Source organism: Phascolarctos cinereus, unplaced genomic scaffold (assembly GCF_003287225.1).
Source record: "Phascolarctos cinereus isolate Bilbo 61053 unplaced genomic scaffold, phaCin_HiC Scaffold_4;HRSCAF=312, whole genome shotgun sequence".
NCBI lineage: Eukaryota > Metazoa > Chordata > Mammalia > Diprotodontia > Phascolarctidae > Phascolarctos > Phascolarctos cinereus.
The window spans coordinates 429,174,994-429,463,351 of record NW_027555847.1 but is presented as its reverse complement, the minus strand read 5'-3'; the positions used below and the strand labels follow the sequence as shown (position 1 = coordinate 429,463,351).

At 35.0% G+C, this 288,358-nt stretch overlaps 1 pseudogene; it reads right to left on the bottom strand.

The window, feature by feature from the left end:
- Positions 1-78,644: 78,644 nt before the first annotated feature.
- LOC110217967 (phosphatidylinositol 4,5-bisphosphate 3-kinase catalytic subunit beta isoform-like) lies at positions 78,645-263,163 on the bottom strand (annotated as a pseudogene).
- Positions 263,164-288,358: the final 25,195 nt, after the last annotated feature.

Genomic DNA, 288,358 nt, shown 5'->3' with positions numbered 1-288,358 from the left:
ATTGGTTTTCTGAAAAAAAAATGTTCTGAGAGTTTTAGTGAATTTCAATTTCAATGTGAGTAGTCAAAAAATGTATTGAACACTTTGGCTGCATTAAGAATAAAAAACACTTGGGGAGTGGAGAGAGTGGTAATACTACTGTATTCTGCCCTGGTTAAACTATATCTGTAGTATTCTATATAGTTCTGGACATTATGTTGTAAGATGTGGACATCATAGGTTCGGAAAAACAAAATTACCTGGAGATCATCCAACTCAAAGTAAACATAATGTAGAAGGATCTTATATTAATGTGATATAAGGATCAGTTGAAGGAACTTGTGTGGAACAATGACCACCAAAATCAAGAGTTTGGAGTCTGAATCAGAGATCGGAAAAGGTCTTTATTTTTTCTCATGAGAAAGGGCACAGACCTTGTTGCTGCTCAAGCAGCAGCAACCAGAGAATGAGCATGTGCAGGCTCTAAGAAGCAAAGCTTTATAGCCCTAAAAAGCACCCCTTCTCACTCTCATACCTCTTTCCCCCATTGGCTGGGGCGTACAATCTAAACACGGCAACTAATACACAATAGAAGAAAACATCCCCACATTTGGGAACTAGATGTATGAGCGTACCAGGAAGCAGGAGCAACCAGGAACTGTCTGTGCTGACATGGATTTTTGAGAAAGGTTAAATTTAAGTCATAGTTTAGGCCTGAGGGAACTGCACTTAGGCCATTTCTCACAAACTCAAGATATTTAACTTAAAGAAATATTTAAGATGTCAGAAATAATAGCAATATTCAAATACATTTAAAAAAAAGACAAATCTGTCATATAGAAGCATGATTGATTGGGTTTAGTTTGTTTGGCCCCAGATGTCAAAACTATTTAAAAAAATAAAAAGGTTGAAAGCTACAAAGAGGAGACTTGACAAAGGGAAAACTTCCTAACCTATAGAGCTATCCAAAAGTGACATAAGGGAGAATTTCTCACTGAGTGATTCAACGGGGGAAAAAAAAAACCTGGATAATCATTTATTCCATATATTGTAGTAAATTTTTTGTTTGATTGTTTTTGTTTGATTTTCTAGCAATGTATTGGACTAATGATCACTGATGTTCTTTGCAATGCTGAAATTTCATGATACTCAAATTATAGAAAGCTACTCCTTGTTGTTTCATTGCCATTCTATTTCCAAAGTGGATTGATTTAATTGTACAAACTTGGTTTAAAATCATGTCTTTTCTGTCAAAAAATAATTCTGGAATTCACCATAGTTCCTATAAAAATGTACTAGTGTGTTTTTTCTAATTATATCAGACATAAGAATATAGATAAAAGTTTTCCAAAAGTGACTGTGGATAATTTTCAGTGAGATATTATTTAAATGGCTGAAGTATCCCTTAGCAGAAATTTGTGAATACATATTCATACAACATTTTGAATGATAAGAAGCCACAAATATTCCCAGTGACTTTAATAGAAAATATGTATGCAGATTCTGTCATTCAAGTACTCTTTTCACTTTATCATCTTTCACAGGGCTTCATATCCAAGGGGAAAAGAGAAAATTACAAGTACTTCTTATTCAGTGAATAAACATAAGGACAAGCCTTATAACATTTTTCACATTGTGGTGAGGTGCTAGGCTGGTAAGAAGGTAAAGATTCCATATTCTGTCAGTTTACCTGTCCTGTATCTTTCATCCTCTGTATTCTTGTAGCTAATGCCTGCATTTCCATTTCTGTCCCCAGAAATGTATGAACTTGGAAAGAGAAAATAAAGCAAAATTGAGGAGGGTTTTCTCTCCCTTCTTAGAAAAAATATAATTTACAAAGGCATGAACAGAACTTTCTCTAGTATACCCAATCCCAACTATCTGTATACCTAAAATCTTTTGTAGAAAAAAAAATCTGTTGTGTAAAAGTTGAAAATGTTTTGAATGGAAAATATTTAGTTTTGATAAAACTATTTAATTATAAACTGATTTAAAAAAACAGTCCCAACCTGTGATAAATGGCATGTAGTTTGTCTTCATTGGTAGGACTATAAATTGGTTCTTATACCTGGTCACTATAACCCCAACCCATAGCCAGCAAAAAACCAAAAACACAAAAATCCGAATCTAAGATTAATTTTATTCTTTCTAACTGTTTTTGTGTGGTAGGGATTCAAATGTCTCTGGTCCCAGAAAATAATCTGAATTAGAGTTTGGAAATTTCCTATAACCCTCATTGTACCCCTAATCACGAGCTTTGGTGCTTAAAGTTTTAAAGGATTTTGCCATAAAACCCAGCCTCCTCCCTCCGAAAAACACGAGTAGTGTAGAAACTTGCCCAAACCTTTCTTACTCTTCTTTAATTTTCATGCAAATAAAATAGCCAGATAAAATACTTGGGATATATTCCTTCATACTATGTGTATTTGCAGAAACGAATATGTCAGCCCTTTTTTTGTTCATCTAAACCAAAAAAAGAGTTTGTCCCGGTTTCCTGAGATTTTTTTTTGAGCATATAAAATAATGAACTTTTATATCAGTAGTTAATTCTTTAGTTTTGCCATTATGTTAAAGAGTCACCATATCATTTATTGATTAAAGACAAGGAGATGTGTCACAGGCATTTCACATGTATTTTTAAAAGGATAAAATTTACCTTTGTGCTTTTGTTTGAAGTTTGATAATAAATTAGCTTTTCCTGGGGCAATTTTGTTTTTAAAACAGTATAACTGACAGTAAGTGAAAGCAAATTTGTCCAGTAAAAGGCCAAGACAAGAAAATCTATAGTAAAAAGAGTAGTTACATGAAGAGAAAAAACTTAGAAATACACATTTCATCCACTAATTTAAAACAACTCTAGAAGTTTCAATTAATATGCCTTTCAGTTTCTAAACCCTAAGGCAAAAGAGACATCATTATACCAATTTTACAGATAGATAAACTGAAGAACAGAATGTCTTGCCTGAGATAATGAGTTCAATACAAAGCCAAGAATTTTCCCAAAGGCTATATTTATCCTAGATATAGAAACAGAGCTTTTTCCTAGCTCTGTATCCACCTGACCATTTAGTTTTCTTCAAAAGTAAATGCTAGTATAGATCCCCTGTAACCAATATGTAAAAAATGCAAGCTTTCTGCTTATGTGGTTTCAGAAATAGTAAAACACTCAGCAAAACAAAAATCCATTACAAACCTGGATTCTGCATCACCAAGGTCTACGTACTCAAATTAAATGGAGCCAGAGCATTCTCCTGATATAATCAGTGGAATGAGGAACTGATGGGATAAGAATTTCTAGGTTCTTTGTGTCTAACCATCCAATCATATGGAGATTCTCTAAAATTCTCACAAAGTTTTGTCCTTGTTTATGCAAGACTCAAAGTGGCCCAGAGAATAAAGTGCTAAAATGGAGGTGTTGAGTTTTAGAGGTTTAGGGGTACTGGGACCCCAAAACCATAATGCACAGGTCCTGCCCAAATGAATTTGACCCAAGCCTTCTTTCAGCCAAAGACAAGGTTTATGAGAATATCCATCATATTGGCCAGACTCCTAAGGAATCCAAGCATTTGTATCATTAATGCAAGTGGGCCTGAACTTAAGAATCTGAACCCTTTAATGGAGACAAGATGAATCTTATATACAGAAATACTGTGGGAAGGATCCAGGAGTGGCCAAGGAGTCAGAGGTGCCTGGAGCAGAATCTAAGGAGGATCTAGATGGGAGTGGCCAGTAAGCTGGGGTGAACAGAATGCCAAAGACCTGGACCAAGTGGCCAAGGGAGAATGGAGTCTATATAGAATTAAGGGTGGAAAGTGACTGGGGCAATTAGAAGGTAACAATGGAATTGGGAGACTGGTTGTAGCCACAATAAAAGGCCATTTGAGTGGATGCCAAAGATTTGGGAAAAGTCAAGGGATTTTCTTTTTTGGGGTTCAAGAACCCAAAGTCATGGTCTTTTCTTTTTAGGAGTTCAGATCCCATTATTGTTGGGGGTCAGTAAGACCCAAGTTCAGATTCAGATACTTTTCAGATATGTCACCCTGGCCAGAATACTTAACCTTTGCCTGCCTCAGTTTCCTCAATTGTAAAATGAGGATAGTAATAGCACATACCTCTTAAGTTTCTTATAAGCATCAGATGACATAATATTTGTAAACTGCTTACTTAGTAGAATGCTCCTAGGACTTAGTAGGCACTTAATAAATGCATCCTTCCCTCCTCTCCCCTCTGCTCTTCTCTCTTCCCTTCCCTAAAACATTGGTCTAATCCAAATTGGCCTACCTGATTTAAATTGGTCCAGCTGCTATTCACTGGTTTTGTGTACCAACCCTCTCTCTTTGGGGAGTTTTAAAATTAGAAAATGGAAATTTCCTCCAAGTTAAAGAGATACACTTTGTAACTCATTTAATGACTATTTTTTTATGATTGATTAGTGATTTAGATATCTTCTCTCTCCTCTCCTCTCTGTCTCCTCTCCTCTCCTCCCTAAATGGAGAATCTTTAGTTTGCCCAAGAAGATTTAGGGAGTACTGAGTACAATACAAAAAGTATAGACTTTTGTTCTTTATAAATTAATTTATATTAAACTTAAATACTAATTAAAATTTAAATACATGATAAGAAAAGAAAAAGAAACATATAAACTTAAGATACTAAAACTGAAATACAAAATAAGAAAAGAAAAAAAAACATTGCCATGTGCACATAGAACATAAGAGAGAATTCAAAACATACAGCAAAAAATTTCCATTTCAATAAATCCTATATAATAAATACTACACATTGTGTTCTGAGCTGTCCATCTTTTCTTTGCTTCCTTGTAAGCAAATTTTCATTTGTTCTCTGAGCTGCACTTTTTAGTTCTTCTTCCTTGTCCTTCCCCTGCCTCCCCCAAGAAGGCTACAATTAAGCTTGAAGATAGATAGATAGATAGATAGACAGATAGATAGATAGATAGATAGATAGATAGATAGGTAGATAGATAGAGAAAGAGATATGTATGTATGTGTTTGTATATGTGCGTATATATACATGTATATATGTATATCTGCATATACATGCATATACATATACACATATATATAGACTTACACACATACATAGACTTAGATATCTAAAATCATACTTATATACAGATAAATATATTTATATGTATCTATGTAAGACAGAACTATACTTGGTTGTCCTCCATTTCTCTGAAAGTAGATAACATCTTCACAGGCCCAAATATTTCCATATTTTTCTAAATCCAACAAATCATCATGTCCTATACCACAAAAATATTCCAACCATATACTGTCTAGTTATTTTAAATAGTCTAAAATAATATTAATTAATACAGCTGACATAAAGTGTAGTTTCCCTACTTTTTTGATTAAATCTGTTTTAGCTTTAACTTTGTCTGAGATCAAGATTTTTGCTCCTTGCTCTTTTCCCTAATAAATTCTACTCCTGATCTTTACTTTATGTGTATCTCCTATTTCCTGTATCTCCTGCTTCCTCTACTTTATTTCTACCCACTACCTTACCCTCCTATTACTTAACCTAACCCCTACCCCCACCAAAGACCTCTCCCTTAAGAAGTGTATTCTTAAAATATGTCACCAACTCTAGATTTTATCCTTTGTGTTTGGATTGTACTCTCTCCTTATTTCTACCTCATAGATTATCTTACTTTTTTCAAGATGCACCTTAAGCATCAAATTCAACCTGACATTTTGCCTGATTTCCCTAATTTCCAGTGCTGTCTTTTCCTAGATACCTTATACTCAACTAGTATATATGTGTGTGTACATACACACTCCTTTATAAGCATATAAACTCCTTTAGTTTTTAACATTTGTATTGCCAATATCTAACACATTTCTTGAGACATACAGAAACTTATTAAAGGCTTGTTGATTGGTGTTGCTTAAAAAAAATTTTAAGCAGAATTCTTCAAATCCTTGTTCATTATTCCTTCCCCATCTCATCCTTACAGTACACATAACAAATAAATACATACTTCTTTCCCACTCTTTCCCTTGCAGAACTGCATGGGTTTGCGTTTTTTATGTGGGGAGATGATCTTTCTTGTTTTTTCCTTCCCTAGTCCAAACAAGCCTTGGAATAGTCCTGTGTCTTCTTGAAAGTGAAGAAATGTAAATCTTGAATTTATGGGCACTTCATTGGCTTGTAAAGGTAGATGTCCTTCAAGGAGGTTATAGCACATAGAGATTCTTTGGTGAAGTGGCAAGGGGAATTTATATTTTGTCTATCAGTGTCTCTCAGTAACTTCTTTGAGGCATATTTTGAATGATGAGATGAGTGACTGGGTTTGGTCTTCTATCAGGGTGAAATTTGAGTACAGGAGAACTACACAAAAGCTTCTACATCTCTGCATAAGATATGCTGAAAATGTTCGTAGCTTACAGCTTTCAAACCCAGTAAACCATTCTTTACTTCCAGTCATTTAGAAATAGCAGCATAATAAAAGAGAGATAGAAGAGTTGCTCCTTTCTCACCAATTAGAGAGAACTGAACAAAGCATTTGCTAGTAGAATGTGAAAATAAATAAAACCAAACAAATTAATTATTCCAATACAGTGTAAATGGCCAAATGATTTAAGAATTTTATGGAATCTGCAACTTGGAAGAGATCTCAGGAATTACATAGTCAAATTGACACCTAACCCAGAATTTGATTTATGGGATACAATAGAATCTCCAAGCTCAAAATGCATTCCTTGACCAACCTGAAATCTCAGAACATATAACAATTTCATTTTTAATGTCCTTGCCATGGCTGTTCCTCATGTCTGGAATGTTCTCCCCGAACTCCAGATGGAAGAATCCTCTTTATTTAAGATTCAGATTAGGAACGATATTCTTTCCTCCAAATTTTAGTGCCCTTCCTCCCTATAATTTTGTACATATTTATATTTATTCATATTTATATTTATGCTATATGTATTATACAGTTGTTTGTTCCATTAGAATGTGAATTCCATACAAATAAAGATTGTTTCAGTTTTTGGACTTGTATCTTGAGATCCTAGCCCAGTGCCTGGAACAATCAACAATAAATGTTGATTGATTGATATTTTAAGACATTTCTATCCTAATTGGTCTAACTGCTTTAAATGACCTATTAAATTGGTTTTTATGTGCAAACATCAACCCTCCCTCTTTAGGGAGTATTAAACTTAGAAAATAGACATTTCCTCCAAGTTAAAGAAATACTTCGTAACTCATTTTTTCTAAATGCAGCATTTTTACTTCTAGAATGTTTTTTTGAAGAAAAAACTAATTGTACAGTTTTTAATGATAGACATTCTTCCATTAAAAAAACCCCTTCTTTTAAAAATATTGTCTTCTCATCATTAGCTGCAGTTTCCTGGGCTCATTCTTCCCCAGAGTAGTTGAGTAGCTGATCTGTCCAGGGCAATATTTCTACTATAATAACCTCTTTCTCAATTTATCTCATTGTAGCAGCAAGACAAAGCACTACCAAAAAAAAAATTGTGCACTAGTTTAAAAAAAATTGGTTTTTTTTGCTTTTAGGCGATTGGCGTTAAGTGACTTGCTAGTAAGTGTCAAGTGTTTGTTCTGAGGCTGGATTTGAACTCAGGACCTCCTAACTTCAGGGCCAGTGCTCTAAAAAAAAAGTTTTTTAAATAAAGTAGTGGTGGTGTAGAGGGAAGGACTATAGCTCATCTTGATTGTAACTGCAATCAAGTATTTAAGCTGTCATTTTCTTAACATTTACTCTACAGACTTTTTCAGGATAGTTAGGAAAATTGTGGCAAACTAACAAGCCAGTCAGCATACTGAGCACATACTTAATACTCATAAAGATAGACTTGAAATTTGAAATTTTTCATCTAAAAGATGCTAGAAACAACTATAACTGTATTTTTTTTTCTAATACTAATGTTAGTAAGTGATATCATGAATGTCAGTTTAAGGTAAAAATATTATATCATAATAAAGAGACATCTCCTAAATGTATATCCAGTGGTACAATTAGACCAATTCCAGATCCTTACTCTTTTCAGAGGAATAGAAATACTGTTAAAGTACACCCAACTGTTATCACATTTTTACTAATTCAAGAATTACCTTGAGTAAGTCATTAGTGCTTTTGGAGGTTTAGTTAATCATTAATTATTAGGAAAATTTTTCATTAGGTATTTCAAATCAATTTATAGGTCATCCTAAGAAGTCAAATCAATTTGGGTGCTTAAGATCAATTACAATTTGTTGCAATCATATAAAATTTCTAGCTGGAAATTATTTGAAAAGCAAGTTAGAGAGGCTCAGGTAATTATGCTGTTCCTTAGCACCAAGTCTCCTTAGTCACCAAGCTTGCTCCCAGTCACAAAGGTACCTACTGCTGGAATGGACTCTGGGGTGACCGTTTGGGAGTAATGTCTTTGGGCTGGCATACCTGTTTCTCTCAGTAGACTAGTTTTAGAGATAGAAGTGTGGATGCACAGATAAACTCCTAGCCCCAGCTCCTCATTTGGAGCATAAGTGCTTCTTCTAACTTGTCCCATAGCCTTCTAGTCACTCAGGAAAGCAGGGTCCTTTGGGATAAGCTTCATATTATAGGTTTAGTTGTGTAGAAGATATGCCCACAAAGTGAACATGGGCTAAAGATCATTTCAAATTAAGACACACTGCATGGTATAAAATAAGTCCTTTATTGCTGCTGTACAAGCCCATGTTTCCCACAGATCACCAGGCCATGGCTCCAGGCAGAGAATCATGAGACTATTCTAAGACCTGACTTTATCAGCAGAGCACAGTCTCTTCGCTAATACTCCACCTGAGTTTATTTCTCAGTGGTTAACAAACTCCCATCCTCATTTATTAACCCAAATCACAGAATATTGAATCCCAAATTGGTAACTATGCCCCTGACATCTACTGTTTGCTTTTTCATCCTTGCCCACTTTAATGCTGACCTCAAAATATCAAATTCCACATATGCCTACCTTTCCAATGAGCTCTCTATAACTCCTACTCCACAATTAATGAAATTTCCTTCATCTACATAACTTTGTCTCATGCTTCTTCTGTCTTTGGACTCTTGCTTGTTGCCTTCAGATAACACAACAGTCCTGGAAACCCTTTTTAGTACTGGTTTACAAATTCTCTTGCATACAGAACTTACTGGTTCTGGACAGGAAATAATTACTATGGCATTCTTAAATTTCCTGACTCTCCCTCAAATCCTCAGAAACTTCTGCTCTTTTGTGATTCATCCTATTCAAATTTAAAACCTAAACAGATGCTAGAGACTGGTATCTACCAAATCTCTGGGCATGTCCCCTCAGTTCAGCACCTGGGTAGCCATCTTCCTCTTTCCTATATTTTGCCTCGTGTGACTTTCAAAGTGTTTGTTCCCTCAAATCTTTTCAACTCCCAGTTCCCCAATCTAAGCAATTCCCATGACCTAGCCTTCATTAAATCTTACTTCTCCTAAACTTATTTGTCACCTACTATAACTTCTGGTTCATCTGCCTTCTGGGATTTTCCAACTTCAGTTTTGATGCCTTAATGAGCAAGCTTAAATCTAAACTGCACTACTTTAACACCTAAGACTTTTTTTTTTTTACCCCAAACTCAGTTAATATAACCATGAAAGGTCCAGACTCTTGATAGACTCAGACAAAAGCACAAATTAGTTTCAAACAAGTAGTCATATATCAGTTTGAGATTGTTTAGGTGTTTTGATCATTGAATATGTAGCAAAAAAATATGTGCAAGCTCATATAACTTTAAATGGAGGCTCCCCATATATGAGACTATGGGAGCATACTTCTGCAAGAAGTAGTTCCATGTTCCCCTGCCATGTAGGTGGTAACTGCTGCTTTCTTTTGGATGCATAGCTGGAACAGTTTGTATCATTAAAACTGCCAAACTGGTCTGGTCTCTCTGTCTTTACAGTTGTATCCAGGGGCAGAAAGTCCTGTTCATTCATAGCTCAAGCTCCAACAACTAAGCTGAGTAGGGGAAGTTCTATCTTTCTCCTCCCCTTCTTAGGGCCTGTGTTCCTAAAAATTGGATTTGAGGTTTTAATTCATTTTATTTGTCCTTTTCAGTGCTAGGCAGAGGCAGAGTTAAGGGCACTTGCAACTGGGAGCTCAAGACACAGTAATATTAAATCCAGGATTCCAGGCCTTATGTTGCCACCAACCCCACAACCATAAAAACGTAAGGTGCTAAGATACAAGCCTAGGGAGATTTATACTTGCAATTTGGTTGGATTATGCTATATATGAACTGAGTTAATCTGTGAACTCCATCTTCTCTTTAGTAGTTGAATGAGTATGGGGGGGGTTATATCCCTCAGGTATCGAGAAAGTTTGTTTGCTCTTGTTATACCTTGAATAAAAGATTATTAAAAGTGAATTTGACAGTTAAGTGGTTAAATGAAAAAGGAATACAGGAGACCCCTAAAATTGGAGATGCCTAAAGTTAGGCACTACATTTGATATGGGTTTGAGCCAATGGCAGAGAAACTATATACTTCCAATCCTCCCTTTCAGAGTACAAGAGAACCCAAGTAGAGAAATGAAATGTAATATACCTTACAGAAGCTAATACAGATGAAAGCATATGCTAAATATTTTGTGATTGTTTGAAAATATTTGGAAATAGGGAAATATAAAAAGAAGGGGTATTATATTGAATCCCTTAGTTCTTTTTTCCTTTTGGTACACATATCTTACCAAACCTCAACCCTAGAGGAATCTCAAGATAAGACTCTGCAGTTTCTACTCATATGCTGCTGAAAGAATTTAGAGAAGTCATGTAACTGTGCTCACAGGTCAACTATATATATATATTTTGAATTGATGTCAATGGGACCAGCACTACAACAATAGAAATCTCAATCCTTACACATTGATTCTCCATCTGCCTCACCAGAATATCTGTTCTAAACCTCTCCTCTTATCTTTATTGGTACCCCCAACAATGCCCTTCTCTGCCAACAACCTTTCATAACTCTTTATTGAGAAGTCTAGTCCACTTGCTGTGAGGTCACTCTTCTCTCCTCCTCATCATATAAACACTCTTCCTCATCATATAAACACTCTTCCTCATCATTTCACTGCATGTTGATGTTATCTCTCACTGCTCTACCTTTACTCTAGTTTCTGAGGAAGAAATGCCCCTTCTGCTCACTTCCCAATGATCTTTTATCATTCTCTATATAACTATTTGTTCCAAGCTCTCTATGAACACACTCAATTTTCCCTCAGAGTAGATCCTGGCATGTCTGTTAACTTTTATTCTATATCTTTGCTATTTCTCAGCCAAAACCCTTGAAAAAGCCACCATTGGTACCGCCAAATCCTCTCTACCCTCTTCTAAATTCTCTTTAACCTCATTTTTCATTGTACTGCTTTGCCAAAACTGTACTCTAGAAATTTTCCAATGGACTCTTATATGTCCAATCTAATGTCTTTTTCTCAATTCTGATCCTTTTTGACCACTCTGCAAAGTTTGACACTATTGATCACCCTTTCATTAAAGATATTCTGTCTTCTCTATGCTTTCATGACTTATTTTCTGTTGGTTTTACTACTACCTGCATAACCACTCCGTCTTCATCCCCTTTGCTAGATCATCATTCTTATCTTTTCCACAAATGTGGTTATACAGCAATACTTTCTATTAGTCCCTCTTTTTTTCTCTCCCCATGGTCTTTTACTTGGTAACCTCAGCAGCTCACATTAGATCAATTTTCACCACTATTAAGATGACTCCCATATTTATATATCTTGCCCTGACATTTCTATTCTAAAAAGTCCTAAATTGTATTGACCATCACATGGGCATTTTGTAACCATTGTATGGACATTTTGAACTGATTTTCTTTGGGCATCTCACTCTCATAACACTCGAGAGAATTTACCTTCTTTCTCCTCAAATTTTACCATTGTCTGAACTTTGCAAAAATGGAAGCCATCATCCTCCTAGTCTTCCCAGCTCACAGTCTTGGTGCCATCAGCAATACTTTACTCTCATTTTTTCTACATATACAATTCATTGGCAAACCTTACTCTTTTTATTGTCTACTCACATAGTCATAACCTTATGTCAGGCTCAAATCATATCCTGGACTCATCATCTGGGCTACCACAATACCTCCTATTTTGTCTCCCTTTATCACATCTTCTATCACTACAATTAATTTTTTCCACACAACTAAAAGCCATTTTCCTGAAGTGCAGGTCTGAACATGTAAACCCCACCCTGCATTCAATAAACTCTATAGTCTCCCTATATTAGCAGATGAGATGTCATCTGACTGGTCTTTCAATAATAATGTACCTTTCTTACTTTACCAGTCTTCTGAAAAAATTACTACTCTCATTTCATCCTACATTCTAGCCATACTAAAAGATATTTGTTCCCCACACATGACCCTCCATCTCCCATCTCCCGTTTTTATACTAGATGAATTTCAGATAAAAAATGTTCCACTTCCTTACCTTTGCCTCTTGGAATCGCAGATTTCTTTCTAGAGTCATCCTAATTTCTTCACGAAGCCTTTCCTGAGGAAGTGAACTGCTACCACTCCTACCTTTCAAAACATATTGTTACTAATTTTGTACAGATGCTGTATACTTTATACTTATTCTCTCTCCCTCCTTTATAGAAAGAATCATTTTCCCTCTTTAATCTTCATATACACATTGCACAGCACCTGACACACAGTTGGGATTTAATAAAAACTTGTTTACTGATATTGATTAATTGATAAACTTGCCTATATGAAAAGAGCATGGAGAATTTTGTAAAGACTTTTTAAATTTTATTTTGAGTATCTTGTACTATCTCAGAGGCCTCTCTGTGTGTATGCATATATGTATGTTCACATATGTAGGTATATGTGTGTAAAGGGGAAGAGGATGAAACGTTAGGTAACATATACAAATGGCCATACTGAGGCAACAATAAACATTAAAAAAAAAAAAAAAAGATGAATCTGGATCCAGAAATCTGGTCTCTTAATTCCAGGGTAAGATTTTCATGCACAATGAGTTTTTCTGTTACTGAACTTATTCACTTTTCACTTATGGTAGATACTTATAGTATCTGAAGTTATGTCAATTAAAAACTATGACTAATGTTTTATTTTCCCATACATATTGTTCTCCTTCATGTACCATCTGCACCTGAGTTTGTAGTAAATTAAAGTGAATAAAATGCAAGCAAGGTGGGCAGAAGATATGACACAAGGACTATCTAAAGGAGAACTTATGGCAATTTGGCATAGCTGTGTATTGCTGAGAAGTAAAAGCGGCAGATGGATTATGTTGACATACAGAAATCAGAAGTGAGGTGGTTTATTTCTAAAAAAAAAAAAGCAAAAACAAAAGCAAAATTGCAAGGTCTTTATGGTAAACACATGCCAGGCTCCCCAAACAATGACATTGAGTTGGTGGTAAAAGAAGACTCTTGAAATTGTATGTAGATGGAACTAAATTTGGACAGAACTTCATGTTTCACATCTAAATCTTTTTCCCCCTTTTGTGAACTCAAGGTGAAGGAACTAGAGGGTATTTCCTAAAACAACAAGAATGGTATCTGATGTTTTTCATAAGAGTGAACTTTTATAGCTGTCAAAGCTTATGGATCCAAACAAACTCTGGTCATTATGTCCTCAGAAGCAATGATAGCCTGAATTGTGAGTGACAATCTCAGCAATAGATGAAATGTCAAGCCCCTTGAGGTCAGTAATTATGTTGTATCATTTTTTTTCTTTTTTTACTAGGGAAGTAAGTATCATAGTGACTAAAACACTAGGCCTGGAGTGTGGAAGATCAGAGTTCAAATTTGGCATCAGACATTTAATAGTGGTGCAACTCTGGACAATCCACTTAATCTCTATCTGCCCCAGTTTCCTCATCTATAAAATAAAGACAATAAAAACACCTAGCTACTAGGTTTGTTCTGAGGATAAAATGAAATAACATTTGCAGTGTATATTGCATACCTTAAGGTGCTACATAAAAGTTAATTGTAATTATGATCATTTAGATCAGGACCCATGACTTTTTCATTGCAGAGAGTACATGCAAAAGTTTGAAGCATCAGAAGTGACAGCCCAATAGATACAGAGTTGGAAGTGGACTTCAATGTTGTGTATCCCAACTCCCTCATTGTAAAGATAAAGAAACTGATTAATTGATTTGCCCAAGGTCACACAGAAAACAGGCGGCCGAACAGGGATTTAGATCTAGCTCATTTGACTCTACATTCTAGATTCTAGATTGAGCAATATTTCCATTGTGCCATGTTGCTTCTTTCCTCATCAAATGCATATAGAAAGCAGTTTAGCAGGCTTTATCAAGTTGTCTGGGGGTACTGTGATATTAAGTGACTTTTATGAGTTTTTATGACTTTCACATGACTTTTAGGTGTAGAGGCAGCATTTGAACTCAATTCTGTCTGACTAAGCCTGGCCATTTCTCCACTACCCCATATGTGTCTCTCTCTCTCTCCCTCTTTTTTTTTTTTAAGTTGCTACAAGGAGTACAGAGGGTAGATGTTCAATAAATGCCTATTAACTCATATAATAATTTATGGATTGAATAAGCAACATTTAGCTCTGTTCTGGTAGAGTTATCTTTCATAATTCTTACATTACCAATGACAAAACTGAAATGTTTGGGGGCCTTAGGTACTGATAACAAAGCAAATGTTAAAGAAAAATTTTGTATTGTGGAAAACAGGTATGAGTTTGACTATATGGGCTATATATCAGCCAAAAGCATGATTGACAGAAGCCCAGGTCACTTAGCAATTTTTTTCCTCCTTTAAATAGACAATTGAAATATATAAATATGTATATATATGGAGGGTTGTGTTTTGTTTTGTTTTGGTTTTGGGTTTTTTTTGGTTCTTTAAAGAAAAAGGTGCTACAAAAATACAAGGTGTTCTTACTTCATCACTATCATCTTGATTTATAATGCACTATAGCTTTTAAACACTTTCCAATTCCCTATGTATGTATGTTTACTTGATTTTGTGTCAACTTGCTAGTGTCTCAGAAAGAGCAGAGAAATAAGGGTCAGATGCTAAGTGGTTTCGTGTACATATTGTTTCGCCCACTTATATCATTTTGGTATTGTTGGGTTTTATCTTAATCACTTGAAAATCTATATAAATGAGTTTCCCTCTATAACTGTCCTTTCATTTCTATAGCTAGAATAAGTTTTCTCAATTTCTGGAAGGAAATGTTTGAGTTTATATAACTGCTTCTATAATAAAAAGTGTCAAAATACACATTTCTCAAATTAGTTTTATATTCCACAACCACCCATCTCTGTTTTAATGGTTATTTGGCTGTCGGGGATCAGTATTGCAGCCCATTTGAAACTGTTTAGTCTTGTACAAAATTGCTCTTCAGCTTTTCCTCAAACAGTTCAAATGAAGCAATCAGAACCAAGGTGATCTTGAAGCTACTAAGGAGAAAAAAAAGCACAGAAGTGATGGGAGATAGGAGAGCTGCTTTTAATGGTACCAAACTGTTCTCTTCCATCACGATGTTCCCTTTCTGCTGTCAATCTTACTGCCCAGAATACATTCTTTATATCTCTTCACATTTTATTCCCTATTTCACAGGACTGTCTTTCTACAATCTCTCAAACAATCCTTAACTTCACCTTTCCCCTGATATCTTGCTTGATTAACCAGAAGATAAATTTCCCCTAGATCCCAAGCTGTCTAGAAGAGAAAATCTTGTGAATTTCTTTGGTTATCTTTTCACTTAGCTATCAATCTCAGGCATTTCACCCTGTTTTCTACCCCTGTTACCCTTCTCTAGCAACCAACCTAAAACAACACCCTCTGAATGTAACTTTCAGAGGCCATGCTGATCTCATCTCTGGGGAAGCTTTGTTTGGGAAATCTACCCTGAGGCTGAACTGTGAGGTTCAAAGGTCCTTTTGGGGGACTCAGTTCATAGCAGTGGATGAGGTGACCAATAATTGTGATTAATGGACATCTGATAGTCTGCAAAGAACCATCTGCAATTTGTAAAACATAGCAATGTACCCTACAGCAATACAGTTTCTGTTATTAGCATAGCAAACTTAATTGAGGAAGGGTGTAAGAGGAATGAAAAGGAATGACTCTTACCAATTTGATGAGTTCTTCAATCAACCTAATAAGATTATAGCGGCTTGGACCTTTGTCTAAAGGAATCTAAAGGTCACTTTCCATAGAGATGAATATGTTTAAAGTGAGTATTCTGATTGATTTTTAGAAATGTGAATTAGGTACTGACTTAAAGATTCTCCTCAGAGAATTTGCACTTTCTTTAGCATCTCTAAATGTGAGCTATCAAAAGAGACAGTACTTTTTTGTGGGTGCACTTTCTTTTCCCTGTACTTCTAAACTGGAATGCAATAAGAAAGGAGGAGGGTTTTTTCTGTGTTCCTCATCCCTCAAGAATAGGAAAAGGATGACATCTATAAGAAGTGTATAGCCTGGCAGGAATCTGTCTTAGTTAGCCTGAGAGGGGATTTCTTAGAACTCCAGTTTCCAGCTTCCAGCTTCTGCCTTTCTATTTCCTTTATGAGCAATGGTCAAAGAATCATGATGCTGAGGATAGATGCTTTCAGCTTTGAATGATGGTTTGAGAATTGAGTGCAACCTCAAAAGCCTTTAAGTTCATCTAATTGTCTAAGGGAATGTTCACTATAATACACTCAAAAATGAGGGTCCACTTTATGTTTGAAGACCTGCTAGGAGGAGGAACTCATTACTTCTTAAGGTAAACTATTGTGATTGAGAACTGTATGGTTCATACATTTGCTTGTTTGTTTTCTAGAATATTACTTATTGGTACAGTGGCAGTTAGGTAAAAGAGGCTTGGCCCTGGAGATAGAAAGACCTGAGTTCCAACTCTTTCCACATTTACTACATGTACTGAACTAGTCACTTAACTTCTTTCAGCCTCAGCTTCCACATCTGTAAAATGAGAATAATAGTAGGTATTTTTTTCTTTTTTTTTTGTTTTTTTTTTCAGGCAATTGGGGTTAAGTGACTTGCCCAGGGTCACACAGCTAGTGTCAAGTGTTTGATCTCAGGCTGCATTTGAACTCAGGTCCTCCTGACTTCAGGGCTGGTGCTCTATCCACTGCGCCACCTAGCTGCCTCCAGAATAATAGTACCTGTGTCATGAAATATTGTGAGGATGAATTGAAATAATGTATGTGAATCACTTTGATAAACTTGAAGTGATTTATAAATGTTAAGTATTGTTTTGAAATAATCTGTGAGGAATCTGAAAGAGCTGGAATAAAAGATGTTCATAGGGAAGTATAGGAGATGGTCATGTAGAAAGGATTAATGACAGTTATGTAGAGTGTTTCATTGACAGCCTTGTGTTCTCAGGAGAAAGTGAGGAAAGACTTTAGCATGTTAGATAAAGCCTTTTGGTGACATTATAGGAGGACATGGTCAAGAGTTGCACAAGGAAGGCATACGGGATTGCCAAAGGCATAAATCAAGAGACTGAGCAAATTGATGAGATCACAGATGCTTTTGACTACTTAAATAAAAATCTATTTGGGTACAAGCCAAGACTTCCTCTGCACAACAAAAAAGTAAACAAATTAATGGAGATTCATGAGTTACAATTTTCAGTGGATATTAGAAAACCCTTACTTGGCATTACCTTATTGGGAATAATTATACTTTGTGCAAGGTGGCAGAATTCCCCTAGTAGTTTTATATTCTAGTGGGTTTACCTTCTAGAAGTAAGTGAAGGTTTAGGATACTACAGCAGTAAAATGATGTTTACATATGTTTAAAAGCAGCTTCAGTGACAATATAACCAAGATGTAATAAAAATTCCTTTTTTATATATTTTTGAAACTTTTGGGAATTTTTCTCACATGGCATGAAGCTATACATTCAGAAAATTAATTTATGGAATATCATTTACTTCATCATCAATAACAAAGTGGTAAAGAATTTTATTACAGACATTTGCAGAACTTATTGATTCTTACTGCTCCCTAGAATTTTCTTTGGAATCAAAGGGTTTGGGTTCATGCCCCAATTCTACTACTTCCTATAATAATAATGTTGACATAAATAAGAGTATTGGAGGAAGCTTTATGTGACTAATGACACATTGTTTGGGGACTATAGTATGGAATTACTATAGCTACCACTTTGTGTTTCTAATGATATATCTTAAACTTTCTGGGCTTTCCAAACCCCTCTAACTCTGACTAGCTTCATAGTAAACAGTGGAAATATGTTACACAAATTCCTTGGAATTGAGTGCAAATGTTAAAATAGACAAGACACATTATGGTAACAACATATTACCAACACAGGAAATGTAGGAACTATAAAAATGATAGTAATATAAATAAAAATTGTCAATTGAGAGGAATTTATAGAAGCAAAACTGAATCATGATTTGATCTGCTGCTAACTGTGACACATTTGGTTAGGACACCTAATCTCTCTTGGGCTCATTTTCCTCAACATTTTTTAAAATAAATTTGTTGGAATATATTTCTAAGTTCTTCCATTTTTAGAATTCCAGAAATCTTTTAAATAAAAGTTTCTAGAGGTGTATTTAAGTACCTTAACACAAAATATTATTTATAAATACTTTTTTTATTTTAAATTTTCCATGTAGAGTCAATTTCTCATGTTGGCCAGCAAAAGACAGTGACACGGTCAGACACACTGTTAAATAAAAATGGTAACTATATTCAAAAAGGACTATTGCAGTTTTCTAGAAATTTGGTAATTCTACCGATGTTTCAGAGGGTTTCCTTTACACCTTCCTATCAATATGATACCCGCTATAGATTGTGCAATGTTATTGTCATAGTGGACTACAGAGTGCTCATTTCTATGCAATACAGGGATAGCACAGAGTCAAAGGCTTACTTATGAATTGGGAAGAGAAGATCTAACTAATTCAGGCAAGAATATTTAGCAGGACTTTGTCAATTTATGCATTGTTGAACCTTTTCTTTTTCTGGATCCTAGTAAAACTAATCACATTTTTTAAGGTTTAATCTGGCCTCTACATTGATTCCTAAATTCAAAATGCAACTTTTAAAATTCCTTTTTTTTTTCTAATGGCCAAATTTGACAATTTTTTCTCACCATTGCTAACCATTTTTTTTCCAATCATACCTTTTTTTGTTGCTACTAGCATTAGCATCATCATCATCATCTGTTTTCATCATCTTTGTCATAATCATTATATCATTTCATCTTTTTTAAACTTAGAGTGCAAACTCTAACTATCTCAGGCCAAATCACTTTAGCGTTTTCAAAATACTTCTCATATGTTAACTCATCTCATCCTTACAACTCTGAATTTGGAGCTATTATCACTCCTATCTTAATAATGAGTGAACTGAGGCAGAGTCAGGGGTTAAGTGACTTGCCCAGGGTCACAGTTAGTGAGTGTTTGAGACTAGGTTTGAACATAGATCTTCTTGTCTCTAAGTTCAGTATTTTGTCCACTGCACCATCTAGGTACTTCTAGCATATACTGATTGTTTCAAACAATCAAATAAACATGTTGGAATGTAAGCTCATCTACAGGATCACTGAAAGCTATTTTTGGAGAGCTTCAGTAGCAAAAAAGATGAAGAGATTGCTATGCATCCCATCCTTTTCCCACATGATTTATTTTCTACACTTAGGTTTCTATATTTTGAATTTTTTTATTCCAAACAATTAGGAGATTATAAGTACTTGGAATAGCAATATCTATATATTTTTTTCTTTTTCTTTTTATGGATAATTGTAACATCTGGGTGATTCTAAGCAAGAAATTTTTGATAATACATCAGTTCAGGTTATTTTCTAATTCTCAAGTTGATGATGTGGTATGTATTGATAATAAGGAAATTTGTCATCTCTTAGTTTAAGAAAGATAGTGATCTCCTGGTATATAATTTTGACCAACTGATTCTGTCTTTTTGTGTATTCCATAGGGACTATATTCTTGCAAACTATTATGTTACACAATTTGTAACATTTCAATAAGTATTTTTTCCAATAAATATTAAGCACCTACTATGTGACAAGCACTGCTCTTAGTATTGGGACACAAAGAATGAAGTCAATACTACTCACCTATTCAAGATGAGGTTACATTCTAATGTTTATTTTATAATCTGCTTCAGTCAAAAAGTTCAGGCCTAAAGATGAACTTTCTTTAAGTTCTTATGTCAATGAATGAGACACAAACTGTTATCATAAATTTCTCCATTTTTTGAAACAAAATTGCATAATAGATAGTTGTCCATTTCTTCTTTGTCAATGCTGAAGTTCAGTTAGGTATTGCCTGTGGTGAATCTTTTGATTTTTCTCTTAAATCTTAGCCATTTTTGAACTTTGTTACATGGCGGGGGTGGGGAGAGCAAAAACACTAGAATATATCTAATAATCTAATGCCATGTAACTATTTCTAGTCCTCATTATTACTCCGGGAAGCAGTGTCTAATTTTTTTAAGAAATATTTCTTTAAGTTTTTAAATTGTTCATCATATGTTCTGAGGATATATTTCAACACTTTTTCTTTTTTGACAAAGGATGGTAATCTTTCTACAATCGACTTGTGGTGATGTACCTTTTTAAAAAATTAATATTATACACGTTTTGGTTGGATACTTCCAAAATCATTGCAGTCCATTTCACTGTGCACACACACACACACACACGCACACACACACGTGTGTGTGTGTGTGCGTGTGTGTAGTCACAACTGGAATTTTGCAAGTATTAGCTGCTTTAAAAATCTTCCAAATGAACTTTACCTTCTGCATACCTGTAAAAAAATTTCTTCACATAAACAGCCTCAGCTTTCTTCTTGATAGTGCTATATTCATTATGTTTTGCATAGAGAACAAGGCATTTGTAAGTATCACATTTATCATTTAGTTCAATGTAAACTCCAAATTCAATCTTAAAACCTTCATTCTGTTTTTGTTGTTGTTGCTGTTTTTTTTTTTTTGTCATTCATTATGCAATTTATTCTTGTTAACTCCCAATGACAATTTGAAAGCATTAGAGAAAGATTAAATGAGATTTAGGGTCTAGGAAAAAATCTGTTTTGAGATGAAAAGCCATTATTATTAGTTTATCATCATCATCATCATCATCATCATTCTCATTATTGATATTTTGATATAAGGAGTTTCTAATGAGGAAAGTTCCTCTACCAATGATGATAAGCAATATCCTGTAACTTGTAATCTTAAAGAATTGCCTCATTAAAGAGCTATATCTTGGTTTTCCTTACTCTAAGGTCATTACCTTATTCAGTATGGCAAGATATTCATACTTTTATTTGTTGTTTCATTCAGTTTTTCAGTTATGTCTGACTCTTCATGACCCAATTTAGGATTATCTTGGCAAAGATACTGGAATGGTTTGGCATTTTCTTCTCCAATTCATTTTACAAATGAGAAAACTAAGGTGAGCAGGGTTAAGTGGCTCCACAAGCATTGCACAGCTCATAAGTGTTTGAGGCCACATTTTAACTCAGAAAGATGCATCTTCCTGACTCCAGGCCTGGCACTCTATCCATTGTGCCATCAAGCTGGTCCATATTTTTATTTACCTGCTTTTAAAAGCAATATTAGAAAAAAATATATACACCTCTCAGGTAATCATTTCAGGGCATGATGAAATTCATTCTCAAACATACAACACTAAAAAATTCTACCTAATTCTACCACAAAATCTATATTTAGTTTTTCTGCTGAATATTGGCATTGTTAATAATTGTAGTCACAAATTATGAGACTGCAATGGATGTCCAATATATTTTTACTATTTTTATTTTTAAAATGAATAAGCTATAGGATATTTTTGTTTAATTTACTCAATTCAGATACCAGTCCTTTGTTCATTGTAAATGTTTCATCAGGAGAATGGAATCATGAATCAGCAATGGAATAGAGATTTGTTCTCTGGCATATATAGAGAGCCCTATTATGTTCATTAATCATTAAAGTTTTGTGGTAGATTCTAATTTATAGCATACCCAGTCAATTTTTCAGGGTATGAGGTTATTCCTAAATCAATCTTTTTAGGATATATAAAGATTAATGCATAAAAAAGAAGGTAATTTGCAGTTAGTAACAATGAACAATATCAAGATCTCTATGCAAAATGGTACCATTTAGATCTTCCCTAACTGCTATATCCTACAATTCTTTTCTCTCTCTCTTTTTTTTTACTGTTTATCAAAGAATAGCCCTTTGTTTTTCTCTATAGTGTTGGAATGCATTGCTTGAATCTTCAACCCTAATAATTTCTTTTTTGCTTTTAAATTTATATTGTTGTTACTGCTTTTAATTTCTAGGTTATAGCTTATGATATTTCTGAGGCCTATTACTCTGAACATGCCTATCTGACTCTTTAAATGACTGTTGGCCATTATTCCCAAATTCCTTTTCCCTCTCCAGTGTTGAAGTTTTGGGGACTTGCTTCTTTGAGGTACAATATAACCATTTGCTGTTTCTAGTTACCCTTTTCCTCTCCCATAATGTCCTATGAGGAGGTATAGTTGTTTTTATTCACAGTGTTGAGAGGATGAATGAAAAAAATTAATCAAACATTATAAGCTTTCTTAGAAATAGTGAGAGATACATTGTGCATTGCTGTATGTGTTTAGGTACATAATTTAAACCGACCTCTATATAAACTGTGGTTATAGCATGCTTGTGAGTCAAGGGAACATGTCATTGTACCTTAATTTAATTTAAATTTTGCAAGTTGGAAATCTAAACATAATGAGACTTTCACTTGGTAATATGGCAGAGAAAATTTTCTTCTTTAGTTTTCTGAGTGGCACACTATAGAAACTTTCCTATGATTAAGTACAGAAGACTTTTCAGGCTGTTAAGAATAGGAGAGCTGTATTTAATTGTGTTAATCTTTTTTTTGGTTGTAATGATAATGAGATCATAAACACAGAGTAGATATGTCTGCCACCACTTAATAAATATTTCCATTGAAATCCATTCATTTCAATTTCAATTTGAATCATGAGTTTTACTTGAGACTCTTAATGATGTGTGATCTAGAAACAGATCTTTTCAAGTCTCTACTGCATGACCTCATTGTAATCTAATGATTTTCTTTCTTTAAACATATCTATGCTTAAGTGGATATTATAGTTGAAGATAGCCCTTTCAATTTAGCTCCAGGTATTTACCTGTCTCACATTTAATATATTCTAACATTTATAGTTAATTGTATTCACTGACTATATTTCACTAAAAAAGCGACAAACCCTTTGATTATAGCAATGTTTAAATAGCTAGAGGCTATTTTAAATCCACTTGGTAGGAAGCTGCATAATTCACTCACAATTTGTTCTAACTACCTTAAGATATCAGCTTATTTAGTTTCTTAGAGAATTATTAGAACTGCCACTCATGTAGAGTATAGAGAAACCTTAATTTTTACAATGAATAATCATACAAATAAATGTGTTGATGAAGCTGAGAGAAGTAAAACATGTGGAGCTGATGAATCTCTTGATACCTTGAGAACTTAGTTCTTAGTTGTGAGTATTTACTGAGGCAACTGACTTTGTATTAAAGGATATTTTATTATTTTTCTCATTTATCACTATTAGTAGTCTTTATAAAACATCATTTTGTGCATGCAAACGTCTTCATTTTTGTAGCTCATATGCCTCAATAATAAGAAAATAAGAAATGTAACTTGGAATATTTATTAAATGGTAGCCTCTATTATCTGGCCCTCATAAGCTATCTAACAGAAATAAATGCAGGTTTCTAGGTGGCACTAGGTTTTTCTTTTTTTGAAAAGAAGCAGTTTTTCTCCCCTAGGTATTATTATTTTGAAATCCAGGTCTCTAGTCCTAACAGCTCATTTGAACTTGAATCCTGCTTTGCCAGCTGCTTGCAAGACACCTCCATTCAGATGTGCTATGGTGTTTCAAACTCAACAAATCAGAAAAGGACCTCATTATGTTTTCCCCTTACCTTGTTCACTGACTTGGGCAGTATATTTTCCGAGGATGTACACCTAGGTTGTGAGTTTGATGCTATACTTCCAGAGCAAGCTCAGTCTTTGGGAGGCTCCAAAAGAAAGTGTGGGAGAGAAAAGAAGTATCCAGTTACCTACTAAACTGAAGATTTGCAGAGTCATTGTGCTGATCTAATTGTTGTATGACTATGAAACCTAAACAGTATACCAATGCCATGCCAGAAAATCAAACCTCTTCCTGCATTGTCTTGGGAAGATACTAAAGATCACCTGGCAAGATAAGGTACCAGACACTGATATCCTTGCTTGAGCTGAACTGCCAAGCATTCAAACTCTACTGCAGAGAGAACACTGATGGACTGGCCATGTTGTTTGAATATCAAATGTACATTTGCCTAAAAGACAATTTTACAGAGAACTTATGGAAGTCAAGTGCACACATGGAGGTCAGAAGTGACACAAGGACGCTTTCAAGATCCAAATGAAGAACTTTGGTGTCAATTTAAGACATTGAAGACACTGGCTCAGGACAATTCAGCAAGGTGTGTCCTTAATCAAAGAAAGTGCTGTGTTCTTTGAGCAAATCAGAATTGAAGTAACTCAAAAGAAATGTGAGATAAACAAATTTAAGTTTATCTACACTCCAAATATTTACATGGGCTATTTGTGCCTGACCTGTGGTAGAACCTTCTGAACTTGCGTTGGTTTGATCAACCACAGTTAGATACACTGTACATTGATCCTAACATTATTATTTCATTTTGGTCATCTTTGAGCATGAAAGAAAAAATGAATCTCTTTTGGTAATTTTCTTGCATTTCCCTCATTTCTTTCACTGATTTTTCTGCTACTGCTTTTATTTGATTTTTAATTTCTTCTTTTCTTTTTTTATCTCTCTTTTTTTTTAGCTCTTCTAGGAATACTTATTGGGCTTACATGAAATCTGTATTTTCCACTGATGCCTTTCTTGTAAATATTTTCAAATCATTTTCTGTTTCTGAGTTTGTGTCTTGAGCTTTCCTGTTTCCACGGAAGCTTTTAATTGTTAGATCCTTTGTTGTCATCATTGTTGTTGTGTTATTTCCCCCACCTATTTCTTGGTCATTTTTCCAGTCCATTTCTTGGCTTTGGACTTTTTGTTAGCATTGGACTCTATTCATGTCTGGGGGCCTGTAGGTTTTTGATGCTTCCAAGGTGGTGTGTTCCTTGGAGAGTTTTCATCACTACCCTCCTAGTTTGTACTCTGGTTCTTAGCTAAGTAGGGTTTCTGCTCCTTTGCTACCATAAACATCAATTGCTGCTCTGTACCTTGGAACTATGACTTGAACCTGGGTATTTGGAGAAGGATCTAACAAATGGTTCCAGGTCCTGCACCCAACACTAGCAAAGAAATCCCTTGTAATATTTTTTGGAGCAAGTATTTAGACTTTGTACTTTCTTTAGGTGCTGATCATTCAGTGCTGCCACTTGTATTGCTGCAATTTCCTCTAGGCCTCACAGCCATTATTCATTCTTCCATGTGAGCTCCTTGTCAGCTCCCAACACAGTATCTGGAGGCAAACCTTTCTTTCCGTCCTTCTTATCTTTCTTGTACTAGAAAAATGAGAAACTCTGAATTATTATTTGTTATTGTTATCCCACTCAGAATTTTATTTCTCATTTTAAAAAGTTGTTTAGAAGGTTAAGCCAGGAGAACTCAGTATCTTGGCTCCACCTCTTTATTTCTTAATGAATAATAATTTTGTTAATTTTTGCCTGCCATATACTACTATTGAGTTATATTTAGCTGTTAGTCAATTAAAATCCCCAAATCTTTTAAGACAAATTATTCTAGAGCCTCACATTTCCCCCATTATAGATGTAAAGATTTTTCAACCAATTGTTATAATTTATATTAATTACTGTTAATTTCCATCTGATTCTATTTGAAAAAAAATATTCTTACCTTATGAGACCTTTTTGGATCCTGACAGTGGCATTCAATGTGTTAGTTATCCCCTTAAGTTTTGAATCATCTATAAAGTGGATATTTTTTTCCTGTTTTGCCTTTAACCAATTCATTAACAGCGGCAATAACAACAAAAAATATCATTATATTTATCCAGATTTTTATATCTGCTTCATGTCACTTTGTTGTAGTCAATGTGTATATTTCAGGAATGCAAAATCATAGATTTGAAGCTGAAAAGGGACCTCTCTCATGTTTCTTGCTGTTTTCTTCCCTTTTCAACACTTAAAAGAGATTGTCCAATGTTCCTCTGAATTTATCAGACTTGCTATTCCTTAATGCCTAGTGATGTTATATAATATTAATATGTCAAAATTTGTATAACCATTTCTCTCTGTCATTGGGAATGTATTCTTTTCCAAATTTTTTGATGTTATAAGTAATGCTACAGTGAACATTTTTGTTTCATGTGAGACTCTTATCTCTTCTGTGTTTAGACTCAATGAAGAAATCCCTGGATCAAAAGGTTAAACAATTTAGTAATTCTTCTTTCATAATTCCACATTGTTTTCTAGAATGGTTGTACTAATTCATGGTTCCATTAGTAGTGAATTAGCATGTCTACTAGATGTTACCTTAACCAAATGCTCACTTCCCAAATCAGCCTTTTTTTCCCCTTCTACACCCCTTAGTTCAAATGAGAGCTATAATGAATATACTATGTGTACCCACAAGGTCCTTAATTGAAGCCCAAGGCTTCAAATTATCCCTAACACTATTTTGAATATTATTTTCAGCATTCTTGTTAGCATAATCATTTATGTCTTGGTTATTACTCATTGAACAGCAAATAAAAGAAGATTCACTTTGCCTTAACACAACAAAGACATGAAACAGGGATACATTGTCATTTAGTTTCTATAGATACGGTATTCCTCATCTTCATGTTGAAAAGTGTCTTTTCAGCAGGACATTGCATAGTGACTTCCATGGTCTTGAGAACTAATTAAGTCTGAGGAGCCTTAACTCCATGTGGGTGAGACATTTTAGACACTTTGGTAATCCAGAAACTTTTATCAAGAGAGGTAAGTGCCAATCAGGTTCCAGGAAGAGATTTTTTTTTTTTTGCTTTTTATGGAAAAGTAACCTTTGTTTGGGGAAGTTGGGGAATTGTGATCATATTGCATACCACCCTGATGATGGTGATATCCTAAAGATTTTTAGAGGACTTTCCACTATGTATGATATTTTCTGAGCTTTTAATGGATAATCTTCCTAATATTGGCAGTTCTAAGAGGAAAAGAAAGAAAGCATATATGAAGGTATATATGTATGTATGTGTGTATGTATGAACAGGTGGTTGAATGGATGGATGGATGGATAAAACCTCCCACCCTTCTCCCCAAAGTGTTATAAAAAAAGAAAGAAAAATAGAGGACAAAAACCAGAAGAATTCAGCTTTTATTCCCTTGACCCACTCACAGATATTAATGATCTGGTTCTTGCAGTAAGTGATGCCATTTCTGATCTCTCACCCTAATTCCAATTAATGTCATGATTATTTTTGTAATACAAGGTTATGACAATGAACTGGAGCAATACTAGGGGTATCAGTACCAAGAATATCAAAGACAGATCACAGATGGTGGCTCTTCTTGTACAGTCAAGTCAATTCTAAATCACACATCAGGGTTATCTGTATTAAAGTGGCTAAACATTCATAAACATGAGACCTGCCAGTGCCATCTAAGCTGATACCAAGGATCTTTCAAGGCCACCGCCCTCTAAGTAGTCTTTGCTGTGAACAAAACCTTTCCCTACCTGAGAGAATAAGGAAAATAATGTTGATTATTGACCCCTGCATGACCCTCTATGGAGAGACTGCCTCTGTTCTTGCATAGACAATAAATGATGATACTCCTCAACTCTCATCTAGGGACTCAGAATTGCCATAAAGGCAACCAGGAGAATCCTCTCTCTTCCCAGTAAATACAAATTTATCACAATTATGGAATAAAGTTTACCTCTCCCTTGTTATTAGAAAGCAAGCTGCCTTCCAACAATTCTACCTCAATCTGCCAAGCCTTTTCTGGACAGGAGCTGTCCAAACAATACCAGAAGAATGTCTGCTAATTAAGAGGTATCTAAACTATTTCTGTAGGGTGCACAGAGACTTCTGAAGGGGCAAGGAACTTAATGACAAAGTGACAATGACCTGGGAGACAGAAAAAGGTAGAGCCAGAAAGGACCAGCTAGAACTATACTATAAAAAAAAGTCCATTCTTGTAAAGTAAGTGTTCTAGGACACTGATTTCTAGAAACCACTGGACCACAGAGACTCTCCATTTCCTAGGGTGGTATTGATTTGCAATAAATATGATTTCCAGAGATCACACAGATACGTGACCTGAGAAATCAGTGCATGATAATGCAGCTGTTGATTGGCAAGAGTGAACCTTTTGCTTTGAGATGGGAATGTTCCATTTTGCAAGTAGGGGACAGGTCCACATCCATTTGGGTTAGGGTTAGGTAGATGCTATAGCTATAATGCAGAACCCAGTTGGGCAGGCTTTATTTTTAATCAATCAATTGCTCCAATACCCAGCACAATGAGGCATTACCACCCCAATGTCCATTTCAGAAATTGGCCCACTTCCTAGCCACTATTCTTCTGTTATATAACCAGCTCCAAACTGGTTACTTAGGACATAATGTCTCATGGGTGCTTACATGACCCTATAAATAACTTTTATGCAGTGAAAGGCATCGTCAAGACTCCTTCATAAAGGAGGGATTCTTTGATTTCTAGTCTTGTGTTCCCTAAGCCCTAGCCTATGACTAGAACCATGACTATTGCCATGAATTGATGTGGTTGTACCACCTCTCAAGGGAGTTTCACATGCTTGACAGGTAGAGCAGTGCTCAACCAACTGGAAAGACTTGAAGTACCCCTATTGCTTTGGCTACCACATTTTACCAAACTGGTGGCTGCGGAAATCCTATTGCATATTCTTCTGCCATAAAAGATGGAGCCATAAGAAAATCAAGTAAAATGACTTTCCTTAGAAACAAGGTACTTATAGATGTGGACATTTTGGGCTAGTAGAAAAGGCCTGGTACTAGAATCTGGATTGGATGCCTCTGTCTCTGGAATACTCATGGCAGTTTCTGAAGGGCATTAACACTAAAGTGACTCAGATAAGTATGATTTTGGAAACACCATTTCCATTTAGCAACAGAAGCCTACTGAGCCTCACTTGGAAAAAGCAAATTTGCATGTGACTAGGTAAATGAGGTGAATGTAGGTGTTCCAAAACCTGAAGAGTCCAGTAAATCTCTGTATTTCCTTCTTGCATCATGGGGAAGCAATTATCAGTACCTTATTTCAAATTTTACCTGGAATTCTCTGTCCCCACCCCACACAGTGTTCTTTCCAAAACCTGAGTGACGGGATTAGGTACCATATTTCCCTAAGGCTGATTTCCCTCCACTTATCTATCATATAGAAAATCATTTAGTTTAGGGCCTTTGCACTGGATGGTCTCATCTTGCCCTGTCAGCATTATGTCATTGGTGTACAACTATATGTCAATTTCCCTGGGAAAATGAAGCTTCTTTCATGCTTCTGCTCTCAATAATATCATAGTATGAGGGAAAGTTTAGGTAGAACTGGGGAAGGTCAGGGAAATCATACCGGACTCCTTCCCAGGTATAAGCAATCACTACTGAATGCTCTCAGACTCAGGGATAGAAAAATAAACACTGGTGAAGTTGTTCACTCCATGTCACTTATCCTGGGCCTGGGCTACCTAAGTTTGCAACACTGATGAGGTGAGGAACAGCTATAGAGATGAACATAACAACTTTGTTCAGCTCCCTGTATTCTTCCATCAGCTGCCAGGTGCCATCTGTCTTCCTCACAAAAAATACAGGGTTTGTAAGGGCAGTTGGTATACCAAAGTACTGCAGTTTCCTTCATTTCCAACATTAGAGGGGGAAATAAATATATTTGCATAAATATTACATAAAGATATACACATCCACATGTGTTTTCATATATACATGTATATGCATATATATACACATGTACACATATGCATACATATATGCATGTATACGCACAAAACACATATACATGTATGTATATGTATGTATGTATGTATGATCTGCAGACAGAACAAGGCAGAATTAGGGCAGCTAGGCGGCCCAGAGGATACAGTGCCATACCTGAAGTCAGGAAGACTCATCTTCATGAGTTCAAATATGGCCACTGACACTTATAAGCTGTGTTACTCTGGGCACGTCACTTAACCCTGTTGGTCTTAGTTTCCTCATCTGTAAAATGAGCTGGAGAAGGAGATGGCAAACCACTCCAGTATCTTTGTTGGGAAAACCTCATCTTTTAAGGCAACGTAGTCATGAACAACAAATACAAATATGTACACATACATATATTTGCACTGTCCATATATACACATATATGAATTATACATATACATTATTTATATGTACCTACATTTATACATTTTTCCCAATTTTTCTCCATTCCCTTGGGCACCCAACATTGTTCAAAGTTAATTACATGGGAAGATTCCAGTTATTCTCAGGTTTTTTATTTGGTCTTTCCCAAGATAACATGCATAGAAGTTGCTGAAAGGGTCCATTCCAATACTGACTCCCAAGAGCTTATGATATGATATGATACCATTTCTTTCTATGGTCTGCCCTTTATAGATTCTCTTTAATAATCCAAATGGGGCAGTAACTTTAGAATATGATTCAGGCTTGTGTGGGGCTGAAGTACCCTAGTACTGAGCTTTCCTATACAATTTTACCAGCTCCCCCAAAGGCTGCTCTTCTATTGCTTTCTTATCTATCTTATGTTTCAGGGCCCACAACCAAATCTTCCTCCAAGAGAGAGTGTCTTCTATACACCCAAGCAAACAGAAAACTCTGATTCCACCGTTTCTATTTCCCAGGGTTGCTCTGACATAAGTATCATCACAACTCTCCAGATATACTAATTATATTTCACCAATTGATCTGCTTATACCTACATTGTTATATGGTGCAGGAGGCCTATAGCTAAAATATAAAACCATTCTGGTGGGACTATACTCAGGAGATGAGATCTAATCTCCCTTGATGTAGGCTATTCATGTGGTGGCAGGCAAACACCTGATGAGGTTAGCTCTACTTGTCAAGTAGGTTTCCTTTAGGAATTTACTTTACTCCCCTCAGGGAGCTGAATATAATGGATATCAATATTTCTAAAGCCAGGAGATATCTATCCATTTTGGCCACCTAAAAAGAGTTAAAGGGTGCTCCTGATTTGAGGCTTTAAGAAATTGAATTAGTTCTATAAAAGTATGTCCTGAGAGCTCTTCAAATTCATGTAACTCAGCTGTGGAATGTATTTATTAGATCACATCTTCAAAAGATATTGTAACAAGGACTCATCAAATTTCTCTTTCAACCTCTCATACACCACTACAATTCCTTGTTATTGAAGTTCCACACACTCTTGGTTCTACTGGGTAAGGGGACTCATTCTCTTCTTAAAAGAAGTAATAAGAAAATTGTTTTTAAACCACTACTGGGAGTTTCCAGTTTTGCTCTCATTCTTCTTTCTCATCATTCTGATCTAAGTGGAAGGCAGTGAACTTGGATCATCTGGAACTGAAATCATAAAGTCAAAGACTAAATGGTAAGTTTTCTGGCTACAGTATCTCCCCCAATCAGGAAAGATCCCTTCCTTTGCAAGTCTCCCAATCTATCTCCCTTTCAGTCTTATGCTGACAATCCAATTTCTGCAAGATAGTAAATATCAAACACGAAATAATATATAAAATATTTTTTTAACCCTTCTGAGCAGGCTTTTTCAGCATTCACTGAGCTATTTGCTGCACAGGAATGAGTCTGCTCCCTGTCCTAATTAAAAGACTCCTCACACACAATCAGAAAGGGATATTGCCAGCAGATATCATCAAGTAGTATCTGGCCGTCCAGTCACCCTAACCTCCATATTTGCGCTGCCTTTTCCCCATCTGCACTACAATGTCAGCCATAAAGCCATCTTATCTCATCTCAATTAGAGATGACAACAATGTTAAAAGTGGTTCTGACAACAGCACTCTAGTTAGTTCAAGTTCAATTTTGGCTTAAATGAGGCACTCAATAAGTTTTGAACAATTTAAAGATGAGATTTATTTTACTCTAGCACAGCAAAAATTAATCACAATGAAACAGTGCCACTTAGCTGTTATAGATAATGTCCCCTCATCTCTATATGGAAACAATCTGGTCAGCAGGGCAATGTATAATAACTCACGCAGTCTTTAAACATTCACTAAGTCAAAAGGGCCTCATTCTATGTGATTGGGACTTTTTATGCCTTTAAGGGACAAAGAAGCTATATCAACTATATCAAGGAAGACAAGGGCCAATCAGATTCCAGGAACATTTTTTTTTCTTTCAGGCAGAACTAATTCCTCTTTAGAAAAAGAGAGGAGAGCAGCTAGGTGGCACAGTAGATAGAGCATCGGCCCTGAAGTCAGGAGGACCTGAGTTCAAATCCGGCCTCAGACCAAACACTTGAGACTTACTAGCTGTGTAACCCCAGGCGAGTCACTTAATCCCAATTGCCTAAAAACAAAAACAAAAGAAAAAGAGAAAAAGGAAGGAACCCTGTTCCTATCACATGTCCACATGAATGATTAGGAGTACACAGTGTTTATCAGCTTTGAAAAGTGTTGGGAGATTCACAGGATCATAGATTTAGAGCTGGAAGGTACATTGGAGACCAAAGATTCACCTTTGAACTAGGAAAACAAATACTGATCCTGGGGTGAAGATCAGATAGATAAATACCTTCCTCAGTAACTTTCAAGTGGGAATCACCCCTGATCATATGATTTCTTACCTGATGATACCTTCATATTCTCATTTTCATTCATTAGAGAATGAACAGGCACTTTCTCCTCAGAGAGTCCAGCTCCTCCCTCCTATCTATTGCTTAGTTGTGCATGTTCAGTGGTCCTTTTCTTCCCTTTGCCCTCTGTGTCACATTTTGACCCAGACTGGATAATTTAAAATAAATGTCTCTGTGAATCATAGTAGGCACCAAGAATATCCCTGTAACTGTACAGTCTCAATAGATTTCCATCTATTAAAAAGAAAAAATAAAACAAAGGGATCTTTTGTCTTACCCCTGACAATACTAATTCTATGAATATATAACAGCCAATCTACATCTCTTTTATGTATTAGTTCAGTCAATAAATAAATCATTTTCGATTGCTGCCATCTCCAGTCATTCTGACCTATGTCCAGCCAATAGACCCAAGTGGCTCCAGAGTAGTAAATGAAGCTGGTGACCTTGCACAGCCCTCCCTCACTTAAATCTAATTCATTTGCAAGTCATGACATCACTTCATGATGTCATGGTCCTCTTCAAGACTGAAGCAACAACAACAACAATAACTTATTTTAGAAACACCTATTATATTGCAGGAACTTTGCTAGGCATTGGGGACACAGAGATTAAAAACTTGAGGTCCCTAACATCAAGGAGCTTTCATTAGCTATATGGGGGTGGGAATGAACAACATATAAACAGACATACAAAGAATGAGGAGTACAAGAAAAAATACAACATGGTCTTCTAAGAAGACATATAAGAATCACGGAGATTCAGAATCAGCTAAGGTTGGGAAGGGATGGTGATTTCAGCAAAAAGTATTTCAAAATAACTACTTTGGGAAACAAAGAGGATCCAAAAAAGGGATAGATTCACTATGCAAGCAAGAAAAAATGATGAAAAAAAGAGGAGGGAGAAAAATCAGAATAGTGAACTGATTTTAGTTCTATGAATTGTTTATTTTCCCATCTCAAGGGGGATGATGCTTTGACATGAAAGAAGAGACTAAAAATGTTTAGTAGGAAGTCAAAACCAAAAGGGTTATGAGGTTCATATTAAATAATAAATACAAAGCATCTTTCAAACTTTAAAGTATTATGCAAATGCCTTTTATCATCCTCATCATCCTCATCATCATCATTAATTAGTTTATTGTCACTAGGCCTCTAGCCTGGAGATTTAATTCCCTGAACCTTTTACTTTTACCTTTTACCTACTGAACTCAAGCAATGTTTAAAAAGCGATATAAGGGTATGCTGGTAACAACTAGGCTATCTGGAAAAAAAATGTGTGCCCACACTTTTGAGATCAATCTTCAATATTAATATTTTCCTCTAAATCTCACAGCAACCCAATAAATCAAGCTTGAGAGGATTTCTGAGATGTAAACATTCCCACTGAAAATTTAACAATAGGTCCTCAAAAGTAACTAGAGATGATTCCAACATAGCCCTTGCTTGAAACCAAAATAATTGAGAATATTCATAAGAGAGCTGTCCTGGATGAGCTGCTGAAGTTATCAGATCCAAATTAATGAGCTCATAGAGCACCAAAAGAACCAATATTAATTCTAAGTCACTAGTGCAGTGCTGAATATATGGAAAGAACACATACACACACACACACACACACACACAGACAAGAAATATTAATGGAGTAACAATAGCTAACATTTCTTGTGCTTTAAGGTTTGCAAGATACTTTATATGTTATCTCTGTTGTTTTCCCCCCAACAATTCTGGGCAGCAAATTTTATTATTATCACCATTTTAGGATGGGAAAACTGAGACAGAAAGAAGTATAGTCATATAACTAAGGAGGATTGGAGGCAGTATTTAAAATTGTGTCCTCAAATTCAAGTTCAGTTCTCTCTCCACTACAACTTGCTGACTCATAATTGATTTGTTGATTTTCACTCTTTGAACATTTATTAAACATCTACTATATGCCAGGTACTGTACTAAGTTCTAGAGATATAAAAGGGAACAAAACGCAGTCTCTACCCTCCAGGAGCTTACAATCTAATGGGAGAAATGCAAACAAATATATGTAAAACAAACTATATACAGGATAAATATGAAATAATTAACAATGAAGGCAATGGATCTAAAAGGAATTAAAGGGGCTTCCTGGAGTCAGGGAGGTTTGTAGCTCAAAAGGAGGAGGGAGAACTTTCCAGGCACAAGAGGCAGCCAGAAAGGATGTCTGGAATCAAGAGATGGAATGTCTTATTGGTGGAAGAGCTAAAAGGCCATTTTCACTAAATCAAAACATGTGTTTGGGGTTGTAAGATGTAAGAGGACTGGAAAGGTAGCAGGAGGCTAGGTTATGAGGGGCTTTCAAAGCCAAACAGAGCATTTTTTATCTGCTCCTGAAGGCAATAGGAAGCCACTAACGTTTATTGAGTTGAGATGGTGGCATGATAGGACCTGTGTTTTAGGAAAAACATTGTAGTAGCTTAATGGAGAATGAATTGGAGTGGGGAGAAGCTTGAGGAAGGCAGATCCATCAGTAGGCTTTTGCAATAATCAAGATGTGAGGTGACAAGGTCCTGCACTAGAGCATTGTCCTTGTCAGGGAAGAGAAAATGCAACATCAAGAAATATTGCAATGACATGAATAATAAATAATGAATAATGCAAATGACATGTCTTGGGAAGAACTTAGACATGGGAGGGGAGGGGAGAGATAGTGAGGAATGTAGCATGACTTCTAACTTGAGAGTCTAAGGAACAGGGAGGGTGGTATTACCCTCTACAGTACTATAATATAAAAGTTAAGAAGGGAGAAAGATTTAAGGGGAAAGATAATGAGGTCTGTTTTGGACATGTTAAGTTTAAGATGTTTATAGGACATCCAAGATGTCTCAAAGGCAATTGGAGATGCAAGATTGTAGAGCATCAGAGAGTTTGGGGCAGAATAGGTAGATTCAAGAATCATTAGCATAGCAACAGTAATTAAATCCATGGAACCTGATACAATCAGCAAGTAAAGTAGTATAGCTGAAGAGAAGAGGCCCAGGACTGAACCCTAAAGGGCACCTATGATGACTAGTCTTCACACTTTAATAAGGATTAGTTTCTTACCATATTCACCGTGTTTAAAAATAGAGGCCCATGTACTGAAATGGTATATTTGAAACTTAATCATTACTTTTAATTGACAGTTATTTTCAACAACTTGGTTTTATTATCATATACTTTGTAGTTACTTATCATTATTTCAATTTTGCTCAGTTTAATACACTTGAAATGTCTAAATAAATTTTACTATTTAGTTTAGACTTGAAGGCAAGTAGCACACTGAGGGAGCATAATATATGGTGTCATATTTCAAGATATATTTGCTTATTGGTAATAATTTTGTCAGAGATTTATTGCTTTATGGTAATTATTGTTCTTATCAAAAATTTCATAGCATTAAAAATACACCAATAATTTCAATGACTAAAATTAGCAAAATATTAAATTTTTAAATAATTGTTCTTAATTTTATAACATACCCCCAAGCAAATGCATCACCAACTGAAATAGTCACCATTAAATATTTGAATTTTTACTTGGAATTTTTCAATGTAAATGTCTGCCTCTTCCTATAGCTTTGGGGTTTAGTGATTTGAAAAAGACAATACTCTTTAGCAAAGGCATGAAAATGTGGAATAGTTTTCATGGCTCTCTATAAAAAGGAAAATTATTTTCCTCCACATTGCAGAGTTAGGTTGCTAAGCAGCAGTAGTGGACATGAACAAAATTCCAGACATTTGGATTTCAAAGTTTGTGAGACTGGAAAAATTGAAAGGAATTAAAAAGTGTCCTCTAGCCTTTGTTTTTTTTTTTCCTGAGACATGCTAACCAAGTGCTATTCCTCTCAATGTAGACTAAGGTGATGTTAGTTCTTCTGGCAGACTTGTCATATTGTGGAATATATTAAGCTTGAAGTCAACTAAAAATCCCAAATGCTTGTCATCTTTACACTCCCTCCACCCTATTTAATACTTTTAAAGTTGAGGCTTTGAATTCAAGGTGATATATATGTCATTCCCAATTAAATTGTCTCTCATTAGATTTCACATATCATTTTAGCTTGTCATTAAAAAAAATCCAATTTTGTTATCCAGTGTTAGCTAGCACTCCTAACTACGGGATAGTTGGAAATTGGATAATCATGCTTTCTATGTATTTGTTAGGCATGGATAAAAGGTATTGATGAGCACTAGGCTAAAGAGATCACAAGGGCTCTATTGTAAAGACATGGATCATCAAGTCTCTTTTCTCCTTCTTGTGCACAAAATGGTATGCAGGATTTTGTCAGCGTTTTGTTCCAGAATTTGCAAGAAGGTTAAATAGACAGCTAGAGCAGTGTGAATAGCAGTGTTTCCTTTCTCAGTGCTCAAAAGTCAGATCTCCAACAAATTGTTTTTGAAGATTGACAAAACAAAAGACCAGCAAATAGGTCTGTTATTTGAAGATTCCAACCCCTTCCTTCCCTTTTGTTTTTTGAAGAATGTACATATGTACGTCAGTGAGAGAGAGAGAGAGAGAGAGAGAGAGAGAGAGAGAGAGAGAGACAGAGAGAGAGAGAGATTGAGTGTCTATACTCCTTGTTACCATTTCAAATTGATAAGAAAGATACTGAACCAATTATAATGACCATGCTTGGCAGCAAAGAAGAGATTAGAAAAAAAATACTTCCCTACTGTCTTCTAGAAGCAAGAGATGAGGTATACAATATTTCATATGCTGTTAGGCTTTCTTGAGATGTGGAGTAGTTTTGCTGATTTTTTTCATTTTTATTATTTTTTTATTAAAAGGGATAGCTGTTGGGTGGAGAAAGGTAAAGGGATATATTTAGAAATGAAAATAATATAAAAAGAAAATATATCATTTCCTAATCTTATATTATTAGATAAATAAAAATTGAAGCAACTGTGAGATTCTACCTCACAACCAGGACAAAATTAAAAGAAAAGGGAGATGAGAAATGTTAAAGGAGCTTTGGGAAATCAATCACATTAATGTTTCCTTGGTGAAACTGTGAATTGGTACAGCCATCCTAGAAAACAATTTGGAACTATGCACAGAAAGCTAGTATGTCCTTTAGCCCAGCAATATCACCACTAGACTTATACCCCAAAAAGACAAAAGAAAGATGAAAAGTAGTCAATTGTACAAAAAATTATAGCTGCTCTTTTGTTATAATAGGAAAGAAATGGAAACTAAGGGAGTATTCTTCAAATGAGGAACGGCTAACATTTATTGCATGGAACAAATTATAATATGTGAATTTAATGCACTATTATTATAATGTAGTAAATGATGAAAGAATGGTTTCATGGAAAGCTAGGAAGAGATGTGTTGGAGAATGAAATAAGCAGAACCCAAAAGACAATCTATAAAATAACATTGACCTGAGAAACAATTTTGAAAGATTAAGAACTCTAATTAATGCAATAATTGAACATGATTCCAAAGTACTGATGTTAAAGTATACTACTGTCCATCTACTAGAGAGATGAAAGGTTCAGGATATAGAAGGAGTAATATAGTTTGGGGCATTTACAATGTGGGAAATTTCAGTATTTATCACTTAGAGCTGGAAAAATACAAGAACAAAAGAGAAATACCAAAGACAAAAGAGGCAAACATTGTTGTAAAGTTATTTATTAGTGAATATAGTGATACCTGAATAGGATTATCATATGACATATTTCTTAGCATTCCATGGAATCTTTATTTTAAAAAGATATTATTATGTTTAAATATACAGAATCAAAGAGAAGTATAAGAAAATCTAATGAGAAAGTAGATTGTTGGTGGTCTACAAAATTTGGGGTTTATAAAGTAATGGTCTAATATAAGGAAAGATATTCATGGATAGAGTACAATGCAATGTTGAGATGAATTATAGTATCAAAATTGTAAAAGAACAATGTAAGGCCAAAGCATAGGTAAGTATTTGGGAAAGGTGCAACAAATGCAATAATAGCAGTTTGTGATGAATAATTTTAAAAAAATGTTTAGGAGGAATGAGTCAAAAGAAGAGATGGAAGATTAAGAGATTTTTCTGAGCAAGAAATTTCAGAATTCTGGATCACAAAGGATCAACAGTTTTCTTTTTCTGAGTTGATAATATTGGGTATAAGATAAAGTGGATTTTAGTGGAATCACTCAGCATTGATTTTTCTACCTAATTCTAGATGTCTCAAAAATTAAAAAACAATGAGACATAATTCTGAGAAGATCATATACAAGTGTATAAACTTTAAGTAACTGTGATATATGAATATTCTATTTTAAAATGCATATGCTAAGGGAACAACTAGTCACTTTATGAGAAGATTGATGATTGAATAACTTTAGGTAGGAACTTAACAGTCAGCATTTGACATATTGTATTTCAAAAATCAATTGACATAAAATTTCAGGAAAAAGTCTTTGGTGAAAAATAAGGCATTTCCCCCCCATTTATTTTCCTGATGGGAAGTTCAGCCATTGCTACCTAGACTCTGGCTATACCTAAATGTACAACCTAGTTTGACTATTTCAATTTCCCTGGCCAGTCAAGCCAGTCAAATGGGCAGTTAGTTTCTTGATGAGTTAAAACAAATGTCACTCAAACAAATGTATGTGTACAGGCAGGAGTACAATGAATTTTTCCACTGGTCAATTCTGATTTCTTTAAGGGAAGTTTTATGAGAAATAAGAAGCACATTGGCTATCCCGCGTACACTTGAGATGCCACAAATAAGAGTTGACACCTGCTAAAGAGCTGAATAGAATTTTACATAATTCCATTACTTCTTCACCTGAATAAAGCTACAAGGTTTTGTCTACATGAAAACAAAACAACTAATCAGCTCAACCAATGCAACCAAATATAGTGAAATAGAAATGAGTTATTCGGCATAAATAAATTGTGGATTCAGCCTAAAGAGTTGCATTGATTGATCCAGGTAGACACAGCTTGAAGGACAGACTCATTCCATTCCAGTTTTAACACTTGAGAAACTGCATTACTTTTAAAATACAGTTTTATTTGTACAATCCAGAAGTTCAATGAATCTCAGGTTACGCTAAGACAAATCGAATACGATTCACTACACAGTTCTCTTTAATAATGATATTATGTTAAGTTGAATAAATTCTCTTCTGAGTTGTGCTTTGAAGATTTATGTCACATAATGAAAAAGTGGTTTAAAAAATCACTGCCTCACTCTTTCACTTCCTCCCACTAAGCCCTCTGCTATAAGTCTTTTTGTTCCCATACAGAAAGTGTTCTCTGCTAGGTCAAGAATACACTCACATTTGCCAGATATGACAATTTTCTTAGTCCTCATCTTTCTTGACCATTTTATGGCATTTGACATGATTAACAATGTTTGTGTTTTATCCTTTGGTTTCCAAGAAACCATACAATGTGATACCGTCCATTGTGTGATGGATCACTTTTGTTTTCCTTCACTGGTTTTTACAAGTCTCCTCTTTCTACTATCTCTCCATTGACATGACCAATTATTGCCTGACTGCAGATGACTTTGAAATACAAGCATATTTAAGTTATCTACATAGCAATTATTGTATGGGTTTAACAAATGTTTTCCATGTACAAGGTACTAAACTAAATGCTAAAGAAACAAGAAAAGTAAAAATAAAATATGACCACTCCCCTCAAGCAGTGTATTTTATTGGGAGCAGTAACATGAAAATAATGGTACATACAAGATATCTGCAGTATGTATAAAAGGTAATGCAGAGAAAATGCATTAGCAATTGGGAAAGGTGGCAGAGAGGCCTCCTACTAAGGGTAGGATTTAAGCTGAGTCTTGAAGAAATCAAAAAAAGTCTTAAGGCAAAAATGAGAATAAATGACATTCAAGATTTAAAGGTCAGCCAGTATAAAGGCACATAGTTATGGTAAGTAGGCCAGTGTGTTTGAATGGTAGAGTATGGGGAAAGGAGTATAATATAGGAATGGAAAGGCATGAAGGGGTCAGGTCATTATATTTGATCTTGGAGGTCATAGGGACACTGGGCAACATGTTCAAACCTGTGCTTTAGGAAGGTCACTTTGGCAGTTGAGTAGATTTCAAATTTGATTGGAGGGAGCTTTCAGGAATCAAGGCATAGTAATATTGGAGTAGGATTTAGAAAAGGGATAAAAAAGGAATAATATCTGTGTGGGTCAGAGAAGAGGGATGTGGCCTGTTGAATGTGAAGTTCTCTATCCATAGAGAAAGTTAGACTGACACTTGAGCCCCACAGATTTTACCTTGAGCATTGTGGATTCTATGAAATTCTTAGAGCAATCCAGTTGCCTTTTAGCTTACTAGGAAGACTTCAGAGGATTATGAACTAACATCTTGGCACAGTATTAAGATTGGATTCAATTGATTGCCAATCCTCTGGGGACCAATTATGTTGTGGATTTAGGAACAGTATGAGAGATTTGATGAGTTACTAAGATGCCTCATTTATTTTTTTTATAAACATGCTTGACATGTTTACCACTATTTGTTGGTGGGGGTAGAAAAAAGGAGTGAAATTAGGCATTCGTTTTCAGACATGACTAATGTTTTGTTTGATTTGCTTGACTTTAAATTTGCTAAAGGGACAGTTTTTTGGGGGAGAAAAATTATTGGAAAATGAGCATTATGTAAAACAAAAGAACATCAGTAAAACATTTTAAAATGGACAAAAAAATTCTGAAGAAAAGTTTAATTAGGAAAATAATGTTTTCAGGATAAGCATCTTTTCAGATGAGACAAAAGGACAAATACAATTTTACTTTTAAACAGATAATATATGGAGTATGCGTAGTTCTTGGGATACCCCAAGGATGGAAAATTTAAGAATCTACTTCATATAGATTGCAACCTTTATAACTTAAATGGCCTATGGTGGGCGGGGGTGGGGTGGGGATCATAGGATGGTAGGTGGTTAGTCCATCAGGCTTTGATGATGGAGTCAAAAATATTTGCAGATATTTGAAAAAGAGGAAGTTTGGGTCAAAAAGGAATAATTGAAGTCAGTTCTGCCTGAATAAACATTTAATGTGCATCTGATATGCATACAGAAATGTCCTGGGAATTCACAGACAACAATGGAGGAAGGGAGTTCCTAACTAGAGCTCTCAGAGATCTTAGAGGTCTTCAAGTCTACCACACCCCCAATCATTTTACAGATAAGGGACCTATGTCCAGATAAATTAATGAGTTATGTAAGGTCTCACAGGCAGTAAAAAGAAGAGCTATGATTAGAACAATGGTCCACTAATTCCAAATCTGAAACACTATGAATATTAATAGTTCACATTATGAAGAGTTTAATGTTTTCAAATTTCTATGTATCACTCAATCCTCACAACAACCATATGAGAGGAACAATATTTTTTTCCCATTTTAGAAATGAGGAAACTGAAGCTGAGAAAGATGAACTGTCTAGGCCAGTATCAAGTAAATTACAGGTATCAGATGATTAATTCAACCCTTACATGTTCTTGATTCTAAATTTAGCTCTCTATCCACTATGCCGTGTTGTCTTCAACTTGGAGGGAAAAGTTTCGTATGTCAATGTGGGTAGAAAATAATGTATAGAAGGAAGCAAAGGAAATATGAAAGTAATCAGTAGTCAGATTATAAAGAATAGTAAAGCACCTTTAAGAAGGGAATAAAAGATTGAAGCAAGCTGGTGAAGGACATGACCAAGCTTCTTTGTCCTATTCATCTTTCACATAGCTATAAAAATCCTAAAGCATGGATCTGACCAACTCACCCCCCAACTCAATAACATCCAGCATCTTCATTTTCTTATGAGGTTAGTTTTTTAACATTCTTTTAAAATTATATATATAGTTCCAAATTCTCTCCTTTCCCTCCAGCTCCTTTCCCATTTATTGAGAAGGCAAACAAAATGATAACCAATATTAATTTATTTTAAATTTAAATATACAGCAAGAAAAGAAAGAGAAACTTATTGTAAAGTTAAATATTAAAACATAAATACAAAATAAGGAAAAAAAAGCTTTGTCATGTGCACAACAGAATGTAAGAGAAGGTTCAAAATATACAGCAATCAATTTCCATTTCAATAAAGCCTATATAATAAATACTACAATTGTGTTCAGAGCTGTCCATCTTTTCTTTGCTTCCTTGTAAGTTTTCTTTTGTCCTCTGCTGTGCACTTTTTACTTTGTTCTTTTTTTTCTCCCTTCCTCTCCCTTCTTCCCCAAGAAGGCTACAATTGAGCACACACACACATACACACACACACACACACATACACACACACACACACACACGTGTGTGTATATCTGTGTGTGGGTATGCATATGTGTGTATATATGCATGTATATATCTTACACATATATAAACATACATATAATACATGCACATACATATATACATATACACAAGCTTATACATATATACATATACTACTACATATATACATTTACATACACATACATATACTTAGATATCTATAATCATACTCATATATATGCATACACACTCAAATGCATCTATGTAAGATCATATTATAATTCTTTTTCCTCTGTTTCCCTGATGGTGCATAACATCTTCCTTCATAAGTCCAAGTCTTTCCATATTTGTCTAAGTCCACCAACTCCTCATTTCCTACGCCACAGCAGTATTCCAACATTGTGCTCTCTAGTTATCTTAAATAGTCTAAAACAATATTGATAAATTGGGTGGCATATTGTATATTTTCCTATTTTTCTGTTTTGATTAAATTTATTTTAGTTTTTATTTTATTTTTAGTTTTAACTTTGTCAGAAATCATGATTACTACCTGCTTTTCTTTCTTGATAAATCCTACTCCTGATCTTTATGTTTGTGTATATCTCTTATTTCTTATCCCACTTGAATACTCTACTTTATTTCTACCCGTTAACTTGAGTTTCTATTACTTAATCTACCCCCATCCAAAGATCCTTCCTTTATCCTCTCACCCCTTTCCTCTTGCCCTCTTGTTTTTATTTGAATTTAGAAAAATTTATAGCCTTCCATATGGATAGAGAGAGAGATTCCATCTTTATCCCATTCCAATTAATCTAGATACCCTTCAATACCCCCCTTATCCTAATTCCTCACCCTCTTATTTCTTTATATATTTAGAAGACTTTTATCCCCTTCTAAACTTGTATATTGTTTTCTCTTTCACTCAGATATGGTGTGAGTAGGGATTCTTCCTAAAATCCCTCTTTTATCCTCTACCCTCTCCCTATCCCCTTAGCATTTTATTTCTTTCTGAATTTCGAAGACTTTCATACCCTTCTAGATTTATATGTATTGGTCCCTCTTTAACCCATTCCTGCTGAGAGCAGAGTTCCAGAAATAAAAGCCCTCATCTGTGGCAGTTCTTCCTCTCATACCTTATTTGTATAAGATAATTACTCTTTTTAGCCTTTTCCTAAATGGTTTTATTTTTGGAAATCACATCATACTCAGGTATATTCCAATCTTTCCTATTAACTACCCACTTACTAATAACCATCTTATACATATGTTTTACATTTCCTCATATAAAAAGTAAACAGTTTGTCTTCACTGAGTCCTTATTGAGTCTAATTAGTAGTTGACATGTACCTTAAATTTCTCTTGGATTTTGTTTGTCAAATTGTTAAGTTCAGGTATTTTTCCAACAAAATCCTGAAAGTCTGACAATTCATCAAATATTCATTTTTTTCATTCAGAATTATGCTTAACATTGCTAGTATGATATTTTTGGCCATAATCCCAGGTCTTTTGCTCTTTCATATACGGTGTTCCAAGGACTGTAGTCTTTCAGTGTTGCTGCTGCTAGGTTTTGTGTGACTCTAATTGTGGCACTGCCATATTTGATTTTTTTTCCTTGTTCATATTTTCTCCTTAAGCTGGCGAGTTTCAGGATTTCATTATATTCCTGCAGGTTTTCCCATAGGATCTCTTTCAGGTGGTAATTAGTGGATTTTTTTTTCTATTTCTGCTTTCTTCTCTTATACCAGTGCTTCAGGACATTTTTGTTTTGGACAATTGGGGTTAAGTGACTTGCCTGGGGTTACACAGCTAATAAGTGTCAAGTGTTTGATCTGAGATTGGATTTGAACTCAGGTCCTCCTGACTTCAGGGCTGGTGCTCTATCCACAGCACCACCTAACTGCCCCTGTTTAATTGTTTCTTGTATTAATGTATTAAGATTCTTCTCTTTTTTTTTATGGTAGCTTTTATGTAGTCCGATTATTCTTATGTTTTCCCTTCTTGATCTGTTCTCCAGATCAGTTGATTTTTTAGGAAAGCTTCACACTTTTTCTATTTTTTTCTTTATATATTGTTTTATTATTCCTTGGTCTCTTATAACTTCAGTGGCTTCCCCTTTCTCAATCTGAATTTTCAGGGAGTTGTTTTCTTTCTTAAGGTTCTGGACCTCCTTTTCTGGTTGGTTGATTTTTTTTTAATAATCTTTTTTTCTTGGGTTGTTCTTATTTTTTAAAAAATTTTCCTCCATCCCTCTCATTTATTTTTAAAGTTTTTTTTGCTTTAAATAGCATTTTATTTTTTTCCCACAATTACATATCAAGAAAATTTTTAGCATTCATATTTAAAAGATTATGAGTTCCAAATATTTCTCTCTCCCTCCTTCCGCTCCCCTGTTCTGAAAATGGTAAGCTGTTTGATATAATTCATACATGTCCAGTGATGTAAAACATATTTCCAGATTTATAGTAATTGTGGAGGAAGAAACAAATTAAAGAGAAAAAAAAGAACATGACAAAGAATAAAGTAACTGAAAAAGATAAACTTCAATCTTCATTTAGAGTCCATCTGTTCTTCATCTGGATATGGATAGTGTTTACTTTCATGAGTCCTTTCATTCACAATTTACCATCACACAATGTTGCTGACAATGTGTACAATGTTATCCTCGTTCTACTCATCTCACTTTGCATCAATTTGAAGAACTCTTTCCAGGTATTTCTGAAATCTGCCCTTTCATCATTTCTCATGCACAATGGTATTCCATTACATTCATGTATCATAGATTATTCAGTTATTCCCCAACAGATGAGCATCACCTTAATTTCCAATAGCTTGCCACCATGAATAAGGCTGCTAAAATAGTTTTGCACGTGTAGGTCCTTTTCCCTTTTTTTAATAATCTCTTTGGGATATAAGACCTGATAAATGTATTGCTGGATCAAAGGGTATACACAGTTTGTTTGCCTTTGAACATAGTTCCAAATTGCTCTCCAGAATGGTTGGATCAGTTCATAACTCCACCAACAGTGCATTAGTATTGGGTGGGTGGAGTCAAGATGGCGGTGTGAAAGCAGTGACATGCTTGAGCTCTCCCCCTAATCCCTCCAAATATCTTTTAAAAAATGGCTCTAAACAAATTCTAAAGCAGCAGAACCCACAAAAAGACAGACTAAAACAAATTTCCAGCCCAAGACAGCCTGGATGGTTGATCAGAAAGGCATATCGTGCCAGGCAGGATGCGGAGCACAGTTTGTCATGGGCCCGTAGCCTGCAGTGAACCTGGAGCAGGCTTCAGATGACTGAATCACAGGCAGATGTAGCAGTTTCCATAATCCTCAATCCACAAATGCTGAAGACAATTTAGAAGGTCAGTGGGAAAAGTCTGTTTCTGCAGTGTTGAGAGAGGAGCTAGGTCAGAGCCAGCTCCAGAGGGCACAGCACAGAGGGCAGGCACTGGGGCAATGGCTGTGTTGTGAGCTTCTGGCCAAGTGGCTGATCAGAGGGGGACTGCAAGGATCTCTTTCCTGGTGCTGAGGTAGGAATCTCTTGCTTTGCCCATGCTTGGATCTGGGTCACAGTTCTAGGTGGCAGTACTGGGGTGAGGAGGAGTGCTGGCAAGGTGGAAAAGAGTCAACACCTCGACCTTTATCATACCACCTTGGAAGAACTGAAAATTTACAGGCCCCTAGAAGTATCACTGAAAACAGCTATACAAACCCCTGAAGCTTGGGACAGTAGATTCTCCACATTGGAAGCAGACTCTGACCTTAACAAAGAGTTTAAAACTCAAGTAGTTGGCTGGGATCATGAGCAAACCTCGCAAGAAGAGTCAGACTATATTATCTTACTTTGGTGACAAAGAAGATCAAAACATACAACCAGAAGAAGACAACAAAGTCAAAGCTCCTACATCCAAAGCCTCCAAGGAAAATATTAATCAGTCCCAGGCCTTGAAAGAGCTCAAAAGGGATTTTGGGAAGCAAGTAACAGAAGTAAAGGAAAAACTGGGAAGAGAAATGAGAGTGATGCAAGAAAATCATGAAAAACAAGTCAACAGCTTGCTAAAGGAGACCCAAAAAAATACTGAAGAAAATAACACCTTAAAAAACAGCCTAATCCAAATGGCAAAAGAGGTCCAAAAAGCCAATGAGGAGGAGAATGCCCTAAGAAGCAAAATTGGCCAAATGGAAAAGGAAGTCCAAAAGATTACTGAAAAAAAAATACTTCCTTAAAAATTAGAATAGAGTGATTGGAGGGTAGTGACTTTATGAGAAATCAAGACACAGTAGAACAAATTCAAAAGAATGAAAAATTAGAAAACAATGTGAAATACCTTATTGGAAAAACAACTGACCTGGAAAAAAGATCCAGGAGAGATAATTTTAAAATTATTGGACCACCTGAAAGCCATGATAAAAAAAAAAAAGCCCAGACATCATCTTTCAAGAAATTATCAAGGAAAACTTCCCTGATATTTTAGAACCACAGGGCAAAATAGAAATTGAAAGAATCCACCGATCTCCCCCTGAAAGAGATCCCCAAAGGAAAACTCCTAGGAACATTGTAGCCAAATTCCAGAATTCCCAGGTCAAGGAGAAAATATTGTAAGCAGCCAGAAGAAACAATTCAAGTGTGGTGGAAACACAATCAGGATAACACAAGATTTAGCACCTTCTACATCAAGGTACTGGAGGGCATGGAATATAATATTCGAGAGGGCAAAGGAGATAAGATTACAAACAAGAATCACCTACCCAGCAAAACTGAGTATAATCCTTCAGGGGATAAAATGGTCATTCAATGAAGTCGAAGACTTTCAAGTATTCTTGATGAAAAGACCAGAGCTGAATAGAAAATTTGACTTTCAAATACAAGACTCAAGTGGAACATGAAGAGGTAAACAGGAAAGAGAAATCATAAGAGAGGTTATTGAGGCTGTGAACTGTTTACGTTCCTGCATGGAAAGATGATATTTATAACTCATGAGACCTTTGTCAGTATTAGGGTAGTGGGGGGGGTAAATTATACGTATGGATAGATAGATAAATAGATGGATAGATAGATAAATAGATGGATAGATAGATAGATAGATAGATAGATAGATAGATAGATAGATAGATAGATAGATAGATAGACAGACAGACAGTCTAAAATGTTCCTTGGGCTATTTATTGTTGGATCCTTTTCCTGAAGTGATCAGTGTATTCTTTCAATGCCTATTTTGCCCTCAGGGCAGTTTTCCTTGATAATTTCTTGAAAGATGCTGTCCAGGTCCTCCTTTTGATTATGGCTTTCAGGTAGTCTAATGATTCTAATATTGTTTCTCTAGATCTATTTTCCATGCTTTTCCCATGACTCATTTTATGTTTTCTTCCATTTTTTTCAGTCTTTTGAATTTGTTTGATTGATTCTTGATGTCTCATAAAGTCATTAACTTCCACTTGCCGAATTCTAACTTTTAAGATGTTGTTTTTCTCAATTAGCTTTTGTACTTTCTTTTCCATTAGGCCAATTGTACTCCCTAAGGAGTTGTTTACTTCAGTGGATTTTTGTATCTCCTTTTCCATTTAGCCAATTCCACTTTTTAAGCATTTTTCTAAGCTGTTGAGTCTTTTTTTCCACAATTCTCTTCCATCACTGTTACATATTTTCCCATTTTTTCTTCTGTCTCTCTTATATGAGTTTTAAGCTTCTTTTTGTGTTCTTCCATGAGTTCTTTCTGGGCTTGAGGCCACTTCCTGTGTTTTTTTCAGGGGGTTTGCCCAAAGGTGTTTTGATGTCATTGTCCCTTTCTGAGTTTGTGTCTTGTTCTTCCCTGTTACCATAAAAGCTTTTTATGGTCAGAATCCGTATTTGTTGTTGTTTTTGGCTCACTATTTTTTGGCCATTTTCCTTTTTTTTTTTTAAATTTGATCTCTGTTCTCATGGTGGAAGGGGCTCTGTCTTCTTGTGCTGGTGGCTGCAGGTCCTGGCTGTTTATCTGGTGTTCTGCTGATATTATCCTGAGGCTTACAGGGGACTCTCATGCCTGGTTCTATGTTGAGGGAGTGGTGTGGGGGGTGGGTGGCACTGCTGGAGACTGTAGGGGTCTGGGAGCTTACCTAGTGCTGAGCTGGGGTCCTAGTGGTGGTATCTGGCATGTGCTGAGGCCAGGTAGGGTTTTCCTACATTTCCCTGGCACTAAGCTGAAGCACATGGAGGTCTGGTAATTTGAGGATGCCTGCCCACAGGAGGCTGCATCAAAGCACATGGAGATCCAGCCTCTACAAGATACTTGCCTGCCCAGGGCTATACTGAAGCACATGGTGATTCTTGGAGCTAGAGTCTGCCAGTTCCCGGGCTATGCTAAGGCACATGGGGGGAGGGAGTCCTAGTGTTTGCATCCTCCACCACACTGCAGCTCAGGATCTACCACTGGTTTGCAGAGGAGGGACTTGCTGCTGGCCTGCTGGGATGACTCCTGTTCTGGAATGAGCTCCCCTTTTACTTGAGTTAGGTGGACTTTATGTGCCAGTCCTCGAAGTATCCCAGGCTAAAAGATTGCTCACCCAGGATTTATTCTAGGGTGCTATTTTAAGGTTGGTTGGAGGTGAATATAGGAGAGCTACAGGGACTTACTGCTTACTCTGCCATCTTGACTCCTGGAAGTCCTTTTAAAGTCCTTTTTTTTTTCAATTCAATGATTTTTGGGGGCAGGTGATCATTTTACATTACCTTTGAGGTAGGAGAGACTGTATTTTCACTTCAGTACCCTCCTTTGAAGATGAAGCCCATTCTTCTCTATTCTCTTTCTATAGTTGGGTTTTTTTCTCTTTTGTCAGTTCATTTTTTAAAAAAATTTGTACCAGCTTATTATTACGATCACCTCCAGTCATGGGGTATGAGGGATGATGCCTCTGGCCTTACATCCTCTTGCAGTTCTCCTCTCTGGACTGGAACCTAAACCAAGAACTCTGCCCTTCTGCAAGTACCCACAGCAGTGTGCATGTGCTGGTTCCTTCTTACCAGGGCCATGTCTCAGCAGGCTGGGCCTGGTGTCCCTTTTCAGTAGCGGTTCCCTCAATCTTTTCCTGCTTGGACTCCTGACTCTCTACAATGTCTGAAAGGTGAAAAATTCCTGTGGCTGGGGTTGAGGCTCCCCTCAGCACGGCTACCTCCAGGGTTTGCTGCTTTCTATTTCAGGGGAACTAGCCTAGAGGTGTTTATACTTCATAGGGACCAAACCCCATCCTGAAATTTTTCTTCGGTTCTTCTCCCATTGTTTTAGGAGGAACACAGTTCTGCCCCAACTCTTGTTTATTTTTACTGCTCTACATTCACTCTGAGGAGCTGTTTTGTCTTGTTTGTGTGGGAAATCTGGAGAGCTTGGAATTTTCTAACTTACTCCACCATCTTCCCAGAATTCTCTTGCCCACCAACTCTTTGGTTCAATTGAGCTGACATTTTTTCTGACATTGACATTTTGTCACATGCACTGATATGACATTTCATTTCCTATCTTTGTTCCCTTGAACAGGCTGTCTCCCATGGCTGTAATATATTCTTTCTTCTTTCTCTCTTTGAATGCTTAGCTTCCATCAAAACTCAACTCAAGGCTACCTTTAACTGGACATCTTTCTTGTTCTATTAGATTGTGAACTCCTTGAGGAAATTGACTATTTTTTTTCCTTTTTTATATTCCCCGAACTTAGCACACTACCTAGAACACAGTGTCACTTAATAAATATTTCTGGATTACTTGATTTCCCCAGGGGTGCTGGCCACTTCCCATACCCCCACCAATCAATTCTCATTTATTTATTTTATATAATCTTACATATAAAAATAATGTTAGCTCTCTGAATAGAATGTAAGCTCCTTTAGGACAAGGTCTGTTAGGTTTTTGCTGTTTCTCCAATTTGTAGCAAAGTCTTTGGCACATAGTAGGAACCTAATAAATGCCTAGTGATTGACTAAAAATGAAACACTCATAAGCTAATCAGAGAGGATACTAAATGTTCAAAATCTCTGTTACAAGTTAAATTCAGGGAATTACTGAAAAAATATCAAAATGAAATAGGAGAATATATTTCATTTTTTGATGTGCAAATAAAACATTTAAAATAGATCGTGGACATTTGTTCTTACTTAGACCCTTTGTAGAATTGCATTGAGAAAATTTTGGGTCACCAATGAAAGTATGAGGAAGTTCTAGAGAAAATGCTTCTCTTGAATAATTGAAGACATCCTGATGAATCCTCTGCTGACAACACTCATTGATCTACATAATTTAGGTTGGAGTCTACATAACTACTCATCTAGTCATCTATATGATATCTATAGATGATCTAGAAATCATCTACCTTACTGTTTATCTTATTAATGAAGAAAACATAGCCTAGAGAGGTAATAGGTCATGCTATAAATCATACAGGTACTAACTTGGTAGGTACAGGACTCAAATCCAGCTCCTCTGACTCCAAGGTCAGTAATATTTTCACTGTACCATGAGACTTGTAGGAAATCTTCTCTGATGGTTCCTGATAGGGAGACAGGAGAGAAATTTTATATCATTTAACACATATGAATTAACTGTCTACTCTGTCCAAGGCACTATGTTAAACTTGGGATATACAGATGAAAATGAAACAGTCCCCGCCTTCAAAATATTGCATTCTAATGTAGGATAATGGATATACAAATAAGTATATGATGTGTAATAATAATGCAAAGCAATTTCCTGTGGGAGAGAGATTTAATTATTGAGGCAGGTGGAAGGTCCAGGAAAGGCCTCATGCAAGAGATGGCAACTGAACTGTTTTATAAAGGAAGCTTATGAAGGGGAGATGAGGAAGAAGTACATTCCTTTCATGTGGGACCATTTGTTCAAAGGCATGGAGACAGGATATGAAATATTATTCACAAGAAACAAAGTAAACCCGTTTGACTGGAATTCGGCGTGCATATTATAATGCCTCTTATGGGGAAGGATAATTACTAGTCTAAAGATCCTCAGAGTAAAGGACTGCAAAGATGACCTAGGGATTGGATGTGGCAAATGTCAGGTTTAAGAAAGTTTGGGTATCTTTCTGGAGTTGGAGAAACACAGAAGAAAAAAAGAGTAGAAGATTGAGATGACCAGAGGCCCAATATTACGATTTTTTTAAAATTTTGTGTCAATATGCCTATTACAAATGTACAGTTTCTTATCCATAACAAAGCAAATATTTTGTCACGGTCAAAGATCATGAGACACTAGGATTTATCAGGCAGACAGAAATCAAATAGTATATACAAAGAATATAGAAAAAGGGGGTATAGAGTGGATTCCAGGGATCAATAATGGCCTTCAGTTGTGACCTGAAATACAAAATGTAAAAGTTCTCAACTTTGCCATCAAGCAGGATTGTTTTAGATATTAGTTGCCATGAATGGAGATGATCTCCAGAACAACAAACTTATTAAAAGAAAGGGGAACTTTTCTAATGATATGGCTAAGTTCTGTTTCACAGGTACAAAGACTGGCAAAGATACGGAAAAGTTGGCTAAGTCTTGATTTCCCTCAGGTAAATTATAACTTTGAAAACTTTGAAAATTATAATTTTGAAAACTAGCTTCCTTGTTTATTTGTGTATGTGTGTGGGAAGGTGATATATAAAGAATTCTGTGTATACATCTACCATTTAAATGTACATACCATTGTGTCAGGGTATAGTGCAGGTTAGAAAAAATTCCCACATCTAATATGTTAAAAATATATGTATTAATTTGTTCCTTTTTTCCATCAAATCTTTGTCAAGAGGTAAGAAGCACATTTCATTAGGAATCTTCTGGAATCATGGTTTCTTATTACATGGTTTAGATTTCATAAGATTTTTGCAGTTATTTGGTGTTGTTATAGTATGAATTGTTCTTATGTTTCTCCTCACTTCACTCTGCATCAGTTCAAGGAAGTTTTCCCAGGTTTCTCTGAAATGTTCCCGTTATCATTTCTTTCAGAACAATAGTATTACAGTCAATCCACAGCCCATTTTGAAGCCAGGCTCTGCGCACTTTTGGAGACAATGTCTCTGGTCCTGTTTTGTACCCTATGGCAGCTTGATGCTACTTTCTTTGAGTATTGAATGTCATATTTTGTGACGATCTCAGAATAGTAGAATTTGCCCAATAACTTCAATGGGCATTTGTGCATTTGAGTTTGTTGTACATTGAAGTTACATCATATGGAGCAAAGTTTAATGAAGGGTGAAGTTTATTGATGATCATCCTGGTCACAATTTTGCAAACTTTTCACCTGGTTTTGAATATGAGTAACACTTCTGTGAGCTTTCCCTTTGTTGGAGATCTAGAAGATTGCTGTCAGATTCAAGGACAGTCACCTAATTGGAAGTCTTGACAGCTTCTGTGACAAAATTTCAGGCTCACCTTCATACTGAGAACCACACACTGTTTATTCTGTTGCAGGTTACAGACTGGATTTTGTACTACATGTGAGACCTTGCTCTACTTCTAAAGTCAGAGTCATAGAACTTCTACTTACATCTGTAGTTCTTTGATGCTCAGCCCCAGACCATAACTACTCCTTGCCACCTCTAGGCACAAGACCCTCCTCAGTTGGCACTGGTACCTGAATCCCATTGCTTGGGTATGAATTACAGAGTTGCCAGTTGGAACATATTTCTGTCCCCTGCAGCAGCTGCTGATCATCTTGCCCTAATGCATGCCTAAACAGCCTTGATTAGTCCCTATACTGGGAGTCTCCAGAAGGTATTCTACTGGCTATATTGTGGTTAGTGTCCACAGACCTCTCTGCCTATTTCTCTATGTTGATCTGGGTTTGGGGAAAATGTTTTACTGTGATTTTTTTCCCCTTGGACTTCCTGATAAGGACTCAATCTTGTGTGTTTTCTGGATCTTTGTGAAGTAGTTATGGGAGGAAGGGTTGGGCTTTAATGCCCACTTTGTCAAGTTGGTAAGTCTCCTATTATATGGTTTTCTTTTTATTTTAAATCAAATTGTAGAAACAAGATTTATGGTTCCATATGCAATCATATTTTGCTATCACACTTTTTAAAAAGAAATGCTCATTTTTAATCTTGAGAATTTTTTTAAAAATATGTTTTATGCTGTCTTTCAGTGCATATCATATCTATCACATTCTAACTCTACATCTAAAGAAAACTTTTGATTTTTCCTTGGAGAAAAACGAACCATATTTCCCAGCTTGCTTGTATTTGCATCTGTGATCATCTTCTATTCAGGTCACCAAATACTAATTAGTTGTAAGCTCATCAATTTCTTAATAAAGGTATCCTAATCAATATTCTTCATGACTCATGTTGGCCCACAAGCTGAAATTAATTTAGTATTGACCTTTGAACTTATACTATTTATGAGTAATTTAAGGGAGATACCCAAGGATCTCATTTTATTATGTTTCTTCCTATCTTTGGATGGACAATAAAATTAATTATGACAAAATTTTTCGAGCCTTTCTGAGAATAACCTCTGAAATTTCTTTCCATTTAGCCACAATATCACATCTTACGGTTTCATTAATGATGAAAATGTCAAACATATACTTTTTTCAGTTGTCCTTTGTAGGAACTCAATGATCATTGCAGAAGGATCTCATATTCAACATGGCAAGAGTTTATGGTATGATTTTTAGCATGTTCTACCCTTTTCCCCCACACGACTCTGATACTGTCACAACAAAGTCATTAGGGATAAAACTTTTGTGGATTCCTTGCACATAGTAACTGCTTGGTCATTGTTTGGGCTCTGATAGCTCAGAGTGAGTGTAAATAGCAATTGTTTCTGTTTTGGCCAGAAATCCTGAAGGTGTTCCCCTCCCAGATTGATTTTTGTTTGATTGTTTCTTTTTGACTAAGTAAAAGAGGCTATTTTTTGGGCCTCATTTCTTACCTAGCCTCAATCACTGAGTGGATGTTGCCTCAGTCAAACTGAGACTGGGAAAGGCTTTAGCTTAAAAAGGCCCAGGTCTCCCACTGCATCCTGAGCCATCTCTAATCATCCTAAACTATATCTTTCCACTGGATCCAGGTGGCTCCTGAGGAGAGAGAGTGAAGCTGGTGGTTTTGCACAGCCCTCCCTAACTTAAGTCCAATTCACTTGCAAGTCACGTCACAACCTTCCTGATGTCATGGTCCTCTTCAAGAATGAAAGACAAACAATGAACAAATAAGGAACTGCTTAATACATTTTTGTAGCATTAAATGGGTGTTTATGTCTTCCATCTTTTTTTAATGTTAAACTAGGTCATGGAGCTAATTTCTTTGTGTTTCCAAGTGATGCCTTAAAGTTTAATTTAACAGCTTTAAAAATAGGAAAAATCAAGATACTTATTATGTATCAGTATCAATATATACATAACTCTGAAGATATGTCCTGGCCCTATGATTCATTCACTTAAGGTACTGAGCCAGAAAGAAACATGAATTTCAAATTCACATATTGACCTTGGTATAAAATGCTTCAGTGAACTGTGAGTATGTTCACCATAGTTTTGATAGATACAAGATATTCCACAATTGAGACAGGACCTAGTTCTACATGATTCTCTTTATGCTGTGATTACTAACACTACATTACATGAAGTGGCTGATTTTAATTTTTGTTAATGCCTATGAATATAAAATAACTCCCCCCCTTTCATTTAGTAATTCCCTATTTTGCCTCTACACAGTTATTCATTAGGGTGCTGAAGAGGATGAAAAGGATGAGAAAACAACATAAAAAAGCGTAAAATGCATCCTCATCATTCCACTAAAATTCAGCTGTCTTTGCATTGAAATATATCATAGGGAAAAGATTGCAAAGTCTTTCTATTAGCAAGATGCTTCACACTTTAAATCCCTTGCCTACATTTCTCAAAAATAGCTTTTAGAAAACCTCCTCATATGCAAAAGTGTTTCTTTTAAGCATGATCCGAGACCTTCAGGAACTTAGTACCTTTTAATTTGAATAAACCTCAGACATTTGCTGTGTGACCTTGGGCAAGTCCCTTTACCCTATTTGCCTCAGTTTCCTTATCTGTAAAATGAGCAGAAGATGGAAATGGCAAACTACTCTGGCATCTTTGTCAAGAAAACCCCAAATGGGCTTATAAAAGTGAAAACTGAGGCACATAGAATTGTCTCATCTAGATTTGGGTACCTAGTGCCAAGGCTAGGATTCAAGCTGAGATATGGCTCTTCCCAAATACACTCCACTACAGCAAACAACCTCTTTGACAATCATTGGAATGATTTTATATTAATTTAGAACAAAATTAAAACAACAACATTCAGAGACATGAAATGGGATTAAAATTTAGTAATGTCCTAACAGAACAATATGAAGCAATGTTTCAAACTATCAAACGGTCATTCTTATTTGGTCACTTTTAAATTTTTTTGTATATGTGTTGTTTTTTTTTTTTTAACTCAGACCCATGATTCCATCTGTTTGGGATACTGACACTATGAAAACAACCTACACAGATGCAAATTCGAAACTTCTCTGTAACGAATAATCAGAGCATTGTCTAAGGCATTGAAAAATTAAGTGATCTAACCATGGACTCACAGGTAGCAAATATCAGAGGCAAGATTTGAACCAAGCTCTTCCTGTTTTTAAAGATGATCGGCACAAATGAGGGCAATCTATTCCAATGGACAAACTAACTGAATAAGATAAGATACTAATTAAATTAATCTATTACTAGCAGCATTTAACTTACAAAAATGATATGGAATCAGACTTAATTTGAATATTGAAATAGCTTTTGTGACAAAGCATCAAAATGTGTTTGGCTAAAATATAGTGCAATAGCAATCACATTATTTAGACAACTGCCAATCTTTGTGCTTAATGAAAATTAGGCTATCTATGCTCCACTCAAGAAGATAAATGGTATTGAGATTATTCAAAGTAGCACAATAAATGTCAGACTTACAGTATGTATTGTTGGTAGATGTTCCAAAATATTCAAATTATTTCAACAAATTTTAGTGTGCTAATTATTTATTTCAATGGACAGATAGTCCAATTACAGAGTTCACTGTGAAAATATGCATTTTAAAAAATCATTAAGTTGGTTTAATCATCTTTAACACTAATATAGAAGGTTCTCAACTAATTAGGTTTACTATCTAATTAGTGATTACAGGGAAATTCTAATTTTTATCAAAATATAAGGGGCAATATCTTATATATACATCCTGACACAAATGTGAAAACATTGCATGTATGGTTGAGAATAAAGTTCATTATAGGGTGCTACTTGTGACCTCAAGAATTCTTTAAATCAGCTGGTTGTCAGAAGCCATTTTACGCTTGGTTTACTCAATCACTAGTCAATTATCATTAAATAGAAAATGTTATTTTAAAGAACAAACTCCTGAGTTCATCAAATCAAGTGGTATCAAAAATATCTGGCTAGAGTTGCAGTATTAAATAAGAAGTGACTATCCCCTTTGTTAAATTCTGAAATAGAACAAGAATGAGAGAAAATCAAGTGAATTTGCTTACTTTTGTAGTGCCTAATTTTGAAATAACTGATCTTTTCTTTAAATCTAAATTTATTTTATACACACTTATTCATATGTACGTGCGTATGTATGTGTGCATGTATGTAACTATGTATATCCTGTTTATGAGCCTTGTTTTAATTTATTTCTAAACTCATTTCATTTCCCTCTTTAATTCTTTATAGTGTCTTTATAATGTCTTTTCCTCTGTGCAGTATAGATACACTTTTAAAAAAAGAAAAGAAAAAAATTGTAAGTCACTGTATCACCAAAAAAAAAAAAGACATTCATTCTATATTCAGAGATATAACTCTCTCTCTCTGTCTTTCTCTCATATATATGTATATGGATATATATATATGATATGCATATATATCATATATAGTATGTATTCCACTTCCTAGAATATGTATGTATGTATGTGTGTGCACATATACATACACATATGTACATATATATATATATATATATATTCTCTCAGAAGTTATATTTGTCTGCAAATAATTAATGTCATTCCTAAGGATTAAAAACTGTTTTGAAATATTTAAATATCTCTGAAGAATGAGTAATCAGCTGTATCTGATATTATGCGCTTTAATTGCCAATGGCATGAATAATATCATTTGTATTTATAACATTAAAAATGTTACCATCTGTCATACAAACAGTAGGAGGCCAGCCTACAGTATTCATAATATGATTCATTTTTATTGAAATTAATCTTATGGTTAATTGTAGTATGAAATGTTTTATGGAAATGCACCAATTCTTTAGAGACCCTTACAGAACAGAAAAATTGCTAATCAGTTCTTTTCTTTATTCTTTTCCTTTTTTTTTCTATTTGTTTTTGGTTTTGTTCTGTTTCCCTTATCTCTTAAAGTAAAGATATGTAGTTTTGGCTACGCAGTGGCAGGAAGAGACATGGAAAATCCTTAGAAATTTTAGATAGAACTATGATGCTGTCAGAAATACAGGCAGACATTTAGGATACCATATATTGAATGTCCACTTCATATAAAGCTTTTTGCAAAGCAGGGTGAAAGGAAAGGAAAGAAGCATAAAACAATCTTTTCTTTTAATTTGTTTTAACTTTTCTTTAGGTTGTAGATTTTACAATGTATGCTATACCCTTATATGTATATGTCTATGCATATACACATGTGTATATACACATTTTATACTTATTTACAATTATTATATACATATGCATATAAATATGTTTGTGCATGCATACATACATATATGTGTGTGTATATATATATACACACACACACACACACACACACACACACACACACACACACACACACATATATATATATGGATATACATGCATAGATACACACATACACACATTCATACATAGCTCAAATCCCAGCTTACCACTGAAGATTATCTTCTGACTTTGGCTAAACTACTTAATATCTGAGTTTCAATTTGCTTATTTATAAAATTAGAGTACTAAACTAATTATTGGGTATTTGTATGTGTGCAGTCTCCACTTCCTAGAAGTTACATGCATTATCTATATCATCCATGTAACTGTGCATCTTTATGCAGAGATAAAATAAAAATGCTTTCAAAGCCAGATACTAGCCATTGCATATTAATAGAGTAGAACATGCTTAATTTAAATCCCAACTCATTAGTAACTTTTCATAATTTAAGCAGTATTTGTCCAAAATATACTGTTGCTTAGAAAATCCTTCCATTCTTGTGTAAGTTAAGTAAAACAATGAGTAATTTTCAAAATCTTGCATATTTTTTTCAATTTTAGGGGGCAAATAATTGATAGGTGAATTTTTTAAAAATGAGCTTAACTATTCATTAATACAAGTCTCTAAAGAACTCTTTAATACATGATTTCAATGAATAAGTAGAAAAAAAGAATAAACAAATGAGCTGTCAATTTGTTTGTGAATTGTGATATGCACTCTATTTGAAATTGTAAAATGAAATTTCTTAAACCATTTCATATAACACTTCACATTTTTCTCTCTGTCCATGGATTTGTCATTTTTTTTAAAAAAAGTTTTGTGATAGAAACAGGTGGAATATTAAACAAAGCACTGCATAACAAAAAAAAGCTAAGGATGATACTTTTTGATAGATTAGCATATATGATGTATAATAAATTGAGATTTTAAACATCCTCAACAATATTCATAATGAGGCTAGCTAGACCGACAAGATGGGATTTTTCAAAATTGTATAATAAATATTGAATGTTGGTTCAAAGAATTAATTACAAATCTACAGGGGGTGTCCAGACCCACCTTCCCTAGCACAATTATGGCCTATCAGTTGGTAAGGGGAGCTACAATTACTGCTATTGACACATTCAACAAAATGGATTAAAAAAATTATTATCTCAACAATTAACACTCCATATATCCACCCCATAAATGTACAATAATCATTTTAGGAATATAAAGAGCTTTATAGGATAATTTTTCTAATATTCTAACTTTATAGGTGAAGAAATTGAGGCCCTGAAATGTTAAATGGCTTGGCCAATGTTACAATGTAACCTCCCATAGTGGAGCTAGGATTCAAATCCATTTCCTTCAACTCCAAATTCAATAATGTGGAGAAGGTAGATGGATCCATGCCCTTTGAATTTAGAAGAACTATCTGCTCTTCAGAAAAGTGACCTGTGAGCCCAAACCCCCAGGCTGTATTTTGTTTTGCTCTCTATTGATGACCACAGGATGAAGAAGAATGATTATATCTGTAAGGAGTCCTCCAAATCTTAGGCATTTCCTGCCAACACAGGGAATTCTGCTAAAACCAACCACAGAGGCTTTGCTACTGAACCAACCTATCTTTATTAATGCACTAACTAATTTTCTGTTTAGTTGGCTACTCACTTTTTGGTTTGCAGTCTTACAGACCTCATGGAAGCTGAAATTCTGCCTGGGCCTGAAGGAAACCCAGGCAGGGAAACTATCATGATGATAATTCCATCAATGTTCTATAACACATCCTTCAATGTTCTATAACTGATTGGTTTAAAAATGTAGGTGATTTAAATGTAGTGTGATTCTTATGCTGTGTTAAAAAAAAAAACGTGTAATCCTGTGGTGGAAGAAGGAAATGTCATTGCCCTGATAGGAGAGACAAAATCTGAAGCATTGTGACCAGTTCTGTTTCACGAAACACTGATATCCCAGCTTCCATTACTCTCTCCAAAAACAAACAAACAACTGAATGTGTTCAAACATAGACAGGATGATCACATCATAGGAATTATAAAGGACATTACCTAAGAATTTTCAAATGGTTGACATTTATAAAGACCTTTCTAACTTTAAAATTATGTGACTTTAATTCATGCTGAATTTGAAATAGATAAATAAATTTGAAATAAAATGGTTTTATTATAAAGTACAAACTATCTCTGACTTTAAAAAAAACTGTTTTTTTTTGTTTATAATACTGCTGTATCCAAAAAAAACCACTACACTCACAGTCTAGATTTTTTTCTTATAATAAAAAGAGTTTATTAAAACTAATTGACCATGTTGTTGGATCTGGAAACATATGGAAAATTATATATTGCCACTTTTCCAATAGAGGGGAAGTGTCTTTCATCATTCATTCTGTGGAACCAAGATTAGACACTGTATATAAATTGGTGTAGGGATAAAAATTTTAGAGACTTAATAAAACAGTAGAAATAAGTTAGCAATGTCAGCACAACTAACCTCATTTTGATTTAAGCCTCCATTTTGTGAATTATTTGACTTAATTCTTTTAAGTTTCAATAATAAGACAATCACTCTTATGATATGATTCAGTAAACATAGGTGTTCTTAACCAATAAAGCTATATGATCCCTTTGATAAGACAGCCCATCAACAGAAAAAAATAGAACTAGCTTTACCATAACTTATGTAGTAAACTATAAATTTAATTATGTGTTACATAACTTGAGAATTCCTACAGCTAGAAGGATAAAAATACACTAGAAGTCCTAGCTATCATCATTTCCCTTGTTTTTCATGTGTTATGGCTGCTTCTATGTTTCCCCAACTTGAGATTCCAAGTATCCTGTGCTCAACTGAGAGCAATGTTCATTGATTGACAGAGAGTTACAGGAAAATCACCTGAGAGGAAGACACACAGCCAGTGCCTGGGTAAAGAGAGAAACTTGTCATGAGATGATAATGAAAGAAGTTTACTGTTATCTTTAAAACTCAGGTTGTTTGTCTGTTCTTACTATTATTTGCTAATTTTTATTAATAAAGTTTGATTTCTTACATTGAAAAAGTGACAGAAAAAGTTTTAATAATGCAGATTAAACTTAAAAATGTTTAATGTGCTCTTTTCTATTTTCAAAGCCTTTTATTAAACATTTACCAGCACATCCCTGCTTCTTACTCTCAAATTTTATGACTATTTTTTCAAATAAAAGGCTTTGGCAAATTTTAAATAGAAGCAAACTAAAGATAATAAAATGAAGCTCTGAATACAAAATTCCCAGTTTAATTGCTTCTTCAACTAAGTTCCCAGAATCTTTGATATCTTTTTCCTTTCTTTCTTCACATTTCCATACTCTTTCAATTTGTCCTCCCTTATTTGAATTTAAGTGGAAAATACTTCCAAACTTTTATTTCCTAGTTTATTTATTTAATTTGTGGTGCTTTATTCTCTGGAATATCATCAGGTCACAAACTATTCCAATATGCTTGACACATCATATCAATGTACTTTGTTTTGGAATGTTCTCTGCTTCATCCACAGCAATAGTTCTATACCCACATGATTTGGGCTCAAAATCTGACTCTAATACCATGCCTAAAACCTTTGGAAACATGCCAGACACTACTAAACTTTTGAGAAATATTAGGTCATTTAATAATTTTTGGCACCACAAAAAGCTGCGATAATTTTTTAAAGATAGTCAACAGACAAGTAATTTTTAGTAACTTTTTGTATAGAATGATTTTGTATCTAATTCTAATTTGCTTTCCAGAATGGCTGTAGCCATTCACAGATCCACTAACAGTGCATCAGTTTGCCTATTTTCCCACAGCTAGCCCCTCTAATATTTACTTCCCCCCCTTTTTTGGACGTAAGTAGAAACATCTGAGTTGTTTTAATTTTCATTTCTTTAATTATTAGTGATTTGGAACATTTTTAAAAAAATGTGTAGCTATCCATGATTTCCTCCCTTGATTGACCTGATTGCTCCTAATACAAGCATTTATCAATTGGAGTATTGAAATATTTTTCTTAGAAGTTTGGATCTACTCCTTATAAAGCTTGGAATTGAGACCTTACATCTTGTATGAGATAAGACAAATTGACATGTGACCTAGATATAAAAGATCGCATAATAAACTAATTAGACAAACCTGAAAAAATACCTGTCAGATCTATAGATATAAAAAGTTATTACTTCTTTAGAGTTTTATGTTGCGGTTTAAAATTTGTCTTTTCTTCAGCTAGCATTTATAAGGAGATACGGTGAAACGGTCAGGTAAGTTCTGTAATCTATAGTGGTGCTGGACCTGTAGTGAAAACACCTTGACTCAAATTTTGCTGAAACCATCACTTTGTGATTCCAGAACAGGCATTTAACCTGTTTGTGTTTCAGATTTTTCATCTATAAAATTTGGAGGCGATATTAGATAACCTTTCACAAACCTTGATCATTTAATTTTATGATCCTATGATACTTATTTTCCTAAATTGAAATCAATTTTTTCTCAAGAACATTAATCAATTCTTATTGCATTTTAGTTTCTCTCTTAATGTTTGTTAAATTAAATTACATTAATCTGCTTTTCTGTTTTTTTCTTTTCTTTGTTCAGTACTAGACAGTTTTGATTAAAAAAAATTCTTAGACTATGCTTTCAAGGATGAAAGTGCAAAATTCAATTCATCAGCCTTTCTATTGAGTGTGAAATGCAATAATTTGCTTCCTTTTTATGTAATTTTATCATAATTTTGTCTGTTCAACAAAGAAATACCATTTCAATTTGATAAATATTACATTAGATATATGTTTTCATTTTTTATTATGTCAGTATCACCCAAACATGAGGATTAAAATGTCTTCTCATTATTTAAGTTATGCTAAATACATCCATAAATATATATATACACATATGTATTTCTTTTTATTTCTCTTTAAAATAAATATTTATGGCTCTGATTCTTAAAATCTAGCCACTGCTAGTAGTATTGCTGAGACAAATGGTATACACAATTTTGTAAATCTTTTGGCATAATTCCAGATTGCTCTCCAAAATGATTGGATTGGTTCACATTTCCACCTACACTGTATTAATTTCTCATTTCTTCCACATCCTCTCCAACAATTCTCATCCCCCCCTTTTATTGTTTAAGCCAATCTGAGAAGTGTGAGATGGTGTCCTAAAGTTGTTTTAGTTTTCAGTTCTCTAATTAATAACAATTTAAAGCATTTTTATATGTCTATATATAATTATATACAACTTTTATTTCTTACTCCAAAAACTGCCTGTTTATATCTTTTTTACTATTGATCAACTGGGTAATGACTCATATTATTATAAATTTGACAGAGATCTCTACATATTTGAGATATGATTCTCTTACATTACTTTCATTGCTTTTCTCAATTTTTCATCTACTTCAATTTGGTGTTTAAAATCATTTTAAAGATCTTCCAGGAATTCTTTTTGGAGCCTTTTTTTTTTCAAGAAACTGTCTATAAAGCTATCCCCCCAACTTTCTGCTTTCCTTCTAATCTTGGCTGCATTGATTTTATTTGTACAAAACTTTTAAATTCTATGTAATCAAAAATATCCATTTTACATCTCACTATTTTCTCCATCTTGTTTATTCACAAGATCTTCTGTGCATTATTCTGATAGGTAATGTTCTATGTTCTAATTTATTTATGATGTATTCCTTTATGTCTAGGACATGTAATTTTAACCTCATCTAGGTAAATAATGTAAGATATTCATCTATGTCTAGTTTCTGTCACATTGCATTCCAGTTTTCTCCACAATTTTTAGGAATCACTGAATTCTTATCCTGAAAGTTTAAGTTTTTACATTTATCAAATAAAAGGTTAATATAATCATTTGCTACTATGTACTGTATATCTACTGTACTCCATTGTTCTACTATTCTATCTCTTAGCCAGTACCAGGTAGTTTTTGATAATTATCACTTTAAAATACAATTTAAGATAATTCACTGCTAGACAGTCTCTTCAATTTCTTTTTCTAAGATAGATTTTTTTGTTAGATATTATATTTACTCTTCTGTTAAACTGGGCACTTTGTGTTTTGGCAAGCATTCTTCCAATTCAGTTAAATTGTTAAATTTATTGGCATATAATTGGGCAAAATTATTCCTAATAACAGTTTTAATTTCATTTTCATTAATGGTATATTCACTCTTTTCATTTTTGATACTAGTTACTTGGTTCTCTCTTTTTAAATCATATTAACTAATGATTTATTTTATTAGTTTTTCATAAAATCAATTCCTAGTTTTATTCATTAATTCCATGATTTTCTTACATTCAATATGATTAATTTCACATTTGATTTTCATAATTTTTAATTTGGTATTTAATTAAGGATTATTAATTTGTACTTTTTCTAGTTTTTTTAATTGCACTCCCAATCTGTTAATCTGCTCTTTCTCTATTTTGCTGATGTAAGCAATTAGAGATATAATTTTTCCTCTGATTACTGATTTTGCTTCATTCCATACATTTTGATATATTGTCTTATTATTTCTTTTTTAAAAATATTGTTTCTATGACTCGTTCTGCAACCTACACATTCTTTAAGATTAAGTTATTTAGAAAAAAAAATGTAAATTGGTTTCAGGCTCCAAAAAGAATTCCTGGAAGATCTTTAAAATGATTTTAGACATCAAATTGAAGTAGACGAAAAATTGAGAAAAGCAATGAAAGTAATGTAAGAGAATCATGAAAAAGAGTCGATACTATGGGAAAAGATACCCAAAAAAAGGTAAAATAATTCCCTAAAAATAGAATTGGCTACATGGAATAGGAAGTATAAAAACTCAGTAAAGAAAATAATTACTTAAAAACTAGAATTGAACAAATGGAAATAATTACTCTATGAGACATTAAGATGTGATAGAAACAAAATTTTTAAAAAGTAAAAAAATAAACATGGTATTTCTCATTAAAAAAATGACCTAGAAAGTAGACTCAGGAGAGATAATACAAGAATTATTGGACTACTTGAAAACCATGACAAAAAAATGCCCAGACAACATATTTCAAGAAATTATCAAAGAAAACTGCCCTGATAGAACCAGAGGCAAAATAGAAATCGAAAGAATCCACTTATCACAGACTGAGAGAGATCCCAAAATGAAAACTCCCAGGAATATCATAGCTGAATTCCAGAGTTTGCAGATCAAGGAGATAGTATTGCAAGCAGCCAAAAAGAAACAAGTCATAGGCGTCTAGGTGGCACAGTGGATAGAGTGTTGGCCTTGAAGTCAGAAGGATCTGAGTTCAAATCTGGCCTCAGACACTTGACACTTACTAGCTGTGTGACCTTGGGCAAGTCACTTAACACCAGTTGCCTCACCAAAAAGAAAAGAAAAAATTCAAATATCATCAAACTACAGTCAAGATTGAGCAGGATTTTGTAGTTTCCACATTAAAGAACTGGAGGGCTTGGAATATTATATATAAGAAGGAAAAAATGTTTAGGATTACAACCAAAAATCATCTGCCCAACAAAATTTAATTTAATCTTTCAGAGGAAAAATGGGTATTCAATGCAACAGAGGACTTTAAAACATTTTTAATTAAATGATCAGGGCTGAATAAAATAAAAAAAAATTACTTTCAAATACAAGACTGAAGGGAAACATAAAAAGTTAAAAAAGAAACAAGAAAAAGAAAACATAAGAACTTCAATAAGGTTAAACTGTTTATATTTCTATATGGCAAGAAAATATTTGTAACTTAACAACTTGATTACCTTAAGAGCAATTAGAAGGAGTATATGTAGACAGAGGTTGCAGATATAAGGTGACTTTGACAGAATGATACTCCCCCCCAAAAAAAAAATTAAAAAATAAAGGGGCAAGAAAAAAAATTGCACTAGAAGGAGGCTGGATATTGAATGGGGTAAATTATCCCACATGAAATAAGTATGAAATAGCTATTAGAATGGAGGGGAAAGTGGGGAGGTTGGCAAAGCTTAAAACTTACTCTCATCGAAATCAGCTTAAAGCAGGAATAACATACACACTCAGTTGGATAAAGAAATCTGTGTTACTCCATAAGGAAGTAAAAAGGGGTGGGGATAAAGAAAGGGGAGGGGAAATGATAAAAGGAAGGATATATGAGGGAAAGTGGTGATCCTCCCTTGTGAGAATGAAAAGGATAGGAGGTAAAGAGAGAGAGAGGGACAAACAAGTGAACTTACCTTAAAGTAATAACTGCTATTTATCTAAAAATGTCAGTAAGTATTGTCTGTCATGTGGATAAGACTTCTTTATACAATCAGGAGTGAAGCAAGGATCCCATTATCACCTCTAGTATTCAATATTGTACTAAACATTTTAGCTATAGCAATATAGGAAGAAAAAGAAGTTAAATTAATTAGAATAGGCAATGACGGGAAAAAAACTTTCACGCTTTGCAGATGGATGTTACACTTAGAAAGTCCTAGAGAATTAACTAAAAAAAAACTTTAAATTATTAAAAACTTTACCAAAGTTTCAAGATATACAATAAACCCATATAAATCATTAGCATTTCTATATATTACCAACAAAGTACTATAGCAAGAAACAGAAAGAGAAATTCTGTTTAAAATGACTGTAGAAAATATAAAACTATTTGGGAGTCTACCTATCAAAATAAACCCAGTAACTATATGAACACAACTATAAAACACCTTTCACACAAATAAAGTCAGGTCTAAACAACTGGAAAAGTATTAATTGTTCATGTGTTGACTGGGCCAATATAATAAAAATGACAATTCTATATTCATTTATCTGTTTATTCAGTGCTATGCCAAAAATTATCAAAAATTATTTTATAGAAGTTAGAAAAAATAATAAAATTCATCTGGAAGAATAAAATCCCAAGGATAATAAGGTAATCAATGAAAAATGTGAAAGATGGTGATCTAGCTGTATTATATCTCCAACTCTATTACAGAGCAGTAATTATCAAAATAACCTGATGCTGCCTAAGAAATAGAGTGGTGGATCAGTGGCATAGATTAGGTACAAATTACATTACAGTAAATGACAATTGTAATCTAACATATGATAAACACAAAGATCCAAGCTTTTGGAACAAAAAGTCATTATTTGATTTAAAAAAACCTGCTGGGAAAACTGGAAAGCAATATGCCATAAACTAGGTATAGACCAACATCTCACACTGTACACCAAGGTAAGGTCAAAATGGGTACATGTTTTACACATAAATGGTGGTGCCATAAGCAAATTAAGAGAGCTCAGAATAATTTGTCTGTCAGATTTATGGATAAGGGAAGAATTTAGGACCAAATAATATATAGACAGCATTATAAAATGTAAAATATATAATTTTAATTATATAAAATTAACAAGTTTTTGCACTAGCAAACCAATGCAACCAAAAATATAAGGAAAGATGAAAACTTGGATGAAGATTTTGCAACAAATATCTGATGAAGGCCTCATTTTCCAAATATAGAGAACTGAGTTAAATTTATGAAAAAAAAAATCAAGTCATTCCCCAACTGATTAATGGTCAAAGGATATGAACAGGCAGTTTTTAGACAAAGAAATCAAGGCTCTCTATAGTCATAGGAAAAAAAAGTTCTGTCACTATTGATCAGAGAAATGCACTTTAAAACAGCTCTGAGGTACTACCTCACATGCAGCAGAGTGGCTAATATGATGTTGGATATTGTAGGGATGTGGGACACTAAAGCACTGTTGGTAGAGTTGTGAATTGATCCAACCATTCTAGAGAACAATTTGGAACTATGTCCAAAGGGCTATAAAATTATGCATACTTTTTGATCCAGCAATACCACTAAGTCTATTCCCCAAAGGAATCCCCCCAAAAAGGGAAAATAAACTATTTCCACAAAAATATTTATATCACTTCTTTTTGTTGTGGATAAAAATTAGGAATGAAAGGTACACCCTTCAATCGGGACACAGCTCAACAAGCTGTGGTATATAATTATAATATAATATTCTTGTGATATAAGAAATGACAAGCAAGATGATTTCAGAAAAAACCTGGAAAGACTTATATTAACTGATGTACAGTGAACAGAACCAGGATAATGTTGTACACAGTAGCAGCAATACAGCTTCATGAAGAATTGCAAATGATTTAGCTCTTCTCAGCAATACAATAATCCAAGACAATCCCAAAGGACTAATGATGAAGGCTTCTTTTTTTTTTTTAAGACAGCTTTCTCTCCCCCCTCCCCCATTTAGTTTTCAAGTTTTGGCTACTAAGGAAGGAGCTGCTTTACATTTTTATTTTATTTTTATTTTTATTTTGGTTTGTTTTTGGTGAGGCAATCTAAGTTAAGTGACTTGCCTAGGGTCACACAGCTACTAAGTGTCAAGGGTCTGAGGTCAGATTTTGACTCAGGTCCTCCTCACTTCAAGGAAGGTGCTTTGTCCACTGCACCATCTAGCTGCCCCAGCCTTCTTTCTTCAGAGAAAGAACTGATATTGATTGAATACAGACTGAAGCATGCTATTTTTCACTTTATTTCTTTCATTTTTTTTCTTTTATTCGAGTCTCCTTGTACAAAATGACTAGTGTGGAAATGTTTTACATAATTGCACATGTATAATTTATATTCGATTACTTACCATCTCAAAGAGGGGTAAGGCAAGGCAGGGAGGGAGGGAGAGATAGAATTTGGAACTCAAGGCACAGCCAAGGCAGAGGAGTAAAATCAGTGACTTGTTTGAGTTCTCCCCCAAACATCTCCAAATGCCTGTAAAAAATAGCTCTAAACAAAGTCTAGAGCAGCAGAACACACAGAAAGTCAAGTGAAACAAATTTCCAGCTCAAGCCAACCTGTAAGGTAGGCAGGAAAGGTCTGTTGTACTGGGTTCAGAGAGGAGCACAGTTCAGCCTGAGCTGCACAAGGAAAGACCTGGCCTCAGCGAACCTGGAGCAGGGCTCAGGAGACTGAATCACTGGTAACTGTGATGGTTTCCAGACTTCTCAACCCACAGACATCAAAGACAAGTTAGGATGTCAGTAGGAAAGGTCTGTTGAGAGATGAGAGAGAAGCTCAATCAGTTCCAGTCTCAGCACATGGTCAGGGCAGTGGCTGCTTACAGTGCTTTCAGCCCACAGACAGAAGGGGAATCTAGTGGCTGATCAGAGAAGGATTGCAGAGATCTCTTTGCTGGTGCTGGGTTAGGATTCTTTATCTTTGCCAGTGCCTGGATCTGGGTCACAGTTCAGGGTGGTGGTCCTGGGCTGAGGAGGAGCTCTGTCGTGGTGCAGAGGGAATCCTCCTCACAGCTCCAAGGCAGAAAAGAGGGCTTTTAATCACACATAGACCAGAGCCCTGGTCAGGAAAGGAGTAAGTACCTTACCCTTGATCATACCACCTTAGAAAAACTGAAAATTTACAGGTCCCTAGAGGTATTTCTGAAAACAGCTGCACAAAACCCCCAAAGCTTGGGACAGTACATTCTCCACATTGGAAGCAGACCCCTACCTTAACAAAGAGTTTATAACTCAGGTAATTGGCTGGGATCATGAGCAAACCTCACAAAAAAAAGTCAAATCATAGAATCTTTTTTTGATTGTAAAGAAGATGAAAATATATGACCAGAAGAAGGCAACAAAGTCCAAGTTCCTATATTCAAAGCCTCCAAGAAAAATATGAATCACTCCTAGGTAATGGAAGAGTTCAAAAAGGATTTTGAGAAACAAGTAAGAGAAGTAGAGGAAAAGCTGAGAAGAGAAATGAGAGTGATGCAAGAAAATCATGAAAAACAAGTCAACAGCTTGCCAAAGGAGACCTAAACATATACTGAAGAAAATAACACCTTAAAAAATAGACAAACCCAAATTACAAAAGGGGTCCAAAAAGCCAATGAGAAAAAGAAAGCCTTCAAAAGCAGAATTTGTCAAATGGAAAATGAAGTCCAAAAGCTTACTGAAGAAAATACTTCCTTTAAAATTAAAATGGAGCAAATGAAAGCTAATGACTTTATGAGAAATCAAGACATTGTAAAACAAAACCAAAAGAATAAAAAAAAAAAGAAGACAATGTGAAATATCTCATTGGAAAAACAATTGACCTAGAAGACAGATCCAGGAGAGATAATTTTAAAATTATTGGACTACCTAAAAGCCATGATCAAAAAAAGAGCCTAGACATCATCTTTCAAGAAATTACCAAGGAAAATTGCCCTGATATTCTAGAACCAATGGGTAAAATAGAAATTGAAAGACTCCACTGATCACCTCCTGAAAGAGATCCCTAAAGGAGAACTCCTAGGAATATTATATCCAACTTCCAGAATTCCCAGAATAAGGAGAAAATATTGCAAGCAGTCATAAAGAAGTATTGTGGAAACGCAATCAAGATAACACAAGATTTAACAGTTTACAAGCATAAGTGACTGGAGAGCTTGGAATATGATATCCTGCAGGTCAAAGTAGCTAGGAACAAAACCAAGAATCACCTACCTAGCAAAACTGAGTATAATTCTTCAGGAGAAATTATGGATATTTAGTGAAATAGAGGACTTTCAAGCATTCTTGATGAAAAGACCAGAGCTGAATAGAAAATTTGACTTTCAAAAGGAGACTCAAGAGACACATGAAAAGGTAAACAGGAAAGAAAAATCATAAGGGACTTATTAAAGTTGAACTGTTTACATTCCTACATGGAAAGATTATATTTGTAATTCATGAGACCTTTGTCAATATTAGGGTAGTTAGAGGTGGAAAAAATGCATGTATAGATAGATATATACTTATGAACATAGATAGGTAGGTAGAAAAATAGAGGGCACAGGGTGAATTGAAGATAAAGGTGGGGAGTCTAAAAAAAATTAAGGGGTGAGAGAGGATTATACTGGGAGGAGAAAGGAAGTGGTAGAATGGAGTAAATTATCTCACATAAAACAGACAAGGAAAAGCTTTTACAGTGGAAGGGAAAAGGGGGAAGGTGAGAGGGAATGAGTGAATCTTATTCTACTGGATTTGGCTTAAGGAGGGAATAATATACACACTCAATTGTGTAGGCAAAACTATCATACCCTATAGGAAAATGGGGAAAGGGAATAAGAAAGTGGGAGGAAGAAATGATAGAAGGGAGAACAGACTGGGAGAGGGGTAATCAGAAGCAAACACTTCTGAGGAGGGACAGAGTTAAAAGGGAATGTAATAAATAGGAGGTGGGATAGGATGAAGGGAAATATAGTTAGCTTTTCACAACATAACTACTATGTAAGTGTTTTGCATGACAGCACATGTATAGCCTGTACTAAGTTGCTTGCCTTCTCAAAGAGGGTGAGTCGGGAGAGAGGAGGGGAGAGGATTTGGCACCCAAAGTTTTGAAAAACAAATGTTAAAAATTGTTTTCACTTGCAATTGGGAAGGTCAAATTTTCTATTCAGCTCTAGTCTTGTCATCAAGAATGCTGAATATCCATTTTTTTCCCCTGAAGGGTTATACTCAGTTTTGCTGGGTAGGTGATTCTTGGTTGTAATCCTATCTCCTGTACAGGGTTACTGTCTGAAGCTTCAGGGGTTTTGAGTAGCTATTTTCAGAGATATTTCTATGGATCTGTAAATTTTGGTAAGGGGTGAGATGTTTACTCCTTTCTTGGCCTGTGCTCTGGTCTATGAGTGACCACAAGCACTCCTTTCTGTCCTAGGACTGTGAGGATTCTCTCTACACAGCCACTACAAGCTCCACCAGGTCACCACTCCTCCTTGACCCAGGACCACCACCCAGAACTGTGACCCAGATCCAAGCATGGGCAAAGCAAGAGAATCTTGCACCAGCGAAGAGATCCCTGAAATCTCCTTCTGATCAATCACTTGATTCCCTTCAGTCTGTGGGATGGAAGCTTCTGAAGCTCTGGAAATTTCAGAAACAGCTTTCACCCTGGGGCCACACATGGGGACTGGGGCTGGTACCAAGCTTCTCTCTCACCACAATCATAGACTTTTCTTCCTGTTGTCTTTAGCATTCATGGGTGGAGAAATCTGGAAACCACCACAGCTGCCTGTTATTCAGTCCTCTGAGGGCTTCTCTAGGTTCACCTAGGCCTGTTTTGCCTTCATGCTCATTCTGACCTGCTTTCTTCTCCCAGCCTGGTGCGATATACCTTTCTGATCAACCATTCAGATTGTCTTGGGCTAGAAATTTGTTTCACTCTGTCTTTTCATGTGTTCTGCTGCTTTGGAATTTGTTTAGAGCCATTTTTTACAGGTATTTAGAAGGGTTTGAGGGAGAGCTCAAGCAGGTCACTGCTTTTACTCTACCACCTTGGTTCTACCCCTAGATAAATGTCTTGCAATTGGGAAATAAGATATACAGGCACTGGAGTATAGAAATCTTCCTGCCCTACAGGAAAATATAAGGGGAAGGGGATAAGAGAAGGGGGGGTGATAGAAGGGAGGGAAGATTAGGGGAAGGAATATTCAGAATGCAGGGTGGGAGGGAGGGGCAAGATGGGGACAAAATCTAGAACTCAAAATCTTGTGGAAATAAATGTTGAAAACTAAAACTAAATTAATTGATAAATGTTTAAAAAATGGAACTAAAACTTTTCAATAAAAATTTGAAAATATTTTATAAAAGATTAAGTTTTATAATCTTTAGTTGATTTTTTATGTTTCTATATTTATTTTATTAGACGTAATTTCATTACATTGTGATTTGAAAAGGATGCATTTATTATTTCTGCTTTTATGCATTCATCTATAAAGATTTTATGATCTAATGTGTGGTTAATTTTTGTAAAACTTCATATAAAACTGAGAAGAAGGTATATTTCTTTATATTTCCATTGAATTCTCTCCAGATGTCTATCACGTCTAGTTTAACTAAGATATTATTAATCTCCTTGGCTTTTTTCTTATTCACTTTTTGGTTAGATTTATATAGTTCTGAGAGGAGAAGATTGAAATCCCCCACTATTATAGCTTTTTCTAACTATTTCTACCTGTAATTAATTTGCATTTTCATTTAAAAATGCTATAGTGGGGGGAGGCAGAGCCAAGATGGCAGAATAAAAGCAGGGACTTGTTTGAGCCCTCCCCCAAACCCCTGCAAATACCTGTAAAAATGACTCTAAACAAATTCTAGAGCAGTAGAATCCACAAAATGACAGAGTGAAACACATTTCCAGTCCAAGACAACTTGGAAGGACGACACCAAATGTCTGTTGAACTAGTCTTAGAGAGGAGCACAGTCCAGCACAAAATACACCAGCACAGATCAGGCCTCCAGCAAACCTGGAGCAGGCCTCAGGGGACTGGCACCTGTGGTGGTTTCCAGCCTTCTGAAGCCACAAATGTCAAAGATATCTTAGGAGGTTAGTAGGAAAGGTCTGTCGGACCTGAGTGAGAGAGGAGCATGATCCAATACCAGCCCCAGGACAATGGCAGAGGAAGCAGCAGTGGCTGCTTTCAGGGCTCTCAGCCCACTGATGATGGGGGAATAGAGTGGCTGATCAGAGGGTGATTGCAGGGATCTCTTTGCTGGTACTGAGGTAGGATTCACTTTCTTGAATCTGGGTTGCAGTCCTGGGTGGCAGTCCTAGGGTAAGGAGGAGTACTGGCACAGCAGAGCTTGTAGCAGCAGTGAAGAGAGAATCCTCCTCAAAACTCGAAGGCAGAAAAGAGTGTTTGTGGTCACTCACAGACCAGAGCACAGGTCTGGAGAGGAGTAAATACCTTTCCTTTGATCGTAACACATTGGAAGAATGGAAAATTTAAACCCTAAAAATATCTCCCAAAACAGTTGCACAAGGGGGCAGCTGGGTGGCACAGTGGATAGACCACTGGCCCTGAAGTCAGGCAGACCTGAGTTCAAATCTGGCCTCAGACCAAATGTGACACTTACTTAGCTGTGTGACCCTGGGCAAGTCACTTAACCCCAATTGCCTAAAAAAAAAATAAGAAAGAAAAAAGAAAAAACAAAGAAAGAAAGAAAATAGTTGCACAAAACCCCTGAAGCTTGGGACAGTACACCCACCACACTGGAAGCATTGCTCTACCTTAACAAAGAGTTAAAAAGTCAAGCAATTGGCTGGGAACATGAACAAATAGTGGAAAAACACTCAGGCTATAGAATCTTACTTTGGTGAAAATGAAGATCAAAACATATGACCAGAAAAAGACGACAAAGTCAAATCTCCTACATCCAAAGCCTCCAAGAAAAATATGAATTGGTCTCAAGCCATGGAAGAGATCTAAATGGATTTTGAAAATCAAGCAAGAAAAGTAGAGGAAAATTTGTGAAAAGAAATGAGAGTGATGCAAGAAAATAATGAAAAATGAGTCAACAACTTAGTAAAGGAGACCCAAAATAATACTGAAGAAAATAACATCTTAAAAAAAATAGACTAACCCAAATTGCAAAAGAGGTCCAAAAAGCCAATGAGAAGGAGGATGACTTAAAAAGCAGGTTTGGCCAAAGGGAAAAGTAGGTCCCAAAGCTTGCAGAAGAAAACTCTTCCTTCAAAATTAGAATGGAGTGGCAGCTAGGTGGCACAATGGATCGAGCACTGGCCCTGAAGTCAGGAGGACCTGAGTTCAAAACCAGCCTCAGACCAAATACATGATTCTTACTAGCTGTGTGACTTGGGCAAGTCACTTAACTTCAATTGCCTAAAAAGAGAAAAAAAATAGAATAGAGCAAATGGAAGCTAATGAATTCATGAGAAATCAAGAAATTGTAAAACAAAACCAAAAGAATGGGGAAAAAATAGAACAAAAACAGAAGAAATATCTGATTGGAAAAGCAACTGACCTAGAAAATAGATACGGGAGAGAGAATTTTAATATTATTATACTACCTGAAAGTCATGACCAAAAAAAAAAATTAAAAAGAGGCTAGAAATCATCTTTTAAGAAATTATCAAGGAAAACTACCTTAATATTGTAGAACCAGAGGAATAAAATACAAATTGAAAGAATCCATTGCTTACTTTCTGAAAGGGATTCTAAAAGGAAAACTAGGAATATCACAGACAAATTCCAGAGTCCGTAGCTAAAAAAGGAAATATTACAAGCACACAGAAAGAAACAAATTGAATATTGAGGAAACACAATCACAATAACTCAAGATTTAGCAGCTTCTATATTAAGGGATCTGAGGGCTTAGAATATGATATTCTGGAGGTCAAAGTAGCTAAAACTGAAACCAAGAATCATGTACCCATCAAAATTGAGTAAAATCCTTTAGGGGAAAAAATAGACAATCAATGAAATAGAAGACTTTCAAGCATTCTTGATGAAAAGACCAGAGCTGAATAGAAAATTTGACTTTCAAATATAAGACTCAAAAGAAACATGAAAAGGTAAACAAGAAAGAGAAATCATAAGGGAGTTATTAAAGTATAACTGTTTGTATTCTTATATGGAAAGATGACATTTGTAACTCATGAGATCTTTCTCAGTATTAGGGTAGTTAGAGGAAATATATATATATATATATATATATATATGTATATATATACATATATATACATATATATGCATACACATATATGCACACATATACACACATATACATATATGTGTATGCATATGTATATATACATACATACATACACGTGTGTGTGTGTGTGTGTATATATATATATATATATATATATATATATATATAGAGAGAGAGAGAGAGAGAGAGAGAGAGAGAGAGAGAGAGAGAGAGAGAGAGAGAGGACACAGTGAGTTGATTGTGAAGGTATGATATCTAAAAAATACAATTAAGTGGTGAGAAAGAGGAATGTTCTGGAAGGAGAAAGGGAGAGGTAGAATGGGGTAAATTATCTCACATAAAAGAGGCAAGAGAAAGCTTTTACAGTGGAGGGGAAGGGGGTGAGGTGAGAGGGAATGAGTGAACCTTACTCTCATTGGATTTAGCTTAAGGAGGGAATAATATACATGTTCAACTGAGTAAGGAAATCTATCTTACCCTACAGGAAAATAGGGAGCAAGGGGATAAGAGAGGGGGCAATCAGAAGCAAACACTTTTGAGGAAGGACAGGGTCAAAAGAGATAATAGAAGAAATGGGAGTGTGGGATAGGATGGAGGGAAATATAGTTAGTCTTTCACAACATGACTATTATGGAAGTGTTTTGAATGACTACACATGTATAACCTGTCTTGAATTGCTTGCCTTCTCAATGATGGTGGGTGAGGAAGAAGGAAGGGAGAGAATTTGGAACTCAAAATTTTAGAAACAAATGTTAAAAATTGTTTTTTACATGCAACTGGGAAATAAGATATACAGGCAATAGGGTATACAAATCTATCTTGCCCTTCAGGAAAATTGAAGGGAAAGGAGAAAAGAAAAGGAGGGAAGGGTGATAGAAGGGAGGGCAGATTAGGGGAAGGGTTAATCAGAATGCATGCTGTCTTGGGGTGGGGGTAGAGGATAGATTGGGAGAAAATTTGGAACTCAATATCTTGTGGAAGTGAATGTTGAAAACTAAAAATTAATTAACTAATTAATAAAACAATTAAAAAGCAACAAAAAATGCTATAGTATTTGTTGCCTATATATTTAGTATTAATATTACTTCATTGTCTATGGTACTTTTTAACATTGATCTAGTTTCCCTGTTTATCTCTTTTAATTAAATATTTTACCTTTAACTTTGTCTGAGATTGATTAATACCCCTCTTCTTTAAAATCAACTAAAGCATAGTAAATTCTACTCCAGCCCCTCAGTTTTACTTTCGTGTATCTCTCATTTTTAAATGTTTCTTGCAAACAACTTATTGTTAGATTCTGGATATTTATCCATTCTATCTATTTTTATTTTATGGGTAATTTTATCTCATTCACATTCAAAGTTCTAACAACTAGCTGTGTATTTCCTCCATTCTTTTTTTCTTCACTGCTTATCCTTCTATCTCTTTTTATCTCAGTCATCCTCAGAAATCTACTTGATTTTTGACAACTGATTCCCTAACCCACACACCCTTCTAAAAATCCTTTCCTTATCCTAACCCTCTATCCTGCTGTTTTTCTGCATGTTAAGAAGATTTTATGCCCTAATAAATATATAGGACCCACATGTACAAAAAATCTTTGCAGCAGCTCTTTCTGTGGTGGCAAAGAATTAGAAATTGAGGGGATGCCCATCAGTAGGGAAATAGCTGAACAGGTTGTAGTATATGAATGTAGTGGAATACTATTGCTCCATAAGAAATAATGAGCAGAGAGATTTCAGAAAAGTTTGGAAAGACTTTTATGAACTCATGCTGACTGAAGTGGGCAGAACCAGGAGAACACTGTACATACTAACAGCAACACTATATGATGACCAACTTTAATAGATTTTCCTCTTCTCAGCAGTACAGTGATATAATACAACTCCAAAAGACTCATGATGAAAATTTTATCCACATCTAGAAAAATAACTATGGAGTCTGAATGCAGATAGAAGAGTACTATTTTCTTTTTTTCTCATTTTTCCCCCTTTTGTTCTAATTCCTCTTTCATAACATGATTAATGTGGAAATATGTCTAATATGACTTTACACACATAGCACATATCAGATTATATGCCTTCTTGGGGAGGAGATAGGGGAAGGAGAGAGAAACATTTAGAACTCAAAATCTCATAAAAGTGAATGTCAAAAACTAAAAGTAAATAAATTAAGTTTAAAAAAAAATTAAAGATACTGTGCATCCTTAGCTGAGGAGAGCTTAGGAAGACCTTCAGTCTACATCTGGACAAATGGAATGATAAATTCCTACAATTTCCTCAAATCAAGTAAGCATATTCACAACAGTGACACTTTGTTTTGTTTCATTTTTCTTGCTGAATGATATAAATAAAATCATAGGGAAGAATAGAAAAGTACTTGTTCCCATTTAATGTCAAATGAAGACTTGAAATTTCCATGAATGTCTGAAATCAATGTGGAAGAAATGACCAGTCTACCTGACCATGATATTGTCACTATCTCTATCACTGATTCCTAAGATATAAGAAAGTACACAAGAGCCAACATGGGAGAGAGTGAACTCTTCAATGGCTTAATTTAAGTCATCCCCAGAATCATATTCTTTAAGCCAGTTTCAAAGCGCATCTTTATTGAAGGCAGCTGTGGTAGCAACATTACTATTATTTTAGCGGAATATTGGCAATTGTTTCAGAGGTGTTAACAACTTCAATCAGGCCACAGCAGTCTCCTGTTGCTAAACAACCATATGGCAGCATTTAGAGATCCAATCTGGCATTTTTCCAAAATACATCCATTAACCACAACATCTGGAGTGTCAACATATCTTGTCATGCAAACATCATGCCTGTTTTTGAAAATGATACCCACTGGATCTCCTCCAAATATCTTATAGTTGTATACTATTCTCAGAAGTTTTATTTTAGAATCCATGTACTTGTGCTTCTCAACAGAAAATTGTGAAAATGTGACACAAGGATTCAAAGGTGACTGAAGATCAGAAATGGCTTCTCAATAAGCAGTTTATTTTAAGCATGTATGCATTCTCTGTCTTTTGCTTTGTTTAAATTCACTGCATTTAATTTTATTAAAGTATTTAAGGTCTTCAGTTTATTAAGAGTTTCAATATGTTTAGAAAGCATTTTCACATAGCCTGCACTTCTCTGATAGTAAGCTTCAAATATTAGCCCAAACTGCACTGAAAAGGCAGGAATGTGCACTTCTGACCTGAATGCCAAAATAGAAAGTACCCTATCCTGTTATTAAAAAGGGATCTGTTTAACAGGAAACTGGATAGGCAAAATCAAGCAAAAGTTCATTTTCCAAAACTTGGAGATGTTACTGAGAAAGTTCTTTGTCATTCAATTGTTTCAAGCAACCTACTACATGTTCTCTTGATTAGTGGTCTGGATAATTAAATCTAACAATTCTAATGTTTCCCTAGGAAGCAGTTCAGACCCTATCTGAAGAAGAGCCCATAGCTGAGCAATATCTTTAAATTTATTCCATTTGACTGATAGCAGCAATTTTGGCAAAGCCTCTAGAAATTTTTCTCCACAGTCTTGTTGCAAAATCCAAATAAGATCCACTTCAATCTCACACAGTTGGGTTAAAGGATCTCACTCCATATTTTCTTTTAGTACAACTGAATTTTTTTTTCTACCTCGACAAGATGTTACCACAGTCACTACTTAGAATCTCAACTGCCTTTTCCATAATCTTATAAAAGAGAGGGTAATAATAAGGGTATTTTTTTTAATTCTCAGGGAATTTAGTATGTAAATCTGTCACATTTTCAATATATAGATTTAACTGAACAGTCCCCATTGGATTTAACATTTCTTCAGGTTCATCAGGAAATGATCATCAGCTGTGCCATATGATGTCTCCAGTTTTCACATGTCTTTAAAAAGTTCAAACAACATGGTATTGACCCATGCTATAGATACTGCACTTTCCCAGCTTTCCTGATAGTTTGGTATTTGGAGGGATTAATTTTATTAGTTGACTTTTTTGTTTTAGCTTAATCCACAGCATAAATTGTAAAGCATAACTGAACCATTTTTATTAAGTCACAGATAACTAATATCAGATTCCAATGATTCACTACAAATATGGCCACTTCTTTCAGATATCTCTAAATTTATAACTGGTTTAAAAAGAAGCTCTGTGGCATGAAAAAGTCCAGTCCTGACATGAACTTTGACCATTTATTCTGTGTTCAATGTATCCCCCTTAAGGAATATAACTTGGAAAGGTTGGGTATTCTCCCAAACATTAGAAATTATTCCTCTTGTGTGTGAGTGCAGTTCCAGTATAGGGAAAGGTGAGATGAATTTTGGTTTATGACAGTTCTCTGGCAATCATTTCCTGTTCATATATTTTCTTTATATTGCAACATTTAACAAGAGTAAGTTTTTGGAAGAGTCCTATTCAGAACACATTTCTGGGTATACTGGAACTGAATTAATGGATGATCACTGAACATATAATTCTAGCCCCTCCTGACTTGTACATATGGTCAATGAGATTAACTTCATCTTCCTTCCCATGGATAGTTAACAGTTTTTGGATTGTCAACTCATTTAGCTTAGCGGGAGTCACATCAGGAAATTTTGGAAACAAAATATGTCCTGGCAATTTTCAAAATGCACAGCTACCACAAGAGTTCCTTCATGAAGTTGATCCTCCAAGTTTTCAGGAATGGAGCTTTTGGTGGGAAAGTGGGCTTTAACCAAACCATCCAAGATAATTCCACTGGATATAGATTTAAGTGGTTATTAAGAAATCCATGGGGACACAAAGACCTCAGCTTCTGGAATAAGAACTCACTCTTTGACAAAAACTGCTGGGAAAACTGGAAAATAGCATGGCAGAAACTTGGCATAGATCAAAATCTCCCACCATATACAAAAATAAAGTCAAAACGGGTTCATGATTTAGATATAAAGGCTGATACTGTAAACAAACTGGAGAGCAAGGAATAGTTTACCTATCAGATTTATAGAGAACAGAAGAATTCATGACCAAACACGAGATAGAGAATATTACAAAATCTAAAATGGATAACTTTGATTATATTAAATTGAAAAGTTTTTGTACAAACAAAGCTAATGCAACCAAGATTAGAAGGAAAGCAGAAAACTGGAAAAGAATTTTTACAACCAATGTCTCTGATGAGGGCTTTGTTTCTAAAATATATAGAGAATTAAATCAAATCTATAAGAAAGAAGCCATTCACCAATTGATAAATGGTCAAAGGATATAAACAGGTAGTTCTCAGATGAAGCAATTAAGGCCATCTATAGTCATATGAAAAAATGCTCTAAATCACTATTGCTTAGAGAAATGTAAATCAGAACAACTCTGAGAGTACCACATCACACCTATCAGATTGGCTAACATGACAAAACAGGAAAATGATAAACATTGGAAATGTGGGAAAATTGGAACACTAATGCATTGTTGGTGGAGTTGTGAAATAATCCAACCATTTTGGAGAGCAATTTGGAACTATACACAACGGGCTATTAAAAATTGTGCATACCCTTTGACCCAGTAATAGCACTTCCAGGGCTGTATTCCAAAGAGATCATACAAATGGGAAAAGGACCCACATGTATGAAAATATTCAAAGCAACTTTTTTTGTGGTGGCAAAAAATTGGAAATTAAGAGGATGCCTATCAATTGGGGGGTGTGGCTTAATAAGTTGTAGTATATGAATGTAATGGAATACTATTGTGCTATAAGAAATGATGAGTAGGCAGACTTCAAAAAAACCCGGAAAGACTTGTATAGTCTGATGCTGAATGAAGTGAGCAGAACTAGGAGAACATTGTACCCTGTAACAGCCATGTTGTTCAATGACTAATATTGATAGACATAGCCCTTCTCAGCAATGCAAGGATCTAAGACATCTCCAAAGGCCTCATGATGGAAAATGCTATCCACATCCAAAGAAAAACCATGGAGTCTGAATGCAGATCAAAGCATACTATTTGCTATCTTTTTTTCTTCCGTTGTGTTTTGTTTCCTCTTTCTGATGGTTTCTCCTAATTTTCCTTACAACATCACGAATGTGAAAATGTTTAATGTTTAATAGGAATGTGTATGTCTAGCTTATATCAAATTGCATTCTGCCTTGGGGAGGGAGGAAGAACAAAATTTAAAACTCAAAAGCTTATGGAAGTGATTGTTGGCAAATCAAAATAAATCAATAAAAAAGAATAAAAAAAAAGAAATCCATGGGTAATGGAGGGATGGTGGAGCTAAGATGGTAGAGAAAAGGCAATAACTCATCTGAGCTCTCCCAAAACATCTCTGAACACCTTTAAATAATGCCATAATGTTTTATGTAGGCAATTGCTGGAGCAGCAGAAACCGCCAAAGGATGGGGTAAAATAATTTTCCAGCCAATAGAATCTCACACCTGGGTGAGAGTGGAACATAGTCCAGTGCAGGACATGCCAGCACAGATTGAGCCCAAGCAAAGACCCAGCCCCAGCAAACCAAGAGTAGGCCGTGGGAGCCACTAAATTAGTAGAGGCAGCAGATGCTTCTGGAGCTCTCAGTCCATAGATGGTAAGGGCATTGAACAACTGCTCTGAAGGAGACTAAGGGGTCTCTTTGCCAGCACTGAGGCAGAAATCATAAAGGACTTAATAAGATTAAACTGTTAACATTCCTACAAGGGATGATGATACTTGTAACTCATAAGAACTTTCTCATTATTGGGGTCATTAGAAGGAGTATATGTAGACAGAGGGCACAGGTGTGAGTTGAATATGAAGGGGTAATATCTAAAAATACAAAATTAAGGGGTGAGGGAAGAATGTACTGGGAGAAAGGGAAAGGGAGAGGTAGAATGGGATAATTTTTCTTACATAAAAGAAGCAAGAAAAGGCTTTTACAGTGGAGGGAGAAAAGGGATGATATGGGGAAGAGTGAGTGAAACTGGCTGTCATCAGCATTGGCTTAAAGAGGTAATAATATGCACACTCAATTGGATAAAGAAGATAGACATGTTCTTTAAAATTCAGGACATATCCATTTTGAATTTGGTGTTTTCAGATTCCCGTCCAATGTCCATCAAATAGCCAATTTTCTCTTATGTAATTTATGATTAGGCATTTATCAAACATTGGTTTTTGAAATGCATTTTAAAAATTATCTCTTATCTAGATGCAACAGATCTACTCTCTAAAGTATGTGTTCAGTTCTACTGTGCTATTTATTTCTTGTTTCTATGATTTGGTCTTTGACTCATATATTCTTTAGCATTTTTAAAAAAATTTCTCTTTTATCTTATTTTGTTAGTGCTCCCTGAATTGATGGCTATTTCCTGTATTATGGCATTTAAAAATGTTTAATATTTTTGTGTTTTTTTAATTTGCAACTTTTATGTGCCCATACATGTAAATATATTTGTAAAAAAAAAAAGATACAGTGTTGAGAAATACATATATTCTTCAGTAGACCCACTTACAGGAAGTCATAAATATCTTATCTCTAATTCATCCAGCAATTTGTTTAATTTTCTGTTTTCACTATTGTTAATTTTGTTAGATTTGCCCAAAGCTAAGAGATATTAAAATCTTCTGCAACTATTAAACTTCCCATGTCCTCTTATAATTTTATTATTGTTCCTTAAGCTCTAGAGAAAGGTTATTTTTTTTTTTTTTACTTGTACTACTCATGTTTCTCTTCTTTACAGAATTTGTAAAACAAATAATCTGCTCATGTTGCTAGTTTTGCTGCTTGCTTGATTTTTTTTTTGGTTTGTTTTTTTAATGCTTAAAATACTTCTGTTTCACTAAACTCTTTTTTTTTCCTCTGATGATTAGGTTCTGGGTAGCTGTGTATGTCATTTTGGATTACAACTTGAACTCTTTTGCTTTTTGCAGTTTATTATTCATTCTCTTCTATGGCTTCTGGTGGGCAAATATTTATTTGGTGTGATTTGAGTTTCCATTCCTTTATATTTGAAGTTATTTCTCTTGGTTGCTTTCATAATTTTTTTTGTTGGAATTTTTCAAGGTAATCACTTGTACTTTGAAGTATAAGGGTTCTTTGTTTTTATTTTATATTTCTTCCCTTCTCTCACCCTCCTTAAAGAGTCCTGGTAATCCTTTCAATTGGCACATAATTTTCTATATTCATAAATTCTATGGTTTGTCTTGTTTATGGTGTTTAGGTTTCTCAAATTGCTGTGTACTTCTAGGAGGCCTAAGATCCACAAATTTTCCTCTATGAATCTGGGCTCCCAGTTGAATTCAATTTGCTTGTATAAAGATCATGTATTTTTAAAATATTGTTCTTCTTTGCTTCTTTTCTCCTATATTGTCCATTTTAGTATACATGTGCTTTTATAAACAGTTGTTCTATTTTGATTCTTTCAAGACACTTACCAGCCTGGATTTAAACTTTTCTATTCTGTAAATTATTTCTGCCTTGCATGTGACACATTCATTCATCCCCTTTCTTTTTTTAAGTTCTAGCAGCTCTTCTGTTCTTTAGTACTGCTTAGTACTGCCACCCCAGGAAGGGCAGAGTCAGCTCTTATATACTGCCTTCTTCCACATGGGGATGGGCTGCATTGAGGTCTGCTGTTTTCTGTCATAGAATGATAGGGTGAGGGCGAATGGGCAAGGTGTGCCAAGAGTCACTGCAGCTGCGAAGAAATCACTGAATTAGACTCAGAGCACAAACCAATGTGTTAGGTAGTTCACTCTCTCAGAGTTTGGAGACTGGGTGTGGGGTGTGGCAATGGGTTAGGAATTTTTATTTTCAGTAGTTAATAAGGCTGTTACCTTGTAAGATTTCTTGGTGTCTTGGGCTTATGAAGACAGCTGTAATTGATCTGCTTCAGGTACATAATTCATGCGTGTGTGTGTATGTGTGTGTGTGTGTGTGTGTGTATGTGTGTGTTTGTGTGTGTATATCTGCATTTCTCCATCCTATTGGTCATGTGACCTAGAATTGAAGCTCTCTTCTTTTTGCTTAACCCTTATTTCTTTGCAATGCTCAATAAATATTTCATTTCTTTTTTTCTGCTTTTGAAATTAAAAAAAAAAAGCTCCAGAAAGCAGGAAAGACTTCAGAGAGGAAAGGAAACTTCTGCTATATTCTGCATGGTGAGCAGGGTCTTATGAAAGAGTTACAGAGGCTCTGAGTGAGGAGATCTCCATCCTTCCTTTCTAGATATAAGTAGATCTCAAGGAATACATGGAATGGGACTGCACAGAGTTAGTTAGAGCATATTATAGCGCAGGTAAATGTAATACTTTTCCCACTTTCCATAGGGCTAGGGAATAGAAAATGTCAGAGTTGTCATTCTTTGTTAATCTGAACTTTTCTGGAGAAAGGGAAAGAATAGAAAGGGATAAACTGGGGCTTTGGCCAAGGGTGGGTGGCATTAATAAGCTAGGACACCTGATAGGTCTCTGCCCAAGCCAGGCTTTTTGGTTCGTTTCTTTGGTTGACTGGTTGGCTTTGAGGGGATGTGCCAATATAAGTTGGGGCTGAGGAACAGAGTTCCAAACTTATTTGTGGGGTACAGGGGTTGGTGATAGTTCTCTGAACTTTTGCAGTTTTATGACAAAATAAAGTAGGTGTTATATCTAAGCATATCCACACCCTGATACTAGCGAGGCTGCTCTGGAGATAGTATTTGGGGTCTCCTAAGCCTGGACTCTATGATGTGCTAGAACAAGGTCATACCTCACTACACCAGATTGTTAAATATTCACTGTGAATATTATACCTTGGAAATCTGCAAACACTAAAAATCTTAATTTATTGAGGGTTTAATTTATTGTTTCATTGATTGTCTAAACTTTAGAAAGTGATAGAGGAAATGTTATTAATGCAGAATAAACATAAAAATGTGTCATGGGTCATTTTTGTTAGTTTGTTTGTTTGTTTTTCTGAAAAGTCAGTTAAATATTTAGCAGCATTCCATTGCATGGACTCCACATGAAGCAGCAGGTTATATGGTAAAAGACCTCAGAGACTACCAACCCTTTGATTCACACGTGGAGGCAAGAGAGTCACTACCTTGAAGGGATAGCAGTAGACCTTTCAGATTTTCCAGGGCTGCAGTGAATGTTCAGTCTCAGATTTGCTCAATTCTTCACTTAATCCTCCCATGGATTTTCCTCCCTTTCTAGTTGATTCCCTTCTCCCACTCTCTTCTCTGATTTTACTCCTTCATGGGACTAAAATGCTCTTGGCAAGGATTTTTAGATTAATGAGAACTTTAGAGCAAGCTCTCTTGGCTTCCCTATTCTCTGCCATCAATCAGGAAACATCACAAGTCCTGTTGTTCAGTTGTTTTGAGTCATGACTGAAAACTTGGTGACTCCATTTGAGATTTTCTTGGCAGAGATACAGGGGTAGTTTGCTATGTCCTTCTCCTCTCATTTCACAGGTGAGAAAATTAAGGCAAATAGGGTTAAGTGACTTGCCCAGGGTTAAATGGCTAGTAAGTGTCTGAGGCCAGATTTGATTTCAGGAAAATGAGTCTTCCTGAATCTAGCCCAGAATTTTATCCACTGTACCACCTTGCTGCTCCCATCACAAATCCTATGTTCAGATAGATAAAGTATCTATCAAGTACTTACTACGTGATGGCCCTTCTAAACAAATAAAAGAACTATCTTTATATAAGGATTTTGATTAATAAAGAAAAAAACATTATATGGCACTGTTACATTCTAAGTTTCATCAACTGGTGCTTTGTGTATAGTCTAATGAATACTAATAGTGTCTTTCAAACTGGAATGTAAAGAATAACTAATGTTCTGATGATTTGAAAACAGATTTCTTACATCAGGTAATGCAAATCAGATCACATGAAATTCCAGGAAAATATTTCATATTCTGATGTAGCTTTTTGAAGCATTATTATGTGGGTCATTTTTTTTCAGGAGAAAAATAATGAGATAATAGTGACTATATAGTGGTCATAGAATCATATATTTAGAGGTGAAGATACTTTTGATATCATCTAATCTGATGCAGTCTTTTACAGATACAAAAATTGAGGCCCCAAGAGGTTGAGTGGGTTTGTGTCCTTTGAACAGGACACAGTGGTGGTCACTAGCAGAACTGAAACTCCAACTTATATCTTCTGCCTCCAGTGTTCTTTCCACTACACCATACTTCCTCCCAATGATTATATTGGCATATCTAGTACTAGAGGTTTTTTTTTAAATTGACTATACAAATAATCTCATTTAATAAGAAGAAGAATAATTTTTCAAGTAAACATAAAAACATGCTATCACATGTTTTTTATACTTGAGCAACCTTAAGCTCAGAAAGGTAAGACTTAGTAAGACGAAAGAGCTAGTAAGGAGAAGAACCAGAACTCGAACTCATCGATTAACTAGAAGTGCAGTATTCTTCATGCTGTCACTCATATTTTATTGTCTCAGATACTTATTTATTTTTAATAAAATGAGAAGTTGTACAAAAAGTATAAGAATTCAGTACTTTGGTGTGTTTAGGTATTAATATTTTATGTTTTGAATCATAAACATCTGTTTTATATTACCACTTGGTCATGTTATTTGTATTTTATTTTTACTTGGTGAGTTTTGCAACTCTGACATTTATATAGGTCTTTAAGGTTTAAAATTGTTTAACTTGAGTCTTACAAGAAAACTGTCTGACAAGCAGTACAGGTATTACATTCATTTTCTAGAGGAAGACATTGAAGCTCATAAAGCTTAAATCATTTATATGTCAGAAGTCAAGATTCAAATGCTGACTTCCTGAATCAAAATCAAAGACTCTTTCATTACACTGTTGCCTCCTATATTAAGTGCATTAATTTAAAATAGGAATCACATGATAAAAGAAATCCATGAAATCCTTGATGTTCTGTTATCATTTCTACCCCTCGGTTTTCAGTACTCTATTGATAAATGCACAATATTGGAGGATTAAGATGGAACAAAGTATAGTTTGAGATGCCTTCCTTCATGTTGCCCCCACTCAAAAAGTTCCCCTACATAACTGCCTATTTAGCCTTTATGAATAGTAGCAATTGAATATGTGTGTGTGTGTGTGTGTGTGTGTGTGTGTGTGTCCTTTCCTTTTCCCTTTCCTTTGATATCTTTGGGAGATAAACCTAATGTTGGTAAAACAAATAGTAAACACTGTTTACTGATAGTCCCAAATATCATTTCAAAATGGCTAAATTGATCTACAGCCAAGTTAACAGTGCATCTGTAGGCATATTTTCCCTTTGCCTCCCCAATCATTTTCCTTTCCACTTTTTCATGTTTGACATCTGATGGATATGAGGTAGAACCACTTAGTTATATTAATTTCTATTTCTCCAATTATTAATGAACTTCAATATATTTTTTTCATGTAGCTATTGATTATTCATATTTTTTCTTTGAAAACTACCTGTTCATATCTTATAACCATTTCTCTATCAGGGTATGATAATTCTTATAAATTTTAATTAGTTCTTTATATATCTTGGATATAAGAAATGTATCCAAAAAAAACCTGCTGCAACGAGTATTTACATTGAGTTAACTTGTACCCTTATTTTAATTGCATTGGTTTTCTTTGTTAAAAAATTACAATTTTATGTAACCAGAATTATTCACTTTATCTTCTATTATTTCCCACCTTGGTTTTGTGATTAATATAGAGAAATGCTGTTGATTTTTGTTTTCAGCAACCATGCTAAAGTTATTAATTGTTGTTCAATTCATATCTATTATTTCACTAGAATTTTTAAAGTAAAATATCATGTTAACAGCAAATAGATACAATTTCAATCAATTTGCTGTAGACCTAATGGAAATCAGCCCTGAGTCCAAAATAATGATATTAATTATCTACATGTACATAGAACTTTGTATATATTACATCATTTGATCCTATAAAGACTCTATAAAATTATTATTACAAGTAATATACACATTTTATGGATGAGGAATCTCAGGTCCAGCATGGATAAAGATGATTCATACAGGGGAACAGAAAACTAACCTATTATTTGAATCAAGATCTTCTGACCATCTAGTCCAGAATTCATTGCACTATTCCACAGATGCAACCTTTAAAATACCCCATATTCGTACAACACTTTAAGGTTTGAGAAGCACTCTAAGTATATCATTTCATTTGATCCTCAAAAAAAAAAAGAGGTTAAGGCTATTATTCTTATTTTTTTTTTAAATCTAGTATGTATTTTGTACTTAATTTGTTGCAGGTTGTGCAATATTAGCCTCATTAGCCTGTGAGCCCCTTGAAAGCATTGATGACATCTTGCCTTTCTTTTGTATCCCTAGCATGTGGCAGAGTGCTTAGCACACAGAAGTTCCTTTATGTTCTTAGTCCCTCATTCTGAAGAAGACCAACTTCATTGTCCTGACTTACAGGTGAATTTGATTTAAGTGAAGCAGAGTTGCAGTCTTCAGCCTCACTCTCTCACAGTCATTGAAGTCCAGTGACAAGACAAAAGCCACAAAGACTGACAATGGCCTGAGATGCAGCAGATGACCTTGGCATCTTCTACGTTTGAGCAATCTCTAAGCACTCCACAACAGCTGCATCAATCTCCTTCATGGCCTTTGGAATAGGTTGTTCTCATATGTCCATTCTGCCAGAGAAAGTCTTCACGTGCTTCAGGTAGACATCCTCCTAACTCACTGAAAGGATTTGAGGCCTATTGATTATCTTCAATCTGGTTCAGCTCATATGCAAAGACAATTTTACTGGGGTGTGGCCACTGTGTATGCTACATCTTCTTGGAGACATAGGTGAGAGTTGGGTGAAGCTAGACACCAAAAATGAATGAGCACTTGTGAAAAGGGCTCAGCAAACCATTACATCGGAGGTGCTAAACATCCCATACAACCCAGTTCTTTAATAAATGCATATTAGATTATTGACTATTCATCTCACTATAGTCAGTGCTAATCAAACCTCAACTGAAATGCTAGTTTCTGCTCTGGACAGTGTATTTTACAATTACGTAGATAAATTAAATACAGGGGTGGGGAACCTGCAGCCTCAAGGCCACATGTGGCCCCCTCGGTCCTCAAGTGTGGCCCTTTGACTGAATTGAAATTTCACAGAACAAATCCTTTTATTAAGGAGATTTGTTCTGTGAAGTTTGGATTCAATGGAAGGGCCATACTTGAGGACCTAGAGGACTACATGTGCCCTCAAGGCTGTAGATTCCGCACCCCTGGGAGTATCCACAAGAAATTAACCTGGGTGATGAAAGGCTGTTGAATACATGGCACGTGAAGACTGGCTGAAGAAAATGGGCATATTTAGCGTAAAGACGAGAATACTTATAGGGAAAATGATAGCTATCTTCAAATATCTATCAAATATTATTTACACTTGCCAGGTAAATAATAGTGGCCACTCCTTTTGTTCATTTGTTGATCTAGCTAGGTGCCCAAGTCCCATCTAACTCTAAAATTATGTGTTTTTGTGATAATCTATCATCTTCGAAGAGCTTCTGGCATAAGTGTGGAAGATTACAGAGACACCAGCAGGTGAGCAAGTGATTGTAGAGAAAGAAAGTGAAAGATCACAGAGTACTGGACATATGTACTAGTATTTGAAAATTGCTATTACTTGTTATTCCAATCTTTCTGTGACAGATTTTTTTCCTGTCTTAAATTCTCAACTTGGGGCAGTTAGATAGCTCAGTGTATATAACCAGGCCATGGAGTCAGGAAAACTTATCATTGTGAATTCAAATCTGACCTCAGATATTATCTGTGTGATTTTGGGCAAGTCACTTAACACCTTTTACCTCTTTTCCTCATCTGTGAAAGGAGCTGGAGAAGGAAATGTCAAACCACTCCAGTATCTTTGCCAAGAAAATCCCAAATTCGTTCAGGAAGAGTCAGACACAACTGAAAATGACTGAACAACAAAAATTCTCAACTGTGGATAATAAAATCACACAGTTAGAGATTACATTTAGGGCCCATAGAGTATATTCCCTACATTCTAAGACTGAAAAAAAAAAGGAAACAAGGAGAGTTTAAGTGACTTACTCAGGGTCACATGTTTGAGGCAGGAACAGAACTCAGTTTTGTTTTGTTTTGTTTTGTTAATGCTAACTCCAGTGCCCTACCCAAAGCCCCAGATTAGTTGAATTTCCTGTTATCTGGATTTCCTTTAATGGACTACATTTCATAAGAATAGAGTCTCCATCTAGACAGATTTGTAGTTTTGACTTGGCCACTAAAATGCCTCTGCCTTTATTTCATCAGGCAGTCCTTCCTGAGGAAAACTGAATTGTTGCTGCCACATATACCATCTGTAACCAGCATATGTTATATGTATGAACCCTTGAATGCTAATGCATTGGTTTGTGGTACAAGGGTAACATATTCCTTGCTGAAAAAATGTAATCCAACAGGAGCTGATTTGTGGAGATTGATTGTAAAGTCAAAATGTCTAAAAGCAAGATTCAAGATGATCCCAGTTCATATAAACAAATTTTTCCAAAATCAAGTCATCCTCTCTTCAATAAATCACTAAGCAAGACTCATTTGCTTCAGTATGACAAGTCTGGAAAATATTATAGATTAATCTTGACAGTAGCAATTGAACACAGCCATGTTGTAGTTAGAATATGAAATTGTTTGAAATTGCCATGCTGAACAAATTGTGAATATTCAGTCATATATTTGATCTACTAAAGTACAGGTGCCTATACAGTTGTGTAAAATGAAAAAAAAATCTTACAAGCTGATATTGGAGATTCAAAGGGGATATTAATGAAGTGTACCACTGACAGTGAAATAAATAAATAAGCAAATAAATAAATGAATGAATGAATACATAAATAAATAGATAGATAGATAGATAGATAGATAGATAGATAGATAGATAGATAGATAGAGAAATGCCCAAGCATTAATATCCTACATTCCAAACAAAGCACAGCTTCCTTTGTGTGATTATCATACTAGATCACAAAAGTTCAAAGGGACTTTGGAGACTTTCTAATCCAACCAAAATTGGTTCAGAATGAGGAAACTAAGGACAGGAGAGGAAAAGAGACTTGCCTATAGTGATATAGCTAATTAGTAGCAAGAGTAAGATGAATATCTGGGTCTGTTAACTCACTATATATATTTTTTTCTGGCATTATTGGTAGTAGAGGAAGGGAGGAAGGAAGGGATATTGGGAAGAGATTACAAAAATCCTTGTAGGTAGAGAAAATAAGTGGATGATGAGTATTATTTACATAGTGTTTTACAGTTTACAAAGTATAATAACCCTACAAGTAAAATAGTACAATGTTATTTCCATTTTCTTAGGAAGAAAGTTGTATAATATAGTAGATAGAGAAGTGCCATGAATTTATAAGGCCTGAGTTCTAGTCCCACTTCAGACACATACTGGCTAAGTGAATTTATTATTTACGTATCCTAGGTGACTCTGAGATTATGTATTGCTGTACACTGCACTGAGCATGCTCTACGTAACCAAAGGATGTTGCTGTCTAGATAAAGTTGGATAGCAGATGCTTAATCATTTCTATTCCCTTCTGCCTTCCAGAATGTGGTCATTCTAGATCTCAACTGTGATCTGCCCATGGGGCATAGCTGTAGACATTGCCTTTCCTCTTTCACATCCTCTATTTTTTCTTCTCTTCTTCAGGGGAGTGGGGGAGGGAAGGGATCTTGACTAAGACTTCTGAAGCTTGTTTTCCTTGTCTCACTCTGTCTATTCATGATTGTTTATTTAATAAATCATACACTATTATAAAAATTTGCCTGTTAGCTTGGAGTCAAAATATAAGCTGAAAGTTCCATTTTAGTTTTGCCTGTTTGAAAGTGTATAGAATTATTAATTAATCATACAAAACTATTGAGCCAAGAAGTTATGGAAATTCAAAGCTATTGGTAAGATACTAGAATTTGTACAGTATTTGATTCTATATAAAATTTAGCTAACCACTATTAACTATTAACCACTCATTAACCCTTCAACCAGCACCTCCACAGATAGCCAATAAACAAACATGGACTATACCATTTTATAATTATCATTAGATAATATGTGATGAGACAACAAATTGAAGAAAAAGCAACAATTTAAGGAAAAATGAGGAAATACTTTGTATAAGTATATCTGATAAAGTATAGTCATGGCCAGGGAAAGGTTGAAAAACAAAAACATTTTAGAGGTTCTCCAATGTCATGAAGAGAAACAGTTCACAAAGCCATATATCATCAGGCTTAATCTACAGGGGTTAAGCTGACTGTACTTAGAGTGCAATTTTTATCATTCTGATAATCGTCAATGCTCTCCTTTCTCTCTTCCTAATCTGAAAGGGATAATGCCACCAATGCTACAGCTGTTGCTGCTACTCTTGTAGCATCTAGACCATTTGAACTCACAAGGTTGCTTCTAAGCCTAGACAGATCCATCTAGAAATATTAATTTGCATAAGATCATATAAAAAGATAAGAGGGTCAAAGAAAGCCAGGAACCATGATGTAAGCCTAATTAGTTGTGTCTAATTCCATGTAGGCTGCATTAACAGGATCATCATGAAACCAGATAGGAAAAAAAATCCTTCGTCTTCCCTCTGTGTAATCATTTCACGCCATCTGCTGAGTTGTAGCCCAAAATTAGACACAAAAACGGAATGAGGGTTTGCCACATTATTTTAAAATGATGAATGCTTTTAGTACTGTACTGCTACCTGGTCAGAAGCAGCTGGCAAGTTTGTTATCCTCCAAAGACCCAAGCAATGAGTCACAATGTCCTTGGAATCCTTGGAATTCTTCAGGGAGCTCAGGTCATGTGATCAGTGGAATGGCTCCTCTAAGCCTATTTGGTTCCAGTTATATTTACATGAAAGAAATGTTAAGTTCACAGGACATACATATACTGTTTGTTACTGAGAAGTTGAATACCATACCCATGGTCACAGTTAGTAAAAGCCAGATTTGGGGCTCGAAACCAGATATTTTTTTTTTCCATGTAGCACACTGTATTTTTACCAGGGGGTGACTTTATGTTATAGTCTTAAATTTATGCTCTTATGATCATTGTGAAAAGTACTGTGTTACAGCAGAAAGAGTACAGATTGTAGACCTGAGTTTGAATGTTGGCTCTGGCACTTTATACAGTGCATGGCAATGGACAAATAAGTCACTTAACCTCTCTTGCCTAAGCTATGTCAGATGTAAAATGGAAGAAATAATATGCTGATTTATAATATATTGGAATCAAAGTACCTTGTAAGATTTAAATGATAACATCAATATAATAATAATTATTATAATTATCATTATTATTATTTACTATACATTTAAAGATAAGCAAGCCTTTATTTTCACTTAACTCAATTTGCTAAGAGACTGTAAAGCAACTTCTATCTACCCTCAAGCAAACTAGGCTGACAGTTTTTATTTAAAGGTTAGGTAGTCAATAAGCCTAACAATTTTATTGTGCTTCTATGATAACTACTCATGAGTACAGCCCCTTGATCCATTCAAATGTTTCAGTGTTTCTTAAATTCTGCTTACAAAATGTGATATAATGACTTCTCATCTCCATTCAACTGATCTACTGAAGAGGAAGTCATGTAGAACATTAGCAGGATAGCAATTTCTCTACTTTCTCCATTCTAATACATGCACATTTTGGCAAGTGGGGATGAGTTTGACCTTGTGATGTCATAAATGTAGGAAACTCCCAAGTGGAAAGTGTCTCCACTGATGCAAACTAGCAATTCCTTAGTGCTTTATAGTTTTAATGAGTTGCCTGCTCCACTGAAGGGCTATTTATTGTCCATGGTCACAAAGCTAGTAAGTGTTAGATCATAGGCCTTCCTCAATTAAAGCTGGTCAAATGCCATGTGTTCTCTATGTGGAGTACATATCTTACAAAACATTATTGGGAACACAGTAAGAGTTTTGCTGAGCTCAACAACTTTTTTTTTCCAGCCTACTAGAATGTAATGGACAGATTCATTGGAAACAAAGCAATGAATTAATTGGAACAACAAAATGTGTGTATTCTACATACAAATGGCACATGATAAATGTTCATTGTTGCTATTATTTTTAAAGAGACGTTATAATTGCCAAGCCTATTATTGGACCAAAGTGAAAATTTATTCCTAGATATGATATTGAAGAAAAGAAATGGGACAACTGTCAAGCACGTTAAGTTGTTTTTGTTTTCCTCTGTTGTTGGAAAAGCAGATGTGTATTTCCAAAATTAAAATACTCCCAATATAACACCATGAATTTTAAGAATAATTGTAGTCACTTTGATATGTCTTGTTTTGTATCGATGAATATAATTTCAAATCATGAAAAACAATATATTTTCTCTTAGAACTGATGATTTTTAAAATTTTGTTATTCATGAATAACCCCACTGAACAAGCAATTAAAAGACAATTACAAACAGATTTTAGAAATCTGTATATGCTGAAACTTTAAAATATTTTTCATTGTTCAATTACCATATTCATTCAAGGACAGCAAATATTTTTGACGTGCCCAAGACAAAACCTGAGTGAATAGGGAATAGATTCAGTTGGAGGAAATGAAGAAAAATGCCTGATTTTCAGCATATTTAAATTTTTTAAAAGTGAATATAACCCTAAGATAAACAATTCACCATAGCTTATAGATAGAATTTGATTTTCAAAATATAAATGACAATGAAATCAGCATCTTCATCTTAATTTCTATCTTGAAGCATTTCATTTTTTTGAAATAAAACATTTGAAAAGAACAATCCCTTCCAAATCAAGTTTTATATCTACCTCAATAAATTAGCTGCATAGATGATGGATCATAATACTTATCTTGTATAGTGACATAGTAATTAGTGGCTTACATTGCAGAATGTTTGAATTTAAAAGGAATCAAACATCTGAGGAAAGAATTAGTGTGATGAATTCAGATGCAGCTGCTACTTTCTTTATGGAGACACTAGTCTCCACAATACTTCATTATCATGGTCAGGAAATGATTATTCTGAATGTTCAGAATGTTAGCTACATTTTCTTAGGTTCTGTGTTTTCACAAATATTGAAAGCATTCAAAAAATACATATATATATATATACTAACAACATATCATCACAAGATAGGGACTTATTTAATGGAAATCTTGTATCTCCAGAATGAGTTTCTCACCAGGAATTTCGAAAGGGAGGAGAAAGAGTGCAAGTGTGCAATGAGGTTGATAATTGTCCACAGATTTTGTTAAAAAAAAACATTTTGAATAATGAACTAGCATGTAAAAATGCCTCATTTGGACCTATATTTCATTTAATTGTTCCTTTAAAATATTGTTTACACTCATATATATGTATATGTTTGTATATGTGTGTGTGTGTGTGTGTGTGTGTGTGTGTGTGTGTATAGCCTAGTTTGATTACATTTTTTGTTTTTAAAAATGTTTTATTTTAGTAAGAAGAGATGAAGTCATGGTAAAAGACATCCCAGAGAGGATGTCTGAACACTTAGTTACATTAGCTAAAGGCCACATTCACTAACTAGCAAAAGCCAACTGAACAGTTTTCCCAGGTCCTTAAAGGAACAATCTACATTTAAGAGATTATGTCTACTTAATTCACAGTTATTTCTCAGGAGTTTTTAGGATGTAAGTTATGCACTAGGGATTAAAAAAAAATCCTCTGTCCACAAGGACTTTATATAACTTGCAATTTAAACAAAATACTTCATTTTTTTAGGACTATCATTAGCTTACTTATCTTAAAAAGCATAGGAAGAATATGCAGAAAAAAGAATGTTTCAAACCAAGTAATATATTGGAGTTCAAAAGTCTTGTCTCAGGTGCAATTAAATTTATTGAATTGATTAAAAAACTTTAATTAGCTTAAGTCAAATATGCAGAAAAAATTGTGCAAAATATAAGTAATTAGTGATCTAACCTAGACATACAATATTTTCATCTAAAAATAAAGATTCATAAGAATAGAGGTTACCAGAAATAAGATTAGTGTTCAAAATCAACATACAAAGCAATTATAGTTATTTGGTTTGCACTGATGAGGAACTAAATAATTAATCATCAGCCTAAATAAAGTGTAGATAGATAGATAGATAGATAGATAGATAGATAGATAGATAGATAGATTTCAGATTATCAAAACAATTTCATAATAGCTTAATCAATACTTTAACAATACAAGGCCAGAATTTCAGACCAGGAGATCTGGATTGAAATCTTGCCCTATATTGGCTGTATGATCCTAATCAAATCAATTATCTTCTCAGTGCCCACTCAGCTTGCTAAGACTGTGTTACAAGTAAGTTACTGTTTTCCATTGTTGAATGGCGTGTTAATCATAGGAGTTCCCTACTCATATAAAATCAGAGATCAAGACCACCCTGCCCCACTCTCTCTCAAAAAAAAATATGTATATTATGTACATACACATATGTGTGTGTGTTTGTGTGTATAAATAAGCCCCAATTTTCCAACTATCACCTAGAGGAAAGAAAGAAACAAGCACTTATTAAGCACCTATGATATTTCAACTATTAGACCAAGAACTTTTTCAATGTTACCTCATTTGATCCTCACAATGTTCTTGAGAGGTAGATAATTATATTATCTCCATCTTACAGTTAAGGAAACTGAGGCAGATGGAGATTAAGTGACTTGCCCAAGGTCACATAAGTAACAGCTAAATTTGAACTAAGTTTTTCCTAAATTCAGATTCCGCACTTCATTCATTGTACCAAATAACTGCCAAAAAAAATTCTCAGGTATGATATATTTTCCATTTTTCCCCCCTTTAGTGTATTAGGAAAGACTTGATCATAGAACTTTATTTTAACCATTTTACTGATGTGGAATTAAAGTCATTTAACAGGGGAGGTGATAAATATTTATATAGTACCTATAATGCCAGGTACTGTGCTAAGCATTTTTTTTACAAAAATTATCTTATTCTATCCTCACAACAACACTAGGGAGAAGATACTGTTATTGTCCCCATTTTATAATTGAGAAATCAGAGGCAAATAAATTAAGTGACTTATCCATGGTCACATAGCTAGTATCAAATGCCAGACTTAAATTCAAGTCTGTCTGTTCCCAGAGCTAGTACTCTCTCCATTGTACCACCTGTTGCCTGGTAAACTGCTGAGCAGTATATATTACTCCTAATAGTGGTACACAACAGAAGTTCAACAACAACAACAACAACAACAACCAAAAGCATCTGAAGAAATCCTTAACAAAACTTATTGTGTTTTAGTTATGTAAAGCAAGCTTTCCTGAACCCTAATGCCATGCTTTATCCCGAGTCATATTCATTCAAGTTGATTTCTATGCCCAATCAAACTTTTTCCAAGCTCTTCAATTTTTCACGAAAAAAAAATTGATTGTTTGATTTTTTCTAAGTAGGGCATTTATCTTTTCATAACTCATCTTTTCCTTACTGCAACTTTAGTAATATGACACTTTATCAAGAAAAAGACAACTGATTTCATGGACTGGTCATTGCAAAATTCACAATTTCTACAGTTTCCATGAATTATTAAAAATGACTCAAAACTAGAAATAACATTTATTTGTTCAAAATGTCTGTTGGATCTTTTTGAATGAACATAAAAGTAAATATAAAATCTGTTAAGTAGAACTCTTTATATTTATTTAATTATTTTAAAGGCATTCTGCAAAAGTAATTAAAATTCAAACCAGACTACTGGGTTTTATTTTAGTGAAGAAATCCATAAAAATATTTTATAAAAGTCTGTTTCTCTGATAACAACTAAAACATTACACCATGAACAGCTCTATAGTAAGTGAAATTTTCAAATATTAATGTCCAAAGTGCTGCTAACCTTCATTTTTAATTGCATGGATTTCATTTTATGGTTCTCCATTTACCTTCTTCAGAGAACAAATCAACATGCCCTATAAGGTTGCAGAGCTAAGAAAAATTAACCTCTGCCATGATTTAATAGATAATTGTTAAGTGAGAGAAATTCCTTTTATTCGTCATTCTAAGTCTCTACATTTCTGTAAAAGTTTCTTGATGATGTTTCTTACCCCAAAAAAAGAGTTATGGGAAAAAAAAGTAAGAGGAGGACTTGTAGGAAGACCACCTGAATCAACTAAGCAACATATAAACTTCTAGCAACATGAAAAGAAAAATAGGGAAAGAACCTTAGGGAAGATAGAGATTTGTTTATTCATTTGTTTAGTCATTCGACCAAGAATTCTTGAGCACTTACTCTGTGGTAGGTGATATTGGTATGCAAAAAAAAAAGAAAAAAAACATTATTTCTGGTCCTGTGAAACAAAAATAAAAAAGGCAAGATGTGTATGCAAGTGATTATAATAAAGGACAATACACATCTGAACTATAATTAGGAATATATTCACCTGTGGTGAAAACAGTGGAAGGGGGAAAGAAGGAGTGGACATGGGTCAGACGAAGGATTTGTCAAGGATCATATAATTAGCAAGTTTCAGAGTTAGCTATCTTCACATAATTGAAGGGCTGGCATATTTCTGCTTCGCCATGCAGAAATAGGACCAGTGGCCTAAAATTACAGAAAGGCAATTTAGGCTTCAGATGAAGACAAACCTAACAATCAGAATTATCCCATAGTAGAATGTTTTTCAGCCAGATGTGATTAGTTCTCAATTACTGAAAATTTTCAACTGAGTCTGGATGATCTGTTGGCTATGAGGTGTAGGGGATTTTTTTTTTCTGATATGTTTTGGTTTAGATATGTGCTGAAATCCCTCAACTCTGAGATGCATTACTAACTTCAAGTAGTGATGAAACATTCCAAGCAGACATTAATAGAAAAATATGGAGGGGATTTTTAGAGGGGAATAAGATAATTTATTCTTGGAGCAAGAAGTCCTGTCTGAGAACAAAAGGACAGGCAGAAAGCACAGATAACTTATGAGTACAGTCACTTTGAGAGAGGTGGAAGCCCCACACTCATGGCCACAGGATTTGGGGGCAGGGTGGGGAAAACACTCAGCCCTACAATCTATCAGCCAATCAATCAATAAGCTTATAGTAAGTGCCAATTATGTGCCATATGTGATAGGGGCAGTGCAATGAATGATGAAATGTTGGTGATCTTAGCTGAATACACTCCACCGTTGATAGAAGACATACAATAATGTTCTACAACAGCAGCGGCCAAGAAAAGAAAGTTCTATCAACAAACAAAAGTCACTTTGACTCTCCCTCCCTCACACCAGTACTCTGGTTTAAAACCCTACAAAACTTATTTCAGAATTATTAGGATTATTGTTGTTTTAAGTACCAAAAGAAAATAGACAAAACACCAAGAAGAGTTCAAAGAGGAATAATTCATAAACTTTCCCTGAGGTAATAAGAAGATATTTTAAAGATGTGGCATATGAGCTTGGCTTTGAAAAATGACTAAAATGTCCTAGAAAGAAGAAGACACTTAATTCCAAAATTAGAGAAGCCATGACCAAGGCAACTAGGTAAAATGTCAAGTCATCTAGTTGCATAGGAATCGGTATTACAAAATGTTCATTGATAAATCTCTAAGCATCTAAGAAAGGGTGCAAGATGGAACTTACCATGATACTCCATACACTAGAGGTAAAAGGTTTAGTTGTGGGAAGCTTTTACAGATAGTAATATTTTCCACATGTGAAGAATCTAAGTTAATGGGGTAAGAGACTAAGGTAACCTCAGATAAGGAACACTCTGGAAATTTGAGATGCACTAATCAATCAAAAAATATTTATTTATATGTTATATGTGTCAGGCATTGTGCTAAGCATTGTGCATACACATACAAAGAATGGGATAGTGACGGGAATTATTATATTTCAGGCAAGTAAAGCCACCATCATCATCTTGACCACTGTCCTCCCTCAGACCCTAATGGAGACAGATCAAGGCTTGAATTCAAGAATCTTGGGAATAGTAATGTCCTCTAAACAACTGGACATTCATCCAGCTCAGCCCCCATAGTCATTACTGGTGGGAGTGGAGTAAGGGGTAGGCAAATTATTGTACAGAAGGATCTCATCTTCTTCATACTACAATCAATAACTGCTGCACAATTGCCACCAACATGTATATGGGCACACAAGCCTTTGAGTGGTAGGACCCCCTCTCTTCTACTGGTCCTGTCTTCAGCCCAGTCCTCACAGTCATTATATGGGGAAATGACTACTGTGGAGAGGGGTTCAGTCATACTTACCAATAATCACCTCAGGGTAAGCAAACCACTGTAGCTAAAACAACAAAACAACAAGACTGAGCCTCCAGCCATCATTCTGGAAAGGAAACTTTGTGGAGTTACATTCTGGCAAATGTTCCTATAGGTGCTATAGCCACAACTACTGGAAGATCAGGGGGGAAAAAGTTCTTATCACCAAAGTCTTTGGCATTGTCAAATAATTCAATATCAGATACTGACATGATTTTATCAATAGAATAGGCATGAAAGTATTGTCACATGCTTTACTGCTGCAACTTGGGAATAATGAGACCTTTCTATGTGATTTGCAAATGAAAATTTCCATATGTGTTTTCTCCCCCATTAGAATATAAGCTCCTTGAGAGTAGGAAATATTTTTTTTCCTTTTTGTATCCCCAGTGCTTAATATAATGTTTCACAGAACATTAATGCTTAGTAAATGTTTCTTTAATTCATTCATTCCATGAAACACTCCCTACAATGAGCTTACATTCTAATGTGAAATAACAATACATTAATACAATATTTAATATTAATATTTATTATTTACATTAATAAAACATTAATACAATCTACTATGCACATATATGTATGTGTGTGTATAATGTACGCATATATACATATATGTATGCATATATATGTGTGTACACACACACCATAAATATAAAGTTAATATCAATACTGAATGTTGGAAGGAATGGAATTCTCAATAAGAATAAGTAACAGGCAAGGATCTACTATTCTAGTATAGTGGTAATGGTATATTTGTAGTATACTAGTAATAGAAGCAGAGGGAAAAGTGGAAAGATAAGAATTTATGGTCACATAGGGAAAGTCAGAGTTTCTAATTAGGAAAAGGGAATACTTGTGTTTAATGGCAAAATCTAGTGGTACAGTGAAGACAGATGTCCAGGAACTTTAGAAGGTTGAGGAAACTGGAGGTTAGGGAGTATGTTGGAACATGTACTTGAATATTGAAACCTCTAGTATAAGGGCATTACTTGGGAGGAGAGAAAGATGGTGATCCAAGTACTTAATTTCTTGAGAAAGGTTGGAGAATGACTTGTATGTCCATTATAAAGTGATGGATTTCTTTGACTTTAACTCACATTGACACCTGAGGTCCAACCCATACTCTCAGAAAGCTGATATGTTATACTTCTAACTGAATAGGGAGAAACAGAAATACAGTCTTCATCCTGGCCTTTGGTAAAAACCATTTGGAAGCAATAGTTTATAGAAAGGGGATGTTAAATAAGAAGAAAAAATGAAGACACCTTGCCCATGCTCCTTTTCTCTTGCTTTCTTCTCATTTATGTTAACATTATTAAATGATCATGATCTTTTTTCTAAGAGTTCTTAAGTAAATTAAAGGGTTTTAAATGTATGGAACAGGGATGGGGCATTGTTTGTTCATTCATTTCTTTTTCCCCATAACTGTAAATTTTGAATCTGGAGCTCTATGACCATAATGGGCAGTGGAATTGATTATATAAGCAAGAATACAAAAAGAAAAATCTAGTATTTAGTAAACCAAAGAACATAAACTACATGTAAAAGGATTTGCTAATTTGCATTAACAGCTTCTGTGAAATTTTAACACAGCTTGACAAAAAAATAATAATAAAAGCTAACATTTCATATTATATTCCAAAGTAAGTTTTAAATGAATGTATAACCTTGGAGAGGGGTGGGAAGTTACAACATTGAAAAGAGGGAGGAAATGGAAGAAATTTTTTAAACGATCATGGGGAAAATGTTTCCCCAGTAAGAGATAAAGGTTTTAAAGGTTATCATAACAGATAAAATAGCTAATTTTAAGTGAATTAAATTGAAAAACTTTTATGAAACAAAATTAATGCAACTAGGATAGGAAAAATTTGGTGATTTGTGTAAAAATCTCTGTACTAGATATTTCTGGTAAAGATCTGATTATACATACAACACACATGTATACATACATGTGTGTATACATGTGTATGCATACACATATACATATGTTTTTGTAATCAAGAGTCATTTCCCAGCGAAAAATGGTCAAAGGAAATAAACAGCTCTCAAAAGAAAAATGAATACAAAATATTCAAAATTAAACAATTAAAAATTCCCATTTTTCACATTCAAAACCATGTCATATAGGAAAGGAGGGAAAGAGGGAAGGAGAGAAGGAGAGGGGAAGGAACGAAGAAGGAAAGAAGGAAAGTAGAGAAACTGAGAAAGAAAATGTTTTTATTTGTTTAGAAATTTATTTAAAAGGTGCTTTCTTTCCCCTTCATTGTTTCTGTTAAAATAAATCTTGAACATTGTCATTCACTTGGTTAAATTAACCACATTTTTATGGAGCTGCCAAATCCCATTTCTTTATACCTGCTCCCTATAAATTGGCCATCTGTTCAATTGGATGTGTCTTACCAAGACCACCAGTGGCCTGGTTTCTATGTGTTTATAGGACTGGCTTTGTCAGTGATGTGATATCTTGAAATATTAAATCTGCCTTTATATTTTCTAACCCACACCTTCACAGAAATTTCAATTTTTATGTTAACTTAAAATAGCAATAATTGAAAAATATTGGTTTTATTGGCATCTCATTGTTTTTGTTGTTATTGTTTCTTTGTTTTGGTTTATCTAATCGGGATTTGACTTTGAAAAGGAATACTTTGATTAAAAAAACAGTTATGAGATTTGCAGGGTTTCATCTAGGTAGTGGAGCAGTGTAGTAGTATAATCCACATTTGCTTTGCTGTTCTCAAAGTTTATAGGCCACTAATTCTGGTGGAGGAAAGTTTACACTATTTAAGCAAGCAGGTAGGAAATGCTGTGTGTGTTTCCAACCAAGAGAATCAATAGAATAAATACCACATACAAATTAAAAATTCAGAGCAAATAAGCATTTAATATAGGGTATTTTAACTCCCTTTTTATCATGGTCTACTTTGGCAGTCTGGTGAAGTCTATGAAACAATCTTCAGAATAATATTTTCAAACACATAAAATGAAAAACAAAGAGTTACAGAGAAAACCAATTATGTTGAAGTGATTATTAAAAAAAAGTTCACAGATCTCAAATTAAGAAACCCTGACCTAAAACAATAAAACACTGTATTGTAATTCTAAAAAATATGTGTAAATGTACTTTAGTGTTATTTATATCAAACTGAAGACATTAATTAAGTGATTAGGTATATGTAATGGCAGCAGAAACATCTGTAACTAGATTTCTCTAATATTCTTTCTGTGTTCCTTCTCCCTCATTCCTGGTAGTTGTCCACTTCCAGTCATGAACCAAAGCACAAGGAAATGGCTGACTAACTTATCAGCAAGTCAGTCTTACCACTAGATTTCTTCTCACCTTAGTACTTAACTCCCCAGTTAATCTGGATCTTATGTAAACAGGGGCTCAAGACAATTTTGCATAAGACCATCGTCAGCATTATTTCTAACTTAATGATCCATGTCTACATAAGGGGAGAAACTGAAGAGAGTTGAGAGAGAAGAGATGTTGGTCTTTTGATTTCCAGTTAAATAAGAAAAGAGAGATGATTGCAGGACCTCGTCAAGGAAAAGTCTCTGAGTAGATTTAGTGACCATTGCCAAGAAGCTGACAGGTAGAGGATACAGTATCTTCATCATGCACCTATCACCAGCTTGCCACATTAGACACTCCAGACAAACTCCCCTTAGGTGAGATCAGGAGCATGCTCCCTCTGTCTCTGTCTCTCTTTCTCTCTCTCTCTTTCTCTCTGTTGAACTGAGGTATTTCACTCCCAGTGGGTGAGGTCATTCTCCCTATGAGTTATCTTACATATTTTAATCTATATAGATTCACTTATTTTTGTATGCTTTTAGCTTGGATAAATGGGTTTATTTTCTATTGACAATAAGTGACCTTTGTGTAACTAACATTTTGTAGGAAGAGAGTCAAATGGTTCAACTATATAGCAATCAACAATATAGTTTGAAACTCAAATATATTTCCATGAAACTAAAAAAATACAAGGAAAGAGAGATAGGAATAATTATATACAGTACTTCCTCTCTAAGAAGAAAAATATATCTAACCTTGTGGTACCAATCTCCTGCTTCTCCCTCTGCCTGCAGCAAGAATCAAAGTATTCCTTGAAGAAGGATGAGAAAAGGAGACACCAGGTACATCTATTATTGCCTCCCTGTAAGGCATATCTGGACAAACCTATGTAGACAGAGATAACCTACATGGACAATACCTATACATCCTATACTAGTTCCCAGTACTTAAGCTTCTACAGTTACTCTAGTTATTAGATTCTTACATGCTTCATGTAATACACATTAATTACTCTCATTATTGCCAATAAGACATACTTACATTTCTACCATAACCATTAAGTAAACTAGTCAATATTCTTGTGGCATTCCTTTTTGTTACTGTTTTTGGGGCAATTTTTGAGATAGATCTGTCTAAATAAGTCAGGTTAAAAATTCCAGGATGGAGCTTGTAAAAATTGTTATTTGATTGTCTCTCTGGCTCTGATGCCTGTTGCTTTCTGTCTGTTTCCCTGTTTCTTTGCCTCTGACTGCCTTTCTTTCTTTTTACTAGTGCAGTGAAGTTTTTGGTTAGAGGTGCTTCAAGGTTTTTCATAGGATTTTTTTTCTTTTTCCATTTTAGGATTGAATGAATGGATGAATAATATTTATTAAGCACTTACTATGTGCCAAGCATGACATAAGTAAAAACAATAAGGCAGCTTTTGCTGTCATGGAGTTCACATTCTAATGAAGGAAGAAAGATTTGAGCCTCAAATAAGATAGGAAAATCCCACAGTCCTTAGGGTACAGTGGTAAAAGAGACATGAATGCCTATTCATTGATATCATTGCCACTAACACAAATTAAATCCACCTCCTCCACTTATCTACTATTAGGATATTTTTAATTGCCTACTTAGCTAGCACTCCATGAATACACCAAAAGAAAACTCCACACCCTAGACCTTTCCTTCCTGCCAGCCTCAATGTGTAAGGATCACTCATATATCTTTTATTAGAGAGAGGATGCCCTGTGAGCTCATGCCAGTTAGGTAAGCTTATATTTGGGACATGGCCATTCAAAAGTCCTAATATAGCAGACTACTCATCATTCACCAAAGTATTCTGTCTCTTTTGCCCCACCATCATTTAGGAGTGGAATACATTCTCTGCTACCATATTTATAACATGAAATAATCTCCATTCTTCAATTACCAGTTCACACAGCACTACCTTTATGAAATTTTCCCTGATCACTAAAATGAAAGAGATATAGCATTCTTCAGGTCTCAGTCACTCTATGCTATGCACTTATAGTTCTCTTGCCATGTATATTTGATCTCCCTGCAAGTTTCCTAGGTCTGGATCAAATGAGATAATATATGTAAAGTGCTTTTTACAAATTAAGGATATTATACACATTTTCCCTGTTATTGGTCATCTTAGTTTCTCTCTCTTAGAATTTAGCACATAAAATAAGCACTTATCCCTGTTTTTTTTAATTGATCAGCCTCCTCTTTTTCTTTTTAAGGTTAATCATGAAACAATCAAAACCTAGATTGTCAAACATATTTAGTCACATTAGCATTTAAAATAATTACAGTAAGTTAATCACTCAGTAATGAGTGATATAACAATAATGATCAAAAGTGAAAAAAATACCTCAAAAATAGGGGAAAAACTTTGTGTAATATAAATATATTACCTTATTAACATTCTGAAACCCTGGAAACTAATATTTTTTTTTACAAAATGTATTTTTTAAAGCTAAAATTCATTAGATTACAATCCAATGTCTAAAAACTTTACACAATCTTATATATATATATATATATATACACACACACACACACACACATATATATGTACGTATGTTATAGCAGGGGCATTTAGGAAACGTAATGGATAGAGCGCTTGGCCTGTTGGAAAACTCATCATCCTAAGTTCAAATTTGGCTTCAGACACTTTAACCTGTGTGACCCTGGGCAAGCCACTTAAATCTCTTTGCCTCAGTTTCCTCATCTGTAAAATTCAGTGAAGAAGGAAATGGCAAACCACTGCAATATCTTTGCAAGAAAACCCCATGGACCATAGGACCCACTGGGTCATGAAGAGTCAGACACAACTGAACAACAGCAACAAATTTTCAAACAGGACTAATAAAAATGTCAAAGTTCTGACTTTCTGAATTATCATTGACTTATTAATATTAACTGTTTAGGGGAAAAAAGTTATTTTTATGGTACTCCTAGTGGCCTGCATTTCTCTTACTTTGACTTCTTTTAGCCAAAGATTTCAATTTAAGAAGCATTAACAAAGTATGCTTTCAAAGTTTAGTTATATTCAATTAATATGTTTGCCTCAAAAGAGACATGCAACATCAAGGTACTGCCCAGAGCTGGCCCCAGGCAAACTATAAAGTAGGCAATTTGTCTTTAGAGTTCTCTCCTCATTTAAAGCTACTGCGAGACATTACACAGCTAGTTTCCTTATGGCTCCCTCTACCTACTTAGGGCCATTCAGTATAGTTAGTTCCCTGGTGGGACCAACCTCTATAGAAATCTCTTCACGTACAGTTTAATTATATTTTCAAAATGTATTAAATTACTACTGTCTGAGTAGCAGATTCCTATGTTCTGGGAAAGATACAAAATTTAGATAAGGCATAGTTTTTTGTTTGTTTGGTTTTTTCCTCCCACTAATTACAAACATTTATTAAGGGCCTACAATATGCCAGGAATTGTACTAGGTATTGAGAATGAAAAAAATTGTAACTTTCCTTTGACCAAATGGAGCTTTCATTCTATTAGAAAAGCCAACATATTGAGAGTCAGCATGGTGCAGTGGACTTGGATTTGGGGGTCATGAAAACTTGGATTCAAATCCTGCCTCAGACAGGAGATCTACGTGTCTCTCAAAGACTAGCTTTGTAACCACGGACAAATCATTTAATCTCTAAGGGACTCAGTTTCTTCAGCAGTAAAATTATTGGGTAAAATTCAACCTTAAAGCTCCCTTTTCCTTCTAAATCTGTGATCCTATGATTTTTTTCCCCAAATAAGTATATGCAAAATATAATATAAATTTATAATCTTTCCCAAATTAGTTTAAAAAATAAAGTCCTACATTTTAGTTCCAAAAAACCTCCCAAATTTCTATATACATGATAGGAGTCTAATTGCTTAACATTTGTATGTATTAGAAAGGGATGTGCAAACAGGGATTTTTAGTGGATTGTAAATTTTTGCTGTTTGTCCTTCATTCTCAAAGAGGATGATGACATCAATATTTGTAAGTGAATTGGATTTAAGTGAGGGAGGGCAGTGCAAAGTCGACAGCCTCACTTTCTTCTCTGGAGCCATCTGGGTCCAGTGGCAAGATACAGATCCAGACAACTGGAGGTGGCCCTTGAACTGTAAGTTAAATATAAATCAATGGTGTGACATAGCACCAAAAAGAAATTAATGTGATCTTGAGCTATTTTAAGAGAAGCATAGTGTTTAAAATCAGGGAAGTGAGATTCCTTTTGCATTCTGCCCCGGGTAGGGCACATTAATTTTGGTTCCAGGTACCATAGTTTAAGATTTAAAAAAAAATGTTCCTAAGAATCTAAGGGAAAGAAAGTAAAGGGGCCTCCAATGTGTATTGTATGAAGATTGATTGTAGGAATGGAGGGACACTTAACCTGGAGAAGAGAAGACTAGAGTAAGTAGTTAATTCATTTTTCCTCTTTTCAAATATTTGAAGGGTTAGAATGTGGAAGGAACATTATACTTATAATGTTGAATTCCAGAGTAATGAGCCAGGCACAACGAGAAGAAGATTCAGAGAAGCAATTTTACTTCAACATTTTTCCTAGCAATTAGAGCTAGCCACAAGGCTAATGGCATGTCAGTGATATTTCATTTTTCCTCACTAGCTATCTTTATGTGAGGCTGAATTACCACTTGTTAGAAATTCTTGTAGAGGAGATTCTTATACAGGTAGAGGTTAGATAGATCTTTGAGGTTCTGCTAGTTCTGAATCTGTGATCCTAGTACTTGCTAATTTCATTAATGGTGCTACTCTTTGTTCAATTACTTAGGCCAAAACTCACAAATTATTTTTATATCTCCCTTAACCTCATGGTCAAAATGAGATATATCTACTGTTGACCATTCTTCTTCAAGCCCTCTCACATCTATTACTTCCTTTGAATTTCTATTGCTATCTTCCGTCTATCCCTTTCTCAATTACTAAAAAGATCTTCCTAATTAGTCTTCCTGCTCTATTTTCTCTGTTGGCTTTCATCTACCCTATACATCACTGAAATATTCGTTTCCCAAAAAATACCATTTTTAATGTAATTCACAGCTTCAAAGATTACTCCTTTACTTTTAGAAAAAAAAATCAACTCCTTAGACAAAGTCTTCTTCAACCTAGACTCGACACCTTCATAATTTTATTTCTCATTTCTCTCTTACATGTATCTCACACTCTAGCTAAAGGGATGTATTGACTTTCACAAATATGCCTTAATCTCTGCTATGTCTGCCCTTCCTCATATGCTTTTCCCCCAATGATACTACCTCCTGTCTTCATAACACCCAAATCCTGCCCAACTTTCAGGCATAGCTAAAACACCATCTCTTTCATGATATATTCCAAAACTATCCCACCCCACAGTGATCCTTCCCCTCTTCTAAACGAATAGTACTCATTTCCCTGCTAATTATGTAGTGTCCTCTCATGTCTTTAATTTTTATAATTTTGTTTCTTTTATCTTTTATAAGTTTTAGAATCTCATATAACTTTTATAACACTAATATGAACCCTAAAACTTTTACTTATGTATGTCTTGTGCCTTCTCAATACTCTTACCTCTCTATTGTGAAGACCCATGCCTTTTACTTCTTTGCATCCTCCATCAGGTCAAGCAAAAAGAGTTGCACATTGTAGGTGCTTAGGATATACTTGGAAATTGATTGCACAATTGCCATGTTTAGCAAGAATTATAGAATTGTAGTAGGTATAATAGGACAGAATAAACAGAAAACATTCAGCCCTCAAGAGTTTCCAATCTCATTTGTCTTATAAATTTCACTTACCTCAAATCAAGGCTCACAGATATTTACATAGCCATTAAAGTCACAGCAGCAAAGATGAATTAACTACTTACTGAGAGAATTGCACTTTGACACACCCTGAGCAAGATATAGAAATTAGATAAATTAGAGTCCCTTAACATAAAATGCAATCTCACTGGGGAAAGAGACAGTATTGCAAATTCATAAATAATTTAAAGGCAAATAAATAAGATATGTATTAAAAATATGTACAAAAATTGATGTGTGAGATTTTAGCTAAGGAAAATGATTGTCACATGGGAGAATCTGGGAAGCCTCCCTGGAAGAGGTGCCATTTGACTTGAAAAGGAGAAACGAATGAATTAGGATACTGAGAGTTAAGAGAAGTAGAAGCAGGATTTCGAAATCAGTTTGTCAGCTGAAATATGAAGAAGGTCTGTCGTCTCCTATATAAGAGGTGGAGATGTGGTTAAGGGCTTGATAACTATAAGTTTGAACCATAGTATGAAGGAGAAAAAAATGGAGAGTCAACAGCAGTAAAACTTAAGGATTTCCCAGCAATGAAGCTTCCACTGAAGTGATGAAATGGAAATATACAGTGGGTAAAATTGGGGTCATTTTGTGGCTTTCTCCAGGGATATTCAGAAACAGGAAGCTGTAAAAAAAAGGCTTTAGATTGTAAACTCAGGAATAATGGCAATCAGGATAGAAATGGTGGAAATTCTGAGATCCAAGAGATTCTAGGGAAGTGGCTAATTAATCATCAAGCTACAGGCTATCATATAAAAACTAAATACGAAGGCAAGTGAAGCCAGTGTGACAGAGGGGTAATGAAATAAGAGGCAGATTTCAAAGGGCCAAAATCTATGACAGAGAGTAGGGATTAGGAATAAATTCATACAATACCTCAACAATTTGAGGAGCTATGATTTTACATGTATATATTTATATTAGTATACACATACACATACATATATGTATATCTATATATATAGAGAGAGAGAGAGTAATTTAGATGGAGCCAAATAAGAAACCTTGATATTGACTATGAACTTTGATCTTTCATCACCTAGCAATTTAGTGGAGAACTGGCCCAAGTTACTGAACAATCATCCAAAAATCTGATAATAACATTGAATGATCTTAAAGGAAGAGATTATTCTACTCATTCACATCATTATTTAGCAACATATTGAGCATCATCAGAGTACATGTCACTGTAGAAGAATCAGATGTTTCAAGGAAATAGAACTTAGAAGTCTCCTTTTCCAACCACCTTATTTTACAGATAAAGGAACTGAGCTGTGATTTGTCCATGTTTATACAAGTTGTGAATACCAGAGCAGGGATATGAACACAGATCCTCTGATTCTGAAGTCTGCTTTTCATTCTACAATAACATAGCTATGACTTTACTTTTCAGAATTGGTGCTTACTGGGTCTCTGCCTTTATAAAAAGCCTAGAAAAATGAAAAGCAATTATAAATGTAAATAACACAACACTTGGGGGCATATTTTCCTTGTGTAGGTATATTTTTCTGTTTCCTTTATTCAACTATTTTAATTTTTTTTAATGACACGAGTATATACTTTCTCATTTTTTTTTCAACTAACCCTGACAACTACATTGAAGCAATGGCAAGTCCTTGACTTTCACATATTTATGTGATTTCTTGGGTAGATAATAAGGATTATTTCCATTTGTCTCTAACCCTGGGGAAGGAAGGTGGTTTAAATAAAGCATTAAAAGTGACTTGCCATGACTTATACTAAATGTTTTATTTGCATCATTCCATTGTTTGTTTTGCTTTCTGTGGTTACTCTGTGAATTAACTGACTCTGTCAAGGCTGTCAGGGAGTGCTATGAGATATGTTCAGCAAGCTCATAAGGGAGATAATTCATAACTCAATTGAGCCAATGGGGCACATGAGTTATGCCCTTAAATAATCCTCAGTAGAGGGATAAAGATGATCTGTTACATTGCCAAAAGCTTTTAATCAGGTTATTTATGGTAATGGCTGTAATGTACAATGGAACATAGTGGTCAAAGAGATCTTTCTAAATGTCCTATTTTTACCAATTTCACTTACCTTCCATGTGTGAAGATTCTTTTATTTCCTAAGAACTAATCTATGGAATGTTTTTGAAAGACGGAAAGGTTTTGACAGACATTCAGAAAAACACAAGGTTGGCAATTAGAATATTACCTTTTTAACTAAATCTCTCCAGGACAGGGGTTTGTAAATATTTTTGTGGCCTGGCCTGATGAAACCTTCTTGCAATAAAGTTTTTAAACACATAAACTAAAATACATAGAATTTCAAGAAAAAGTAATTATATTAAAATACAGTTTTATATATACATCTACATGTGTATGCATATATATATACATATATATATACATACACACACATATATTATATATTTACAAATCAATCAGTCCAGAAGCATTAGTTCAGTATCTGTGTACTACGTACTGTACAAAGTTTTTACCCTTGCAACATTTTTTGAATATGTCTCCTTCTCCCTTCTGTACTGCCACCACCTTAATGCAGACAATCACCTCCTTATTCCCAGAATACTGCAGTAGACTTGTGGTTGGCTTGCTTGCCAGAAGTCTCTCACAACTCCAGTCCATCCTTTATTCAATCACAAGATTGATGTTCATAAAGCACAGGTCTGATCATATCATGCCCTTACTCAATGAACTCCAGTGGTTCCCTATTGCCTATAGGATCAAATACAGCATCCTCTGTTTGGTATTCAAAGTCTTGCCCACCCATATCTCTCCAATCTTTTTGTCATATACCCTCCTCTACAATGTATTTTTTGATCCTTTGCCACTGGCTTCTTTGTTCTTCTTTGAACAGTTAATTATCTAGGCTCTAGTGATTTTCTTCAAGTCCCAGTTAAAAGCCAACCTACTACAGGAACTTTTCCTGATAACTCTTTGATTTTTAATGTCTTCCTTCTTAATAATGGTCAATTCATAGACTGACTTTCCAAGAAATCATCTTTAGTCTTTGCCTCTGCATTTGTTCTTTTCCATTATAACACCAGTTTTTTCCAACCAGCTAAGCATCAAAAATATTAATTGGTTTGCCTGCCACAAATCTCTCACCACTCCAGTCCATCTTTTATTTAGTAATAAGAGTGACTTTCCTAAAGCACATGTCTGACCATGTCACCACCACCCCAGGCTCCCCAAAACACACACACTCAATAAACTTTAGTGGCTCCCTATTGCCTGCAGAATCAAAAGTAACTTTGAACGACTTTCTGGTGACTTGCCAGTGAAAACTGAAACACGGACTCACCTTTAATAAAAGGAGGGAAGTAGGGAGAAATCTGAGACTTTAGGTACTGTTAAATTATAGAAGGTTTATTAAATTGGTGAATGGTTAAAAGCATGGAAATCAAGGGAAATCATGCTATCAGGCACTCTTTTTGGATGAATATCCAATTCTAAAACCCTTGAGAACCAGGAGAAAATAAAGAAGCCATGGTTTCAGAAAAAAAGCTCCAAAAAAGGAGGAAGCACCTATAGAGAAGAAAGATGCTCAAATTAAACTAGTCTTCTATAAATTTATGCAGGGTATGCATTTCAGGTCAGTCTATACTCTAGTGTTCATTGCTGGTAATAGGTGTCAATTGATTTTGTTTGGCTGGATCAAGTCTGTTGGGTATTCTGATTGGTTCAGTGTGGGGGAAAAGTGGTGGGGTAAGTTTGGGGACTGCCCCTGATAACACAAGAAGAATGAGTGCTAAATCCAGAAGAACATCAAGATCATTCTGGCAATGGGAAGAGATAATTAGAGATCAGATATCCTGTCCTTACACTCTTACTCCAATATTATAGATAACTAGAATTCAAAGGTGATTAAATTAGAGACAAGCAATTAAACAATAAGTAAAGTCATAGGCAATGTTAATAATTTTTGAAGAGTCAGATTAGGTACACCACTGCATAGATTTAAATACACACACATAAACATGTGTGTGTATGTGTGTGTGTGTGTGTGTGTGTGTGTGTGTGTGTGTGTGTGTAAGGGGTTTATGGGATGAGCACTAATAAGGTTAGGGCCTGATGCCTCAGATTTCTCTTGACTCTCCTTTTTTAATTAAAGAATCTATATGAGTCCTTGTTCCAGTTTTCACTAACATGTCACCAGAAAGTCACCCTTCTTCCATGAGTCTGTATGTTGTATTTGATCCTGCAGGTAATAGGGAGGCACTGGAGTTTATTGAGTGTGTTGGGGGGCGGGTGGGGGGGGAGGTGATGGTGGTAGGGGAATGGGGTTGAAATGGTCAGACCTGTGCTTTAGGAAAAAGCATTTTTGTGACTGGATAAAGGATAGACTAAAGCAGTGAGAGACTTGTGGCACGCAAACCAATCAATAGTTTGGTGCTTAGCTGGCTACAACACCTGGGTTAGAATATAAAAGAACAAATGCAGAGGCAAAGATTGAAGACAATCTCTTGGAAAGGCAGTCTATCAACTGACCTTTATTAAATCTATATTCCTGGTATGTGCTTAGTACAGGGAATATAAAGAAATGATGGTGGGGACAGTTCCTGCTCTCAAGGAGGACAAAGACCTCTACTTAACAGGGTTGCACAGGTTACCCCTTAGCCTGCTACTTAACTTACTCTCATATTTAATCTTATAAACCAGATCTCTAAGGCAATCCAGATGTATCTTTTATATTTCATCACTAATTAATACATTTTTAATATAGCTGTTCTTGTTGTTCAGTCATTTTTTTTTAGCTGTGTCTGACTGTTCATGACCTCATTGTCAAAGATACTGGGGTGGTTTGCCATTTACTTTTTCCTTTTTCAGCTCATTTTACAGATGAGAAAACTCAGGCAAACAGGGTTAAGTGACTTGCCCTGAGTCACACAGCTAGTAAGTGTCTGAAGATAAATTTGAACTGTGGAACATGAGTTTTCCTGACTTCAGGGCCAGCGTTCTATCCCTTGTACCACCTAGTTGTCCATCTTTTTAATATAAGTAGAGATAGAGATAGATGATAGAGACATAAGTAGATAGGTATAACTATATCTAAATTAATCAAATAAACTCAGAGCTCTCATGCTCAGATTATACAATAATATTTAATAAATTAGAGAAACTTCCTCTCCCAGTAGTAATAGGAATGCATCTCTCTCTCATATATGTACATACACACATATTTACATAGTTAATTATTTACCATTATTCTCCTGGAAGTATATATTACATTTACTGAATATATAATTTATTAACAATGAAATAAATAGAAAATTATTTTTCCTTCTGTTTCTCCCTTTCATTTCTAGCCATCACAGGAAAGCATTCTCTTCAGCTTTGCTCAAGTCATTATACTCAAGTCTCCCTTATTAAAATATTTTTTAAAAAAAGTTTCTTCATAAAATAATTTACATCAATCAAAGAATAAATATTAAGTGCCTACTATGTGCCAAGTGTTGTGCTAAATGCTGGGGATACAAAAGAAGGCAAAAGAAAGTCTTTGCCTTCAAGGATATTCAAATATATGCAAATCAAGATATAGACAGTACAAATAGGAAATAATTAACTAAAGGAAGGCAATGGAATTAAGAGGGGTTGGGAAAGACTTCCAGTAAAAGATGAGATTTTAGTTGGAACTTAAAGATAGCCAAGGATGTCATTAGGCCATTAGGATGGAATGTGTTCCTGCCAAGTGGGACAGCTAGAGAAAATGTCTGGAACTGAGAGATGGAGTGTCTTGTTTGTGGAATAGTCAGGAGGCCAACGGCACTGGATAGAAGAGTATGCTTTGGGGAGAAAGGTGTAAGATTTCTGGAAAGGTGGGAGAGGACTAGGTTATTAAAGGATTTGAATGTCAAACAAAGGACTTTGTATTTGATTCTGGAAGAAATAGGTGGCCACTGGAGTTTACTGAGTAGAGAGGTGACATAGGTAAACCCCTGCTTTAGGAAAGTCATTTTAATGGCTGAATGGAAGATAGACGGGAGTTGAGAGAGACCTGAAGCAGGCAGGCACACCAACCAGTAACCTATTGCAGTAGTTCAGGCTTGAGGTAATGAGGGACTGCCCCAAAATGATGGCAGTGTCAGAGGAAAAGTAGCATTTGCTACTGATGTTTCAGAGGAGAAATTGAAATTTGTAACACGTAAAACAATTCTCACCTTTTTTCCTGCCATTCTTAAGCCTTTCATACATCAATGTTCAAAGCACACACACACACACACACACACACACACACACACACACACACACACTCACTCCCTAACTCCTGAGGGAGAAGCATCTCATAGAATGATAGTTATAACTGTGATATGCAGCTTCTTTGCTCTTAAAGAGATAATAAATTTCTATAGCCTTTTTAAGGAAAAAAAAACTTTTGAAACAGGAGTTACAGTACTAAATAGAGTAAGAAACCTTGTAAGCTGATTTCATTCTGTGCTATCTTTAGTAGTAATTCCATTTAAATGAAGAATGTGTGCAGCTTGATTTGAGTATGCCCCTCAGAAGTATTTTTATCATCTCAAACTGTTAAGACTGCTTATGCTTTCTCAGAAAACCTACCACTTAATTTTCTTATCAACAGCCACAAGACTACTTGTGTCAATACTAATGTGGCTTGAAGATATTGTAGGAATCATGTGATTGCTGCTGAAAGTGCATTGTGTCTACTCACGTCTGTAATTATAGTGTAGGTTAAGAACCGCTGCTGCTTATTTGGTCTTTGTGCTCGTGAGAATGTGGATGCTTAAACGCAGCTGGAGGGGAAAAAAAAGCATGCATGTATGGACTCTGATAAAAATTCCATAGATTTGGTAACTATGGGTCTGTGGCCTTTAAATGGTATGCTTCCAAAACAAAAATAGGTCAACACAGTTACATCTATCTGAAGTTTTAAGCATTCATCACTAAGCAAGGCATTGTGAATTTCATAGAACAAAGTGTCCCCACTCTTGAAAAGAACAATTTAAATTAAAAGAAGGAAAATAGAAATGATACTTAGGTAAAGCTTAATGAGACTACTCATTTCATAATGATTTTTCTTTCCTCTGAATGAGTAAATGGGTACGGTGGGTGTGTGTGGGTGTGGGGGTGTGTGTGTGTGCGCGCGCGCACGAGGCACGCACGCATCTTTGCATTTTTTTTTCTTAGGTCATGTGGAGAACCATGCTGGAATACTACAGAGCATATTGGGCTTGGTGTCAGGAAAAAACTTGGGTTCAAATCCTGCTTGACTCTGAGGTTTGGCAGTTGTGTGATACAACTAAGTCACTTAACCTTGATACGCCTCACCTGTAAAATGGGTATAATAAAACCTATAGTATCTTACAAAATTGATGTACAGCTAAAGTGAGTTCATTTGAATAAAGTGCTTTGTATATTTCAAAGTACTAAATGAAGATAATTTCAATTACTTATCCTAGGCAACTTTTTTGTAAAATGTTGATAATATTTTCAATGTCTATCTAACATGATATGTGCATACGTATATACACACACACCTACGTCATTATATTTGTATGCATACATTCATCATTTATATGTAAGGGTGTGTGTATATATATATGATACATGCATCCATTCATGCAGGCAGGCATGCACATACTAATATCCTGTGAGGCAGGTATTACAAATATTATTACCAACATTTTACAAACTAGGAAAGTTAGGCTTATCAAGGTTAAGTAACTTGGCCCATGTCACCCAACTCCTAAATGTCTGAGGCAGAACTTAAATTCACATTTCTTCAGATGCCAAGGCCAACGTGCTCTGCTGTTTACCAGAATGATTCTCCATAACCTCTTAAGGCAAAATATATAAACAAATTCAATTCAATAAACATTTATTAAGCACATATAAGCCCTATACTAAATGCTGGGGATATAAATAAGAAAAAGAAAGATAGACCCTATTGTCAAGGAGATTTTAATCAAACAGGTGTGGGAGAAATACTACAAAAAAGGAACCTGGAAAGAGGGGAATACAGCAGTGTCCTCCCCCGGGGGGCATCTTGTTGTATGGAGCTGAATCCAGGCAGAGGGGCACATGTAGAGTGGAATGAGCTGTAAGTTCAAATTCTGCCTGTTATAAAGGCAAACTTTGTTGCTGTTAGTCATTTACAGTTGGGTCTGATTCTTTGTGACCCCATTTGGGGTTTTCTTGACTGAGATACCAGAGTGATTTGCATTTCCTTCTCCAGCTCATTTCACAGATGAAGAAACTGAGGCAAATGGGATTAAGTGACTTGTCAGGGTCACACAACTAGTAAGTGTCTGAGGCCAGATTTAAATTCTGGAAGATGAGTCTTCTTGACATTAGGGCTAGCATTCTATCCACTGTACCACCAAAGGCAAGAATTAAGAGGAATTTAGAGCTTCACCTTCTAGTCTTCCAGTCAGAGGGTAGAGGAGACTGAGGTAGGTGAGAAGGTGTTGAATACACAAGGCTAAATTTGCACATGGTGATAAGATTTGAAGTGATCAGATTAACTAGGAAGGAACATCTTCCTCATCTGGGTTGAAACAAAGCAGAGTTGTAGTATGGTGGAGATGTAGTATGGTAAAGATGTAGCATGGTAGAGAAAATATATAATATTTAATATTTTAATATTTAATTATATAATATATTATAATATAACCTTCAGATGTTACGTGTACATATAGAAATATGTAATACATAAATTACATATTTATTTATGATCTTATGAGACATGTATGGTTATATATCAAACATACCCTTATATATGTAGGCATCATATGGATATACAAATGTATACATTATATATGTGTGTGTGTGTATATATATGTGTGTCTAGATGTGTGCATATGTATGTGTATATATATATCTCTATCTCTGTCTATCTACATGAATTTATGTGGCTTGTGAAGGTCAATAGCTTTGTTGTAACCATAGGCAAGACACTTAACCCTTCTGAGCCTGTTTTCTCATTTATATAAACAAACAAAAAAGCAAAGATCTAAGAAATAAATGACTTGTTCAAAATCAGAAGACCAGTACATGTCAGAGGGACTTGAAACCAATTTTTCCCCTGTACACTCATATATCCATATGTGCCCACATACACACAAATACAAACATGCTCACAAACAGAGAAACACATCCACAGTGTCCTCTGCCCCTTGGCACCTAGGATAAGTAGTTGAAATTACATTTCTTCCATACTTTAAAATATACAAAGCACTTATTCAAATGAACTCATTTTAGACTTACATACATCTTTCAAGATATTATAGGTTTTATTATATTCATTTTACAGGTGAGAAAACTGAAATTCAGAGAAGGTAAGTGCCTTAATAAGCCAAAGAGGCTTTGTTTGAACTCAGGTTTTCCTGACCCTATGTCCTGCCCTCTGTCAAGTATACTACCTTGCCTGTCTTGTATGTAGAAAATACATAATGGCTATTTTTTTTTGTTGGTTTTATGGATTGACTTTACATTGGAATAAGTTTAATCTATAGTTTTAAATATAGAGCACTGTATACATCATATAGGCAAGCAATATATACAAATCCATTGGTTTAAACTTTAAATCAACATTCTATTATCAAATAATTAAACTGAAAATAAGTTTTTAATATTTTTGTCAGAAACTCAAATGCCAAAGCCAGTTTGGTTTAATCAGAAAAATCTCCCATCTCTATCTAGTAGTTAGAGTTAGAAGGACCTTAGAGGTTATCTGATCCAATATCTTTATTTTACACATAAAGAATTGAAATCTAGACAAGTTAAACAATTTTTCAAGTATACATAGGTAATGAAAATAATAACATATTTCTGTAGTACTCTGCAAAATGTCTTCCATGGTGAGGTTGATAGTACAAATAGTATCCCCATTTTACAGATCTGAGGACTAGGCTCAGAAAATATAAATTATACAAATAGCTAGTCACAGACTAAAGGCTTAAGTGCAGACTTTCATTAATCTCCAGTCAGCATTCTTCTCACAAAACAACAATGCTACTTCTTAAACAACTTTTTTTTTCATGCAGTTTTTTGTCACCTATGTTGCTCTCTCCATAATACAGGAATTTTCAATTCAGCTGTGACAAAAAAAAAAAGTCATTTGGCATGCATCACTTTGTAAATTGACTGTATGATGTTGTAGCCCATGCATGGCCCTAATCAACTTGCTCAGCTGATGCAAATTCTCATGTGGGAAAATCTAAGAAGTCTGCTCCCAGGAAATAAGCCTAGTACCTTGGAGAGGCTGAGGAACACACAGAGACATCATGCAGCTGGTTCTGATTTAAGTACCACCCACTGAATGGAAAATGTTTTGATTGGCTGCTGAGGTATTCAGAAAGCTAGCTTCTGTCATTCTGTCACTTTCTACATTCCCTTTAGCTTCTCTGTTCCTGGTAGTGTGACCCTTTCAATCTATTGTGTCTATTGAGATTGCGTGTTATGAAAGGAGAGCCCATAGAATCTTCTATAAAGCCATGTGACTGAGAATTGGGCTTCCGTCCTGGGCCTCAACTTTTTTTTTCCTCTTCTAGGTAAAGAGAGTAGAGTCTTTGATTTTTTAAATTTTAAAAAGTTTTAGAGGGATCCTCAGTACCCTAGCATTCAAGAACTTGGGTTTTGTAAGTCAGCCCAGCATCCATGCTATAAGAAACTAAGAATGACCTCAGGACCCCAGCCCTGAAATAGCTCAGACAAGGATTCATATAGAAGTAATGCTGCCTTTGATTGTGAAGTGAATAGTAAGAATTAGGCAAAGTTGTTTTTGGTTTTTTTGTTTGTTTGGTTTTTGTTTTCTTTTATTTTCTTTGCCGGGCAATGGGGTTAACTGACTTGCCCAGGTTCACACAGCTAGTAAGTATCAAGTGTCTGAGGCTGGATTTGAACTCAGGTTCTCCTGATTCCAGGGCTGGTACTTTATCCACTGTGCCACCTAGCTGACCCTAGGCAAAATTTTGAGACCCCTTCCCCTCTTGCCCACAGAGCAAGGTAGTATGGGGAAGACTATTTACTTAAGGTATACATGAAACTACTTGTACTTTGTTTTTGCTATACTCTTTGAAGTAAATGTTATTTTGTTTTTCAATACACACACACACACACACACACACACACACACACACACACACACACACACAAAGAGTGGTTAAATGGTCCTGGGGTGCTTTCTATTACCACCTAAGGGAGGAAAATAGGTTTTAGTGTCTCCAGCTAATAGTAGGAGTAAAAAAAAGAGATTACTCTGACACCTAAACTAGAACTGTGAAGGGAAAATGTAGCCAGCATGACTGGGAGAGTGAGCCAAGGCATGTATGGCATAACAAGACACAGAGATAATTTTAATTTTATATTGTGAACACATTAAAACAATGGCACTATACTGGTGATCAAATTTGAATCATTTGCCTTTTCTCAAATTTTCAATTGAATAGATACAGTAGATATGCATTTAGTCAATGTTTCTTTTCACATCTAGCACTTTCTGAATTATTTTTTTCCTTAATTAGTCAGAGACCAGCAGAAACCAAGCATCAAAGACTGATACCACAGATGGGTGGATGGAATGGTAAAAGCACAACCTGCTCTTTGACTAGGTGGGAAGAACTTAACATAATGCAGATCTCTGAAAATTCTCAAGAACTGCTCAAATTACTTTGTAAATGGCTCTCCACATATATTGAAAGAGCACAACTAGAGCTCAGTTTATTTTGAAAAGGTTCAACTGACATTCAACTCCCATTATGCTGGATTTGAATTAGTTGAATGCTTACCATTGAAAAGATTTCTGTTGAGTGTTAATTAGCAGTGAGGTGGTTTCTGATTGCTCTACAAACCCTTCTGTGTATGTGTTTGTGTTTGTTTTTACTTTAAAACCTACTGTGAGTATTAGATGACTCTAAAACAATCTATCCCCCAATTACTTAGATTGCTTGACACATTTTATTTTACTTTGTGTGAGTTGTAATTGCAAAAGTATTTCACTTTAAAAATTCATGTGGTTGATAGCTTACTGAGAGGTAGCATCACTTAGTGGAGAATGGGTGGGCCTTTGAATCAGGGAAATTCCATTCCTTTTTCCAGAGCTGTAATACTGGGGGAATGGGCTTTTTTTTTTTTCCTGGATGTAGAATTTCTGAAGGGCCAGACACTGAAAATGCCTATAGTATTCCATATAATAAGAGGGCAGACATGGCTGAAGTCTGGTGGTGGGACAGAGGTGAAACAGTGGCCCAATGGAGTTGAGTTAACCAGACATATAGAGTGTGGAGATCTTCAGCTACTTACAATTCTTTAATCAGAGGCTGAGATGGACCTGGACCAGAGCTGGGATGGTGAGGCAGAGGGGTAAGTGTTTGTGGGTAGGGAACCCCTAAAAAAAGGGAAAGACCTTTACTCCTTGAAATTTCTCATCCGGCATTTCCCTGAGGCTTCAAGCCCACCCCAGTACAAACTTCTCAACTGTCCTTTCATTGTGGCCTTCTGACCCAGCCCAGCCTTTCATTGTCTGCACTTGGACCACCCCAGACTACTTGCCACTCCTCCAACCAATCTAGATTTTCTCATAGTCTTTTTCTGTGTAAAAGTATCAATCCTACCCCCATTAAATCGCTCAGATTCTTAGAATCTCACCTGCCCAACCGGTGTTATAAAAGAAAAATATGCTCTGACTGAAAAAAAGTAAGAGTGGTCAAATTATTTCAAGCAAGATTTGCCATGTACCCTTGCATTTTGGGGTTCCTAGCACCCCTAGACCACATCTGGAGGAAAAGTGTTAACGGGAGACAGTAGATCCACTACTGGCAAACTGTGCCTTCTTGGCCATAACTTTGCTTCCTTAATCTCAGAGACCTTTTCTTTATCCAAAAAATATTGAGTTTCCTGGAGTTGAGTACTTTCCTAGGGCCTAGGAAATGGACAGGAAAACCAGTGTTCATAAAGGGACAAGCTATCCTTTGAGGGAGGATGGAGCACTTCAGGGATCTCAGGCTATGACCTGGGCAAGTCTGGCTTTGGGGAAGAGGAAATGCTTTCCCAGACCTACTAGTAGTTTTTTTTTTAATCCCTTTCTTCAGTAGATTGCCTTAGAGGGTAGTGGAGGGTGGAAATAACTGAGAGAGAGTAAATTAGGAGAAAGCAATAGCCCTTGAGCCTATCAAATAGAGAAAAATTGCAAATGATTTTCTGCGTATATTGAAAGAGCTCAACTAGTGCTTAAAATTTTTAATAAAAGATTCAACTGGCATTCAACTCATTAAGATGGATTTAACTGGAAATACCGTACTCAAACTCTACACCATACTTGGGTATTTTCTTTTTCTTGAAATTTTATTGCTCATAAATTCATAATATGTGTGAGTTGGAAAGGGGGGATGGGGATTGCAGAGGAGGTTGGGGAGAAAGAACTTATGGCCAGAGTTTATATAAAAATATCTAGGGCCATCCATCCATATTCAATTGCTTGAATCCTGAATCAAGAGACCAGGAATTGATCCTCTGGAAGGCCCAGTCCCTCCATGCTCTTGATCCCAGGAAGACAGCACATTGTTGGTCTCTCTTGTTGCCATTCCCCATCCCAACCATATTTCTACCTCATTTCTTTTAGTACTTACTGCCTAAGCAGGAAAGTGATAGGTATTCTGATTATCTCCTTCTTAGTGCACTGTTGTCATTACTTACTATTCTATTAATAATGGGAACTTATAGGATCATAGATTTGAAAATTGAAAGATCCTAAATAGTCATCTAGTCTAAGCCTCTTCCTTGACAGATGGAAAAAAAATGGGATCCTGAGAGATTAAACCAAAATATCACTGATACACAGAACAAGAAAAACTGTATGTTCAAGAGAAAAAAGAATCAAAACACTTTAAAAGCAAGGAAAACAATAATAAGGGTAGAATGAGAGTTTTATTGTTGATGCTTGTTCCCCGTTTAATATCATCCTTGACTGAATTTATTAACTATATTTATGCTTATAAAGTATTCATCCACATCAAGAAAGCCAAACATGCTTGAGTATCCATCTCCTTTTCCTTTTTTCCATCATCCCCCCCAAAAAAAAAACCCAAACCTTACATATATTTTAATTTTCATTCAGATGGGTAGGTATCATCTGGAAGCATTGAAAGATCTCCTAATTTAAAAAAAATTGAGTGATTTTGTTGATAATGATTGTATAATAAATTCAGTTACTTAATACTTAAGTTATATATGCAAATGTTACAATTATTCTCTCAGCTTCCATAATGTATTAAGAGCCCAGGATAACATCCTTAACAAATCAAGGCAACCAAGGCTTTGCTCAAGGGCACTCACAATAGGGGGTACAAAAATTTAGCATGAACAATCCCTTAGAAGCTAATAAACAACTGTGATTAGTGCCCAAATTTGTAAAAAATTGCTAGTTATATATAAAGTTATAAGATGTTTATTGTTAACAGTACTCATTGGTAAGCTACTGTAGTATTTACTTCACCCTTGCATTCAACTGAATTAATCTTAATTCTTGATTTTTTTTTCACATCATGAATTACAAAGTTGTTCTGAGGCCAGTGTGAACTGCTTGCTCATCATATTGTCCATGCTGGGCATTGCATTAGGAAGATCATGCTTCTCATACTCATAAGGACTGGTCTTTATTGGAAATTCCCTTATTACACCAGAACTTCATATAAGCTGAAAAATAATCGTGAAAGTGTAACCAAAAAATGGTAATAAATAATTCTCAATTGGTTCAATGTTAAATTTAGAGTGTTTTATAAAATTTAAAAGCATTTATATGAATGAAAACGTATTTGTTTCCCACTCTTAGATCCGTGTAAGATCCCAAATTCTTCACATTGCATAAGATATTCTGCGTGTTATAAATTGCAAAGACCATTGCCCAACATCAATCAGTAGTCACAGCTAGAAATATCTAGTGTGACTTACCATGACAAGCTGACATGGGGTAAAATTTCAACCAAAGCTATTCTCAAAGAGATAAGTTTTAGGTAACAAAAGAAAATTAAGAATTGGAGTAGGGGAAATATGTAGATAGGGAAAGTTCAGGAATTATAACTAGGGAATGCTGAAGATTTTTTTTAAAGCAAAGGAGAAAGATAACATAGGGGGCAAAAAAACAAGACTGAACTAAGAAATTTGCACAGCTGAAGTATAAAGAATATCTTATCTCAAAGAAGTAGGTGAGAAGATATGGAACCCAATGAAGGAAGTAAAAGATCATTGAGTGACTGAACTATAACCCATAGAAGTCTACTGTTATTGGAAAGCTGAATTTTCAAAAGCCAATTAATAACATCATCATGGTTCTGACAATAAAATATGGCAAAGAGTCAGACAATATTTAATTTTGCTTTTCACATTAATTAATGTATTTAGTTTTAGTCTTCAATATTTACTTCCGAAAAATTTTGAGTTCCAATTTTTCTCCCCATTTCTTTCCTTCCCCACCCCTAGACAACGTGCATTCTGAATACCCCTTCCCCAATCTGCCCTCTGTTCTATCATTCCCTACACCCTTGTCTTATCCTCTTCCCCTTCTATTTTCCTGTAAGGGAGGGCAGATTTCAATACCCCTTTGTCTGTATATCTTATTTTACAGTTGCATATAAAAATAACTTTTAACATTTGTTTTTAAAACTTTGAATTCCAAATTCACTCAATTCCTCTCCTCCCTCACCACCCACCCTCATTGAGAAGGCAAGTAATTCGATATAAGTTATACATGTGTAGTCATTCAAAACACTTCCATAATAGTCATGTTGTGAAAGACTAAAGATATTTCCCTCCATCCTATCCATTCCCCCATTTATTCTATTCTCTCCTTTGACCCTGTCCCTCCTCAGAAGTGCTTGCTTCTGATTACCTCCTCCCCCAATTTGCCCTCCTTCTATCATTCCCCCCTCTTATTCCCTTCCCCCCATTTTCCCATATGGTAAGATACATTTCCATACCCAGTTGAGTATGTATGTTATTCCCTCCTTAAGCCAAATACAATGGGAAAAAGATTCACTCATTTACTCTCACCTCCTCCCTCTTCTCCTCTGTAAAACATTTTTTCTTGCCTCTTTTATGTGAGATAATTTACCCCATTCTACCTCTCCCTTTCTCCTTATCCCAGCATATTCTTCTCTCACCCATTAATTTTGTTATTTTAGATATCATCCCTTCATAATTCAACTCACCCTGTGCTCTCCTTCTGTCTATCTATCTATCTATCTATCTATCTATCTATCTATCTATCTATCTATTCCCTCCAACAACTCTAATACTGAGAAAGGTCTCATGAGTTACAAATGTCATCTTTCTATGTAGGAATGTAAACAGTTCAACTTTAAAAAGTCCCTTATGATTTCTCTTTCCTGTTAACCTTTTCATGGTTCTCTTGAAACTTGTATTTGAAAATCAAATTTTCTACTCAGTTCTAGTCTTTTCATGAAGAATGCGTGAAAGTCCTCTATTTCATTGATTATCTATTTTTTCCCTGAAGGATTATACTCAGTTTTTCTGGGTAGGTGATTCTTGGTTTTAATCCTAGCTCTTTTGACCTCTGGAATATCATATTCCAAGCCTTCTGATGCCTTAATGTCGAAGCCACTAAATCTTGTGTCATTCTGATTGTGTTTCTATCATACTTGAATTATTTCTTTCTGGCTGTTTGTAATATTTTCTCCTTGACCTGGGAACTCTGGAATTGGTCTATAATATTTCCAGGAGGTTTCCTTTGGGGATCTTTTTCAGGGGGTGATTGATGTATTCTTTCTATTTCTATTTTACCCTCTGGTTCTAGACTATTAGGGCAATTTTCCTTAATAATTTCTTGAAAGATGATGTCTAGACTCTTTTTTTGTTCATGGTTTTCAGGTAGTCCAATAATTTTTAAATTGTCTCTCCTGAATGTATTTTTCAGGACAGTTGTTTTTCCAATGAAATGTTTCACAGTCTTCTATTTTTTCATTCTTCTGGTTTTATTTTATTGCTTCTTGATTTTCCATAAAATCATTAGCTTCCCTTTGCTCCATTCTAATTTTTAAGGGCTTATTTTCTTCAGTGAGGTTTTGGATCTCCTTTTCCATTTGGCCAATCCTGCTTTTTAAGACATTCTTCTCCCCATTGGCTTTTTGGCCCTCTTTTGCCATTTGGGTTAGGCTATTTTTTAAGGTGTTGTTTTCGTCAGTATTCTTTTGGTTCTTCTTTAGCAAGCTGTTGACCTGTTTTTCATGGTTTTCTTGCATCACTCATTTCTTTTCCCAATTTTTTCCTCTACTTCTCTTACTTGATTTTCAAAATCCTTTTTGAGGTCTTCCATGGCCTGAGATTAATTCACATTTTTTTTTCCAGGCTTTGGATGTAGGACCTGTGACTTTGTTGTCTTCTTCTGGTTGTATGTTTTGATCTTCTTTGTCACCAAAGTGAAATTCTATACACCGAGGTTTTACTTTTGTTTTGGTTTTTATTTTTGTATTTTGTTTTGTTTCATTTTGTTTTTATGTTGTTTGCCCATGATCCTAGCCGATTACTTTGAGTTTTAAACTCTTTGTTCCAGTGTAAAGGGTGAACATACTATCCCAAGCTTTAGTGGTTTTGTGCAGCTGTTTTCAGAGACATTTCTAGGAACTTGTAAATTTTCAGTTCTTCCAAGGTAGTGTGATTAAAGGAGAGGGGTTTCCTCCTTGCTTGGCGTGTGTTCTGGCCCATGAGTGACTACAAGCACTCTTTTCTGCCTTGGAACTGTGAGAAGGATTCTTTCTTCACTATCACAAGCTATACTACACCAGTGCTCCAAGCCCCAGGACTACCACCCAGAAGTGTGACCCAGATGCAAGCACAGTCAAAGCAAGAGAATCCTACCTCAGCAACAGCAAATAGATTGCTGAAACCCCACTCTGATCAGATACTCACCTGTGGACCAAGAACTCTGAAAGCAGCTGCTGCCACCATGGCCACTGCCATGGACCTGAGTTAAAGCCAGGGCTGAACCATGCTCCTCTCTCACCCACGCCCAACAGAACTTTCCCACTGACCTTTAAGTTGTCTTTGGCATTTGTGGGTTGAGAAGTCTGGAAACTGCCACAGCTGCCTGTGATTCAGTCCCTGAGGCCGTTCAGGGTTTGCTCTGGCCCTGGCTGCCTGTGTGACCCATGCTTAACTGTGCTCCTCTCTCAGCCTGGCACAATAGATCTTTCCTATCAACCAGCCAGGTTGTCTTGGGCTAGAAATTTGTTTTATTCAGTCTTTCTGTGGGTTGTGCTGCTGTAGAATTTGTTTAGAGTCATTTTTTGCAGGTATTCAGAGGGGTTTGAGGGAGAACTCAAGCAAATCACCGTTTTTATCTGTTGTCTTGGCTCCACCCCCCAGAGTCAGACAATTTTAAATGAAAACTAGGGAAAGCCTGAAATGCCTGATATGCAATATGTCAATATGCTATGCCAGCCCAAACATTCAGATATTTTTTTCAGCTCTGGTGGCTGGTACTTTGCTACATTGGCAGCTGAAAGGATTTCAAATGTAACAACAACAACAACAAGCCCCAGAAAATACTGAAATGCTTTCTGAAATTTTTGATACATGTAGAAATAAGACATATAAGCCACTCATGACTGATGAAGAGAGTTTCACATTGTTTCATAAGTAGTCAGATTAGTCAGGCACAGAGAATTACTTTGCGTCTGAAACATACAAACCCATACATACCCTCACATCCACCCACACACACACACACACACACACACACACACACACACACACACAAAGACACACTCCTGAAAATCTTGGCAACTGTCTGCCATTATGGATTTACAAACTCTGGAAACAATATATTCCCATAATTAAACGAACTTTAAGGCAAAATTTTCAGACATTGATCAGCTGTCATCTAGAATCTACAATAAAACTACAAGTGTAGCATCTTCTTGCAGTTACTACTCAGATTGTGGCTACCACTTTTAGTATTCAAGGGGTATCTTTAAGATACCAGTCACTCAGTAGCTATAAGTAGCTCAAAGTACAGGTATTTATTTAATGTTATATAGTAAGAATAGTAGCTACAAAGCACTCCACCTCCAAACCTGGGACACTGTCTTACAAATACACATAGCATTATTAAGAAGGGTGAGTAAAACTTTAGAGTCTAATGGTATTGTGACACACATTTAGAGAATGCATGTGTACAATGAATTCAGCACTCTGATACTTAAGCACCCTAATATCCTTTATCTCCTGATGTAATACTCATGTAGATTTCCCATCACCACAGAAACATGTCTTTCCCCCTGCATGCAGAGGGATCCTCTCTTTTCAGCAGAATGATTCTCCATTGCCAGAGCTAGCTTCCTCTCAAGGCCAGTCCAATCCTCTCTGCTGCCAGGGGTCAGGCTCTTTGAAAATGCATCATCTCTCAAGACACGAAGTCTCCACGTCTTTGTCTCTGTTTAACTGGAGATTTTGTCTTTGTCCCCCGTTGAGACTAACTAACTCCAAAACTGACTAATGAAAGCTGAAAAACATGGTATCTCCCACTCAGCAACCGTTTCTGTAGCTGATGCCATGGCAGATGGCATGAGGAGGAGAAGGATAGTACATTCCCCCAAAAAAGAAGTCAAGTGATTCACTCCAGAATGTTGGTTCTTCCTTGAACATTGGCTTCTGTCTTGACTTGTCTCAAACTCTCAAATTCTCCCAATTACTTTAATGACTCCAGTGTTAGTAGGCTCAGTTATCTAAAAGTCAACTTTCAGGAAATACTAGCTTTCTTTCTGATTAAGTTTAAAAAAAAATACATTGCTACGAACAATGGCTGATTCAAATATAAATATTTCATTTTTACTGGTTCCACATACACATTCCTTAAGATCCTGTCACCATCTATGTTGGCTTTCACTGTCACATACCAATGCTCTTTCATCATGAAAATTCTTGGTAATTTTTAAGTTCAACAAAGTGTGTTTAACGAACAAGCTTTAAAATTATATGGTAACATAGCTTTACATTACCCATGTGGAACATATATTTCATTGATGGTATGATGCACTTTCTAATGATTTATCTGAGTGGTATGACATTTGGCATTCTGGATAACAGACTCTTTTTTTTTTTTAAATGTGAAGCATCACTATCCTCATTCAGATTTGGAATACACATCAATGTAGGTCAAATATCCACATTGAATGAAAGGATAACATAAACTCTGAGTCATTTAAGATCCTTGGTGCTTAGATTTCTTATTATTTTCATTATTTGTCTGTTTGATCTGGACTCATGATTTCATTAATATGGGGAAACTCCCAGTGAAGAAATCAACTCCACTAATACATATAAGTCAATCAATAATTATTTTTAAAAACATTCTATGTACCTAGCTAGGTGCTAAGCTGGCAGATATAAATCAAAAGTGAGATTGTTTCTTAAAAGAGCTTAAATACTCCTCAAGGTAAAAAAACATTTTCACAGGTAAGTAAATACAGTAAATATAAATAAATATACTAAGTAAATACAAGAATATACTTTGTATATTTGCAAACCAACAAGGAAGTGATTGGGGTTGGGGGGCATAGTACTAACAACTGGAGAAATCAGGAAAGGCCTCTTGAAGGAGGTTTTATATTAATAACTCATCTGTAATATTGTCAGTTTTCTAGAGTATTGGAAGATTACATATCTTGCATATTACCACATAGCCAATAATTTTCTGAAGCAGGATCTAAGCTCAAGTTTTGACACAAAGGTTGGCCCCTTGTTCACTGCGCAACAATACCTATCAGGCCTTAGTTTAATAATCTATAACCTAATGACTTTTAGTCAGGTTGCCAAAGTTCTTTACAACTCTTAAGTATTTTTAATCCTAATGGAAAGCAGACCTTTAAATTATTATATGTTATCCTTTAATGCTATATTTTCTTTGCAGAGGCATGTATTATCATTAGTTTAATATATTAATGGTTCATGCTATGACTAGTAATGTGTAATTGCTATTTTAAGGATGTTTAGTTATAGTTCCTTTCAAAATGCACTTTAGTGCCTATGGAAATCTGTTATGATATGTGTATGCAATACTGTACTGATTTGCTGAATATTTTTTTCCTAGGACTTGTCAGGTATGCTTAAATCAGCCTAATTGCTCAGTGAACATCATTTTTATCCTCATTCATTTTAATGTACTTTTAGTAAAGACAGACATTTATTTTTAAAAAGTACTGAATATTTAATGTGACAGCCTATACAAAAGTTTCAAATATAAATATGTAAACACCAGTTTAAACTAGATAGACTATTTTAGAATACAGGAAATTTAAAATTTCTCTTTGAATAGAAAAGTAAGAAATATACATTTGGTACCATGCCAAGAGTAGCCCCTGTTCACATTAGTATTAAATAAACAAGTGTTAATGACATTTTCCATCAACCCACAAAAAATGGGGAGAGAAGACAATACCCTCAATTTTTCTTTCTTTTGAAAATGTATGTATTTTAGCACATAGCTAAATAAATTATGCTGAATATGAGCCTCTACAATTGAAAACAAGGACAAAAGAATGAACAAAATTTAATAATACTATCAATACTAAGTAATACTCTTTGAACTGGAATAAAACATCTGGAACGTGTGTGTGTGTGTGTGTGTGTGTGTGTGTGTGTGTGTGTGGCAATTGGAATTAAGTGACTTGCCCGTAATCATACAGGTAGTGAGTGTTATGTGTGTAAGTCCTGATTTGAACTCAGGTCCTTCTGACTCCAGGGCTGGTGCTGTATCCACTGCACCTCCTAGCACCCCTGGAAAATTTTTTTTTGGTAGAAAAATCGTTTGTGTCAATGTTGGGCTGATATGTAGAATATTATCCAAACTAGTATGTTCTACAGTAACATCATTAAGACAATTAAAATAAACCCTTCTATAATGTGATATGATTTAGGTAGAAGGCTTAACTTGGTAACCTTTAAGATATTTTCTCATTTTAAAATTGCATGTTCCTATGATCAAGCTATAGCAGTAAAACTTGAATAGCAAAAACCACCTGTGAAGGCAGGTGGCAGATTTACAATCTATGTTCTTCTCTCCTCGCTATTACCCCTCCCCCCAAAAAAAGAACCACAGACTTAAAGTTCTGACACATAGTATAATAACTATTTATAGCATACAAAGGATAATAGGATAATACCTGAAAAAAATTGAGTGAATACTCATGTTGGTTAACAAAGGCACTTATTGCACCTAAATTGTCCAAGAGAACTACAAAAAAAAAAATCTTTTTCCCCCTATTCCAGGGTTCCATGCAGACCACTATCTTTTTATTCTGATTATTACTTTGGACATGTTACAACTCCACTTAATTGATTACAGATTTTGTATGTCCTTTAACATTCTAGATTTTTTATGTATCTGATGGAGTTTTAAGGAGCTAGTTTCTTGTCTTTTGTTGAATCTGAAAGATAGTTTTCTCACCAACATTCTCTATAATCATTTCTAACAATGGATTACTTCTACAACTAGTTTCTCCATTTTTTTTACTGATTCTTTAATTTATAGATGCCATTTAATCATAAAAGCTTACAAATACAATGCTTGAAGTTTTGAGGTAATGGCATGGCACAGTAGATAGAGGGCTGGATCTGGAATCAGAAAGATCTAAGTTCAAGTTTGTCCACAAAGACAAACTGTATGACCCTAGCGGGGGTGGGACTCTTAACCTTTGCCTAATTTTCCTGAATTGTAAAATGGGAGCAGTAACCATATTTACCTCATAGAGTTGTTGTGAGCATTAAATTAGTTAATATTTGAAAAAAAAATTGTTTAGCATAGTGCCTGGCACATAGTAGGCACTATATAAATACATATTCCTTTCTCTTCCCTTATTTGCCCAGGTGACATAGCTAGAATGTGATTACCATACTTTTTTAGCTGACTTAAAATGCCATGATTAGCCATTATAGGATAATAAGTTTCAGCCCCTAAATTAATGATGCTGAAATACTACATGAATAAGGCATGTCTCTGCAGTACACAGTTTATGCATTTTGGTTTATTAATTGGAATTCTTTGATAGACTCAGTTTTGTTCAGTGTGTGATTAGTTTATATTAAATTAACATAGGAGAGAAGCCAGGTTTAAATATGATTCTAATTCAATGTGAGGTGGCTGTGGTATGGTGGTATAGTGTGGTATAGTGAATAGATTGTTGGCTTCAGAACCAGAAAAACATGAATTCAAGTTCCACCTGTGAGTAAATATAAATATAGATATAGATAATGATAACATCATTGTGACTCTGGGCAATTCCCTTAAATTTCCCAGTGCTCTAGGCAGCTCTTTATAAATAAAAGTTATAAGGAAGATACCTACTTGCAGTAGAAATTTCCTCATTGAGAGGGTCCATGCGTCAAGGAAATCAAATGCATTCAAGGTGTGAAAGCACCTGAAATATTTGTTGAATAATGTAAAGGATTTGATTGGAATTGAGGATTAATGTTGGAAAGTAATAGGAGATAACAGAAAGGTTGGTGGGAGCCAAACTTTGAGGAAGGTTAAGGAGTTTGAACTTTATCATTAAGTAAATGGAGACCCATAGAATATTTAAACAGGCTTAGGAAGAAGTACTTTAGGAAGCTTAATATAATATTGGAATATGTTATGAGACATGTATACAATCCTTCCTTGGTGGGGATTTACCTCTTGAGTAAATGATGGGAATTATTAACAGACTCTGGACCTAGGGAAATCCCTAATTCAGTGATAAACATATAATCATAATGAGAGCTGAGAGCTATCAAGCATAGGAAACAAAAGAAAAAAATTATGTAAGTAAAAAAAAATCATTTTTTAAAATAAAGAAAAACTTTCTCTGGAATGAGAAAAAAAGCCTTAACAGTAATCCTTAAAAATAAATGATTTATAAATATTTCTGAGAAGAGGATAGCAAAGGATTACCAAGTAATACTAGCTCTAAGTAGTAGGGCACAAGGCCTGCCATGAAATCACTTATGAAGGGTAGAGGAGGCAAAGACTGCTTCTTTCAGCATTAGGATAAGAGAAGGAAAAGAAGCTTCTATTTTATTTCTCAGTCAGATGGAAATAAAACAAAAAAAAAACACAATCCATTAAAATATGTGAAGGGAAGGTTAACTCTTGGCAAAAAGTGTTTTTTTTTTAATTTTACTTGACAAAGGTGAGAAATAGGAAGAATGAATGAAAGTTACAAAGAGGCAAATGAATGTTTCATGTAAGAAAAAAACAAAGAAACCATCGCTTGATACTGGTTATAATTATCAAAAGGTGGAAAGGGCTGCCTTCTTATTTAGATGGGTTCGCTCTTGCTAGAGATCACCAGATAAAGGCTGAATGACTCCTTGCCTTGTATATTTTAGAGTGCACTCTTATTCCAAATAGTCTGAAATCTAATGTCTCAACCTGCAGTCCTCTGCCTTCATCCCTCCCCACCGCTTAAATGGATTGTCTTAAAATGGTCTTTGAGTTCTCTTATAACTAACATTCTGAAATTCAATGGAAATCAAGAGAAACTAAAACCTCAGAAGATCTAGAACCTGAACTCTCACCTATTATTTCAGGTCAAATCAGGTCATTCTCTGAAAACCAGTCCATAATTTCCAATTCTCTCCAAGGGGTTAAAGTGTATTTTAGCTTTTATGTTAAATGAAATAATATATGTAAACTTTAAAGGGATGTAGACTGGACCTGTGATTTTATTGTTATGGAAAACTCTTGGGAAAGGAAACTCCTTTAATCAGTGCAGGTCAGCATCTTCTGTAGAATTTACAATTTTAGAGAACTATTGTCTAGAGCACTAAGAGATTAAGTCACTTTTGAAAGTTTATACAAGCATTATACAAATGTTGTTTATTGTTGTTACTACCATTGTTTTACCTTCTAAACTTTGCCACTTTGAAATATTCATATGATAGTGTCTTTTTTAATTATTTTCTGACTTATTTCTTTTCTTTGTGAAGAAGTGGATGAAGATGTCATATTTGAGAAAACAACTATGGTTGTGATTAGTGGATTTAGCAATTTTGAAATCACTACGTTTTGGAGACTTGGAATCACTGCATTTGTAACCTTAAAGTCAGACTTGGTATCATTGGCTTAAGACTCGGTGACCTTGGGGCTAGACTGAATGATTTTGGGGTCAGATGTGGTAACCTGAGTATCAGTAGGCTTGGTAACCTTTGGTTAATTGGGTTTGGCGACCATAGGATCAGTGGGAGGAGTAGATTTGGGGTTAGTTGTTCTGAAAACCTTGGAGTCAGGATTGGTGTACTTGGTTTTTAGATGGTTAGTGTTCATTTTATTGCTTGGTAGTTGGGTGACAGTCTTGAAACTAGTGTGTCTGGTACTAGCATAGGTGCTGAGGACTTCATGATTTTGAACCCAAAGAGCATAGAAATGGGGTCTTTGGTGATAAGAATTTTGATAGTTCTTGTTTGTACACTGATGACTGGCATACTTGTCTGCATTTTCTTCAGTTTCTTTTTGTCTTGCTTTTTTACAGGGCATATGTTTCTTATAAACTGGGATCAGCTCCATTAGGACACTCATATCACTGTAAACTGAGGTTTTTGTGCCTTTTGGGGCATTTTCAGGACTGCTTTTGGGTAGTGTGGTTCTTAGATTTGGCTATCTTTACACAGCTAACTGCAAAGCCAGCCATTCCATAGACCTAAAGAGAGCAGAAGTGAGAGAAAGAGAATGGCGCTTTTTTTCCCCCAAAGACAAATCAGTTCTGAAAAGACAGGAGTACTTCCCTTGTTAAAATGGAAAGATGACTTCTCAATTCATAACCAATTGGGGAACCACAATGTCCTGAGACCTACTATACTAGATGAGATATTTTGAAGAAATATCGGTTATTTTATTCTTCCCTCCATCCATCCCCATTCTGTCCCATTCCAAATAACTAAAAGGCAGTTTGATTTCAGTTGCTAACAACAATATTGTCAAGAGAATCTGAGCAGGAAGGGTATTATCAGATACAGAACAGATACAGTGAATGAATTTTACTCCTTTATTAGCCACGATCTAGCTTTTGCTATCCCTTAAGGCTGTAGTTTCAGGCACCATTCCCAAAATTTGTATACATTACTGATGCCATACAGTGGAGGCTAAAGCTGATTGGTTCATCTAAAAGCATGGCCAAACTGTTTAGGGAAGGAATTGTGCTTGTAGATCAGCTTATGAGTAGGGATTGCCAGTTATTCCTGGCCACAATCATGCAGCTATTTGTATTGGTCTTCCTTTAGCTACCATTTGTATTGTTCATCCTCTAGCTACAGATTAACACATCTACGTACATCAGAGAACTGGAAAATCAGAGGGTGGGAGAGAGGAAGAAGCAAATGAAAAATCTTTTTTTTTTCCTACCTCTACATTACATTCTGAGACTTGAAGCGGTGATAGCTATGATTCTCGCTCAGTAGAATGAAAGACTCAATTCGTGAATAGCAACTATATGGTAATGATTCAGCCATGCCCTGAGGTTCTGACCCTCTCATTCAGAGCTGATTGCATCTTAGTCTTTACTTATATCTACTTCTGTCACTAGCAAGAGAACCTTTCTCTAAGACAGGAAGCAAGAAGGAAGCTCTATTGATACAATTCACATAAACAGCCTTGGGCTGAATCTAATGACAGCCCTCATTACCATGGCTTCCCAATTCTAGGTACACTGCAGGTAGGCAACAAGAAAATCACAAGCCCAAGCCATATTGATTCAGTATCAACATCCCAACACAATGACAATACAAGGAGAGGAGATCAAAGGCAAGACACAATGGACACACAACTGTGTATTATTATGACTATTATTTAAATCCGCCATTATGAAGTATTACCTCTCTGGTTTGGTATTTTCTGGCCTTGGTCTTTGACTGAATTTGTTGATTTGGACTCCTTGATCCATTAAGTCACCCAACTTGATTTCACCTTCATAGTTTACTGATGTAGGCCAATTAGACTTCCTGCGATGTGTTTGATAATCATCAACACATGCCAACAAGAGCCAGGTGGTAAACTACACTGGGGATTTATTTACAAGGCAAAGCCTTGGACTGAGATTGTGCTACTGAGCAGGTGTTGGGTATTTCCTGCCAAGGGACCCCTTTCTCAAATTTTCCAATGGACATCCTGTGTTTCTCCTAAATTGTTAATGTGTGCAGGGCAGCCTCTTCCTCTCATTATGATAAAGGCCGGTATAATTGTTTTTGTCTCATTGAAAACACAGATCCCTGGAGTGAGCCCACTTGTTTATATGTAACTATATACTGAGGTAGGAGGAATTTAAGAATGGGCCTGAAGATGATTTAGATAAATGAAGAGAGGCAGCAAATGAAAATTGACCTCAATCTATTTGAGTTTGTGACTATGTCCTACATTGAAATTCATTTAGTCTTTACTACACACACATATGCACACCCACACAGGTGTACACACATATATGTGAAAAGATGAATACTTGTGATTTTATATTATTATACATTTGTGTATGTAAATATTTTTGGTGTGTGGGGTTGTTTTTCAGTCATATCTGACTCTTCATAAACCTATTTGGGGTTTTCTTGGAAAAGATACTGGAGTGATTTGTTATTTCCTTATCCAGCTCATTTAGCAGATGAGAAAACTGAGGCAAACATAGTCAAGTGACTTGCCCAGGGTCAAACAGCTAGTAAGTATCTACATACAGATTTGAACTCACAATAAGTTGTCTTGACTTCAGGCATTGTGCTTTATCTACTGTGTCACCTTGATCATCTTCCAAATGTCTTAGTGAAGTTGCAGCTATTCTATTCATGTATAGATACACAACACATACATAATACACATATATACATTCACACACACATGCATATATGCATGTCCCTTGTCTAGTCCATCTCTGAAGTTTTTAATTTAGCTTTATCTCTTTACTTTATACTTCATTTCTGTAATGTGGAGCAAAACTGGAGATAACCAGCCTTTAAATAATTGAAATATTTCTAAGAATTCAAAAGGAGAAAACCAAAGTTAAAAATATCAGATTGCATAAGTTCTATATTCAAAATAGTCTGAAAGTCGTATGTGCTATTTATGTAAGATACATTGTTTCTTTAAAGGCCTTTTATATCAGTAATTAATGGTAAAAAGGGTAGAAAAAAATGTGTTTCTATAAGGATGGTATTTTAATTGCCAGATACGGGATGTTTTATAGATGAGTACTTTGATGTCTACTATTAGGGATAAAAAGAATTTTGTTTTAGTACTCACTGCTAAAATATGTGTTTAAGGAAACATAATTTTCAAATAAGATTTGGGTCACGCTGGACAATAATTGGTCTATGGTGAATTTCTTTGTCAAGGAGGTGGAATAAGGCCTTTCTTGTGTGGAAGAAGTCTACTATTAGAAAAAGGCAGCAAATGATTTCATTTAGTAAAACCTAGGGAAATGTGATTGAAAAGAAATACATCATCAGAGTACAGGAGATACACTTCCTTCCTGAAGATCAGAGCAGGGACTAATGGGTCCCTGTGTCAATTTGTAGAAACATGTTTTATGACTAAAAAATATAAGAAATGTAAACATTTGGAAAGTGAAGTATGACTTTATGAGGACTATCAATTTGATATTAGAAAGACTTTCTCATAAAAAGCTGAAAGTCATATGGTTCTCTCTCACCTAAGCTACTGAACAGTATAGCAGCAGTAATTCCTTATTTATCAGAAAGAATTTATTTCATTGTCAAGAGGTCTATTGACAGCTATTGCTCTTCAGCATGAAATAGACTTGGAGAAAGATGAAGCCTTTATTAAAGGCTGGTTGATCTATGCTGATGGCTCTGGATTGGGAATGCTACTCTTTCTCCTGCCTCTTAACCTGCTGCCCCATGCCTGGAATTCTCTTTCTTTTCATCTCTGCCTCCTGGTTTCCTTGACTTCATTCAAGTCTCAACCAACATAACACTTTTTGTGGAAGCCTTTTTTTTCCCCATTCTTCTTCATGCTATTGCCTTCCTTTTATGATTATTTTCAATTTGTCCTGTTTTCATCTTTCTTCCATTTTCTCTCCCCAATTAGAGAGGGAGATCATTGAGGGAAGGAAATGTTTTGCCTCTCTTTTTATCCCCAGAACTTAGCATACCAACTGTCATATAGTTGCCATTTAATAAATGCTTATTGATTTGATTTGACTTCATCCTGCATATAGCTTTTTCCATAAATATAGAGAGGCAATATATCTATAACTTTAAGTTTTAGAAAGTTTCCTAAGGCATTGAATGATTAAATGATTTGCCAGTCCATAATCGCATAACTAGTATCTGTCAGAGACAGTACATAAATTCATGTTTTTGTGACTCTAATACCAGCTTCATATACGTCACTCCATGTTTTATCCTCCATCTAGCGATCTTTAGTAGAATATCACTAAACGATATTATCTCATTCTTCCTCTGATTTTAGATTCCTCACAGATTCTCATGGTGAGGGAAATCATACAGGCCAACTATGTCTTCACTATTACCTAGGCTCCACCCTCACACTGTACATTTCTCTGCCAAAACATTGCAGCCCTATCACACTTAAAAGTTCACTCTCCCCTCCAGCCTCCTCATACTGGAAGTTCATTGCTTCCATGGCCTCATCTTGGAAGTTCATGCTGCCCCATAACGTCTTTCCTCTGCTCAATTCCTTTTAGAATTTAAGGAAAGTGCCTAAGACATCCATGACTTTATTCCTCTCTAGTTCCTTTCCTCATTCTACAGATTTTCTCCATCATGCTACTATGCAGGTGCCCTCTCCCTCACCCCAAAAGCTGCCTTTTATATGTTATCTTCCCACTTTAGAATAAAAGTTCCTAGATGGTAGGGATAGTACTTTTTTTTTTCCCTTCTGGCATTTGTAGTCCTAGTGCTTATCATTCTGCCTGGAATAGAGTAAGTTTCCTTTTTTTTTTCTTTTGGGGAGAGGATACAATACATTTATTTTTTAGTTAAGTCAGAAGTATTATACCTCGGCATTGAGGGAAATACAATCTGAAAAGCAACCAATGTCTGTTATGCAATGAAATCTAATGCTGACTCTGAATCTTCAATTTGAGACTTCCTAAAAAGATCTCATTACACGGTACACTAGAGTGTGCATGTGGGATAAGGTGGTTTAATAAGGTCTTTCAACAGCCTCTTAAGCTTATTTTAAAATACTTCTAACGAAGGCTGGGAAAAAAAAAAACTCTCTTCTTCCTTACTTACTTGGTGTCATCCCCTTCAGGAAGCCTTCTCTAATTTCTACAGCCAGAGGGGCTTTTGCCTCCTTTATGTCATTATCTCCCTCTCTTCAAGCTCTTCTTCTCCCTCATGTTTTTTTTTAATTTTTATTTTATTTTATTTTTAATTTATGGAATAAAACAAGCATAATAAAAAAAGATGATTGCACATGAAACTGCAAAATCTGTTATAAACAGCTTTATTCCCTTAAAATATATAATAATCGTGTAAATTTATTTTTTTCTTTTTTCCTCCCCTCCTTTAATTTTTTTTTCAGTCCAAATTCTCTCCCTCTCTCCAACTCCTCCCTCACTCATTGAGAAGGAAAGAAATACAATACCGATTTTACATAAGAAGTCATGCAAATTAGAAATAAGTTCTTAATAAATATGTGTTGACTTGTCTTCTCAAGTATTTTCAAAGTAAAAGACATAATGACTAGCTATCTTTAATTATACTAAGAATGATAACAACAGCTTCCTTGATCTATGTTTCAGAATATTGGTCCACAGTATAATGTAAAGAGAATAAGGTTTTGTCCACCTAGTGTGCAAAGGGAAATAAAAGGGATAAAAGGTGTGTATTTCATGTAGATCCAGGTGACAAGGAATTCTGCAGGTCAAAAGTGGTAGATGTATTAGAGACAGCCTATCATGTCAATAGTCAGTGGACAAGCCAGAGAGGAAGAATGTGTGGACCACATGATTGACAGATCATAACATATTGGACCACAAATTGCCAAGTAGGAGACAAGAAAACCAATGAGATGAATATCAATAGATGTCCTCAATCTCAGAATAGATAATTCAATGTTTGTCATTTCCAGTTTTCTTCAAACTTAGTAGAAAATAATAAATTTTAGTGTTCTGTATATCTGTGGCAAGCTCATATCATGATGAACAGCAGTAAGACTGAATGCTCACATGAAATATCTGGTTCCAAAGAACTTTACATCATCATAGATTTTCATCCCCAGGTAACTCAGAGAGTTACAGTTTAATTTTAGTACTTAGTATTATTTGAAAAACAATACAGTAGAATCCATTATAGTATAGCACACTACTACATTTTGTTATTATGCATGTCTATTTTTTGCCTCGAGAGCTCATTTTATTTATTTTAATAATATTTTATTTTGCTCCCAATTAGATCTAAAAAGAATTTTTAAAATTAGTTTTTTTAAAGTTTTGATTTCCAAATTCACCTTAATTCAAGTCATCATTATCGATCACTTGAACAATTAAAACAGCTTTCTAATTGGTCTTCTTGCCTCAAGTCTCTATCCACTACAATTTGTAATCCATACGACCAAAATGTTTTTCTTTTAAAAAAGAATTTGCTCATGTTGATTCTAGGCTGAAATATTATTTAATCTCTACCTAATCTTTTTTTAACTTGTATTATATTGTATCATGTATGTGGTTATCAGTACACTGTGACATGTATATAATTTATAGCTAAGCAATTACTGTGAACACTTGTTCAAAAACTTCATTGATTCATTTCTGGAATCAAAAAAATTCAGACTACTGGTATAGATAGCAAGGGCATATTTTATATGATTTTTTCAGCATCTTTGCAGTGAGGGAGATAGAGGAGATATGTAAGCTTCTGGTTAGCTTGAAATAAAAAAAATACTTGATCTTTGGAATCAAGCAATCTCTCTTCTGTGCTTATGCCCTAAGAAGTTCATTGACATGATTACCCTTGTTAAAAAAAAAATTGGTACCTGAAGAAAATAATAACTGGAGATATCATGTACCCAATTATTTATGGCTGGCCAAGTAAATTGGAAAACATAAATGTACATAATTACATTAGAGATAGGGATACAGGATAAAGACTGTACCTGGAATTCCACTGGTAAAGGGAACTCCTGGGTAAGGAAATCTACTTCACCAGTACAAACTGGCACCACATCTGCAATGAGTTCTATAGAGTACTGAATGGTTAAATTTCAAGTCCAGGGTCACACAGTCACAACGTAACAGATATGGAACATGAACCAATTTTTTTTCCCTTGCTTCCAGGATGTTGAACCAATTTTTTTTTCCCTTGCTTCCAGGATGTCTCTAAATAACCATTATTTCACACTCATGATAAATATTTAAAAAGCACAAAAACTGATAAAAATTGAAAACAAAAGAACCAAAAGGAAAAAATGTAAATATGTATTTCAACTATATAAAGGAGCATAATATCAAACAACTGTAAAACTAATGATAAATTCAATAATTAACATTGTTTATATTTTTTAAAATGAATGTCTTATTTCCATTTTTTCATCAGCTGACAAATAAATGAAGGTCATTTTAAAATGGTTATGTTTATAGTCCTTGAAAGAGTCTTTATTTCTCCACTGACACTTGTCACCTGCAAAATCTTTGGCAAAGCATTTGGGCCTCATTCACCTGTAGAAAAAGGGAGTTAGATTAGATATCCTCTTAGTTCTCTCCCAGCTCCATTTTATGATCCTGGGAGTGTTCTCCAAGAGCAAACCTAGCAAAGTTTGGAAGGGATCATCACAAGAAAGCTGTTCTTTTGCTCAATGGTTTGGAGCATTGCAACTAATGAAAAGAGTAAAATATAGAAAACCTGCAGTCCTCCATAGCTTCCTTCTGCTACTGTAGTATTGGCAGCAGAGTGGTGGAACATGAGAAAGAGAACTAACAATCAAAAATTTTTCAATTACCTATAAACAATCTCTCTCTCTCTCTCTCTCTCTCTCTCTCTCTCTCTCTCTCTCTCTCTGTATGTGTGTATGTGTGTGTGGTTACACACACATTCTAAATACTCACACACACTCAAATTCTAAATATAAGATTATTTCCAGTCATTCAACACTAGACATGCTATTTGACTGATTGATTAGTATAGTCGCGTAGAAATACATATACGTATACATATACATATACTTATATGTATATGTACATATATATGAAACATGAGATCCTTTTCCAGTGACTAATGACAATTCTTACAACCAACAAAATCATTTCAAACATGCCATACATTAAATCATAGGACAAAAGACAGAGATAAAAGGAAAGATGGTTCATGGGACTCTACCTGAAGAGGAAAACAAAGAAGTTGTGGAAGGTGGTTTTACCATGTATCTAAGGACAACAAGAAACATCATTTTATGGGATACTTGGCCATTTGTTATTAATGATCAGTGTTTTTAAAAGACCTGTAAAATAACAGAATGCTATAAGCCAACATCTCTCAGAGAAGATTGTTAGAGACATTTTATAAAGAATTTTAATAGACTTTTCAAATGACCAACATTTCTTTAGAAATTCCATGTTTAGATATATAGCATGTTATGATATAAAAGAAAAAGAAGCACTGGTTTTGAAGTCAGAAGATGTGGGTTCAAATTCCACTTTTGATACTCATTACTTGAGTCTGACCTTGGGCCAATTAATTGGCCTTAACATCAGTTTCCTTGGAGGCTTTGGATTTAGGAATTTTGACTTTGCTGTCTTCTTCTGAGTCTATGTTTTGATCTTCCTTGTTACCGTAGTAACTTTCTATGGTCAGAATATTTTTTGTTGTTTGCTTATTTTCCAAGCCTATCTCTTGACTTTTATTTCTTTGCTAAAGTGGGGCTCTGTTTAAGAGGTGGAGGGTGCATTATCCCAAGCTTCAGGGGTTTTATGCAGCTGTTTTCAGAGTTACTTCTAGGGACCTGTAAGTTTTTAGTTTTTCCAAGGTGGTATGAACTAAGGAGAAGTGTGTTTACTCCTCTCCTGGCCTGTGCTCTGGTCTGTGGGTGACCACAGGCACTCTTTTCTGCCCAGGAATTGTGATGAGGGTTCCTGCTCCACTGCACTCACAAGCTCTGCATTCCACTGCTCCTCCTTGCCCTGGGATTGACACCCAGGACTATGACTGGGATCTGAATATGAGCAAAGAAAGAGAGTCTCCCTCCCCAGTGCTTGCAAAGATACACCTGTATTCTCCTTCTTACCAGTTGTTTGACCCCCTTACTGTCTGTGAGCTGAGAGCTTTGCAAGCAGGTCTGCTTGCAGCTGCTGATTGATTCACTCCCAAGACCTGCTCCTGGTTTGTTAGTGCCTTCTCTGTCCTGGGAAAGCCTGCACTGGACTATGCTCCACTCTCACTCTGGTGTGACAGAACTTTTCCGCCAAACTTTTAAGTTGTCTTGGTCTGGAAAATGGTTTCACCTCATCCCTTTGTGGTTTTGCCACTCTAGGATTTGTTTTCGGACAATATTTAAAGGTCTTTGGAATGGTTTGGGCAGAGCTTGGAGGAGTCACTGCCTTTTCTCTGAAGTCTTGGCTTTGCTGCTGGGCATTGGTTTCCTCATCTGTTAAATGAGCATGTTGGTCTAGATGGTCTTTGATTTCCTTTTTCAGTTCTTAATCTAAAATTCTGTGATTTATTTAGCTTCAGATTTCTCATGCAATTAAAGAACAATTTTTTTTTCAGTATATTTGTTATTGATGTTAATGGTATGTGAATCATTTTTAAATTATTCTTTACCACAGGACTTAGTGTGATTATAAATTGTGGGCTTCAGAAGTCACCATGCCCTTCTAACTTTTACAGAGTTTAGGGGAAGAAAAAATATTGTAAGGGACAAGAATCCACAGGAGGCAGGAAGATAGTACTGCCTCCGAACATTCTGTATGCTGCAGAATCAGAAAGTGTTTGATACGAGGGGAAACAGACATCCTTCCCTTCATGTGTTCTTTGAAGAAATATCTTACTAGGTTAGGTAGTGGGAATAAATGCCGTACCTGGGACAGTTTTTCTTGTCTTTCGTGATGCATAAGGGAAATGAGTAGGGTCATGGTGTTTGGACTTTCCTTATGTATCCTATTATCTACCTGTGATTCTGCCTTTATTCACTTATGAATGAGTGAGGTGTATGGTGTTTTGCTTTGTTTTTGTGTTTTGCTTTGTTTCTTTGTTTCTTTGTTTGTTTTGGCAGGGGAGGAGTGCTCAGACCCAAAAGGGAAGTAGAAACCTTCAGAAGAGGAATTAGGGGAATCAGCCTTACATGATAAATCTATGAGATAGGCAAATTATGGAACAGCTGGGCAATTAATGTTGTGAGTCATCACATTGGCAGAGAAAATGCAAAAGGTACATCAGTGAGTGTAGCTTGCAACATATTGCCAAAGAATAACTGCAAGAGAGGAATACGAAGGACATTGTTAGAAATATATGCAGGGACATGCTGGAGTCAGCTTGTACCTGCATGTGACTGGTTGTGTTTGTGATTTGTCTTTCTTTCCAGAAGAGGACCATGACATCAGGAAGATGCTGCCATCTATGACTTGAAAGTGAATTGTATTTAAGTGAGGGAGGGCTGTGCAAAGTCACTAGCCTCACGTTCTCCTCCAGAGCCATTTGGGTCCAGTGGCCTGATATAGAACAGGAAAATCAGAAATGGCCCAAGTTAAAGTGACTGTTAACTTTTCAGCATGAATATTTACACTTTGGAAATTGTCCTGGAGCTATGGCTTAAGATTTGGGATCAAAATGTTAAAAATAGGAAGAGATCACTGGATCTATAATTCAATAGCAGAAAGAGGAAATATCCACTGGAAATAGCCAGTTGGAGCTCTGCCATAATTTGCTGTGAATTTTTAATGTTTCTGGTGGGTACCTCTTGCATTTTGGCCTCTTTTTAATAAATGTCCTCTTCTAATTTGTCAAGAGAATACTTCACCTCTTTCAGAATACTTTAATTCCTTCAAGACTTAGCTCATGTGTCACATACTTAATAAAGCCTTACATGATGCTGTCAGTGAGTTCTTTCTTCCACATTTTACCTTGTAATATTCTTATTTGAATATTTTTATATCCTCCAAATAGAATTATAATCCCCCAGAGTGTGTGAAGTATTTCATTTTTATATTTGTATAATCAGTGTCTAACACAAGCGTAAGTAAACAGTTGGCATTTGTTACATTTTTGTTGAATTGGAATAGTACACAATATCAACTGTAGCTCTATACTATAAAGATGGGCTAAGTTCTGCCAAGCGGTACAGCTTGTATTTTGTGGGGGGGGTTTTGTTTTGGTTTTTTTGTTTGTTTGTTTGTTTCCTGTTTCAGCAAAGTATAATTACAGAAGGCAATCAAAGACTTTCAGACATAAAATGTCTTTTTTCAGTAACTCTGGTATAGGACTCTGAAATACAAAGTCTCAAAGTTCCCCTAAGATGATATTCACTTAGGCATCTTAATTGTCTCTTAATTAAATCAGCCAGTTAACAGAATCAAATTAAGTCATCCAATTAATAGAATCCTTCTAAACGATTCAAATAAACTTAACCCACTGTACTATATATTACAAAAGCTTTACATACAATAGACTATACATCAAGATTTAATCTTATTCTTCAATAACAGCATAATAGAACTCCATTAGAAGTACTACTTATTCTATTCCTCTGATAGAAATTAGCATTTTAAAGGTAAAGAGAAAAGAAGTATTCTTTTTTTACCCCTTTCCCACATCTCTTCATCTGAGGCCTACATTGGAGAAAGGGGACTGTCTCCAATCACCCTGATCTATATCTTGTCACTGGACCCAGATGACTCCAAAGGAGGAAGTGAGGCTGGTAATCTTGCACAGCTCTCCCTCACTTAAATCCAGTTCATATGCAAGACATCATCTTCCTTATGTCTTGGTCCCCGTCCAGAATGAAGGACAAACAACACATTGGGAGAGACTTACTAGATGTTTTCAAACGTTTTGAATAGTTATAATTTTGAATCATTTACTCACCAAGCATTTGTTAAACTCTTACTATGTGTCAGTTAATGTGTTAAGTGTTGGGGATACAAAGAAATAAAGGTGTTTTTTTTTAATGTGACCTCAAAGAGCTTAGATTTTAAAAGGGAAAGAATACATAAATACATGAATAGGGATGGGGACTGTTCCTGTAATTTCATTTGTATAGGGAACTCAGTGTAAGGAAAGTCCCTTTTACTATGTGGGTTGTCAACTCTGTGAATTATATTCCTAGAGCTGCCTAAGGAACTGAAAGGTTAGTTGCTTTGCTCTTGGTCACAACAGCAGAGTGAAAAGGTTATTTGTCAGTGATGAGATTTGAACCCTTTTCTTCCTAACTCTCAAGACAACTTGCTAGCCACTATGCATTGCTGCCACTCTATATCTGTATATATGTGTGTGTGTGTGTGTGTGTGTGTGTATCATATTATATTCTTAATATACATAAATGAATACAAGGTAGCTCAATGAGAGAAGGCACTAGAATACTGTGAGGGAAGGAGTTCAGGAAAAGATTCATAGAGAAGATAGTAATTGAATAGAATTTTGAAGACAATGAGATTCTGAGAGACAGATGAAGAAGGGAACATTCTAATATGAGCAGTGTTGTTCAGTCCTGTCCAACTCTTTGTGACCTTTGAGGTTTTCTTTGGAAAGAAATTAGTGGTTTGCCATTTACTTCTCTAGATCATTTTACAGATGAGCAAACTGAGGTAAATAGGGTTAAGTGATTTGCCCAGGGTCACATAGCTAGTAAATGTCTAAGGCCAGATTTGAACTCAGGAAAATGAGTCTTCTTGACTTCAGGCCCAGCGTTCCATCCACTGTGCCACCTAGTTGCTCCAACATGGGGGACAGCCAGTGCAAAGATGCATGGAGTCAGTGAGTGTCTTCAATCAGAAACTGGAAAACCATTTGAAGTATGGGCTAGATGTCTTCTAAGAATCTTTCTAACTCTAAGATTTTATGTATGTATATATATATATATATATATATATATATATATATATATACACACACACACACACACACACACACATATATACATATATACATATACACACTTACACACATGCACACATACACACACACACACACACATATATATATATATATATATATATATATATATATATATATGTATTGTCCTTACTAGGGTAAGGCTGAAATGGTTTAAACCAGTATATTACTGGCAGAAGAATTTTGATTGTTGAAAGGGATTGATCCTGGTGCAAAATGTTTATTGTATAGGCATGATTTTTATGATAGAGAACTGTTCATTATAGTCAGTGATATTAACATTGATTTAAAAACATTAATTCTAAACTTTTCCTTTTAAAAATATTTAGTAAGTATTTTATTTGTGTCAGTCCTGATTGTTTATTCAGGTACTCTATGTTGTAGGTAGATCACCAAATGTAACACTACAACTTTGAGCAAGCTAATAAATATTTAAATGGGTTTTTATTTTCTCTACATGTGCTCAAACTTCCATTAAAGGGTGAATTTCAAAAGTGCTATCATTTCATTCCAAAAATAAAAAAAAAACCATATATATATACCAATTTAATTCACACTCCTAGATTACTCTGAATCACTGTGGGGAGGGTACAGGATAGGAAATCTTTAACCCATGCTTTTAGTATTTGTTTTTCAACTATTTTATTAGATGTACTTGGATACACTTACGGATTGACCAATTCAACAAGCTTCTATTATATGTCAACTGGTACTAAGACAAGCACTGTCCTAGGTGCTAGGGTTACAAAGTAAAAATAAAGAGATCCCGCTCTTCATGGAGCTTATATCCTACTGGGGGAAAATAAGCATGGATACAAATAGGTCTGCATAAAATATGTAAAGAATAAATTTATCAAGTATTAAGTACTTACTATGTGCCATATGCTATGAAAATTAAGAGGCATTTCAGTGGGAGAAAAATTCTAACAACTGAAGGGACTTAGGAAAGACATCTGGTAGAGAATGACACCTGAGCTACTGTGTAAGAGGCTAGGGATTCTAACACATATTATCATGTGATACGCCTGATAAGAGAAGAGATTAAAAAAAAAAACATATGTCCCATTAGACAGTGATTACATTAATGGCAACTTCAATTTTTCAGTTTTTTGACATATCATGAAGGCAATTATTCTATTGAATCAATTCAAAGAAATAGGCAACTCTAAGCAGAAAATTTATTAAATATGGTTCCTCTTCATAATTTAGACCAAAAAAATTTCACTAAATTTTTCACTTTTCAGTTGGTATTTTTGGCATGATATTGACACAACCAAAGAGAAAAAATCATGATGCTCTTAAGCCTCAATGACAATCAAGCTCACCTTGTATACATCCCTCTCTCTTCCTCCTGCTATGCATTCATGGGATGCATTTACTGAAAGGCCAGAACAGCATGTGGAAGACAGCATCAAGTATCCAGGTGTCCATATGGACCTTGACATGAGAAGAGTAAAGGGTCTGGCATCAAGTTACCAATGAATAATTCTCCACTAGATTTTCCTGCACTTTTACGAGAAGAATCATCTGTTGGTATCTAAAAACTCAACCTCCTCAGATTTGACTACTGATTCTCCCTCTAAGAATTACTGGCATAAATTACACAGTTATTTTTAGTGTATGTCCCAGTACTTGCAGCATTTAAGTTCACAGAATATGAAGACACCTCCTCACTGAATAGGATCAATAGATTTTTCTATTGACAACACATTCAGAGGCTTTCATGAGAATAATTGACTGGCTGCTGAACAAAAAAAAAAGTGGAAGCAAATGGGTATTTCTTACCCTAGTCCAGGCAATTCTGTAACTCCTGTGCTCAAGCTAGAACTAGGGCTTCTTGTTTGTTTATTCCATTTTAGTTTTTGCTTGACTTTAGAAGCACTTCTAACTTCACAACCATCCAGCATTTAGATGCTAAATGGTTGAAATTACCCTTCCATATTGGATCAAATTAGAGTGATTGCATTTCTAAATATATTTGACTTTTTTAAATTGACCCCATTGTTCTGAGATTTCATGAACTAATTTGGATTTTCAAACAATTCTCACACAATTACCACCCATTGGGACAAAGTTATTGAACCGTCAATATAATGGGACCATTGCATGGTTGGTCACATAATCAAGTCAGGCCATACTCTGGGCATTGTTTCCATAAACCTATAGGTCCATGACTTACATCAGTAAAATAAGTCTTCATTTTAGTCTGGATACATAATGAGAGGTTTGCTCCTAGAATGTATAGTGACCTTGGAATCCCATATTGTTACTGAGGTCTCTCAAAAATGTTGTCATCAATGAGTTGGTTGCAAGAATGGGAAAAAGATTGACTGGAAGTATTTCCGTTAAGACCTGATTTTCTAGGACTTTTTTTTTTTAACACATCACAAACCTAGGACCCAACTTCCTCTATTGTTTTTTCTGGCGGGAAGCTTTTGATGGAATTCTCCTAACACTGCTGTTAACAGAATATAGTAGCCACACTAAATGAAAGAAACCCAAGGTCTAGGTGGGCAGGCCAGGCTTTGTCACATTACCTGTTTTCTGAAAACTGGTAGTTTTGCATTATAGGGTTTGATTACAGCCCAGCATGGTAGCCAGAGAAAGGCCACATCATCTAGTGAATAAAGAGCCAGTAAGACCTACCTGTAACACAGATGTGCTATATGACCCCAGGTAAGTTGCCTAAATTGTAAGTTTTCTGGCCAATAATCTCAGACTAGAATTTGAAGAAAAGGTGCCAACCTACATTCATATAGGGCACTTCCTTATCCAGGAGTTCCCTCTTTCAACAAAATCTCAGGTCAATCTCCTATTTCCTTGGTGGGAGGAATTTTGTCAGTGTAAACTGACAGCCTGAGTGGGAAAAAAAAATCTGCTTTTTCAGTTGCTAAGTAGGAGCATTCAGTGGTGAGATCAATCCAAGTTTTTATTCCTTGGTGTTTTTCTCTGTTATGCAGGCAATATGGCTTTCAGCTTTCTGCTGCTAATCTTATATCTTGAACAGGTAGAAAATGTTATTAAGGCAGAAAGTTGAGATGGAAATGAGATGATACATGCTTTATGTCCCAGGAGTCCTAAACATTCTCCCTCTAAAAATAAAAGATAGTCTTAAAAAGTGTGCAAACTATTCATTTAAAGATAATTACAGCTCCATAAACGCAGCAGGATTAGAAGAAAACAGCTTTTCCTTATTGAGAAAATGGCATTATGGATGATCTACAATATTTAACACCACTTCAAGGGTGGCAAGTGCATCATACTAGGACACAGTAGGCTTTTAAAACAATTAGGCTATTTGGAGGGTAAACAAAAATGACTGAAATCAGAATGTTTTTCACATTTCTCAATTATAATTCCTAATGCAAAAAAAAAGTTAGTTCAATTCAGCGTCCCCAATTAGAGTCTGCTTCCCAAAGAGCTGCTTCATCATAAAGAAAAGGGTTATTTCCAATACAGAAGAATTGAAAAGTGGGATTGTAACTTCAACTTGTGAATATTTCAGAATATAGCTACTCAGTGCAGCAGTGGCAAAAATCAACAAGTTACCTATTAATTTAGGGGTTTTTTTTCATAAACTTTTGGAGATGAACTGAAATGGTACATTTTATTCAGATTCCATTGACAACATGGCACATAGGGTAGAGGGTCAGTCTGGGAATCACAAAGAAGTGGATTCAAGTCATACATTTGACATTTTTGTGTGAGTATGGACAAAAACAATCTCAGTATTGTAGGCACTTTTTTTTATTTTTAAAAATCTATGTAAGATTTCTTATTTCCTATCTGCCTAGATTATTTTGCGACTTCCCTTAATTCACCATGCCCCAGAAAGCTCATCATTAGGAAAATTTTCTCATTCCACAAAAATTGAATTATCCTTGCTATGTACATCTTATCATTATCATTTGTCTTTCTAATTGGAAGACAGAGTCATGAACTCCAAAACTTCCATTTAAAAAGGGGACCCAGTACAGGCATCTTCTCATGCCCCACTTGGCCTAACTACTTTGGGGTTTCTCTGACTTCTCCAACACACAGGTGCATTGGGTCTGCCCCTCCTCCCCTTTCAGTTTCTTTTTATATGATATCTTTCTCCAATTGATTGTAAGCTCTTTGAGGGCAGAAGCTTCCTAGGCAGAGGATTTTTTTTCCCATATTTGTATCTTCAGTGCATAGAACAGTGCCTAGAACATGGTTGGTGCTTAATAAATGTTAATTAACTGAATGACAACGTATCTGATTCATTCCAATCTGTATCTATGCAAGTGCATTAAGAGTGCACTACACTGAAGAAATTATATGTTGGATGAAAGATAGATGGATAGCTAGATAGATAGGTAGATAGATAGATAGATAGATAGATAGATAGATATGTACATGCATACACACATATATGGATAGTAGATAAATAAGTAAATAAATGTATACACACATATACATATACATAAAAACATGCGTATGCATATATTTCTCAGGAAGGAGTGAGCTTCTATCGTAGTATATACTGGATGAAACTTCATATGAAGAAATCATTCTATTCTGTTAAAGCCAGTGAATGATTTTATGCTGTCAAAGCACTTAATTAGTGGTTATTAATACTGTATCTACATGATATTATTCCAACCAGTTGGTAAATTAAACATTTAGTATACCTACTCAGTTTTTTTTTTCCTACACAATGATGAAAAGAAAAAAAAATAACGGATTTCCCATTTTCAAATTGAGAGATTTAAGAGATGTAATGCTTTTTTTAAAATTTGGTTGTAACTGCCTGAATTTGCCATTTGCTTTAGAATTATATCTGGTTTCTGGTTGTGTGGCCTAATGTGGAAATAGTGGCATTACTACAGAATGCATAGTATTCTCAGGTTTGTAGATTTATTTCAATTCAACAGACATTTATTTTAAAATGTGCTATATGGAGAGTACTTTCATAGGTGCTGGGGAGAAACAAACTATGCACAAATATGACATTGCAGTAGACTTACTGGGGTTTTTTAACAAATAACCCTAATATAAAAGCAAGTAAAGTGCACTAAAATGGTACAAAGTAGGGAAAGGGAAGGGAATAGGCATTTTTATAGCAACTATTTTGTGCCAGGCGCTCTGTTAAGTACTCCACTTATTAATTATTAATTCATTTGATCCTCACAACATTCCTATAGCTGTTATTATTATCTTTTATGGTTGATGAAATTGAGGCAAACTGAGGTTAAGTGACTTGGACAAGATCACACAATCAGTAAGTGTCCCGAGTCTGGATTTGAATTCTATGGCATTAGAGACAATATTAATCAGAGATACATATAAAATTAGAATTGAATACTAATTAGCATTTCATCAGGTTAAGATAATATGAAAAATGGCACTATAGGCCTAGAGCAAGGAGTGAGCAAAGTGAATGAGATGGAAAGTCATGGGGGTATATATAGTGTGTATGTTTGTAATAATTCCTACTGTTAAGACTAGTGCTTTCCTCCCCATTCTATCCTCTCATGCTCTAGACCGCACTGTTGGTACATTAGTCTATTTTCTACTTGTGATATGGATAACAAAGTGAAAATATCATTGATATGGATAGAAAATACAGACTTTAAGTATATCTTCATTTTTTTTTATCTTTATCTCTCACATTGTGAATCCTCTGGTTCCTTTTCCTATAAGTCTCCTTGTTCTCGTTCATATAAAGATTCATACGTCAAAAGTTGAAAGCAATGTTTTATTATATAATTCTCATATAATTTTGTATTTTATTCAGGTTAAGGGAATTCCCTGGGGCTGACCTGTACTTATCCTTTAGAGAACATTCAGATTTCCTTTCCAGAAATTCTAACCAGCAGCCAGAATTGAAACCTATAGGAAAAAGCAGATGATGACAGATAGATAGGAGTAAGTGAAGGAAGGTACTTCTTCCTACATTTTGAGCCATCATAGAAAAGCTGTAGCCTGAGAAGACTAAGATTGTGGACTATCAGAATAAATAGAATCCTCACCCTTAAATTAAAAAGTTTTTCACTCTTAAAATTCCCAAAAACTGAAAAATATGTACTTTGATAGGTTATTATAATTTATTTTAATGTAGAAAAAATTCCTATACTAAAATCAAACCAGGAAAGTGGTTTAAATAAGATGATATATAAAAGAGGACAATGCCACTTATTATTCAGTATTATCACTTCAAAACACTAGAGACTATAGGTGCTTTAAACCTCTAAGTTTAAATTTTCAACTTTAGTACTAAAACTAAATTCTGATAAGAAAATGAGCTGTTAGGATTTCTTTTATATGTTATCTTTCTCCAAAGGATTGTAAGCTCTTTGAGGGCAGGAATTTCCTAGGCAGAGGATTTTTTTCCCCATATTTGTGCATAGCACAGTGCCTAGAACATAGTTGATGCTTAATAAGTGTTAATTAACTGAATGACAAGGCAAGATACAGAGTAAGCAGTAAATTGCCATTACTATCTCATATTGACCTCTGAAAAACCATAAAATAGTGCCCCAGGAAAAATCCTGGAACAGCAGAGCCAGCAGAAAGATGGGATGGAGCAGTCTTTTAGCCTAGGAAACTTGGAGGAGCAGCAAGAAAGTTCCGCTTTACTTGAGTAAAATGGAATCACATTCCGGAACAGGCAGTATCCCAGGAAGCCAGCGGCAAGCCCCATCTCAGAAAATGAGCAGGAGATCCTGAGCCTCAGTGTGGTAGAACAGCAAATGCCAATACCAGGACCTACCACATGCCTTAGAATAGCCAAGGAACTGGCAGACTCTAGCTTGGAGAACCATCACATTGTTCAGTACAGCCTCCATCAGGCAGGCATCCCCCAGCTGCCAGACATCCCCAAGCTCCTGCACAGCCCCAGGCTGGCAGGCATCCTCAAGCAACAGATCTTAGCACAGCCCAAGGTGGGCAGGCATCATCTAGAAGCCAGACCTCCACTTGCTTCAGCACAGTCCTGGGGAAACGCAGAACCCCCCCCCATGAAAAAACACAAAAAAAACCCTCCATATGCCAGATACCACCACTAGTACTCCAGCTCAGCACCAGGTAAGCTGCCAGATCCCTACAGACTCTAGCTGTCAGCACCTGAGGCCAGAGAACATAAACTCAGTAATCAGGCTTCTGGCACCTGGCACCTGGCACAAGAAGCTTGAGACGATGCCCATGTGTTTCAGGAGGACAGCTCAATTTTAAAGCCAGGAAATAGGAAAAAAAATGAACAAAAAGAAAATATGAGCACTGACCATAGGCAGTTTCTATGGGGACAACGAAGATCAAAATGCAAATTCAGAAGAGGACAACATTGCTAATACACCTACATCTGAAACCTCAGAAGGGGAATATAAATTAGTATGAGTTAGTCTCATGTCAGAAAAGCCTTCTAAGAAAAGCACAAGAAGAATTTTAAAAGTCAAATAAGAGAGATAGAAGAAAAACTAGAAAAAAAAGATATAAGAGGTATGCAAGAAAGAGTCAACAACTTGTAAAAGTAAAGACAAAAATTGACTGAAGAAAACAAGTCCTTAAAAAATACAATTGGCCAAGTGGAAAGGAAGGTGCAAAAGCTAACTGAAGAAAACAATTGCTTAAAAATTGAAATTGTGCAAGTGGAAGCTAATGACTCTATGAGACATCAAGAGCCAGTCAAACAAAATCAAAAGAATAAAAAAAAAAACAGGAAAAAATGTAAAATACCTCATTGGGGAAAAAAAAACAAAAAACAAAAACAACTGACCTGGAAAATAGATCCAGGAGAGATAATTTTAGAATTATTAGTCTACCTGGAAGCCAGGATGAAAAAAGAGCCTAGATAACATCTTTCTTTCTTTCTTTCTTTCTTTCTTTCTTTCTTTCTTTCTTTCTTTCTTTCTTTCTCTTTCTTTCTTTCTTTCTTTCTTTCTCTTTCTTTCTTTCTCTTTCTTTCTTTCTTTCTTTCTTTCTTTCTTTCTCTTTCTTTCTTTCTTTCTTTCTTTCTTTCTTTCTTTCTTTCTTTCTTTCTTTCTTTCTTTCTTTCTTTCTTTCTTTTTCTTTTTTTTGGCAACTGGGGTTAAGTTACTTGGCCAGAGTCACACAGCTAGTTAAGTGTCAAGTGTTTGGTCTGAGACCGTATTTGAAATCAGGTTCTCCTGACTTCAGGGCCAGTGATCTATCCACTGTACCACCTAGCTGCCCCCTGGATAACATCTTTCAAGAAATTATCAAGGAAAACTGTCCTGAGATCCTATATTCAGAGACTAAAATAATCATTAAAAGAATCCACTGAACATCTCCTGAAAGAAATCCCAAAATGAAAACTCCAAGGAATATTGTAACCAAATTCCAGAATTATCAGTTCAAGGAGAAAATACTGTAAGCAGCCAGAAAGAAACAATTTAAATACTGTAGAACCACAGTCAGTATTACACAATATTTAGCAGCTTCTATTTTAAAGGACTGGAGGGCTTGGAATATGATAATCTGAATGTCAAAGGAGCTTGGATTACAACCAAGAATCAACTTCCCAAAGAAACTGAGCATAATCTTTCAGGGGAAAAGATTAAATGAAATAGGAGACTTTCAATTGTTCATGATGAAAAAACCAGAGCTGACCAGAAAAGCTGATTTTCAAATACAACACTCAAGAGAAGTATAAAAAAGAAAACAGGAAAGAAAAAAAATATGTTATTCAATAAAGTTAAACTATTTGCATCCTTACATGGGAAGATGATACTTCTAACTCTTGAAAACTGTCTTTATGACATTTAGAAGGGACATACAGAGACAGAGGGCATGGGTATGAATTGACTTTGATGTGATGATAAAAAAACAATATTAATTAAGTAATGAAAAAAAGGATTGTACTGAGAGAAGAGAAAACAAGGAGGCAGAAAAGGTTAAATTACATCATATGAAGAAGCTCAGAGGCCTATTATAGTAGAGTGAAAGAAGGGAGGGAGGCAAACATTGTTTGAATCTAGCTCTCATCAGATTTGGCTCAAAGAGAGAATAATGTACACACTTAGTTGGGTATAGAAATCTACCTTAACCTATAAGAAGTAGGAGAGGAAATGGGAAAGAAAAGGGAAGGGGTGGATAGAAGAGAGGGCAGATTGAGGGAAGTGGTGGTCAGAAGCAATCAGAAGCAAAACACTGGTAAGGACGAAAAGGGAAAAATGAGAGAAATGTAATGGTATTAATATACCACAACTTGGTCAGCCATTCCCCAACTGATGGTCATCTCCTCAATAATCAATGCTTTGTCATTACAAAAAAAGATGCTTTATATAGTTTTGTACATGTGGGTCCTTCCCCCTTTTTAAGATCTCTTATTTCATCATAATTTTTTTCCATTCTCCATAGACCTGACAGGTAAACAATTCCTTGCTCTCCTAATTTGATTACATTATCACCCTTTTTTTTTCTAAATCATATACCCTTTATCTTTATATAGGGTGTAATATGTTGGTCTATGCTTAAGTTTTTGCTGTAATTTTGTTTTAGTTTTCACAGCAGTTTTTCTCAAATAATAAATTTTTATCCCAGAGTCTTTGGGTTTATCAAACAGTAGATTACTATAGTCATTGATTATTTTGTTGGTCTATGCTTAAGTTTTTGCTGTAATTTTGTTTTAGTTTTCACAGCAGTTTTTCTCAAATAATAAATTTTTATCACAGAGTCTTTGGGTTTATCAAACAGTAGATTACTATAGTCATTGATTATTTTGCTTTGTATACCTATCCTATTCCACTGATCCACCACTCTATTTCTTAGCCAGTACCAAGTAGTTTTGATAATTGCAGCTTAAAATGACAGCTTTAGATCTGATTCAACTAGGTCACCTTTCCTTGAATTTCTTTTCATTAATTCCCTTGTTATACTGGAATTTTTGTTCTTCCAGAGGAATTTTGTTATTATTTTTTCTAGCTCCACAAAATAATTTTTGGTAGTATGGATATGATAGATATGAATGGAATGGGATACTATTGTCACATAAGAAATGATGAGCAGGCAGATTTTAGAAAAACCGGGAAAAAACCTGGAAAGTCTTACATGAACTGAGGCTGAGTAAAGTGAGAAGAACCAGGAGAACATTGAACACAGTAACATTGTACAATGACTAACTTTGATAGACTTAGCTCTTCTTAGCAATGTAATTATCTAAATTAACAATGCCAAAAGACTAATTATAGAAAATGCTATCCACATCCAAAGAAAGAACTGTGGAGTCTGAATGCAGATAGAGGCAAACTATTTTCTCTTTTTTTTCCCTTTCTTTTGTTTTTTCCCCCTTTGTTTTGATACTGCTTTCACATCATCACTAACATGTTTAAAATGATTGTTCATGTATAGCCTATATCAGATTACATGCCATCTTGAGAAGTGGAGGGGGGCATTTAGAACTCAAAATGTTATAAAAGTGAATGCTGAAAACTGAGAATAATTTTTTTTAAATGAGCTTTCTTGTAGATTTTCAATCAAAGCAAAAATGTGAGTCATAAATAAATGATATGTGATGGGATATCTGTACTAAATACAGATGTTTCAATTTTTGCTTTGGAAAATGCAAATGAGTTTGAATTAAAAACATCTTCTCTGATAATTGCTGAAGTATAAATCGAATAATCATTTCATTTTAAAAATTTATATTTACATTCATTAGCATATTACAAAGTAGTTGCTGGACCATATATTTATTTAGCCTTTTACCTTCAGATAGTCATAAATGTGTGATTTTTCCCCTTCATGATCATATAGCCCATTTTGTTATATCATGTATATACGAACAGGCAGAATGAAATAAAAAGACACATAGAACCTATACAGCATTATGAATTGAAAAGGAAGTTTTTAGTATTAAAAATAATTCCATGTTTGGAGCTGCATAAGCAGAACATTTTTGCTATTTATTCCCTAGTAAAACAAGCTGATCTTGCATGAAGAAAGGATACCTAAGGCTACAAAGCCTACTTTTCATTTGTCCACTACCTGTTTCTTCTCTTATTGTATTTAAAACATTGTATTATTCTTGACCAATGTACCTTGCAGCAAATTTGACTTGAGTATATCTAACTACATGATAATGGAATGTCATTATTCAATCCTTCAGCCATGTTGAAATTGGAAAGGTTACTAAACACTTTTAAAAACACATAATAAGCTATATTAATTCTGTTCTTACATAATTATATGTGTGTGTATAGAGAGATAAGAAAAACAGGAAATAAAGAACAGGATAGCAGACCAAGACATTTTTGATTCATGTTTATGTTTTATAGAAACTCTTAAAGGAATATGTTAAGATAAATTTATATTTGTGTTTCTATGAAATAAGACAAATTGATTTGCTGAATTAAGTTCAAACTGAATTATATATAATGATTAAACAAATTGAAAAATGAATGTAATCATCAATTACAGTTCTTCATAAATTATGTAAATGAATGAAACATTTATTAAGAGCTTACTATGTACAAAACACTGTGCTAAGCACTGGGGAAACAAATAGAAAAAATATCATCGTAAGTGCTTCCAAGACACTCACACTCTAATGGGGAGACAATATAAAATGAAAGTTTTAGCTTCAGATCAAATACAATGGTTCCATGGGGTGTGGTGACAAAGGAAATGGTAATGCCCTTTCTTTAGTATCTTTTCCCCTAATAAAATCATAGTATGTCTGATTTTGAACCATTTGGCAGTGACAAGGGCTATAGTGGCCAGATTTTTTTTGTTTTTGGTTCTTCAAAAGATGTGGTTGTAGTACTTATAGGAATAGTTGTCTGTCAAGCAGCATCTCCAGAGAGATTATTTCTAAGGATGATTGGCTGGAATCATTGCTATTCCAAAGTCTCTTTGCTTTCATGTTCTGGACTGTCCCCTTTAGTATTTCAGGAAAGATGGAAGTCAAGATCATGGTGGTTTGTCTTATCTCTCACATGCTGTCTCTCATATCTCCCTCAGAGTGCCTTGCTTATTCAACTAGTCTGGTTTGCTTAACCTATCAGTGGCAGTGTGGTGCAATTTGGTGAGAATGGTTAATTCATTTTCATAGCAGTTGCTTCAGTAGATGATAGCTTTGAGGAGTGGGCTGGATGAAGTATGGGTAGTTTCTGGGACTCTGCCACTCCCAGGGCTACTTTGCCTGTCTGCCAGTTGTTGACAGTTTTTCAACAGATGTTGTCTGTGGTGATCAATATGATGAGTCCACTTTTCTCAATGATTTCTCCCTTCAATGACGGTTGTAAGGACTGGGAAGGAAGTAGATCTACTTGTTGGGGGTGGGAGGTATAGTAGAAGATAGTGGATATTGGTATTCCTAAGGGCACTGGACTTAGGGTCCCAAGCTGTCTCCAACAACACCCAGTGGGAGATGATAGCCAAGGTACTGGTGACAATTTGACTGCCTGGCATATAAGGCCTCCTGTCTCTCCCTCGGGGGGGGGGTTCCTCTACTTCTTTACTAAGCTGGCTTATCTTTGTTGTGTAAAGTAGTTGGCTGGATTATTGGTAAATATGGCTAGCCTCTTTTCCACAGGAATAATACTTCTTTGGTTGATAGCTCTGAGGGCTATATTGGAAACAGGCAATGTCTTGCTTTAAATGCTATATAATTTAGAAATTGAAACTTAATCTAATATATTTTTATTTATCTCTCTGTGCCCCATTATCTAGAATCTCCAAAAGAACTTGTGGTTCAAGGACTGGATTTACACTTGGGGCCTGACCCCAAGATAATCCAATTTCTCTTTTGTTCATTATGCCCCAATCTCAGAGAAAAATTCCATAAAAATCTGGAACACAAAACTTAAGTGCTGCTTGTGGTTAGGGTTTGACCCAGAGTAAGTAACAGGGTCATTAATTCCTGCATAAAGCACACATCATATAATATAGGTTTCAGGTATGGGACAGTTTTTTTTTCAATCACTATAGAAAATGTACAATACACAGAAGACTCATAGGAACACATGATCACATAAAGGAAACAAAACACACAGCTTATTATGCCCATTAGACTCCCTCAGGAAGTAAAGGCCTTTTGTTGGAAGGCTATGCAAATATTTTCCATTTACCTCAGACTTTTTGAGCAACTCACAACACTGTCATGGAGGATGGTAAAGATCAGACTATCCAGGGCATTATTTCAGTCCCCTATGGGTAAGATAGTTCTTTTTGTTCTCCATAATGCTGTTGTTATTGTTTGTCCAAATTTGAAGAGGAACAAAATGACATCACAATGTTGGGGTCAATTTATAGTGTGTCCAGTTGTCAATGATCATACCAATATGAGCTCACAAGGCTCTACCAAGAATCAGGCACAAATAGTTCATACGACCATTTGGGAGGGAGGTGTATATAAATTTGCATGTCTCATTTTTTTTTGAGCTACCACAATTCTGCTTTGCTCATAGAGCACAGTGCCTTCTTTGATGAGGGCACACCATGCTGGACAATCATGTGCCAGTGTCTCCCATGTCTCACAATTGATAACTAAAGTTGTTCAGAAAGACTTTGAGAGTGCCTTTGTATTGCTGTCTCTGACCACCATGTGAACATCTACCTTGTGTGAGTTCTCCATAACATAGTCTTTTAGGCAAATGTTCACTTGGTATTTGAACAACGTGGCCAGCCCAGCTCTTCTACACATTCTACAGTAGAGTGTGAATGCTTGGAAGTTCAACTTGAGAAAGGAACCCAGTGTCCAGTACCTTATCTTACCATTTAATCTTCCTAAGACAGTTAAAATATAACTGGTTCAATTTTCTGGCATGGTGCAGGTTTCACAGACATACAACAATGAGGTCAGCACAGTGACTCTGCTTCAGTTTGGTAGGCAGCCTAATACCTCTTCTCTCTCACACTTTTTTTCAGAGCCTCCCAAAGTCTAAGCTACCTCTGGCAATAGGTGCATCAGCTTTATCATCTACGTGTACATCCCTGGAAAACATATTGCAAAGAAAATGAACTTATCCACAGCACTTAATATTTTTCCATTTGCTGTAATTGATGAGTCTATGAATGGGTGGCGTGTGCTAACGATGGAGAACCTCTGTTTTCTTAGTTAATATCGGGTTCATTGGTTAATGTTAGGTCATAATTAGTCCAAACGGAAGAGAATCTATCCATAATTTGCTGCATCTTAGCTTCAGAGACTGCATTGAGTGAACAATCATCTGCAAACAAAAAGTATGTATCTACTTTCCCTCCACTTTAATCTTGGGTGGTAGCATATTCAAGTTAACTAATTTACCATTAGCTTGGTAGTTTTCATCCTTGTTGAAGCCATCTGGTAACATTGCTGAGAAGATCATGCTAAAAAGCATGAGAGCATGCATACATCCCTACTTACTCCGTTGGTGACTGGGAAAGTGCAAGAGCATTATCCATTATCCAGAACCTATGCAAGCCTGCCACCATGAAACCAGCATACAATACCAATGACCTTCTCTAGGCAACCAAATGTTGCCATGATGTTCCACAGGCCTTCATGACTGACAGTATCAAAGGCATTGATTAAATTGATAAATGTGTATGCACCATTGTTCTACTTCTGGAATTTCTCCTGTAGTTATTGGGCAGCGAACACCATGTCAAACATTCAGTCTTTTTGATGCCACACTCACTCATGGATAGATGACAATCTTCCAGGTTTAGGATCAGCTAATTAAGGAGGAGTCTGGCAAGGGTCTGGCAAGCAATGACTAAGAGAGAAACCCCTTCCTTCATCCCCACTGCCCCATAGTTGTTGCAGGACAATGTATTTCCTTTTCCTTTATATAGATGGTCAATAGAGGCAACCTTGATCTGTTGGGAGATAACTCCTCTTGCCATATAATCTGGATGATTTAAGTCAGCTTTTGTGTGAGCAGTGGACCCCCTGTCTTGTAAACCTCTGCTTTGATGGAATCAGTACCAGGCACTTTGCCACATGAAAGGAGCCTAATGACATTCAAAACCTCTTCTTCAGTTAGAAGTTTGGCTGGTGTCAATACTCAATGACTTCATGATGGTTTACTGAGAACACTGTGGATGTGTTCACTCCATCTCATAAAGATCACATCCTAATCACTGATCAGTACAGCTCCATCAGCGCTTAGTAGTTGAGAAGCAACAAAGGTCTGTGGCCAATAAATAGCCTTAAAGGCATCAAGAAAATACTTTGGATTGTTACAATCAGTGTAAAATTGAATTTAAGCTGCTTTCTTACCGAGCCAAGAATCTTGCACCTTTCTAAGCTTCATTTGTGTTTTACTTTTGATGGACTTAAAGACTGGTAGACCCTTAGAGTTCTCATTTTTCATTTAGTAGCTTCTAAATTTCCCCATCATTTTCATCAAGCCAGTCTTGATGTTTATGAGTGTCCTGGTTTAGATGAGTAAATGTGGTGCTGTACAAAATCAAAATGCACACAACTGACAAAACTCTCTTGGGAATGTACGATATAGCAGAAAGTCCCTAAAGTTAGATTCTATGATATGAACTCTTTCTGTGGCTTTGGACAATTCAATTAACTGCCCTATAGCTCAGTTTCCTTATCTAAAAAATGAGAGGGTTTTAATTAGATTTTAGATTCCAGTTTTCTTCCAGGTCTAGATCTATGACTTTGACTGCTAGACTCAAGAACCTTCACACACAATAATTCCTTAATTTATGCACTCTGAAACTCAAATCACATAGGAGATAATTTCCAAGACTAGAAATATCTGTTCAGAAAAGGAGTCAGAAAGACAGAAGGTGGCAGCCTAGAGTGGGAGATCTAGGAGCTCCCTTCTCAGTTTCAATTAGGGAAGATCAAAGGGGTAATGGAAGGGTAAAAATGTTGGTTTGCTGCACAGTTAACTCTTACACATCATGTGTAGGTGACTCCTCCAACAAGAACTTATTCTCCCAAACCTTAGTCAACTAATCATCATGAGGTAGACCTACTTACTGAAGATCGGTTAGAGGTGTTTTCCTGCATCCTTTCATCAAGGTGCTAGAAGAAATGTCTAGCTCCACAAGTGGCACCCCCTTCCAATGCAGGCACATACCTTTTAATTTTACAAAGTTGATTGGTGAAACCCAACAAGTGAATCTCTTGATCATCCCTGATTAGATGTTTATATGTAGAGGTCCTATTTCCATAAAAGCAGGAATGCTCCTGAGAGCTATTGATGCTTCTTTAGTGTAGATTTGAAATGAGTTGAGTGACTCATGGGGAACTTTTGAGGAAAGATGTAGTAGGCAGTATGTAGAGAATTTTGAAGGAGAGGAGAGGGGTAGAGGAACGATCGCTCCAACAGAAGGAAGATACAGTTAGGAAAGTTGGACCTTTCCTCCTCAGGAAACAGATCTTTATAATTAATATGGCTCTCTTAGTATGGGCAACAGTCATTTCTGTCCCTGCCAAGGGAAGGACTTGATAAGGAGTCCTCTTCCAGTCTCTGACAGATGGTGATTATTCAGTTGCCATTAATTTAATTCCTGATCTTTCAGTGACCATGAAGGCAGCAACAGCAGCTGTGATTTCCATTATCGTTGTCACCTATTAATAAGGTAAGAAATAACAATGATATAAATTTAAATTGAATCACTTGTGACTAATATCAGTAGTCAGTCTTAAACTCTAAATCTTAGCACTCTGCCTTCAGGCTATACTAGGGAAATACCTAAGGAATTCTATTGAGACTGAAGGTGGGGTTGGGGGTTGCAGCTTAGCGTCCTGGTTAAAGATAAATGGATATTTAAAGAGTTTATGTCAACTCAAATGATTGTTTGACGATATTATTTGCCTTCACAAAAACTAATTAAACTGTTTAGCTATAATGTGCTATAGAGCATTAAATAATTAAAATAATAGTTATCCTTTCCCCATTGCAGTTTTGATATATCACAGGTTGGCATAAGAAATTAAATGGTAATTTTAGGGAGTTTTGCAGAAGCCACTGATGATATGCAAAAGCCAGTGGATAACACAGAAAAAGGTTAGAAATTCAGAAATACATAAAATATGTGCATAGTATTATATAATATCAATATATTATATCTTTTAATACCATAATAATTTAAACTTCTCTAATATTAAAGGAGGGGCAAAATTTTTTGCACAAAACACATTTGACCACATCACTAACCCTTTTGATGTGAAAGAGATAACTATAGTGTATGCAAATGGGAGGAGATCTAATGTTATGAAGTAGACTCAATGATTAACAAAGAGCTAATTATAAAAAAAAATAGTAACAAAGAAAAAAGTCTGACTATTGTGTGATTTATTGACAGTCCAGCTGAAGGATAAACCTCTTTTACGTCTCATTCTGTGTAGCAACAGCTTTTTATCTATCTGTCTATCTATCATTTATCCATCAATCTGCCTTTCTGTTTGTTCAGGTTTTGTTGTTATCATATCTTAAAAAAAAATCAACCTGTAAAAAGTACATGACAATTAATAGAATGTGATATGAATGATGGGTCATATGAAATTAGTATATAGTCTCACTCAACTTGACCAATTCACCAAATGCCTGTTTATTTGAATTTAATTTATTGGGGGTGGATAATATTCTATTAGCGCAAAGAAAAGCTAACAGTTATACATAATGGGATCAATAGCAAAGAAATCCAGAGAGCCAACTGCCTCATTCAATATATGAGGGAAGTGAAGCTAAGAAAGATCGGAAGAGTTTAATAAGATTACCGCAAGTTCATGGTAAAGCCAGGAATAGACACCAAGTTTTCTAATTCCAGTGTTGTTTTAGTAACTGTTTCTCCTATTATTATTATTATTATTATTATTATTATTATTATTATTATTATTATTTTGTTGTTGTTATTGTTGTTTTACTATACCATCTGCCTCTTCAACGACTTTTAGTCAAAATGTCAAATTCATAGTATTCCAAATTATCATCAACATGATTTCTAGGTCTCATCTGATTGTATTCTTAATCACTTTGACGAAAACTTTTGGTGAGAGTAGTTTTGGAATCTGGGTATTATATGTGTAGAGGAAAAAAAAGGTTAAATATATACACTTTATTTTTGAGTATGGAATTAGAAATAATAAACAGAATATTTTTTAGATTATTTTATAGAAATTAAGTTTATTTTTCTTCAGTAATAGAAACTCATGTAATGACTGAATTATGATTATGTATATCCTTTATCATTATTTGGTAGAAGAGAGCAAAATACACCAAAATATTCTAGGTATTGAATATTATTATATATATATATATATATATATATATATATATACACACACATACATACACATGCACATATGTATGTATCTGTGTATTTCATATATATACATATATACACACACATATGTATATGTGTATATCAGAATTTGCTGACACCAGCATTTTCATCATTTTACAGAAGAAACTGGTAACTGAGAGGTAAATAACGATGGCAATACAAGTAATCCTATTTTGGCCCTCTGTAGTCTCTGTTTTCCATCCCTCTTCCTCTCTGTAATGAAAATTCAAGTACTATATAATCATTAAATGAAGGACTTGTGATTTCTTCAATGCCTGTATTCCTTTCCACCAATAAAGATTGCCTCTAGGCTTGATGAATAGTTTTATAGGCCTGCTATTACTTTACATATCCTGTGGTCCATGTGTTAAGTAGCTTGCTTTTAAAATATCTGAGTGGGCAATTTTGTTTTGCTCTGGATCCCTAAATACATTTGCACAATGTGGTCCATTTGCACCCAGGCTTTTGTGCACTTGCATTGTTGGTGGGGCAGAAAGTCACATAGTGAGATCCTACTGTAAGACCTAACCCAAGATACCTATTCTCTGTCATGGGTGGGATAAACCACAAAAGGGTGTAATGGAATGACAGGATAGAATAAATTACTATATTTTCTATATAATAATTTGGGATAAGTCTTCATCAGTCTATATAAAGAAATTTATCTATCTATTTGCATATAGTAGCTATCTAGTTCTAGAAATAGAAATGGAAATAGATACAGATACACTTTTGAGTGAAATCCAATGCATGTGTAAAGTGTCACGTTAGAATTGTTTATATGATTATCCAAGAAGGCCATTGTTTTTTAGGCAATTGGAGTTAAGTGACTTGCCCAAGGTCACACAGCTAGTAAGTGTCAAGTGTTTGGTCTGAGGCCAGATTTGAACTCAGGTCCTCCTGACTTCAGGGCCAGTGCTCTATCCACTGTGCCACCTAGCTACCCCTCAAGAAGGCCAATTTTAAAATTAAGAATATGTAGTTACCGATAGGAAACAATTTATTTTTATTATTAATAGCTTCATCTTATGAAACATTGTGAAGTCTATAGACATCAGCTTAATATGATTGTAAATTATAAATATTTACTCCCATTAACATCACAAACTTATTAAGAGATAAGATAGATAATATAGAAGTAGTAATATAGAGACATAATGACAGACAAACAGACAGATGGATAGACATATATCCAAAGAATCACAGAGAGGGTACAGGGGACAGAGGGGCAGAGGGAGAAAGAGAGAGATATAAAAAGAGTGACTGAGAGACAAAAAAATAAATAGAAAGAGACAAAGAGAGGGGCAGGTACATGGCAGAATAGAGTGTTGGACATAGAGCAAGGATAGGCCTGATTGCAAATTCCACTTCCCATACTTTCTAACTATATAACCTTGGGCAAATCACTTCATTTCCTCCTTCCTTATTTTCCTCATCTGTAAAATGGACATCATAATTACCAGGGTTGTTAAGATGATGAAATAGGATAATGCTTGTAAAAACTTCAGGAATCTTAAAGTGCTATATAAATTTTAACTATGATGATGATGATGATGATGATGATGTTTGCTTGTGTGTGTGTGTGTGTGTTTGTATACACATTATCACAGTTTATATGTATGGGTGCATATGTATACACATAAAAATGCATTAATACATTATGATAATAATGTTACCAGGGCTCTGTTCTCTAGAAGCATTTCATAGCCACTGTTTATAGTGTTGTGACAAGCTCCACTAACTTTTATGCAATATTTAAAAATGGAAGAAGGAAAAAAAAGAGCAGATGAATATAAAGCCATAGATTGAAGAAATATCTTTGTAAGTCAAACCTTTCACCATGTTTGATTCAAGGAATCCATAAATCATAGTGAGAAAATTAAAGATGATTGCTAAAGCACTGTAGCTGAAATGTTAGACATTTTTTTACCGTTCAAGTTTCAGTAGGAAGCTCACCCATAAATAATTCAGTATTGTTCTGTATGAATATATGTATGTGCACGTGTGTAAGTCATACCTTAAAAACAAGTCAATGCAGATGATCAGTTTTGCGATATGGAGGAACAAACATCAAACTTAGAGGACCTGGATTTGAATATCAGCTCTACTACTTATTATTCCTGTGATCTTGAGTAAGTAACTTAATCTCATTAACCTCTATGAATCTCAGCTTCCCCATTTGTGAAATAAAAGACTTGTAACATTTGGTCTCCAAGCTGTCTTACAGTGCCAAATTCTAGGATGTGCATGTTTATTTATGCTGGTTTACATGTGACAATTTGGCCTCTCTGAAACCACATTGAGAACAGTTTTAAGTGATTAAATGAATATTCAGTTTGAACGTATTTTTTAAAAAAAGTTTTGTTATGTGGACATAATTTTTAATATGTTCAAATGCTCAAATTATACATACAAATAAAAATGTGTTTCATATACTCTAGTAACAATAAAGTTGTTCTTAAAACAACCAAAAAGAAAATTGCCTAAGTATATGGTGTTTCCTCTCTGGTGTGTATTCTGGATGAAAATTTTACTTTCTTTGAGAAAATATGTTAGTTGAATTAAAACAAATATTTGAAATGTTATTTACAAAATCTGGATGTTTTTATTCATTGAGGGGAAATATTTGGAATAATTTCACTCACAAAAGATTAGATTAGTAGATTGCAAGTCTTTTATTATGTCTGCAATGTCTTCAGTGAAAGTTATATAAAATATTTTGCAAATGACTGTGAAGAAATCACAATTTTTCATGTGGGTAGAGGGTTTCTGTTTGTCGTTTATTTTTATCATGAACTTTGAATCATAGATTTCACAAGAGTTTTTAATTTAGTTTAGGAATGAGATACATGCTCTGAGCTAACACTCCTAACAGCTATTGTTACTAGTATGGAAAGTTGTTTCAAGCTTAGAGATTCACGTGACAAATGTTGTGACTGAACTCATAGCTACACTTTTGGTCAAATCAAACCCCTTCTTTTCCATTTTTTAAAATAAATTTTGTAAACATTGGAATTAAGTTTTATTTACACGTTTAATTTACTTTTAAATAATTTTATTTTCTTTTCAAAGTTCATTTTATGCCTTACTCAATTTCTTTTTCTGAGGTTGGCTTAAGTCCTTTATTTTGTATTCTGTTAGTCTGTACATTTTAGGTTATCTGTTACTATGCACCCATTTCATTGAGGTTGTCAATTTTATTGTTATCAAATAATTTTGCAAAGTAAGTTTAGTATCTTCCATTATTTCTTCATCTTGATGTGAATTCAGGTTTTTTTTTCTAATTTTTGAAAATGATGTTTTTCTTCTTTTTCAAAAACATTAGATAATAGTTTATTTTTTTTCTAAACAGCTGTTGGCTTTGTTCAAAAGCTCAGTGTTTTGTGTTTTTTTTTTTGCTTTCAATATTAAAAATCTTTGATTTTCTTTGATTTTCAGGATTTCTGTTTTGTTATTTAATTTTTAGCTGTTTTTTAGTGTTTTGTAGTTGCTTGTCCAATTTCTTGATTAATTTTTTTTTTTGGTGAGGCAATTGGGGTTAAGTGACTTGCCCAGAGTCACACAGCTAGTGTGTGTTATGTGTTGAGACCATATTTGAACTCAGATCCTCCTAACTCCAGGGCTAGCACTCTACCCAACATGCCACCTAGCTGCCCTGATTAATTCTTTTTAATTAATAAAAATCAGGCTTCTTGCAAAATCACGTTTCTTTCCTCAATGGATCCAGTCTATACTCAGCTCTCTGTACCCATCAAGATTTTAAGGTCCTCTTATAATCAAAATGGGGTAGGGGACATGATTGAGGCCAAGAACAAAGCCAGGTCTCCTCTCCTTTCCCCCAAATTGCTTTTTCTTATGAACTAGGCTGGAAGGATTCCCCCTTATGATACCAGAAGCTCAGAACCTCAGGTCCAAACAAGATCCCTTGTTTTATACATGCCTCACTGGACATGACAAAATCACAATCAAAACTGACTTATACAATTTTCCTCTGATTCATTCAAGGACTTTACAGCTCTTTGAATATGATCAAGGGCTTTTTTCTCGTAGTTTAAATACTTTTGATTGAATAAGTAAATGAGTGAGTAATACATTGACATCATCTCACCTGTTGTATATTTTCTGCTACGTTTCTTCTCACATACTTTAGTAAGAATAATAAATTAATTGATTGGCTCAATGGATTGATACCCTTACAGAAAATATATACATCCTATTGCTTTGTCAAACTTTATAAACAGAAAGAAAAGACAGAGAAAATGTTTATACAAAACATCACATCATGATCAAGCTGTGAGAAAAAATGGTAGTTTAGAGATGATCTGTAGGTTATATGAAATATTTATTTCAATTACAGACAACTTTTTCCTCTGAAAATAATTCAGTCACTTTATGGTAGCATAACGTAACTATCTTAACTCCTTCCTTTTGGAAAGAAGGAGAGGAAGGAAAGAAAGGAGGAAGGGAGATAATGAGGAAGGGGGAGAAATATGGAAGGAAGGAAGGAAGAATAAACATTCCTAAAGGATTAACTGTAGCAGATATCATTTCACTTGATCCTCATAAAAATTTTGTTCTTATGATGCCCATTTTACAGTTGTAGAAAATGAAGCAAAGATTAAATGATTTGACCAGGATCACAAGGTTAGCAAGTGTCTGAAGCCAAACTTGAATTTAAATCTTCCTGCTTCTAGTTCCAGTCTGGAGTGCACTGCAACACTGAGCTGCTTTCATTGGCTTATGAATATTGATTTTGATAACTCTAATTTAAGAAAAGTATCATTAACATTATATAATTTTTGCAAAGCGTTTCCTTTACAATACCATGTTCCCAATACACATACAAACATGCCACATACATACATAAAAGCACACAGGTAGTTTTCAGAATTTTAATTTTGTTGCTTTCTTTCTTTTTTTTTTTTTAACCAGTACTGTGATATCTTCAGGAGACAAATCTGCCAGTGAAGACTTCTGTCTACCAGGGTAAATCAGTATTGTGTCTTCAAATTATAGAGTTCTTTCTTTTACTGGTTGGTTGTTTAATTTGTCAGTTGGTTGGTTTATTCTCTGAATTAAAGTCACTGAGAGATTAAGTGACTTTCCCAGAGTTAGAAGGCATCATATATAGAAGCAGGTCTTGAATTCTCTGTTCTTAACTGAGTCCAGCTATCTTTCTACTACTCTACACTGCATAGCTGATGTTCATATTATTACCCCCTATTAAAGATGTGAAAAATGTTTTGGAAAAGTTGGAGGACACTGGCCTAAGGTCTGAAAGCTAATAACCTGCTTACATAGACTCAAGTCCAGTGACTCTGATCCTATGCCACTGCTATTTCAGTTGCCTTATCTTGCTATTCTAAATCTGTTGCCCCAATTTCTTCTGTGATTTATGTATCACCCAGGCATTTAGAACATGAAGAAGGAAAAACATATCAAATTTTCACTATGAAAAGTATTTTCTTTTACTTTATTTTTGATGGCTTGAGATGAATGTTACATTATTTTAGGGGCTGATTTTCTTTTTCCTACAGCATAAAATTTGAGTCATCACCTCCAGGTAGTTGCAATTTTTCTGTATAAAAATACTAAGTATGAATGTGTCTAAATAGCATCACCAACTCAGATCTTTTTTACCAACACTTGTTTTCTCTATGCACTATGTATGGTAAGTGACAAATGATTTTTCTTAATTGTCTAGTATGTACTCAATTACGAATCCCTAATGTGTTTAAACTATCTGATTATCCAGGCAGGTAGGTAGCACAGTGGATAGAGTTCTGGGTCTGGAGTCAGGATGACTCATTTTTCTGAATTCAAATCTGGCCTCAGATACTTGCTAGCTATGTGACCCTGGGTAAGTCTCTCCACCCTGTTTGCCTCAGTTTCCTTATCTGGAAAATGACCCAGAGAAGAAAATGGAAGACAGCTCTAGTATTTTTGTCAAGAAAACCCCAACTGGGGTCACGAAGAGTCAGACATGACTGAAACATCTGTAAAATTAAAACATATGATTATTCAGTCAAAACAATGAAACTAGTTTTGTGCAAGAACTACTATCATAATGTCTTTTCCGTGCATTTTGATGAGTGAAAAGACCTCTAGGGATTGAGGTACTTAACTGGCCAAAATACATATAGAAGAGGTTGATCTCATGAGCAATTAATTGACAAGCAGTCACTTGAACTTTCTGTAGCTCTTCACTTAAGGCCAGGGAAGTGAATATTGTGCTGAGAATGCTGCATTACTTCCACTATGGTGTTTGCTGAAAAGAATAATCACCATAGCTAAATACAGTAATAGTGGGAAGTACTTCATTTATAATTCTGACTAGATATTTGCAAGCGTGCTGTTTGTTCTTTTTTAAGGAGCAGTTGCATATTTTATTCAACATAATAATGAAAGGGCATTTGACAGTTAACAATAAAAACCATGGTGGATGTGATTTTTGCTTCACTATTTGCGGATGTAGGGAAAAGAGTCAACTGAAAAATTCTTTAATTCTACATTGAGGGCTGACATGTTTCACAATAAACAAAGCAATAAAACTGATGAGCTATTATGTGGCAGTAGATTTGTCAAGCAGTATACAGAATTGTAAATAGAATAATGTTTATGTAAGCATGCTATTCATTTCCAAAGCAGCAGATACTCTTCTGTACTTCCTATTACTCTCACAAAGTAATACCCTGTAAATTATATTTTGCACTTTAAAATGACATTGCCCATGAATTCAAGGGACATTATTAAATGTTCCTCGATGCATAAAGATTAAGTACAATTAACCAGGGCTAAACTGTGTGTAGGAGGAAAAATAAAAGTATTTGAGCATATGTTTAAAGGAAATGTACTTTACTGGAGGACAGTGCCAAAGAAGAGTCCCATATTCCTTTTTCTGTGTTCCCTACCAAAAAATCATTTGTTAGAATGGAAAATTGGCCTGGAAAATTAGAGACCTAGGTTGTAGTACTTCCTTTGCAACTATTAGTTAAATTCATGAATGTTCTTAAGCCTCAGTTTCATTATTCCAAGATTACATCTAATTCTATCACTTTATGATTACTTCAGTTTGTCTCTAGATGAGTTGTGCAGTCCTTAAATAGTTAACATTTCTGTTCTCCCTTCACTCTTCCCTATTCACTCCCCAGTTCTTCAAAAGGTGTTTGATGCTTGAATGTTTATGTTTCATTTGTTCCCTGGATAGCATACAAGCTTTATCAGAGAAATCAGTCATGATACATTTAGATATTTTTATTTTTATTTGGACTGACTCTCTTTCTGGCTCTTTAGGGACAATAATACCCTCCCTCTGTTTTTCTTCTAGTCTCTTTAGAATTGTTGAGATGTTAGGCAATAGCCCCACAGCTAACATGGTTTCCTAAGCATTTTTTTAAAGGAGCTTGGGAAGCTCTGACCTGGAAAATACCAGGGAAAGAGACAAACTAGAGGAAAAAGATAAAAGAACACATAACCCAGTGAAATGACATTACATAGCTAAGGATTTAATAAATGTAAATGAATAATAGTGCTGATTTACGCTCTTTTAGGACAACTTAAATCTCAGAAAGAAAAGTCCATCCAATATCATTTTAATATTTACACAAGCAGGACTTGAGATTAAACTGGCAACAAAATGATTTGTTGTCAGTTCCTCACTCTATAGAGAAGGGTCCCCTAAGGTGGGGGTGAATGCTCAAAACTAGTGCTGTAAAGAAAGGACATAAAAGTTGAAGTGAGCTTTCAGTTGTCTTATTTATGTAGCACCCCTTCTTGAATAACACCCATAATTCACACTCCACTTGTAGTTTTGGTCCCCAGAAGAGCTATTGCTACCTAAGGTACTATTGGTAACACTATACATGGCAAATCCAAGTAGCTACTTCTAGCTATTCCTATTTTAGCTGACAAAGTAGCTTATTGGTTCTTGTTTTTTCCTCAGTCACTCCATTGTTTCTGATAAATCTTTGATTAATTTTATTTTACAAAAAAGGAAGAAGAAAACCAAATTGCCAGTATCAAAAATGAAAAAGGTAAATTCATCACCAATGAAGAGGAAATTAACAATAATTAGGGAATATTTTGCCCAATTGTATGCCAATAAATTTGACAATCTTAGTGAAATGGATGAATATTTACAAAAAAATATGTAAATTGCCCAGATTTACAGAGGAGGAAGTAAAATACTTAAATAACCCTATCTCAGAAAAAGAAATTGAATAAGCCATCAATGAACTTCTGAGGAAAAAAAAATCTCCAGGCCAGATGGATTTAACAGTGAATTCTATCAAATATTTAAAGAACAATTAATTCTAATACTATATAGACTATTTGGGGAAATAGGTGAAGAAGGCATACTACCAAATTCTTTTTATGATCAAAATATAGTGCTGATACCTAAATTAGGAAGAGTCAAAACAGAGAAAAAAAGTTATAGACAAATTTCCCTAATGAATATGGATGCAAAAACTTCAAACAAAATATTAGCAAAAAGATTACAGCAACTTATCATGAGAATAATACATTGTGACAAGGTAGCATTTATAACAGAAATGCAGGGCTGGTTCAATATTAGAAAAACAATCAGAATAATTGACCATATCAACAAGAAAACTAACAGAAACTACATGATTATCTCAATAAGTGCAGAAAAAGCTTTTGATAAAACGCAACACTCATTCCTATTAAAAACCCTAGAGAGGATAGGAATAAATGGAGTCTTCCTTAAAATTGTAAGTAGCAGCTACCTGAAACCTTCTACAAGCATCATATGTAATGGGAACAAACTAGAAGCATTTCCAGTGACATTGGGGGTGAAACAAAGATGTCCATTACTACCAGTATTATTCAATATGGTACTAGAAACATTATCATTAGCAATAAGAGATGAAAAAGAAATTGCAGGGATTAGAAGAAGCAAAGAAGAAACAAAGCTATGACTCTTTGCAGATGATGTGAAGATATACTTAAAGAATACTAGAGAATCAAGTAAAAATCTGCTTGAAATAATAAACAACTTTAGCAAAGTTGCAGGCTGTAAAATAAACCAAAATAAATCATTGACGTTTTTATTATATTACTAACAAAGCCCAACATCAAGTGATAGAAAGAGAAATTCCATTTGAAGTTACTGTAGACATCATAAAATACTTAGAAATCTACCTGCCAGAACAAACCCAGCGATTACATGAATACAATTACAAAGCACTTTTCACAGAAATAAAGGCAGATCTAAATAATTGGAAAAAACAGCAGTTGCTCTTGTGTAGGCCCAGCTAATATAATAAAAATGACAATTCTACTTAAGTTAATTTACTTATGCAGTGCCATACCAATCAAACTATCAAAATTATTTTATAGAGTTAGAAAATATAATAACAAAATTCACCCAGAAGAACACAAGTTTCAAAAGACCAAGAAAACTAATGAAAAGAAATGCTAGGGAAGGTGGCATACACATACGAGATCCTAAATTGTATTATAAAGCAGCAATCATCAAAACTATGCGGTACTGGCTAAGAAATAGAGTGTTAGATCACTACAATAGGTTAGGTACACAAGACACAGTAGTCAGTGACTATAGTAATGTACTGTTTGATAAAACCTAAGACTCCAGCTTCTTGGATGAGAACTCACTATTTGACAAAAACTGCTGAGAAAACTGGAAAATAGTATGGCAGAAACTAGGCATAGACTAACATCTTACACCACATATCAAAATAAAGTCAAAATGAGTACACGATTTAGCTGATACTATAAGTGAAGGCTAATACTATAAGTAAACTGGGAGAGCAAGGAATAATTTACCTGTCAGATTTATGAAGGACAGAAGATATTTTTGCGCAACCAAGAGATAGAGAACATTATGAAATGTAAAATGTATAATTTTGATTACATTAAATTGAAAACTTTTTGCACAAAGCCAATGCAATCAAGATTAGGAGGGAAGGAGAAGACTGGGAAAGAAATTTTAAAACCAGTGTCTTTGATAAAGGCCTCATTATTAAAATATATAGAGAACTAAGTAAAATTTATAAGAATACAAGTCATTCCCCAATTGATAAATGTTCAAATGATATGAACATGCTTTTTTCAGATGAAGAAATTTAAGCTATCTATACTCATGTGAAAAAATGCTCTAAATCATTATTGATTAAAGAAATGCAAATCAAAATGACTCTGAGATACCACTTCACATCTATCAGATTAGGTAACATGACAAAACAGGAAAATGATAAATGTTGGAGAAGATGTGGGAAAATTGGAACTCTAATGCATTATTGGTGGAGTTGTGAATTGATCCAATCATTTTGGACAGCATTTTGGAACTATGCCTAAAGGGTTATAAAAATGAGTATACCCATTGACCCAGCAATAGCACTTCTAGGGCTGTATTCCAAAGAGATCATAAAAAATAGAAAAAGTAGTCACATGTAGAAAAATATTCACAGTGGCTCTTTCTGTGGTGGCAAAGAATTGGAAAGTGAGAGGATGCCCATCAGTTGGGGAAAGGCTGAACAAGCTGTGATAAATGAAGGTAATAGAATACTATTGCACTAGAAGAAATGATGAGCAAGCGGACTTCAAAAATGCCTGCAAAGTCTTGTACGGACAAATGCTGTATGAAGTGAACAGAACCATGAGAACATTGTACACAGTAACAGCCACATTGTGTGATAGCTAACTTTGATAGACTTAGCTTTTCTCAGCAATGCAAGGACCTAAGACATCTCCATAAGACTCACAATGGAAAATGCTACCCACATCCAGGGAAAGAAATATGGAGTCTGAACGCAGATTAAAACATACTATTTGCTATTTTTTGTCTTCTTTTTTGTTTTGTTTCTTCTTTCCTGTGGTTCTTGGGTTTTAATAGTTCTTTACAACATGACTAAGGTGAAAATATGTTTAATAGGAATACGTAAGTAAAATCTATGTCAGATTACACACTGTCTTGGAGAGGGAAGAAGGAAGGAAGAAGGAGAAATTTTAAAACTCAAAATCTTATGGAAGTGAATGTTGAAAACTAAAAATAATTTTTTTAAAAAAAAAGAGAGTTAAGGGGCAGCTAGGTGGCACAGTGGATAGAGCACCGGCTCTGGATTCAGGAGGACCTGAGTTAAAATCTGGCCTCAGACACATAACAGTTACTAGCTGTGTGACCCTGGGCAAGTCACTTAACCCCATTGCCTAGCCAAAAAGAAAAAAAAAACAAAAGAGAGAGAGAGTTAAGTAGGTCTGATTGTCATCAGCACATTAATGATAACTGAATCTATGGGAGCTTATATGAGAGAAGAAGAGGCATGATCTAGATGAATATATAGCAAATAAGACTGAGAAAGAGTGGTCTAACTGGAAGGAAGAAATCTACAATATAGCAGCAACATGAAAACCAACAGAAAATAGAACACCAAGGAGAAGAGGATTATCAACATGCCAAAATTTGTATAGAGGCTAACTAGATTGATAAAAAGGCATTAGATTTGACAATTAAGAGATCATTTGTAACTTTGAAAAGTGAAGCTCCAGTTAAATGACGAGGTAAAAATCCAGGTGGCAAGAGTTAAGAATACATGAGGAGAAAGAAGCATTCAAGACAATTCACATTCTAATACTCTTTAATCTACCCAAATTAGACTCCTTTTCATCCTTTATGCATACATTGAACTTCCCATGCCTTTCTTCACCCTATATTCTGTGGCCAAAATGCCCTCCCATCCCACCTATGCATATTGAATTCATTCGAAGCCAAAATCAAATTACAACTCCTCCCTAAAAACATACTTAATCTTATTATCTGGTAATGTCTGCCCCAACTTCATGTAATGTTTTTTCTTTACATATCTATGATACACATATTAGAGATATCTCTGTATGTTTCATGTTCTCCCATTGAACAATAAACTTCATAAGAACGGGGACCATGCCTCACTGAATATGTGTATCTATCACAACAACTACCCTTTTAACTTCCGGAAGATTGCCTTTTTTTTCCCCACAATACTTTAGGTATATTGTCTAAACTCATTCTCAAGAAAACCCTGTGATACAGGTGCTATTTTTATCTTAATTTTGAGATATGGAAACTGATGCTGAGTGAAGTTAAATTGATTTGCCCCAGGTCATGAAGTTGGTAAGTTTGCAAAGCATGATTTTAACACAGGTCTCCTTGATTCTCAAGTAGAGCATTCTTTCCTCTCTAGCCAATATATAGCATGCTGTTGCACCAATGATAGGCACTTAAATGATTTGTTGCATTTTTTATTATTTGATTTAGGGTCCCTAAACATCTGTAGGTATCCAGTAAAGGAAGAGGCAGCTGTAGACGGTCACAGAACAGTTAGAAAAACACTTGCCAGCAGAGAGGATAGAAATATTGCAGCCAGCACCAGTGTAGATCCAATGCAAAGAATAGGATTTACTGGAAACCACTTCTAAAGCATCCAAATTTAATAATAACAGTCCTCACTTACTGTGCCTTAAGATTGACAAGACCCTTTACATATGCATAGTGTTCCACTGGGAGGCAGCAAGTTGGTGTAAAGGATAGAGTGCCAGTCCTGGAGTCAGGAAGACCTGAGTTCAAATTTGACCTCAGATACTTACTAGCTGTGTGACCCTGGGCAAATTACTGAATTTCTTTTCCTCAATTTCCTCATGTGTAAAATGAGCTGGAGAAAGAAATGGAAAACCACTCCTATATTTTTTGCCATGAAAACCCCAGAAGGGGTCACACAGAGTCAGACATGACTGAAAGAATTGAACAACAATTATTCCATTGTAGCTTCACAAAGATCAAATGAGGAAGGTATTCAAGACATTATCATACCCATTTGTTCAAATGTGGAAACTGCCTCAAAAGATTAAATTACCTATAGTCACAAATCGAAAACATATGAGAAGCAGAATTCAAATTGAAGTTTCTTTTGGGTAAAGGGAAGCCTACAACTCTTTGAACTCTACCACAGTGGCTCACCATTTCAGTCTACCTCATGGCAATACTGTATATGACACTGAGAAAGTTTTGGAATTTGGGGAAACTTAGAACTCTTCTCAGTTATTTGGCCATTGATTTCCTTTTCTTTTGATGGATATTGAAATTCTGTGATGTAGGGGGCAAACACATCCATATCACAGCCTATATACTTTCCAGTGAAGAAGTGGCACCAATTGTCTGAGTAATTGGGAGATTTTCTCAAGTTTATTAATCAGGGATCAAGCCAAATGAAATAAATTCATTTCCCAGAAAGAAATCCAAGCCTTTTGGCTTCAGTCACCTCAACAGGAAGGCAAAAATATTTAACATGTTTCCTAACAAATATGCATATATTTGTCTCCTATATCATGGAATTTCAATATTTATTCAGAATTCAGAAAAAAATATATTCACATAATTGAAAAAAGTATGTGAATACTTAAAGATTTTACATAGATAACAATTTAACACATATTTGTACATTTCTACTCTTCTCTGGAATGTTTTAGATATAGGTGTTAATTATAATAAAATATACAATTTATTGAAATTCATTTTCATATTATGAATACGATGTTCTGAAAGTCATTAATAGATCCTGCCTTGCACCTCTGTGAGAGTAGAAAACCAAAAGCAATAACTTTGAAAATGTTTACAATAGTTGTTGTGTCTGTTCACTCAAAGTTTTACTCACTTAGCCCTCTTAAAGAAAGACATTCTTGGCCAGAATTTGTTGATTCATATATTTTGTAAGAAGTCCATTCAAGCAGTGAAGAATCAGTATCAACAATACCTTAATTTTCATGAGACTTCAAGGGTTTCTCAAAGACCCATGAATTCTTTTCTTATAATTAATCTTACCTGATGCATTCTGAAAGAAAATCTCCTGTAGTTCAGGTGATAGAAAAAGAAACACACACACACACACACACAGAGGTGTGTATGTGTATATATGCACATATTGCCTGAACTCACATATGCATGTCATATATATATATACAAATATGTATGTTCTATATATGGAAAGAATCCAATTCAAGATCTTGAACATAAAAAAGATGATTCTGTTTTCTAAGTTGGATAATTTATTTTAAGAGAGAGAAAGAGAGAGAGAGAGAGAGAGAGAGAGAGAGAGAGAGAGAGAAGAAAAATTCCAAGGCAAAGTAATATCATAAAGGATATAGGTTAGGGCCCTAGATAGAGGAGAATCATTGTCCCATTGCTAATTTAACCCAAGTTCTTTCAATTTAAGAACTAATTTTTTTTTAAATCAAGCTGGTACCGAATTTATGATACATGATTTGCAATGTGATATTTTTAATGGTTTAGGAAAATATTTGTAAAGTGGATGGAATTGTTGTTTTCATGGGGTTTTTAATCTCTAATGCATGTTATAATTACTAACAAATTGATGTGTGATTAATTAAGATCCATTACTTGGTAAGTAATATTTTGCATTGCATTCTCCTTTTCTATCTATCTCTAGAATTCTCCAATCAGCTTATTTTTGAATCTGAATACAATCCATATACATCATTATGTAATAGAAATTTGAAGCTGTCTTAGAAGAAATGATTTTAAGTCAACTTAATTCTCATTACAATGGAAAAGATATGTGTATGTATGTATGTATGAATATTTATCTACATATATATATGTGTATACTCATTTAGAAAAGAAACAAAACAAGCATATGTAAATGGAAATTGTATATATGTAACATTTCCAATTTAAATCACTGTCACATTTTTGTCTTTGTTTGATGCTATTCCTATATTCATAGGATGGGAACAAAGAAAAGAACAAACTTGAGTGAAGTATAAACACCTCTAGGCAGACCCTGAGCACTCGCCAGATGTATGCATGCTCCTCCTTGCCCACAGCAGCAGCATCAGGAAACAGCAATCTTCCCTCACTCAACAATGCATCTGATATCCTCACTGTTCTTTAGATGGAAGTTTGTGAGGTTAAAGTTCCTGAGACCTAGTCAACTTCCTGATAGAGCTGTTTTTAAGTCCTGTTTGTTGATGTAGCAGAGTAGGCCTAGAGGTGTTAACACTTCACTCAGGCCAAACCTGGCTAGTAGGTCAAAGCTTTCCTGAGGTCATCTCAAGTTGTCTTAGGATGACCACTGCTTTACTCCTTTATTTTTGGTGCTCTATATTCATTTTGTGCTGATGTTCTGTCCTTTTGTGGAGGAAATTTGGGGAGCCTGGAATTTTCTGACCTACTCTGTCATCTTCCCAGAATTCCCTAGCCCCAACTAGATTTCACTCTACTTTCTTTCAGGCACAGTGAGGCCATGAAACACTTGCTCCCCAGGCCCAGGCCTAATTCCATCAATCCTTTATTTTTCTGGGAGGGCTGAATCAACATATACTACTTTTTGCAGGATTGAGGAAGTGTAGGACATTTGCACTTTAGGGTTTTCTAAATTACCTGCTACCCTTAAGCAGCAAGACTGATGCCCCTAGTCCTTCTTCCTTACAAGCCGTACCTTCTATGGTGATAGAGATGTTCTAACAGAGTCTCTGAAATAGGAGAGTAATCTCTGAGTGTGTCACCAGAACAAACCTTTGGATCATATTGCAGTTTTCTTCCTGGGTACTGAGAATGTTAGGGGTGATGTTATGAATGAGTATCTTAAAGATCAGAATAAATTGATAAGGGTATTAACTTTGCTTGGCTTCTTGCTTTCTTTTCCTATGGAGTTCAGCTGTAATTGCTTTCCCATTGGTCCATGATCCTTTTTTGGGAGGCTTTTGACTTAGTTGGGACTGGAGAAAATATCTCTCTTACCAACTCTAATAACAAGAGTTGTAGGAGTAGGAGTAGGAGTAGTAATAAATATTTATGTAACAAGTTAAATTTTGCAAAGTATTTTACATACATTAACTCAATCCTAACTACAATCTCGCAAGGACCTGCAACTCAGAAAGTTTAAATGACTTCCCCAAGGTCACACAGCAAGAAAGTATCTTCTTTCAGAGCCCAAATAATATCCACTGTACCACCTAGTTGCCTGTTGGCCATGTGACCACTTCATTGCCTGATACACACATATAAAATTTAGACATGATGTGTTTTTATAGTATAACTATTTACAATTGCTACTTTAGCATTTGTGTATGCAGCATCCCCTTTAAAAAGCTATTTATTAAAATATGTTCATTAATATATAGATTCATCTTCTTTTATTACACAGTGCTAATCAATAATAGATGTAGTTTTTTTGTTTGTTTTTGATTTTTTTTCCTCATCTGAATAATGTAAAAGATATGCATTGACCTCTTTTTCTCAGATTGTATGTTGATTGCTCATTTTATTCTTTCAAACATTAAGGTGAAAGTAGCTTGTAAAAAAATAGCTCACAAATTTGTATTCTATCCATACCTAAATTCCTGTAAAGGTCAGCTTTCCCATAAAAAGTGATTATAACTAGTGTAGAGAAAGATGATCTGAGCGAGCACATCAAGAAAACAAAAGCATAAAAGTAAAGGTCATTTTCACAGTTTTAACTTAAAGACTACACAATAGTGGAAGATTCTGTGTACATTTTCATAACAGGCATTTTAATGGAAATGTTCTTCAAATAGTCATTTCTGCGATCATCAACAACTTTTACTAAATATGACATATAAGAAAACACAGTCTTTCAAATGCTAAAGATAGTCAATATATGAATAATTACAATGTTGTTTTGATTAATTGATTGGGGTTACTTTAAAACACTTTTGAAACAGTTGACTGAGTTAAAAAGTTATTTTTGATATCTCTATAAACTGTTCACTTTATGAATTACAAATGAATCATATGCACAAATAAATTAACTAGCTGAAGTTAATGGGTGATGAGAAAGTGGGAATACAAATGTGAAGAATGAAACATTCCCTGCTCTAAAGGAGCTTACATAAGAACCTCTGGCACTGTCACAAGAGACAAATAGTACTCATTCAAAATACATGATTGGGTGACAGACCATGGATCATATATTCAAAAGAAAAAGACATCTTTGAGGATACTCAGTTACACCCACTTATTTTACAGAGGTCAATAACTTGCATTTTGTTATAATCACTTACTACTCCTTTTTTTTCCCTCCAGAAAGACATACCAGAGACCTTAATCTCGTCATCATTTGAGGTTTGGTTTGAGATGTCGCATGCTTCAGTGGATAGAGAACAAGCTGTTTAGTTGTTATAGATTAGATTCAAGTCCAGAGTTTTACACTCAACGAATCTCTGATAACGGGCAAGAGTGTCCCTTTTGTGGGAAGAGGTTCCCATAAGCCTCTAAGTTGTGGCTGAAACAATTTTCATTGCAATAATTTCTCAATTTCATGGGATCAAAGTAGGAATCCCCCTTGGTTTGGTGTTATCAAAACAAAGTTGACATCCTTTTCGTCCTGAGTTAGCAATTGCCACAGGAAAATAAGTTTATGTACAACTCTTAGATAATGCCTACTGGAAGTTCTGAGCTGTTGCTAACTTTTTTTTTCCTTCATACTTGATCCCTTATTCTCTTGTTCCTTCTACCTCCCAACACTAACTTGAAACTTGATAGTGCCAAACACTTAGGATCATAGGTTTAGAGCTGGAAGGAACCTGAGAAGGCATCTATGTTGAACACTTCTGTAATCTATCTTAAAGCTGAGGAACAGGGGCCCAGATAAGTTAGGTGACTTGTTTAAAATTACACATGTAGGAAATGAAAAAACTACGATTTAAGCCTTTTATTTCAAATACATTACTTTTTCTACTGTACTGTAATGTAAACCTCTCAATATTTTTTTTTCCAATTTTGGTCATGACTTCCTTCATGTTTGTCCAACATATTGAAAGGAAGAAAACTATAGGGTGATACTTTGTGGGGGTGGACAGAAAAAATGAGGATTTTTTGAGGATGTAGGAGATGTACTTTTGGTTGAAAAGAAGCAGTATACAGACAAAGGGAGTTGGGAGATTAATGAGAAAGTGAGAAAAACAAAAGCAGAAGAAACAATCTGCTGGAGAAGATGAGATGGAACAGTTTGCCTTGGTCTATTCTGAGTCTAGTGGCCAGGGTATTAGGGTTTTTTTTTTCCAGTTATTTATTTATTTTTTGCTTGAATACTAAAACTTAAATGCATAAGAAAAAAAATTGTAAGCTTAAATATCAAAACAAATATAAAATAAGAAAAGAAAAAAAAACATGCCACATGCACAGCAGAATATGAGATAGGGTTAAAAATACATAGCAATTAATTTCCATTTCAAGAAAGCCTATACTTTAAATACTGCACATTGTATTCAAAGCTGTCCATCTTTTCTTTGCTTCCTTGCAGGTTTTCTTTTGTTCTCTGCTGTACAGTTTCTACTTTTTTTTCTTTTTTACCCCCTTCCTCCACCCCCCCCATTGCAAGCATGGATATGTTTATATATAAATAAATATGTGTGTGTGTGTGTGTATATACACACACATATGCATACGCACATACATACACATATGTGTGTGTGTATATACACACACATATGCATACGCACATACATACACATATGCATACATGCACATAAACATACACATGTAGACATATACTTTCTCTAAGAGATTCTACTCCTAATCTTTGTTGTTTTTTATATTTGTTCAAATCTCTCATTTCCTATCCCTCCTGAATCCTCTACTTTACTTCTATCATCTACCTTGTCCTCCTATTACTTAACCTATCCCACCTCCAAGGATCCCTCCTTTGTCCTCTTATTACCATAAATTTAAACTCCCTTCTATATCACCTTTTAACCTATTCCCTCACCCTCCCCTTTAAAGATCCCTCCCTTATTCTCTCCACACTCCTTATCCCCTTAGAGTTTTCTTTCTAAATTTAGAAGACTTGTATACTCTTATAAATATATATGCATTATTCCCTCTTGAACCCATTTCTGAGGAAAGTAAGTTTCCAGAATTACCAGCCCTCCTCCCCCATCTAATTCCTTTGTATCAGTTCTTGTCTGTATAAGATAATTAGTCTTTTTGCCTGTTCCTGAACAGTTTTATTTTCTGAAGTAATGTCATGCTCAGGTCTACCCCAGTCTTTTTTATGAACTACCCAATTACTAGTAACAATCTTAGACATACATTTCACATTTTATGTATGTAAAAAGCACACAGTCTGTCTTTATTGAGTCCCTTGTTATTTGTCTTTTTAGATGTACCCAAAATTTATCTTGGCTCTTATATGTGAAATTTTCCATTAAGTTCAAGGTTTTTTGTTTTTGTTTTTTAAACAAAGTCCTGAAACTCTGACAATTCATTAAATGTCCATTTTGTTTTGTTTTGTTTTTTCATTCAAGGTTATGCTCAACTTTGCTGGGTGTGAGATTTTTGGCTGAAAGCCCACTTTTTTTGCTCTTTGACATGCAGTTTTCTAAGACCTTTGATCTTTTAGTGTTGCCACTGCTAGGTCTTGTGTGAGTCTAATTGTGGCACTGCCATATATACATTTTTTTGTTGCTCTTAATATTTTATCTTTGAGCGGCGGGTTTTGAAATTTGACTATAATATTCCTATGTGTTTTGCTTGTAAGATCTCTTTAAGGAGGTGATTGGTGGATTTTTTCTATTTCTCCTTTCCCCTCTTATTGTAGTGCTTCAGGACAATTTTCTTAAATTATTTCTTGTGCTATTGTATCAAGATTTTTTTTTTATCATTGCTTTCAGATTGTCCAATTGTTCTTATGTTTTTTTCTTCTTGCTCTGTTCTCCAAATCATTTGTTTTTCTTGTGAGATATGTTTCACATTCTCTTCTATTTTTTTCATTCTTTATATTTTATTTTATTATTCCCTGACCTTTTCTAACATTGCTAGCTTCCCCTTGCACAATTCTGATTTCAAGGAGTCATTTTCTTCCTTAAGATTCTGGATCTACTTTTCTAATTAGCTGACTTTCTTTTTATAATCTTGTTTTTCTTGGATTGTTCATTTTTTTTTTAGTTTTTCCTCCATCTCTCTTATTTGATTTTTAAACTCTTTTTCAAGTTCTTCTATGTATTCTTTTTGGACAGGTGATCGTTTGCCATTACTTTTTGGGGTAGAGTTTCTTTCCTTCACTATATTCCTTTGAAGATGAACCCCAGTCTTCTCTATTCCTATAGTGGCTCTCTATGGTTGGATTCTTTCTCTTTTGCCTTTGCATTTATTTTTTGTGGGAATAATGGATTCTTGTTTTTTTGTTTGTTTGGTAATCACCTCTATTCCTAGGGTACGGGGATGATGCCTCTGGACTCAGATCCTACTTCAGTACTCTTTTCTGACTTTGATCCCAAAGTAAGAACTCCAGCCTCTTGTAAGTGCCTACAGTCAGAGGCATCCCCCACCCCACTGTGTCTGATCTCACCAGTCTTGTGCTGATTCCTTTTCATCTGTCCATGTCTCTGCATCAGAGCTGGGTCTGCCATTACTTGTCAGCAGTTTCCCTTGATCTTCCCAGGCTCAGATGCCCACTTCCCCTTCCTATCCCAGGGTAAAATTTCCCATGGGAGGCTGAGGCAGCCTCCCCAACCAGGCACACACAAGGGCTTACCTCTTATTGGTTAAAAGTTCCCTAGCCTAGAGGTGTTAACTCTTCACAGGGACCAAATCTCCTCTCAGGATTTTTCTTCAGATCTTTTCAGATTATCCCAGGAAGACCCCAGTTCTGCCCCTTCTCTATTGATTTTTAGCACTCTATGTTTACCCTGAAGTGCTGTTTTATCTCTTTTGTGGAACAAAATCTTGAGAACTTGGAATTTTCTGACCTACTCCACCATCTTCCCAGAATCGTCTCAGCAAGAGTATTATTGATTAGACTTTCTCATTCTACTTCCTAAACTATTCTTTATGGAAAACCCACTAAGAAATACCTTTGTTCTTTAGGGCTTGTAGTAAAATTGAAAGATTTGTGAAAGACTAGCCAAAAATGACATAATTCAACCAAACTTTACACATTTAAACACACTATTAGTCCTAAATATCAAATTATAAATAAATTACTCATTTAATTTTCAGCAACTACAGTTGAGAAAACAAATGAAATAATTGATTTCAAGAAGGACCAAGGGAACAGAAAATTTTCACTTGGGGAGTAGGGAAGAACACACATTTTATGAAATTCATTTTATATCAATTTTAAGGACATTACAAAAATGCACCAAATGTTTTCCCTGATAATTGTCTTGAATGTTGGACATTTTTTTTAGCAGAGTTGGAATCAGTTACTAGTTACTAATACTTACTGATTCTTGTTTAACAGTTTTGCAAGAAGATATTTTAAAAATAGAGCAAAAGGTTATATTACTTTCATTACCCATTCCAGATGAGTTTGAGATAAGATTAACTTTTAATATGATTATTTTGAATTTTGCAAAACTCTAAGTGCAATGCAAGTTTCCTATGCTATGCTAAAATAAGGTGTTTTCTTATAACATGCTATGCCCAAATAATCACTTATTCTTAAGTTTAAATCCATTTGGGGCAAATGTGGCACAATGAAAAGAAAAGAGGAAAACAACTGAAGAAAATGAGAAAAAGATGAACAAAAGAGGAATGTATTAAAAATTTTTCCCCTACTCAAATGAAGCAAGAATTAGGACCTGATAGAGATAATTCTATCATATACTAATAAAGTAATAAGGAAAATAAATTTAAAATGTATTTTTTAAGAGAAAGGAGAAATTTGTTTTGTGAAAAGAATGACATTTATTTCCTTTGGACAAATGAATTAAAAAGCATTCAGAACTGCACTAAGGGCTGGGGATACAAATAAATAAAAATCAAAAATAGTCTCTTTCCTCAAGGATTTACATATTAATTGGAATAATAAGACACATAATAGTCAGGCTATAGGGAACTGATTTTTTTCTATTATTTATTTATTTAATATTAATTTATTTTTTTTTGTATTTTCAACAGTTACTCCCATAAGCTTTTGTAAATTTTCTCTCCCTCTCTTCCCACCTCCCTCCCCAAGACAGTATGTAATCTGATATAGGCTCTACATATGCATTCATATTAAACATATTTTCACATTACCCATGTTTTAAAGAAGAATTAGAATCAATAGGAGGAACTACAGAAAAGAAGAAACAAAACAAAACAGAAGAAAAAAGAAGAGCAAATAGTATGTTTTAATCTGTATTGAAACTCCATAGTTCTTTCTATGGATGTGAATAGCTTTTTCCATAATGAGACTTCTGGACATGTGTTAGATCCTTGCATTGCTGAGAAAAGCTAAATCTACAAAGTTGGTCATCGCACAACATGTTACTGTGTACAATGTTTTCCTGGTTCTGCTCATTTCACTCAGCATCAGTTCATACAAGTGTTTCCAGGTTTTTCTGAAATCCACTAGCTCATCATTTCTTATACAGAATAGTATTCTATTACATTCATATAGCACAACTTGTTCAGCCATTCCCCAACTGATGGGCAACCCCTCAATTTCCACTTCTTTGCCACCACAGAAAGATTTTTGTACTCCTGAGTACTTTTCCCATTTTTATGATCTCTTTGGAATAAAGCCCTAGAAGTGCTATTGCTGGGTCAAAGGGTATGCACATTTTTATAGCCCTTTGAGCACAGAGATTAAATTGAAGCACCCTCTCTAAGAATATGATAAAGTTGATTTGATGATTGTTGATGGTTCTAGAACCACAGGGAAGGTGAAGAAAGAACCTTGTGGAGAAGGTGGCAGAGAGGAAGGAATAAAATGAAACACAGACTGTCACCAATCTGCAATGTAAGGCCCTAAAGCCAAAGTTCCTCCTGAGCATGATTTCTTGAGGAGGCAGTGGAGTTAAGTAAATCTGAGGAAAGCATTTCACAATTGTCCATTTCGAATTGGTCCAGTAAAAAAAAAAGAGAGAATATTAATAGCTTTTCCTAGTTTTTAAGAAATCATTACAGAAATACTGAAAAGCTATGGCATTTGCTTCCACTTTCTAGTTTTTGTGGTAAACAAAGCATTTCTGATTTCCATAAAACATGAAGCAATATTATTTCATTGAATAAGTAACTTTTTAAAAAATACCACAAATGATTATATGTGTGTATATGTATACATACACATATACATATACACACATCTGTACACATATATGTACTGTATGAGTGCGTGCATGCATGCATGCATGCATGCATGCATGTATTTATAGATATAGGGGTGTGTGTATATATACATATACACCTACATATGTATATAACTTAAACTGCTACTTAAACTTATGATGCAATGATGTATTAATTTTTGCATAATCTTATTTAAAATGATTATGTTCCATGAAAACTCACACAACAGAAATTGTACAATGGATCAGGAAATGGTTTCTAATTATGTCTTTAAAAAATTATCACTTTCAACTGGTGTTTATAGCTCTCCCATGGGTGATGGGGGCCAATCTTACTCTATGTCTCTGTTTCACACTCACAAATCTATTTATCTATGACGCATATTACATGTAAACAATGTGTATTTATAATTATGTATGTACCTAAAGAACTATATGCATAAAACCAACCTAAACACTAATAATCCAGGCTAAATTTTATTTTTAAAAAAAACTGCTTAAAAATCAATTTATTTTGATTTTTTAAAAAGTAATAAATTTTTTAGTTTGAAAACAGTAAGATAAATAATTAATGCCAAGGTTTTTTTTAATTAATTGAAGTGGTGTATTAAAAATAATTTTTAAATCATTACATTGACATAAATGTTATTAACTAGTTTTACTTCCATGGTTTTGCAGTCTCACTGGTACACAAGTAACTGTGAGGAACCTAACTTCCCCATTCCCTCTAATCTTGTTATGAGAGATGATCTCTCAGAAGTGAAGCCTCCTCAAAGGGTCAATAGTTCTTGTTAATAGTTTCTTGCATTGTTTTCAAAACCCTCTCTCACTCAGACCCTGTTTTTAAGCACTTAGCAGAAAGAATAACCCTATCACCAACCTGAAATGCTTGCCCTTGCAAAACTTCCCGCCTTTTCTTGTCTCTGGGCAAACTTGTCTAACTCTCTATTGCTGGGAAAGATCTGTGAATAGATTGTGTCCCCTGAAAGCCCAGCCAATGGGATAAGGGGAAGGGAGTCAGGGAGGAGGAGCTCAAGTTAGGTTATAAAATAAGACTTCCCTTCTGTAACCAACTCATACTCTCTTGGCCAGCAATGTCAACTAGGGGTGATATTCTTTCTCATGAGAAAGCAATAAACTCCTTTCTACTTTCAAGGTATCTGATTCTTTGTTTTTAATTTTGAGTAAATGGTCTTTGTCCCACACACTGTTAAAATACTGTCCATATCCTCTCAACAAAAATTCCACAGGGGCTGCATCCAGCATGCTGAGCTTTTTAATCGATATTTTTATATCTCATCAAATCCAGTAGTGTATGGATTGTCCATATGAAATTTAATATTGTCACATGACTTGCCACTTTTGAATTACATTAAGAAAAAATAACAATACTTTTTTAAAAAAATAGCTATTTTTCAATTGCCAAAGAGCTTTTCTGTAAACTTCAATAGCCCCAAAGGAAAATTTGCAGAAAGGCTTGCCTACTTACAAATATTCAAGTTTCTATCTATAGGCATTAATATACATTGGTATTATTATCTATTCGTTCATTGCCCTTTTAGCGTAATCACCATTGCCTTTGACTCTTTTGTCCAAAATACTCCTCTCTAGCAACTATTGCATCATCTTCCTTTATTAGTATGTATGTTCTTTGATAGCAGGGAACATCTTGCTCATTTTTATATCCTTAGTACTTAGCATAGTGTGTATCAAAGATAATAAATACTTTTTCACTCAATGTTAACAAATATTTATTAAATACTTACTGGTGATAGAATACTTTGCTTGATGAGGGTGGAGATAGAAAGTTTAGATAAAACGTGGGTCTTGCCCTCAGAGATATTATAGTCCCTTACAGCACAATACAGAAAAAATAAAACTATTATAAGCAACGTGATATGAAAATTGAATTAATATATTGTTAAAAGAAAATTATTCCTTATAAGTTTAAATGGGTGACTTCAGCACAAAGTGGTGAACATCATGAAATCTTTCACAGAGGAACTAGCATTAAGTTTGGGCTAAGAAGTGGGTAGGAATGTAACAAAGTGTGTATAACTGTGTGTGTTTAAGTGTGTGTGTAGTGAAGGGACATTCCAAGTAGGCACTCAGCCTGATGCATGGTACTTAAAATGATTAAAATACATGCTGATTTTCAATCACTTTACTGAATAGCTCATGTCTATTACAGTATATATTGGATAAAAATGTAACAATATAATGCATCCAAGAACCAAGAAGGCAGATAGGAAAGAAGAAAGGGAAACATATTATGTTCCTTGTTTCTTATGAACTTGTTTTCATCCTGCTTTATCAAAAAACAACGTAGCTGTCATGGAAAGCTATCCATCAGATGTCAGCTTGGAACTTCAAATAGGCTTCCCTAAGCTCAGAATGACATTTGACAAGTACATAAACTACACAACTGCTGTAAGACCTGCACTTAACTACAACAGAGAGTCTTGTCATCAATCTACTTGTTCACTGCTGTAACAGAATACATGGGGATGAGAGTAATGGCATCTTTTGAAGTCGCTGTGCTTTAAGAGTTTCAGTCATTTAAAAAGGTGAGGCATGTTACATTAGAAAACAACAATAAAATGGATTTTATGTGAATTATGGAACCTGTTCTGTGAGAAATGTCCTCAGAATGAGAGCAGTATATTTCATCATTTTCTACTGGCTCTTCTTTCCCTTTGTTGTCTGACAATGTTGCCTTACTTAGGTATCCTTGAAAATAAGTACAAGGAGTCAGAGGCAGGAAAAAAAAATTGTCAAAGAAATATCTCAATTTTGGGGGGGACAGAGAAGGAAATAAGCATTTATTAAGTACCTACTATGTGCCATGCACTGTGCTAAATGCTTTACAAATATTTTCTTTTCTTTTTTTTTCCTCACAGCAACTCTATGAGCTCTAGGTATTTATTACCTCTTTTTTACAGTTGAAGAAATGAGGTGGATTTTCCCAGATCTCAAAACAAGTAAGTGTCTGAGACTGAATTTGAACTCAAGTCTTCCTGACTCTAGGCCCAGTGCTCTATTCACTATACCACCTAGCTGACATGGATATTTTAACAATCTTGAATTTCCAAACGACTGGAAGGAGGCTGAAAAAAAATTCTGGATCCACTCATGTTTTGAAATAGAGATACATTAAGAAAGATTTACTTCTCCACGTATTACTGCTATGATTCTAAGCCAAGAAGAAAAATGCCCCAATATTGAAGTAGTTCACTCAAAGATTTGCCTACATGAGTTCATAATGCAAAAAGAGCCCTCAATTGTTCAAAATATACAGTGAAGACTCTTTTTTTTCCCTTTCAATCAGGGAGCAGTTTATAGTAGCACTAATAGAAGCAGCAGAGTTCCTAGTGAATCTGCACCTTGATGGGGTAGGATGGATACTCATAAAAAAAAAAGGACAATGAAAAGATGTGAATGAGATTAGAGAGTGTTAAATAGCCTGGGGTGGTCCAGGTGCAACGATGAAAGGATCTAGATGAGATTAAGGAGTAGTATATAGCTCTGGGTAGGCCAAGAGGACAGTGAAAAGGCTGTCAAGTTAGCTCATTAAGTGATTTAGGTGGTCTGGGGTAGGCCAGATTCCTTGGGTAGAGGTACCAGTGATCGTGGCTATGGAAATGTATGGGAAAATTCAGAGTCCAGGTCCCATCACCCTGTGATACCCCCCTCAAACAATTGTGACACAAAATCTTTTGGGGTAAGGGCTAAGGCCTTGGTTTCTGAAATGCCTTCCTGCTGGCAAGGGTCAACACTGTCCCTGCCTTGAAAGGCTCCTGAGGAGGAAGGAACCAAGCATAGGCTTCATCCAAGGGACAATCAATGGACATGAGCTGGTACCCACTGTTTGTACTAACTGTAGGTGAACGACACTTACTCTGGAAAACAAGAATCTGACAAACAAGCTCAATATGTAGGGCCCAAATATAGGTAGATGTCAAATAGGGGAAAACAAAGAAAGAAAGCAAGAGTCCCATTAGAATGACTCACATTTGATATACAGGATTATCTAATCTTGTTACTTTTTTTTTAGGCAATTGGGATTAAGTGACTTGCCCAGAGTCACACAGCTAGTAAGCATCAAGTGTTTGGTCTGAGGCCAGATTTGAACTCAGGTCCTCCTAACTCCAGGGCCAGTGCTCTATCCACTATGTCATCTAACTGCCCCTCTTGTTACTTTCTTAAAAGTTTCCACTCTGATTCCAATTCTTTTAGGAAGATCAGATGCTATTGGGAAATAACAACATTTTGCAGGTAGAAGTTTTCCATCCCTGAGTTCAATAGTTACACAAATGAATTTACCAGAGACTGACTTTTATTCTAATTGTAACAAAAGAATTTGGATGATACTTAAGTAATTACTAGGCCATTTTTTTTCCTATACGTTATCTCACTCTATGAAAATTCATTGCACTGAAATTCTCCTCCTCAAACCAAACTGAAAGTGTTTCTGATTTAATTTCAGTAATTAATAGTGATACTCAATTACTAAGTTGTTTAGGATGCAGATAGGAATATAATTTTAGACTGAATAGCTAAGATCTTAAACACACATTTCATTATCCCAGCCTTAGTTTTTGGGATAATAATTCACATGGCTATACAGGCAGGCAGATGATAAGCCTTAGTACTGACTTACCCAATTGTTTGGGATATGGAATGACTACACATTCAGGTCACAACAGTAAGATCTCACTTACTTGCATTGTGCTCTTATCTTTTATTCACTATTTGCTCTGATTATAGAAATTTGTTTTAAAAGGATAAAGCAGGAACATGATTTGTCAATTCCACCTCATAGACAGACTCAGGAATAGCTAGGTGGGTAAGATTCCTTTTCAAAGAAACACAATGGGGAAACTGAACCAGGAAGGTCCCATCTTAGACTGAGGGTAAAATTGTCCTTTCAGGTTTTCCAGATGCAAACCTCCACCTGTATCATATTCTCTCTGAGTGTAACATTTCTGTGAGATGGTGGATTATTGACTACTGATTATTGATGGATTATTATAATCCACCACACAACTCAAAATCGGTTGTAGTTCCAAGCAGCAAGTTTCACTACTCACAGGTTGGGGAAAATTTTACCAGGACTTTCATCTCAAATTTAAATTTGTCCTGGTTTAAAGCCAATTGTGAGAGATCATTTCTATATACCTGCAAATTCTCAGCAAGCCAAGTTCATTGTTTAGGAATTCCATAATCCAAACAAGCTCTTTGGAAAGTTTACAAAATAAGGGGGAGTGATACGGATCCTAGAGAAAAGACTTCCTATCCACTCCATCTACCCTTAAAGCTGCTCTGGGCTGTGCCTTTTGATTAACCCCAAGAGCTGCTCTGAATGGGCAGGACTAATCTGGATAAGGCTTTTATCTTTTCCCCTCCTTTCTTTTTTTTTTTTAATTAATTTGTTTTGATTTATCAACAATCACTTCCACATGCTTTTGAGTTTAAAATTTTTTTCCCTCTTCCTCCCCACCACCCTCCCCAAGATGGCATAAGCTATATATATATATATATATATATATATATATATATATATATATATATATATATATATATATATATATACATTCCTGATAAACATATTTTCATACTATTGATGTTGCAAGTAAGAATTAGAACCAATAGGAAGAACCACCAGAAAGAGGAAAGAAAAAAAATGGCAAATAGTATGCTTGATCTGCATTCAAACTCCATAGTTCTTTCTTTGGATGTGGATGGCATTTTCCATCACAAGGCCTTTGGAGATGTTTCATATCCCCTCCTTTCCACACACACAGTAATCAATTACCAGTTTTAGGTTTCAGAATCAAAAATAACCCAAATATCTTAGTTAACAATCTTATAATTTTCATAAGTGGGAGCCAAATTGTTCTAGCATCAACTTCCTCTGAACTATAGGCTAAGGTGAAAATAGCCAGTTTTCTAAATGTCAGTTATAAAACATAAGACAGGGTTAGTAGGTAAACAATTTTTCCCTATCTTTTTAGTTTTTCTCATTTCATACTCTAACATCCAAGTTACAAAAAGTTGCTTGACACATCAGCTACAAAAGTTTACCAGTCTGAAACTTTAAAACAAACCCATTATCAATCAAGTGACTTCAATCTTATTGAATGCATTTCCAAATTACTTTACACAGAAAATTGGCATCTCATCATTAACATGTTGAAACTACTTTTAAAGGGTGGGCTTACCAAGTGCAGAGGCTGGCTGGCTTCTCACCTTGTACTGCCTTGACCCATCTCACTTTCTTCTCTCCCCATGGCTGCTGGGTGTGGGGGAAGGGTGATTAGGATATGCTGAATCAGGCTTTTTTAAAAATTAGGCTTTCCTAATGGGCTACAGGGTGCCCAGGGGCCAGGGCCATTGCCAGTGGGGCCCTTCTGTTGCTGCTGCCCTGCCCCCCTCCTTCCTTTTGTCAGATGGGGAGGGTGATTCAAATTCCCTACCATTCTCCAGCATTCTCTTCTCTTAATCTGATCTGGGACGTGAGGAATTTCAAAACTCCTTAATGATCAATTACAAAACTTCCAGAATAGAAGATATATTTAACTGTTCTAACTTTTCACTGTAGCCTTAGCCTGGTCAGAGCCAGGACAATAGAAAGAAGAATATTGAGGAGAAAAAAGTGAATAATTTACTGAAAATAACTTCACTTCTATATCCAAAGCATGACATTGAACTTGCCAGACAGGTGAGATGGGACCTCTGGAAAAAGGTGAATTTGGTACCTAGTCCCTTCTCCTTAGCCCTGGACAGCTCCAAGGATTCACTTTTAAGGTATCTCTTTTTAGCAGATAATGATGGAGAAACTCCAAAAGCTTAGGAAGACTTGTCGCAAATCCCCTGCACAAATCAAACAATTTTTCTTGGTACTCTGTATCAGGCCAGGCACAAAGATTTCCTTTTCAAGCTTTTGGAGACCAAGCTTTTTCCAATTCTGTAAAAGATAAGCTATGAGCAAATCTCAGAGAAGTCCAATTGATTCCAGCTGCAAGGCTGAGGATCCAGTGGCCCTGAGGCTGGAACAGAAAGGGTATCTGGCAGTCTTGAGTTCCTCCATATTATTTACTCTCTCTCATTTTATTTTCCTCTTCAGTTTTGTTTTAGTTTCTTCTTCCTTGTGTTTCTTCCTAGTGGTTCTAATTCTTCTTTACAACATGACTAATGTGCACATATGTTTATTAAGAATGTATATGTAGAGCCTATATCAGATTGCATGCCGTCTTGGGGAGAGGAAAGGGGAAGGAGGTGGAGAAAATTCAAAACTCAAAAGTTTATGGAAGTGAATGTCGAAAACTAAAAATGAATGAATTAATTAATTTTAAAAAATCTTCTTTGAAAGATTCTTTTTAATATATATATTATTTTCAGTTTTCAATATTTAGTTCCACAAGATTTTGACCTCCAAATTTTCACCCCATCTCACCCTTCCCTCCACCTGAAGATGGCATGCATTCTGAATATCCCTTCCCCTAGTCTGTCCTCTCTTCTATCTCTTCCCCCCTTCTCTTATCCCCTTCCCCTTCTATTTTCCTGTAAGGCAGGACAGACTTCTGTACCCCATTTCCTGTATTTCTTATTTCCTGGTAGCATATGAAAACATTTTTTTAAACACACGTTTTTAAAACTTTAGGTTTCATATCTTCTCCCCTCCTCCCCCACCCACCCTCATTGAAAAGGCAAGCAATTCAATGTAAGTTATACATGTGCAGTTATGCAAAACACATCCATAGTATTCATGTGAAAAACTAACTCTATTTCCCTTAATCCTATCCTGAGCCCCCCATTTATTCTATTCTTTCTTTTGACCCTGTCCCTCCTTAGAAGTATTTGCTTCTGCTTACCCCTTTCAATCTACCCTCCTCTCTATCATCCCCCTGCTCTCTTGTTCCCTTCTCCCCCTATTTTCCTGTAGGGAAAGACATATTTCCTTACCCAACTGAATGTGTATGTTATTCCCTCCGTAAGCCAAATCCTATGAGAATAAGATTCACTCATTCCCCTCACCTTCCCCCATCCCCTCCACTGTAAGGGCATTTTCTTTTCTGCTTTTTTTTTTTGGTGAGATAATTTACCCCATTCTACCTCTCCCTTTCTTCTTCTCTGAGTATAGTCCTCTCTTATCCCTTAATTTTATTCTCCAGATATGACCCTTTAATCTTCAACTCACCCTGTGCCCTCTATCTATCATCTATCTATCTATCTATCTATCTATCTATCTATCTATCTACTATACATACATTATTTTTTTCCTCCAACTACCCTAATACTGACAAAGGTCTCATGAGTTATAATATCATCTTTCCATGCAGGAATGTAAACAGTTCAACTTAAAAGTCTCTTATGATTTCTCTTTCCTGTTTACCTCTTCATGTTCCACTTCAATCTTGTATTTGAAAGTCAAATTTTCTATTCAGCTCTGGTCTTTTCATCAAGAATGCTTGAAAGTCCTCTATTTCACTGAATGACCATTTTTTCCCCTGAAGGATTATACTCAGTTTTGCTGGGTAGGTGATTCTTGGTTGTAATCCTATCTCCTTTGCCCTCTGGAATATTATATTCCATGCCCTGCGGTCCTTTAATGTAGAAGCTGCTAAATCTTGTGTTATCCTGATTGTGTTTCCACAGTACTTGAATTGTTTCTTTCTGGCAGCTTGTAATATTTTCTCCTTGACCTGGGAACTCTGGAATTTGGCTACAATATTCCTAGGAGTTTTCCTTTGGGGATCTCTTTCAGGAGGAGATCTGTGGATTCTTTCAATTTCTATTTTGCCCTCTGGTTCTAAAATATCAGGGCAGTTTTCCTTGATAATTTCTTGAAAGATGATGTCTAGGCTCTTTTTTTGATCATGGCTTTCAGATAGTCCAATAATTTTAAATTCTCTCTCTGGATCTATTTTCCAGGTCAGTTGTTTTTCCAATGAGATATTTCACATTCTCTTCTATTTTTTCATTCTTTTGGATTTGTTTTACAGTGTCTTGATTTCTCATAAAGTCACTAGCTTCCAATTGCTCTATTCTAATTTTTAAGGAAGTATTTTCTTCAGTAATCTTTTGGACTTCCTTTTCCATTTGGCCAATTTTTCTTTTTAGGGCATTCTTCTCCTCATTGACTTTTTGGACCTCCTTTGCTATTTGTGTTGGGCTATTTTTGAAGGTGTTATTTTCTTCAGTATTTTTTTGGGTCTCCTTTAGCAAGCTGTTGACTTGTTTTTCATGATTTTCTTGCATCACTCTCATTTCTCTTCCCAGTTTTTCCTCTACTTCTCTTACTTGCTTCTCAAAATCCCTTTTGAGCTCTTCCAAGGCTTGGGACTGATTCATATTTTTCTTGGAGACTTTGGGTATAGGAGCTCTAACTTTGTTGTCTTCTTCTGGTTGTATATTTTGATCTTCTTTGTCACCAAAGTAAGATAATATAGTCTGACTCTTTTTGTGCTGCTTGCTCATGATCCCAGCCAATTACTTGAGTTTTAAACTCTTCATTAAGGTAAGAGTCTGCTTCCAAAGTGGAGAACGTACTGTCCCAAGCTTCAGGGGTTTATATAGCTGTTTTCAGACATACTTGTAAGGACCCATAAATTTTCAGTTCTTGCAAGGTGGTGAGCTGTTTACTCTTTTCCTCACCTGTGCTGTGGTCTGTTAGTGACCACAAGCACTCCTTTCCATCCTGGAAATGTGAGGAAGGTTTCCTGTCCACAGCCACTACAAGCTCCACCATGCTAGCGCTCCCCCAGGACTGCCATCCAGAACTGTGACCCAGATCCAAGTACAGGCAAAGCAAGAGATTACTGCCTCAGCACTAGCAAGGAGATCCCTGCAATCCCCCTCTGATCAGCCACTAGATTCACCCTCAGTCTGTGGGCCACATCTCGGGAAGCAGCTGCCCACTCCAGGGCCACATTCTGGGGGAGCTGGACCTGAGACCCTGCCTTCCTCTCTCAGCACTGCAGAAACAGACTTTTCCCACTGACCTTCTAAATTGTCTTTGGCATTAATGGATTTAGGAGTCTGGAAACCTCCACAGCTGCCCACAGTTCAGTCCTCTGAGGCCTGCTCCAGGTTTGTTTTGGCCTGTGTGCCCACACTGTGCTGTGCTCTGCTCCCAGCCTGGCACAATATAAATTTCTGATCAATCATCCAGGTTGCCTTGGGCTGAAAATTTGTTTCACTCTGTCTTTTTGTGGGTTCTGCTGCCTTAGAATTTATTTAGAGACATTTTTTATAGGTATTTGTAAGAGTTTGGAGGAGAGCTCAAGCAAGTTGCTGCTTTCACTCCACCATCTTGGCTCTGCCCCTCTGAAAGACTCCTGATGATTGATTATCAACACATTTATCAAAACACTTCTGCCCATACTCAACAAACAGGAATAGATAAAAATAGCATTAATTGCTGCATGTACCATTTCAATAGCTTTCAAACTGGTACCCCCACCTCTATTCATTTTCTGCACTAATCTGTCTTACAAAGTTGCTGAAAAATATGAAAAAAATAAACTTTTTTATTTCAATATGAGTGCCAAATTCCATCCCTCCAGCCCCTACCCCATGCACTGAGAATAGAATCAATATGACACCCATTATACATATGAAGTAATACAAAACAAATTTGAATATCAATAATGTTACAAACAACAAAATAAAGTGAAAAAAATGTTTCAATCTCTACTTAGAGTATATCAGTTCTATCACTAGAGGTGAATAGCATTTTTCTTGATGAGTCATTTGGAAACATGATGGAACATCAGAGTAGCTAAGGCTTTCACAGTTCCTATCATTACAATATTGCTGTTACTAAGTACAATGATTGTCTGACTCAACTCACTTCACTTTGTATTGTTCATATTAGTCTTCTCTGGTTTTTCTAAGACATAGTTCCTCATCATTTCTTATACCACAATAGTATTCCATCACAATCATAAACTACAAGTTTTTCAGCCATTCCCTAGCTCATAGACATCACCTCAGTTTTGGATTATTTGCCACCATAGAAAGAGCTGATTTAATACTTTGGCACACATAGGTACTTTCCCTTTTTCTTTTATTTCTTTGGAAGACAAAGCTAGATGTGGCATTGCTGGATGAAATGGCATGCACAGTTTTGTAGCACTTTGGACACAGTTCCAAACTGTTCTCCAGAATGGTTGGACTATTTCACAACACCACTGACAGTGCTTTAGTATGCCTAATTTTCCACACTGCCTCCAGAATTTGTCATTTTCCTTTTCTGTGATGTTTGCCTATGTGATACATGTGAGCTGTTCGGAGTTGTTTTAATTTGCTTTTCTCTAATATTTAGTGGTTTTGAGCATTTTAATGCCTATTGATAGCTTTGATTTCTTCTTCTGAGAACTTCCTGTTTGTATCATATTATGATTTATGAACTAGGAAATGGCTCTTATATTTATGAATTTGGCTCAGTTCCTCATATACTTGACAAATGAGGCCTTTATCAAGAAAATTTGCTATTATTTCTTTCCAGGTTTCATATTTCCCTCCCAATTTTGCCAGTAATGGGTTTCTTTATATGAAACTTTTTTAACTTCAAGCAATCAAATCATCCATTTTATTTCCCATTATCCTCTCAATCACTGGTTAGTCATAAAATCTTCCCTTATCCATAGACCTAACAGGTAGAATTTTTTTTTCCATTACTACCCTAATTTGCTTGTACTACCTCCCTTTGTGTCCAAATCATGTACCCATTTTAAACCTATCTTGGTATACATGATGAGATGTTGATCTATACGTTGTTGTTGTTCTTCAGTTGTTTCAGTTGTATCCTACTCTTCTTGAATCCATTTGAAATATTCTTAGAAAAATATTGAAGTGGTTTGCCATTTCGTTCTTAAGATAATAGAGTTTGAAATCTGATATGACTAGGCTGCCTTCCTACACATTTTTTCCACTAATTCCCTTAATATTTTTCATCTTTTGTACTTTCAGATAAATTTTGATTTTTTTTCACTTCTATAAAATAATTCTTTAGTGGGTTTGTTGGTTTACACTAAATAAGTTAAATAGTTTAAGCAGAACCATCTCTTTCTTTTTTGTTATATTGGCTCAGCCTACATGCAAGCCATTAATATTTCTCCAGTTGTTTAGATATGTCCTCATTTGTATGAAAAATGTTTTTATAATTGGGTTCATATAGTTCCCATGTGCCTCATCAAGTAAACTCTCAGATATTTTATACTGCTTGCAGTTATTTAAAATGGAATTTTTCCCTATCTCTTCTGCTAGGTTTATTTTTTTTTTAATACATACAAATGTTGATGACTATGTGGGTTTATTTTATATCCTGTAATTTTGCTAAAACTGTTAATCATTTCAAATAGTGTTTTCTTTTAATTGATGCTCTAGTGATTTCTAAGTATAAAATAATATCATCTGCAAAGATAGATTTGTTTTCTCACCATCTATTCTTATTCCTTCAAATTATTTTTTCTTATCTTATTGCTATAACTAACAATTTATAATACAATATTGGACAAAAATGGTGATAATGCACATCCTTTCTTCACCTCTTTCTTATTGGTAATAATTCTAGTTTTTTTTTCCCCATTACAGATAATGTGTGCTTTAAATTAAAAAAAAAAAAACTAGTTCTCATTTTAAGGAAAGCTCCATATGGTTAAAGGAAGAATTTATGACTACAGGAGAGATATAGATCATAAAGATATATAAAACTGATCATTGTAATTACATCAAATTAAAAAGCTTTCCCACAAAACAAAACCAATGCAGCCAAGATTAAAAGGGAGGCAGGAAATTTTTTTTGGGGGGGTAGATAGGGAGAGAAACCACAACAAGTTTCTCTGATAAAATACTCATTTGTCAAATATAGAGAGAACAGAGTCAAATTTATAAGAATACCAGTCATTCTCCAATTGATAAATACTTAAGGGATATGAAGAGGAACTTTTCAAAAGAAATTAAAGCTATCTATAGTCCCATGGAAAAAGTTATCTGAATCTATTAATTAGGGAAATGAAAATTAAATCAACTATGAGGTACCACCTTACCACTAAGGGTAGTACCTGGATAATATAACAGAAAAGAAAATGGGCAAATATTGAAAGAGATAAGGAAAAATAAGAAAATTAATGACCTGTTGGTAGAGTTGTCAACTAATCCAACCATTTTGAAGAGCAATTTGGGACTACCTTGAAAGGCCTATAAAAGTATGAAAAAAAAAATAAAAATTAAAAGTAAAAAAAAAACACATGATAGACTGAAAAAAAAGAAAAAGAAAAATTCCATTTATTCTTATGGTAGTGATATTGTGGGGTGAAATGGTATGTAGAGTTTATTTAGACTCTTTCTAAAGTGTATGTGTGTGTACTCTCTCTCTATATGTGTGTATATATATGTATGAATATGTGTGTGTGTGTGTATATATATATATATATATGTGTGTGTGTGTGTATATGTGTACATATATATTTATACATATATGTGTGTGTGTATACAGCATTTTGCCAAAACTTTTTCCCGTATCTATTAATGTAATCATATAACTTGTTCTTTGAGTTATTATTACAGTCAGTTTTACTTATAGTTTTTGAAATTTTGAATAAGCTTTAGCTTCCTGATATAAATTTCACCTAGTCATAGTATTATATTTCTGATTTATTGCTGTAATCTCCTTAAGAGCACTTTATGTAATTTTTACATTAATATTAATGAGAGAAATTGTTGTTAATCACTTTCTTTATCTCTTTTTGCTCTCCTTGGTTTAGATGTCAAAATGTTATTCATGTCCTACAAGGAATTTGGTAAGACTATATTTTTACCTATTTTTTAAATCAAATAATTTATATGGTATTAGAGTTAAATTGTTCTTCAAATACTTGGTACAATTCACCTGTAAATATATCTAGTCTTGGGATTTTTTTCTTAGGAAGCTCATTTATAGTTTCTTTAAATCCTTTTCCTAAGACAAGGCTAAGTATGAATTTTAATTCCTTTTCTCTTAATCCAAGCAATTTATATTTTTATAAATTTATTATTGTAAATATTCATCCATTTCATTTAGATTATAAATTCTTGGCATATAATTGAGTAAAATATCTCCTAATAATTGCATTAATTTTCATCTTCATTGGTTGTATATTCACTCTTTTAGATTTTAATACTGGTAATTTGGTTTTCTTCTTTATTTTTTTATTCAAATTAGCCAAGTGTTTATTAGATTTTTTTTGGTGTTTAATTGAGGATTTTTAATTTGCCTTTTTTCTGTGTTATGCCAAATTCATTGATCTTATCTTTTTTTTATTAATATAAGTCTTTTGAGAACAAATTTTCTGCTTAGTAATGCTTTAGCTACAGCCTTCACAATTGCATGTGTTGTTTTATTGTTTTTATTATCCTCAAAGAAATTATTGATTTTTATGATTTTTTTGATCCACTACTAATTTAAGATTATATTATTTAGTTTCTAATTAATTTTAATCTATGTTTCCACAGCTCTTTATTGAATGTCACATGTATTTTACTTTGCCAGAAAAGAATGCATTTAATGTTTCTGCCATTCTGAGTTTGTTTGTGAGGCTTTCATGTCTTAAAATATGGTCATTTGTGTGTGTATGTGTGTGTGTGTGTGTGTGTGTGTGTGTGTGTGTGTGTGTGAAGGTGCCATGTACATCTGAGAAAAAAGTATATTCCTTTCCATTCCCATTCATTTTTCTTCAGAGGTCTCTCATCTTCATCTTCTTAGCTTTTATGTTTCTCACTTATTTTATGATTAGATTTGTTTAGTACTTATAGGAGTAAATTTAAGTCCCCTACTAGCATAGTTTTTATTATTTATTCCCTCATGTACTTATTTAAATTTTACTGTAAGAACTTGGATGCTCTCTTATTTGGTACATGTAAATTTAGTATTGATGTTATTTTATTGTCCATGATACCTTTTAGCAAAATGTACTTTCCCTACTTATCTATTTTAATTAAGTCTATTTTTGTTTTTGCTTTCTCTGAGATCATCAGACTTCTTGCCTTTTCACCACAGCTAAAGTGTGATTCTGCTCTAGCCCTTATGTTAACTCTGTGTATCTCTTTCAAGTGCATTTCTTGTAAACACAATATTGTTGAACTCTGGTTTCTCATCCATTCTGTTATCTGCTTCTGGTTTATGTGTAAATTCATGCTATTGCTATTAACAAATACGATTACTATAGTAATACCAACTTTTGAGGAGGAGGGACAGATATATGAGGGGGGGAAGAAGAAGAAGAAGAAGAAGAAGAAGAAGAAGAAGAAGAAGAAGAAGAAGAAGAAGAAGAAGAAGAAGAAGAAGAAGAAGAAGAAGAAGAAGAAGAAGGAGGAGGAGGAGGAGGAGAAATAAAATAGGATGGAAGAAAATACACAGTAATCATATCATAGCAATCATCAATATATTGTTTATAAGAAACCCATTTGAAATGGAAAGATATACACAGAGTTAAAATAAGGCACTAGAACAGAAACTATGTACTTCAAATAAAGTCAAAAGGCAGCTGCTTCCCTTGGGCAACTAGGTGGCACATTGGATTGAGCACTGGGCTTGGAATCAAGAAGACTCATCACTATGAGCACATATCTGGCCTCAGACACTTACTAGCTGTTTGACCATGGGAAAGTCACATAACCTTGTTTGTCTCAGTTCCTCATCTGTAAAAATGAATTGCAGAAGTGGGAAATGACTCCAGTATCTTTTCCAAGAGATTTCAGAATAGGGTCATGAAGAGTCAACACAACTGAAATGACTGAACAACAAACTGCCCCCCTAATCTACTCTCCTTCTTACCAACCCCCTTTTCAGTAAGATGATTACTATGTGTGTTGTGTGTGTGTGTGTGTGTGTGTGTGTGTGTAGATATTATCCTCCCTTTCAGCCATTTTAGATGAGAGTGAAGTTCAGAAGTCACCTGCCCTTCCCTACTTTCCCCTCCACTATAAATGGTCTTCCTTGAACATCTGATATAGGAGAAAATTTTCCTCACTCTTCCTCTCCCTTTGCCCTTCTTCCATTGTATCCTTCTTCATTACTCTTGATTTTTTTTTTACTTTATCACAACATAATTAACTCACACCCTACCCCTCTATGTAGAGTTCTTCTAACTGTCCTAAAAATGATTAAGTTCTTAGGAGTTAAACATATTATCTTCCAGTATAGGAATATAAAAAATTGATCCTTATTAAGTCCATTACGATTTCTTTTTTATGTTTACCTTTTTATGTTGCTCTTGAGTATTGTATTTCAATGTCCAATTTCCTCTTTAGTGCGGGTCTTTTTATCAGGAATGATTGAAAATACTCTATTTCATTAAAGATTTTTTTGTTCCCTAAAGGATTTTACTCATTTTTGGGGGGCAGGTTTTTGTTGCTTTTGTTAGTCCTTTACCTCCAGGAATATAAAATTCTAAATCCTCTACTTTAATGTGGCAGATGATATGTCTTGTGTAATCCTGTCTGTGCCTCCATGATACTTGAATAGTTTCTTTCTGACTGCTAGCAGTACTCTTTCCTTGACATGAGAACTCTGATGGTTCTAATATTCTTGGGATTTTTTTTTCATTTTGTTATCTCTTTCAGGAGGTAATTGGTGGGTTCTTTTCATTTGTGTTTTGCCCTCTTGCTCTAAAATATCTGGAGAGTTTTCTTTTTGATTTCTTGAAAAATAATATCTAGGCTCTCTTTATAATGGAATTCAGGTAGCCCAATAATTTATAAATTATTACCTGCAGCTATTTCTAGCTATTTTTCCCCTTAGTTATTTTACTTTCTTTTCTTTTTTAAATTTTTTTTCTTTTTACTTAATTTTATTGCTTCTTGATGTCTTATGGAGTCATTAGATTCCAACTGACTAATTCTAATATATAAGGGTTCAGTTATATTTTATATCTCTTTTTCCATTTCTCCAATTCTGTTTTTGTAAACAATTACTTTCTTCAGTATTATGTGCCTTTTTTGTAAATCATTCTCTTTCCATAATTTTCTTTCATTGCTCTCATTTCTTTTCCCAATTTTTCCTTTACTAATATTATTTGATTTTTAAAACATTTTTTCTTAAAAAAAAACTCTGTTATTAGCTCTTTTAGGAATTCTGTCGTGCTTGTTTTCAGTTTGCATTTTTTCCCTTTAAGGTTTTGCTTGTAGATATTTTCACATCTTTGTCGTCTAGGTTTATGTATTGAGGATCTCTGTCATTATAGTAGCTTTTTATGGTTAGTTTTGTTGCTATTATTGTTTGCTCATTTTTCCAATTTGTGTTTTGACTTTGAACTTTATGTTAAAGTGAGGCTTTGCCTACAATATGAAGGGGAAATCACTGTCCCATGTTTTAGGCTTTTTCACATTGCTGTTTTCACACAGTTAGTTCGCGGGTTCTGTAATTTTGTGGTGGTTCAAATGTGATGTGATCTGGGGAGAGGTTTGACACTGTTCTTCTGGTCTCCATTTTGATTTTTACCTGGCAGGGCCCCCTTTTCCCTTGGTACCCAAGCACTCTCTTTGCACATGATTTACAACCAGCCCAACCAGGAATTAGGGATTTTGCACTCTCTTCCCTTGAATTGTGTCCCAAAACTGTGCAATAGGCAATGAGTTGCCAAGCATCATCTAGCCCGGTGCCCATTGTCCAATTTTCTTACTGTTTCTGGGTTGTGAGAGCTTCTGGAACTATTGCTACTGCTGCTGCTGCTGTCATGGCTGCCTCCAACAATCCTAGTTAGTATTGCTAATGTGTGCTCCTGGGCAGCCCCACCTCATTGCCTCAGACCTTCCTTTCTGGTCTTTTAAGTTGTTGGGAAATCTCATCCCCACCTTTTATTTGCTAAACCTCTCCAAAATTAGATTTGATGTGTCATTCTGAAGTTCTTTGGAGAGTTATATTGGAATATTTTTGCCAGAATGCTTTTTATATTCTGTCATCTTGGCTCCACTACCAGAATAGCAATTTTAAATCATTGCTATTATATCTCTCTTATGCTAAAAAATAAAATAATAATAATAAAAGTGATGATGATGATGATGATGATGATGATGATGATGATGATGATGATGATAAATTTAGGCCAAAAAGTCCAGGCTTCTTGATCTGGTGTGCAAAGCTTCTTTGATCTTGCATACGTAAGCACTAATAAGTTTATCTCACATCATTTCCTTATATGTAATCTATATTATTGCTAAAGTGGCTACCCATTTTTCCATGAAAAAGGGTAGTATTGTGGGAAATATCACTGACCAAAACGGAGAAGGTCTTGGTTTATTCCTAAATCTGATGACAGCAAAATTTGTGAATTTGTAAATGTTGATTTCCCTGGACTTCCGGTTACTTACCTTTAGAGGTATGTTGGAACTAGCTCAAAAGAGATAACTATTAAGTGTTCATTGTGAGAAATTACACCTCAAAAACTGGTTAAGCTACAAATCAGTGTTAAATTCATTATCTTGTTATTTCTTAAGACTTTAATATAGTGATGAAGAATATGTTACTAATGCTGGCTAAACTAAAATGTGTGGTATATATGCTACCTCCCAATCCAATTATTAAATATTTACCAGCATATCTCTACAAATTTTTAATGGGGAGAGGAATGTTAATCAAGAGAAAATTTAATCCCTTTATCCTTTATGATGAAAATTTATAACATATGATGTAGATAACAGAGATAATGTGGTGTTAAGGTTCTACCCTTTTCAGAATTGAAATAATTACGTTTGTACCTCACATTGAGTCTTCCCTTTTTATATATTCAGGGGACTTTTTTTTTAGCCATGTGAGACATAAATAGGGGACAAGATAGAGCTGAATTGCTTCACCAAGGGGGTAAATATGGGAGAAAATGGAGAGAGTGGCTATTTTAGGTGATTGACCAGAAAGAACTATTTATTCCAGATATTAAAGGGCTGTGTGTGGAGGAAGATTAGATTCTGTTTAAGTAACATAGAGGGAGAGGTAAAAAATAATATATTATGGTTTGGTCAGGGGATTTCAGAATTCATGAAGATGGAAATAGTGCTTTTATGTTTGATGGCAAAATCAGGTATATGACTGTCTTTGTATTTGGCCAAGTGAGAGATGGAGAAACAAGTCTTGGGAAATGAATAGGTTATAGAACTAAGAAGTAAGGGTATTTGAAGTAGCAACAATGTATATTTTGAAGTCCCTAATATGAGGGCAGAAGTTGAGGAGGAAGGAAAGATTCTGAAGTTGTTAAGGAAGAAAGAAGAGTGTGCTAGAGCTAAGTAGACAATAATTACCAGAGTTTTGATTGAATAGAAGATACTGAGAGTACAGTCTTTGAAGGAGGAGATGCTACTGTGTGGTAGTAGTGGATAAGAAACTGGAAATGGAATTGTAGTGTAAGGAATATTCTAACTTTCCTGTCTTGACCAACGAGCCAAGGAAAATAAGTGAACATGAATTCATTATTGGAAAGGATGGCCCAGAAGGCTTTGCCATAACTGGAAACTTGGGTTTCAGTGATTTCTAGAAGATGGAAGGAGTGGGAAAGGGGGAAAAAATACTCAAAAATAAGGTAAGTTGCTTGCTTATGGAACATTCATTCCAGAGGGTGCAGTGGAAGGTGGTAGGATTTGGTTGAGACTTTGGAAAGGGAGGGTTGAAGGTATTGGGAATAGAGAATAGAGTGAAGTGGATTGGTTTGGATTATGACCTACAAAGTTAAGAATCACTGCAATATGTAAGCTTTATGATCCCATACAAGTAATTTAACCTCTGTTTGCCTCAACTGTAAAGTGAAAGTAATAACAGCCTTGACCTCCTAGGATTGTTGTGAGAATCAAGTGAGATATTTGAGGGGAAAAATCACTTAGTACAGTGCCTGAAATACAGAAGCCATCATTTAAAATGTTTATTCTCTTTCTTCCTTTCCTCAATATTAAACCAAAACTGCTCTCTCCAAGCTTTCCAATCAATTCAACATGTCCAAAACTGAACTTCTTATCTTTCCCTAACCCTTCAGTGCTTATAAATGCTCCTATTACTGTGAAGGGCACCTATGGTCCTCCCACTGATCTAGTTTCATTAATTAGGTGTCATTATCAATTCCTCATTATCTCTAACATCCCCCTTTCCCTTTTCTAAACTAGTGCCAAGGTCTGTCAATTTCACTGTGCAACACATCTCAAATCTGCCCCTTTCTCTCCTATGATACTGCCACTACTGGTACAGGATTTCATCATTTCATACCTATGCTATTTTAATAGCTTATTGATTGACCACAAGTTTGTTTTTCCCATTCCATTCCATCCTCTATTCAGGAGACAAAGAGATTTTCTTAAAGTGCTGGTCTAACAATACCATCCTCACATTCAATTAACTTTAATGATTCCTTATGGTTTCTCCAGGATCAAATATAAAATTTTCTGCTTGATGTTCAAAGCCTTTCATTACCTACCACATCCAACTTACACAGACACACAGACACAAAGACACACACACACACACAGACACACACACACAGAGACACACACACAGAGACACACACACAGTTCCAGTTTTCTTACCCTTTATTTACAAAATTACATCTCATCATGTATTCTTTAACCCACTGTCAACAGCCTCCTGGCTGTTCCACAAGCAGACACTCTATCCCTTGATTCCTGGCATTTTCTCTGGCTTTCTCCCATACCTGGAAAGCTCTTCCCATTTAGCTCTGCCTATTTACCACCCTGGCTTCCTTTAAATCCCAGCTAAAATTCCACCTTCTATAGGAATTCTTTTCTAATCCTTCTTAATTCTAGTGCCTTCCACCTTTTGATTCTTTCCTATATTTCACAGAAATAGTTTGTATATACAATTGTTTGCTTGTTTCTTTTCCTCTATTAGATTGTAAGTTCCTACAGGACAAAAACTATACAATACCAATGAGAATGAAGGCTCTTTGACTGAGAGAAGAAAATGGGTGAATAATGAGATAGAAAACTTTCAAGCATTCTTGATAAAAACAGCAGAGCTAAATAGAAAATTTGACTTTCAAAAACAAGAGTCAAGGGAAGCATAAAAAAGGTAAATAGGAAAGGGAAATCATAAGGGACTTAATACAATCAAGCTGTTTACATTCCTACATGAGAAGATGATATTTGCAACTCGTAAGATCTTTCTCATTTATAGGGTAGACAAAAGTTGGATGCTATACAATTTGGTGCATATATGTTTAGTAATGATATTACTTCATTGCTGTGGTGCCTTTCTGCAGGGTGTAATTTCGTTCCCTACCCCTCTTTTAATTAAATCTATTTTTGGTTTTGTTTTGTCATTCCCCAATTGATAAATGGTCAAAGGATATAAACAGGCAGCTTTCAGATGAAGAAATTAAAGCTATGTACAGTCATATGAAAAAATTTTCTAAATCACTATTGATTAGAGCAATGCAAATCAAAACAACTCTGAGATACCATATCACACCTCCCAGATTGTTTCACATGACAAAACAGGACAATGAAAAATGCTGGAGAAGATGTGGGAAAATTGGAACACGGAAACATTGCTAATGGAGTTTTAAACTGATCTAACCATTCTAGAGAACATTTGGAACTACGCCCAAAGTGCTGCTAAACTGTTCAGACCCTTTTACCCAGCAATACCCCTTTTAGGTCTGTATCCCAAGGGGATTATACAGATGACAAAAGGACTCATATATACAAAAATATTTACAGCAGCTCTTTTTGTTGTGGCAAGTAATTGGAAATTGAGGGAATGCCCAGCAGTTGGTGAATGGCTAAACAAGTTGTGGCAGACGAATACAATGAAATTCTATTGTGCTGTAAGGAATGATGAGCAGGCAGACTTCAGAAAAACCTGGAAAGACTTATATGATCAGGTGCTGAGAGAAGTGAGCAGAACCAAGAACACATTGTACACAGTAATTGTGCACATCATTGTGTGATGACTAATTTTAATAGATTTGTCTCTTCTTAGCAATGCAAGGATCTAAGACAACCCCAAAAGACTCAGGCTGGAAAATGCTGTCCACATCCAGAAAAAGAACTATAAAGTCTGAATGCAGATAGAAGCATATTATTTATTGTCTCTCTGTCTCTGTCTTTCTCTCCCTCTCTCTCTCTCTCTCTCTCTCTCCATTTCTTCTTTCTTGTGGTTACTCCATTGGTTCTGATTCTTCTTTACAACATGACTAATGTGAAAATAGGTTTAATGATGTACATGTTTAGCCTATATCAATGTACACACTGTCTTGGGGTGGGGCTAGGGGAGCAATGGGGAAGAAATCTGGAACTCAAAATCTTATGGAAGTAACTGTTGAAAGCTAAAAATAAATAAATACAATTTTTAATTAAAAACAAAACAAAATAGAAACCCCAGAAGGAGCTTGCCAATGGGAGCAGGCAACCAGCATACCAAAGGCATATTCCAGAATTATAAGGCAGTAGTTAATAGATTTTCCAGGGTACAACTTCAACTGACATATGGCTTTATAACCCCTTTCCAAAATGGAAACCTCAAGAGTAATTCACCAATGGGAAAAGGAATGTTAGAGGTATTCTCACATAAATGTTTAGGACAGATTTTGTCAATGAGCAACAGAGACCCAGGGTTCTTTGCGGCCTATGTTGGAGGGTGAGGAGGAAATGCTGCCAGACTGATCAAAGTAAGAACTTCGCTGGGCTATAGGTGATGGAGGAACAGGAAAGAGAAGTCTTTGTTGTGTGGTAGCTTCTTATTTTAACTTAATTATTCTTGCTGACTAGATGCTACATTCATTTGTTTCTATGCTCTTGAACAAAATAATATAAATGCAGTAGGTGTCTTCTAGATTTTGGCATATAGTAGGTGTTTAATAAATGTTAATTGACTGAAAAGAAAAAAAAGAAATCTATCTTACCCTACCAGAAAGTAGGAGGGGAAAGGGAAAAGAGAATGGGATGTGATAGAAGGGAAAGCAGATTCAAGGAGAGGGTAGTCAAAAGCAAAACACTTTTGAGGTGTGACAGGGTGAAAAGTGAGAGAGAATAAAATAAACAGGAAGGAATAGGATGGAGGAAAATACAGTTAGGAATAGTAACTGTGAAAATAATTTAAAGCAAGTTTCTCTGATTAAGACCTCATTTCTCAAACACATAGAGAACTCAGTCAAATTTACAAAAATAAGAGCCATTTCCCAATTGATAAATTATCAAGAGATATGATCAGTTTTCAGATGAAGTAATCAAAGCTATCTATAGCCATATAAAAAAATACTCTCACTATTTATTGGATAAATGCAAATTAAAGCAATTCTGAGGTACTACCTCATACCTATTAGATTGGCTAAAAGGGCAGAAAAGGTAAATGACAAATGTTAGAGGGGATATGGGAAAAATGAGACATTAATGCATTCTTTACGGAGTTCTGAACAGATTCAACCGTTCTGTAGAGCAATTTGGAACTATGCCCAAATGGCGGTAAAACCATGCATACCCTTTGACCCAAAAGAAGTAAAAGACAAAAAGGGAAAGGACTTATATACACAAAAAATACATATAGCAGCTTTTTTTCTGGGGACAAAGAATTAGAAACTGAGGGGATGCCCATGAACTACAGAAATGGCCAACAAGTTATGGTATGTGATTTTAATGGAATACTATTGTACTGTAAGAAATGATGATCAGAATGCTTTCAGAAAACCCTGGAAAGACTTGCATGTACTGATACAAAGTGAAATGTAGTGTGTATAAAGTAACAGCAATATTTTAAGATGATCAGCTGTGAATGACTTAGCTATTCTCATCAATAGCAGCAATCCAAGACAACTCTGAGAGATGAAAAGTACTATCCATCACCAGTGAAAGAACTGATGGTGTCTGAATATAGATTGAAGTACACTTTTCTTTATTTTTCTTAAGTTTTTTCTCTGTTTTATTTCACAGCATGTCTATCATGCATATATTTTGCATGACTACACATGTATAGCCTGTATCAAACTGCTTGCCTTCTCATTTAGAGGAGGGGAAGGAAGGGAAGGAATTTGGAACTCAATATTTTAAAAACTATTGTTAAAAATTGTTTTTACAAAAAACACGTGGAAAAAATAAAATACTGAAAAAAAAGAGAGACTTGAATTCAAGTTAATTAGTCTTCAAGACTAGTTTTTTAACCACTATGCAACATTGACTCTTTGTATGGGAGATTGCTACCCTTCATGTCTGTAAAGATGTCAGTATGAGATACAATCAAATCATAATTTTATGTTTCTCAGAGAGAACTATTTAAAAACACAATGAACAAAACTGATAGAATTTGTGGAGACTGCCTCCAAGATGAAAACCGGTTTGTGTAAACTCGAACCTTAAGATGGCTTCAGTCATTTATTTAGAATGTAGTAAAAAGTGCACCTGATCATTTAGTCAGTAGGTGTGACTTTGAATTTTTCCTGTGACATTTACTAAAAGTATGATCTTAGTTAAATCACTTTACCTCCAGTATTCATGCCATATAGTGGTAGGTGTTGCAAGGAAAACAATCTGTAAAACTTGTGGCCTCATATAAATATGTTATTACAGTTGTTATTATCATTAACATGAGAAAATAACTTTTTTGTAGGACTTCTAATTGGTCACTCAAGAATATATAAGCTATTCTTTTTAATGTCCATATAAATATTTTGTCCTGAGTTATAGTCTTTTTTTTGTGATATTCATCCTCCTTGCTGACTGCTTATTGAATTTAGAAATCTTTACCAAGGGCTACATGGGTTACCCCACAGACCAATTTGTAGACTGTAATTTCCTCCCACTTTTTTCTTTTTTAGAAAAAACAATGCTGATCATTGAATTACCTTAGGTCATTGTTATTGTTTTACTTTTTCCTAAATCAATCCCATCACTTTCTTAGTCACTTTTGTCTAGACTTTCACAACATTTCGATTGTTGTTTTCAAATCCATTGTTACACAGCTACATTTTCCCCTTCTACCATTTTGTACACTTTCAAAATCTATAGATAGATTCCTCATGCTGTTTTCAACAAAGCTGGATAGACAGCATCAAGATTGTCTGATAGATGTTGATTATAGAAGCAAAATGCTAACTGGATGTATGAGTATAGCTTCTCAATTGCCAGAATTATCTGATGACCATCATTTCACTATTTTCTAAAGATATTTCTTCCTCAAAAGTAGGTACCTTCAACTTATTTATATTATTTTGCTTGATTTGATGTATATAAATATATGTATATACATACATACATACAGTGTGTCTATGTGTATATACACACACACTCACACACATATATATTTATATACATACTCATATATTATTTGTGTGTTTTTCTTCAGTCAATTAACAAAGGTGTTAATAATATAGAGATACCTAATTCAAGGAAAATATTGGTAATCTTACTGGATTGAGATTATTACAGCTATGGTTCCCTTTTAATGCCATTATTAAAAAAAAATCTACTTTGGCAGAGCAAACACCTCAAACTGAAAAGGTTGGACTAGGTAGTCTATAATCTCTTTTATCTATAAATTCTATAAACAGTCTTTTCCCTCAGCTCCACTCTTTCCTTACTTATTGAGATATATTTGCACTGGTTGCTCTAAGCTCTTTCATTTTCTACCCCTTGTGACCAATACCATGCATTTTCAAGACAGCTGGCCAGGGTGAAGGATGCAATCCATAGTCAGAGAACATAGCCAAGCTAAATATTCCCCTGGGGAACTGAACCTTAGACCCTGGCCTCATTAGCATTCCACCCTTGCCAACTGAGTTCATTTGACACATTCTAAAAAACAATTGTTCTGAAAAGTGTCAGGCTTATTTTGATGAAATACCTAATGCTATGGCTACTTATTAGAACATAATCCAAACAAGCCAGTAGGTTATTTTTTGTTTGTTTTGGTTTTTGCATTTTTTTCCTGACATTTTATCAGGGATCTGTGTCAACAACAATCAGGGGCAACTGTGGCGATAGTCATAGAGGAAGGTAGGGAAGTAATGAGAAAGAAAAGGGATAATGATAAATCTTTTAAAACTTTGGCATGGTTTTCATTCCTATTAATAAATGCAAATTTACCAAGGAGTCTGCTGATAAAACCTGAAATTTCTCTGTTGTCTGGCCTGGGAGATGAAGGAAAATGTCATTCACACAAATATCAGTCATACTTCACAAAAAAAAAAAGGACAGGAGGGAGGATATATTGGATTAGGAGTATAAGGCAGAAAGAGAGAGAGAGAGAGAGAGAGAGAGAGAGAGAGAGAGAGAGAGAGAGAGAGAGTGCAAGAGAAAAAGAGACAGAGACAGGCAGACAGACAGAAACAGGGGGACAGAAACAAAGAGATAAGAGAAAGAAAAACAGACTGGCAGGGAGATGACGATGGTGAAATGGAGACTAAACATTCTTGAAAACAGATTTAAACAGTTTGAGATGCTGAAGGTGCTAAGCAGCTACCAGTGACAATTTTCAAGAAGTGGATTTCACTGAAGGAGCTAGAAAGAAGAAAGTGTAGATTTGTTTCTAAATGACTTGCACTTTCTATCACAGGGTTATTTCAGGGAAACAGGCCTATTACATTTAAATATGTTAATTACTATTTTTTTCTTAAAAACTTTGATATTGAAAAGTAAACTGAAGATTTAATTTATTTTTGATCTTCACTTACTCCACTACTTTAGGCAACTATTTTCCACTACTTTTGACCATTTTAAGCAATTATTATCCCTTTCGACTTTCACTAATAATAATAATGAGGATGACAATGAATTACTTACATGAATTATTTAATTTAATCATCAAAATACTCCTATAGGGTTGTATAAATCTTTCGAATAAAGAAACAAATGCTGTTGTTTGTTTTTGTATTTTTCTCCAAAAAAATCTTTGCTTAAAATATCTTTGCTTTGATTTCTTTCATATTTAGTGGGTGAAAAATACTAATTTAAAAGTTAGATCTTTAGAGAATGTTTTCTTCCATTTATTTGGAATAGAGTTTGAAAACACATAGTATGGGTGAAACATTTAATATAATGAACACCTTTTAGGCATGTAACAATTTATAATCTAAGAAATACAATCACTTTAGAATAAAATAGCATTAAAAGAATATATGCATACATACATATATATACTCACATATATGCCTATATATAGTGTTTTATATATACATACGTTTATTCATATAATACAAAACAATCCATTCCATGCTTTAATTGGAAGGCAAGAAGATTATCTGATTTTATTTACTGTAAATCTATATATCTATATATTTCTAACTATTTAATCTATCTAGTGTAGCTAGGTGGCACACTAGATAGAGTTCTGGGCCTGAAGTTGGGAAGACCGGAGTACAAATCCGACCTTAGACACCCTGGGCAAATCACCCTGTTTGCCTCAGTTTACTCATCGATAAAATGAGCTGGAGAAGGAAATGGCAAACTACTCCAGAATCTTTGCCGAGAAAACCCCAAATGGATCATCAAGACTAGGACACAATTGAAACAACTGAACAACACAACAAATATATGTGTGTGTGTGTGTGTGTGTGTGCATTAATGTATATGTGTACATAGGTATGTATACACATATTTATATGTATACACATACACATGTGCACACAATAAACATATGTATAAATACATTTATATACATGAACATCTATATGTACATGTACAGTATTCTAAATATGTCATTATGGTCCATGTGTATGTATGCCTTTTATATGTATACTCCTCAGAGAACTATTAGACATCTGTCTAGGGCTCATATGGAGTAGTCACAGAATGCAAGAATACGAAGACATTTCATCCATTTTTAACAGTGCTGTGAATGTGTCTGTAATCTTATCTCTACATCAGTGAGCATTTAAAAGCTCAGATATAATAACCTTTAGCGACACTAGGGGGCTCAGGGTTCTGAACAATGAAAAAACAAAACAAAACAAAAAAAACCCCTCTCAGTCAGGTAGAAGCCACAGTGTTAAGTGGTTAGATGGATAAAATGGGGACAGTTATGGAGATTATGATGGCTTAAATGTGACTTACTGATAGGAGTAAGAAAAAAGATTAGAGGAGAAGAAATTGTGCAAATATCAGTTTTGGGACAGAATGTAATGAAGTTAATTAGCTGTAATCATAACTAGTGGGGAAGTTGAGGCTGACTGATATCTGAGCTTAGGAGTTCTGAGCCACAGTTAGCTATATCCATTAGATATACACAGTAAATTTGTCATTGATATGGTGAGCCCCAGATCAAGAGGCCACTGAGCTGTGTAAGGTAGGGTGAAATGGATCAGAAGAAAAACAGAGCATATCAAAGCTCTCATGGTGATCAGGAGCTTGCTGATTAATAATATGATCAGACCCACTGCACTTCCAACCTTAGTAGGATGTCAAGAACCAGTCTTTTAAAATGAAACTAATAAAATATAAGAAGAAACAAACAAGTAAACTTTAAAACAAGGTCTATGCAAGATGTTTCAGATTTAGAGGAAATCACTTCAGTCTTAAGAGATGTGATAAATCATAGTTAGAGAACAGAAGCTTCCAAGATTGCAGGTTATAAAGATTTCAAAAGAAAAAGATGAAGTAAGAATGGAATTTTGACATAGTTTAAAATTCTAGGGGAATGCCATAGATTTCAAGGTGTTTCTCAACAAAGGTTGTTGTTTTAGTCTTTTCAGTTGTGTCCAGTTCTTCATAACTCACTATTTTTTGCAGTTTTCTTGGCAAAGAAACTAGAGTGGTCTGGCATTTCTGTCTCCAGTTCATTTTATAGATGAAGAAACAGAGGCAAATAAGATTAAGTGACTTGCTTAAAGTCACACAGCCAGTAAGTATCTGAGGCTGAATTTGAACTCAAGTTTTCCTGACTCCAGGCCCAGTACTCTATCCACTGTGCAATTTGGCCCCTGTATCATCAAAGAGGCCAGGAATAAAATGAAACCCTACCAGAACATATAGTAAAGGAATAAAAACTTAATCATAGGAATACAGGTTTAGAACTGGAAGCACACTTACATATCATCTAAATAAAGTATCTCATTATTTTGTATTTATTTGATATATATTAATATATTTTGGTTTTATATCATCTTCATTTCCAAATGAATTTCTCCCTTTCCTTCAAATTGCTTTAAAATCACCCTTTGCAATACAGATTTGCAACCCAGGATTCAATTCCATTTGCATAAGATTCTCCTCATTTGTGAGAATAATTACTGAATACCCTGTGCCTGCTTGAGGGAAAGAGTTGGGTAGAGTTTGAGAGAAGAGAGATCCATGTTCTTCTGGCCTCCAACTACAAGATAGGAAGGGTATACAGGTGTTCAGGTAAGACTAGTACTTCTGGTGTGAGGGCTCATGAAACCTTTTTTTCAGGTCAACTTTCAGGATTTGGTGTCTACTTGCCATTCAATTCTCACCTGAGTCTCCAAGAAGTTGTAGTATGCCCAGTGGCCACACCCAACAAATCTATTTCAGCAGACGGACTAAAATCAATTGAGGATAACTGTCCTCAAACACATTGGTGAGTTTGGGGGCTGTCTATCCCAAGCATGTGAAGACTTTCCCCAAAAGAATAGGCAAATATGAGAAAGTTGTTTCAGTGGGCTAAGAAGGTGACAGAAGGAGTCACTGTGCTTGTAGAGCTTGGTTGGACATTGAATGTGCCAAGGTCTTCCACTGCATCCTGATGAATTGTCAATCACCTTGACTTTTGTCTTGGAACTGGACTTTGGAAGAGAGAGAGAGGCCAATGATTTTGCGCAACTCTGCCTCATTTAAATCTGATTTATGTGTGAATCAAAAGATACCACACATACCACTTTACATTTTACTATTTACTATTTTACTATTTTTTCCTATTCAAAGTCCTGTGGTGATGGGCAAGTGATGAAGCAGCAGGTGAGGATACACTGGGAGCTGTAGTCACAACCCTGCACACAAGGGGTCCAGGGCATAAGGTCATCTTCTCACTGAACCAAAGCAGCAGTGGGATTTGGCAGTCCCCCGGTTGTCTAAACAGGCTTTCTGAAAGACCATACTGCTCACCTCCTGGCATAAGGAAGGGACTAGAAAAGATGCCCTAAAAATGGTCTGCTTCACTTGACTGAATCCTGGCCCTCTTATCATGGCAGGAAGGGATCCTACCCTGTGGTTGGAACACAAAAACACGTAGAAAACTTCTGCAAAGATTATTACACTTATGACTGGTTAGTGGAATGTGCATATGCATATGCTTATGGACAACACAAAATTCAGTAGACCTGAAAGATAAATGACTCTTGTCGGGAGAGAATTAGGCATTAATCATCCAAATCGCAGCCTTGAGTGAAATACAGCTGGCAAATGAAGACCAAGTTACTGAAGTCAGAACTGGATAAGTTTTTTTTTTTTTCTGGAGTGGTCGCCATTATGAGGGGCACTGGGAAGCTGGCATAGGTTTACCAATCAAAACTAATCTAGTCATCAAGTTTGTATCACTCCAAAAAGGAGTAAATGACAGGCTTATGACAAGGTGATTGCAACTTGGAGGAAAGTGCCACACTGTCATCGTCAGTGTGCATGCTCGAATCATGGCAAACCAGGGTCTAGTCAAAGAAAAAATTTATGAGGACTTAGAGACTCTCATCATTAACATGCTGAACAGCAGGGCTCAGAAGCAACACTACCATAATCAGAGCCCACAAGAGTTAATTATTCCTGGAACTCTGAGAGTAGGTGTGAGCACTCTCCAATTTTTAACTGTCTCAGTTTAAGTTGAATAGGCAAGCTTGATGGGGACGTTTACCTTGTGTTGAGAAGGATACTGAACTGGGACTCGGAAATCACTTCATTGTCTCACAAATACCAGTTATACAAGGAAATATGATGCTCTTTCTTTTTTTTCTTTCATAAGTATGTTAGCCACAATCTGACTCTCACTTACCTTTCAAGTCTTACTGAACAATGGCCTTCAAATGACTTAAATATCAGCGAGACTGAGTTACTGGTAATACCTCAATCTCATTCTACTCTCTGCTGACTCTGACTCTGTTTCCTATATTATTGCCTTGATTCCTCTCTCAAGTCATTGATGGTTTCCCTCATTTCCTGCTACCTCTACCTACTGAAATTCACTCCTTCCTTCAAAGTATAACTTAGATGACAGTCAATAGTCACCTATTATCTCTCTGGATATTTGTTCTCTGAAAGTGATCTTTTCTTCTTCTTCTGTTTGTTTGGAATTCTTTTCATATTCCAATTTGTATTCCAGGCATTACTTGCTCTTACTGCTAATAGACAGTACTCTCAATGTCAAATTCATGACTTCTCTTTGTATGTACAGTGGAAAGAGTAATGACCATGAAGATGGAGAACTGGGGTTCAAATGTCACTTCTGACCATTTCTACATATGTGAACTTGGGCAACTCTGTATTTCATTTTCCTTATCTGTACAATGAGAGAGTTAGAAGCATATGGCTTCCTATATTTCTTTGAGATGTATAATCCTCTGATTTCACATTGCCTAAGAGCATCTAGAAGCCTTACACATGAAAATTGTGTTAACAAATGCCTATTATTGAAAAAAGGGGAAAAATATTAATCTCTATTCATAGAGCTAGAAGCAAACTTATGAATAACTTTGTACAATCCATTTGCTTTACAAATGAGAAAAGAGACATAAAGAAATTAAACAATAGATTAAACAAAAAACTAAATAAAATTGAACACAGGGCAAATTGTGGGAGCCTGCATTTCAATTCATATTCTCTCAATTTAAGTCCAGTTTACTTTCTATACCATTTATAGAATTAGCATCACATGGCTTTGTCTACCTAAAAAGGTTGTGAGAATCAACTAAGATGACATGAATTTTGCAAATTATAAAATGCAATAGAAATATATTGTCAATATTATATTATTGTTAGAATATACTATTTTATGCTTTGCCTTAGGATTGAGAAATGTTGAATCTATGTGTCAATTTTAGAAGATTCCAAATAATCATATTTTTTGTTTGTAAATGATTTGCCTATTTTTTCTAATAAATCAGCACTTTAAATTTTCATTATGCTCTTTTTACCTGCATTACAGGTATATGTGTATATACACATATATGCATACATATATTAAATAGTTTCATGTTTAATGTACTTATATAAAGATATAAAAATACATCATTCAATTAAGAAAGTAAAAGGTGATATCAATAAATTATATATTCAATATATAACAATATGGTTGCATGGAACTGAATTTTTATTATAAACTTAGGGAAAGAATTGAGAGCAGCAACATGGGGAGCCCTTGGTGCCAGCATGGATGAATGAATCTTTGGCATGGATAGGTTTTCCAAATTGGAAACTAGCAGACATAGAAAAGCAGCTCCATAGCCTTCTGGGCTAACACAAACCCATTTCTTGTAGTGCTGGGGGGAAAAAAGCCACAAATTGAAAGATGGTCATATTCAGAATTTCTTGACCCTTACCCATTCCTCCTCCTCCTCTTCCCAATTTCTCATGCATAGCTCAGGCAAAATATGAAATTAGCTGTTTGTCAGTAGAATACATATGGAGGTCAGAATACTTAATTATTCAGGCTCAGAAATCACCAACAAACAGCAGTATTAAGTTCTTGCTACTTGTCAAGCAGTGTAATTGGGAATAGCATATCTGGGAGTAGCCAAAGGAAGGATGGGGGAGACAGCACAAAGATACAAAAGAAACAGTCCCAATTTCTCTACATCTTTTCCTCACAATATTACTTAAGAAAGACTAATATCATGTGGACTTTTTTGAATGAAGTTAGATCTACAAATACAAAGCAACTGAATGGAAAAAGAATGCAGTAGAGCACATTGTGTCTTAAATGTCACAAGTCCCTACTTTGTGCCACACATTATACCAGGTGCTGGAGTGGAGGAAGAGGAGGAATTTATAATTTAGATGAGAAATATCTTGTCCCTGCCCTCTAGTTGCTTGGAGTCAATTTTGTTTTACAGACATTTAATTTATCATAAGATTTGTCTAAAATTTGTCTCACTATTTTCTACTTGGACATAGCTGTTGAGGTTTAGAAATTTAGGGTGCTGGGACCCCAAAATAGCAGCACACGAGTCCTGTCTGAATGAATTCAACCCAAGCCTTCTTTCAGTCAAACACAAGGTTTATTAAAGATCTGCTATATTGTCCAGACTCTAAAAGAATCTGAATATTTGTGATGCTCCTGTTGACAAGCATGCCAGAGTGAATCTTAGCCATTGGCTAGATTTTAAGAATCTGAGCACTTTAATGAAGACAAGATAGATCTATATACAGAAAGACAGTAGGATGGATCCAAGAGTGGCCAAGTAGTTTAGGGTGACTGGAGGAGGGGTCTAGCGAGGATATCAAGCATGGGAAGTAGTCAGCTGCTATCTCCAGGTAGCAGACAATGGAGGGCTGGGCTAGGTTTAGGGTGACAGAGAACTGGGAGATTGGGCACAGGAAAATAAAATGCCAGTTGATAGGATTATAGCATCAGAAGAACACTAGAGACTTCCTTGATCAAATAACTCAAGGTGAAGGTTTCCAAGGCCTGTACCCTGTCATAGTTAGATTAGCTTTTTTTCAGCTTTTAGTACAGACAATTGACATAGGCCAAGAACTTTGGTAGTCTTGGCTAAGTTCATGAACATATCTGTCCACTCTACAAGTGAATTTTTCCAATACTGAAATTTAATTAAAACCACTGTACCTAAAAATATTTGAAAAAATTGATTTTTAAAATATATGTGTGTGTATGAAAGAATGAAATTCACATAACCAAAATGAAAATGACAGACCAATTCTTTTTCTCCTCACTGAATTCAGCAATATAATATTAAAGGGAATATTAAGAACAACAGCTAAAGAGCTTAGCTTTTAAGCTGTCTGCTGGTGTGTAAGATTCAGTAGTTTATTGGCCATTAGAAAAAAATACCAAAAATTACTTCGCTGTTTTCTAAATTAATTTGTCTGCTGGCTCAGCAGCAATGTCAAGAATCTTAAAAACAACAACTATCTTTCTTCCTTTTCAATACTGATGGAACAATTTTATTGCTTTATTGTTTTATTTTCTTTAGAATGGGTGTTATTTATACTGTATGAAAGAAAACAATTTAAAACTATTCCTAATAGAGCTCTTTTCACTACTAGAGGAAACTTACCTATAGAATTATTTGAGAAGTCATTTCAAAAATCACTGCTCCATCATAGGGAAATAGTATTCATTTAGAAAACCCTCTAAATCAAAATTAACAGTCATGGAAAATCCCAGTAGCTGTGTATGGCCTAATGCTAAAAGGAAAACATTGGCATTTTAAGAACTTAGTTATCTAGAAGCAAAGGAACAGAGGATTCTAAAATAAACTACATTTTTTTCATCTTCATATTAGTAAACAAAGTATTCAGTGTGTGTTCTGAACAAAAGTGCACTTTAACTGGGGTAAGGAAGTTGAAGAGGGAGGGTATCCAGAGACTATTTGCTTAGCTGTACAAGGTAGGAAGATAGGCCAGAATAATAAGCAGCAGAAGAGGAGTTAACCTCTTAGTAATATGCAAGCTGCTGGCTGAATGCTACTGCAACACAAACAACAGATTTGTTTTCATTTTGTATGAGTTCTTTTCTCACTTGGCAGGGTTGTCTCTCCATAGGTTACCATGCCATTCTCTAGAAGAACACACCCTCCCTTTCTGGCTTTTATTCTCCATTTCATACTCAAAAACCCACAAGAACAGGAAGATAAAGACTTTTTACTGTATCTTAGCACTGTAGGAAATAGGGAAAGGTATAACTGTGGCCCAAAAGGGAGAGTTGTTGTGGTAAATGGATTTGATACTACATTGACTTTACTGGATGTACTTTACTGGATGCCTGTTCCAATGAGATCAGACAGTATAATTCGTTATGTGGGTCATGGCAGATTCCTTCTCCTAACACTACAAAGAATGAGTCCTTTGTCAATATAAATACATCCTAGTGCATTCATTTTCCCCCTAGGCTGTATTCTACACTTTCAAATTATTGTGCCAAAAGCTGCCACTCAGCGCTACATCCTCCATGACTACCGTGGTCTTTCTTATGAAGGAAAAGGACAAAAAAGCAACCTATAGAAACTGTAATTGGTTTTAATTTATTTCCTGATTTTGCTGCAGCAACATTCCAAAGAAAGTACATCAGTAGACTGGAATGGAATACAAAGAATGTAAAATTCTAGGTTAACAATGAGCCTCATTAACATGTTCACTTTTCCCATTGAATTTATTTCTGTCTGGGTTTTAATTTGATGCAGGCTGTATTCAAGAATTTTTTTTTTTAATCTGAGAGCTACACCTGAGTTTTTCCATAAATTTGCAGAATGAGTTATCTGTGAAAGTGATCTGAGACATACAGAGTATGAAATAGATTTTAATATATTATTGAGGATTCTATTATTGTTGTTCTTATATTTGAAGTCTATAATTACTAAAATTGATTTAAATTTAAATGGCTTTGTTTTTTTTCAAAACTTGGGCGAAATCATATTGATAGTTAAAATTAATGTCAAGAGGGAAAGTTGTATATGGGATAGATAGGTGGCCTTTGAGTCAGGCAGACTTGGGTTTAAGTGCTACTTCTAGCATATACTGGCTGTGCGATGCTGAACAAATCTTTTAGTCTCTCAGTATCCTAAGTAATTCTCCGAGATTGTAAATTACAGATAAGTTGCTTGCTTCTATTGTTAGAGAAAATGTTCTCAACAAAGAATTCCCTATACCAATGAAATAACAGGTGCAATCCTTATCCCTATTAATATCCAAATCACCATGGAGAAAATGAGGTTGCTATGGTAGTTCTCAAATACTACAACTTATTTCACTTCATTGTATTTGGAAAGGGTGCATGGTAAATCTAAAACAGTGGACTTTTCAAACAATACTTCTCTCAATTAAGACAAAAACAGTTACAATTTTTCCCCCTCCTGATTAACAAATGTATGATTTAGAGCAGAGTTTATAAATCACATTTTTCTTTTACTTGGAATTGGAGCATCTAACTTCATATCCTAGATCTGGCAATTTGACTTAGAGCCAGTCATGTAATATCACTGAGCCTCAGTTTCCTGTGCTACAAAATGGGGAGAATAATGTGCTAACTATGTAATGGGATTATTATAAACATATGTAAACACATATGTACATAAATATAAACATATTTAACCACTGTCTGCCTCATTTTTTATCTATGAAAAGAGAATGAGAACGATAATGCTATCTTATCTCCTCTGGTTGTTAAGAGAATAAAGTGAGATAATTATAAAGTGCTTTGCAAACCTTACATTGTGATTTTCATTATTATGTAAGAACTATGTTTATTATGTAAAACCAGTGTTATTATTATATAAAAGTATGTTAAGATAAATATTATTTTCTAATCTATAAAATTGGCCAGGTAATTTTTAAGGACCCTGCTTGCTCTAATACTATACAATTTTGTATACTTTTGACTTTTATTCACATAATAAGAAAAGTGAGTGAAATATGAGAATAACTCATTCATTGGTCAAGAAAGCAATGTTTCACATTGGAAGTGAGAATTGGTTTAGCTGTTGTAAAGAAAAAGGAATTGGGGTCAAAGAAATTTTGATAAGTTTATATGTTGGTGTTTTGGGAAGGAATGTGTTAACCTAGGCAAGTTACGGAAACTCTTTCTTCTGCAAACTGTAAGAATAAGAAAAATAACCACTTTTCTTGGATGTCCTTAATATCTACAGGCAAAAAGCCTTAGACTTGATGACTCCTAAGGGTCTCTTCCAGCTCTAGGATTTAAGGATTCAGTGATTTTCTTGCTCTCAGAAAACAGTGCTAAGTAAAACAAGACCCTGCTATGTCAGGTACGTTTCTCACTCTGCATTGAAAAATAAGCTCAAATGTTGAATTGTTATTTGAAAAGGCATTACAGGTAGTTATGGTGAGCTGAAGGAAGAGCAACTGCTAACAACCTACTGTGGTCTTAGACCCCACAAGTCACTCTAAACAGGGGTTTAAGATTTCCAGCATCCCTATATATATATATATATATATATATATATATATATATATATATACATAATATATGTATATATATATATATATATATATATATATATATATATATATATATATATATATATATATATATATATATATACATATACATATATATGTATATATATATATATATATATATATATATATACATATACATATATATGTAAAAGTGTAGCAATGCAGGGAGGCTAGCATTTGTAGCTCCAAGAATTCTAGAAGAAAAGTGAAAGGCTAATCTCTGGGGTAAAGGGATATTATTGAGGGTGGAGGACATTCTTGAATGGTAATGGGAAAATTACTTGTGTTGAGGAGTTTGGGCAGGGGAAGGAGAAAGGCTAAAAAGTGACTGAAGATTCTCATCCACAAGGACCAAGAACAATAATATTAACCTACTACTTACATTATTATTCTTTCTATCGGTATTTCAGGGCTCCTATAGACATTGGATGTTTAGTCTAGCTCCTGATTTTTGTACTTAAGTGTATTTGGTAAATAGCTAAAAGAGAAGATAAGGGAGTAAAAGCAGTGACTTGTTTGAGCTCTCTCCAAAATCCCTCCAAATACCTGTAAAAAATTACTCTAAACAAATTCTAGAGTAGCACAACCCACCAAAAGACAGTATGAAACCAAGTTTGAGCCCAAACAATGTGGATGGTTGATAGGAAATGTCTGTTATGCCAGGCTATGAAAAGAACTCAGTCAAGTGTCCTCCAGTCCTCAGACATCCACGTGCTTCAGTGTAGGCCTCGGGAAACACACACACACAAAAAAAAAAATCACCTGGCCTCAGCAGACATCAGTCACTACCACTAGGATCCCAGCCCTGCATCAGGTAAGCTGCCAGACCCCTACGGCCTCCAGCTTCCAGTACCTTGGGCCCCAGCACAAAAAGCCGGTGACCAGGCCCTTGGCTCCTAGTACAAGAAGCTTGGGACAGTGCTCCTCATGCTCCAGCAGGACGGCTCAACTTTAAAAGCTAGGAAATAGGCAAAAAGGTGAGCAAAAACAAAACATTGACCATAGAGAGTTACTATGGTGATAAAGAAGATCAAAACACAAGCTCAGAAGACAACATTGTCAGTATATCTACATCTGAAACCTCAAAGGGGAGTATGAATTGATCTCAAGCCCAATAAGTCTTCTTGAAAGAGCTCAAGAAGGATATTAAAGTCAAATAAGAGAGGTAGAATAAAAATTGGGAAGAGAAATGAGAAGTGTGTAAGAGAGAAAAAATAAATGCAAAGGAAGGTGGTCTAGCTCTACCATATCTAAATCTGTATTATAAAGGAGCAATCATCTGAATTATCTGATACTAGTTAAGAAATAGAGTGGTGGATCAGTGGAATAGATTAAGCACACAAGACACAGATCTAAATGACTATAGTAATCTACTCTTTGATAAACCCAAAGACTCCAGCTTCTGGGATAAAAACTCACTATTTGGGGAAAAAACTCCTGAGAAAACTTAAAAATCGTATGGTAAAAACTTGCCATAGATCACCATCTTAAACCATATTCCAAGATAGTACCAAAGTGGGTACATGATTTAGACATACAGGGTGATATCATAGGCACATTAGGAGAGTAAAGAATAGTTTACTTGTCAGATCTACAGAGAAAGGAAGATTTTATGAATAAACAAAAGACAGAACATTAAAAAATGCAAAATGAATAATTTTTATTATGTTAAATTAAAAAGGTTTTTACACAAAGATGATGCAACCAAGATTAGAAGGAAAACAGAAAACTGGGGGGGAAAATTAGAGCCAAGATCTCTGATAAAGGCCTCCTTTCTAAAATATAGAGAATTTAATCAAATTTATGAGAATAAAAGTTGTTAACCAATTGATAAATGTTCAGAAGTTGTGAACAGGCAGTTTTTAGAAAAAATAAAGCCATCTATAGGCATATGAAAAAAATGCTCTGAATCACTACTGATTAGTGAAATGCATTTTAAAACAACTCTGAGGTAACATCTTACACCTAGCAAGTTGGCTCATATGATACAAAATGAAAATAACAGATATTGGGGAAGATGTGGGAAAATTGGAACACTAATGCCTTGTTGGCGGAATTGTGAACTGCTCCAACCATTCTGGAGAGCAATTTGGAACTATGCCCAAAGGACTAAAAAACTGTGCATATCCTTTAACCCAGTAATAATATTACCTGATCTGTATCCCAAAGATATTATAAAAAAGGGAAAAGAACCTACATGTACCAAATATATGTGTATGTATGTGTGTATATATGTATATATTATATATATGTTTGTATGTAGCTCCTCTTTTTGTGGTGGCAAAGAATTAGAAATTGAGAGGATGTCCATCAAGTAGGGATTTGCTGAACAAGTTGTTTTAAATGAATATAATGGAATATTATTGTTTTATAAGAAATTATTACCAGGTGGATTACATGAACTGATGTGAGTGAAGTGTACAGAACTAGGAGAACACTGTGTACAGCAAGAGCAATATTGTGTGATGATCAACTATTATAGACTTAGCTCTTAGCAATGCAATGATCTAAGAGAATTCCAAGGGACTCATGATGGAAAATTCTGTCCATATCTAAAGAAAGAACTATGGAGTCTGAAAGCTGATGGATGCATATTATTTTCTCTTTTTTTGTTATTGTTTTTTCCTTTCTCATGGTTTTTACCTTTTTTTCTGATTCTTCTTTCACAACACGACTAATGTGGAAATATCTTTTATGTGATTGTACATGTATAGCCTATATCAGATTGCAGGCCATCTTGGGGAGGAAAAAGGGGAGAGAGAGGGAAGATATAGATCTCAAATTGTTTTAAAAGTGCATGTTGAAAACTATCTGTGTATGTAACTGGAAAAAAATAAAATACTGTTAAGTGGGGGGGGGCAAGGTAGAAAGGAATAGAGAACTTGGAATACGATATTCCTGGAGAAGGGTATAGTCTCATAGCCAAGAATAATTTACCAAGCAAAGCTGAGTATGATGCTACAGGGAAAATGGATCTTTAGTAAAATAGATGACTTCCAAATGATCCTGATTGGAAATATGTACATACATTCATACATACTCAAACATATATATGTATATGCATTTTCTACATATGTATGTATACATATACATTTGTATATGTATATAGCCACATATACATGTATGAGAGAAAAGAAGGAGGAGAAGGAGGATGGAAAGAGAGAGGGAAAGGGAGAGAGGGAAAGACAGAGAGAGAGAGAGAGAGAGAGAGAGAGAGAGAGAGAGAGAGAGAGAGAGAGAGAGAGAGAGAGAGAGAGTTGTAGAGCTATTTCTGGAAATTTGACTTGATAAGAGTGAAAAGAAATATAAAACAGGTAAATACTAGTTAATGATGATAAAGGACTAAACAATAAAAAACTGTTTACATCATGTGGAGATGATGCATGTGTCCCTTCTGAATCCTTTCATCATCAGGAGTGATAGACGGAGCCTAATTAGAAAAAAAGTCTGGGCATGCTACTGCTATATCAGTGATTTTAAGAGGATGAAGAAGAGAGAAAAAGGAAAGGCCTAGTGGCAGGGGTGAGGGAAAGGAAGATTATAGGAAATTATTTCAATTAGGATGTGCAAGTATACATCTATGTAAATTTGGAGAAGAATATGTGAGGGAGTAGTTGGATTTTACACACACTTGCACACACACATGCACTCATACACACATTGTTGAATATAGCAATATATTTCTTTCAAAGAGTAGAAGCAAAGACTAGGGATTAGAAGGAAGTATAAATTAAAGGAGGGATTAGTCCTAAGCCAAACTTTAAGAATGCAAAATAAAGAAACATATTTATATGTAGACATAGACAGATATAGATATTTCAGATTGACAAAAATGGCTATCTGAGAAGGTGATTATAAATTGGGGAAGGGATATACCAATGTTATCATATTTTATTTTCCTGTAGGAAATGATGAATAAGATGGTTTCAGAGGAATTTGGGAAGAATTGTATGAAGTGATGCAGAATGAAGTAAAAAGAATTAGAATGCACAATGACAACAATATGGTAAAAGCAAACAACTTTGAAAGAATTACTATAGTCAAAATAATGACCAACCATGATTCTAGAGGACTTGTACTAAAATATACTCCTTACTTCTCAATAAAAAAAAAATGAAGGATTAAAGAGCACAGAAGGAGATCAATCAATTTTTTTTTATTTGGCCCTGGACAATGTGGAAATTTAATTGAAAATACATTTCTCGAATTAATTTTGTTTTTCTTTAGTTCTCAATTGGTGGTGGGTGAATTTGGTTTGGACAGGTAAAGAGGGCATATTTTTGTTGTTTAAAAAAAACAAAATATAACTTTTGAAATAAGAGAAATGCATGATGGAGATAAGTGGTCCAGCTGCTACTTTTCAAGAAGTGATGCAAGATATATCGTTCAAGAAATATTAGGAAAAATGGCAAGTCAGTCACAAAATGAGTCCGTAACAGAACAGATTGCAGTTCTATTACTCATGAAACTGTTAAGTGCATACATGTAAAGTACAGCACCTTGGGTAGATTCTCTGTGTGGGATTTGAGAAAGAAAAAATGTACAAGAATAGTATGAGATTATAATACATATGGATCTAACTACAACAAAAAAAGGAGCTCACATTCTATTGAAGTTCTGAAGGATATGATATGAAACAAAACAAAAGAAAAAGTCCGTTGTTATTAAGGTCATCTGAAATGCAACTTGTTTTTACCACCACACATACACCAAATTTCTCCCCTCCAAAAACTGTAAAATATATTTTAATATTTGAAACAAGAGCTATTTTTAAATGAAAATATGTTGGTGTCTTTTTAAAAGTATCTGGACCATTTATAGTCTATTATGTTGAGGTTCATTACACTTCAGCTATTACAAAACTTAGAGGTTTTTCTTACCCTGAAAATTTCAACCAAATATTGGTTTATAAGATTTCCCACTACTATTATATGGACTAGACTATTAGTCTTCAGCATCTATAATTTAATCAGTTAATACAATTATCAATATATTTTTGAAAAATTCAATTTTTACCTTCAATTCTAAAGTCTCTTTCATCCTGCCTATCCCTTATCCCTTGAGAAAAAAGAAATATAAAATCCCTTACAGATATGTACAATCATGCAAATTTCAATATTAGTAATGTTGTAAAAATTAAGAAAATAGACTTCTATTAACAATGATTCTAACTAGACTTTCTAACTAGCTTTCTAACTAGACTTGGATATTATGTTTTATTGAGTCCTTTAAATTGTAATTGGTCATATTGTTCATCAGAGTTCAGTGTTTCAAAGTTGATTATTGTTATAACATTGATAAATTATTCTCCCAGTTCTGCTTAATTCACTCTGCATCAGTTCACATCAAATTTTACAGGTTCTTCTGAAACCATCCCCTTCATCATTTTATGCAGTACAAAAGTAGAGGAAATCAAAACAATAATCCAGAGCTACATTGACCCATTGTATGCCAATACATTTGACAATCTTAGTGAAATGGATGGATATTTGCAAAAATATAAATTGCCCAAATTAACAGAAAAGGAAATAACATACTTAACCTCATTTCAGAAAAAAGAAATTGAACAAGCTATCAATCAGCTCCCTAGGAGAAAATCTCCAGGGCCAGATGGATTTACAAGTGAAATCTGTTAAACATTTAAAGAACAAGTAATTCCAATACTATCCAAACTATCTGGGAAAATAGGAGAAGAAGGAATCCTACCAAATTCTTCTTACAATGCAAATATAGTGCTGATATCTAAACTAGGAAGAGCCAAAATACAGAAAGAAAATTATAGATCAATTTTCCTAATGAATATAAATGCAAAAATTTTGCATGAAATATTAGTAAAAAGATTACAATAGGATAGCACACTATGAACAGGTAGGATTTATACCAGGAATGCAGGACTGCTTCAATATTAGGAAAACTATCAGCCTAATTTTCCATATCAAAAACAAAGCTATCAGAAATCATATGATTATCTCAGTAGATGTAGAAAAATCATTTGACAAAATACAACACCCCTCCTATTAAAAAAAAATGAGAGCATAGGAATAAATGGAGTCTTCCTTAAAATAATAAGTAGTGTCTACCTAAAACCATGAGCAAGTATTATACGCAATACGGATAAGCTAAAAGCATTTCCAATAACATCGGAGGTGAAACTAGGATGTCCGTTATCAACAGTTATTCAATATTGTGCTAGAAATGTCAACTGTAGCAATTAGAGAAGAAAAATAAATTGAAGGTATTAGAATAGGCAAAGCAAAAATAAAGCTATCACTCTTTGCAGATGATAGGATGGTATAATTAGACAATCCTAGAGAATCAAGTGAAAAACTACTTGAAATAAAAACCAACTTAAGCAAACTTGAAGAATATAAAATGAACCCACACAAATGATTAGCCTTTCTATAAATTACCAACAAAGCCCAAAAGCAAGATATAGAAAGATAAATTCCATTTAAAGTTACTGTAGACATTATAAACTATTTAGGTGTCTACCTGCCAAAACAAACCTAGGAAGTATATGAACACAATTATAAAACACTTCACAAAAATGAAGTCAGATCTAAATAATTTGAAAAAAAACATCAGTTGTTCATGGGTAGGCCAAGCCCAAGGTTATTTGTTTATTCAGTGCCATACCAATCAAACTACCAAAAATCATTTTAAAGAGCTAGAAAATATAACAAGATTCATTTGGAAGAAAAAAAGGTCCAAACTATCACAAGGGAACTAATGAAAGGAAAAGCAAGGGAAGGAGCCTTGTTGTCTCTGATCTTAAACTGTATTAAAAGCAGCAGTCATCAAAACTACTTGCTACTGACTAAGAAATAGAGTGGTGAATCATTGGAATAGGTTAGGTACACAAGACACAGTACTTAATAACTATATAATCTACTGTTTGATAAACCCAAAGACTCTGGCTTCTGAGATAAGAACTCACTATTTGACAAAAACTGCTGGGAAACCTGGAAAATAGTATGGCAGAAATTAGACAAAGGCTAACATCTTACACCATATATCAAAATAAAGTCAAAATGAGTACAATATTTAGATATAAAGAGTGATACTGTAAGCAAACTGGAAGAATACAGAATAGTTTACCTCTCAGATTTATGCAGAATAGAAGTATTTTTGACCATAGAAGAGAGAGAGAGAATACTATGAAATGCAAAATGGATAATTTTGATTACATTGAATTGAAGTTTTTGCACAAACAATGCCAGTGTAACCAATATTAAGTGGAAAGCAGAAAACTGGGAAATAATTTTTACAACTTCATTTTTAAAATATGTAGAAAATTGAGTCATATTTATAAGAATACAAGTCTTTTGCCAATTGGTAAATGGTCAAAGGATATGAATAGCCAATTTTCAGATGAAGAAATTAAAGTTATCTATAGTCATATGAAAAAATGCTCTAAATCAATATTGATTAGATAAATGTAAATCAAAACAACTGCGAGATACTACATCACACCTATCAGATTGGCTAACATGACAAAATAGGAATATGATAAACATTGGAGAAGATGTGGGAGAATTGGTACATTAATACATTGTTAGTGGACTTGTGAACTGATCTAATCATTTTGGAGATAAATTTGGAACTATGCCGAAAGTCTATAAAAATGTCCATACCCTTTGACCTAGCAATAGCACTTCTAGGGCTGCATCCCAAAGAGATCCTAAAAATGAGAAAAGGACCCACATGTGAAAAAACATTTATAGCAGCTCTTTCTGTGGTGGCAAAGAATTGGAAATTGAGGGGATGCCCATCAACTGGGGAATGGCTAAACAAGTTGTGCTATATGAATGTAATGGAATACTATTGTGCTACAAGAAAGAATGAGGAAGCAGACTTCAGAAAAACCTGGAAAGATTTCTATGGACTGTTGCTGATTGAAGTGAGCAGTACCAGGAGAACATTGTACACAGTAACAGTCACCATATGTGACAACCATCTTTGATAGACTTAGTTCTTCTCAGCTATGCAAGGAACTAAGATATCTCCAAAGGTTGCATGATAGAAAGTTATGGCAAGTTCTTTTAAATTCATATTTTGAGATAAGGTAGTTAGTCACCATTCTTATTCATTTTTAATTTTTTTTATCAGTTCTTTCTCTGGATGCAGATGCTGTCTTCCTTCATATGTTCTTTATGGTTAATTTGGGTATTTATGACAGACAGAATAAATTGTTCGCTCGAATTCATTCTTAAAAATAATCTGTTAGTGTGTACAATGTTCTTTTGGTTCTGCACATCTCACTCTTCATTACTTTGTGCAAGTCTTTCCATGTTTTTTTTCTGAAATCATTGAGTTCATCATTTCTTATATCAAAATAGCATTCCAGCACAATTATGTATCACAACTACTTCAGCCATTCCATAATTGATGGACATCCACACGATTTCCCGTTCTTTGCTAACACAGAGAGAGCTATTGTAAACATTTTAGAACATATAGGTAGGTTCTTTTTCTTTTTTCCTAATCATCTTTTCAAATAGGCTAAGTAGTGGTATTGTTGGGTCAAAGGGTATATATAGGTAGTTCGATAACTCTGTGTATAATTCCAGATCGCTCTCCAAAATGGTTGAATTATTTTACAATTTCACAAACAATGAATCAGTATCCATAGCCTCTTCAGCATTTGCCCCTTTCTCCTTCAATTATTTCAGCCAATCTGATAGACGTAAAATGATATCTCATGGTTGTTTCAATCTGCATTTCTCTAATTAATAATGATTTAGAGAATTTTTATATGACTATAAATTGTTTAGATTTCTTCTTTGGAAAATTGCCTGTTCATATCCTTTGATCATTTATTAATTGGGGAATGGCTTGTATTCTTACAGATTTGATGAAGTTTTACATATTATTTGTGAATTTCCTTCCATTTTATTTTTACTCACTATTTTCCTTCTCAGGCTCTCTTTTTACCCTTTCCCTATTGCCTTATCTATTCCCCTTACCCTCTTCTTCCTTATTTTATGAACCCCTCTACAATTCTCTCCCTTATCTTCTCCCTAACCCTCCTATTCTTATTATTTACACACTTATAATTTCCTTTAGCAGAACACTGAAGGAAAGGGAGGAGAGGAGTTATACAACTAGAACTGGCCAGGTGGGTTCTCATTCAGGCAGCTTTGACTACGAATATGATGTGTTTGTCCTTCATTCTCAAAGAGAAGCATAACATCAGAGAAATGACATGATGTCATTGACTTTGATTTGAGTGAGGGAGGGCTGTGCAGGGTCACCAGTCTCACTTTCTCCTCCAGAGCCATCTGGGTCCAGTGGCCAGATATTCACCAGGGCAACTGGACATGGCTCAGGATACATTGGGAGACCCTAGCCCCCAATTTCATTGCTAAAACCTACCTAGTTAACTTGGGGTTCACTGGATGGATTTCTCTCCTCAAGTCCATGCCTTAAAGCAAATTCACTCTGGATGAATTGATTGGACAGCAACAGGTCCCTGCCCAAGCACCACTTAATAATTGTTTTTTAGGTCCTCTTGGCTCAGAGTAAACATAAATAGTAACTGTTTTTCTTTTGGTCAGCAACCCTGAGGGTCTTCCCCTACCAGTTTGATTTTTTTTTTTATTAAAGGTGCCATCCCTTGACTCACTTCTTATAGAGGCCCATTCGCTGAATAGACATTGCTTTACTCAAAGTGAGAACCTAAAATGACCTTAGCTTAAAAGGGCCAGGATCTCCCATTGCATCCTGAGCCATCTCCAGTCATCCTGATGAATATCTGGACACTGGACTCAGATGGCTCTGGAAGAGAAAGTGAGGCTAATGACCTTTCACAGCCCTCCCTCACTCAAATGAAAGTCAATTCTGAGTCTTATAAAAGTGCCTCTCTAGAAATTCAGATTTCTAAACCTCTTCAAATATACACTCTGTTTCCTCTTCAACACAGATGAGAACAAGGTTCTAAAATTATCAGCCCTCCACCCCGACCTGTTTGCTCTATATTAGTTCTTTCTTTCATACTGCATTTTTATAAGGTATTTCTCCTTTTTTCCTTTTCTTACCAACTTTTTTTTAGAATCACCCTATCATACACAACTTTCTCATGTTTTTAACAGAAATGGAAGTTGTAATTTTTCCAAATCTTATACATGTGTATATATATGTGTGTATATATACATTTATACATATAAATACATATACATCTATATGCATGTATATACATACACACACAAACTTGCATGTATAAATGTAGTGTTTTTGTTAATAGGGTCAGTTATGCTTACAGTTGTCATAATTTTGAGCCAACTCTTCATTCCTCATATAAATTTCACCTGATAATAGTGCATGATCCTTATATACACACATGCATATACATACAGACACTTGTATATGTGCATACATATACATATATTTAAATATAAACGTGTATACATATTTGTATATTATAATGTATTATGCACTTATGTAGTACACACACACACATATGTATGTGTATTTGTGAATTGATTATATACGTTGGATACCAAACTTTCATGAGAGAAATTTGATACAAAGATTTTTCCCCCCACTCAACTACATCCTTGCTTTTTATAGATCTATTAATGTTGTCTGTTCTGTCACTTTGCAGTTCCAAGGAATCAAGGTTATCTACTCTTTCATTTGTAATTTCTTATGTTTCTTATTAAATTAAAAATATATCTCCCATGACTATGTGAGGCTTGTGATCTGTTTCTCTTTAATTTTTAATACTATGATATTTAATATTAATATCACATGGCCATTTAGAATGTATTGTGGCATGGAGTATGTTAGTCTAAGACTAATTTCTGACAGACTGCCTTTAAGTTTTTTCTTGTAATTTTGATCAAATCTAGAGTTTTACCTTAGATAATTATATTTTCCACTTTTTTTAAATACTGATTTGTTTAATTCTATTGTTTCTGAATCTCCCTTGTAAAATCTGTTGTTTTGATATATCCCTATTCTTTGACCAATACAAGATGGTTTTGTTGAATGCTGATTCATAATACGGTTGCACTTTGTTTGGCTATGTTATTCCCCACTTCATTCTAGATTCTTTCATCCTTTCCATTTATATTATTTTACTAAGCTCTGTGAAGTATCCCCTTGGTAATTTGCTTGGTCATGTATTAAAAGTGGAAATTAATTTATAGTATCATCATTTTTATTATATTGTTATTGCCTAGCTATGAGCAGTGAATATTCCTCCAGCTATTTAGATTATTCTTTGTTACTTTAAGAAGCATTTTGTAATTGAATCTATGTCTTCATTTTTTTTTTCGGGGGGAGAAGGTTGATTTCCAAATAATTTATAGATTTCATAGTTATTTGGAATGGAATTTCCATTTCTGTTATTGCTTCTTGTGTCTTGTTATTATCATATAGAAATTCTATTCATTTTTGAAGATTTTTTTTGTAAACTTCCACTTTGCTGAAGCTATTATCTCAATTTGTATCTTTGCTAGTTCCCTAGGACTTTCCTAGTAAACCTTCTTATCATCAGCAAACAGGGATACTTATGTCCTTTTCATGTATCACTATTCCTTTAATTCTTTTCTTTTGTCCTATTGTTATTGCTAGTTTTCCCAGAATTATGTAAAGCAGTAAAGGGAGAATGGTCATACTTTATGCACTCATATTTTTTGGAAAAAAAGTTCTAGTTTATCCTCTTTGCATACAATGCCTTGGATTTTTTAGGAGCTTTTATAAAATACATATTTTAAAAGTCCTTCTATGTCTATTCTTTGTAAAGTTTTTTTTTTTTCCTTTAGCATAAAATAGTGTTAAACTTCTCTGTTTACTGTTTGTCCTTCATTCTATAAGAGGACCATAACATCAGGAAGGTAATGCCATGACATGTAAGTGAATTGGATTTAAGTGAGGGAGAGCTGTGTAAAGTCACCAGCTTCATTTTCGTTTTGGGAGCCATCTGGGTCCAGTGGCTAGGCATAGATCAAGACAACTGGAGATGGCCCAGGATGCAGTGAGGAACTTTGGCCTTCTCAAGCAAAGGTCTTTAACAGGTCTCAGTTTGACTGAGGTAAAGCCTATTCAGTGAGTAAGACTTAATAAGAAAGAAGCAAAGAGTGGCCTCTTTCGAAAAAAAGAAATAGATCTGGAAAAAAATACATCTTGGGGGAAGACCCTCAGGGTTTCTGGGCAAAACAGAAACAATTGCTATTTACATACACTCTGAGCCAATCAGGGCCTAAACAATCACCAAGTAAGGTTTGGCTTGGGACCTATTATTGGCCAATCAGTGACAGTGGGAGTGATTTGGATACCCAGAGACCTGCCTTGTGGAACTTACCTCTTGGATTTCCCTTTTTCACTGGCCTCACTCCCTTTCAAAAAAGGCTAATCTTTAAGATTAAAGGAGAAAAAACTCTCAGAAATTAAGAATTTTCATTCCCTTTGGGTATAGCACCTGCAAGTAAAGGTGGAGAGAGGGAAAGGAAAGAAAGAAAGAAAGAAAGAAAGAAAGAAAGAAAGAAAGAAAGAAAGAAAGAAAGAAAGAAAGAAAGAAAGAAAGAAAGAAAGAAAGAAGGAAAGAAGGAAAGAAAGAAAGACAGAAAGACAGAAAGACAGAAAGAAGAAAGACAGAAAGAAGAAAGAAAGAAAGAAAAGAAAAGAAAAGAAAAGAAAAGAAAAGAAAAGAAAAGAAAAGAAAAGAAAAGAAAAGAAAAGAAAAGAAAAGAAAAGAAGATGTGTTGCCCAACTGGCCAGTTCCAGTTTGGTCCTCAACAGGCAACTGCTTTTCACAGAGGTTGCTGTTTGAATTTGTTCTTGTTAAAGGCTTTTTGTAAATATGTTGAGATGATCATATGATTCTGGATATCCGTGTTCTCAATATTATAATTCTGTTGTTTGTTTCCCTAATGTTTAACCAACTTTGCATCCTTAGTATAAATCTCAAAGAATGATCTATTGGATAAACTGCTGTAGTCCAATAAATTTCATTAATTTTTTTTTTCAGTCATAGACCTTGGGAGCTTGTTTCAGCAGGGGAGCACAGTTACTTATATACCCTTGACTGAAGAATAGTATGCCTCTACCAATGAAGGTGGTCCTCTTCAACACAGCATGCAGCTTCAAGAGCAACACTCATGGAGTGGGAAGGAAAGGGGCACCTGCCTAGCCAGTCAGATTAGCTAAATCAACTCTGGTCATCAGTGGGGTAACAGATGGCACAGCCAGATTGCCTCCAAATCATACTCTAGTGAGGAGGCAAAGGGAAAAAGGAGAGAAAAAAGCATAAATGAGATGGGAGGGGAATAGTATGGAAAAGAAGACACAGATAGTAATCATAACTCTAAATGTGAAGGGATGAACTCTAATAAAATAGATATGTATAGCAGAGTGGATTAAGAACCATACTCCTTTAATAAGTTGTTTACAAGAAACATATCTGAAGGAGAGAAATACAGACAGAGTAAAGATAAAAGGCTGGAGTAGAATAGTAGTAGAATAGAATAGTAGAATAGCGGAAGTAAAAAAAAAAAGCAGGGTTAGCAATGCTGATCTCAGACAAAGCAAAAGCAAAAATAGATCTAATTAAAAGAGATAAGGAAGTAAACTACATCCTGGTAAAAGGTACTAGAAGATAATGAAGTAATATCATTACTAAAAATAAACACCCCAAGCAGTATAGCATCCAGATGCTTAAAGGAAACTTTAAGGAGATAAAGGAAGAAATAGGTAGTAAAACTATACTAGTGGGGGCCTTCAACCTCCCCCTCTCTGAATTAGATAAATTTAATCCCAAAATAAATAAGAAAGAATTTAAGGAGATTAATAAAACTTTAGAAAAGTTAAATATGGTTGACCTCTGGGGGGAAAAAAACTGAATGGGAACAGAAAGGACTATACAGGGTTTTTTTTAGGCAATTGGGGTTAAATGACTTTCCCAGGGTCACACAGCTAATAAGTGTTAAGTGTTTGGTCTGATAACAAATTTAAACTCAGGTACTCCCGACTTGAGGGTTTGTGCTCTATCCACTCTGTCACCTAGCTGCACAAGGAATATACATTTTTCTTGGCAGTGCATGGCACCTACACAAAAATTGACTATGTACTAGGGCATGAAAGCCTCACAATCCAGTGATGGAATTGTAGGAATATTAAATGCATCTTTTTCAAATCACAATGCAATAAAAATTACATGTAGTGAAGGGTCATGGAAAGATAAACTAAAAATTAACTGGAAACTAAATAATTTAATCCTAAAGAATGAATGGGTCAAACAACAAATCTTATCAACAATCAATAACTTCATGCAAGAGAATGACAATACTGAGACAACATATCAAAATGTAGGGGATGCAGTAAAAGTTGTTCTTAGAGGAATTTTTATATCTCTAAATGCTTATGTAAGTAAAATATAGAAAGAAGAGATCCATGAATAGGGCATGCAACTAAAAAAGCTAGAAAAAGAACACATTGAAAATCCCCAATTAAATACCAAATTAGAAATTCTGAAAAACCAAAGGAGAGATTAATAGAATTCAAATTAAGAAAACTATTAAACTAATAAATAAAACTAAGAGCTGATTTTGTAAAAAGCCAATAAAATAGATAAACCTGGGGCCAAGATGGCAGAGTAAAAAGGTAATCACTCTCATCCTCCCCTATCAACCTATGAAAACCCAAAAAATGTCATCCTAGGAAAAAAAAAACTGGAACAGCTGAACTAGAAGAAAGATGAGGAACAGCAGTGCAGCAGCCAGCAAACTGGTCCCCCAGTGCCTCAGCAAAAATAAGGGAAGCAGCACTACAAAGGGCCCCATGCTGATAAGTACCCTACAGCATTCATCTGAAAGGAGCTGAAGAAAGAAAACTAGAGTCTTCCTAAAGTCCCAGCCTTGCTGATTCCAACCCAACACCAGGTAAGTTGTCAGAACCCTACAGCCCAACTATCAACCAGAAGGAGATTTGAACACCAGGTGGTACAGCAGGGAAACACCAACACCTGGACCTCTGAGTGCCTCAGTGAGGTCAGGGGAACAGTGAAAACCAGCTCAGAAAACCACCAGGTGCCTAGGCACTCTACTGCAAAGGAATCTCCCACTGCATTAGCAGAAACGGGGGAGGCAACACTGCAAGGAGCCCAAGCAGATAAACACTTTGCAGTACCCATCTAAAAGAAGCTGAAGAAAGCTAAAGGAAGGAAAAGCAGGCAACCTAGAATCGCCTGAAAGTTCCAGCCTTGCTGATTCCAGCCCAACATGAGGTAAGCTGCCAAAACCCTACAGCCTCCAATTGCCAACGTAAGAGGCCCCAGAACACAAAGCCAGTGACCAAGACCTAGGCTCCCAACACAAGAAGCTTGGGTCAGTGCTCTCTGTTCCCCAGAACGGGGGCTCAATCTCTTTAAAGGCCAAGGAATAACGAAACTATAAGCAAAAAGAAACGTAATATAGATTCATATAATGAGAAGAGTAGAGATCAAGACAGAAATTCTGAAGGGGACAACATTGTCAACAAACCCACATCTGCAACATCAAAAGGGAATATGAACTGGTCTGAAGCCAAAAAAGCCTTCTTAGAGGAGCTCAAGAAGAATTTTAAAAGTCTAATGAGAGAGGTAGAAGAGTCCTCAAAAAACACATTTGGCAAACTGGAAAAAAAGTACACTGAAGAAAACAAATCCCTTAATAATAGAATTGACTAATTGAAGAAGGAAGTACAAAAACTAACAGAAGAAAACAACCTGTTAAAAACTAAAATTGGACAAATGGAAACTAATGACTCTATGAGAGAGCAAGAGCCAGTCAAACAGAAACAAAAAATGAAAAAAAAAAAACAGATGAAAATGTAAAATACCTCATTGGTAAAACAACCAACCTGGAAAATCGGTCCAGGACAGAAAATTTCAAAATTATTGGACTACCTGAAAATCATGATAAAAAAAAAGTCTGGACAGTATCTTTCAGGAAATTGTAAAGGAAAACTGCCCTGAAGTCCTAGAACCAGAAGGTAAAGTAACCATAGAAAGAATACACCAATCACCCCCTGAAAGAGATCCCAAATTTACAACGCCAAGGAATATAATAGCAAAATTTCGAAATTACCAGATGAAAGAGAAGGTGCTGCAAGCAGCCAGAAAGAAACAATTTAAATATCATGGAATCACAGTCAGGATTACACAGGACCTTGCAACTTCTACATTAAAAGACCGCAGGGCATGGAACATGATATTCCGTAAGGCAAAGGAGTTTGGATTGCAGCCAAGGATCAACTACCCTGCAAAAATGAGTATGATTTTTCAAGGGTGGAGATGGATATTCAGTCAAATAGGGGACTTCCAAAACTTCCTGATAAAAAGACAAGAACTCAACAAAAAAATTGATCTTCAAGTACAAGATTCAAGAAAGACATAAAAAGGTAAATGGGACAGAAAGATACAAAATGTTGTTAATAAGGGCAGGCTGTTTACATCCCTGCAAGGGAAGATGACACTTTCAACTCTTGAGAACTGTATTGTTATTACACCATGTTAAAGGAGTATACATAAAGGGGGTGGATATTAGTTGACTTTGATGTAGTGATAAAAAGCAAATCTAATCAAGTGGGTTAAATGGATCCAAGTAAGTGGATTAGTCTGATCTTAGAAAATGTACAGAGCAAGGAGGAGGCAGACAAGGGTAAATTACATTACAGGAAAAGACAGAGGATCCTATTACAGCAGAGGGAAAGAAGGGAGAGGGGTGAGTATTGTTTGTACCTTGTTCTCATCAGATTTGTCTCAAGAAGGGAATAACATAATCAGTTAGGTATGGAAATCTAGCTTGCCCTATGGGTAGTAGGAGGGAAAAGGGGAAAGAAAAGGGAAGGGGTATGGAAGGCAGGGAAGAAGTGGTAGGGGCAAAGGGGAAGAGAGGGGGATAATAGTAGGGAGGAGAGACTTATGGAGGCGGTGGTCAAAAGCAAAGTACTAGTGGGGGTGGAAGGGAGAGAGGAGAAAGAAAAGAATAAACAGGGAAAAAAGATGGAGAAAAAGACAGAGATAGTAATCATAACTGTCAAAGTTGAATCTCTATCTTTTTTTTTCACCTGTTCAGTTTTGTTTCCTCTTTCTGATGGTTCTTCCTATTGATTTTAATTTTTACTTACAACTTCACTAATGTGAAAATATGTTTAATAGGAATGTAAATGTGTAGCCTATATCAGATTGTGTTCTGTCTTGGGGAGGGTGATGGGGAGAGAGGGGGAGAAAAATTTCAAACTCAAAAGCATATGGAAGTGATTTTTCATAAATCAAAATAAATTAATAACATTTTTTTAAAAAGAAAAAATAGGTAAACCTTTGGTTAATTTGATTTAAAAAAAAAGAAAACCAAATTACTAGCATCAAAATTGAAAAGGGTTAATTCACCACCTTTGAAGAGGAAATCAAAAAAATAATTAGGAGGTATTTTGCTCAACTGTATGTCAATAAATTTGACAATCTTAGCAAAATGAATGAATATTTACAAAAGTATAAATTATCTATATTAACAGAAAATGAAGTAAAATACTTAAACAACCCCATTTCAGAAAAATAAAGTGAACAAGCCATCAATGAACTCTCTAAGAAAAAATGTCCAGGACAGATGGATTTACAAATGAATTCTATTAAATATTTAAAGAACAACTAATTCCAATAGTATCTAAACTATTTGGTAAAATAGGTGAAAAAGGAGTCCTACCAAATTATTTTTATGATACAAATATGGTGCTGATATCTAAACTGGGAAGAGCCAAAACAGAGAAGAAAATTTTAGAAAAATTTCCCTAATAAATATAGAGGCAAAAAATTTGTTTAAAATATTAGTAAAGAGATTTTAAAAGCTTATCTTGAGGATAATACACTATGACTAGGTAGGATTCATACCAGGAATGCAGACTGGTTCAGTATTATGAAAAGTATCAGGATAATTTTCCATATCAAGAATAAAATCAACAACAGAAATCATATCATTATCTCAATAGATGCAGAAAAAGCATTTGAAAAATGCAACACTCATTCCTATTAAAAACACTAGCGAACATAGGAATAAATGAAGTCTTCCTTAAAATATTAGCATCTATAATAAAAGCATCAATAAATGTTATATGCAATGGGGATAAGCTAGAAGCATTTCCAATAAGATTGGAGGTGAAACAAGTATGTCCATCATCATCACTGTTATTCAATATTGTGCTAGAAATGTTAGCTTTAGGAATCAGAGGAAAAAAAGGAATTGAAGGAATTAGAATACACAAAGAAGAAAAAAAAGCTATCACTCTTTGCAGATGATAGGAAGGTATATTTAGAGAATCAAGTAAAAATTTACTTGAAATAATAAACAACTTTAGCAAAGTTGAAGTATGTAAAATAAACCCACACAAATGATCAACATTACTATATATTACTAACAATGCACAGTAGCAAGACAGTGAGAGAAATTCCAGTTAAAATTATTGCAGACATTATAAAATATTTGGGAATCCATCTGCCAAAACAAAACCAGGAACAATATGAACACAAATACAAAACACTTTTCACACAAATAAAGTAAGATCTAAATAATAGGAAAAATATCAATTGCTTATGAATAAGCCAAGCTAATAGAATTTTAAAAATGACAATTCTACCTAAATTAATTTACTTATTCAGTGCATGCAAGACTACCAAAAATTATTTTATAGAGCTATAAAAAAAAGGATAACAATATTCTTCTGGAAGAACTAAAAGTCCAGAATATGAAAGGAAACAGTGAAAAGAAATGCAAGGGAAATGGCCTATCTGTACCTGATCTTAAATTGTAGTATAAAACAGCAATCATCAAAATTACTTGATACTGGCTAAGAAATAGATTGGTAGATCAATGAAATCAGGTTTGCAAGACACAACTATTTATGACTACAGTAATCTACCATTTGACAAATCCAAAGATTTTAGCTTCTGGGATAAGAACTCACCACTTGACAAAATCTGCTGAGAAAACTGGAAAAAAAATGTATGTCAGAAACTAGGTATAGAGAACTATCTTACACAATATTCCAAGATAAAGTCAAAATGGGTATATGATTTAGATGTAAAGACTGATACTATAAGCAAACTAGAAAAGCAATAAATAATTTACCTTTCAGAACTATGGAGAAGGAAAGAATTTATGATCAAATGAGATAGAGAATATTATGAAATGCAAAATGGACAATTTTGATTACATTAAATTGAAAAATTTTTGCACAAATAATGCCAATGCATCCAAGACTAGGAGGGAAGCAAAAAAACTGGGAAATAATTTTTACAAGAAGCGTCTCTGATAAAGGCCTCATTTCTAAAATGTATAGAGAACTGAGTCAAATTTATAAGATAGGTCATTCCCCAATCTATAAATCGTCAACTGATATGAACAGGCATTTTTCATAGTAAGAAACTAAAGCTATCTTTAGTCATATGAAAAACTGTTCTAAATCACTGTTGATTAGAGAAATGCAAATCAAAATGACTCTGAGGTACCATATCACAACTTTTAGATTGGCTAACATGACAAAACCGGACAATGATAAATGTTGGACAAGATGCAGGAAAATTGGAACACTAATACATTGTTGGTGGAATTGTGAAATGATCCAACCATTTTGGAGAGCATTTTCTGGCTGTGTCCAAGGGGCTATAAAACTGTGCATACCCTTTGACCCAGAAATACCACTTCTAGGTCTGTATCCCAAAGAGATCATTAAAATGTGAAAAGGACACAGATATACAAAAATATTTATAGTAGCTCTTTTTGTGGCGACAAAGAATTGGAAATTAAGGGGATGCCTATCAATTGGGGAATGTCTAAACAAGTTGTATATAAATGTAATGGAATACTATTGGGCTGTAAGAAATGATGAGCAAGCAGACTTCAAAAAAATGTGGAAAAACTTACATGAACTGATGCAGAGTGAAATGAGCAGAACCTGGAGAACATCATACATAGTAACAGCCACATTGTGTGATGACTGACTTTGATAGACTTGGCTTTTTACAGTAATACAAGAATCTAAGACAACTCCAAAAGACACATGTTGGAAATTGCTAGCCACACCCAGAGAAAGAACTATGGAGTCTGAATGCAGATAGAAGCATACCATTTGCTCTCCTTTTCCTTTGCTGTTTTATTTTATTGCTTCATTCTCATAGTTCCTCCCATTAGTTTTAGTTGTTCTTTACATCATGATCAATGGTAAATATGCTTAATATGAATTTATACATAAATCCTGTATTAGATTTTATGCTGTCTTGGAGTGGGGGAAGAAGTAGGAGGGAGAGAAAATTTAAAACTCAAAATCTTATGGAAGCAAATATTGAAAACCAAAAATAAATAAATTATTAAAAAATAAAGTTTAATTTTTTTAAAATGACCAAAAATGAAACAAAACAAAAGAACCAGACCACAAAAACAGAGAAGAGCAAACCACAAACTCAGAATTAGACAACAAGTTCAAAACTCCTACAGGCAAAGCCTTAAAGAAATATGTGAATTATTCTCAGGCAAAAAATAAAAATAAAAAAACTACTAGAAAGAACTCAAAAAGAATTTTAAAAATCAAATAAGAGTGGTAGACGAAAAATTTGGAAAATAAATGAGTGATGTAAGACAATCATGGAAAAAAATGTCAACAGCTGGATAAAGCACAAAAATGGAAGAAAAAAAACACACAAAATTTACTGAAGAAAACAACTTAAAAAGTAGAATTATCCAAATGGGAAAAAGGAACAAAAGCTTACCAAAGAAAACAATTCCTTAAAAATTAGAAATGATCAATTGTAACCTAATAACTCAATGGGACATCAAGAATCAATCAAACAAAATGAGACAAAATTAAAAAAAAAAAATTAGAAGAAAATGTGACCTATTTCATTGGGAAAAATAAGTGACCTGGGGGCAGCTAGGTGGTACAGTGGATATGACGGGGTGCTTGGGTGTTTGTGTTTGGGTGCTTGTACTTGGACCCTAATTTCTCCCTAGCCTCAGAAACACTGTCCCTGACAGCTTCTCCCCAGCCCAAGGACCCTGTGCCTAGCAATTACTCATGAGTGGGCCCCAGCAAGACCCTTATCTCTCTCCCTGGTGCAGTTCCAAACAGCACCTGAAGGATTTATTAGTTTAAACTGGCTCTGCACTGGGTCATAAAGACATTCTTACCCACTACTATACTATCCTACTGCCCTACCTTAATATCTACATCCTGGGCTCCTCATTAACTGTATTCTAGACTTAAGACATACGTATAATCCCTACATCTATCTTGTCAAACAAGACATTGATTGGTGGCATACTGGACAACTCTAAGTTACCCTGAACTCTAGTTGACTCAGTGACATATCAGGCTTAAAACCACACCTCTATGTGGCCCCCCTTGTGGGCTTTTCCTAGTGAACTCTGGGTAAAACACCTGCATAGTAGGTACAAAAAGTGCATGTTCTTTTAAGAACTGACCACTCCTTAACCACACCCTAATCCCACCCTGAATCCCCTAGTTAGCATATTTGGCACATGCTTTATTGTATTTTATCCTATATAAACTTTAACTGTACCTCTCTAAGGTTGCAGGATCCTTTAAGAATCTGCTGAAAAACGTAACAATAAACTTTGCCACCTTGGCTTGAAGAATGCTTGAGTCTGTGAATTCATTCCAGATGACCCACGTACTTCAGTATTTGAGGGGTCACAACCTCTCAGCCCACAACAGATAGAGCACTGGCCCTGGATTCAGGAAGATCTGAGTTTAAATCAGGCCTCAGACACTTGATATGTTACCCCGGGCAAGTCACTTAATCCTATTGCCTACCCCTGAAAAATAAAAAGAAAAAAGAAAAATAAGTGACCTGGAAATAGATCTAGAGGAATTTAAGATTGTTGGAGTACTTGAAACCCATGATTAAAAAAAAAAAACCATGGACAGCATGCTTCAAGAAATTATCAAGGAAAACTGCCCTGATATTCTCAAACCAAAGGATAACATAGAAATGGAAAGAATCATCCAATCACCTTCTGAAAGTGATCTCAAAATGAAAACTCACAAGAACATTATAGCCAAATTCCAGAACTCCTAGGTCAAGAAGAAAATATTCCAAGAAGCCAGAAAGAAACAATTCAAATATCATGGAATTACAGTTGGGATTATAAAAGATTTAGCATTTTATACTTTAAAAAACTGAAAGCTTTGGGATAGGATGTTTGGGAAGGCAAAGGAGCAAGGATTGCAAACAAGAATCACTTACCCAGCAAAACTGAGCATTATCCTTCTGGGAGAAAAATGAATATTCAACAAATCTCAAACTCTCCTGATGAAAAGAACATTGTGGGAGGTGGGGCCACAATAGTAGAGTAAAGGCTCAGATTTCTCTGAGCTTTCCCCAAAACCCTCCAAATACCTTTAAAGAACAAATCCAAACAAATTCTAGAGCAGCAGAACCCACAAAAAGACAGAGTGAAACAATTTTCCAGCCCAAGACAATTTAGAAAGTCAGTAGGAAAGGTCTGTCACAGCAGAGTAAGAGGAGTACAATCCAACACATGCCAACCAGTGCATACCTAGCCCCAGCAAACCAAGAGCAGGCTTTGGGGCAACTGAATCAGTGGCAGCAGTGGTTGTTTCCAGACCTCTCAGCCCATGTCTGTAAGATACTAAAGAAAACTTAGGTCAGCAGGAAAGGATTATCATACCTTGATATGAGGGGAGCATAGCCCACTGTAGGCCATGGCAGCACATTCCTGGCCCTAACAAACAAGGAGAAGGCCTTGAGAGTAACTGCAGCTACTACTTCTGGAGCTCTCAGCCCACAGATGCTAAGGAGGTCAAACATCTGGTCAGGAGGACATTATAAGGCTCTTTTTGCCAGCACTGAAGCAAAATTCGGTTGCTTTGCCCATACTTCAAAATGGGTCGCAGTCCTGGGTGGCAGTCCTGGGTGGTAGTCCCAGATAAGGAGGAGCACTAGAACACAGCCCTTACAGCCACAGTGGAGCAGGGACCCTTTTCACAATTCTAGGGCAAAAAAGAGTATGTTCACTCAGAGATCAGAGCATAGGTCAGGAGAGTAATTACCACCTCACCTTAGTTCATACCATCTTGGAAGAACTTAAAACTTACAGGTCCCTAGAAATATCTCTGAAAACAGCTGCACAAAGTACTATACATACACACACACACACACATACATACATATATATATATGTATGTATATATTTGCATTCATAACATTAAAGAGAGGAGAGTAAAATCAATTAGAAATGTATCTGACTAAGCAAAACAACCCCCAAAGCATAGAGGATTGAAAATGAGAGAACTAAAACTAGAAAAAAAATAAAAGGTTTGAGGAAATCACAATAAAGAACTATTTTCTCCACCTGAGAATAGCGGGACCACCACATTTGGACCCAAATATAACAGGTACCCTTATAGAAGATGTAGACATCATTCAAAAGAGTACAAACATGTGAACTAATTATGTACTGTGTCTTTCCTGGAAAAGAAAAATATGTAACTATAAGAAGAACTATAATTATTCACCAATAATAAAACTCCCTCTTATGTACAAAGTCTTTATGAAAGTCATCTATACACAAATTAAAGGTGTTATAGAGGAGAGTATTGAAGGCTTTTCCAAGTGGCATCAAACAACTTACTACATATTTTACAATTAACTGAAAGACATAGAGATTATAAGATACCACTATGCTTATTACTGTTGATTACAATTATTGCTATTATGATTTTTTTTTAATTTAGAAGAATCCCCATGTTACTTGCTCCCTTATTTTTTTATTTTTTTTTCAGTTCCAAATTCTCTCCCTACCTGCATCCTCTTGCCCAATCACTGAGGATGCATACAATAAAATACCTATTATAAATAAGAAATCTTTCAAAAATATATTTACACATTAGCCATGTCATGGGGAAAAAACAAAGAAAAGAGAGGGAGTAAAATAAAGAAAGGAAAAATGTGCTTCAATATTTACTCTATCAGTTCTCTTTCTGAAGGTGAATAGTGTTGTACATCATAAATCCTTTGACATGCCGGTGAATCACTGTGTTGATCAAAATTACTAGGTCTTCCATAGTTGATTATCTTTATATTATTGCTCTTATTATATTGATTGTTCTCCTGGTTCTGCTCACATCATCTTCCGTTAGTTTTTATAAAATTCCCAGATTTTCTCAAAACCATCCCCTTCATCATTTCTTACATCATAATAATATTCCCTAGATTCCATATACCACATATGTGCTTACCTATTTCTCTATTAATGGGCAAACTCTTAGTTTCTTATTCTTTGCCAACACAGAAATGGCTAATATAGATATTTTGTACATGTGAGTCCAGAATGCTTTCACTACTGGGCATATATCCCATGGAGGTCAAAGAAAGAAAGAAAGAAAGTTCTTATCTATATATAGAATATTAGTAACACCAGTGTTGTGGTCAGAAAAAAAATAAGGGAAAAGTTTATGCTAATCATCTACAGCATGGATAAACAAATAGTAGTAAAGTTAAACCTTTGGCATAAGTACTGATTCGGTGTCTGCAATACATGTATTATAATGCAGTGATCCACTTATCACTGGATTTGTAAAAGCAGAATATAGATGATCAACTTTCAACAATGTTAAGATGTAGAGTGCTGTAGTGAGTGAGGGGTTCAGCCAGACTACTTTTTAAATTCCTCCCACTCTAAAATTATTTTTCTGTGGTTTGCCTGTTCTAGTACAGTAATTTCCCATTTAGGGAAGAGGGGAAAAAAACGAGTCAAACATTTGGCATAAAATACTGATTCTATGTATATATCCACACAGGTGTTTATGTATGTGTGTGGGAGACAGAGAGAGCAAAAGTAGTGTAAATAGTTGTATAAATATAACATTCTATTCCTTTTCTCTACTTCATCTCTTGCTGGGCCAGGACATACTTCCAACAATATGAAAAGCCACATAGGGAACTCAGAAGAATATATGCATTCACAGGGGTTGATGAAAAGTGGGATTATGTAAGTCTCAACTTAAAAGGGAGAGAATAAACCTCCTAGGATTTTAATCTTAAAAAGATCATTCTTCCTCATCCCTGTCTCAGAAAGTTTAAATTAGATACTCTTTCTAATGTTACATTTAATTTATACTCCCTCTATGAGATTTATTACTCTATTCATGATTTCAAAATTATCTGAATGGCATTATATGTAGACATGTTATGCCCTTTATACTTATTCTCTCCTGTACAGATTGTATCTATTTTTTTTTTTGTGGAAAGGAAGAGATAGCAGCCACGAAAGTAAGGACTGAAACGTCCAGTGATTATTTCGTGATGAAGGTTTGCTCCAATTCTGGGATAGATGCTATTTTTACTCTCGTAAATTCACTCTGTTAATCAATTTTTTACTCACAAAATATCATTCAGAGAGAAATTCAATAAGCAAATCAGTTCTGATACACTGGTGAAGAAGCTAGAATGATGCTATGCAAGAAAGTCAGACTTTTAAAAAATGCCTGGAGAGGAAAATGAAGGACGAGGCAGGGCCATAATCATAGCTATCTTAATAGTTAGAATTTTTGCATTGTAGATTATCCTTTGAATTGGGGGCAGAACAAGCAAGTGAATGGAATAGGAGAAAAAAGTCTTTTTTTTTTTTTGTGGTGGTGGTGTTTTATATAAAGCTGTCCCAAAGTGAAGTGGAGTGTCTCAAGGTAAATGAATTTCTAATTGCTGGAAGTCATCAAATGACAAATATTGTTAAGATTAGAGAGACTTGTGACTAGATTGGCTTCAGAGTGATAGTTTTTCAGCCACAACTGCTCTAGAAAAGGATTGTCATCTGAGTTTTTGGAATGAATACCCACACTGGCAATCAAGGATTTTTGATGTATCAATGTATTGGAGATATCTATATGTGAATATTGTGACTCATCTTCCATTTTATCCAACATAGTTATCTGTTATAACCTAGAGATTCAAAGATTGTCACCAGAGAATATAAAAAAAAATATTCCACTTAGACTGAGGAAAATGTAATTATACTGGACATAAAAATTAATAAAATTGATCTCCAAAGCAGACATCCCAGATAGCTACCAGGCACCTTGACCTCTCAAACAGATACCCAAAGGAAGAGGATATGGTTTGGATGAATTTCTCCAAAAGTAAAGGTATCACTGACCCAGAGTCAGAGCATTCCCAGCTAATCACCCTGGACTGATTCTCTATTCCTGAAATGCTGAAGTGTTCTACTGATAAAGTGATAATGATGATGGTGATGATGACGACTAGAGCTAGTTTTTCTATAATGCTTTAGGTTTGCAAAGTGTTTTACACAAATTTCTCATTTACATCTCTCAACAGCCCTGTGAAGTAGGCATAAAGATGCTAAGTTACACCTCTTAAGTTGCTACCCAGGATCACATGACTACCAACTCTCTGTTGCTGTATTTGAATTCACATCTTTCTGACTCCTAGGACTCCATTCACAGAGCAAGAGACACAGGCATGCATATACATACATACATATATGTACATATAAATATACGGTGAGATACATGTAAGTGTATGTATACATGCATATATACAGATATCTTCTATATCTATATTTATCCTATTTATCTATCTACATTAATTCAATGAACAAAATAAAAGAAAGAATATTTCTACATACAACCAGAATTTTAAAATGGGTTCTACATAGAAATAAGAATTGGCATTAAATGTCTCTTGCTTTTAAAAAACAGAAAATAAATTCAACATTTTATTTTCTAATCTGTCTTCTCTCTGCTTTTTCTGAAGTTCTTCCACTCCCCTTTGGTGTATTTTTAAAAGATACTATGATGACAGGTTTTTTTTTCACCTTGTTTTTATTTTCAGGAATATTTTAGCTAGCTACTTCATCCTAGACCAAAAAGGAAAAATGAAATTCTTGCAACAAATAAGCATAGTCAATAAAGGCAAGTCAATACATTTGCTATGTCAAAAATGTATGTCTCATTATGCTTCTTGGAACCATACACCCTTCCATCAGGAAGGTAGTAAGATGTTTCATCATCTCTCCTCTGGAGTCATGGTTGGTTTTTACATTAATTAAGTTTCTAAACATTTCCAAGTTGCTTTACCTTTCAATATTGTTACTGTATAAATTATTCTGCTCTTTTTCTCAATGCATTCTGCAATATCTTATATAAGTTTTCCCAGGTGTCTCTGAAACTGTTTTTCCCCTCATTTTTTAATGTGGTATAATAATATTCCATTGCACTCATCTCCCACAATTTGTTCAGCCAGTCCCCAGTAGGAAGAAATCTTTTTGGTTTCTAATTTTTGTCTACTATAAAAACAACTATTATAAATATTTTTGTATATATAGACAATTTTCTTCTTTTTGGATGTATTTCATACATAAACCTGGTAGTACTGTTGAGTCAAAGGGAAAGCAGAATTTAGCAAATTTTAGGGCAGAGTTCCATATTATTCTTCACAATGACTAGGTCAGTTTGTACCTCCGACAGCAATGTATTAGTTTGCCCATTATCCTGTTGCCCTTCTAACCATTGTTTCTTTTCTTTTTTTTTCTTTCTTTTTGTCATCTTTGCCATCCTGATAATTCTGAAGTTGAAAAAAAGATTTCTTTTACTTTGCGTTTCTTATACATACATACATATATATATATGTACTTATATGCATACATGCACACACATATATTATATATATTATACTATATATATTATATGTGTGTATACATACATATTTAGATATATAGATATAGATATATAGAGAAGAAATTTTTATGGGTTTTTTTGATACCTTGAATTTCTTCCACTGAAAACTATCTTTTCCTTATTTTTTAGTTTATTCAATTTTTTTGCAAAATATTAGTTCTATTTCTCTCATTCTCTTACCCAGTAGAATATTAATTAAAAAACAAATTTTCATGGTAAATCAAAAGAAATCACCATATTGACTAAGTATAAATATTTGTCTTATTCTGTTTTTTTCAGGATATTATCTCTCTAGCAAGAAGTGGGTGGAGTGATTCATCTTCGGACCTCTATATTTGTGTTTTGTCATTACATTAGTCAGAGTTCGTGTTGTTCTTCAGTCATTTCAGTTGTGTCTAATTCTTCATAACCCTATTTCAGCTTTTCTGGGCAAAGATACTGGAGTGATTTGCCATTTCCTACTTCAGTGTATTTTACAGATGAGGAAACTGAGGCAAATGGGATTAAGTTACTTTCCCAGGATCACATAGCTGCTAAATATCTGAGGCCAGATTTGAGCTTATATCTTCCTGACTCCAGACAGTGTTTTTTCCACTGTGCCACATAATTGTCCCAATTAGAGTTCTAAAGTCTTTCAAAGTATTTTTTCTGTATAATAATATTGTCCTTGTGTACATTTTGCTGTTCATTTCATATCACAACATCATATCACAGTGGTTTTCCCAGATCGCTTTGAAACAGTATATTTCCAGAACTGTGAAAAAATGGTAGTGGGGAAAGTATGCATCTTTGCTTAACTCTTATATTTACTGGAAAAGGTTCTTATGATATTAAAAAAGTCCCTCTATGCCTCAGCTATATAGGATTTTGAGAATAAAAGATTTGAATCAATATTAATTATTGAGATGGGTCTGTAGTTTTTGTATATTTAATCCTTCACAGGCTTCTATATTATAATTATACCTGCTAAATAGAAAAAAAATATGGTAGAGTGCTTTCTTACTCATATTTTAAGAATTTTTTTTATATTAGTGGTACTAAATTGTTTTTAAAAATATTGTTAGAGGTCTCAGATGGATACATCAGGTCCAAAAGGTTTTGTTGCTTTGTTTTATTTAACTTCAATTAGTTTTATTTTATTATTTATTAGGTAGTTAAATTAAAGCTATTATATTTTCTGAGATTGTTATTTAGTTCCTCTACTTAATCTCTGTTTCTTTTGCTATTGTGTTATTAAAGAGATTCCTCTGTTTTCTTAGTAAATAACTGTATAATAGGGTCTGATTACAGATTTTATTTCTTCTTTTTTTCTGTGATTTCACCTGGTTCACTTGATATTTTGTTGATTTGATTTTTTTCTTTCCTTTTAATCACATTCTCTAATATAATGAATTTTATTTCTGTCTTCTAAGAACCAGGTTTTTGCTTTATTTGTAATTTCTCTAGTTGTTTTTTTTTAAATTTCTAGTTTATTTCTCCTCTAATTTTAACATAGTTTAATATCACTTATTTTAGGTTTATTTATCTGTTGGTTCTCTATTTTTAAAATACATCTTTTCCTAACATATTTATTTAGGTAAGATAATGATTTTTCCATTGAAGATTGCATCTCAGAAATGTTGGTATGTTGTTTCATAATTAATTTTTTCACAAAATTATTATTTTTTGTTTTGTTTAATGACACACTCATTAATTAGGGTTTCATTTTTAAGACTTCACTTGTGTGTTTTTTCAATTTTATTTGTGGCACCTAAATTGCTTATTATTTTTATTCCGTTATGGTATATTAAAAGTGCATTTGTTATATTTAGCTTTTTACTTTGGTTTGATACATCTTTCTGCTCTAACACATGGCTCTTTTAAAAATGTTTTATTTTACTTAATTACATGTAAAAACAATTTAAATGTTTCTTTTTGCAATTTTGGGTTCTAAATTCTCTCTCCCCCTTACCTTCCTTCTTCATTGAGAAGTTAAGCAATTTGATAAAACTTATACATGTACAGTCATGCAAAACATATAAGTCATGTAAAAGAAAATGCAAGGGAAAAAAACAAGAAAAATAAAGGAAGTAAAAAACAAAACAATGTTGTTCAATCTGCTTTCAGATTCCATCAATTCTTTCCTTGGAGGTAGATTATATATTTTTCCATACATGTATAAAGATAAGACAAAATTTAGCAGTTTCTACATTAAAGTATTGGAGGGCTTACAATAAGATATTCCAGAGGGCAAAGGAGCTAGTATTACAACCAAGTATAACCTACCCAGCAAAACTGAGTATAATCCTTCAGGGGGAAAAATGGATATTAAACAAAACAGAGAACTTTCAAGTATTTCTGATGAAAAGAACAGAGTTGAATAGAAAATTTGAATTTCAAATGCAAGATGCAAAAGAAGCATAAAAAGGTAACCAAGAAAGAGGCATCATAAAGGATTTGATAAGGTTATATTTCATTTATGTTGTTTATGTTCCTGTATAGGGCTATCATATATATGTGTGTGTGTGTGTGTGTGTGTGTGTGTGTGTGTGTGTCTATCTACCTATCTATCTATCTATCTATCTATCTATATATATATATATATATATATATATATATATATATATATATATATATAACTCCTAAAATTTTTCTCATTATTAGGGTAGTTGGAAGCACTATACAGGAAGCAGAGGTGTGTGTTGAATGTAATGGCATTATTACCTAAAATAAAATAAAATAAAGGGATGAGAGAAAGAATTCACTGGGAGAAGGGAAAAGGAAGAGGTAGAATGGTATGAATTATCTGAAATAAAAGCATCCTGAAAGAGATTTTACAGTGAAGGCAAAATGGGGAAGGTGGGGAAGGAAGCACATGAACCTTACTTCCATCAGAATTGGCCCAAAGAGGGAATAATATATGCACTCGGGTATAGAAATCTATTTTACCATGCTGGAAAAAAGTAAAGGAAGGGGGTAAGAGAAAGGGGAGGAGGAGCTGATAGTAGGGAGAGCAGTTTGAGGGAGGTAAATATCAGAAGCAAAACACATGAGAATGGACAGGGTAAAAGGAGAGAGTAGGATAAATGGGGGAAATAGGATGGAGGTAAATACTTAACTGGTAATCATTGTGAAAAAATATTTACAGTGAGTTTCTCTGACAAAGATTTCATTTATCAAATATAAGTATAACTGAGGAAAATTTATAAAAATAAGAGCCATTTCTCAGTTGGTAAATCCTCAAAAGGTATGAACAAGCAGTTTTCAGACAAAGTAATCAAAACTAACTATAGTCCTATGAAAAAAATGCTGTAAATCACTATTGATGAGAAAATGCAAATTAAAGCAAATCTGAGCTCCTACCTTATGACTATTATATTGGCCAATATGACAGAAAATGTCTGTTGCAGGTATGCGGGAAAATTAAAACACTACTATGCTATTGGTGAAGTCATGTACTGATTCAACAACACTGGGGAGCATTTTGGAATATGACCAAGGGTTTTTAAAATGAAGCACATCCTTTGACCAAGCAAAATCACTACTAATTCTGTATCCCAAAGAGATAAAAAAAAAAAAGAAAAGAAAAGGGTGTGTATGCAAAAATATTTATAGCATCTCAATGGTGGCAAAGAAGTGGAAACTAAGGGAATGTCTGTCAATTGGGGAATGACTGAATAAGTTGCTATATATGATTGTGATGGAATATTATTGTACTTTAAGAAATGATGAACAGGATGCTCTCAGGAAAAAAAAAAAAACAACATATGGAAATCCTTACATGAATTGATGCAAAGTGAAATGAGCAGAACTAGGAAAACATTGAAGACCGTAGCAGCAATATTGTCTGATAATCTGCTATGAGTATCTTAGTTTTTCTCAACAATACAGTGACCCAAAAAAATTCTTTAGGACTTATGATGAAAGGGTTTTCTCTAGAAAAATAACTGACAGAGCCTGAATGCAAATCACAGATCTTTTTTTCTTTATTTTTCTTTGTTGTTTTTGGTCTATGTTTTCTTTCACAAGGATACTTTCATGGAATATATATTTTGTATGACTAAATGTGTATAATCTATGTCAAATTGCTTGTCTTCTCAATGAAGGGACACAGGAGGGAGGGAGAGAATTTGGAACTCAAAATTTGGAAAAAAAATAATGTTAAAATTGTATTTACATGTAATTAGGAAATAATAAAATGTTAAATAATAGTGAAAAAAAGCTTAAAAGTCTTCTATTTCATTGAATGTCATTTCAATTAAAAACTATACTAAATTTTGCTGGGTAGGAGTTTCTTGATTGTAATCCTAACTCTTTTGCCCTTCAGAATATCATATTCAAAGACCTCCAGTATTTTAATGTAGAATCTTTTAAGTTTTGTGTTATCCTGACTGTAGCTCCAAGATACTTGAATTGTTTCTTTCTGGAAGCTTATGATAATCTCTCTTTGAACTAGGAGCTCTGGAATTTTGCTATAATATTCCTGGGAGTTTTTATTTTGGCATCTCTTTCACAAGGTAATCAGTGGATTCTTTTCATTTGCACTTTACCATGTGGTTCTAAAATATTAGGGCAGTTTTGTTTGATAATTTATTGAAAAATGATGTCTAAGCTCTTTTTTTAATTGTGATTTTCATGTACTTCAATAATTTTTAAATTATCTCTCCTGGATCTGTTTTCTAGGACAGTTGTTTTTCCAACAAGATATTTCACATTATCTTCTATTTTCTTTTCCCATTATTTGGGTTTTGTTTTGTTTTTTCCTGATTTCTCCTAAAATCATTAGCTTCCATTTTCTTCATTCTAATTTTTAAGGAATTATTTTCTTCAGTGAGATTTTATGCCTCCTTTTCCATTTGGTCAATTCTACTTTTTAAGGAGATTTTTTTTTCTTCAGTGAATTTTGGTGACTCCTTTTCCATTTGGCCAATTCTGCTTCTCAAGGCATTCTTCTCCTCAGTGGCTTTCTGTACCTCTCTTGCCATTTGGCCTAGTCTGTTTATTTTTTTAATTATTGTTTTTAATTTTTTTATTTAATATTTTATTTTTTCCTTGTTTATTTATTTTTAGTTTTCAACATTCATTTCCACAAGATTTTGAGTTCCAAATTTTCTCCCTATCCCACTCCTCCACCCACCCCAAGACAGCATGCATTCTAAATACTCCTTCCCCTAATCTTCCCTCCCTTCTATCACCTCTGCCTTTGTCTTATCCCCTTCCCTTCCTATTTTCCTGAGGACAGGATAGATTTCTGTATCCCATTGCATGTATATCTTATTTCCCAATTACATGTGAAAACAATTTTTAACGTTTGTTTTTAAAACTTTGGGTTCCAAATTCTCTTCCTTCCTTGCTTCCCAGCCACCCTCATTGACAAGGCAAGCATTTCAATATAGGTTATGCAAGCATCACCATGCAAAACACTTCCATAATAGTCATGTTGTAAAAGACTAAGTATAATTCCTTTCATTCTATTCTGTTCTTCTATTTATTCAATTCTCTCCTTTGACTCTGTTCTTCCTCAAAAGTGTTTACTTCTTATTGCAGCCTCCCCCAATAAGCCTTCCCTTCTATCATCCTCCCCCCTCTCTTATACCCTTCTCTCCTCTACTTTCTAGTAGGGTAAGATAGATTTCCATGCCCAATAGAGTGTGTATGTTATTCTCTCCCTAAGCCAAATCTGATGAGAGTAAGAGTCATACATTCCCTTTCACTTCCACCCTTTCCGCTCCACTGTAAATGCTTTTTCTTGCCTCTTTTATGTGAGATAATTTAGCCCATTCTACCTCTTCCTTTCCCCTAGCTGTACAATTTTCTCTCACCCCTTAATTTTATTTTTACATATCATCCCTTCATATTTAACTCACCCTGTGTGCTCTCTGCTCTCCCTCTCCCTCTCTCTCATATATATATGTATATGTATATATATATATATATATATATATATATATATATATATATATATATATATATATATATATATATATATATATATATATGTAGGTGCACATGCATGTGTGTGTGTGTGTGTATACATATCACTCCTTTCCTAGCCTGTGATCTGGTATTGGAGTGACCACAAGCATTCTTTTCTGCCTTGCAACTGTGAGGATTCTCTCTGCATTGCTGCCACAAGCTCTGCCACATCAGTGCTCCTCCTCACCCCAGGAATGCCGCCCAGAACTGCAACCCTGATTCAAGAACAGGCAAAGCAAGAGAATCATGCCTCAGCACCAGCAAATAGATCACTGCAATCCCCCTCTGATCTGCTTCTTGATGACCTCACCATCTGCGGGCCTAGAGTTCCAGAAGGAGCCACCATCACCACTGCCACAGAGCATCATCAGGGCAGGGACCATATCGTGCTCCTCTCTCACCTAGGTCTGACAGACCTTTCCCACTGACCTTCCAAGTTGTCTTTGGTTTTTGTGGGTTAAGAAGTCTTGAAACCACCACAGCTGCTCTGTGATTCAGTCATCTGAGGCCCACTCTGGGTTTGCTGGGGCCCTGTCTTTGCCTGCACAGCCCATGTTGTACTGCACTCTTCTCCCAGCCTGGTGCAACAGACCTTTCCTGTTGACCTTCCAGGTTGTCTTGGGCTGGAAATTTGTTTGACTCGGTCTTTTTGTGGGTTCTGCTGCTCTAGAATTTTTTTAGAGTCCTTTGTTACAGGTATTTGGAGGAGTTTGGGGGAGAGCTCCAGCAAGTCACTGCTTTTAATCCATCATCTTGGCTTTGCCATCTCAGTTGTTTGTTCAGTAAGATATTTCACATTGACTTCTTTTTTTTCATTATTTTGGTTTTGTCTTATTTTTTCTTGATTTATCATAAAGTCATTAGCTTCCATTTCTTCAGTTCTAATATTTAAGTAATAATTTTTTTCAAAGAACTTTGGTACCTCTTTTGCCGTTTGGCCAATTCTACTTTTTAGGGAGTTTTTTATTCTGCTTTTTATGCCTCTTTTTTTTTTCCATTTGGCCAATTCTGCTTTTTAAGGCATTCTTCTCCTCTTTGGCTTCTTATACCTCTTCTACCATTTGGCTTATTCTGTCTTCTTTTAAAATTTTTTTAAATTAATTAATTAATCTTTAGTGTTCAACGTTCAATTACATAAGATTTTGAGTTCCCAATTTTCTTCTCCTCCCCCTCCCCCTACTCCAAGATGGCATGCAATCTGATATAAGCTCTATATATACATTCAGATTAAACTTATTTTCACATTATTCATGTTGTAAAGAAGAACTAAAACCAGTGGGAAGAATCAGGAGAAAAAGAAACAAAAAGAAAAAAAAAAGAAAAAGAAAAAGAGAGCAAATAGTATGTTTTGATCTACATTCAGACTCCATAGTTCTTTTTTCTGGATGTGGATAGTATTGTCCACCATGAGCCTTTTGGAGTTATCTTATGTCCTTGCATTGCTAAGAAGAGGTATGTCTATCAAAGCTAGTCATCACATATTTTACTGTTCCTGTGCACAATGTTCTCCTGGTTCTGCTCATTTCACTTAGCATCTTTCCAGTTTTTTCTGAAGTCTGCCTGCTCATCATTTCTTACAGAGCGGTGCTATTTCATTACATTCATATAACACAGACTCTTCAGCCATTACCAAATTGATGGATATCCTCTCAATTTTCAACTCTTGGCCAACATATTATTTTCTTCAGTATTTTTCGAGTATCTCCTTTACGAAGCTATTGGCTCATTTTTTTTTTCATTACTTTCTTGCATCACTCTCAGATTTCTTCACAATTTTCCTCTCCCTCTCTTACTTGATTTTCAAAATTCTTTTTTAGCTCTTCCATATCCTGAGGCTAACATATTTTTGGAGGTTTTTAATATAGGAACTTTGGCTTTATCTTCTTCGGGGGGGTTTTGATCTTTCTTGTCACCATAGTAACTTTCTATGGTCAGAATTTTGTGTATGTGTGTGTATTGTTTGCTCATTTTTCTATTTATTTCTTGACTTTTAATTCTTTGTTAAAGTAGGGATCTGCTTCTAGAATGAAGGGTGCACTATCCCAAGATTCAAGGGGTTTTGTACAGTTTTTTTTTTCAGTTATTCTTCTAGAAACCTCTAAGTTTTCAGTTCTTCCAAAATAGTATGATCTAAGGAGAGATGATTACTATTTTCCTGGCCTGTGGTCTGGTTTGTGAATAACCACAAGAATTCTTTTCTGTCCTGGAACTCTGATAAGGTTCCCTGTTTCACTGTAGATACAAGCTGTGATGTGCTGGTGTTCCTCCTTGCTCTGGGACTACCGTCTAGGACTGCCACCTGGATCCAAGCATGGGCACAGCAACATATTCCTGCCTGAGTGCTAGCAAAGAGACGCCTGCAATCTACTGACCAGTTGTTCAACCTCCTTACTATCTGTGGCCTATGAGCTCCAGAAGCAGTTGCCGCCACTGCTGATTCAGTGACTCCCAAGGCCTGCTCATGTTTTTCTAGGTCCTGGACTGTGCTGTCATGACCTGCGCTGGATTGTGCTCCACTTTCACTCATATGTGACAGACCTTTGCTGCCAAAATTTTAAGTTGTCTTTGGCTGGAAAATTATTTCACCCTATCCTTTTATGGGTTCTGCTGCTCCAGAAATTGTTTTATGACATTACTTAAAGGTGTTTGGGGAGGTTTTGGGAAGATCTCAAGTAAATGGCTACTTTTTCTCCCCTATCTTGATTCTGCCCTCCATAATGTAATTACTTTATTTGCTTTTATGTGTTCTATATTTGCATTGCCTATTTTTCTCCTTTCCTTTTGTTTTCAGATGCTTTTATGATTTCCTTTTTTTATTCTTTCTTCCACCTATATTTTTTAAAATTGTTCCTCTGTTTTCCTTAGTTATATTGTCTTTTTTCTTGTTAAATTTTCAAGTACAATCCTCCTTTATCTTCTAAACTTGCTTGGTCTGATATTTTTAAAATTTTCATTTTGTGACTAAAAAAAAAAGAATTTTTTCCTGTAATTCTCTTTACTATGTATCCTCCCCTTCTGTCTGTTCTAGACTTTTGATAAATGGCATTTATATGTATTGGGTTCCTCTTTTGTCTCTGCATTCCTGATGGAATTAAAGTTATTCAAATATCAGTTTTGTGTTTTTTTCTTCTAAACAGTTTCTATTATTTCTTGGTAGATCTTGCTCCTTGAGTCCCTTTCTTCTCTTTGGCCACACTGAGAAATATGAGCTTTTTAAGGTAATAAAGAAAATATTGTTTTGTGGTGAATTTTCCTGTGACCCTGATTGTAGAGTTCTTTATTCATCTTTAATTTCTCTGGGTCGTGATCCCAGTTCCATTACTTCAGACTCCTGCCTAGATCTATTCACTCCCACTCTTTTAGATGTCATTTGCCACCAGGATATCTGGTTCCCTAATTCTATTTTTTTTTCTAAATTTGTGCTCAAATCTTTAGCTTGATTCTTATTTATATTTGGGTTTGAAAGGTATTTCTATCCCTGATCTCTCTCTGTCTCTCTGTCTCTGTCTCTGTCTCTCTGTCTCTCTCTCTCTTTTTTCTCCTTCCATCTACTATACTTTTTGGGTTTTTTGTTACAAAATAGCTTGTAATTGCTAGGCTCCCTATACATCCACACCAGTATCTTCTGGCAAATTACATTTTTCCCCTTTTCATTGAAATTGTTTCCTTTGTGTATTCAGAATTTTGTTCTTGAGCATTGTTTGTTCAACCTTTCCTGAATTATTAAAACATTTTTTTTACCCTCTTGAAATTATTTTATAAAAAGAATTTGATAGGACTACTTCTTTGCCTGTTTTTCCCCAAGTAGTTTATATATTCTTGGAATTAGTTGTTCTTTTAATGTTTGGTAGAATTTAATTTTGAATCCACCTGGTCCTGGGGATTTTTTCTTAGAGAGTTAATTGATAACTTGTTCAATTTCTTTTTTTCTAAAATACTGTAATAATTTTCAGTGGTTAGTTTCTTTTTTGTTGTTATTCTTTGCTAATTTTTCAAGCCTATTTCTTGATTTTTTTTCTTTATGTTAAACTTGGTCTCTGCTCCAAGCTTCATGTTTTTGTTCTTTTTATTCCACAGTTAATTCTGAGGTCTATAAGTTTTCAATTCTTTTGAGGGGTATGATCTAAGAGAGGCATGGTCACTACTCTCCTGGCCTCCTGTAAATGACCAAAAGTGCTATTTTCTACCTTGGAACTTAGACCAGTATCTCTGCTCCCTTATGCATGGGAGCTCTAATCTGCTAGTATCCCTGCTCTTCCTGGGACAGCAACCTAGAACCAAGTATGGGTAACGCAACAGAATCTTGCACCAATACCAGCAAAGGATCCCTTGTAATCCCCTTTGGATTGAATGCTCTGGAAATCACTGCCATAGATGCAATTGCCTCTAAGACCTGCTGTTGGCTCGTGCCAGTGCTTGGCCCTCACTGTTGGCTTGTGCTGGGATCTGGGACCTTGCTGCTGGCTTGTCAGGCAGGGTGTGTGCTGGATTACATTCCCTTCTTACCCTACTGAGACTTGTGTTGTGGTTCATCTTTAGTTCTTGAAGAGGACCATGACAAGAGGATGATGACATGACTTACAATTGAATTGGATTTGAGTGAGGTAGGGCTGTGCAAAGTCACCAGTCTCATTTTCTACTCAAGAGCCATCTGGTTCCAGTGGCCAGATATGTATTAGAAGACTAGAGGTGGCCCAGGATGCAGTGGGAGATCTTGACCTTTTGATGCTAAAGTCTTTCTGAGTCCTCACTTTGAGTAAGGCAATGCCCATTCAGTGAATAGGCCTGATTAAGAAGTGAGTCGAGAGATGGCCCCTTTAATTAAAAAAAAAATCAAACTGGGAGAGGAAAACCCTCAGGGATGCTGGCCAAAAGAGAAACAGTTACCATTTACATTCACTTTGAGTGAGAAGGGCCCCCAAAATAACCAGTAAGTGGTTGGGTAGGGACCTATTGCTGTCCATCAATGAGAGCCAGAGTGAATTGGGTCCCCAGTGAGACAGACTTTTTCTGACTTCAGTTGGAACATTGTTTCACTCCATTTTTTTTTGTTGGTTCTGAGGCTCAAGAATTTTGTTTTGAAGCTTTATTTTAAAGTTGTTTAGAGGAGAATTTGGTTGAAGTGAGGTGAATCCCTATTTTTACTTCACTATCTTGGCCTTTTGAAACATTTTATTGCATGGAATCTAAACTATATTTCCTCTCAACTCTTTCAGATATGCTTTCCTCAGTCTATACTATGTGCCAAAATCTACCCACATTTCCTTCACTCTATCCAAAATCTGGGATAGAGTGGTCATTTCCCCTCACAATTTCCATGATTTCCACATCAGCAATGAGTTTCCCCTCTTAATTAGAAACAAATCCAGAAAAAAATGTTGGTTTTCCCCTTTTCTGAAGTATGTAATTTCACTAAGATAAGTTTAAAAAAAACAGCTTTTTCTATTCTATGTGATAATTTGGGCAATAAGAGGATTCACCTACAATTAAATATTTACCATGACTATGGCTGTATTTACATGTATGAAATTAGTGGGTGAACAATAGCCAATCCATTTCTGCCATTGTTGAAATCAACGTGAATTTCCATATGATTGAAACAGAATTGAAAGCTCTTAATTGTTAAGAAGGCTGAAATGATTGACTAGGATTTCCAGGTCTGCCTGTGGAACTGATTTCCCACAAATTAATAAATTCTATTGGTGTTGGTATCTTTCATTATAATCGTTGTTGTATGTGGGGCCAGAAGATGTCCAGCCTTTAGCCATCAGATAGCAATATGTCACTGCCAGTAGTGCCAAGGTCAACATTGCCATAGCCTTAATGAGTAATGTATATATTTATTCAATCTGTGATATACTATTCTATAGCTCCAAATAATTGAAAAATGAGCATCATAGTATAATACTATCCACATTACAAAACTGGAATACATTGATTTCCAACCCTAGTTTTATTACTAAAAAAGAATCGTGCTATCTATATTTTATGATCCTAAATATCTAAATGTTGTCATGGGAGTAGTATAGATTTGCAGCCTGAAATACATTAAACAATCTCATCACCAGGAAACTTATCATAATGAAAATTTCTTCAGATTTTCCTCATATGTCTTGAGTACCCTCAGTTGCTTCTGCCTCTCTTATTGGAGGATGGAGCTAAAAACTCTGTGTTGTTGTTGTTCAGTACAGTCAAACTCTTTGAGATCCCATGGATCACACCAAATTAAGTCCTTCCAACTGAAGGGCTCATCTTCCAACGTCATTTCTTTTAGCATTTTAGTACTGTCCATTGGATTTTCTTGGAAAAGATCCTGGAGTGATTTGCCATTCTGTTCTCCAGTTTTATGCAGACAGGGTTTGAGTGACTTGAGGCCCAACGCTTTCTCCACTGTGCCACCTAATTGCCTCTAAAAACTCTTCCTTTTTGTAAAGTGCTTTAATTACCAGAAATCTCTTCATTTGCCACCAGCTGCTCTGCTTGGTGTTCAATTCATCATTATTTTTATCAGGCTCCCTTTCCAGGTACCCTCTGGCACCAACCTCCCCTCCTGTTCCGGGCTTTTTGTAAATTGTCTTTCTTCATTAAATTGTAAGCCCCTTGGGAGCAATGACTTTCTTTTTCTTATTTGTATCACCAGCTCTTATTACTTTGCATGGCATAGATTAGACATTTTAATAAATGTTTGCAGTAGTTTATCATATTATTCTTAGAGTTTGTCTATTTCATTCTTATTTTATAAAAAAATCTGAGATCTAGAGAAGTTTAATTATTTGCTTAAAAATATTCAAATAATAAATGACAGATCTGTGATTTGAACCTAGCTCTTCTGACTTCAAATTTAGCAATTTCTTTATTTACTCTATTAAAAGAAAGGATACAAGTGAAGCTACCATGAACAACTGTGGTAGCTTTAGTTCTATCTGTTCTAATAACTCATATTATGAAAAAATGGTAACAGAAAGTAGAAAAACAAATTGACTTTTGTTATCGCCATTTCTCAGAAAACTTAAATAGTATAAATTGGTTTCTACAATAAAAACTTAGGAAGAGCACAAAATCTATTTTTTTTTAGCAAATGATTGTTGGCATTGACAAGTGGAGATATGTGGCAATCAAAATTAATGCTAGTATAAACAGAAAACCTCATTTATACAACACCACATAGTAAGATGTAGAATTCAAATAGTATCAAGCCTACAGAAAGTTTGGCTGAGATTCCATTTGAGTCACCTTGCTCAAAGAACCAAGATAGGATAAGGAAGAATAAAATTGGGGAAAAAAATTACCAAGGTATCTAAAATTATTTATTCTCATTATTAGTAATAACAAAATGATTACTTTCAAAATATTACTTATGAAGACAAAGTTAGAAACTATAGCCTATCTAGGCCAAGGTCATCCTAAAGAAATCCATACCAGAGGCATAATTCTAATAGCATTGAGGGACAATTTTATACAATATCTCATGGAGTAAAATATACCAATAATTGGGAAAATAATTGATATTATCCCCAAAAGGAAATATAAAGACATTAATAGCTCATCACTCATATGCCTCCTTTTTCACCATTATAAAATATTTGAAAAGCTGTCTCTAAGTTGTTGAGAGTAACTAAATAAATTTACTGAAAGTATCATAGGATACAGGATTTTTTCTCTATTCATTTGTTATGTATTATATTGCTCCCTCAAAAAAAGTGACCCAAGAGAATGAAATGAAACTTTAAGCACTCCAACAAAATATTTGTATTAATGTTCTATCATATAAGATTCCTTGATAAATTCAACCACATAGGTAACTATGTTCCATTGGCTCTCTGATAATCAACATCAAGTGAGATACACAGAAAAAAAAAATACGTATTCCCCAAAGGTGTCTGCAATTCTTATAGAAGTTATTCTGTTCAAAGCATAGATGCAAAACAGATTTTCTTTAGATAGTGACTTTCTTTGAGCTGGGTACTCCTATTTGCAGATGCTATTTTACTGAATGAAGGTCTAGCATATTTAATAGGGTCATCTTTTAGAACTAATATTATTCAAAATAGATCAATCTAAACAGTAAATATTAAATATTCAAAATAGCTTGTTATCCAGACTATGACATGCAGCTTAATGTCTAGCCAATTGAGTTAGCATATCAGAAGGTGATCAGTAAATCATTTCTATTTCTACTCTGGTTTTAAGAGTTGTAGGAAGTTTTCTTTTAAGATTTCTTCAAATATAAAGTCAATTCTCTCTGTCTCTATCTCCGTCTGTCTGTCTATCTGTCTCTGTCTCTGTCTCTGTCTCATCATAGAATTCAGGTATTCTAATGGTTATTTTTTTACCTTAACTTCTTTTCTAGGTCAGTTGTTGTCCCTATGAGACACCTTACATCTCTACCATTTAAAAAATGTATTTTGACTTTTGTTTAATATGGCTTATTGTCTAATGGAGTCATTGTCTTCTATTTGGTTCATCCTAATTTTCAGGGAGTTTCTTGCCTTGACCATATTTCTTCCCTCTTGTGTCAAGCTATTAATTCCCTTTCTAATTCTTTCTTCTATTGGTCTCATTTCTTTTTTTTACTTTTGCTCCTATAGCATTCTGATTCAATTTACAAAAATATTTTAATCCCTTATTTCATCTCTTCCAAGACTAATAGCTGAATTTACCTCTATGTTGGCTTTTTCTTTGAGAATTTCCTTGTAGATATTTTGGAGACTTTTTCTTCTTCTGGACTTGAATCTTGAGCATCTTTGTCACCAAAATAGCCTTTTATGATGGATTATTATTTTTGTACATTCTTCTACCTTTTTATTCTTGACTTTATATTTGGTATTAGGATTGGGTTATGGGCACCTCTGGAGGAAAGCTCTGGATTTCCCATCTTGATTCTCTCTCTGGGTATTGAATGTTGTGTTATTCAAGAATTATAGACATAACTCAGGCTGAGACATATAAGTTTTCAGGGCTTCTAGTGTGGTCTGATGTAAGGCAAAATATGATTGGTGCTCCCTGGTCCGAGTTCTGCAAGTTTCTGACCTGAGTTTGGGTCTGAAAGACAGAAGAATGCTGTTGGACTCAGCCCTTTTCAGTCAGCTAGAAAGTTATATTCTTCATAGTAACAGAATTTCATAAGGTTTTGGATTTTAGCTTCAGACTGGGTGGTAAGCTTGAAATACGACTCCTTTTCTGTAAGGTTATGACATACACCATTATTGCTTGCCTCTTAACATCCTTCTTTCTTGGCATGCCATCCATGGCCAGTGAATGCTCTATACCCCAAGACACTACCCCTACATGCATGTCTGCACTCTCTGTGACCTGGTGCTCAGTAATACACAAGGAACCTGGCAGTTGACACTTGTTTCCAAACCCTGAGATGTCCTGATGTGGGCCTAGGACCTGCTCGTGCTCTGGTGCATAGATTCTCTCAGCATTTAAAGTGCTCCACAAGGCATCATCAGAGATAGGAAAGGGGATTATAAAGGTGATAGTGGATTAGAGGAGTCAGTGGTCAAAAGCAAAACAGACCTTTGGGGAAGGATAGATTAAAAAGAGGGTGAAAAGGATAAACAGAGGGAAATTGGATGGAGGAAATAAGCAGTCATCATAACTGTGAATGTGAATGAGATGAGCTAACCTATAGAATGGACATGGATAGAAGAATGGATTGGAAATCAGAATCCAGAAATCATTTGTATAACATGAGAGACACTTGGGACAGAAAGATGCACACAGAATCAAAATGAATTACTAGAGTGAGTCTATTATGCTTCAGCTGTGTAAAGAAGGCAGTGATGGTGATCATGATCTAAGACAAATCAAAAGCACAAATAGACCAAATTGAAAGAGAGAGAAACTACATTTTGCTAAAAGGTAATGATAGACAATGAAATAATCTCAAAACATTTTATAGCAACTTTCTCTGATAAAGGTTTAATTTCTCAAATATAGAGAATTGAGTCATACTTCTAAAAATAAGAGCTGTTCTTCAATTGATAAATGGTAAAAGAATATGAACAAGCATATATTCTCTCAGGGAAAACCAACTAATCAAAACAAAATCTCCCTAAAGAGAAAACAATATTTTATGCTAGCCAGTTGAAGGATATTTCCCTTTAGGGGACTACTAGGGGACCTTGGGTGAATGACGAACCCCTTTCTAATGATAAAATAAAGGAGAAACACTTTCCAATCAGATAGTATCTCCCTGTTCCACTGTAGAGCAACTGAAGGCTCTAATCACCTGGTCCAGTTGTATTTACCACAGCATATAAATTGGATGCCGACACTGATGAAATTCATACAACAGTTGCTATGTTCTCATTTCATATTTTGAAATAGACATAATCATGTGGGATTTCTGACAAATCTTGAATAAAAAATAGCTATTACAATAAGAGACAGTAGTATTATAGCCTTTATTATTATACATTAAAACGTATCTTTTAAGTAACCAGTTTTGTTCCCTTAAGTCATATATAAAAGAAAGGGAGGAAAATCAATCAGCTTCAAAATGACAAAGATACAATGATTAATCAGCAATCAAAACCAGGATCAGTAAGGCTACAGTAAGAGGATAATTAGTATTAAATCACAAACTATTAAAACAGAAAAGGGAATTTGGGGAAATAAAAAAAATCTAGCCAATGTATATTTTATAGCTGGAGAAACTGAGACCCAAGGAAAAGAAATAACTTGCCTAAATCACATAACAAGGAAGTTGCAGAGTTGGTGCTTGGATCTAACTGACTTTTAAGTTCAATGCTCTTTTCTAGGCATTCAGTCTAATTCCTATGGGGCAGCTAACTAATGTGCCAGGGCCCTGAACAAACTTCAAACTGTGATTACGGAAGCACTGTCAAAAATCTTTCAAAAAAATCACGGAGAAGATCAGAAATGCCATAAGATTGGACACTGGAAAATGTTGTGATTTGTTCAGTATTGTCAGTGCAGTAACTACGTGACATTTCTCATGCAATTTAGAGCTTGTAGCCTGACTAATATCTCCAAATTCTACCGATAGAGAGCAGGATTAACTTAGTTTCCCATTTTTACTGCCAGTATCTGTGAAGAATAACAGGCCATGATATAATGACACATTTCAGCATCCTGCTGGTCACCCCAAACAACTTTCTGATCCCATTTAGAGCTTCCTACTTGCTATTTGCACAGTGGCAGTGGCCTCTCTGATTCACTAGGGACCTTTGGTAGCTTGTAAGAAATTGGCCTCTCTATTTAGTCCCTTTTTGTTCTTGTCATTATTCTACTGCTTTTTCTTATCCTGCTCTTCTCTCTCTTCACCAAAGGTCTGACCCCAGTAGGCAGGAAAGATTCATATACACTGCTTGTTGCTGCTAAAGCAGCCTTTTGGAGAAGACAGATATTCCTGAGGAACTAGCCACAGCATCAAAGTGATGCCATCAAACACTTGAGATAGATACTAAGATATATTACATACACTTACTGACTCTCACACTCTGGAGGACTCTAAGGAATTACATGTGTTGGATCAGACTATGTAAGTGGTATGTAAGACAATGTTTTTGGTTTCTTTAGTGACAGGTTATAGGTTCTAGTGGCCTTGGAATTAGCCTCAAAATCAATCATGAATCCTAATCTTGGGCTTTTAAATGACTGTAGGTTTACAATGGCAATATTTCACTTATATGTTTCTCTTGTATTCCTTGATTTAGAAAACTTGATTAGCCCATCTCACAAAAATAGTGAGTTGTTGTTGGGGAAAAAATCATAGAAAATAAAACACTGGAATATGGTCAGAAGACATATCTTTTCCATTGACTGTGCCTTAGCTTCCTTAACTGTAAAAACAGTAATAACTCTAACTTTCTCACACAAATATTTTTACCAGCAAAAATGAGATAATTCAGATGGTTTTACTGGTAATAAATTACTACAGAAGTTCAAATTTTCAAATCAATATTTGAAGATAGGAGAAATAAAAACATGTGCTGGCAAATAAAAACAAAACAAAATATATAAAAAGTCAGGTTTACTTGAAGGAAAAGAATCCAGATCTCCAACTTCACTACTCACAGCACTGTATATACTATACAAACACATTTTGAAATATGACATATCACAGATACTTTCCTAGCTCTTAAGCCTTTTCTTTATGAATGGCAGTGGCTATGAGCCTCAGAATTGCTTCTTTCGTCTATTTCACTCTCCCCAGGGCTGGGGGAAGGCACAAACAATCATTCATACAGATGAACAAGAGATCTTGTAAAACATTCTATTGGAATGTTAGACATGGGGTTTTATGCATTTTAAGTATAATAGAGGGTTTATTGGCTCTAAAGGGCATTTTTGGTGCACCTGATGACTTGCACTTTAATTCAGAAGGCAGAGCTTCATTTATAATGTAGTTAGTAGAAGCAAACTGGGGAATAAAAGAGAAACTAGAACTAAAAGTCAAAAGTAGACTGTAGAACCAGAATAATAAAATGCAGAGACATTTGCTATGTTAAACCATTTAAGAATTATTTTAGAGACAATTTCAGGTTTCATATAAAATGTATATATTCTAGCATTTACTTATTTTATTACTGATTTAGCTAATCTCATAATTAAGTACTAGGTAGCTTTCCATATTTTCTATTTTCTTTTGACTACTAGATTGAAAACTGCTGGTGGGTTGAGTCTTTGTTGAATATTTTTAATATCTCATATAATCATTTTCCCATGGTAGGAAATCAAATAACATCTCCTTATCAACTGGTTAATTAATTAATCCAACTGTAGTATTTCTTAGTTTTTTATGAGTTTTATTTTTTCAAATAAAAAGAGAAAGCAATGTGAGTAGTAAACCATCTCATATTTATAGTTCAATTTTAAAATATTTTAATTGACATTTCAATTTGAACTACACCAGAAGTCCTATTAAATATAGTTATTCTGGATTCATTAAAGATGCTGCTTATCCATGAATGAGAGTTTGCTTGGCCAGCAGTCACATTTCTAAATCCTAGGAAGTCCATCGAGACTGTGCCCCAGTAATAAACCATACTAGTGTATTTTGTGCTTCTGACTAAATATATCATGCTGAAGTATTGTCAAGCCCTTTGTTCTGAAATAAAAAAGTAAATAAATTATATTTATACTTCATAAAGCAACAGTCAGTATTTATTCCAATTACCACAATTCCCTATAGCATTTACATGTGGCTCTTGTCAATGTTTTCAAAACATGTACTATTTTTAGAAGTTTCTTATCCAGCCTGTAAAATTCCTTAATACAAATAGGCACTGAACATTTTATTCCACAATCAATTTTAATTATTGTTAATGTACTGTAAATATGCAAAAGTAAATGTTTTCTTATTTTTAATTTTTCCACATCAATTTAGGCCTTTACATCACTTAAAGTAATAATATATTTATTTTAACTGCAGACAAGTGAATCCAAACCACACAATTCTTATGGATAGGATTTTTCTGATCACACTTCCATTTAAAATACTTTCAGTGTAGTGTCATATACCTGTTGATGGCCATTTTAGAAACAGATTACATTGGGAATTATTTTAAGCCTTGTCTTTTAAATTTCCAACTAACCAAGGCAGTGATCTTTTTATTTGTTCCCATTGTTTTCACATTTTATATTCTCTTGCTTTATCTAATAAAATTTATTTCTATAAAATAGTTTATTATAAAATATCAACAGCATGGCAATATCTCAATTGTAGCATAAACTAGGAAGTGTATGCAATTTCTATAAAGTGTAGTCAGCAGAGCAGAAGACTGGGCACTCATGTATAAAACTGAGCACTTATTTATAAAACAAATTCTAACACTTGGACAAGTCAATACGATAATTCTAAGCCCTAACTGGTAAAGTGGTCAGTCTTTCTGTTTACTTTAAGTATGTAGAGATGATCTCTCTTTGCCATTTCCCTTGAAAACAGAACTTTTTTATAGACCAGCATTATCAATCATTATATTGCCTATGAGTAATATAGGCAAAATAAGAGGTTTTACCGAAATTACCTGGGTTAATTTCCTCAACTGTCTGCTTTGCATTGGATGTGTTAACCCAGTAGTAGTTGCATGCATTGTTGAAACCCTGGCTCTTACTCTTTTCTCCTCATTTGATGCAGACAGAGATCTCCTTGCTCTACTTCAGCAATCTAAGAAGCAAGTAGAATAAAGGGGATATTGCCTTTTTATTCCACTAAAAATGAGAAAGAAAAAGCTAGTTCTCTGCCTATAACAATGATATTTAGAATTTTAAAGAACTGAAAATAACAGTGTGCTGCTAATATATAGCTGGAGATGTTTTCAAAATGCATGCCCTTTCTAGCTGCCATGTTCTCTTACTATGATTTTTTAAAGTAATAACAAAGGTATTAGAAAATCAGTTAATGAAAAACATAATAATAATAACAAATCTTTACTGAATGCGGTAAATGAGTACATTATTTCTTTTTTCCCAAAAGATTGAGTAGCATATTAACTGAAATTATTTTTTTTTCCATTTCACATGAAAAGGTCAGACCTTACCCTAGTTGATGTTTTAGTCTTATTATAGGCATCAAAGAACCCAAAGTGGCAATTATAGTAACACAAAATTGTGGCTTTCTGGGATATAGAAAGTGACATGAGGAATTATTTGTTGATGGTGATTAATAACTATTCCAATCCTCATATATCTGGGAAGAGGTAAGAAAGCCTTTTCTACTAAAGAACTATTGCTAGTTAAGTACTAGTGTAACCTATTAGGAAATGAGGTAGTCTAATAACAATGAGTAAAATGTTAGAACTATTCCCACTAGATGCAAGTTTTCTCTGGATTGTATAGTGATTTTATCAATGAAGGCAACTTCCAGAGGGGATGAATAACTCCCTTATAATTTATTATCTTTTAAAAGTGGCTCAAGACATATATAGGTTAAGTGACTTGCTCATGATCATACAGTCAGTAAATGTCTAAGGTAGTACTTGAATCTTGGTCATCCTGATTCTCAAGGTCATTTCTCTATCCATTATACTAGGTTATCTCTCCCTGATTTTCTTCAGGATTTTCAACTCCAGTTATAGTCCTGGTTACAGACAGAGTAAAGGATTAGAGGCTTCCATCATTAAATGAAATACACAAAATACAGATTATAGAACTCCTTTTTTCCTCTTATATATGTGTACATAGAAGTACATACATACACATATGTTAATATTAGCTTAAAAAAGGTTTAAGATTGAGGGAGAGCCAAGATGTCAGAGTAAAGTCAGGGACTCCTCTGAGATTTCCATGAAATCTGTATAAACTCTTTTTTAAAAATGACTCTAAACAAATTCTAGAGTAGCAGAACTCATAAAAAGATGAAGTCAAACAAATTTCCAACCCAACACAACTTGAAAGGTCAGCAAAAAAAGGTCTTTTGTGCCAGGATGAGAAAGGAGCACAGTCCAGGACAGGATGAGCCAGCACAGACCAGGCCCCAACAAATCCAGAGTATGCCTCAGGGCAACTGAATCATTAGCAGCACTAATGGTTTCTAGACATCTCAACTCTTTGATGCCAAAAATAACTCTGAAGGTTAGCAGGAAGGTCTGTCACACCTGGGTGAGAGTGGAGAACAATTCAATGCAGGCTATGGACAGTGTAGCCACAGTCCCAGGAAACCAGGAACAGGCCTTGGGAATGACTGAATCAGGAACAGTGGGAATGGCTGCATCTGGAGCTCTCAGCCCACAGGTGATTAAGGGAGTCAAACAACTGGTCAGAAGAAGATTACAGGGGTCTTTTTACTAACACTGAGGCACAAGTCTGTTGCTTTGCCCATACTCAGATCCAGGTCACAGTCCTGGGCACCAATCTCAGGGTGAGGAGAAGCACTAGCACAGCATACCTTGAGGGAGAGACACTCCTAACAGTTCAAGCACAAAAAAGAGTTCTTGTGTTCTCTCACAGAGCATAGCACAGGCCAGGAGAGCAGTAAACATCTCTCTATAGATCATGCCACATTGAAAGAACTGAAAACTTACAGGTCCCCAGAAGTATGTCTAAAAACAGTTACACAAAACCCCTGAGGCTTGTAACTGTACACCCTCTTTCCTGGAAGCAGAATCTTACTTTAACAAACAGTTAGAAGTCAAATAATAGGTGGGGAAAATGAGCAAACAATGAAAAAACTCTGACTATAGAAAGTTATTATGGTGATAAGGAAGATCAAAACATACACTCTGAAGAAGACAACAAAGTCTGAACTCCCATATCTAAAGCCTCCAAGAAAAATATGAATTGGTCTTAGACCATGGAAGAGCTCAAAAAGGATTTTGAAAATCAAATAAGAGAGAGGTAGAGGAAAATTGAGAAAATAAGTGAGAGTGATGAAAGAAAATCACAAAAATCTAGTCAGAAGCTTGGTAAAGGAGACACACAAAAAAATAGTGAAGAAAATAACAACTTAAAAAAAAAACCAGATAAGGCCAAATGGTAAAAGAGGTCCAAAAAGCCAATGAAGAGATGAATGCCTTAAAAAGCAGAATTGAACAAATGGAAAAAGAGATCCAAAAGCTCACTGAAAAGAAAATAATCCCTTCAAAGTTAGAATGGAGTAAATGGAAGCTAATGATTTGATAAGAAATCACGAAACAATAAAAACAAAACCAAAAGAATTTAAAAAAGAAAGAAATGGCAATTTAAGTATTTATTTGTAAAAACAACTGACCTGGAAAACAGATCCAAGAAACTTAATTCAAAAATTATTGAACCAACTGAAAGCCATGATAAAAAAAAAAGAACCTAGACATCATCTTTCAAGAAATTATCAAGGAAAACTGCCCTGATATTCTGGAACCAGAAGGTAAAATGGAAATTGAACAAATCCACCAATCACTCCCTGAAAGAGATCCCAAAATGGAAACTGCCAAAATGTTATAGCCAAATTCCAGAGGTCCCAGTTCAAGGAGAAAATATTGCAAACAGCCAGTATGAAACAATTCAAGTATGGTAGAGTCTCAGTCAGAATAACACAACAGTTAGTAGCTTCTATGTTAATGGATTAGAGGCCTTGGAATATGATATTCTAGAAGAAAAAAGAGCTAGGATTACAACCAAGAATTACTTACCCAGCAAAACTGAGTATAATCATTCAGGGGAAAAAATGTATATTCAATGAGATAGAGAACTTTCAAGCACTTTTTCTTTTTTTAGGAAATTGGGGTTAAGTGACTTGCCCAGGGTCACACAGCTACTAAGTGTCAAATGTTTGGTCTGAGACTGGATTTGAACTCAGGTCCTCCTGACTAAAGGGCTGGTGCACCACCTAGCTGCCCCTCAAGCATTCTTGATGATGAAAAAACCAGAGCTGAATAGAAGATTCACTTTCAAATACAAGATTCAAGAGAAACATAAAAAACATAAATAGGAAAGAGAAATCATAAAGAACTTAAGAAGGTTAAACTGCTTACAATCCTGTATGGGAAGATGATATGTGTGATACATAAGACCTTTCTCTTATTAGGGTAGTTAGAAGGAATATATCTAGACAGAGGGTACACATGTGAGTTGAATATGAAGGGATGATATCTGCAAAAATAAAATTAAGGGGTAAGAGAGGAATGAGCTGAAAGAAAGAGAACAGGAGAAGTAGAATGGGGTAAATTATCTCACATAAAAGGGACAGGAAAAAAGCTTTTACAGTAGAGGGAAAAGGAGGGAGCTGAGAGTGAACCTTACTCTCGTCAGAATTGGCTCAAAGAGAGCATAACATACACACTCAATTGGTATAGAAATCTATCTTACTTACCTTACAGGAAAGTAGGAGGGGAAAGGGGTAAGAGAAGGGGGAGATTGATAAAAGAGATGGCAGATTTGAGGAAGGGGTAGTTAGAAGAAAACACTTTTGAGAAGGAACAAGGTAAAAGGAGAGAGAGAATAAAAAATAGGGAGACATAGGATGGTGGGAATACAGTTAACAATAGTAACTATGAAAAATAAATTTTGAGGTAAATTTCTCTAGTGAAAGAGTCATTTCTCAAACATTCAGAGAATGAGTTAAATCTACAAAAATAAGAGCCATTCCCCAATTGATAAATGATGAACAGATATGATCAGTTTTCAGATGAAGCATTCAAAGCTACCTATATGAAGAAATACACAAATTCATTATTGATTAGAAAAATGCAAAACAAGAAACAAACAAACAAACAAAAATAAAAACAAACAAAGAATGCTGGGGAACTACCTCATACCTATTAGATTGGCTAATAAGATAGAAAAGGTAAATGAAAGGAGTTTCAGGACTTCTGCGAGCCCAGTGGAATATGCAGTAAGTTGCTCTCACTCTCCCTTATCAACCTCTAAAACCCCAAAAAATATCACCCCAGGAAAAATCCCGGAGCAGCAGAACCAGCAGATGGACAGGGTGCAGCAGTCTTTTTACCAGGGAAGCTTGGAGATTAATGGGAAAGGTCCCTTTTGCTCTGGTGGTAGGGGAGCAGTACAATATAGGAGGTGTCCCATCAAGCCAGCATCAAGCCCCACCTCAGCAGCCAAGTGGGACATCCTGAACCCCATGGTGGTGGAGCAGGCAAATGCCAATACCAGGACCCACCATCATTCTTTGGCACAGGCAGGGGAACTGGTAGGCTCCAGCTCAGAAAACCACCACATACACTGGTATGCATCCTCCAGCAGCCAAACCTCTTCATGACTCAGAGCAGCCCAGGTGAGCAGGCATTCTCCAGGGACCAGACCCTATCCCTACCCTGAGAGCTTTGGTGTAGCCCCAGGGAAACCCAGAAAAATCTAACCTGTCCTCAGCACACACTAACCACCATCATTAGGACCCCAGCTCAGCACCAGGTAAGCTGCTAGATATCTATAGGCTCCAGCTGCCAGCACCTGGGGCCCCAGCACACAAAGCCAGTGATCATCTCCTAGCCCCCAGCATAAGAATCTTGTGGCAGTGACACTTGTGCTCCATCAGAAGAAATCAATTTTAAAAGCCAGACAATAAGAAAATATTATAAGCAAAAAAGTGAAATGGACAACGACCATAGATTTTTTTCTGTGGAGACAGGGAAGATCAAAAAATGAATTCAAAGGACTATAACATTGTCAATATACCCACATCCCAAACCTCAAAGTGGAATATGAACTGGTCTCCCCAAAAAGCCTTCTTAGAAGGGATCAAGAAGGATTTTTAAAGTCAAATAAGAGAAGAAGAAGAAAAATTGGGGAAAGAAATGAGAGGTTTGCAAGAGTCAATAGTTTAAAAAAGGAAGGAGAAAAATTGACCATAGAAAATAATTTCTTAAAAAAAAATACAATTGGCCAAAGGGGGGAAAATAAACTAAAGAAAACAACTCCTTAAAATGTAGGAAAGCTCAAATGAAAAAGGAGGCAAAAAAACTTATTGAAGAGAAGAACTTCTTAAAAATAAAATGGGCCAAATGGAAAAGGGGGTAGAAAAAGGTAAATGAAGAAAACAATCTGTTGAAAAATTAGAATTAGGAAGTGGAATCTAATAATTCTATGAGACATTAAGAATCAGTCGAACAAAATCAAAAGAATGAAAATATAGAAGGAAGCATAAAATATCTCACTGGAAAAATGACTTACCTGAAAGGTAGATCCAGGAGAGAGAATTAAGAATTATTGGTCTAATTGAAAGCCAGGATCAAAAAAAGCCAAAAAGAACCTGGACAGCATCTTTCAAGAAATCATCTAGGAAAACTGCCTTGAGATCTTAGAACCAGAGGGTAAAATATTAATGCAAAGAATCCATTGACCACATGAAAGGGATCCCAAATTGAAAATGCCAAGGAAAGTTGTAGCCAAATTCCACATTTATCAGGTCAAGGAGAAAATACTGTAAATAGCCAGAAAGAAACAATTTAAATAGCATGGAACCACAGTGAGAATTATATAAGACCTTGAACCTTCTATATGGAAATGTCGGAGGGCTTGGAATATAATATTCTGTAATGCAAAGGAGTTTGAATTACAACCAAGGATAAACTACCCAGCAAAACTGAGCATAAACTTTCAGGGTAGGAGATGGACATTCAGTGAAATAGGGGACTTCCAAACTTTCCTGATGAAAAGACCTGAGCTCAATGGAAAATGTGATTTTCAAATAGAAGACTCTAGAGAGGCATAAAAAGGTAAATAGGAAAGAAATACATACAACACACACACACACACACACACACACACACATGCACACATTATTCAATAAGGGCAAACTATTTACATCCCCACATGGGAATATGATACTTATAAGTCTTGAGAACTGTATTTTCATTATGACATTTAGAAGGGATATATATATATATAGACAGAGGACATGGGTATAATTTGACTTTCATGTGATGATAAAAAATCTAATTAAGTGGTGAAAAGGAATTGTGCTAGGAGAAGAGGAAATGAGGAGGCAGAAAAGGGTAAATTATATCACATAAAGAGGTATAAAAAGCTACTACAGTAGAAGGAAAGAAGTGAGGGAGATGAGCATTGTTTGAACCTTACACTCATCAGATTTGACTCAAAGAGGGAATAACATACTCAGGTATAGAAATCTAACTTACCTGTAAAAAGCAGTAGAGGAAAAGGGAAATAAAAGGGAGGGGGCAGTAGAAAGGAGGGCAGATTGAGGGAGGCAGTGGTAAAAAGTAAAACTCTAGTGAGGAGGAAAAGGGAGAAAGCATAGAGAAAAATACAACTAGAGGGAGGGGAAATAAGATGGAAAGAAAGACTCAGATAGTGATCATAACTGTGAAAGTGAATGGGATAAACTCTCCCATAAAATAGGAGATAGTAAAGTGGATTTAAAATCAAAATCCTACAATATATTGTTTATAAGAGAAACATTGGGAATGGAGGGATACAGAGTAAAGGTAAAAGACTAGAGTAGAATATATTATGCTTCAGCTGAAGTAAAAAAAAAGCAGGGGTAGCAATCTAGAGCTCAGACAAAACAAAATCAAAAATAGATCTAATTAAAAAGAGATTAGGAAAGAAGCTACATACTGCTATATACTGCTGCATATTGCTAAATGGTACCATAGACAATGAAGTAATGTTATTATTTCATCATCTATGGTACTATAGCACCCAAATTCTTAGAGGAGTTGAGAGAGTTACAGGAAGAAATAGACAACAAAATTATATTACTGGGGGATCTCAGACTCCCCCTCTCAGAGCTAGATAAATCTAACCACAAATTAAACAAACAGAAGTTAAGGAAGCAATTAGAATTGCAGAAAATTTAGATATGGAAGACATCTGGAGAAAATTGAATGGGGATAGAAAGGAGTATACCTTTTTCTCAATGGAACATAGGAATTACACAAAAATTGACCATGTTTTATGTCATATAAACCTCACAATCCAGTGATGAAAGGGAGAAATATTAAATGCATCCTTTTCAGATCATGATGCTGTGAAAATCACATGTAATAAAGGGCCATGAAAAGATAAATTAAAATTAATGGAAATGAAATAATCTAATCCAATAGAATGAGTGGGTCAAACAACAAATCATATAGACATCTAATAACTTTATCCAAGAGAATAACCATATTGAGTCAATATACAAAATTTATAGGATGCAGAGAAAGTGGTTCTTAGGGGAGATTTTATATCTCTAAATGCTAACATGAATAAAAGAGAGAAAGAAAAGACTGATGAATTGGACACATAACCAAAAAAAGCAAAAAATGAAAAAAAAAATCCCAATTTAATACCAAATTAGGAATTATGAAAAGCAAAGGAGACATTGATAAAATTGAAATCAAGAAAACTGTTAACTGATAAATAAAACTAAGAGTTGTTTTTTAAAGCAATATAATAGATAAATCTTTGGTTAATTTGATTTAAATAAAAACAAAAAGAAAACCAAATTGCCAGTATCAGAAATGAAAAGGATAATTTCACCACCAATGAAGAGGAAGTTAAAACAATAATTAAAAGCTATTTTTCCCAACTGTATGCCATCATATTTCATAATCTTAGTGAAATGGGTGAATATTTACAAAAATATGGATTGCCCAGATATATATTTTGTGAGGAAATAAAATAATTAAGTAATCCCATTTAAGAATAAGAAATTGAACAAGCCATCACTGAACTCCTTGGAAAAAAAAAATCACTAGGGCCAGATAGATTTACAAGTGAGTTCTATCAAACATTTAAAGTACAATTAATTCCAGTACTACATCAACTATTTGGGAAAATAAGAGAACTACCAAATTCTTTTTATGATATAAATATGTACCTGATGCCTAAACTGGGAAAAGCCAAAACAGACAAAGGAATTTTAAATAGAATTTCCCCAATGAATATAGTGCAAGAATTTTAATTAAAATATTAGCAAAGAAATTATAGCAACTTATTATGAGAATAATACACTATGACCTGGTAGAATTTATGCCAGAAATTCAGGACTAGTTCAATGTTAGGAAAACTCTTAGCATAATTGACAATGTCAGCAACAGAACTAAAAGAAATCACTTGATTATCTCAATAGATGCAGGGAAAAAAAACTTTTGGAAATATGCAACACCCATTCCTATTAAAAACACTGGAGAGCATAAGAATGAATGGAAACTTCCTTGAAAGAATAAGTAGCATCAATCTAAAACCGTCAGCATTATAGATAATGAAGGTAAGCTAGAAGCATTTTCAATGAGATCAGAGGGCAAAATGAGGATGTCCATTATCACCACTGTTTTTCAACATTGTACTATAAATGTTTGCTTTAGCAATAACAGAAGAAAAAGTAATGGAAAGTATTAGAATAGGAAAAGAAAAAACAAAGCTATCACTCTTTGCAGACGATACGATGGTATACTTAGATAATCCTAGAGAATCAAGTGAAATAACTACTTGAAACAATAAACAAATTTAGCATAATTGCAGGATATAAAATAAACCCACCTGAATCATTAGCATTTCTCTATATTACTAACAAAGCCCAACAGCAAGATATAGAAAAAGAAATTCTATTTAAAATGAATGTAGGGGGTGGAGCCAAGATGGCAGAGTGAAAGCAGTGACTTGCTTGAGCTCTCCCCAAAACCTCGCCAAATATCTATAAAAAATGGCTTTGAACAAATAATACTAAAGTAGCAGAATCCACAAAAAAGACAGAGTGAAACAAATGTCCAGTCCAAGACAACCTGGACATCATGCAGGGCTGGAAGAGGAGCACAGTTCGGCATGGGCGTGCAGGCTGCAGTGAACCTGGAGCAGGCCTCAGAGGACTGAATTGCAGGCAGCTATAGCAGTTTCCAGACTTCTCAACCCAGGAACACCAAAGATAACATAGAAGGTCAGTGTGAAAAGTGTGTTTCCGTGGTGAGAGAGAAGCTACGTCTCAGCCCCAGTTCCTGAGTGCAAACCCAGGGCAGTGGCTCCTTCCTTAGCTTCCAGCCCACAGACTGAGGGGGAATCAGGTGGTTGATCAGAGGGGAATTGCAGGGATCTCTTTGCAAGTGCTGAGGCTGGAATCTCTTGCTTTGCCCATGCATGGATCTGGGTCAGAGTTCTGGGTGGGTGGCGGTGCTGGGGTAAGGAGGAGCACTGGCATGGTGGATCTTGTAGTGGCTGTGGAGAGGAACATTTCCTCACAGTTACAGGACAGAAAGAGTACTTGTGGTCACAGGCCAGGAAAGGAGTAAACACCTCAGCCCTTATCATACCACCTTGGAAGAACTGAAAATTTACAGGTCCCTACAAGCATCACTGAAAACAGCTTTACAAACCTCCAAAGCTTGGAGCAGTACATTCTCCACATTGGAAGTAGACTCTTACCTTAACAAAGAGTTTAAAACTCAAATAATTGGCTGGGATCATGAGCAAACCTTGCAAAAAGAGTCACACTATATTACCTTACTTTGGTGACAAAGAAGACATAAAACCAGAAGACAAAAAAGTCAATTCTCCTATATCCAAAACCTCCAAGGAAAATATGAATCAGTCCCAGGCCTTGAAAGAGCTCAAAAGGGATTTTGGGAAGCAAGTAACAGAAATAAAGGAAAAACTGGGAAGAGAAATGAGAGTGATGCAAGAAAATCATGAAAAACAAGTCAACAGCTTGCTAAAGGAGACCCAAAAAAATACTAAACAAAATAGCACCTTAAAAAACAGCCTAACCCAAATGGCAAAAGAGGTCCAAAAAGCCAATGAGGAGAATGACCTAAAAAGAAAAATTGGCCAAATGGAAAAGGAAGTCCAAAAGCTTACTGAAAAAAATACTTCCTTAAAAATTAGAATAGAATAATTGGAAGCTAGTGACTTCATAAGAAGTCAAGACACTGTAAACAAATCCAAAAGAATGAAAAATTAGAAAACAATGTGAAATATCTCATTGGAAAAACAACTGACCTGGAAAATAGATCCAGGAGAGAGAATTTAAAAATTATTGGACTATCTGAAAGCCATGATCAAAAAAAGCCTAGACATCATCTTTCAAGAAATTATCAAGGAAAACTGCCCTGATATATAGAACCAGAGGGCAAAATAGAAATTGAAAGAATCCACAGATCTCCTCCTGAAAGAGATCCCCAAAGGAAAACTCCTAGGAATATTGTAGCCAAATTCCAGAGTTCCCAGGTCAAGGAGAAAATATTACAAGCTGCCAGAAAAACAATTCAAGTACTGTGGAAACACAATCAGGATAACACAAGATTTAGCAGCTTCTACATTAAAGGACAGGGCATGGAATATAATATTCCGAGGGCAAAGGAGATAGGATTACAACCAAGAATCACCTACCCAGCAAAACTGAGTATAATCCTTCAGGGGAAAAAATGGTCATTCAGTGAAATAGAGGACTTTCAAGCATTCTTGATGAAAAGACCAGAGCTGAATAGAAAATTTGACTTTCAAATACAGGACTCAAGTGGAACATGAAGAGGTAAACAGGAAAGAGAAATCATAAGAGACTTATTAAGATTGAACTGTTTACATTCCTGCATGGAAAGATGATATTTATACTCATGAGACTTTGTCAGTATTAGGGTAGTTGAGGAAAAAAATATATGTATATAGATAGATAGATAGAGGACAGGGTGAGTTGAAGATTAAGGGGTCATATCTGGAGAATAAAATTAAGGGATGAGAGAGGATTATACTAGGAGAAGAGAAAGGGAGAGGTAGAATGGGGTAAATTATCTCACAAAAAAAAACAGAAAAGAAAAGTCTCTCAGTGGAGGGGAAAGGGGAAGGTGAGAGGGAATGAGTGAATCTTATTCTCATAGGATTTGGCTTAAGGAGGGAATAACATACACATTCAATTGGGTATGGAAATCTGTCTTACCCTAGGAAAATAGGGGGAGAAGGGGACAAGAGAGCAGGGGGATGATAGAGAGGAGGGCAGATTGGGAAGGGTAATCAGAAACAAATACTTCTGAGAAGGGACAGGGTCAAAAGAAAGAATAGAATAAATGGGGAGGGCAGGATAGGATTAAGGAAAATAGAGTTAGTTTTTCACAACAAGTCTACTATGGAAGTGTTTTGCATAACTGCACATGTGAAACCTATATGGAGTTGCTTGCTTTTTCAATGAGGGTGGGTGGGGAGGGAGGAAGGGAGAAAATTTGGAACCCAAGTTTTAAAAACACGTGTTTAAAAAAAATGTTTTCACATGCTACTGGGAAATAAGAAATACAGGAAATGGGGTACACAAATCTCTCCTGCCCTGTAGGAAAATAGAAGCGGAAGGGGATAAGAGAAGGGGGGGAGAGATAGAAAGGAGGGCAGACTAGGGGAAGGGGTATTCAGAATGCATGCCATCTTGGGGTGGGGGAAAGGGTGAGATGGGGTGAAAATTTGGAACTCAAAATCTTGTGGAAGTAGATATTGAAAACTAAAAATAAGTAAATTTTTAAAAAATGAAATAAAATAAAAATAAAGTGACCATAGACATTATAAAATATTTGGGAGTACACTGCTAAAACAAGCCCAGGAATTTACATGAACACAATTATGAAACACTTTTCACACAAATAAAGTCAGATCTAAATAATTGGAAAATATCAGTTGCTCATGGGTAGGCTGAGTTAATAAAATAAAAGTGATAATCTACCTAAATTAATTTACTTATTCAGTGCCATACCAATCAAACTACCAAAAAAATTAGTCTACAGAGCTAGAAAAAAAAATAACAAAATTCATCTGGAATAACAAAATGTCCAGAATGTTGAGGGAATTAATGGAAAGAAATACAAAGGAATGTGGCCTAGCTGCACCAAATCTTAAATTGTATTATAAAGTAGTAATAATCAAAACTACTTGGTACAGGATAAGAAACAGAGGAGGCAGATGAGTGGAATAGGTTGGTAATCTACTCTTTGATAAACCCAAAGAGTCCAGCTTCTGGGTTAAGAACTTACTAATTAACAAAAACTGCTGGGAAAACTGGAAAAAATATGGTAGAAAATAGGCATAGACTAACAGCTTACACTATATACCAAGAAAAAGTCAAAATGGGTACATGATTCACATATAAAGGCTGATGCTATAAACAAACTGGGAGAAAAAGGAATAGTTTACCTATCAAATTTATGGAGAATGGAAAAATTGTATGACCAAATAAGAAATAGAGAACGTTATGAAAGGCAAAATGGATGACTTTGATTACATTAAATTAAAAAGGTTTTGCACAAATAAAGCCAATGCAACCAAGATTAGAGCAGAAACAGAAAGCTGGGAAACAATTTTTAGACCCCATGTCTCTTTATCAGAGACATAAGCCTCATTTCTAAAACATGTAGAGAGCTGAGTCAAATTTGTGAGAATCCAAGTCATTCCCCATTTGATAAATGGTTGAAGAACATGAACAGATAATTTTATGATGAAGAAATTAAATCTATCTATGGTCATATAAAAATGCTCTAAATCACTATTGATTAAAGAAATGCAAATTAAAGCAACTCTGGGGTACCACCTCACACCTATCAGATTGGCTAATATGACAAAAAAAAAAAAGAAAATGGTAAATATTGGAAAAGATGTGGAAAAATTGGACCACTAATGCATTATTGGTGGAATTGTGAACTTATCCAACCATTTGGGAGAATAATTTGAAACTATGCTCAAAGGGCTATAGAACTGTGCATATCCTTTGACCCAGAAATAATACTTCTGCTTCTGTATCCCAAAGAGATCATAAAAACAGGAAAAGGAACCAAATGTACAAAACTATTTATAGCAACTCTTTTTGTGTTGGACAAGAATTGTAAATTGTGGAGATGCCCATCAATTGGGGAATGACTGAAGAGATCGTGGTAAATGAATGTAATTGAATACTATTGTGCTATAAGAAGTGATAAAAAGGTGGACTTAAGAAAAACCTGGAAAAACTTAAATGAACTAATGTTGAATGAAGTTAGTAGAGCCAGGAGAACATTGTACACAGTAACAGCAACACTGTGTGATGACTTAGCTCTTCTCAGCAATGCAATGATGTAATACAGCTCCAAAAAATTCAATATGGAAAATGATATCCACATCCAGAAAAAAAAAAAAAACAAAATAAAAGAAAACAAAAAGCTGTGGAGTCTGAATACAGATTGAAGAATGCTATTTGCTTTGTCTCTCTCTCTCTCTCTCTCTCTCTCTCTCTCTCTCTCTCTCTCTCTCTCTCTCTCTCTCTCTCTCTCTCATTTCTTCTCCTAGTTCCTCCCATTTGTTCTAATTCTCCCTTACAACATGACTAATGTGAAAATATGTTTAAAATGAATGCATATGTATAGTCTATA